This window comes from Oncorhynchus mykiss, chromosome 2 (assembly GCF_013265735.2).
Source record: "Oncorhynchus mykiss isolate Arlee chromosome 2, USDA_OmykA_1.1, whole genome shotgun sequence".
NCBI lineage: Eukaryota > Metazoa > Chordata > Actinopteri > Salmoniformes > Salmonidae > Oncorhynchus > Oncorhynchus mykiss.
The window spans coordinates 52,876,241-53,164,598 of NC_048566.1; the positions used below are offsets into that span (position 1 = coordinate 52,876,241).

The 288,358-nt window shown below is 42.1% G+C and overlaps 3 protein-coding genes across 4 annotated transcripts in view; 2 read left to right on the forward strand and 1 right to left on the reverse strand.

The window, feature by feature from the left end:
- The first annotated feature begins 26,950 nt into the window (after window positions 1-26,950).
- On the forward strand, window positions 26,951-142,572 carry cspg4 (chondroitin sulfate proteoglycan 4). The gene is made up of 10 exons (XM_021564725.2): window positions 26,951-27,097; window positions 98,467-98,630; window positions 99,770-103,333; window positions 110,971-111,441; window positions 119,148-119,324; window positions 121,741-121,939; window positions 124,195-124,326; window positions 125,870-126,030; window positions 136,442-136,625; window positions 137,078-142,572. The coding sequence occupies exons 1-10, from the start codon at window positions 27,025-27,027 to the stop codon at window positions 138,955-138,957; spliced, it is 7,005 nt and encodes a 2,334-aa protein (XP_021420400.2). The 5' UTR covers window positions 26,951-27,024; the 3' UTR covers window positions 138,958-142,572.
- A 54,480-nt stretch (window positions 142,573-197,052) lies between these two features.
- On the reverse strand, window positions 197,053-236,307 carry snx33 (sorting nexin 33). Its single transcript, XM_021564736.2, has 2 exons — window positions 233,625-236,307; window positions 197,053-200,456 (listed from the first exon to the last, which is right to left on the reverse strand). Exons 1-2 carry the CDS (start codon window positions 235,045-235,047, stop codon window positions 200,203-200,205), a joined length of 1,677 nt encoding a protein of 558 aa, XP_021420411.1. The 5' UTR covers window positions 235,048-236,307; the 3' UTR covers window positions 197,053-200,202.
- Window positions 236,308-257,256: 20,949 nt separating this feature from the next.
- The window catches only part of snupn (snurportin 1), a 34,285-nt gene continuing 3,183 nt past the window's right edge, over window positions 257,257-288,358 (forward strand). Inside the window, exons 1-4 of one of the 2 annotated variants that reach the window (XM_021564755.2) lie at window positions 257,257-257,372; window positions 274,229-274,399; window positions 282,606-282,789; window positions 283,098-283,202. In XM_021564755.2, the coding sequence (XP_021420430.2) occupies window positions 274,242-274,399; window positions 282,606-282,789; window positions 283,098-283,202 (447 nt within the window). In that variant the 5' untranslated portion in view covers window positions 257,257-257,372; window positions 274,229-274,241. Of the gene's footprint in view, window positions 257,373-257,472; window positions 257,750-274,228; window positions 274,400-282,605; window positions 282,790-283,097; window positions 283,203-288,358 lie in introns of those variants that run through there. The other variant, XM_021564748.2, reaches the window with a different exon arrangement.

Genomic DNA, 288,358 nt, shown 5'->3' on the forward strand with positions numbered 1-288,358 from the left:
GAGCCAAATACAGGACCATTCAGGAAGAAAACCTGATGGAGTCTGCAAAAGACCTGAGACTGGGACGGAGATTTGTCTTCCAACAAGACAATGATCCAAAACATAAAGCAAAATCTACAATGGAATGGTTCAAAAATAAACATATCCAGGTGTTAGAATGGCCAAGTCAAAGTCCAGACCTGAATCCAATCGAAAATCTGTGGAAAGAACTGAAAATTGCTGTTCACAAATGCTCTCCATCCAACCTCACTGAGCTCGAGCTGTTTTGCAAGGAGGAATGGGAAAAAATGTCAGTCTCTCGATGTGAAAAACTGATAGACATACCCCAAGCGACTTACAGCTGTAATCGCAGCAAAAGGTGGCGCTACAAAGTATTAACTTAAGGGGGCTGAATAATTTTGCACGCCCAATTTTTCAGTTTTTGATTTGTTAAAAAAGTTTGAAATATCCAATAAATGTCGTTCCACTTCATGATTGTGTCCCACTTGTTGTTGATTCTTCACAAAAAAATGCAGTTTTATATCTTTATGTTTGGAGCCTGAAATGTGGCAAAGTTCAAGGGGGCCGAATACTTTCGCAAGGCACTGTAACCTATATTAAACTAGGCAAGTCAGTTAAGAACAAATTCTTATTTACATTGACGGCCTACACCGGCCAAACCTGGACAATACTGGGCCAATTGTGCGCCGCTCCCTATGGGACTCCATGTCATGGCCGGTTGTAATACAGCCTGGATTCGAACCAGGGTGTCTGTCGTGATGCCTCTAGCACTGAGATGCAGTGCCTTAGACTTCTGCTCCACTCGGGAGGCCTATGAGAATGAGAGGCTCAATTAAAGATGTTGCAGAACTAAACTGCTGTATTTGAAGCACCACACAATTCTGCCAAGTTTCCCTGATGTTGCTACAGCAATCAAGCTGATTTTACCTTCCCTGTAACTGTTTCTTCAAAGGAGAGATTGTTTTCTAAACTAGAACTAGCTAAAAAAAAACATTAGGCTCTCGACAGTCTGATATGAGCTTTTGAACACCTGAGAAAGCTCCACTTATTGCATGGTCAATGCTATCGGGAGTCCTTGAGAAGTCCCTACCCTAAACCTTAACCATAACCCTTACCCTAACCATTTTAAATTTCAACTTCAATGGGGTAGTGACGTCCCAAGGAACCAGGATTGCACAGACCCTCATTGCACTGGCGCAGCAGTAGGCTTGACCACGGCATTTGTTCACTGATATCCACCTACTTTCAATCAGTTACATTTTTCTTTTTCAAGGCCTTGGGCACCTTTTCATGAACATTCCTGAAAGTGACCAAAAAATAAGTTTTTGAATGACTTTCTGGAGGGTTAGTGAAATGTATTACATTTACGAAAATAGACTGATGAAAGGCACATGGGCCCTCAGAGCTCGTGGGCCTCTCCGCCTTGCGGGTGTGTCCGGTACGCCAGTGGAACCATACTGTTAAGTTCCCAAATAAGTCAAAGCCAATACAATTCAGACAATGACAGTCATACAATATATTTTAAGAACAGATTCACTCTGCAATGACTCACTGGGGTGGCTATGCTGGAATGATAATAGTGTTTGGCCTTTGACCTGAGCTCGCAATTGCAAGGAAGTTCTCATACTATCCTCTGAGATGTCCTCTTTCCTATATCTTTCCCAAGGCTCATATTTTTCCGACCACTTCTATATTACTAACTAATCTGTGAATGAAAAGCAGGGACGGAAATGACTGTTTATAATTTAAGATTTGTTTTTTTGTATGTTGAGTCATTCTTGGCCTTAAATGACATGTAAAAGTCCTGTTTCGTAAACCAGCTTGAATTAAGTCTCCCAAGGACAACTTTTCAGATTAGATATTTAGATGAGATGGTCAGCATTGAGCTATGCTATTCATTTTCATCACTACTCTTGAATGAAATATGATATTTATTGGTGCATTGATATGAAAATCATTCAATACATTCTTATGTACTGCCTAAGAGGATAAAGGAAAGTGTGAGATTGGCACTCTGTAAGGGTCATTTGAACCTCCCCCACCAGAGGGCAGTAATTGACAGAACTAGGATGCTTTACTCTATTCCATCACACCACCCTAGTTCCTCTCTATGAATTTAGCAATGTGCCCATGCCTCTAGCTTGTCAAAAGTTTCTTGTCTGCTTTACTTAATCTATACTGATCTGAAACAACTGGACAAGTGAAAGCACCCTTCTCCACCATATCACATTCACCCATCGTGTGATTTCAGATCAGTGCTGAGGAGGGGGGGGGTATTCAGACACCCCTGGGACAGATATAGACAACTTTCTGTGTTTGCAAACATTGCCACATGCGCAAATTTGGTGGCAGAACGTACATGGGGGAGTTTTCAAGACCGCCAGCAAAAAAAGCTTCCATTTACATGTTTCTTATGAATGCATTTCACACGACTTTGGGATTCTAATTGGATTTTAAGACTCGTATGATTGTCCTGTTTAATATAATGTTTGTGTAATCATCAAAAATCAACTGTATTATACTTCATAAACACTTAAACTTCAACCACTAAAATGGTTCTCTGGCTAGCTTTTGTTACAGCCACTTACAGCCATGTCAATGAGTGTTAGCATTCCAAAAGTGTAAATGAGTGTTAGCTTCCAAAATAGGAATTTTTGCAAAGATCACAACCAAATCTGATCTTAGCGACTGTTCAAGCAATAATCAAAACAACATTTACAGTGTATGAAAACCCCCAAAGTGTTTTGTTTTGTTTAGAAGTAATAACTATTTAAATTTAGGCTATGTTGAATGTGCACAGATGGCGATGGCCAGCCTTTCTGTGTCCAAAATGTGCTCACATCTGTGCCTGAAGTCAGTGTGTTGTGCACTGAAAAGAGCTATATATAAAGTGCCTTGCAAAAGTATTCACCCCCCTTGGCGTTTTCCTATTTTGTTGCATTACAACCTGTCAACCTGTCATTTTTTTATTTGAATTTCATGTAATGGACATACAAAAAAAAAAAATATATATATATATATATAAAGGAAATGTGGTGCATGCATATGTATTCACCCCTTTGCAATGAAGCCCCTAAATAAGATCTCGTGCAACCAATTATCGTCAGAAGTCACATAATTAGTTAAATGAAGTCCTCCTTTGTGCAATCCAAGTGTCACGTGATCTGTCACATGATCTCAGTATATATACACTTGTTCTGAAAGGCCCCAGAGTCTGCAACACCACTAAGCAAGGGGCACCACCGAACACGCAGCACCATGAAGACCGAGGAGCTCTCCAAACAGGTCAGGGACAAACTTGTGGCAAAATACAGATCAGGGTTGGGTTAAAAAAAATATTAGAAACTTTGAATAACCCACGGAGAACAATTGTAAAAAATATAGCACCGGCACAAACCTACCAAGAGAGGGCCGCCCACCAAAACTCACGGACCAGGCATGGAGGGCATTAATCATAGAGGCAACTAAGAGACCAAAGATAACCCTGAAGGCGCTACAAAGCTCCACAGCAGAGAGTGGAGTATCTGTCCATAGGACCACTTTAAGTCATACATTCCACAGAGCTGGGCTTCACGGAGGAGTGGCCAGAAAAAAAACATTTCTTAAAGAAAAAAATAAGCAAACACGTTTGGTGTTTGCCAAAAGGCATGTGGTTGACTCACCGAACATATGTAAGAAGGTACTATGGTCAGATGAGACTAAAATTGAGCTTTTTGGCCATCAAGGAAAACTTTATGTCTAGCGCAAACCCAACCCCCCTCATCACCCCGAGAACATCATCCCCACAGTGAAGCATGGTGGTGGCAGCATCATGCTGTGGGGATGTTTTTCATCGGCAGGGACTGGGAAACTGGCCAGAATTGAAGGAATGATGGATGGCGCAAAATACAGAAAAATTATTGAGGGAAACCTGTTTCAGTCTTCCAGAGATTTGAGACTGGGACGGAGGTTCACCTTCCAGCAGGACAATGACCCTAAGCATACTGCTAAAGCAACACTCGAGTGGTTTAAGGGGAAACATTTAAACGTCTTGGAATGGCCTATTCAAAGCCCAGACCTCAATCCAATTGAGAATCTGTGGTGTGACTTAAAGATTGCTGTACACCAGCGGAATCCATCCAACTTGAAGGAGCTGGAGCAGTTTTGCCTTGAAGAATGGGCAAAAATCCCAGTGGCTAGATGTGCCAAGCTTATAGAGACATACCCCAAGAGACTTGCAGCTGTAATTCCTGCAAAAGGTGGCTCTACAAAGTATTGACTTTGGAGGGTGAATAGTTATTTGATTAACAAGAATAATATTTTGCATATTCAAAGTGGTAGGCATGTTGTGTAAATCAAATGATACAAACCTCAAAAAATCTATTTTAATTCGAGGTGGTAATTCGAACAAAAGTATAATTCTCCTATTCTGTATCTCCTTTCCATAGTATATTTCTAATGACTATATTTCTATCTGCAAATATAAAAAATTACCCTTGCGTTGCAAATCATAACCATCACAGCGCATGTGATTTTGATTTGTCAATGACCAAAATGTAATAGTAGCATGCTAGAATGCTTTAAAATAAGCTTTTCACTTCTCATGTTGACCAATTTGAAAGGATTATCATCCACGTGTAACTGGAGCTAATTTTATTTGGTCAATCAAAGTACTCACTCATTCACATTTCTTAATGGTGGTCTGATATGAAAAAGTGCTATGTAGGGAAGATTTAAGTGTGTCAGTTTGTGACTACAGCTCCCTCATTCACATTAGAGTTGAAAACATCAACTGGATCTCAATAGCCACTTCAGTGGGTAAGTGAGTAGTGGAGTCATTTGTAGCCAGTTGAAGAGAATTACAGGTGTCCCCCATCTTCCCATTATCCCCTGTGTATTTAAACCTGTGTTCTCTGTTTGTCTGTTGCCAGTTCATCTTGTCTAGTCAGGTCTTACCAGCTTGCTTTCCCATCTTCCTATTTCTCTAGTCTGTTTTCCTAGTGTTTCTCCGGTTCTGACTATTCTGCCTGCCCTGACAACTTCTGCCTGCCTGCGTCCTGTACCTGCCTGACTCTGACCTGATAACGAACCCATGCCTGTCCTCGACCTGCCCTTTGCCTGCCCCGTGTTTTCAAAAATAATCTGAGAACTGTACTACCCGCCTCCTGCGTCTGCATCTGGGTCATGATAGTCCAGTTTGTTGTTTAGCCTTAGATAGATTTGTGTTTACTCTGCCCAAACAAGGGATACATCTAGGTTATTATTAATGAATAAGGTAAATGTTACATATTTACTAGGCCAGTCTCACCGATACATTTGAGTGTCAATATTTTTTCCCACTTGCTGCAAGTAAGAAAAAGATACATCACTCAGAATAAATGTATATTTTTGCTGATGTACACAGATGATTGATATCCTATAAACTGGAATAAAGTTCTGTGAAATGTATTGATACAGGTTGCATATCAGATTCACAGCGTCTCTTGCTGTAGGACGCCTGGAAGGTTTATTTAGCGACACATGATGATTTGATATGAACTATTATTGGCAGGAGTAAATGGATGTTTACATTTCGGAGGAAAGATTCTTCTTCTTCTGAATCATCCACAGGCAGCGTGAAATATATTTGTAAATGATCAATCACTGTTTGGCTTTATGTAAAAATATAAACACAACATGCAACAATTTCAACGATTTTACTGAGTTACAGTTCAAATAAGGAAATCAGTCAATTTAATTAAATTCATTAGACCCTAATCTGTGTTTTTCACTTGACTGGGCAGGGGTGCAGCCATGGGTGGGCCTGGGTGGGATGCCTATGCCCACCCACTTGGGAGCCAGGCCAATCAGAATTTGTTTTTTCCCACAAAAGGGCTTTATTACAGACATAAAAACTCCTCAGCTTCATCAGCTGTCCGGGTGGCTGGTCTCAGATGATCCCACAGGTAAGAAGCCGGATGTGGAGTTCCTGGGTTGGCGTGGTTACACGTGGTCTGTGATTGTGAGCCCAGTTGGACGTACTGACAAATTCTCTAAAACAACTTTGGAGGCGGCTTATAGTAGAGAAATGAACATTACATTCTCTGGCAACAGCTCTGGTGGATATTCCTGCAGTTAGCGTGCCGATTGCACACTCCTTCAAAACTTGAGACATCTGTGGCATTGTCTTGTTTGACAAAACTGCAGATTTTAGAGTGGCCTTTTATTGTCCCCAGCACAAGGTACAACTGTGTTATGATCATGTTGTTTAATCAGCTTATTGATATGCCACATCTGTCAAGTGGAAGGATTATCTTGGCAAATGAGAAATGCTCACTAACAGGGATGTAAACACATTTGTTCACACAATTTGAGAGAAAAATGCTTTAAGTGCGTATGAAACATTTCTGGGATGTTATATTTCAGCTCATGAAACATGGGACCAACGCTACATGGTGCATTTATATTTATGTTCAGTATACATGGAAACAAGTGGGTTGGCTTGAGGGATATATTACAAAGCAAGCTAGATCTACTCAGGGTTTACTAAAGCTACCAAGCTTCAGTTTACTTCACAATCCAGCTCAGGCTTCATCTTGTTACTTCCGACGCCGACAGAGATGGCCGCCTCGCTTCGTGTTCCTAGGAAACTATGCATTTTTTTTTTTTACGTGTTATTTCTTACATTGGTACCCCAGGTAATCTTAGGTTTCATTACATACAGTCGGGAAGAACTACTGAATATAAGAGCAACGTCAACTCACCATCAGTACGACCAGGAATATGACTTTCCCGAAGCGGATCATGTGTTCTGCCTTTCACCCAGGACAACGGAATGGATCCCAGCCTGTGACCCAAAACAAAGACATCGTAAAAGAGGGAAACGAAGCGGTCTTCTGGTCAGGCTCCGGAGACGGGCACATCGCACACCACTCCCTAGCATACTTCTCGCCAATGTCCAGTCTCTTGACATCAAGGTTGATGAAATCTGATCAAGGGTAGCATTCCAAAGGGACATCAGAGACTGTAACGTTCTTTGCTTCACGGAAACATGGCTCACTCGAGAGACGCTAACGGTATCGGTGCAGCCAGCTGGTTTCTTCACGCCAACAGAAACAAACAATCTTTCTGGTAAGAAGAGGGGCGGGGGTGTATGCCTTATGGTTAACGAGACCTGGTGTAATCACAACAACATACAGGACCTCAAGTCCTTCTGTTCACCTGATTTAGAATTCCTCACAATCAAATGTCGACCACATTATCTACCAAGGGAATTCTCTTCGATTATAATCACAGCCGTATATATTCCCACCCAAGCAGACACATCGATGGCTCTGAACTAACTTTATTTGACTCTTGGCAAACTGGAAACCACATATCCTGAGGCAACATTCATTGTAGCTGGGGATTTTAACAAGGCTAATCTGAAAACAAGACTCCCTAAATTGTATCAGCATATCGATTGCGCAACCAGGGGTGGTAAAACCTTGGATCATTGCTATTCTAACTTCCGTGACACATATACTGTAAGGCCCTCCCCCGCCCTCCTTTCAGAAAGCTGACCACGACTCCATTTTGTTGCTCCCTGCCTACAGACAGAAGCTGAAACAAGAAGCTCCCGCGCTCAGGTCTGTTCAACGCTGGTCCGACCAATATGATTCCATGCTCCAAGACTGCTTCCATCACGTGGACTGGGATATGTTCCGTACTGCGTCCAACAACAACATTGACAAATACGCTGATTCGGTGAGCGAGTTCATTAGAACGTGCGTTGAAGATGTCGTTCCCATAGCAACGATTGAAACATTCCCAAACCAGAAACCGTGGATTGATGGCAGCATTTGCGTGAAACTGAAAGCGTGAACCACTGCTTTTAACCAGGGCAAGGTGACCGGAAACATGACCGAATACAAACAGTGTAGCTATTTCCTCTGCAAGGCAATCAAACAAGCTAAGCGTCAGTATAGAGACAAAGTAGAGTCGCAATTCAACGGCTCAGACACAAGAGGTAAAATATATCACTAGCTACTTTAAACAATGCTACTTAATATAATGTTTACATACCCTATATTATTCATCTCATGTGTATATACTGTACTTTATATCATCTACTGCATCTTTATGTAATACATGTATCACTAGCCACTTTAAACTTTGCCACTTTGTTTACATACCCTACATTACTCATCTCATATTTATATACTGTACTCGATACCATCTACTGAATCTTGCCTATGCTGTTCTGTACCATCACTCATTCATATCTTTATGTACATATTCTTTATCCCTTTACCCTTGTGTGTATAAGGTAGTAGTTTTGGAATTGTTAGGTTAGATTACTCATTGGTTATTACTGCATTGTCGGAACTAGAAGCACAAGCATTTCGCTACACTCGCATTAACATCTGTTAACCATGTGTATGTGACAAATAAATGTGATTTGATCTGTACTACGACGGTGGATATTTATCATCCGCCTGTCTCTAATTTCTGCCGAAATCACTTACAGTATAGTTAATGCGGTCTTTGGTGTGCTTATCAGTGCACAAGCACCTTTTTTTCCCACTCCTATCAGTATTTTTTTTAAGTCATTCAAAATTGTTACATTGCATGAAGTTGAAATTTTTTTCTGTCATTACTAAATGTGTTACGTGATATATTTGAACATTACTTTTTTTCCCAAAAGAAAATATTTAAATCAGTCAAATGAAGGGGATGATGACGCGATCTTTGCAAGAGCAAGGGAATCTGATTTCACTGGTCCTCTACTCGTTGCTCAGTCATTTCATTCAGGGTAAATTGAGATAGCCATGAGTTAGCCTGCCCCTGAGCAGGTTAGTTGTGAAGGATTTGCTGCCATAGACATTTATCTGGCTAAAACGTGAGCCGCTTTTGTATGACTGGTTATCCTGAGTTGAACTCAGAGTTGACCAAAGTTACCTCGTTAATTAACTCCTCAAACCTGCTTCGTAGGATACCCCTTTGGTCTGTTCTTGTCACGCAGTGCTTGTGCTACTTTAGAGAGTAGAAACAGCAGGGGATATTATAGTGTTTCCCTCTAGCTCTATCTACAGCCTCCTCCCTGGGCCTTGAGTTGATTGAAACAAAAAAAAAATAGTTGGTGTAAATATGTATATGTCGATTCCTTTCGCAAATAGCTAAAAGAAGTCCAAACATCTCTTTCAACTCCCGTACTCCAATTAAGTTGTTCCTTTGATATTGGCAAAATTAGAAAACCAGATTAATATGTTATGATGGGCTTTCATGTTTTAAGCTATGCCTTGTTGCGTTGTGCACATGTACCGAAATTGAAAAGGAGTTGAACAGTTGTAACATTTAACATGTTAACTTTTTCTGCATGGTAGAGAAGATTGTTACATTTATCAAACAGTGAACTCTAGGTTTACTTTCAGTGAAGAGGAAATTACTTTTGACATCTTCAGATGTTCCTGTGTTTGTTCTCTTTATCTTTCAACTTTGCAAAGTCCCATTATTACAATAAAATTTCAACCAACGCTTAGTTGCTAATCCCTTATTTTCCCTTTTCCACTTATAATACCTGAGGATTCTGATCTATCCACACAGACAATACACCCGGCAGCATGGCATTAGAGATGGAGATTCACAGGCACAAAGCTGTCAGAAGAAAGATAAACACACTGTATGTGATGAGGATTAGCATTTAGTTAGGGATTCCTGTTACCTTTCAGAAGTGAGGGATAATACAGATTACGGCTCAGAAAATGTTGGAAGTTTTTAAGTAAATACCAGGACTGTGAGTGCTTCGATGTTTCAGTATCAAGTGTTATCGCTTTTCAAGCTGTTAAGCGTTTTGACTGACTGACAGATTCAGGGCATGGATACTTGATAACATAACGCTTCAAAACACTGTCGTGGCCCGGTCATGAGAGTGACATAACCATGTCAAAATATATTCTAACAGCTGACATAACTTCTCATAACCTGTCATAATATGGCCCTAAGACTGTCATGAAACATATATTTACAGCTGTTTTGACATATAGTACCAGTGAAAAGTTTGAACACACCTCATACAAGGGTTTTTCTTTATTTTTACTATTTTAAACATTGTATTATAAAAGTGAAAACTAAGAAATAGCAGAAACTGAATCTTGAAGTAACCAAAAAATTGTGAAACAAATCAAAATATACATTATATTTGAGATTCTGCAAAGTATCCACCCTTTGCCTCGATGACAGCTTTGCACACTTTGCACGCTTTTGGCATTTTCTATTTAAATTATAATTGGGTAGCATTGCCTTTAAATTGTTTAACTTGGGTCAAACATTTTGGGTAGCCTTCCACCAGTTTCCCAAAATAAGTTGGGTGAATTTTGGCCCATTCCTCCTGACAGAGCTGGTGTAACTGAGTCAGGTTTGTAGGCCTCCTTGCTTGCACACGCTTTTTCAGTTCTGCCCACAAATTTTCTTTAGGATTGAGGTCGGGGCTTTGTGATGGCCACTCCAATACCTTGACTTTGTTGTCCTTAAGCCAATTTGCCAAAACCTTGGAAGAATGCTTGGGGTCATTGTCCATTTGGAAGACACATTGGTGACCAACTTCCTGACTGATGTCTTGAGATGTTGCTTCAATATATCCACGAAATGTTCTTTCCTCATGATGCCATCTATTTTGTGAAGTGCACCAGTCCCTCCTGCAGAAAAGATACTGCCACCCTGTACTTCACGGTTGGGATGGTGTTCTTCGGCTTGCAAGCCTCCCCCTTTTTCCTCCAAACATAACGATGGCCAAACAGTTCTATTTTTGTTTAATCAGAACTGGGGACATTTCTCCCAAAAGTACAATCTGTCCCCCATGTGCTGTTAAAAACCGTAGTCTGGCATTTTTATGGCGGTTTTGGAGCAGTGGCTTCTTCCTTGCTGAGGGGATTTTCAGGTTATGATGATGTAGGAGTCATTTTAATGTGGATATACAGTGGAGCAAAAAAGTATTTAGTCAGCCACCAATTGTGCAAGTTCTCCCACTTAAAAAGATGAGAGAGGCCTGCAATTTTCATCATAGGTACACTTCAATTATGACAGACAAAATGAGAAAAAAAATCCAGAAAATCACATTGTAGGATTTTTAATGAATTTATTAGCAAATTATGGTGGAAAATAAGTATTTGGTCAATAACAACAGTTTATCTCAATACTTTGTTATATACCCTTTGTTGGCAATGACAGAGGTCAAACGTTTTCTGAAAGTCTTCACAAGGTTTTCACACACTGTTGCTGGTATTTTGGCCCATTCCTCCATGCAGATCTCCTCTAGAGCAGTGATCTTTTGGGGCTGTTGCTGGGCAACACGGACTTTTAACTCCCTCCAAAGATTTTCTATGGGGTTGAGATCTGGAGACTGGCTAGGCCACTCCTTCGTTGCCCTGGCGGTGTGTTTGGGATCATTGTCATGCTGAAAGACCCAGCCACGTTTCATCTTCAATTCCCTTGCTGATGGAAGGAGGTTTTCTCTCAAAATCTCACGATATTCATTCTTTCCTTTACACGGATCAGTCGTCCTGGTCCCTTTGCAGAAAAACAGCCCCAAAGCATGATGTTTCCACCCCCATTCTTCACAGTAGGTATGGTGTTCTTTGGATGCAACACAGCATTCTTTGTCCTCCAAACACGACGAGTTGAGTTTTTATCAAAAAGTTGTATTTTGGTTTCATCTGACCATATGACATTCTCCCAATCTTCTTCTGGATCATCCAAATGCTCTCTAGCAAACTTCAGACAGGCCTGGACATGTACTGGCTTAAGCAGGGGGACACGTCTGGCACTGCAGGATTTGAGTCCCTGGCGGCGTAGTGTGTTACTGATGGTAGGCTTTGTTACTTTGGTCCCAGTTCTCTGCAGGTCATTCACTAGGTCCCCCCGTGTGGTTCTGTGATTTTTGCTCACAGTTCTTGTGATCATTTTGACCCCACAGTGTGAGATCTTGCGTGGAGCCCCAGATCGAGGTAGATTATCAGTGGTCTTGTATGTCTTCCATTTCCTAATAATTGCTCCCATAGTTGATTTCTTCAAACCAAGCTGCTTACCTATTGCAGATTCAGTCTTCCCAGCCTGGTGCAGGTCTACAATTTTGTTTCTGGTTTCCTTTGACAGCTCTTTGGTCTTGGCCATAGTGGAGTTTGGAGTCTGACTGTTTGAGGTTGTGGACAGGTGTCTTTTATACTGATAACAAGTTCAAACAGGTGCCATTAATACAGGTAACGAGTGAAGGACAGAGGAGCCTCTTAAAGAAGTTGTTACAGGTCTGTGAGAGCCAGAAATCTTGCTAGTTTGTAAGTGACCAAATACTTGTTTTCCACCATAATTTACAAAGAAATTCATTAAAAATCCTACAATGTGATTTTCTGGATTTTTATTCTCATTTTGTCTGTCATAGCTGAAGTGTACCTATGATGAAAATTACAGGCCTCTCATCTTTTTAAGTGGGAGAACTTGCACAATTGGTGGCTGAGTAATTACTTTTTTGCCCCACTGTAGATACTTTTGTACCTGTTTCCTCCAGCTCTTCACAAGGTCCTTTGCTGTTGTTTTTGCACTTTTCTCACCAAAGTACATTCATCTCTAGGATATAGAGCGCGTCTCATTCCTGAGTGGTATGACAGCTGCGTGGTCCCGTCGTCAACGTTCTATGTTCTTAGCTTTACTCAATATAAACTTTGTTCCAACAATGATAAACATAAATATCCAGAGCATATAAAATAAACCACTTGACAACGACAATCACGCACAAAACAAAAGGGGAGGCCAGAGGGTTAAATAAGGAACAATGATTATGGAATGGAAACCAGGTGTGTACAATGAAGACAAAACTAAACTAAAATGAAACATGGATCGGTGGTGCCTAGAAAGCCGGTGACGTCGACTGCCGAACGCCGCCCAAACACGGAGAAGGACCAACTTCAGCGGAAGTCGTGACACCCATGGTATTTATACTTGTGTATTGTTGTTTGTACAGATGAACGTGGTACCTTCCGGCGTTTGGAAATTGTTCCCAAGGATGAACCAGACTTTTTTTTCTGAGGTCTTGGCTGATTTCTTTTGATTTTCCAATGATGTCAAGCGAAGAGGCACTGAGTTTGAAGGTAGGCCTTGAAATACATCCACAGGTACACCTCCAATTGACTCAAATGATGTCAATTTGCCTATCAGAAGCTTCTGAAGCCTTGAAATAATTTTCTGGAATTTTGCAAGCTGTTTAAAGGCACAGTCAACTTAGTGTAGGTAAACTTATGACCCACTGGAATTGTGATAAGTGAAATAATCTGTCTGTAAACAATTGTTGGAAAAATTACTTGTGTCATGCACAAAGTAGATGTCCTAACCGACTTGACAAAACTACAGTTTGTTAACAAGAAATTTGTGGAGTGGTTGAAAAATTAGTTTTAATGGCTCCAGCCTAAGTGTATGTAAACTTCCGACTTCAACTGTAAATAGAACATAAACATATGTAGGTTATGATGTAATTAAAATGTTTTGGCTTGTGTGGTACATTTTGGGAGTTTTGACAGACTTATGTAGGTGTCATAACCAGCAATACAATAACGCAATATATGCCACAATAGTTGTTAGGGAATGATCAGAATTAGTTGGGTAACATAGATAAGATGTTTTATTTTCATGATATGCTTAAGAGTTATTTCTCATAAGAATGTATTTTGTTGTACTATATTGGTGGCCGAGATAAGAGCTTTGTTTAGGAGACCAAACTGAACGATAATTTATAGCCAACTCTGTCTTCTTTGGGGATACTACTCTGAAGTAAAGTATTTTCTTTGTGTAAGTTCCTAAGACCTATGTTTTGTCATGTCGTCTTGAGAGTGGGTTGGATCTTTGCTATAAAGGAACCCATTTGCCATTATGTTGGGCACTCTCAACTTTTCATTAGAGATACTGAACTGTTGAAAGTCAAAATGCTATTGCAAAAGCTTAATTATTATTAAAGGTGAAGATTAAGCATAACTCTGACTCGTGTGTGATTTGCTCTCTCATCATTTGGTAATTAAGGAAATTTCCACGACATAGGTCTAAATATATATGTCATGACAGTTTTATATGACCATGTTATAACAGGTTATGACAATTTATGTCAGCTGTAATAACATATTACATGAATATGACCGAGTCGTAACATGTTATGACACTGTGTGTCAAGTAATGTGTTACAGAAGGGGTCATTCATAACATGTATTGCTCAAGGCCCTAATGGCAGTAGGGATGGCACCAGCCCTGGGTGTAATATCGTTCAAATACATAAGATAGCTGTGCTGGATTGAACTTGCCTATTGCAGTGGAAGAAATGGAATAGTCCTGAAAGTACAAACCACACCTGCCCATCGGGCACTCCAGGCAGGCTCAAGCAGAAACTCAAAGTGTTTTTAAGATTTCAAATGCTATTTGAATCCAGGTCTGGGTGGCACCTGAGCAATTGTTTTCCATTGTAATGTGGTAGTCAACAATCTAAGCTGAGACCTGAAGACTTGTATTAGCTACACAAACTAATATTTCTTATTGGGGCTCCCGAGTGACTCAGAGGTCTAAGGCACTGCATCTCAGTGCAAGAGGCATCACTACAGTCGCTGGTTTGATTCTAGGCTGTATCACATCTGACTGTGATTGGGAGTCCCATAGGGCTGTGCAGAATAGATCACTAATCACTTTAATAATAACCACTTTAATAATGTTTACATATCACTCATCCCATATGTATATACTGTATGTTTATATCCTCTATTGCATCTTGGCTATGCTGCTCGGTCATCGCTCATCCATATATTTCTATGTATTGTTATTCCATTCCTTTACTTAGATTTGTGTGTCTTAGGTAGTTGTTGTGGAATTGTTAGATGACTTGTTCGATAATACTGCACTGTCGGATCTAGAAGCACAAGCATTTTGCTACACTCACAATAACATCTGCTAACCATGTGTATGTGACCAATAACGATTTGATTTGATTTGAATTGGTCCAGCGTCGTCCGCATTTGACCGGGGTAGGCCGTCATTGTAAATAAGCATTTGTTCTCAAAGGACCTGTCTAGTTAAATAAAGGTTAAATTAAAAATTGAAAAAATATATTCATCAGGCTAACAAAATCTTCTGGTGCGCAGGAGACCAGGGCTTGACCCCACCCCATCAGTAACACCAGCAACTATCTGGTTCACTAACACCAGATTTTTCTACTAAAATAACTTTTTGTAATATCATGAAAATTGACTTTTATTTTGAAGAACCCTGATGAATGATGTTGAATGAATGTGTTATGAATGTTGTATCCATGTCAATATAATATTCATAAATCAAATCAAACTTTATTTGTCACATGCGCCGAATACAAGTGTAGACCTCGCCGTGAAATGCTTACTTACAAGCCCTTAACCAACAGTGCAGTTCAAGAAAGAGTTAAGAAAATATTAACCAAATAAATTAAATTAAAAAATCAAAAAAGTAGCACATTAAAATAACAATAATGAGACTATAGGTTAGTCTAGGTCATTTGTACATGTAGATAGGGGTGAAGTGACTATGCATAGATAATAAACAGTAAGTAGCAGCAGTGTACAAAACAAATGGAGGGGGAGGGGGTGTCAATGTAAATAGTCCAGTGGCCATTTGATTAATTGTTCACAAGTCTTATGGCTTGGGGGTCGAAGCTATAGCAGGCAGTGATGAAACCGGTCAGGATGCTCTCTGGTGCAGCTGTAGAACTTTTGGATGATCTGGGGACCCATGCCAAAACTTTTCAGTCTCCTTTGGGGGAAAAGGTGTTGTTGTGCCCTCTTCACAAATGTCTTGGTGTGTTTGAACCATTATAGTTCGTTGGTGATGTGGACACCAAGGACCTCAACTCTCGACCCACTGTTTGGTCTGCCTTTTCCTGTAGTCCACGATCAGCTCCTTTGTCTTGAGGGAGAGATTATTGTCCTAGCACCACACTGCCAGGTCTCTGACCTCCTCCCTATAGGCTGTCTCATCATTGTCGGTGATCAGGCCTACCACTCTCGTCAGCAAACTTAATGATGCGGTTGGAGTCATGTTTGGCCAGGCAGTCGTGGGTGAACAGGGAGTACAGGATGGGACTAAGTACACACCCCTGAGGGAACCCAGTGTTGAGGATCAGTGTGGCAGACGTGTTGTTACCTACGCTTACCACCTGGGGGTGGCCCGTCAGGAAGTTCAGGATACAGTGGCAGAGGGATGTGTTAAGATCTAGAGTCTTTAGCTTAGTGATGAGCTTCGTGGGCACTATGGTGTTGAATGCTGAGCTGTAGTCAATGAACAGCATTTTCACATAGGTGTTCCTTTTGTCCAGGTGGGAAAGGGCAGTGTGGAGTGCAAGTGAGATTGCGTCGTCTGTGGATCTGTTGGGGCGGTATGCGAATTGGAGTGGGTCTAGGGTGTCCGGCAGGATGCTGTTGATGTGAACCAAGACCATCCTTTCAAAGCACTTCATGGCTATCAAGTGCTACGGGGCGGTAATCAATTGGGCAGGTTACCTTCGCTTTCTTGGGCACAGGGACTATGGTGGTCTGCTTGAAATATTTAGGTGTTAGACTCGCCAGTTGGTCCGCCTATGTTTGAGTACACGTTCTAGTAATCCATCTGGCCCAGCAGCTTTGTGAATGTTGACCTGTTTAAAGGTCTTGCTCACATCAGCTACCGAGAGCATTATCACACGGTCGTCCAGAACAGCTGGTCCTCTCGTGCATGCTTCAGTGTTGCTTGCCTGGAAGCAATAATAAAAGGCATTTAGCGCGTCTGTTAGGCTTGTGTCTCTGGGCAGCTCGCGTCTGGGTTTCCCTTTGTAGTCCATAATAGTTTCAAGCCCTGCCACATCCGAGTAGCGTCAGAGCCGGTGAAGTACGATTCAATCTTACTCCTACATTGACACCTTACTTGTTTGATGGTTTGTCTGAGGTGAATAGCGGGGTGTCTCAAAAGCGTCCAGATTAGTGTCCCGCTCCTAGAAAGCGGCAGCTATGGAGAGCTGCCGCTTTGAAGGAGCAGGACACTAATCTGGACACTTATAAGAAATTCCTTCTGGTTTGGATATGGACGTACGGTCACTGTGGGGACAACGTCGTCGATGCACTTATTGATGAAGACGATGACTGAGGTGGTATACTTCTCAATGCCATTGGATGAACATATTCCAGTCTATGCTAGCAAAGTCCTGTAGGCGTAGCATCTGCGTCATCTGACCACTTCCGTATTGAGCGAGTCACTGGTGCATCCTACTTTAGTTTTTGCTTGTAAGCAGGAATCAAGAGGATATAATTATTGTCAGATTTGCCAAATGCAGAGTGGGGGAGATCTTTGTATGGATCTTTCTGTGTGGAGTAAAGATAGTCTGGAGTTTTTTCCCTCTGGTTGCACGTGACATACTGGTAGAAATTATGTGAAAAGGATTTAAGTTTGCCTGCATTAAAGTCCCTGGCCACTAGGAGCGCCACCTGGATGAGCATTTTCTTGTTTTCTTATGGCCTTATAGAGTTGGTTGAGAGAGGTCTTAGTGCCAGCATCGGTTTGTGGTGGTAAATAGACAGCTACAAATAATATAGATGAGAACTCTCTTGGTAGATAGTGTGGTCCACAGGTTATCATAAGGTACTCTACCTCAGGTGAGAAATACCTCAAGACTTCTTTAATATTCGACATCGCGCACCAGCTGTTATTGACAAATAAACACACACCCCCGCCCCTTGTCTTACAAGACGTAGCTTCTTTGTTCTGCCGGTGTGTGGAAAATCCTGCCAGCTCTATATTATCTGTGTCATCGTTCAGCCACGGCTCGGTGAAATATTACAGTTTTTAATGTCCCGTTGGTAGGATAATCTTGATCGTAGGTCATCAAATCAAATCAAATCAAATTTTATTTGTCACATACACATGGTTAGCAGATGTTAATGCGAGTGTAGCGAAATGCTTGTGCTTCTAGTTCTGACAATGCAGTAATAACCAACAAGTAATCTAACTAACAATTCCAAAACTACTGTCTTGTACACAGTGTGAGGGGATAAAGAATATGTACATAAGGATATATGAATGAGTGATGGTACAGAGCAGCATAGGCAAGATACAGTAGATGGTATCGAGTACAGTATATACATATGAGATGAGTATGTAAACAAAGTGGCATAGTTAAAGTGGCTAGTGATACATGTATTACATAAGGATACAGTCGATGATATAGAGTACAGTATATACGTATGCATATGAGATGAATAATGTAGGGTAAGTAACATTATATAAGGTAGCATTGTTTAACCTTTCTGATCTCCCCATCCCGGATCCGGGTTCGTGAATACAGACTCAAGCTCATTACCATAACGCAACGTTAACTATTCATGAAAATCGCAAATGAAATGAAATAAATATGCTAGCTCTCAAGCTTAGCCTTTTGTTAACAACACTGTCATCTCAGATTTTCAAAATATGCTTCTCAACCATTGCAAAACAAGCATTTGTGTAACAGTATTGATGGCTAACGTAGCATTTAGCATTAACATTCAGCTGGCAACATTTACACAAAAAAACAGAAAAGCATTCAAAAAAATCATTTACCTTTGAAGAACTTCAGATGTTTTCAATGAGGAGACTCTCAGATAGCAAATGTTCAGTTTTTCCTGAAAGATTATTTGTTTAGGACAAATCGCTCCGTTTTCTGCGTCACGTTTAGCTATGAAAAAAACCCTGTATCCAGGATTGTGTAAATCTATCAGCAAGCTCATTAGCATAACACAACGTTAACTATTTATGAAAATCGCAAATGAAATGAAATAAATATGCCATCTCTCAAGCTTAGCCTTTTGTAAACAACACTGTCATCTCAGATTTTCAAAATATGCTTCTCAACCATAGGAAAACAATAATTTGTGTAAAAGTAGCTAGCTAGAGTTAGCATTTCGCGTTAGCATTTAGCGTTAGCATTAGCGTTAGCATCCAGCACGCAACATTAACAAAAACATAAAAGCCTTCAAATAAAATAATTTACCTTTGAAGAACTTCTGATGTTTTCAATGAGGATACTCTCAGTTAGATAGCAGATGCTCAGTTTTTCCAAAAAGATTCCTTGTGTATTAGAAATAGCTCCGTTTTATACATCACATTTGGCCACCAAAAAAAATCCATAAATTCAGTCCTCAAAACGCAAACTTTTTTCCAAATTAACTCCATAATATCGACTGAAAACATGGCAAACGTTGTTTAGAATCAATCATCAATGTGTTTTTCACATATCTCTTCATTGATACATCGTTCTTGGACACATGCTTTCTCCCCTGAATCAAATGGTAAAGTGGAAGCAGCTGGCAATTGCGCACCGAATTCGACGCAGGACACCAGGCGGACACCTGGGAAATGTAGTCTCTTATGGTCAATCTTCCAATGATATGCCTACAAATACGTCACAATGCTGCTAAGACCTTGGGCGAACGACAGAAAGTGTAGGCTCATTCGTTGCGCAATCACAGCCATATAAGGAGAGAATGGAAAACAGAGCTTCAGAAATTCTGCTAATTCCTGGGTGATGCATCATCTTGGTTTCGCCTGTAGAATGAGTTCTGGGGCACTTACAGACAAAATCTTTGCAGATTCTGAAACTTCAGAGTGTTTTCTTTCCAAAACTGTCAAGAATATGCATAGTCGAGCATCTTTTCGTGACAAAATATCGCGCTTAAAACGGGAACGTTTTTTATCCAAAAATTAAATAGCGCCCCTAGAGCTCTAACAGGTTAAAGTGGCTAGTGATATATTTACATCATTTCCCATTATTAAAGTGGCCGGAGTTGAGTCAGTGTCAGTGTGTTGGCGACAGCCACTCAATGTTAGTGGTGGCTGTTTAACAGTCTGATGGCCTTGAGATAGAAGCTGTTTTTCAGTCTCTCGGTCCCAGCTTTGATGCACCTGTACTGACCTCGCCTTCTGGATGATAGCGGGGTGAACAGGCAGTGGCTCGGGTGGTTGATGTCCTTGATGATCTTTATGGCCTTCCTGTGACATCGGGTGGTGTAGGTGTCCTGGAGGGCAGGTAGTTTGCCCCCTCGATTGTGCATCTGTAGAAGTTTGTGAGTGCTTTTGGTGACAAGCCAAATTTCTTCAGCCTCCTAAGGTTGAAGAGGCGCTGCTGCGCCTTCTTCACAATGCTGTCTGTGTGAGTGGACCAATTCAGTTTGTCTGTGATGTGTATGCCGAGGAACTTAAAACTTGCTACCCTCTCCACTACTGTTCCATCGATGTGGATAGGGGGGTGTTCCCTCTGCTGTTTCCTGAAGTCCACAATCATCTCCTTAAACACACCGGCCAGCTGGTCTGCGCATGCTCTGAGGGTGCGGCTGGGGATGCCGTCTGGGCCTGCAGCCTTGCGAGGGTTAACACGTTTGAATGTCTTACTCACCTCGGCTGCAGTGAAGGAGAGACCGCAAGTTTTCGTTGCAGGCCGTGTCAGTGGCACTGTATTGTCCTCAAAGCGGGCAAAAAAGTTATTTAGTCTGCCTGGGAGCAGGACATCCTGGTCCGTGACTGGGCTGGATTTCTTCCTGTAGTCCGTGATTGACTGTAGACCCTGCCACATGCCTCTTGTGTCTGAGCCGTTGAATTGAGATTCTACTTTGTCTCTGTACTGACGCTTAGCTTGTTTGATAGCCTTGCGGAGGGAATAGTTGCACTGTTTGTATTCGGTCATGTTACCAGACACCTTGCCCTGATTAAAAGCAGTGGTTCGCGCTTTCAGTTTCACGCGAATGCTGCCATCAATCCACGGTTTCTGGTTAGGGAATGTTTTAATCGTTGCACACCGAATCAGCGTATTCGTCAATGTTGTTTTCTGACGCAATACGAAACATGTCCCAGTCCTCGTGATGGAAGCAGTCTTGGAGTGTGGAGTCAGCTTGGTCGGACCAGCGTTGGACAGACCTCAGCGTGGGAGCCTCTTGTTTTAGTTTCTGTCTGTAGGCAGGGATCAACAAAATGGAGTCGTGGTCAGCTTTTCCGAAAGGGGGGCGGGGCAGGGCCTTATATGCGTCGCGGAAGTTAGAGTAACAATGATCCAAGGTCTTTCCACCCCTGGTTGCGCAATCGATATGCTGATAAAATTTAGGGAGTCTTGTTTTCAGATTAGCCTTGTTAAAATCCCCAGCTACAATGAATGCAGCCTCCGGATAAATGGTTTCCAGTTTGCAAAGAGTCAAATAAAGTTCATTCAGAGCCAACGATGTGTCTGCTTGGGGGGGGATATATACGGCTGTGATTATAATCGAAGAGAATTCTCTTGGTAGATAATGCGGTCTACATTTGATTGTGAGGAATTCTAAATCAGGTGAACAGAAGGATTTGAGTTCCTGTATGTTTCTTTCATCACACCATGTCACGTTAGTCATAAGGCATACGCCCCTGCCCCTCTTCTTACCAGAAAGATGTTTGTTTCTGTCTGCGCGATGCGTGGAGAAACCCGTTGGCTGCACCGCTTCGGATAGCGTCTCTCCAGTAAGCCACGTTTCCGTGAAGCAAAGAACGTTACAGTCTCTGATGTCCCTCTGGAATGCTACCCTTGCTCGGATTTCATCAACCTTGTTGTCAAGAGACTGGACATTGGCAAGAAGAATGCTAGGGAATGGTGCACGGTGTGCTCGTCTCCGGAGTCTGACTAGAAGACCGCCTCGTTTCCCTCTTTTTCGGAGTCGTTTTTTTCGGTCGCTGCATGGGATCCACTCCGTTGTCCTGTTTGTAAGGCAGAACACAGGATCTGCGTCGCGAAAAACATATTCTTGGTCTGAACTGATGGTGAGTTGACGCTGATCTTATATTCAGTAGTTCTTCTCGACTGTATGTAATGAAACCTAAGATGACCTGGGGTACTAATGTAAGAAACAACACGTAAAAAAACAAAAAACTGCATAGTTTCCTAGGAACGCGAAGCGAGGCGGCCATCTCTGTCGGCGCTGGAAGTAGAATTGCACGTTGGCCAATAGAATGGAAGGCAATGGGAGTTTACTCGCTCGCCTACGAATTCTCAGAAAGCAGCCCGACCTCCGCCCCCTTTTTCTCTGTCTTTTCTTCACGCGAATAATGGGGATTTGGGCCTGTTCCCAAAAATGCAGTATATCCTTCGCGTCGGACTTCTTCCAGTTCAACGTGAGTAATCGATGTTCTGATGTCCAGAAGTTATTTTCGATCATAAAAGACAGTATCAGCAACATTATGTACAAAATAAGTAAAAAATAAGTTACAAACAACGCAAAAAAATAAATAAAAATCAGCCATCCTCTCCGGCACCATTCTACAATTCATAACTGTTTCATAAATATGTAATTACTGTTTCATAAAGGTGTTATGAATGCCTTATGTATACAACGTTTATATAAAGTGTTACCAAATATTGGTCATGCATTTCAGGTGTCACAAAAACAACATGTTTGTTGTCAGAAGTGTAAAGGCTGTTGACAGTTACTCTTGACATCTTATAACATGTGTTCTATGTGAACATGGTCCCACCCATTATGGGTAGTGTATTCCGGTTGGGCTGGGAATCCTATCGAAGTATGTCATATTCCAGTGGCCTGTCTGGGTAGCCACTTGTCTCTAGATGATAGGAACTCTTCTAAGGCACCATGTACTCTTTGAGTTGTGCTGAGAATTGCCAAACCATCTGGATGACTCCAGGCACACATGAACTCTGCTTCTCAACACTACTGCTTTGTCTCACTGAGACTCATGAAAGTGTGAGCTGTAGCCGTTACACTGACAAGGGTGTGACCCCCTCCAAATAATTTTCCCTCTATAAAAATCTGGCCTCTGCACCCACACTGGAGGCAGACCACTGTGTGGTGAAGAGTGAAGTTACACAGGTGGCTTGGAGGTGACTCTTGCTTTTCTTAATGCCTGCTTATGGAGAGAAGCTGGCGTGAGGTCATAAAGTGATACTTCTCTAGAGGGTAAATGTTTGGGTAAGAATTTTGAATCATTATCACCCAACATGTGGGTTGTTATGATGTGGGACTTTTGACTCATGCCCAAAGCCAGAACACTGTAGAGCAAGGATGAAAACAGAGTTAAGACATTAAAGTGAAAGCAAATGCAATGCTTAGTCCATTTGCAAAATATTATCTCAAATGCAGTATGGAAATTCTAAACCATCCGATTTTATGTCTTATTTATGTTGATGGTCACAAGTCGCATGGTGTCTGGAATCTGATCCACTGCAAAATCAAACATAAACACATTTTATGGGTATGGTATCTTCATTTTTTTTGCTTGTTTGTTTCCATTTGGGTGCAGAACTGCAGCAAATGTGTACAGTATACTGTATTAGACCTTGTTCAAGCGGGCGCTTGAATGTATATTTAAACCCAGAAAAAAATACAGTGATGATTATTTACCTTTTGTGATTATCTGGCAATTGGTGCTGGGTTATTAGCCGACAGTGGAAAAAGGTCTAGAATAACATAGACACACCAGGCTGCGGTTAATCAAGTCTTTAGCTTTAAGAGTGAAGAGGTGGTCTGGGCCTGGCGTGACAGCAGTAGCAACACAGAGAGATGATATTGTAGCTCGTTTGTGGTGAAAACTGAGCCGTACTGCTTTTTCCTGAAGAGACGTGTGAGGTATTCCTTGGGAGAACTATCCCAGGCTTCTGCATATTAGAGGGTGTGTGTTTAGGGATTACACACATCAACTGTAAGGAAAATGAGAAGTGTTTAGTCTGCTTGACCCGGCTCCTTATTATTGATGTTCAAAAGAAGCCAAACAGAGGAACGAGTCCAGTGCAAAAGGGAGTGGTAGGTGTGAGGTTTTCAGCATTGTGCGCTTTGGCTAGGTGCTTGGGCCCAAAAAGTGGTCCAGTAGCAACAAGAAATTCAATGGCAGAACTCAAATTTTTTGAAAATGAAAGAAGTGATATCATCATTTCCACTTATTCAATGTGAGCATGTCTGCTGATACCGTTCAGCTAGTTTTTTAACCCTTCTCAGATAATTTAGTTAATAAGTCCATTAGACATGTTGTGTCTCAGTCAGTATGGCATAGCACTTGCAATGCCAGAATCATAGGTTTGATTCTTGCTGGGGCCACCCATATGAAAAATGTATACACGCATGACTGTAAGTCGCTTTGGATAAAAGCATCTGCTAAATGGCAAATATTATAAACTGAATGGTTCGAACCCTGAATACTAATTGGCTTACAGCCGTGGTATATCCGACTGCATCTCACGTGTATGATAAAATACGTATTTCTACTGCCTAATTACGTTGATAACCAGTTTATAATAGCAATAAGGCACCTCAGGGGGTTTTGATATACGACCAATATACTGCCTAAGAACAGCCCTTAGCCATGGTGTATTGGCCATATACCACAGCATTGTTGAATACTCGGTTTTGATTGGCTAGAAGGGCATTCTAGAATGGACATTAAAACAGATAACGGGGACAGTTGGAATATATATCGGGACACCTTGCAATCATGACGCAATATTTTTTTATTTTTTTTTATTTTACCTTTATTTTACTAGGCAAGTCAGTTAAGAACAAATTCTTATTTTCAATGACGGCCTAGGAACAGTGGGTTAACCGCCTACATATGCAGATTGTACTTGTTACGACTTCTGCCGAAGCCGGTTCCTCTCCTTGTTCGGGCGGTGTTCGACGGTCACCGATCTTCTAGCCATCGCAGATCCATTTTTCATTTTCCATTTGTTATGTCTTGTTTTCCCACACACCTGGTTTTCATTCCCTCATTACGTGTTGTGTATTTAACCCTCTGTTCCCCCCATGTCTTTGTGCGGAATTGTTTGTTGTAAGTGCTTCTGCACATTGTTGTCTGGTGCGCGACGGGTTTTGTACCCATACGTTGTTATTCTGGATGCCGGTGGTTTTGGATATTAAACTGCTCCGATTGTTACCCAGTTTTGCTCTCCTGCGTCTGACTTCTCTGCCACCAGTTACTTACCGCTTACAGTACTTGCTAAAAAGTTACAGAAAGTTAAGCCAACAACCACACAAACTGAAATTGGATGCATTGTAAACGCAGGTCCAACAAGGGAAAAACATAGCTAGTTAGTAAGCTAGTATTGATTTGTTTTTTCAGATACATATATTTTTTTAGCATCTGATGACGTAATGTGGTGAGTGATGAACATGTGGTGAGTGATGAACATCCAGCCTACAGAGGTTAAGTTATATAAGAAACCAAATGGCAAATTGAATAATTGAATTCAATAACCTCTGTTATTGAGTTTACAGAAAAATGTCTGGGTATGAGACATAGACACACAACAACAAACTGTTTGTTGTGAATCTGTTTTATAAACCGCCACACAATTGACTCACCACACATCATGTGAAGTGGTTTGAAGCCGTCCTGACTGTGAGGTGAACCTCATTTGAATGAATGTCTGTGGCTCTGTGCCCTCCCATGCTGAGAGAACCCACTCATATCTGTGAGTGGCATCCCTCCAGGCAAATTAACAAGCCCAGGGGAACGAGCCTCTGTGTCTTGGGACCATGTGGCGTGCTATGATTCATAAAGACATTATTGATGCAGCACAAGCTTCTGTGAAAATATCAAGGGAGCCGAGTCAAAAAGATTAGTCTCGTAAGTGGTGTCACTAAAGTCACGTAAAATACTGTTCATGAATAAGACCCATTGACCCATTCCTTTCATTTCTATACACAGTAAAAACATCTCCTATGGAGTCAAATTCAACACTATTTTGAGGTTGATATGGTTCCTCCCCCATTTTGAGGTAAAACTAATCTGGTCATTGTGTTTATATTTTTGGAGTTAAAACAACACTAAATGGAGTGAGTTGATTAAACTCCCTTGCCATTTAGCACTTTTCTGTGTTGTTTTTCATTAACAATCAACTGTCAGAGTAAACAATTTCTCTGTCGATTGACCTCCTTTGAGTTAAGAAGGTGTAAAGTGTCATTTTCATATTTCTAAAAGTGTCACATTACAGTGGATTGCAATGTGTAATCCAATCTCTGTTGGAAACCAACTAGCAGTAGGAACTTCACCGATTTGTATATCAACCATTACAATCAGAATGCCTGCCAAAGTAGGGGGGATAGAGTGCAGTTGGAGACCACTTCGAACAGTAGTTCCTCATGTAAACTGGAACAACCATCTCAGTAATGGATGCAATAAATCCAACCACTTACAGATTGGATTCGTTTTAAAAATGTTTTACTTATATTTGTGAAGCATAACATAAAAACCATCAATGCGAAATCATCATATTGAAACAAACTCTTTAAAAAATCTACCTACAACTGAGAATGCTGGGAAAGATGACAATGAGGCTCCTCCCAAATATGTAGATATTCCATAGATTTAACTCCATGTCTCTGGTAGAGCTAAAAGTACTCAGTGATCAGCACCAAATCCAGAGAGTGTATCACTCTGTTAAGATAACTCCAGTAAAGTCCATTTAAACCTAAAATGTTAACACTGATTTTAACTCTCCTTGATTTACTGTGTACTCTTTTCAGAAGTTATTCCATTGAATTCAAGTGTAGGATTTGTATGTGAGTACCATTATTACTACCAAGTAGTAACAGAGACACTGCCTCCAGACTTAAGAGACAAAAGCAACAGAGAGTGAAACAACCTTGATTTTCATCTTTAATTAAAAGCAAAAGGTTTATCCCTGCAGCACCAGCCTGCAGTCTCTAAAGGCCATTCCAATTACTGGCAGAAGACATAAAGAGCCCTTCAACTTTGAGTGGCCAGACTCAGTAATTTGAGAGAGAGGGATCGAGAGAGGGGGAGAAAGTGGCGAGGGAGAGTTGTGTACTTTTTTCCACCAGGGGCGGCGTGGCTCTCTCTGGGAGTGTGCTAGGCAAAGGGCTGAAGGGAGGCGTAGGCAGGGCTCTTGTGGCTTTTTGGGGGGTTGCAAGAAGGAGGGCGTTTACGTCGGTGGCCCAACCCCTTCCATAGAGTAGAGATGCAGAAGCAACTCGGCTCCCAAAAGTAACTGGAAGACAGTTCCCTTTGAATGGAGAGTGAGTTGCAGAGGACTACACCGGCAATATGAGAGCCCTGCGTTTGGTCCTGCTGAGTGCCTTCTTGCCCCTGCTCTGTCTGCCCAGCCCCAGCCATGGAGGTAAGTGCAACAACCCAAATTAGTTCGTCAAGCTATTAGTCTCCAAGCTGACCGATCCCCTGTTATGTCAGAAAGTCACAGCTGTAGCTATGGGGATCATTCAAGTCAACTCTCACTTTCATGGGCTTCTCTCCTATACATATCAATTATAATCACTTGGGTTTCCGAGTTGAAGTTGCCTCTAATCGCTGACTTCGGTTCAGCTAATCGATCCTTCACCCTCCTCACTTTTGGGAGGTAAAAAAGAACCCGGGCATAGGGGTAACTTCATCCCACACCATTAGATATCGATCAGTCATGTTTCTTTCAAACACATTTTACTGCTGTTTTACATGAAATTACATACACCTGGAGAGATCTGCTGTAGGTGTTGTGCAGTGCTATAGGTCTCAGACAGCAGATGTTGAAGTTTATGTGTAATGTTTGCTCAGGAACAGTTTTGTGGGAGCAGTGTGTTGGTAGAGGGTACAGTCAGTGGTTAGATAGCTAACTTTAAAGGGAGGTGCGTTTGAGGTCCCCTCCTCGAGCTCTGAAAAGCTCTTTCAGAAGCAGCCCAGGGCCAGGGTAGGCAAGGTTTGATTTCACCCATCCAGGGAAATGAGCTTTAGGGGGTGGAGTGTCAAGAAAGAGCTGGCTTCCTCTCTCCCTCCCTTCTCCTCTCTCTCTCCCTTCTCCTCCCTTGGCCCCACAGTTCTGAGATAGATTGAATCAGGAGCAGCAGCACCTCACAGTGCAGTTCCCGTCCACGAGGAGTTTTGGAAGTGTTTGTGGTTGGGGGAAGGCAAATCTTTTGTTCGCCCTGAATCTGGTGAGGGAATGAAACGATGCCTTTCAAAAGCTCACTGGATCCTACAGAAATCTGTACACATGGCAATTTGGCAGGAGTATCCCCGGCCCCATTGCACAGATGTTTAGTTTATTGTTTGTGCCAGGCTCTTAGATCTTTCAAATCACATTGGACATTTTACTCCAGTTAAACTCCAATGGGAAAACAGTGATGAGCCCCAGTCTGGGGTTGGGAATGCCACTTGGTCTGAGTGGAAAACTGCTTGTTAAGTCTAGTTTAGGGAATCATTTCAACCTTCAAAGCCTGTGTAGTGAATGTCATCTGTAGCACTGTAATGGGATGTTATCAGGTGATAGCATTGATATCAGTTGGCACCACAGTCTGTAGTGTTAAACTGCTGACCCGATAGCGCTAATGCTAAACAGATGTTCCAGAGTCTGCGCCTTTCTCCACCCCCCGCCCCACCTTCCCTGTCACCCTCACCCTTCCAACCACAAGCTGTCAGGAACACCTCACAAACTACCTGGAATGTGCATCTCTGACCTCACCTCCTCTGTGTTTGCATCTTGTTCCTGTGTCACGGGGTGCCACATTGCTCGCAGCTGGAACTGGACGAACTTGTACGTCATTGTACGACAGCAGAATGCTGTAGAAAAGTCACTCTAATGATTTCTCTGGTCTGTGGAGCTGTTGCTAAATGACTCGGGTTCATAAACCTAATTCTCCTTAACTGCTACGTTAATTATCCTAACCTGCAACAAAAAGTCTAATCTGACAAAAGCTCTATCCTTTCCAGTCAAAACTACTACATCTCATTCTCTACCTCTGTTTATTTTGTGGCTATGGTAACAGAGCTAAACAAATATGGATTTTGAAGCTGGGCTTCTTGGAGCTTCTATACAAGGAGCCCATGTGTTCTGTGTGAGTTGCCAGAAGGGTAAACTGCACAGACTACAAGTGCCTGCACATTAGATTAATGAATCCAATACTTGTTTAAGGGAATTGACGAGATTAGTCGTTGGTGACTGGAGCTCTCTGACTAATGCAGCCAGCAACCCTGAATTCACCCCCCACTTTAAACAGTTTACTAACTAAAATGTTATGATACTATGTAGATGCAACATACTGGGCATGCAAATCCGACAGTGTATAAATACGGCGCAAATCACACAGGACTTATTTTTTGGCCCTTTGGACATCATCATAGAATAGGATGGCAACAATGAACAGTGCCTTGCAAAATTAATCATCCCCCTTGGCGTTTTTTCCTATTTTGTTGCATTACAACCTGTAATTTAAATAGATTTTTATTTTGATTTCATGTAATGGAAATACACAAAATAGTCCAAATTGGTGAAATTACATTTTAAAAAATAACTAAAAATATAAATAATTCAAAAAAAAAAATGTGAAAAGTGGTGCGTACGTATGTATTCAGCCCCTTTGCTATGAAGCCCCTAAATAAGATCTGGTGCAACCAATTACCTACATAATTAGTTAAATGAAGTCCTCCTTTGTGCAATCCAAGTGTCACATGATCTGAGTATATATACACCTGTTCTGAAAGGCACCAGAGTCTGCAACACCATTAGCTAGGGGCACCACCAAGCAAGCAGCACCATGAAGACCGAGGAGCTCTCCAAACAGGTCAGAGACAAAGTTGTGGAGAAGTACAGATCAGGGTTGGGTTATAAAAAAATATCAGTAACTTTGAAAATCCGAATTAGCACCATTAAATCTATTATTAAAAAATGTAAAGAATTTTTGCACCACAACAAACCTGCCAAGAGAGGGCCACCCACCAAAACTCATGGACCAGGCAAAGAGAGCATTAAACAGAGAGGCAACAAGGAGTCCAAAGATAACCCTGAAGGAGCTGCAAAGCTCCACAGCGGAGAATGGAGTATCTGTCCATAGGACCACTTTAAGCCGTACACTCCACAGAGCTGGGCTTCACGGAAGAGTGGCCAGAAAAAAAGCCATTGCTTAAAGAAAAAAATAAGGAAACACATTTGGTGTTTGCCAAAAGGCATGTGGGAGACTCCCAAAATATATGTAAGAATGTACTCTGGTCAGATCAGACTAAAATTGAGCTTTTTGTCCATCAAGGTAAATTCTATGTCTAGTGCAAACCCAACACCCCTCATCACCCCTCATGGGGATGTTTTTCATTGGCAGGGACTGGGAAACTGGTCAGAATTGAAGGAATGATGGATGGCGCAAAATACAGGGAAATTCTTGAGAGAAACCTGTTTATCTTCCAGAGATTTGCGACTGGGACAGAGATTCACCTTCCAGCATGACAATGACCCTAAGCATACTGCTAAAGCAACACTCGAGTGGTTTAAGGGGAAACATTTAAACGTTTTGGAATGGCCTAGTCAAAGCCCAGACCTCAATACAATTGAGTGGTGTGACTTAAAGATTGCTGTACACCAGCAGAATCCATCCAACTTGAAGTAGCTGGAGCAGTTTTGCCTTGAAGAAGGTGCAAAAATCCCAGTGGCTAGATGTGCCAAGCTTATAGAGACATACCCCAAGAGACTTGCAGCTGTAATTCCTGCAAAAGGTGGCTTTAACAAGGTATTGACTTTGTGGGGAGAATAGTTATGTACGCTCAAGTTTTCAGGGTTCTTTTTGTCTTATTTTGCATCTTCAAAGTGGTAGGCATGTTGTGTAAATCAAATGATACAAACGTCCAACAAATCCATTTTAATTCCAGGTTGTAAGGCAAGAAAATATGAAAAGGGGGGTGAATACTTTCGCAAGCCATTGTACATGTAATTATGTAGTATAGACATCCATATACAGACATCGATGTTAGAGACGTGGTTTCGCATTCCACTTAAACCCAAATGGCAACCTATTCCCTATGAACAAAAGTATAGACGCATCATACAACAATTTAAAATATTTTACTGAGTTACAGTTCACATAAGGAAATCAGTCAATGGAAATTAATTAATTAGGCCATAATCTATGGATTTCACATAACTGGGAGTACAGATATGCATCTGTTGGCGACAGATACCTTTAAAAAAATGTAGGGCAGTGGATCAGAAAACCGGTCAGTATCTGATGTGACCACCACTTGCCTCATGCAGCGCGACACATCTCCTTCGCATAGAGTTGATCAGGCTGTTGATTGTGGCCCGTGGAATGTTGTCCCACTCCTCTTCAATGGCTGTGCTGGATATTGGTGGGAACAGGAACATGCTGTCGTACACAGCAACCCAAACGTGCTCAATGGGTGACATGTCTGGTGAGTATGCAGGCCATGGATGAACTGGGACATTTTCAGCTTTCAGGAATTGTGTACAGATCCTTGCGACATGGGGCCTTGCATTATTATGCTGAAACATGAGGTGATGGTGGCGGGGGAATGGTACAAACAATGGGCCTCAGGATCTCGTCACGGTATCTTTGTGCATTCAAATTGCCATAGATAAAATGCAATTGTGTACGTTATCCGTAGCTTATGCCTGCCCATATCATAACCCCACCGCCACCACGAGGCATTCTGTTCACAACGTTGACATCAGCATACCGCTCACCCACACAACGCCATCTGCCCAGTACAGTTAAACACAAGATTCTTCCGTGAAGAGCACACTTTTCCAGCGTGCCAGTGACCACCGAAGGTAAGCATTTTCCCACTGAAGTCAGTTACGACGCTAACCTGCAGTCAGGTCAAGACCCTGGTTAGCACACAGATGAGCTTCCCTGAGACGGTTTCTGACAGTTTGTGCAGAAATACTTTGGTTGTGCAAACCCACAGTTTCATCAGCTGTCCTGGTGGCTGGTCTCCGACAATCCCGAAGGTGAAAAAGTCGGACGTGGAGGTCCTGGGCTGGAGTGGTTAGACGTGGTCTGTAGTTGTGGGGGCCAGATGAACGTGCTGCCAAGTTTTCTAAAACGGCATTAGAGGTGACTTATGTTAGTGCAATTAACATAACATTTTCTAGGACCAGCTCTGGTGGACATTCCTGCATCAGCATGCCAGTTGCACGCTTCCTCAAAACCTGAGACATCTGTGACGTTGTGTCATGTGAAAAACTGGGAAAGATGATTTTTGTGTATGGAACATTTCTGAGATATTTTATTTCAGCTCATGAAACATGGGACCAAAACTTTACAGGTTGCGCTTATCATTTTGTTCAGTGTAATTCACTTGTTTTGACAATGGCCCATAGGGTGACAGTCGTGATAAGATCAACCTCTTACATTAGTTCTTGATCTTCGCTATGTCTGCTATAGGCTGTATACCCAAACTTCCTGATATTGTACATCTGCTGTAGGCAGTATACCCAAATGCCCTGACATTGTTTAATGAATGGTATGTGCACTGAGCATTGTTATTTGCATTGGATAAGTGCCCTCCACTGGCTAAGACTAGTACTGCTACTACTACAATCGGAATCAGCCCCAAAGGACACATCATTTTATTACAACCTTTTGCTTGATACTAGGGGCGTAGGCACGACTGGGTCTGGGTGGGTGCAGGCACAGGTGTAGGGGATCCAGGCCCACCAAATAGGCTTGAGGAAAAAAATGCTTTACTCGTCAGTGTTCCAAATGGGACGTTATTTGTCTTTACTTGACTTGCATTGTACTTGACTTGGGCAGGACCTCAATGAAACTGAGTACCGGCACCATTTCTTCTGCTTGAGTTCCTGCACCTCCTATAGAATACTACTTCAAAAGTATTGAGAAGTTCCTGCAACTAAATATAAACGGTACCGGCACTCGAAATGAGTACTGACACCTATTTCAGTCCAAGTCAAGCACTGGTCTAAACATGCATACACCATCAGATAGAATTCATAGCAAGCAGTAGGGAGGGGGTGGGAAAATGAAAGGAATATACGAAAGGGATATTGACAATAACAATAATAATAATACAATAATAATAATATATGGTATTTGGCAGATGAGTTTCAGAACACTAAAGGACATCTTACATAAAATCTGGTGCTTTACATAAAATCAATTTCAGTTAGGCCTATGTAATGAATATGAATTATTCTTTATTTACAAGGGAGAAAACTATAAAAACAAATTGTGAAAAGAAATCAGCTCCTGGGTGGCACAGCGGTCTAAGGCACTGCATATCAGTACAAGAGGTGTCACTACAGTCCCTGGTTTGAATCTAGGCTGTATCACATACGGCCGTGATTGGGAGTCCCATAGGGCGGCACACAATTGGCCCTGCGTCGTCCGGGTTTAGCAGGGGTAGGCCGTCATTGTAAATCAGAATTTGTTTTTAACTGACTTGCCTAGTTACAGTGCCTTGCGAAAGTATTCGGCCCCCTTGAACTTTGCGACCTTTTGCCACATTTCAGGCTTCAAACATAAAGATATAAAACTATTTTTTTGTGAAGAATCAACAACAAGTGGGACACAATCATGAAGTGGAACGACATTTATTGGATATTTCAAACTTTTTTAACAAATCAAAAACTGAAAAATTGGGCGTGCAAAATTATTCAGCCCCTTTACTTTCAGTGCAACAAACTCTCTCCAGAAGTTCAGTGAGGATCTCTGAATGATCCAATGTTGACCTAAATGACTAATGATGATAAATACAATCCACCTGTGTGTAATCAAGTCTCCGTATAAATGCACCTGCACTGTGATAGTCTCAGAGGTCCGTTAAAAGCGCACAGAGCATCATGAAGAACAAGGAACACACCAGGCAGGTCCGAGATACTGTTGTGAAGAAGTTTAAAGCCGGATTTGGATACAAAAAGATTTCCCAAGCTTTAAACATCCCAAGGAGCACTGTGCAAGCGATAATATTGAAATGGAAGGAGTATCAGACCACTGCAAATCTACCAAGACCTGGCCGTCCCTCTAAACTTTCAGCTCATACAAGGAGAAGACTGATCAGAGATGCAGCCAAGAGGCCCATGATCACTCTGGATGAACTGCAGAGATCTGCAGCTGAGGTGGGAGACTCTGTCCATAGGACAACAATCAGTCGTATATTGCACAAATCTGGCCTTTATGGAAGAGTGGCAAGAAGAAAGCCATTTCTTAAAGATATCCATAAAAAGTGTCGTTTAAAGTTTGCCACAAGCCACCTGGGAGACACACCAAACATGTGGAAGAAGGTGCTCTGGTCAGATGAAACCAAAATTGAACTTTTTGGCAACAATGCAAAACGTTATGTTTGGCGTAAAAGCAACACAGCTGAACACACCATCCCCACTGTCAAACATGGTGGTGGCAGCATCATGGTTTGGGCCTGCTTTTCTTCAGCAGGGACAGGGAAGATGGTTAAAATTGATGGGAAGATGGATGGAGCCAAATACAGGACCATTCTGGAAGAAAACCTGATGGAGTCTGCAAAAGAGCTGAGACTGGGACGAAGATTTGTCTTCCAACAAGACAATGATCCAAAACATAAAGCAAAATCTACAATGGAATGGTTCAAAAATAAACATATCCAGGTGTTAGAATGGCCAAGTCAAAGTCCAGACCTGAATCCAATCGAGAATCTGTGGAAAGAACTGAAAACTGCTGTTCACAAATGCTCTCCATCCAACCTCACTGAGCTCGAGCTGTTTTGCAAGGAGGAATGGGAAAAAATTTCAGTCTCTCGATGTGCAAAACTGATAGAGACATACCCCAAGCGACTTACAGCTGTAATCGCAGCAAAAGGTGGCGCTACAAAGTATTAACTTAAGGGGGCTGAATAATTTTGCACGCCCAATTTTTCAGTTTTTGATTTGTTACAAAAGTTTGAAATATCCAATAAATGTTGTTGCACTTCATGATTGTGTCCCACTTGTTGTTGATTCTTCACAAAAAAATACAGTTTTATATCTTTATGTTTGAAGCCTGAAATGTGGCAAAAGGTCGCAAAGTTCAAGGGGGCCGAATACTTTCGCAAGGCACTGTAAATACAGGTTAAACTGATTAATTTCCAAATAATATGTGGGCTCTGGCACGTGTCACTTTGCGCTGATACCATGTCCAGAAAACAGCAGCTATCACTGTGTTGACTCTCTAGCCAACTTGGCTAGCAAAAACAAGTAAATGTGATGTTGGAGCATTTGCCAAGTTATTTGATATCAGTGATTTTGCCATGAAGGGCTTCCAGTACATTCAGAGACAATGATCAGCGCTACAAACATTTTTATTGAACATTCTTAGAAATCATGAAACATGCTTCTCCACTTCGACAGACGCTCGATCCCTCCTTCCGCTGAGACATGACATGAAATAAAAAATGGAGTTATTTAAATGTATGCTCTGTTGTGCCTTGCAAGTAATAGGATACAACAACCGGCCCTTTAACAGTGTAATCATATAGCCTAGCTTGAGACTCGAGTTTTGAAATATAAGGGACTCTACATTATTATGAAAGTAGGCAAATGCATGGGGAATTGGAAATAGAACTTTGTCCTGTGCTTCTCCGCCAATGCACTTTAGTTAGGCCCTATAGGCTATTTGATAATTTAACTGATATCACACAATGCATTGTAGGCACACTTAATCTCCCGCGCCCACAGAGAATAGCATTCTACTTGCATTGTGACTCATAAAGTGATCTTGACTAAGAAAAGGTTGTGGACCACTGTTCTGGTCTATATAGGCTACAGCCTATTATGAGGTGCATTAGCATACTGTTTAGCAAAAATGTTTGCTGTGATGGTGTCTCACGCAAACTTGATCTAATTCGATTGGCAAACATGCTAGTGATTAACACTAGAAAAGCCTGGCCTCGTTGGATCCCTTTGGGCCAATGACGTGTCTTTCAAAGTCAACAGTCTAATAAACACAGTTCATATATACTATCGGAAGAATTATCATTTGGTTGTGTTTATGAGGGTGTTCGGTAACGCTATACAAAATATAATGTATTTCAAAGAACACAATAGAATTAATTTGTTTATGTAACTGTAGGCTACATGTACACAATAAAAAAAACACAAAACAAACAATTCAAGTGTTAAAATCCATTAAATAAACACCATCACAAATAACAGAAATTATTCATTAGTTAAGGGCAGTTCTTAAGGAATGAATTTATGAAAAACAAGTATTTCAAAAGAACAGAATGGCATATTGTCTGTTTAAATATATTACTGTGCTTTGAGTGTTGCAAGTGCACGTGGGAGCTCAGGGGGTCATTTTTAAGAGTTTAGTAAGGATAGGTGATTTGGAAACTGCAGAATCGTCTCTTTCTGATACTATATAGACATCAAAACGTCTTACATGCTTGTCACTCTGTAGCAGAATTTGCTAAAGATCACTTTCTGAGTCAAAATGCAAGCCAAGATCTTATTAATTTAATATAAGTAGACATGCACTCAAAATTGACTGTAGCGCATATGGGGCCATATGGGGCATATGGGGCGCATTTCCGGCCAAGGGTGGTTCATTTAAAAATAATTCCTTCCTCCCTCGCCCCTTGCCCTGCAAGTGTATACTCGTCAGGCGTCATGATACGTCATCAGAAGTGTCCACTTAATTTGAGGGCTGAGGGGATAGGGTGTGTCTTAAGTGTTTGGACCGCAACCTATGGCTCGAGGAAGCTCAGATCACGTGTCTGCAGTTATCTGATTGGCCAGCGACAGGCCTGTAGGTGCACTTGATTTGCTCTCTGGGCCTGTCGGGTAGGGGGAGTTCTACCTTCAGACACATGTAATGGTTCAATATGGGAGCCCTGCCTACCAGGCGCTGGGGCTGCTGAATCAAGTGCACTTACCGCCAACATCACAAAACAAATAAAAACAATAGGATCGCAGGGCTTTAATCGTTGTTTTTTTTACGACCGGTTGGTGACCACTGGTTTAGGTGTAGTTTTGATGGGTCATCATCAGATGCACAGGCCTGGCAGGGGAAAAAAAATAACATGTCCTCTTAAAACTGCTTATAACACAAATTCTGTTTGTGATATTAAGAGTCTAACACAATAGTGTGTTATATAGACTTATTTAGGAAAAGTCAAAGATGGGGGGACTTAACTTTAAAAAAGTTGTTTTAGTCTAACTATAGGTCTATGGTTTATTATATGTAGGTCTGTGTGAGTCGCATGTTAAATGCAAGAGTCATGGATTTACGTAGGCCATCACATGTGTGGGGTATAGTATACAGTAAAGCATAGGGTAAGCTATACTTTTATGATAATTTAATGTTGATTTAAGTTCCCAAATTTTGGACCACATACATTTTTGCTGGCTCTGCCATCAACGGATTTCTGCCTACGCCACCGTTTGAAATCATATGGAAATAAGAGGATGCCATAACATTGCAGAGCATGGGAAAGAAAATCAATGTTGACAGTGTTCTAATGAAGGTAAAGCTCCCTCCTCTTCCTGTCTGCTTTTTATCCTGGCAGCTTAATTAAGACAGCAGGTTTCACTATTCGAGTGAGTTCTGTGTTATTAATGACCTTTCTGCCTGTGGCCGGGGGCAAAATCCGTTGTGAGAATCCACATTTCTTAATTTGGACATTCCCTATGCCTTCTCCCGCTCTTCCCCCACCAGGAGGAATACGTGTAACTTTATAACCCTACCATATGATAGGGCTTTCCATCTCTGCTTGTACTTATTCGCCCCTGAGATATGGCTTTTTCTTTGCAACTCTGCCTAGAAGGCCGGCATCCCGAAGTCACCTCTTCACAGTTGACGTTGAGACGGGTGTTTTGCAGGTACTATTTAATGAAGCTGCCAGCTGAGGACTTGTGAGGCGTCTGTTTCTCAAACTAGAAAGTGCATTTGTGAATATACCCAAGATAAAGCCAGTGTTTCTGTCCCCAAGTGCAATCGTTACATTTTCTCCCTCAAGGTAGTAGGAAAAACAAGTGTAACACAAAGTTAAACAGCACCGCCCAGCATATTTATTGTTGATAAGAACTGTTGGGGAATTTAATGGCGTGGATTTCATGATCAAACCGTGTTAGCCCGATCAGCTAAGGTCAAGGCATTACATTTCCCCTTTGGCGACCAATGAAGTACTGGAGAAGATCTTATCATATCTGGTTTTGAAGAAGTCTGTGTTAGCCCATCGAGCTGAAGACTAGGCATGAGATCAGGGAGCTAACCAATGTCTTCAGTTCTCAGGCGAAGTTATCATTTTAAAACATTCATTTTCTGATAAAAACAGTATCTGATTTGCCCAATAGGCAGTACAAATCTGCTTCTCTAAGCTAATGTAACAGTGTAAATAAGTTGTTCAATCCCTGCATAAAATGGGTAATACAGACAGGAAGTCTCTCCAGTGCCTCGACCAGCACAACTGGGGTTACCTCTACCCGTCCCGTCCGGAGCCAGTCCCAGTGGGATGCAGAGACGCGGCATTGGACCACTTCGAGGGGTTCACCCGCCGCTTCCGGGCTGTCTTCAACCATCCACCCGACGGTAGAGAGGCTGGGGAATGGCTCTTCCATTTGAGGCAGGGGACGAGGAGCACCCAGGAGTTCCCCCTGGAATTCTGGACCTTGGCTGCCTGAGCAGGCTGGAACGACAGGGCCCCCATCGACCACTACCGATGCAGCCTGCGTGAGGACGTCCGACATGAGATGGCCTCCACGGTAAAGGATGTGCAGCGATTGCTAGGGTTTGCCAATTACTACCGAAGATTTATCCTGGGTTTTGGCCAGGTGGCTGCTCCCATTACCTCACTGCTGAAGGCGGGGTCCTGTATGGTTGCAGTGGTCGGCTGAGGCGGACAGAGCTTTTGGGCACCTGAGAGCTCTGTTTACCTCGGCTCCCGTGCTGGACCATCCGGATCCCTCTTTGGCATTCATAGTGGAGGTGGACGCGTCCGAGGCTGGGATAGGAGCCGTGCTCTCAAAACGCTCGGGTACGCCACCGAAACTCCACCCCTGTGCTTTCTTCTCGAAGAAGCTCATCCGGCGGAGCGTAACTATGATGTGGGGGACCGGGAGCTGTTGGCTGTGGATAAAGTGTTGAAGGCGTGGAGACGTTGGCTTGAGGGGGCTAAACACCCTTTCCTCATCTGGACTGACCACCTCAACCTGGAGTACATCCGGGCAGTGAGGAGACTGAATCCTCGTCAGGCAAGGTGGGCTATGTTCTTTACCCGTTTTTTGTTTACCCTGTCCTACAGACCAGGTTCCCAGAATATGAAGGTAGACGCACTGTCCTGGCTGTATGACACAGAGGAGCGGCCCATTGATCAGACTCCCATACTCCCGGCCTCCTGCCTGGTTGCGCCGGCCATGTGGGAGCTGGACGCGGACATTGAGCAGGCATTGCCTACAGAGCACGCTCCCCTCCAGTGTCCCATCGGGCGTATGTACGTTCCGTCTGCTGTCCGTGACCACGTCATCCTCCTCTGGTCATCCGGGGATCAGTCGGACGGTGCGCTCTCTGACTGGGAAGTACTGGTGGCCCACCTTGGCAAAGGACGTGAGGGTTTATGTTTCCTCCTGCTCGGTGTGTGCCCAGTATAGGGCTCCGAGACACCTGCCCAGAAGTAAGCTATATCCCTTACCCATTCCCCAACGACCTCGGTCACACGTGTCGGTGGATTTCCTAAACAATCTTTCTCTTTCACAGGAAAACACTACGAGTCCTGTCGTCTCCTCCCTCTGCCCGGTCTTCCTACGGCCCTACAGACTGCAGAAGCCCTGTTTACTCACGTCTTCCGGCACTACGGGGTGCCTGAGGATATAGTGTCTGATCGGGGCCCCCAGCTCACATCGAGAGTCTGGAAGGGGTTCATGGAACGTCTCGATCAGTCTCACCTCAGGTTTTCACCCCAAGAGTAACAGGCAGGTAGAGTCAACCAGGACGTGGGCAGGTTTCTGTGGTCGTATTGCTACGCCCAGACGGAGGCAGTGGGCGGAGTTCGTGCCCTGGGCCGAGATGGCGCAGAATTCGCTTCGCCACTCCTCCACTAACCTCTCCCCCTTTCAGTGTGTATTGGGGAACTAGCCGGTTCTGGCGCCGTGGCATCAGCGTCAAATCGAGGCTTCTGTGGTGGACGACTGGTTCAGGCACGCGGAGGAGACATGGGAGGCCGCCCATGTTCACCTCCAGCGAGCCGCACTGCGTCAAAAGACCAGCGAGGACCATCACCGCAGTGAGGCCCCGTTGTTCGCACCAGGGAACCGGGCCTGGCTCTCGACCTGAAACCTGCCCCTCCGCTTGCCCTCCCGGAAGCTGGGTCCGTGGTTTGTGGAGACATTCAAAGTCCTGAGGAGGGTGTGTTACAGGTTACAGCTTCCCTCTGATTACCGTATTAACCCCTCGTTCCATGTGTCTCTCCTCAGGCCGGTGGTGGCTGGTCCGCTCCAGGAATCTGAGGTGCAGGAGGTTCCTCCGGCCCCTCTGGACTTCGAGGGGGTCCGTTCGTTCCATCCTGGATTCGAGGCGTTGGGCGGGGTGCCTTCAGTACCTCGTGGAGTGAGAGGGGTACGGTCCGGAAGAGAGGTGCTGGGTCCCGGTGGCGGATGTTTTGGACTCTGAACTGCTGCGGGAGTTTCACCGTCGCCGGCCGGTTCGCCCTGCGCCTCGCACTCCGGGTCGTCCCCGAGGCCGGTGTCTGACGCACCACTGGAGCCGCGCTTCAAGGGGTGGGGGGGGGGGGGGGGGGGGGGGGCGTACTGTCACGACTTCCGCCAAAATCAACTCCTCTCCTTGTTCTGGCGGCAATCAACGTCACCGGCTTTCTAGCCATCGACGCTCTATTTTTCATATTTCCATTCATTTTGCCTTGTTCCATACACACCTGGTTTTCATTCCCTAATCGCACTGCATGTATTTAGTCCTCTGTTCCCCTCCATGTCTTTGTGTGAAATTGTATTTATGTTACATGGGTATTGTTACGCGTCATACTTTTTGTCTAATGTTCCGTGTTTGGGCACATTTATGTACTTTTGTGCTTTCGTTGGACCGGAATAACAAGTGCGCCTATTCACTACACTCTGCTCTCCTGCACCTGACTTTGCCTCCAGTACACACAACGCATTATACATTATCTACATTTTTACTCCAAGATGTCGGCAATTTGAAAAACTGAAAAATTTGATTGTGCATTGAACCATGATGTACGCTGTAGTTTCAAAACTCTGTGTATAGGGCTAAAACAATGACGCAATATCTGAATTCCGACATCTTTATGCACCTTCTCCATTGTTGTAGTTGAGTTGAGAGTGTCTTGGGAGAAAAACTGTCATTAAGTTGTCATAAAATGTACGTTTTGTATCATGCATTAGCAATTTATGTTATCAGCAACTACCATTGTTTAGTTGGCTTCAAATAAGCCACTCCTTACATGTCTATTTCTGAATCTAAGAATATCGTTTCCATGTGGGTTTTATGCTAGCGAAGGATGCCCTTTTTTAGGAGTGCTGATCATATCTATTTTATAACTGAACATCTATACTGTGTCCCATCATTGCAGGTAAGTTATCGTACAAAGTATAAATGGTTTTATAAGCTCATGAGCACCAGCTAGCTTGTTAGCGTGGTTGTTAGCTTAGAAATATGTGGTGCATTCTATTTCTTGGCCACTAATGTGACATCGAGTCACTTTTCAGGTACATTTGACATATTTTGATGATAGTAGTTTATTGTAATGTTGTAGACATGAGATTACGTTTGAAAACTATTTATTTGTATTATTAGAAATAGGAAGAAATAATAATACTAAGTATCTACTATACAATCACCAGGACCTTTTATAGACATTCAGATTGTCTTTTTGTTAGTATATTATACAGCAGATCTATGGAGAAGTGTTGTTGGAGTGCTATTAATATGCCTTTGATGACTGAACATTCATCTATACTGTGTCCTATCAGCTTGGTAATAAATAAACTATCCATCCACTACTTCTGTGAGAGGCTTAGAAAATGTTCTGATTGCCATCTCAATAGTTCCTGATTTCAAGTATGCCTATTATTTGATTGTATTTTTTTGTTCTTTCAATTAGGTTGAGATAGTAATGGAGATAAAAAAAAGGACTTGTAAGAGAGCAATTAACTGTTATCCCAAGAAAACGTTTTTGTTATTTTACTTCAGGACCCATGAGAACCTTTGTAACAATATATTGGCTTGGAGCCAAGCTTTACATCAGCTATGGCCAAATCTACATGATCTAATGATCATACAAGGGACTGAATATATGTTATGAAAATGTCAACATACAGTATATCTTTGAAGACATACTTGTGAGGCTTTGTAATATAAACCCTCCATGAAACTTTCCTTCTGTTAATAATATAAACATAGACAGCCTTGGTGGTCGCTCACATGTTTTAGTGAGTCATCGGCTACTTCCAAAATGGCACACTTGAGTCGAATATAGGTCTATTGCTGCTGGTCTGTGGGAGTTCTCTCGGGTCCACACAGTGTCTGAGTGTGAGTCATACACTCATGAGGCCACTGTGGTTAAATCATGGGATACTGTATCTTACACTAACACAACCAACACATTTTGAGTCCTCTCAATGGTGCTTGTTAGAAATGTTGTGGTAGCGTTTTTGGGAAAACTCTCCCTTTTAACTATCTCAAAACCAATGGAAACCCAACATGAATTTTCCTCTAACATCCTTGTATGTTCTATCTAGAGAGCATTTATTTCCAGCAACCTTACACAGAAAATATAACATGATTGTCTATTGTCTTCAGTTGACCTGAATATGCAGTTTGAATATCTCATGCCATTTGAGTATCGCAACATGGCTTTGGCAGGCAGACGACAATATGCAAGGAGGGCGACACAGAGGCATATCAATGCCAACTTCTGTCCTGTTGAAATCTTCTTCAGGCCTGATAAAACCCTGAAGTGTTTCTGGGTAATTTGTAACCTGCCTGTTCTCGTCAGAGGCTGGGTCCTATGGGAGAAAATCAAGGGGCCTGCTGGGGTAGCTTGGTTCTGCTCTTGCAGCTGACAAGACGTGACTAAATTGTGCTGGATAAATATAGCTGGGTGTAGCCCGACCCAGTAGCGTAATGCTTCACATGTTGCAGAGAGGAGAGGGGGTGTAAGAGGGGCTGCTTGGAAGCTCTGGGGAGAGGAGAGGAGGAAAGGTGTGCAGAGTGGTAGTTCACACAGATTCCAGTGTTCAGGGGCTAGAGCATGTCGTCATCTCCCAGTCACGGCAGATTGAAATAGACAGAGGAAATGGTTTGTTCCATGGAGCTCTGCCTGACTGACTGCAACGTCTTCTTCAGTAGCTGCCTCGGGTGCTGAGGGGACTTGCCAGGAGACCAAGCCCTTGTCTGAGCTGATATAATAGCCAAGGCTAATACAGTCTTTATTGTGTGTTTATTTACAGCACTTGAGATCATTGCTGTTTAATGCTCATTGTAAAGCAAACAAATGTGTACTGTCTTACACAACATTCTGAAGCTCTTGAATGTTTATTTGGTACATAGGGATACATACTGAATGTAATAAGACAAGTCTCCATAAAATGTTATTGTATAACAAATTGTTGTTCTATGTTGCTCAATAACAATCAAATGGTGAACAATAATGCTAGCTAAATTATCGGTTTTGGCAAAACAGTACAACTCGCAAAGTAGACAAATCATAGGTCAAATAGAAAAACACTATCAAATGGAAGCAGAATCAATGTACAATGACAAGAGCTACCTAGTATTTTGAGGTGAAAGTATTGGAATATGCTCCCACAGCCACATAACCAGTCCCCTTCAAATTAGTGCATTCGGCTATTTCAACCACATCCGTTGCTGACAGGTGTATAAAATGGAGCACACTACCATGCAATCTCCATAGACAAAAATAGGCAGTATAATGTTTTAACTGGAGAGCTCAGTGACTTTCAACGTGGCACCGTCATAGGACGCGTCTAGGAGCGATGACAGCTCAGACGCGAAGTGGTAGGACACACAAGCTCACGGAATGGGACTGCTGAGAGCTGAAGCGCAGAAAACTTGTCTGTCCTCGATTTGCACCACTCAGTACTGAGTTCCAAACTGCCTGTGGAAGCAACGTCAGCACAGGATCTGTTTGTCGGGAGCTTCATGAAGTGGGGTTCCATCAGTGGAGGCTCCTCAGATGAGAAACGGGAGGACCATCCTACTCAGTGAACTTCATAAAAATATCAAACATTTTAAAGTGATCCTTTTTAGATGAAACTATACTAAATATATTGACGTTTCACCAAATAATTGATTGAAACACACTGTTTTGCAATGAAGGTGTACAGTAGCCTCAACATCACTCTGTAGGGTAGTACCATGGTGTAGCCGGAGGACAGCTAGCTTCCGTCCTCCTCTTGGTACATTGAAATCAATACAAAACCTAGGAGGCTCTTGGTTCTCACCCACTTCCATAGACTTACACAGTAATTATGACAACTTCTGGAGGACGTCCCCCAACCTATCAGAGCTCTTGCAGCATGAACTTTTATGTTGTCCACCCAATCAAAGGATCAGAGTATTAATCTAGTACTGAAAACATAAGCTACAGCTAGCTAGCACAGCAGTGGATAAACTGTGGTGAGTAATTGACTCAAAGAAAGAGAAAGACAGTTTTTAACAGATTAATTTCTTTAAAAATGAAGGAGAAGTGAGAGAGAGATTATCATTTTTTTCACTTTCAGTTTCACTTAGCTAGCAAATGCGGCTAGCTAGTTTAGCCTACTCAAACACCCGGCTCAAGACAGAGGGAAGCTATAGTTATAGCTAGCTGGCTATGACTATCCAACACAACACTGGAACACCTTCAAGTCAAGGTAAGCTTTTGGTTTTATTAATTTATTGCCACCGGGGCCCACCGGTGTAACTTCTTACTGACTAAACACTGTAACGTTACTGCATGATTGTAGCAGGTTTACTAACACATTTCTAGTTAGCTAATGCACTTTTGTACATCGCGCTGTAATGTACAATTTACATTATTTTAGCGCCCAAAAAGTGTAATATGAATACCATTGTAAAGCAACATTTCTCCCCGTTCCAGCAAAATCAATGAGGAGACCTTCAAGCTGCCTGATTGAAGAAGGCAGTGAGCTCCATCGGGTCTTTTTAAAAATGGTGTGAAAGTGAAACCTACTGCGTGATGTGTCATTACATACCCATTTGAAATATTGTTTTTAGGGCGGTGCTAAAGTTATCTTCAGAAAAAAATAGCGGCCGTCGTTGCTTTTGAGAGTCATGATGGCTTGCAGTGATGACGCAAGAAATTAATGCATTCAATTGTACAATTGACTAGGTATCCTCCTTACCCTGTCCCTTTCTTGTTTTTAATCTGCCAGAGAAGTGCTACATCTGGTTGAGAGAGGCAGTACGACACAGAATGAGTTGCATTATGCGTGCTGTAAGTTAATTACATCATGACACGTCACAATTTAAGGTACAGTGTCAGAGGGGTCAGTTATTTCAACTTTTCAACTCCAATACTATCAGTCCATTACCATGTCAATCAACGCTTGAATAGAAACGTAGTTCATACCCCAGATTTTGATGCCAACACAGTCGCTACAATCCCATTAGTTTTCATTGCAGCCTTGTTTGAATGCCGCGGTTGCGCAAATTTGTACGGATTGGCGTTAGTCAACAATAGCTTTATTAGCTATGTTGACTAGGATGTTACTTTAGCTAATATGGGGACAATGATGTAGGCTGTCTGTAGCGGTTATGACATGGTTTGGTTAGGAAAGTTTTTTTTTGCCTGGTCACATACAGCTGATGTGTTGTGCATTGAAGTCCACAAAATAAAGGAAATGGTGAGAGTGCATAGAGGAGAGAAGGAATACAACGTGGTGTTTACGTGTGACCAGGGGTGTATTCATTCCGCCGATTCTGGTGAGATACGTTTCTTAAATGGAATCAAACAAAACGGGGATAAAAAATACCTGAATTTGTCTAATAGAAACTCTTGTTTGCAATTGTTGGACTAATGATTACACCCTAGATAAGCTAGATGCTCTTGACTTGTATGCACCTATGTTGTAAACTTTCATTCACAGGCTAGGCTGTAACCTCATGATGGAAAAATTTAAGTATCATGTAGTAGCCTAAACCTGTCGATGTTATATTGAACTGGGTGAATGGAAGTTGAATGACAGTCATCCAGTATGCTGTAATATAAATAAGGCCATGCTCATAAAAAAAATGGTCCTCCCTCAATCATTAACAGCACTGACCGTCACTGGTTTCCATGGCCGAGTAGCCGCACACAAGCGTAAGACCACCATGCACAATGCTAAGCGTTGGCTGGAGTGGTGTAAAGCTCGCCGACATTGGACTCTGGTGCAGTGGAAACACGTTCTCTGGAGTGATAAATCACGCTTCGTCATCTGGCAGTCCAATGGACAAATCTTGGTTTGGCAGATGCCAAGAAAACGGTACCTGCCCCAATGCATAGTGCCATTTGTAAAATTTGGTGGAGGAGGAATAATGGTCTGGGGCTGTTTTTCATGGTTTGGGCTAGGCCCCTTAGTTCCAGCGAAGGGAAATCTTAACGCTACAGCATACAATGACATTCTACAAAGACGTTTCTGTGCTTCCAACTTTGTGGCAACAATGTGTGGAAGGTCCTTTCCTGTTTCAGGATGAAAATGTCCCTGTGCACAAAGTGAGGTACATACAGAAATGAACAGTACTTATTTTTACTGAAAGGAAACTAAATAAACTAAATTCTTGTAGGCCGATTATACAGCTGTCTTTTTTCTCTTGAACAATTTATTGAACAATTAGGTTACGTTTTTCTTGAGCTATTGAAAATGCTTAAGCGTATTGAACAGTAGCCTATAATTTTACTGAAACGAAACAAAATGTAAAACAATAAATGGACATCTTGTAGGCTGACTGCCTGTGTGGGCTAATATCCTACACCGGTATATTAATAAAAAAAATATTTGTAAAAATTAAAAAACAATTTGAAAATAACTAGGCTATAACACAGCATAAATGGGTGGGTCTAATCCGGAAAGCTGAATGGTTAAAATCACATTCCAGGGCCCTCCCAAGTGGCGCAGCGGTCAAAAGCACTGCATCGCAGAGCTTGAGGCGTCACTATAGACCCGGGTTTGATCCTTGGCTGTATCACAACTGGCCGTGATCGGGAGTCCTATAGGGCGGTGCATAATTGGCCCAGCATCGTCCGGGTTAGGGGAGGGTTTGGCTCGGTGTGCTTTACTTGGCACATTGTGCTCTAGCAACTCCTTGTGGCAGGCCGGGCGCCTGCAGGCTGACCATGGTCATCAGATGAACGGTGTTTCCTACGACACATTGGTGCAGCTGGCATCCGGGTTAAGCGGGCAGGTGTTAAGAAGCGTGGTTTGGCAGGTCATGTTTTGGAGGACGCATGACTCGACCTTCACCTCCCGAGCCTTTTGGGGAGTTGCAGCGATGAGACGAGATTGAAATTGGGGAGAAAAAGGGGGTAAAATACAACAAACAACATTTTTTTAAATACATTTTAAAACGCGTTCCAGCCTGTTTCTATTCCAGAAGTTACCACGTGCTAAATATATGACTTTAAAATGCCTATTTACTCAGCTTCATCTGACCGCTCAATCCACTGTCTCATCAGCCCAGCCAGGCAATTTATAAACCTTATCTCCACTATGAAAAGCATTCAGACATTATCTCACATTTCTTTTAGACTAACATTTTTTAAACAGTGGAGATTTGTATAAACCTTTCTGTCTGTCTCTCCAACATTTGCAACATTGTTTCAATATTCAAATTCCATCTCCAGCTGTCCTATAGTAATGAATGTGTCGGGAGTCGGGATGAGACAGACAGGCAGGCAGCTTTTCTCAGCCAGTCAAAATCATGAACTAGCATAGTTTTTATGGATATATACAAAGAACTATCAATAGAAAACAGGTCAAACTAAACAAAGTGTAGCTAGTTTGCTGTCTTTATAGCTTCAGTTTGAAGTGATTATGTTTTGTTGTTGGCTAGCTCTTCTGAACAACAGTGTCCTGATGAGAGAGCACATGTTCTATGCCAGGATAAATCGTGAATCATTAGCTTATTGTTATGAAAGCATCCAAATAAATTTCACTAGAAAACAGCTTAAATGCAAATGCAGCTGCAGCTACTTAGATGTTATTTTGGCTGCAGAAATTAAGTTAGCCGTAGTTGGCTAGCTAGCAAGCAAGGGATAAGCCAGTATGGCAATGGAACATTCAGAATGAACTACTGGGTCGCGTCTATAGACCCAAAACATAAAGACTGAACTGGGTCGTGTCTCTTGTGTTGGGACTATGTCTTGTGGAAGGATGAAATAGTGTAAATAAATTAATCAAAATAAAGTTTTTAATGAAAATATGTCAATCATTATTTGAATATGTTGGTAACCCATTGTATAAAAGTGATAATGTCCTTGAAGCCTGTGTTTGGAGGATATATTGGCACGATTTGCCGACCCTCAACTCTCGAGCCTAACATCACCCATGCCAATATATCCTCCAAACACGGGCTTCTCGGGTATTATCTCGTAAATAATTAGTTGGCTATTAGGCCATGGGACTTGGTGACACCACTTACCAAATAATAGGCCTACGAATATCCTATACACTAGCGGACTTAAATCATCAAGGCCTCAAATCATCAGTAATTAAATACAAGTCATTATTTTAAAAATATATGTAGATCCTCTGCTTGAGGACCCCTCATGCTTCACTTGTCATTAGTCAACCACAGATTGGTTCATAATAATAGACTATTCCGCCCTGACAGTTTCCCTGCTTTTTGTCACAAGTGGCACATGGCATATGGAGATTGTTATTGACCAATCATGTCATCAAGTGGAAATAGGCTACAGTCATAGAGCCTCTGTGTATGGCAAAAGTTAGGAGATGTCTAATCAATAGAAGTTAAAAGTTAAAGGAGGACAGGCTGTAGCCTAGGCAGCCGATAGTGGTGTGCTCTAGATCATTTTCTCCCCCGCTTTTTGCCTTCAAAGATAGTTAAGGAGGAAAAGTATGCCTTTGCAGCCTAAATGGAGGATGCTTTATGAACGAGCCGGTCCACGGGGACATGAATGTACTACCAAGAATGTACATCAAGCCTAGACGATTGTGCAGATCTAGCGCCCACCACTGCCGGCTGCCTAGGCTAGGTAGGCTACAACAACCAAGAGTCAACAGGTAGGCTGCTACTTGATATGATGAATGGAGTTGTAGTTATTTTTAACTGTAAGACAAGAAAGCTCATGGAGCCTCAATTAGCCTAGCTCACTAGCTGGCTAGCTTCTTCCAGTTTTATGCAGTCAAGACGGTACTACATAATCATAATAGATGATACATAACTTAACTATGGAAGTTATTAGTCTGCTATAGCGCAAGTCGGCTTGGCTTGTTGCTGTCTCTAGTCTCTACCTCCCTGCACCCAATGTCACTCACAGCAGTAGCACGGCCATTCCCCCACCTGCTAGAGCGGGGGATTGTTTTTTTGGCAGACTACAAACTTTGTTGTGTATTCCTACTCTCCCTCAGGCTTTATCAGCTCTGGTTAATAAATTAGCTTAGAAATATACCTTTCTGCTGCTTCCTTCACCTTGGATCGGACCGAGTCCAGTTGTTATATAGTGTCCGTTTAAAACGTGTTTCTATGTGTAAAAAAAAGATTCATGCATATCGGGTCCGGGTGGGAAAGCTCCAGGTCCATTTTGGAATGGGTCCAACTTTTTGAATACTTGTAATGTGTAGCCCGTGTATCTGAAGCTCTGGCCAAAAAGACTATGACATGACATACTCTTTTTGGCCAGACAGCATCAGATACCGTGCGTTTGGAAAGTATTAAGACCCTTTCCCTTTTTCCACGTTGTGTTACGTTAAGGCAAAAAATCTCATCAATCTAAACACAATACCCAATAACGGCAAAGCGAAAAGATGTTATTAGAAATGTTGGCAAAAAAATCAAAATAAATGAAATACCTTATCTACAGTCAAGTCATGTCCTTGGCATGCAGTCACAGTTGACTGAAGAAAGTCATTTTACATTTGCTGTGTTTTTATGTTTCTATTCAATTTATTTCACATCCTAAGCAAAAGAGAATAATGTATTTTCCTTATTCATCATTTGTCAGCATTACATAGCTATGTTAAAACTTCTCTAGGATAGGCATTCGGAATTTTGGATGAAAAGCGTGCCCAAATTAAACTGCCTGCTACTCATGCCCAGAAGCTAAGATATGCATATAATTAGTAGATTTAGATAGAAAACACTGAAGTTTCTAAAACTGTTTGACCCATGTCTGTGACTATAACAGAACTTATTTGACAGGCAAAACCCAGAGGACAAACCATTCAGATGTTTTTTTTTTAGGTCACTCTTTTCAATGGGGTTTCATTGGGAATCCAGATTTCTAAGGGACCTTCTTGCAGTTCCTATCGCTTCCACTGGATGTCAACAGTCTTTAGAAATTGGTTGAGGTTTTTCCTTTGAGAAATGAAGAGGTAGACAGAACGAGGCTAGAGAGAAGTGTACTCTTTGTTAGAGGCACGTGACCTGAAAAGCATGCTCCACTTTGTTTTCCTCCGGTATTGAACACAGTTAATCCCGTCTTAAATTTTATTGATTATTTACGTTAAAAATACCTAAAGTTGTATTACAAAAGTAGTTTGAAATGTTTGATCAAAGCTTACAGGTAACTTTTGTAGTCATGTTGGGCGAGTTGGAACCTGTGTTTTTCTGGATCAAAGGCGCCAAATAAATGTACATTTTGGATATTTATCGACGGAATTAATCGAACAAAAGGACCATTTGTGATGTTTATGGGAGATATTGGAGTGCCAACAGAAGAAGCTCGTCAAAGGTAAGGCATGAATTATATCTTTATTTCTGAGTTTTGTGTCGCGCCTGGAGGGTTGAAATATGATGGTCTGTTTGTTTGCTTGGGTGCTATCCTCAGAAAATAGCATTGTTTGCTTTTGCCGTAAAGCATTTTTAAAATCTGAGACGTTGTCTGGATTCACAACAAGTGTAGCTTTAATTTGGTATATTGAATGTGTGATTTCATGAAAGTTTAATTTTTATTGTAATTTATTTTAATTTGGCGCTCTGCATTTTCACTGGATGTTGGCCAGTTGGGACACTACCGTCCCACATATCCCAGAGAGGTTTTAAAACCTTTTACTAAAATGGGCTAAATCAGGGTCACACAGAGTGTTTCTTGGTAGTCTTAAACAAATCTACTTTGAAACAAAAGTATGCACCTCACACATGATTATGAGATTAAAAAAAGAAGACACCTGTACCATGTCAGATATAGAGTTGTAATGTATTGAATTTTGAGTTTGCATCCCTATATTACACTTTATATAACAAACCCTTTGACATAGGACCATCGGATTTTCAGCATTCATGTTGAATAACAATCAAATGATGACAAATATTAATAACATGAGGTGTCTGTGTCAGTACGTGGTCCTGTGCGATGACAAACATAGTAGTCAGAATGGATCACTATTTAATGAAATATCTTGATTTGTAGCTACTTGAAAATAATTCACTGTGGGGATCGAACTTAATAAACATGTTTTAGAGCCCAAAATAGGCGTACGTTTATTTTTCTGTAATGCTTTCTGTAATGCTTTTCGTTATTTATTTTAGGCATTCTAGGGCAGACCAGGGCTTTTGGCACCACTTGTTTGCTACGCAGTAACCGACCAGCAGAGCTTGTGACTTCATGCTCCAGACTGGACTCTTACTGTTTATTAAGCATGTGACACATTTGATTTTATTTAATATTAGAAGTTAAAGCTGCAATGTGTAACTTTTTGGGCAACCAAACCAAATTCACATGGAAATATGAGTTATAAATATGGCATTCTCATTGAAAGCAAATCTAAGAAGCGGCAGATCTGTTCTATGTGGGCTATTTCTATGCTTCCAATTATTTATTTTTTTTTACATTTTGGTTTTGTCCACAGCTTCAAACAGCTGAAAATACAAGATTTGTGGTTATTGAAAATGTACTTAAATGCATTTTACATGGTACAATAATTCTCTACAGTATATGCTTGTTTTGCCACATAAACTGAAATTAGGCTAGCTATTAGAATGTTAGCAACCAAAGGTGAAAATGTATTATTAATATCATGCATTTGGCATCCTATTTGTAGAGCTAATGGTAACTACTTCAAAACTTCCAAAGATCCAATCAACCATAGATTAATGACAGGATACCTAGCTACAAGCTCAACTGAAATGTAGCTTGTTTCCAAACCTAAGCAAGGTACATGGAGGTAGGAAACTGGATGGTTGACTTGTTCTCACCGAAGTGCACTACCCTTCATATACCAGTAGGAGTCACTATTCAGGCAGGAATCATTGGACTGTGGCTTCACATTTTATTTCAATTTACCTCTTTATTTAGCTTGATGGCATGATGTTGAAACGATGACGTTGAGTCAAACACTATCAACATTGAAACAAGGTCAAATAAAACATGTTTAATCAAATATAAAATTGAACATAATTTCAACCATATATATTGAATATAAAATGTTAAATATGAATGTTTTTATGTGGAATTTAACACAATTTTAACGTATACATAGTTCTGATGATTATATTGAAATTATATTGATATAACAACGTGTTAGTCAGGTTATGTAAAGGTATTTACAGTGGAAGTTGTACCCGAATTTCAATGCTAACAACGCTGGTTGAATTTAAATGAAAACAGAACTGATTGATTACTTTGTTCAAATCCAATAACAAATTACGTTAAAACAATGTTGACTCAACCAGTGTGTGCCTAGTGGGAAGTATGTTCCTTGCCCTTCAAATGGACATCTTGGTTCACTGGCCATAGTTCACTGGCCATGTCAATTAAATAGATCTCAGCTCAAAACACTTCACTTGGACCTCAATGGAAGGAGAGCATTGTATTAATGAATCCTGTAGCATTTAACCTGGTTGCTACTCAAAGATGGAGACAGTAGCAAGGCAGGAAGGCTTGCAGTCCTAATTGTATCAAAGCATTCTTTAGCAAATACCGTCCTGAAACCGCTTTGCATTCTTTGTCATCCAAAATGTATTTTTTATTTTTTATTTAACAAATTCTCAGAACACAATGCAATGCCACAGATGTTTTTCAAGTGCAAACATACACTTCAGAAAGTCAAAGATAAGTGAGATTTGGTCCACAGTTGAATGGAACATGTTTTTATATTCCCATAGTCTCACAGAAAAGTCAAGAGCACATTATTGGAGTGAAACGTTCAGGTTTTACCTGCCATCTGTCTTTGTCTAAACTTAAACTATAGTTGGCATTCCAGAGACATTCTGCGGTCGACAAATAGATACAGTTTGGGAGCTGATACTGGGAGAGCTTTGTTCAACTGTCAAGTGAAGGAAGCAATCCAACTATGGAGCACTGAAGTTTTACTCACAGTGGCTGCTCAGCATTTAGGATCCCTAGGGAGAATCACTGGCTGAATTATTATTTTTTTGTGTAGGTTTTTTGCCTTTCTTTTTTACGGCAAGAATTTGCAAGATTCAAGCAAACCCATTAATTATCTAGGGTTAAGCTGCATATCTACAAAATATTCTAATAGGTACATCTTTCACTTGTCTAGAGCATCAGAGTCTGTTTACATTCTGTCCAAATGGTGACCATGTTTCAAACCATATGGTTGCAAACCATATAACATCAGATCTCTAAATGTGGGATGTACACTACACGAACAAAAGTATGTGGACACACCTTGAAATTAGTGGAAATCGGGTATTTCACCCACACCCGTTGCTGAGAGGTGTATAAAATAGAGCACACAGCCATGCAATCTCCAATGACAAACATTGGCAGTTGAATGGCCATAACATAAGAGCTCAGTGACTTTCAATGTGCACCATCATAGGATGCCACCTGTCCAACAAGTCTCTTTTTTTGTCCTACTAGAGCTGCCCCTGTCAACAGTAAGCGCTGTTATTGTGATTTGGAAATGTCTAGGAGAAACAACATCTCAGCCGTGAAGTGGTAGGCCACATAAGCTCACAGTACTGACCACTGAATGCTGAACCACGCAGTGCATAAAAATCGTCTTCACCATCTGCCAGTCCGACGGACAAATCTGTGTTTGGCAGAGGCCAGGAGAACGCAACCTGCCTCAATGCATAGTGCCAACGGTAAAGTTTGGTGGAGGAGCAATAATGGTCTGGGGCTGTTTGTCATGGTTCGGGCTAGGCCCTTAGTTCCAGTGAAGAGAGATCTTAACGCTACAGCATACAATGACATTCTAGACGATTCTGTGCTTCCAACTTTGTGGCAACAGTTTGTGAAAGGCCCTTTCCCTGTTTCAGCATGACAATGCCCCCATGCACAAAGCGAAGTCCATACAGAAATGGCGTGTCGAGATCGGTGTTGAAGAACTGAACTGGCCTGCACAGGGCCCTGACCTCAACCCCATCGAACACCTTTGGGATGAATTGGAACGCCAACATCAGTGCTTGACCTTACTAATGCTCTTGTAGCTGAATGGAAGCAAGTCCCCGCAGCAATGTTCCAGCATCTAGTGGAAAGCCTTCACAGAAGACTGGAGGCTTTAATAGCAGCAAAGAGGAGACCAACTCCATGTTAATGCTATGATTTTGGAATGAGATGTTCAATGAGCCGTTGTCCACATACTTTTGGTCATATAGTGTGTGATTATATATATCATTCACTAACAGATCAGGATGATCACTTTACCAGAAAAATGTTATTAGTCAATTTTACAACATGGTGTAAAGTTCTGACGATGGTCTGTATCTGACCTATTCATGACTTAATTCAAGAATGCGTCTACTTGGAAACAATGGAAAAGTTGTCAAGAAACAATTTTACTCATGGAGAGAGGGGATAGGATAATATATAACGGGCTGTTCCATTTCAGTCGTTCACTCAGTATAACATACTATGGTGAGTCCACAACCAGTCATACAGTATTAACGCCCCGCTGGCCAATGGATGCCGAGCCCACCCTTAGAAGCCCCGCCGCTATAATATCAGGCTCGCATTAATTTCCTAAATTCTTCACTCTTCAGCTCACCTGAAGGAAGAACATGTCAAGCAATTTACACACTTTTCAAACACACAAAACTACAAGATTTGGCTCTGACTTAGATGTCTGTTAGTGGAGAGAGAGTTCTTTTCCCCCTAGATATTGCGAGTTTTGGGTCATGATATTGCTTTTTTTTGTGCTAAAAGCTAACTACTCTCTGCTCTGCTTGTGTAGCTAATGCTTCCTTTCTTGGGTAGGATTTGTGTTTACTAAAAACCCAATACTTTCTTCTGTTCTGCTTCTTTGCTTGAGTAAGATGGCCAGTGGTGAGAGTTCAAAAAGGCTTACCAGCTGAGTTTGATCCTCCGACCGTGCTGTAGGGCATGTGGTTTCACAATAAAAATGTGTGATACTCATGAGTGCTGTCCTGTTTGCCTGGGGTGGAAACATGCTCAGTAGGCTTTGGCTCAGACCAGTTAGTGTGACATTGTCTCCGGCTGTGTTCAACTTCCATTGGGCGTCGGGCTGACTTTGTGAGAAAGATTGGGGCTGTTGGTGAAGGGTCATCCGGTGAAGCAACCTCAGGAATGGGGTTGTCTGAGGCCGGGAGAGAGCAGCAGCAGTGGTCGGAGTTGATAGGGGTGTCATCCCAGCAGAATGAGGCTCATTACGGTTTCTCTGACAATGTTCTGAGTCCGGATTCCGGGGATGATATGCTACCCCTGGTTGGCTCTGGATGGCTTTGAATTCGGGTGAACCATTGGTTGTTAATGACACTTTGATGGAGCAGTGTCGTTGGACGAAAGATCACCTGGGGGTGGATTGACTGTCTTCTCCCCAGTGGAGTTCTTCCAGGTTTGGGGGAAGGTATTTGCCTCCTGTCACTGCAGCAGTGAATCGTTGCACAACCCTGTTTAAAGATTTTGCCAATTAGCTAAAGACAACCTGGGATTCCCCTCATTCAGTCAGGCTGGTGCTACCAGGTTATGGCGAGTTCATGAATGTAGAGGGTATGGAGGAGGCAGGGCTCGTTTGTACACCGCCGATGGATGGAAAGCTGGAGTTACTTAGCTCCAGAGACTAACAAAGGGGCTAATCCTAACATGGTGCTTCCGAATAAACAGTGCCGCTTCTCGGCGGATCAGCTGGACAAAGTGTACCAGGCTGATGGTGTGGCGGCCCGGTCATTGAATGTGGTTACAATGCTGCAGATGTATCGGTTTGCTGAAGGAGCTGAATAAGACCGTCAAGGCAGGGAAGCCAGTTTTAGAGCTTCTACGACAAAATCCGTGCTGCGTTTGTCCCTCTGTGCTATCCTGGCTGTGGGGAAAAGTATGGGGGTGATGGTTGCGGATTTCTGAGACTGACAGGTAGATGTATTTTATGAGCCAGTTTCACCAACAATGTTGTTTGGCTCGGCTATGGAGTACTTAAAGGCTCCTATTGAGGAGAAACTGGCTCATCAAAACAGGTCCCTTTCCCACAGAAATCTTTCACGGAGGCGGCTCAGCAGTTCCTGGAGCGTGAAGGAAGTGGTCGCATTCCGGCTCTGTCTGGCACGGTTTCAGCTGGGGCACTCTGTATTACAGGAGTGCCCCACAGGCTTGTGCCTGTGGTTATTGGGTCTATGATAACTGTGGTGCTCCTGGGACTTCTGTTGATGCGTTTGTTTCAGCGCTGGGTGATTGCTATGTGTCTGGACACATCTCACCACTGCCATCGGTTGCTCAAGTTATCCCCATCGTGCCTAAGGGCATTGACTCTTGGAGGGACCTGCGACTGCTGTTGCAGGGGGTTCTCATGGGCCGGGTAGTGTCCCGCAGGGTGATCACGACAGACGCATCATTACAGTGTGTGGGGGCGACTTGGAAAGAGGGATTTGGTCAACAGCGCAAAGGGCACTTCATATCAATTACCTAAAGCGACTGACTGTTTCGCTAGTGCTCAGGCATTTCCTTCCGATGTTGGAGGTCCAGCATGTGTTGCCTCTCTGCATTGTCATCTGTTCTTTCAATGAGGGATCTGGACACTTCGTTGGGAAAGGATGCTTTGGTGTATGAGTGACTCTGCTCTATGTGCTTCTCCGGTGGAACTGATTCTATGATATGGTTGTATACATATGCAATATGTGTGGATTTGAGGGTTGGTGTGAAGTTAAAGGAGTTTCTCCTTTTCAGAGCTCTTTGGTAGACATTTTGATGTTCTTGCAAGAGCTTTTTGAGCTGGGCCTTTTTCACATGGAAGGTTTATATATATCAGCCATCTCGGTGTGTCATATAGGGATTCACGGCTCCGCCCCTGGGTCTCATCTTCTGGTGGTGAGGTTCCTGAAAGGCGTATCTTGGCTCAGACCAGTGTCTAAGCCTATGGCACCAACCTGGGACCTGACTGGTCCTGGATGGCCCGTGTCCAGTGCACGCTTTATTCAGGTATATGGATAGGACCAAGGATTTCCACATTTGTGACAATTTTTTTGTATTTTTCGCTAATCCAGCTCAAGGTATGGCGCTTTCTCATTGGATTGTGGACATTTGACAGCAAATGACAAGGCTTTCCTAGCAGTGTGCTTTCTCACTCCACTAGGGGTGTGGTGGTTTCTTGGGCATTGTTCAGGGGCATGTTGGGAATTTATTCAGGTTTCCACAGTTCGCTGTTTGAGCCTTAGGCTGACTTGGGATGTGGTTGCGCGTGAAGTGCGCATTATAAGAATTACCACAGATTCCTGCATGTTTGAGCTTTGGGCTGCCTTGGCAGTGTGCGAGTGCACAATTTCCAGCTTACTGCAGGCTTCCTGTGGGTTTGACCTGGTTCTTCGACTCTGGTCGACAATATGCAGCATGCGTGTGCTTTACCAAGGTGCAGCAGGTTCTGGTTCCCTATACAGTGCCTTGCGAAAATATTTGTCCCCCTTGAACTTTGCGACCTTTTGCCACATTTCAGGCTTCAAACATAAAGATATAAAACTGTATTTTTTTGTGAAGAATCAACAACAAGTGGGACACAATCATGAAGTGGAACAACATTTATTGGGTATTTCAAACTTTTTTAACAAATCAAAAACTGAAAAATTGGGCGTGCAAAATTATTCAGCCCCCTTAAGTTAATACTTTGTAGCGCCACCTTTTGCTGCGATTACAGCTGTAAGTCGCTTGGGGTATGTCTCTATCAGTTTTGCACATCGAGAGTCTGAAATTTTTTCCCATTCCTACTTGCAAAACAGCTCGAGCTCAGTGAGGTTGGATGGAGAGCATTTGTGAACAGCAGTTTTCAGTTCTTTCCACAGATTCTCGATTGGATTCAGGTCTGGACTTTGACTTGTTTGACTTTGATATGTTTATTTTTGAACCATTCCATTGTAGATTTTGCTTTATGTTTTGGATCATTGTCTTGTTGGAAGACAAATCTCCGTCCCAGTCTCAGGTCTTTTGCAGACTCCATCAGGTTTTCTTCCAGAATGGTCCTGTATTTGGCTCCATCCATCTTCCCATCAATTTTAACCATCTTCCCTGTCCCTGCTGAAGAAAAGCAGGCCCAAACCATGATGCTGCCACCACCATGTTTGACAGTGGGGATGGTGTGTTCAGCTGTGTTGTTTTTACGCCAAACATAACGTTTTGCATTGTTGCCAAAAAGTTCAATTTTGGTTTCATCTGACCAGAGCACCTTCTTCCACATGTTTGGTGTGTCTCCCAGGTGGCTTGTGGCAAACTTTAAACTACACTTTTTATGGATATCTTTAAGAAATGGCTTTCTTCTTGCCACTCTTCCATAAAGGCCAGATTTGTGCAATATACGACTGATTGTTTTCCTATGGACAGAGTCTCCCACCTCAGCTGTAGATCTCTGCAGTTCATCCAGAGTGATCATGGGCCTCTTGGCTGCATCTCTGATCAGTCTTCCCCTTGTATGAGCTGAAAGTTTAGAGGGACGGCCAGGTCTTGGTAGATTTGCAGTGGTCTGATACTCCTTCCATTTCAATATTATCGCTTGCACAGTGCTCCTTGGGATGTTTAAAGCTTGGGAAATATTTTTATATCCAAATCCGGCTTTAAACTTCTTCACAACAGTATCTCGGACCTGCCTGGTGTGTTCCTTGTTCTTCATGATGCTCTCTGCGCTTTTGACGGACCTCTGAGACTATCACAGTGCAGGTGCATTTATACGGAGACTTGATTACACACAGGTGGATTGTATTTATCATCATTAGTCATTTAGGTCAACATTGGATCATTCAGAGATCCTCACTGAACTTCTGGAGAGAGTTTGCTGCACTGAAAGTAAAGGGGCTGAATAATTTTGCACGCCCAATTTTTCAGTTTTTGATTTGTTAAAAAGTTTGAAATATCCTATAAATGTCGTTCCACTTCAGGATTGTGTCCCACTTGTTGTTGATTCTTCACAAAAAAATACAGTTTTATATCTTTATGTTTGAAGCCTGAAATGTGGCAAAAGGTCGCAAAGTTCAAGGGGGCCGAATACTTTCGCAAGGCACTGTATGGGGCTCATGAGGCTCTGACAGTTCAGGCTTCTCTGGTAAGTATTAGGGAAAAAGGAGGCTTCTGTAATCCCTTTTTGGAGCGGGTGGAACCTGTGTGTTCTTGGGCTGCCTCCTAGTTTGGTACCCATTGAGCCAGCTTGGGGCGTGATTGTATCTCCCCATAGTGTGTTATCGACTGAAAGGAAACGCAAAGTTATGAATATAACTACTGCTCCTTGAACGAGGGAACGAGGTATAACATATTTTGACCAGCGCCATCAGTGGGTTTGGGATCGCTGAAGAGCGGTAATGAATTCAGGAAATTAAAGTGTGCCCCGGGATTACATCAGGAACGTGGGGCTTCTGGCCGCGGGCTCAGCATCCTTTGGCCCGTTGGGCATGATTTCAGACATTGACTCCCCATAGTAGGTTATACCTGTACGTTCTGATAAAACTTGCTCATTGTTATAGAGATATGCCCTTCCCTTAGACTTCATATGGGTAAAAATTATACAATATTCAACGGTTGAAGAAAATAGCTCAAGGCTTGGATTGGAAGACTGAGTGAAATACCTCAACGTTTCCACTTATAAATGAAAGCATTGGTCTGGCATTCCACTTTCTTACACATCAGATTTGATTGATGAGTTCGTAAGTTTCCTTTTTGATTTGAATGTCACACGATCTGGAGCAGAAGACCTGTAACTAACATTTCAACAGTGATGGAAAACGGTAATGACGCTGACTCCAGTCCAACCGTTACGGACTCACACTCCCCCCACAGATTTACAGAACATCTGGACGTTCTGATCTCGGAAATTACAGCTACCATTGCCACTCAGCTTAAAAATGCCATTGATGCTGCTCTGGACCCATTCTCTGCTGTCCTGGATGGTGTCCGAGCCACTGCGGATGAACAAGGCCACCAATTTGACGGCTTTGAACATGACCTATGTGACTAGAGTGACCGCATAGTAGCCCTTGGGAAAACAGTCGCCCGTCTCAGCTCCGAATACCAAAAGCTGATTGGCAAGGCCGATGACTTGGAATCCCATTCTCGCCGTTGCAATCTTCATGTTGTTGGTATACCAGAAACTTGAAGGATTGGATTTATTTGTGTAGGTGCTGGGTCTGGCCATCATTCCATCACCCCCGAAGCTGGACAGTGCCCCACCGCATTGGCCCTTCCCCAGCGGGCGGAGATGACAACTCCAAGCCTGGAGTGTTTATCGTCCATTTTCACTACTACCGTGACAAGGAGCGCATCCTCCAGAGGCATGGCAGTGACCAGCTACACTTCTGTAGACGCAATGTGTTCTGTCCTTTCCTGATCTCAGTTTGAGTGTCACCAAGAAGAGAGCAAAATTCCTTGATGTGAAACGCAACCTTCACGAGAAGAAAGTGAAATTATCATTCCGCTTCCCTGCTCGTCTCCACGCTGAACATGCCACGAGGTTCAGCAGTCACTTCTGAGCCGTATCTTGGATCTATAACCTACTCTTTTGCCAGGTAGCATGCATAGCCTAGCCTACCCACCAAGTTGAAGGTATGTTTAGATTTTTATTTTTAATATGACAACATTTTTGGGTGAACTGGAGACTCCCACCGTTGAGGCTGAAACTGCAGATGACCTTGAATCTCCTCTCAGCCTTGAAGAAGTTATTCAGTCAATGCAGAGCAGCAAAGCTCCAGGGCCTGATGGGTTTCCAACCAAAATTCCATACCACGTTAACCCCTTTCCATTATTTTTTTTATATTCAGACGCTGTTGAACATGATTTATTCTAAACAATTCTCCAACTCCCTTGAGGTGGTAATCTCCCTAGATGCAGAGAAGGCATTCGAGAGAATTGAATGGAGCAACTATTTGCTGTTTTTAAAAAATCTCATGGACCCGTCTCTTATATTCATCTCCCCAGGCCAGTGTCAGTACCAATGACACCCATTCTAATTATTTTGGGGTAGTAAAATCAAATGCATGCTTTTCAACCGTTCGTTGCCTGCACCCGCACGCCTGACTAGCATCACCACCCTGGATGGTTCCGACCTTGAATATGTGGACATCTATAAGTACCTAGGTGTCTGGCTAGACTGTAAACTCTCCTTCCAGACTCATATCAAACATCTGCAATCGAAAATAAAATCTAGAGTCGGCTTTCTATTCCGCAACAAAGCCTCCTTCACTCACGCCGCCAAACTTACCCTAGTAAAACTGACTATCCTACCGATCCTCGACTTCGGCGATGTCATCTACAAAATTGCTTCCAACACTCTACTCAGCAAACTGGATGCAGTTTATCACAGTGCCATCCGTTTTGTCACTAAAGCACCGTATACCACCCACCACTGCGACCTGTATGCTCTAGTCGGCTGGCCCTCGCTACATATTCGTCGCCAGACCCACTGGCTCCAGGTCATCTACAAGTCCATGCTAGGTAAAGCTCCGCCTTATCTCAGTTCACTGGTCATGATGGCAACACCCACCTGTAGCACGCGCTCCAGCAGGTGTATCTCACTGATCATCCCTAAAGCCAACACCTCATTTGGCCGCCTTTCGTTCCAGTTCTCTGCTGCCTGTGACTGGAACGAATTGCAAAAATCGCTGAAGTTGGAGACTTTTATCTCCCTCACCAACTTCAAACATGTGCTATCTGAGCAGCTAACCGATCGCTGCAGCTGTACATAGTCTATCGGTAAATAGCCCACCCATTTATACCTACCTCATCCCCATACTGTTTTTATTTATTTACGTTTCTGCTCTTTTGCACACCAATATCTCTACCTGTACATGACCATCTGAACATTTATCACTCCAGTGTTAATCTGCAAAATTGTAATTATTCACCTACCTCCTCATGCCTTTTGCACACAATGTATATAGACTCTCTTTTTTTCTACTGTGTTATTGACTTGTTAATTGTTTACTCCATGTGTAACTCTGTGTTGTCTGTTCACACTGCTATACTTTATCTTGGCCAGGTCGCAGTTGCAAATGAGAACTTGTTCTCAACTAGCCTACCTGGTTAAATAAAGGTGAAATACATTTTTTTTTTTTTTTATTCCCTGGAACATGGGACACGCCAAGGCTGCCCATTGTCCCCTTTATTATTTGTCGTTGCCATTGAGCCACTTTCAGTAGCTTTACGGGCATCCTACTCTTTCCAAGGTGTAACATAGGAAGGAGTTGAACATAGGTTATCATTATATGCAGATTATTTGTTACTCTATGTAAATAACCCTGTAACCGGTTTCCCTTCTATCCTTTATATTCTGGAGAACTTTGGCTCCTTCTCCAGATACAAGCTGAATCTCCTGAAAAGTGAGTGCTTCCCAATCAATCCAGCAGCGCTACAGCTCCAGCAGACAGACTTGCCTTTTCAGCTTAGCCACTCTGGTTTCAAATACCTTGGAGGGAACGTAATTTGTTCATTACATGCTCTTTTTCTGCAAACTTTTCTCCCCTCCTTAAGCAAATTAAATATCATTTTCAGAGATGGGATAGCTTACCACTATCACTTGGATTAATGCCATAAAAATGAATAGTTTACCCCAATTCCGTTATCTATTTCAATCTATGCCATTGTTTTTACCAAAGCTGTTTTTAAGTCAATCAATCAGGCTGTTACCACATTTTGTCACGACTCCGACCGAAGGTGGCTCCCCTTCCCGTTCGGGTGGCGCTCGGCGGTCGTCGTCGCCGGCCTACTAGCTGCCACTGATTATTTCCTCCCCCTCCCTTATGTGTTCATTGAGTGCACCTGTTTTGAATTCTGTATAATTAGTGAGGCTTTATTTAGTCAGCCGGCCCGCCTGGTTCCTTGTGCGGGATTAATTATTGTGACCTTCTGTGTTGTGTATACTTGTGTGCACGTCTGTGAGTTACGTGCTTTCCCATTTCGTGGGTCTTTTCTGGACCGTTTAAGTCCCCCTGTTTGGGGCGTTTGTTTTGTTTACGCCCTGTGTTTGCGTGGGGTTGGCTTATGTTCACCGTTGTGGTGCATTAAAATAGCACTCCCCTGAACTCTCTGCTTCCTGCGCCTGACTTCTCACCCACTACACTCAGAACGTTACACATTTATCTGGGGAGGAAAGGTATCCAGAGTCAGTAGATCTTAACTTCAGAGATGCAAGTTTAGTTGAGGGCTTGCACTACCCACATTTTTATTCTATTACTGGGCAGCCAACTTTCAGAAAGTGCCATTCTGGTTACATGCTCCAGATACCCCTAGAGGCACATTCTTGCATTTCTGCTTCTCTTCCTGCTTTACTCTGCTTTTATCTCCCAGCAACCCACCTCTCACTACACTGGCAATCCTATACTGGTTTCCAAACTTAAGATTTGGTACCAGTTTTGACGGCATTTTAAATTTTCCTCTGCATCTACTATGGGTTCTATTGATAAGAATCACTTATTCCCCGCTTCCCTAATAGATAATGCTTTATCGTACTGGACAAGGAAAGGTATTAAGTCCTTCCAAAACTTATATGTGAATGGAATGTTTTCTAGTTTTCCCAATCTGGCCTCTAAATTCCCTTTGCTTCCATCTCACTTTTTCCATTACCTTCAAATTTGGCATTGTGTCTCCCCCCAATTTTCTGTCTTCCCTGCTTCACCCCCTTGCCAACCCTGGGATGGTTTATTGACTCTATTACCGCAACAGAAAGCAGTCGTTTCTAAGATCTATCTGTGTATTATGTCATTGCACAAACACTCCACCAACAAAACTAAATCTGCTTGGGAATGGGAATTGGCTGTTGAATTTACACAGGGGTGGTGGGATGAGGCGATTTATATAGTATGCTCCACTGCATCTTGTGCTCGTCTTTGTCTCATACAATTTTAGGTTTTACATAGAGTGCATTTTTCCAAATCCAGATTGTCTGTCTGAAATATATATAAATGTAAATGATGAGTGTGATAGATTTTCTCACCATGTGATCTTATTCACATGTTCATTTAATGTTCCAAACTACACAATTACTGGGATTCTATTTTTAAAATTGTATCTGAGGTGCTTGAAATGAACCTGCAGCCTTGATAGCTATTCCAAAATACTTATTCTCCTTGAACCCCAAGCATGCCGATATTGTTGCCTTTACATCCTTATTAGCTCGACATACAATCATTTTTCAGTGGAAGTCTGCTCAGCCCCCCTATATTTCTCAATGGCTCAACGATGTAATGTTCTTCCGAAAGCTTGAGAAAATTAAGCATTCTCTTAAAACCTCTTGAGTGTAGGGGGAAGTATTTGATGAAAAACCTATCCAAATGAAACTGCCTATTTCTCAGGACCGGATGCTAGAATATGCATATAATTGACAGCTTAGGATAGAAAACACTCTAAAGTTTCCAAAACTGTAAAAATATTGTCTGTGAGTATAACAAAACTGATATTGCATGCGAAAGCCTGAGATAAATTCAATCAGGAATTTACTCTTATTTTGAAACCTCTGTGTTCCTATGCATCCCTATATCAACCAGATTCATTTTTCTGTTGCTTCCCTAAGGTGTCTACAGCCTTTAGACGTAGTTTCAGGCCTTTATTTTGAAGAATGAGCGTAAACGTCCACATTGCGTAAGTGGTCAGTTGTTGGCTCACAGTGTGATTTTTGCGCAAAACAGAGAGGTAGCCATTTTTCCTCCCGGTCCTAGTGAAAAGCTAACTGTCCCAGTTGATAAATTATCGAATAGATATTTGAAAAACACCTTGAGGATTGATTATGTTTCCATGCCATGTTTCTGTCGATATTATGGATAATTTGGAATTTTTGTCTGCGTTGTCGTGACCGCTATTTCCGGTGGATTCCTGGGCGTAACGCATCAAACTAACGAAAGTATTTGGATATAAAACATATCTTTATGGAACAAAAGGAACATTAGCTGTCTAACTGGGAGTCTCGTGAGTGAAAACGTCTGAAGATAATCAAAGGTAAACTATTAATTTGATTGCTTTTCTGATTTGTGACCAAGTTACCTGCCGCTAGGTGTACATAATGTTTTGTTAGTATATCGATAAACTTGCACAAATGCTTGTATTGTTTTCGCTGTAAAGCATAATTTCTAAATCTGAGATGACGGGGTGATTAACAAAAGGCTAAGCTGTGTTTCGCTATATTTCACTTGTGATTTCATGAATATGAATATTTTCTAGTAAGATTATTTGACCGTTGCGCTATGCTATTTAGCGTAGTTGATGACAATTATCCCGGATCCGGGATGGGTGGTTCCAAGAGTTAACCTCTCTGATCTCCCAAACCCGGATCCGGTATCGTGACTACAGCCCCAAGCTCATTACCATAACGCAACGTTAACTATTCATGAAAATCTCAAATGAAATGAAATAAATATGCCATCTCTCAAGCTTAGCCTTTTGTAAACAACACTGTCATCTCAGATTTTCAAAATATGCTTCTCAACCATAGGAAAACAATAATCTGTGTAAAAGTAGCTAGCTAGCGTAGCATTTAGCGTTAGCATTAGCGTTAGCATCCAGCACGCAACATTTCAACAAAAACATAAAAGCCTTCAAATAAAATAATTTACCTTTGAAGAACTTCTGATGTTTTCAATGAGGATACTCTCAGTTAGATAGCAGATGCTCAGTTTTTCCAAAAATATTCTTTGTGTATTAGAAATAGCTCCGTTTTTATACATCACATTTGGCTACCAAAAAAAACAGAAAATTCAGTCCTCAAAACGCGAACTTTTTTCCAAATTAACTCCATAATATCGACTGAAAACATGGCAAACGTTGTTTAGAATCAATCATCAAGGTGTTTTTCACATATCTCTTCATTGATATATCGTTCTTGGACGCATGGTTTCTCCCCTATATCAAATGGAAAAGTACAAGCAGCTGGCAATTGCGCACCGAATTCCACGCAGGACACCAGGCGGACACTTGGAAAATGTAGTCTCTTATGGTCAATCTTCCAATGATATGCCTACAAATACGTCACAATGCTGCTAAGACCTTGGGGGAATGACAGAAAGTGTAGGCTCATTCCTTGCGCAATCACAGCCATATAAGGAGACAATGTCAAACAAAAACAAACTGTCAAGAATATGCACAGTCGAGCATCTTTTCGTGACAAAATATCGCGCTTAAAACGGGAACGTTTTTTATCCAAAAATGAAATAGCGCCCCTAGAGATCTAACAGGTTAAAGTGCGACTGTACCAAAAAAGTGAAAACGCCCTATGTGACATCGATATGAGTCAGATACATGTGTTGTAATGTCAAAATTGACTACAAAGTGTAAATAGGATCATTTTGGTCATAAATTCAGTCTCATCCAAAACAGAGATTTGCAAGATAATTAGGGGTGGGAATGATGTCACCGAATGAAGGGTACCGTAACAGTTTGCCTTGGGTTGGGTAAGAGGGGAAGAGGCGAAGTGAGAAGGCTCACTCCGCCCAAAATCTGTCCACAAAAATGAGACAAATTTGCTACTTGAGGCTTATTTGATTGAATAGAAGTTGCATAATGGTTAGGTTATTACGAATGCACTAATATAAGTGGATGCACGCGGCATTTCGTCAACTATATCAGAGTTGTTCACAAGGCTATCTGCCCCCTCATTGGCTAGAATGGTCCCAACTGATCTTACCTGCCTTCTATATTTGAGGACATGTATTTCCAATGTTAGAGCGATCACTCGACTATCTTGTCAATATAATAGGACATCTTTGGTTTGGTGTATTTCAATCCTGCCCACAGCAGGCAGCAAGTAATCCTCAATTCAAAGCGCAGGTGCACGAGAGCTGATCCTAATACCATGGTCAATTCATACACAAATATTAAAAGCATTTAATGAGAACTAAAAGAAGTGCAACATACAAGTATTGGCCCATTCACATTGTGTCATTTATTGACGGTTCTTAACTAGGCCCACAGATAGGCTATCCAAAGTCAAACCAACTTCACCATGGTCGCACACCGGCAGGCTGAAGCTAATTGGCGAAAGAAGTTGGCTAGCTTGTTAGCTAGTCTAGGCTACTTACAAACACAAGACGTGGTTAGACTGTTTCAAGTTATCAAGAAGGGTGAGTGACTGTAACTGTGTACTGTTTTGGCAGAGGGAAAGTACAAATGCTTCCCATATTCAAACACACACAAGAGACACTTTCATCAGAGCACCACTCCAAAACCCAAATCTCGTTCTGTCACATATCCTAATGAGGAGAATTGAAACCGAGGCTAAATCAGGAAGTTCAGCCCCCCTTTAACATCCAACAGAGAGTGGAGTTTGAGTATGAAAGGGTAACAAGTTACCCAGTAACAGATATATGAAAAGGGATTATGTGCTTATACCATTCAACGGGTCTGTGAATATGATGTAGATTTATATAATTCCTCTCTGTTGAGGAAACATTATGTTCTGACATTAGCTATTCATATCTCCCTTGAGTGGTCGTCTGCCAAACTGAATGCATGACTATATTTCATGTGTGCAGCCTTATTTAAACCAGGTCTGCTCACTGAACTTGACAGATGCTGTTTGTTCTGCCACGTCAGATGAAAGGGTAAAAATAAAACATGTTATAAATGTATTATGAAGCAGTGGTGCTGTTGCCATGAAAGTAAGTGACGCCTCTGGAAACTAGAATAAACGCCCCAGAAACTGAAGCCAAGATCTGCTGGCGAAACGTGGATTTCGAACTGAAAGAAGGACCTCTTTCTTCCCGAAATACATATTTTACAGTTCACCAAAAATCCCTCCCCTTCTGTACATTTTGTACCCTTCTGTTGAGTATTTATTTCCTGCTGTTCTTTCCTCTGCTCTGACATAGCAGTGAGTGTCCGGTGGACATCAAACATTTGAGACACAAAGGCTCCTTTTACAGTAATCAACATGAAAAAAAAAGTTTTATGCTGTTTGTTTGCTTTTCCTTTTTCGGGACAGTTTCCCCTATTACACCCTCTAGTAGGGCCTCTCCCGTCTGCGAATGGATTCGCCCTGTACCTCATAAAACAGTTAAAAAAAGAGCCCTCTTCCCATGGCTCCAAAACCACCTCAAAGCTTGGTATGGTGGAGTCTGGAGGGAAGCTGCGCAGAAAAAAAACAGCACTTCATGTCAACAGGCATGCACGGCTTCCGAGGCACAGGGTTTCTCTACCTCCCTCAACCCCCTCTTTTGCTGACAGAGTTGAGAGAGAGTCTGTGTTTGCTTAGTTTAGCCAGTATGCCCTAATGAATTAATTGACTCCACCATCCTCTTAATCTCTTCAAATGAGCGTGCAGTGATTGGGTGTTTAGGCCTGCTGAGTTGAATCTCTCTGGGAAGGGGGGGAAAGCAGACCTCCCCTCGGGAAGCCAAAAGAGAAGACCGGCTGAGTGTTGTTTGTACCCCTCTGTCGACAATATTACTGAGCGCTTTCTACCAAGGAGAGTCTACTGCACCAAATGGCTTCTCCCAGCGTGTTCTCTCTGTGACATTCTGTAGTTATGACAGACTCACTGCACAATCTGATAGGAGCTGTGTATGCTTGGGAATACCCCTTGGTGCAAAATAATATACAGTACTGAGTACACACACGTGCACACACACACAGACACACACACGTGCACACCTGGCTGGTCGTTGGCAACTGAAGTGCATCAAGAAGAGTCCCACAGTATTACAGCGGTTGTTGTTGTTTGTTTGTTTCTCTGGCTGTCTTCCAGTGGGCGGGAGGCAGTATGTGTGAGACTGTGTATCTGTGGTTCCCCTGGAGTGTGGCTGTGGCTTACTGGGCGGATTCTGTTCAGCAAACGGCTCAGTGTGGGGGGAGAATGGGTGATGCGGCAGGGTTAGCAGCCAGAGACACCAGATCACACGTTGCTTGTCATGATCACAAATGGATACGTTTTGAAACACATTAAGAGCATAGTGTACCCGTTATAGTGTCAGAGTAGTGACATTTTACATGACGTTTACCACCATGATAAATTCATGAATGTCATAACAATTTATTTAATGTGCCCAAAGTGAAAGGTGGGCTGTCATTCAGTTGCCAAATAGCGCAAAACAACTTATCCTTTCACCCATTACAGCTAAAGTCGGAAGTTAAAAGTCATTAAAACTCGTTTTTCAACCACTCCACAAATTTCTTGTTAACAAACCATAGTTTTAGCATGGCACAAGTCATTTTTCCAACAATTGATTACATACAGATTATTTCACTTATAATTCACTGTATCACAATTCAAGTGGGTCAGAAGTTTATATGCACTAAGTTAACTGTGCCATTAAACAGCTTGGAAAATTCCAGAAAATGACGTCATGGCTTTAGAAGCTTCTTATAGACTAATTTACATAATTTGATTCAATTGGAGGTGTACATGTGGATGTATTTCAAGGCCTACCTTCAACCTCAGTGCCTCTTTGCTTGACACCATGGGAAAATCAAAAGAAATCAGCCAAGACCTCAGAGAAAAAATTGTAGACCTCCACAAGTTTGGTTCATCCTTGGGAGCAATTTCCAAACGCCTGAAGGTGCCACGTTAATCTGTACAAACAATAGTACGTAGTAGTATTAGTAGTATAAACACTAGTAGTAGTAGTATAAACACCATGGGACAATAGTAACAATAGTAGTATAAACACCATGGGACCACGCAGCTGTCATACCGCTCAGGTCTCCTAGAGATGAACGTTCTTTGGTGCGAAAGTGCAAATCAATCCCAGAACAAGAGCAAAGGACCTTACATATACAACAGTATCTATATCCACAGTAAAACAAGTCCTATAATCGACATAACCTGAAAGGCCTCTCAGCAAGGAAGAAGCCACTGCTCCAAAACCACCATAAAAAAAGCCAGACTACGGTTTGCAATTGCACATGGGGACAAAGATCGTACTTTTTGAAGCATGGGGGTGGCAGCATCAAGTTGTGGGGGTGCATTGCTGCAGGAGCGACTGGTGCACTTCACAAAATAGATGGCATCAGGAAAATGATGTGGATATATTGAAGCAACATCTCAAGACATCAGTCAGGAAGTTAAAGCTTGGTCACGAATGGGTCTTCCAAATGGACAATGACCTCAAGCATACGTCCAAAGTTAAAAATAAAAAGGCTTAAGGACAACAAAGTCAAGGTATTGGAGTGGCCATCACAAAGCCCTGACCTCAATCCTATAGAAAACTTGTGGGCAGAACTGAAAAAGCGTGTGCGAGCAAGGAGGCCTACAAACCTGACTCAGTTGCACCAGCTCTGTCAGGAGGAATGGGCTAAAATTCACCCAACTTATTGTGGGAAACTTGTGGAAGGTTACCCAAAACGTTTGACCCAAGTTAAACAATTTAAAGGCAATGCTACCAAATACTAATTGAGTGCATGTAAACTTCTGACCCACTGGAAATGTGATGAAATAGTACACTGACACTGTTGTGTCATCAGCAAACTTAATGAGTGTGTTGGAGTTGTGCCTGGCCATGCGGTCATGAGTGAACATGGAGTACAGGAGGGGACTGAGGGGATCGAGAGGCCCATGTGTTGAGGATCAGGGTGGCGGACGTGTTGTTACCTACCCTTACCACCTGGGTGCGTCAAGTAGTCCAGGATCCAGTTGCAGAGGGGAGTGTTTAGTCCCAGGGTCCTTAGCTTAGTGATGAGCTTTGAGTGCGCTATGGTGTTGAACGCTAAGCTGTAGTCAATGAATAGCGTTCTTCCATAGGTGTTCCTTTTGTCAAGGTGTGAAAGGGCAGTGTGGAGTGCAATAGAGATTTCATCATCTGTGGATCTGTTGATGCGGTATTCAAATTGGAATGGGTCTAGGGTTTCTGGGATAATGGTGTTGATGTAAGCCATGACCAGCCTTTCAAAGCATTCCATGGCTATAGATGTGAGTGCTACTGGTCGGTAGTCATTTAGGGAGGTTACCTTAGTGTTCTTGGGCACAGGGACTATGTTGGTCTGCTTGAAACATGTTGGTATTACAGACTCAGTCAAGGACTGGTTGAAATTTTCAGTGAAGACTCTTGGCTGTTGGTCAGCGCACAATCGGAGTACACGTCCTGGTAATCCGTCTGGCCCTGCAGCCTTTTGAATATTGACCTGTTTTAAAGGTCTTACTCAAATCGGCTACAGAGAGCATGAACACACAGTTGTCCGGAACAGGTGATGCTCTCATGCATGTTTCATTGTTACTTACTTCGAAACGGCATGGAAATTATTTAGCTTGTCTGATAGGCTTGTGTCACTTTGCAGCTCTCGACTGTGCTTCCCTTTGTCGTCTGTAATAGTTTGCAAGCCCTGCCACATTGGATGAGCATTGGATCTGGTGTAGTACGATTCAATCTTAGTCCTGTATTGACACTTTACCTGTTTGATGGTTCGTCGGAGGGCATAGCGGGATTTCTTGTAAGCTTCCGGGTTAGTGTCCCGCTCCTTGAATGTGGAAACTCTACCCTTTAGCTCAGTGCGAATGTTGTGCGAAAACAGTCCTGTAGTTTAGCATCGGCTTCATCTTCAATGTATGTGCAAAGTTTTAGACTGATCCAATGAACCATTGCATTTCGGTTCAAAATGTTGTATCAAGACTGCCCAAATGTGCCTAATTGGTTTATTAATAACTTTTCATGTTCAAAATTGTGCACTCTCCTCAAACAATAGCATGGTATTATTTCACTGTAATAGCTACAGTAAAGTGCAGTTAGATGAACAAGAATTTAAGCTTTCTGCCGATATCAGATATGTCTATGTCCTGGAAAATGTCCATGTTACTTACAACCTCATTCTAATCGCATTAGCCTATGTAGCTAAACCATCCCGTGGAAGGGACACCGATCCCGAAGGAGACCAAATTAATACTGTAGCTATAGATACAGTGCCTTGCGAAAGTATTCGGCCCCCTTGAACTTTGCAACCTTTTGCCACATTTCAGGCTTCAAACATAAAGATATAAAACTGTATTTTTTGTGAAGAATCAACAACAAGTGTGACACAATCATGAAGTGGAACGACATTTATTGGATATTTCAAACTTTTTTAACAAATCAAAAACTGAAAAATTGGGCGTGCAAAATTATTCAGCCCCCTTAAGTTAATACTTTGTAGCGCCACCTTTTGCTGTGATTACAGCTGTAAGCCGCTTGGGGTATGTCTCTATCAGTTTTGCACATCGAGAGACTGAAATTTTTTCCCATTCCTCCTTGCAAAACAGTTCGAGCTCAGTGAGGTTGGATGGAGAGCATTTGTGAACAGCAGTTTTCAGTTCTTTCCACAGATTCTCGATTGGATTCAGGTCTGGACTTTGACTTGGCCATTCAAACACCTGGATATGTTTATTTTTGAACCATTCCATTGTAGATTTTGCTTTATGTTTTGGATCATTGTCTTGTTGGAAGACAAATCTCCGTCCCAGTCTCAGGTCTTTTGCAGACTCCATCAGGTTTTCTTCCAGAATGGTCCTGTATTTGGCTCCATCCATCTTCCCATCAATTTTAACCATCTTCCCTGTCCCTGCTGAAGAAAAGCAGGCCCAAACCATGATGCTGCCACCACCATGTTTGACAGTGGGGATGGTGTGTTCAGCTGTGTTGCTTTTACGCCAAACATAACGTTTTGCATTGTTGCCAAAAAGTTCAATTTTGGTTTCATCTGACCAGAGCACCTTCTTCCATTTGTTTGGTGTGTCTCCCAGGTGGCTTGTGGCAAACTTTAAACGACACTTTTTATGGATATCTTTAAGAAATGGCTTTCTTCTTGCCACTCTTCCATAAAGGCCAGATTTGTGCAGTATACGACTGATTGTTGTCCTATGGACAGAGTCTCCCACCTCAGCTGTAGATCTCTGCAGTTCATCCAGAGTGATCATGGGCCTCTTGGCTGCATCTCTGATCAGTCTTCTCCTTGTATGAGCTGAAAGTTTAGAGGGACGGCCAAATCTACTGTCTTGGTTGATTTGCAGTGGTCTGATACTCCTTCCATTTCAATATTATCGCTTGCACAGTGCTCCTTGGGATGTTTAAAGCTTGGGAAATCTTTTTGTATCCAAATCCGGCTTTAAACTTCTTCACAACAGTATCTCGGACCTGCCTGGTGTGTTCCTTGTTCTTCATGATGCTCTGTGCGCTTTTAACGGACCTCTGAGACTATCACAGTGCAGGTGCATTTATACGGAGACTTGATTACACACAGGTGGATTGTATTTATCATCATTAGTCATTTAGGTCAACATTGGATCATTCAGAGATCCTCACTGAACTTCTGGAGAGAGTTTGCTGCACTGAAAGTAAAGGGGCTGAATAATAATTGCACGCCCAATTTTTCAGTTTTTGATTTGTTAAAAAAGTTTGAAATATCCAATAAATGTCGTTCCACTTCATGATTGTGTCCCACTAGTTGTTGATTCTTCACAAAAAAATACAGTTTTATATCTTTATGTTTGAAGCCTGAAATGTGGCAAAAGATCGCAAAGTTCAAGGGGGCCGAATACTTTCGCAAGGCACTGTAGATCAAATCTCCAGTGGAAGGTGCTGCCCAGCCTATTGTTTGGAATAAGTCAAGGTCATTGTATCAAATTCATTGTATTTTATACGTTTGTCTATGTTGAACATTTGTTACAATGATTACATAATCCTGTAGCTGAAATTTCACTCTCTTAAAACAGCTTTTTTCAAATCCTATGTATTTTCCACATAGATTCCACATCACAATAAGTAGACAAATTGCATTGAAATAACACTGATTCAACCAGTTTGTGTCCAGTGGGATTGCTCTTTTTAAAGATGAACTAAACTCTATTGTTAATTTGCTTAAATTGGAAATGTCTCATCTGACATTGATTTCTCTAATCCCATATTGGATACAATGTTGCTGATGTTCAAAGATGATAGCTGGTCTTATTCAAACTAAATTATTACCCAGAGCTTTTGTGTACTGTTGTTTGTGATAACAGTTCTCGAGTCGTCAAGCTGAACAGCAGAATTATGGAGTGATGAAGACATTAGCCATGTCACACAGTCTAGCATAAGTTTCCATCCGAGTGGATACCAAGCTGGTTCCTTTATCCAGTACCTCCATCCTTGTTGACCTTGTTTTTCTAGATCCATCTGGTAGGACAGGATAGGTACAAGAAATATGGCAGAAACTGTACACACAGTCTAACACGGAACCCAAACCGGCTGCGCGCATGCGCCATTGTGCGCCATCGTGCATAAATGTATTTTGTTCCCCCAAACCAAACGCGATCACGACATGCAGGTTAAAATATCAAAACAAACTCTGAACCAATTACATGAATTTGGGGACAGGTCGAAAAGCATCAAACATGTATGGCAATTTAGCTAGCTAGCTTGTAGATGCTAGCTAATGTGTCCTATTTAGATAGCTTGCTGTTGCTAGCTAATTTGTCCTGGGATATAAACATTGAGTTGTTATTTTACCTGAAATGCACAAGGTCCTCTACTCTGACAATTAATCCACACATAAAATGGTCAACCGAATTGTTTCTAGTCATCTCTCCTCCTTCCAGGCTTTTTCATCTTTGAACTTATATGGTGATTGGCATCTAAACTTTCATAGTATTACCACGACGACTGGCAAAACAGTTAGTCTTTCAATCAACCACGTGGGTATAACCAATGAGGAGATAGCACATGGGTACCTGCTTCTATAAACCAATGAGGAGAGGCAGGACTTGCACCGCGATCTGCGTCAGAAATAGGAATGACTTCTATTTTAGCCCTTGACAACGCAGACGCTCGTTGGCGCGCGCTAACAGTGTGGGTGCAATAATTGAATAACAGCGATTTCTACATTTATTTTGCAATGCTCGCGCACGCGAAGTGTCCGTTCTGATCAGCATGTAACAGTACGATGTGCATTTTAAGACACCCTCATTCTCAAGCATCACCCCTTCTTGAGCCAGAGGGTGTCCCAAAATGTACATGGTACATTAGAGGGCAAGCTATTGAGGAGATATTACCTTATTGCTTTCACCTAGCCCTTTCTGATCCATGAGGGGGAATGGTCTATTACAAATCTGTCCATGCTAGCCAATAATACATGCCTCTTTGCCCTTGTTACTCATTCTCACAGAGGGTGTAATACGTCCAACAAAATCCATAAATAATTAGTCCCAAAAAACTCATTTTTCCATTCACAAGTTATTGACATAGATACACAGACCTGGTACCGTTCACAAGAGATACAACTATCTATAATCTCCCATAATCCTTTGCAGCTGGGATCTGCATTCCCAGCACAGCAGTAGTCCATAGCATCTCCTGACCCGAACATCCATCTATCCATCCCCATGCACCTATCTACACAATCCACTGACACTCACCCACCTTAACAAGTTTGCTCCATATAAGCACATCCCATATGCGCAGAGCAACAGTTTGCTGTGAACAGTGTCTTGAAACCCCTGTAATTCATTCTGGGTGAGGAGGGGTTTAGCGGATGTCATCATAAATAGTGGTAATAGTTGAATAAATGCCCTATTTTCCCAGACTAAAAGGGCGGTGACGTGGCGCTCAAAAGCTCCCATTCTTCAAACATTGTGTAGTCTGGGGTCTCTTTGACCTTATCCTGTACTGTGTCCAATGTCTCCCTCTCTCCAAGAATCCCCAAATAGCACCCAAGTTCCAAATAAGGACCAACACATCTATCTGCAGCTGTAGATTTGCTCCCACAATGCACTGTTCTGACATTTTATATAATACACTCAAACAATAGTGTTAGAAATTCTGAGACATTTGGAATAAATTCTGAATGCCTTCACATCAGTACTAAGAATGTGTAGATTTAGCTTCATAGAAATTAAGTTAAAGTCCTAACATGGGCTTTTATTGTTGACAATCTGTGAACAGTTTAGGCTTGTTAGAAACATTCAGATGTTGTTCCGCAGAGAGTGCAGAGAATGTTTTCAAAGTTAAGTAAGTTTACGAAAGGGAAAAAAAGGACTGGCTTGGTGTGAAAGACTCAATGAGTGCTAATGAGTCTTCATGAGTGTCTGTCATGTGCAATTTGGTTTTTCACTCTCTTTTTCACTCACTCTTCATATCTAAAAATAGATCATTGCTTTGTAGTACCATGAAATCCAATGTTGGCCATAAGCATAGCTAAAGTATTTCTAACAACCCCCATGAAACTCAATGAAAGCATTCACATCTATTGGAATTTTAACAATATTAGGATAGCTTGCAAATTGGTTCCTTGTGTTGTTTGTTGGTAAAATGGTGATGCTTAAGTCAGATGTTTTTTCACTTCTTGTGAGGAAAAACATTTTAAGAATGTTGCAGCGCTTCCAAGCCAAACCTCAAGGTATGTTGACAACAACACGCCCAAGATATGGGGGACTTTTGTTGAAAAAAATGAAAAATAAACAAGTTGAAAACAGAACGCTGACATTAAATGTAAATACCAATCTGAAAGATTCTCAGAGCCGTGAAATATTTTGAACTGTAAAACCTAAACCCCATGATTACCATATTCCAGTCTATTAGAAGTCGATTCCCTTGTGAGGTATTAGATTGTGCATGTGTAGACCATACCACACATTCAGAAAGTATTCATACACCTTGATTTACTCCACATTTGGTTGTGTTAGAGCCTGAATAAAAAACTATTAAAAACTATTCACCCATCTACACACAATATTCCATAATGACAAAGTGAAAACATGTTTTTTGAAATTTAAGCAAATGTATTGAAAATTAAATACATAAATATTGAATTTACATAAGTATTCACACCCTTGAGTCAATACATTTTAGAATCACCTTTGGTATCGATTACAGCCGTGAGTATTTCTGGGTAATTCTCTGGTAACTCACCTGGATTGTACACATTTTTTTGCAGTTTTACTTTACTTTTATTTTTATTCTGTACAGGCTTCCTTCTTTTTACTCTGTCAATTAGGTTAATATTTTGAAGTAACTACAATGTTGTTGATCCGTCCTCAGTTTTCTCTTATCACAGTCTTTAAACTCTGTAACTGTTGTAAAGTCACCATTGGTCTCATGGTGAAATCCCTGAGCAGTTTCCTTCCTCTCCTGCAACTGAGTAAGGAAGGACACCTTTATCTTTGTGGTGACTGGGTGTGTTGTTATACCATCTAAAGTGTAATTAATAACTTCACCATGCTCAAAGCAATATTCAATGCCTGATTTTTTTTACCCATCTACTAATAGGTGCCCTTCTTTGCAAGGCATTGGGCAACCTCCCTGGTCTTTGTGGTTGAATCTGTGTTTGAAATTCACTGCTCGACCAAGGGACCTTACATATAATTGTATGTGTGGGATTTAGAGATGAGTTAATCATTAAAAATTCATGTTAAACACTATTATTGTTCACTGAGTGAGTCCACGCAACTTATTATATGACTTGTTAAGCACATTTTTACTCATGAAAATATTTAGCCATGTCATAAAAAAGTGGTTGAAAACTTATTGACTCAAGACACTTCAGCTTTTCATTTTTTATTTTATAAAAATTTAATAAAACATAACATTCCACTTTGACATTAAGGGGTATTGTGTGTAGGCCAGTGACACAAAATCTAAATTGTATCCATTTTAAAATCAGGCTGTAACACATCAAAATGTGAAAAATGTCAAGTAGTGTGAAGGAACCCGATATTCTCACACATATCGACTTTTCAGCATTCTGCAAGGATTTGTTTGCTTACTTAGAGGGTAAGCAACAGTGAGCACATCTGCAGATCATTTTGGTTTTGTTCGCATTGTAAGAAAGTCCCCATTTTGGTGTTCTCTGCATTTGTTGTGCAGATAAGTGTATTCTTTTCAGTTTAATGGGGCAAAAGAAAGAACGGAAAGGTTCATCTTTGAAGTTTATAGGTTCTCCTCCCTAATAACTAACAGGTAGTCTGAAAAATAGAGGAACATCCTCTTTCAAATGAGGTCAGAATTTAAGGCCAAACATTCTGTGAATGCGTTGGTTAACCGAACGTTACATAACGTTCCGAGGAAGACATATTGTGTCCTTTAAGACATATTTCAGCGACATGATGGAATATGATTGCTTCTGAACATGTAAGCTAAACATCTCTCTGCTAGTTCCATTAGGCACTGGTTAAGCAACTTCTTTTTAACCCGAAAATGGTTCAACAAAACCCTGTGTGCAGGCATTGTCATTGCCACATACATGGATACAGATTTCTCAAGCAATGTGTTATGTACAGGTTTCATTCTGTCTTTGTCATTAATATGTTATACCACAGTTCTGTGATATACCCTTGTAGGTAAGTGAGGTCTCTTAGTAGGAGAACTGAAGGGCCTAGACATCTGGTACACATACGGTGAGTGTGTGTACTGGTTAATAAATTAGGAGTGAAATGGGAAGGGAAGGAGGTGGACGAATGAACATATGCCCCCCAGGGGACTGTCACAGCATCATCATAATGACGTACTATCAGCTTGCAACTACAGAGATAGAAGACATCCCCAAATGCCTTTATGCCTTGCTGCTGTAGACATGGAATATGGGGGAGTAGATCTACTTGGTTTGAATCAAGAACAGTCAAGAGTTTGCAGATCATTGCCTCAGAAAGCTGGCTATCGAACAATGCATCCATGGTGGATAATGTCAGATCATCAGAACTTTACATTTGTTGAGTATGAAACAAGTCTAAAGACTTAGATTATGGTTATAATATCTCTTCATTCAATATGGAATATGTTACTACATGTTGTTAATTTACATTAGATATTCATCTCACACACTCACTCATCTTTGCTTGCTCCTGGGAAGGTAGTGCCTATTTGCTAGCTCCTGAGAGCGTAAGGCATCGAGCGTAGTGCATCCTTTTCTAGGTATGCATTATGAATGCACAAGGTACTAAATATGTCAGGAATGGAGGCCATTGTGGAATTAGCTAAGGATGCTAGCTACAGTAATACATAATGTTGTTATCGCTAACCCACATCGAAGATAGTCACCCTTGCGTCCTTTGCATGGAGCAACTTGATAGAGTCAATAACGCATTCACGCACAGAAATGCAGCATTGATTTTAGTCAAGTGCTTTGTCAAAAAGTCCTCTGTGGTACAGTCTCTATAGAGTTGCCTCCAGCTGTGAATAGAAGAGACATCCTTCACTTTCCCTTTTTTCCTCAGCGACCCAGTCTCTCAACCATGTTAATAATCTTCTCTTCTTCTCCCTCCCATTTACTGTGTGTCAGCCAAACCCGTATTCATCACAACTTGACACCAATATCAATATTGTTTGCCTGAAGTGTGCATAAAAAAAACATATAGAGGCGAAAGAATGTGGTCGTAAATCTAGATAAAGCCGTTGAGCTGTCTCCATTGTATGTAAAACTATGTTGGTAGATGTGTGTTTTATGCAAGAAATCTGTGCTTGCCATCTGCAGGGTAGAGCATATTTTATTCCGTAGAATGATTCACACAGGAACCTATATAGTGCTTTCATCAACAAAATTACACTGTGATAAGATCAAAGATCTTATGATGGACGATTGTTTTGGCATGTGTAGGCCGAAACCGAGATGTGTGTGTTAGCCTATCGCACCAGATTGAATACAGGAAGACGTGGGCACCAGATTGAATACAGGAAGACGTGGAGTGGACATAAATAATTGGGATAAAGCAGCAACACTGTTGCTTCGCCCTACAAATGTATGATCTTAATTGTATCACCCTGTTGCAGCAGAACTTTTAAGAAGGATTCTGAAGTTTGTAAATTCTACTTAGAAATTTCAGACTTAAAAAATCCTGCTGCAACAGGATTATTTTCCTGCTGTGCAAACAGGCTCAAATTCAGATCCTACATCTGCATATAGACTCATTATCTGCTTAGTTAAACTGGGTCTGGGCTGATGATGGTGAAGCTAAAAGATAATAAGCGTTGGAGTAGGCCTAATGCATTATGCTCTGTGGTTGTCTTGGAAAGCTAATGCTAATTTCATGCACAATGACTAGCAACTAGCATACTACCCGGGATATTGAGCATGTTACGCACTGTGTATTACAAAGAGGGTCATTTGGGATTAGGAGCAGAAGCCAATTCATTCAAATGGAATGAAGAGATAACAGTAAATCAATTGCAGTCAATGAGGTGCAATTGCTTGTAATTACATTGGTTTAACCACTGGGAAAGCTGTTTGAACAACAGCGTCTAAAAATTGCTCCATGATTGTTATAATCGAAATGCAAATAGGGGAATAAATACTCTACTGTTTTTCCATCGTCTTGCCAGCTCTTTGACACATTGTTCGCGTACAATAATGATGTATGAAGTTCCTTTCTCTCTCCCTTTCTTTTCTCTCTCTGTCTGGTCCAATCTGTCTTTTAACAAATCTCTTTCTCTTTCCACTCTCTATCTGTCTCTGTTTCTCATTCCACTCTCTTAGTGTCTCTCATTTTCTCTCTGTCTCTATATGCAGTGAGCTCCAAAAGGGACAGTGACAATTGGGACAGTGACAATTGTTGCGTTGTTTTGGCTCTGTACTCCAATACTTTGGATTTGAAATTATACAATGACCATGAGGTTAGTCATGTGCAGACTGTCAGCTTTAATTTGAAAGGTATTTTCATCCATATTGGAAGAACCGTTGAGAAATTACAGAAGGTTTTGCACCTGAAAGGAATGTGTTCTACATTAATGTGGATGCTACCATGATTACAGATGGTCCTGAATTAATCGTGAATAATGATGAGTGAGAAAGTTACACACGCACAAATATCATACCCCCCAAAAATGCTAACCTCCCCTGTAATTCTAATTATGAGAGGTTAGTATGTCTTGGGGGTATATTTGTAGAACTGCTAAGAGATGCCGTACATTCTATTATTATTTACAATAAAAGTGACTCCAAAGTTACACAATACATTATTTACCATTCCTTTCTATTGGGCATAAAATAATCTAAAACACAACCAAAGCAAACAGCAACTGCATCCATGAGTAACACGTTTTATGTAATCATTGTGTAGTAGGAATATGGGACCAAATGCTAAACGTTTGACTACTTTAATACATATACTGCATAAGTGAATTTGTCCTAACACTTTTGGTCCCCTAAAATGGGGGTGCTGTAACCCTTTCTTCAGTACTTTGTTGAAGCACTTTTGGCAGCGATTACAGCCTCAAGTCTTCTTGGGTAGGATGCTACAAGCTCGGCACACCAGTATTTTCGGAGTTTCTCCCATTCTTCTCTGCAGATCATCTCAAGCTCTGTCAGGCTGGATGGGGAGCGTCGCTGTACAGCTATTTTCAGGTCTCTCCAGAGATGTTTGATCAGGTTCAAGTCCAGGCTCTGGCTGGGCCACTCAAGGACATTCAGAGACTTGTCCTGAAGCCACTACTGCGTTGTCTTGACTGCGGGCTTAGGGTCATTGTCCTGTTGGAAGGTTAACCGTTGCCTCAGTCTGAGGTCCTGAGCCCTCTGGAGCAGGTTTTCATCAAGGATTTCTCTATACTTTGCTCCGTTCTTCTTTCCCTCCATCCTGACTAGTCTCTCAGTCTCTGTCACTGAAAAACATCCCCCAGCATGATGCTGCCACCACCATGCTTCACCGTTGGGATGGTGCCAGGTTTCCTCCATCGGGATCTTGGTCACCTCCCTGGCCAAGGCCCTTCTCCCCTAATTGCTCAGTTTGGCCGGGCGGTCAGCTGTAGGAAGAGTCTTGGTGGTTCCAGACTTCTTCTGTTTAAGAACAATGGAGGATACTGTGTTCTTGGGTACCTTCGATGCTCCAGAAATGTTTTAGTACCCTTCCCCAGAGCTGTGCCTCGACACAATCCTGTCTCGGAATTCTACGGACAATTCTTTCGACCTCTAGCTCAGTTTTTGCTCTAATATGCAACTGTATAGACATGTGTGTGTCTTTCCAAATCATGTACAATCAATTTAATTTACCACAGGTGGACGCCAATCCAGTTGGATGATCAATGGAAACAGGATGCACCTGAGCTCAATTTCGAGTCTCATAGCAAAGGGTCTGAATACTTATGTAAATAAGGTATTTCTGTTTTGCATTTTTTATACATTTTCAAAAATGTCCAAAAATTTAACTTTGTCATTATGATGGATTGTGTGTAGATTGATGACGAAAATGTGTAATTTAATCAATTTTAGAATACGGCTGTAACGTAGCAATCATGTGGAAAAAGAGAAGGGGTCTGAATACTTTCCGAATGCACTGTAACTCCTGCCCACTGTGGTGGATGGAGTGGGGACTAATTTATGATTACTAGGAGGCTGAGAGTCAGAGTTTTCCCCTCAGGGGGACTTCTCACTGAAACAGCACATGTTTAAACCATTAACATTGGGATGGGTGTTTTGTGGTCCACAACCGCAACAGAAAAAAAAATGGGACTTGAATAATAAAGCGTAACGCAACATTCTTACCACATTGACTTTTAAGTGGGCTGAAAAGTGGGGTTTGAAAGTGGTGGAACAGTTTCCAAATGTCTTGTATGTTTTTGCGATTTGAAGACAATTCTATTCACTGTGCTGTCTCCCATTGAACCTTGAGTCCACCACCAATCAATTCCTGTTGATATATATACAGTTTATACTGTATGTCTAGACCTCATAATGTGCTAGACCTTTTGTACAATATCATCCTTTGAGCCAAGTTTAGATTGCATCTTGATTGAGACTGGTCCATAAAGTAATTGCAGAGGCTATTAAGTAACCCACAGTCAATCAACAGTGATTACTGGGTTTCACTGTAAACTTTGTTTTGTAGAGTTTGTGCATCCTATATCGTAACATATTTGGGGGCTCGTCGGGTATAAATCAATAGTAGATGTACAATACAGTATTTCACAAACACATTTCAGACTTATTTCATGTTTATCCTGAAAACCTACTTGGATAGATGGAATTGGCCCTCAGGGTTCCCCATTTCCCAATATGAAATAATATCTTGGACTTATCTATCTCTGCACAGTTGGTTAGAGAGCGTACCATGGACAGCCATGCCAGAGAGTGAGAATGTGGCTGAGCTGAGAACCTGTTTCGGATTAATTTGAGTGGGTTTTCTCTCTGTCTCTTAATAACTCCCGACCTACATTTTCCGTGGCCAACGATACTATCAATCTTTAAGTTAGACATCTAAAAACTTCCCGAAACAAATTGTCATGGTATAGGAAAGGAAAATGGATGAATAGATGAATGAAAATTCAGAGATGGAGATTAGACAGGCTTTTAAGTCGTTTTGCTGTGTTTCCTGGTTTTCCTAGCGCCCATGTTTATTTTGGGCTGTGGAGAGTGGTGGTAGGGCGAGGGAGGGAGGCAGAGGGGGGTGAGAGGTGGGGTAGTGTGGGGTGGCTTGCTCCTAATTTCTCCCAAATGAGAGGCAGTGAGTCAGTAAAAACAGGGTGGGGCCCCTGAGTTGTAGCGTTGTGGAAATGGTGCCGGGAGTGGCGGGAGAGCTCCAGCTAAGGGTGGAGTGACCAGACCAACCAGAAAACTGAATACAATGATTGAGTGGTCGTGGAAAACCTAGCTGTTGGGGGAAAAAGTGAGCGAAGCAAGGCGGAGGTGGAGTGGGCAAGGAGGGCTGGGGGAGGGGTAGCTAGACAGCTTCAGGAAAAGCATTTATGGGGAGCTTTAATACAGTGGACTAGGATAGGGAGGGGTGGACGGTGAGTTGGCTTATGGGAAAGGAAGGGGGAGTGGTGGGGGGGGGGGCAACCTGAGCCCTGCGGGGTCTTCATCTGGTCTGCATTAAGGGGCTAATGTTGTGCTCTGATCTCACACACACACTGACTTACACACCAGGGTTGTAAGCCAGATAGGGAGCAACGCAGCTTTCTGCTTCTGTATCACAGTTTCCTCTCCACAGACTGTACACACAACCAGGCATGCTTGGCTAGGGGCTCACACGCCACAGCCCATAGAGAGAGCTCTGCTCTGGGCTCTGCCTCAGACTAAGGGACTCTTTACTTTCCCCCTTTCTATACCCCATTCAGCTTATCCATATACCTGATTCACTGCACAGGACACAGCGTACAAAGGAGCCAGTAAAGAGAAATGTCTTTATGAATCAGGTCTCAACTATTGTCCTTTGTTGACATTCAGAGGGTGATTTATGACAGAGATCTGCTACCGAATTGTTCTCCACTCCATTGAAAAGCCAATGTCATAGGGATAATTAGCTGTTGCGTGAATGAAGGCTGCTCTCTAGTGCTCATAACCAGAGTCATAACGGAGCAAATGTTAATACTGGTGAATACTGAATTAATTATGTTTTTGAAATGTCAGGAACAGTGGATTAGGTTAAAGTGGCAGGACTACAGACATGGAGGTAAAGGTGATAGAAACTCTGTATGGAATATTTTACATATGCATATCTGTAAAGGTGCACTGGTAGTAGGTATATGGAAAGGAAAAAAGGAAGTATTATACACATCAATCATCTCTTTCCAATATAGTGACATGAGGCTATGGTTGAACTTTATGCTACTGGTCTCATGTCAGAGTAACTACAGTGTAATAACCTATGTAATTACACTGTAACAAGCTAGTAAGTGCATTACATTATGGAGTAATTAGTACTTACATGTTCTCTCCATTTTTATATTTAGCAGTGGTAAATGCCTGTACTGACCTAGCTTCATGGTCATTTCCTCCATGCTTATGTCTTTGTACTGTAGTTACCCTGTAACGAAGCCTATGTAATTTAAAGTAATACTTTATTGCACTGCACTTGTCTATTGACTCAAGTGTCCCCAGGCATTGCTGACGCGGTCCACAAGTTCGATGAAGGAGTCTTCAGGAGACAGCACCCTGGGGTTTTGAAGTCCCTCCTGCAGGTCATACGAGCATAAACAATCACTTGTTGTTAGTCCCGGTGGGGGGGCTGGTCAATCATATGATGTCACAGGGGGATTATTTAAACAGAACCCACCCGCAGGGACCTTGGAGGTTGATGGCTTCCGTAGCTCGCCTGGGCCTTACAGAGGCGTCCTTTGTATTGCCTGGCTATAAACCAGGCAGGGCTCAGGCCTGGTACAATGCTCCTGTTGAGGTTTCTGTTTTTGTTCAAATGCTGTTAGGTGAGTGAGATTATCCGTCCAGGCCATTTGTGACGACTGCTATTAGTCTTTTCATTTGGGTGTGATAAACTCTAAACCAAATAGTGAAGCTGTTGTGCTGCTTGCTATAATGGAAGACATACAATTATTTACATACAAGGTAAACAATGTTGGTGATTTCAGCCTGAGGTGTCTTTTCAAGGTGTCTAAATAGGAAAGAATGAAGGATTGTATGACATCACTTGGTAGATGTCTGGGGCAAAAGTGTGACACCAATCATAATTTTGTTTTGATGAGACACTTTTTTCCAAATTTCCCCTCTTTGTTGGTGAACCAAGCCCAGACAACAGAGACTCTGCACGCAGAGACATGCAAATGGTATCCACACAGCTGAACTTACACCACTATGTTATGCTTCTCTCTAAGATGGAAGGGTCCTATGTTTTCCCACTCCATGTGTAAGCGCGGTGAGTTTTTACGAAGGAGCAGAACTGTTGTAACTATTCGCAGGGAGAAGGCCACCCCCTGAGTCATGTCCAATGGCCACCATATTAAATATTTTATTCATCTTCCCCCCGGCGGCTTTTGTGAATCTTGAGGGAACGCGGAGGTAGATGGGAATCTGAAAGGAGGCTAAAATGATGTTGTGCTTGCCTTCACAATGCATGGGTCCCGTGTGAAAAATAGCTCCTCAATGACTGTAAATGTATGTCCCTGGTATGTTTACATACACCTTAGCCAAATACATTGAAACTCAGTTTTTCACAATTCCTGACATTTAAAAACTTCTTGCTCCTACTTGAGACGCAGACGTCTCAAGTAGGCACCTGGAAATGCAAATGCGCTACGCTAAATGCTAAATGTACTCGTTAAAACTCAAACGTTCATTAAAATATACATGTAGGGTATTGAATTAAAGCTACACTCGTTGTGAATCTAGCCAACAAGTCAGATTTTTAAAATGCTTTTCGGCGAAAGCATGAGAAGCTATTATCTGATAGCATGCAACACCCCAAAATGCCTGAAGGCGACGTAAACAAAAGAATTAGCGTAGCCGGCGCTACACAAAAACGCAGAAATAAAATGTAAAACATTCATTACCTTTGATGATATTCTTTGTTGGCACTCCTATATGTCCCATAAACATCACAAATTGGTCTTTTTCCCGATTAAATCCGTCCATGAATGACCAAAATATCCATTTGTATAGCCTGTCTGCATCACGAAAAAAGCTCTCTTCCAACACGCAACGTCATGTTTAAAAATTATATAAGTTGCCTATATTCTTTGACAAAACACTTCAACCTACTTTTATAACCCAACTTTAGGTATTTGTAAACATTAATAAGCGATCAAATTGATCACTGGGCGATCTGTATTCAATAGCAGCTACAAAAGAAAACAGTGTCCATTTTTCAATCTTTCAAAATCGATTGAGGTAGGCTGGATGGAATCACGGATCTATTGATAATGTCTCAATGGATTTTTGTCAATGAAAATGACGTTTTTGGCGACATCGTGTGGAAGCTGTAGGAATTGCATCCGTCTCCATATTAAATTTGGTTTCCTTTAAATAAATCATGAAAGGGGCACATGGAGACTTTTTTCAGATTTCAGTGACCAGTTTTTCTTGCGCTTTTCGATGAAACACACGCTCTGCTATAGTCACAGCAGTGATTTAACCAGTTTTAGAAACTTCAGAGTGTTTTCTATCCACACATACTAATCATATGCATATACTATATTCCTGGCATGAGTAGCAGGACGCTGAAAAGTTGCGCGATTTTTAACAGAATGTTCGAAAAAGGAGGGGGTAGGATAAAGAGGTTAATCCTAGTACAAATTCCCTGTCTTAGGTCAGTTAGGATCACCACTTTATGTGAAATGTCAGAATAATAGTAGAGAGAATTATTTATTTCAGCTTTTATTTCATTCATTACATTCCCAGTAGGTCAGAAGTTTACATACACTCAATTAGTATTTTCACTTAGTAAATTGTTTAACTTGGGTCAAACGTTTCAGGTAGCCTTCCACAAGCTTCCCACAATAAGTTGGGTGAATTTTGGCCCATTCCTCCTGACAGAGCTGCTGAAACTGGAGTCAGGTTTGTAGGCCTCCTTGCTCGCACATGCTTTTTCAGTTCTGTCCACAAGTTTCCTATAGGATTGAGGTCAGTGCTTTGTGATGGCCACTCCAATGCCTTGACTTTGTTGTCCTCATTAAGCCATTTTGCCACAACTTTGGAAGTATGCTTGGGGTCATTGTCCAACTGGAAGACACATTTGCAACCAAGCTTTAACTTCCTGACTGATGTCTTGAGATGTTGCTTAAATATATCCACATAATTTTCCTCATGATGCCATCTATTTTGTGAATTGCACCAGTCGCTCCTGCAGCAAAGCACCCACACAACATGATGCTGCCAACCCCATGCTTCACGGTTGGGATGGTGTCTTCAGCTTGCAAGCCTCCCCCTTTTTCCTCCAAACATAAAGATGGTCATTATGGCCAAACAGTTCTATTTTTGTTTCATCAGACCAGAGGACATTTCTCCAAAAAGTACGATCTTTGTCCCCATGTGCAGTTGCAAACCGTAATATGGCTTTTTATGGCAGTTTTGGAGCAGTGGCTTCTTCCTTGCTGAGCGGCCTTTCAGGTTATGTCGATATAGGACTTGTTTTACTGTGGATATAGATACTTTAGTACCTGTTTCCTCCAGCATCTTCACAAGGTCCTTTGCTGTTGTTCTGGGATTGATTTGCACTTTTTGCGCAAAAGTACCTTCATCTCTGGGAGACAGAGCGTGCCTCCTTCCTGAGTGGTATGATGGCTGCGTGGTCCCATGGTGTAATATTGTTTGTACAGATGAACATGGTACCTATAGGCGTTTGGAAATTGTTCCCAAGGACGAACCAGACTTGTGGAGGTCTACAATGTCTTTTCTGAGGTCTTGACTGATTTCTTTTGATTTTCCCATGATGTCAAGCAAAGCGGCACTGAGTTTGAAGGTTGGCCTTGAAATACATCCCCAGGTACACAGACTGCGTGGTCCCATGGTGTTTATACTTGCATACTATTGTTTCTCCAGATGAACATGGTACCTTTGAAATTGCTCCCAAGCATGCACCAGACTTGTGCAGGTCTACAATTTTGTTTCTGGGGTCTTGGCTGATTTCTTTTGATTTTCCCATGATGTCAAGCAAAGAGGCACTGAGTTTGAAGGTAGGCCTTGAAATACATCCACAGGTACACCTCCAATTGACTCAAAGGAGGTAAATTAGCCTATCAGACGCTTCTAAAGACATGACATAATTTTCTGGAATTTTCCAAGCTGTTTAAAGGCACAGTTAACTTAGTGTATGTAAACTTCTGACCCACTGGAATTAGAAGTGAAATAATCTGTCTGTAAACAATTGTTGAAAAAATGACTTTCATGCACAAAGTAGATGTCCTAACCGAGTTGTCAAATCTACAGTTTGTTAACAAGAAATTTGTGGAGTGGTTCAAAAATGAGTTTTCATGACTCCAACCTAAGTGTATGTAATCTTCTGATTTCAGCTGTACATATTTTAAAATAGCAAATGGTTTAAAGCATAAATGTTGATTTATTATAAATATTGATTGAATTTTGAGTCAATATTTAATTAACATTTTGAAAAAGACACTGGGAATTTGAATACTTTTCATACGGTAGACTTTGTGAGATTGTAAATAATGTTACACTCCAGATTTTTAGGGCTATGTAAGTTATATCAGAGGTAACATGAACCTTCATCACTGGTATTTATGTGAGAAGGCGGATGTGAACTCAGGTCTCCTGCTTGTCAAAATACCACCTCAGTCCACTCAGCCAGTCATCAGGATAAAACTGTTGTGATGAACCAACCTTGTTACACTGATGACATGGGGCCCGATTCAGACTTGAGACAAGTAGACAACATGGACTCAATTATGGACTACAGTCGTACATGTTTTTAGTCCACTTTAAATCATCTTATATCAAGTCTGAATACAGCCTAGGGATAATTTTGGGGGGTGAAATTCCACCTTTATTTTTTCATACCTTCATAACAGAAGATTGAAGGCAAAATGGGAACTACAAACATTGTGCTTTTGTACTGTTCAGAATTCCCCGAGTCTGATGCATAGAGGTGAAGGGAGGGCATTTGTGGGCAAGTGTGCCCTCTAGTAAACTCTACGGTAAACTATAAAACAGGTAAGTTTGCGGTGCCATCCCTGATATCCGGCCCTTCACGAACTCAGACAGTTGAGGGCACACCAAACACTCAGATGAAACTCTCCAAAACAATCCAAGAAAGTATGTGTCAATGAAACGTGAATACACAATGTTAACACGTCGAAGAAGGAAACAGAAAAGGAATTCACTCAATAAGAACATTTATTTTGTGTATCATTTCGGCTGCTTATGCTAATAGTCCTAACTTAAAAGTCCTAACTTTACTGTACTGTGATTCAATTCATCTGAACAACCTTCCATGTCATGTATTGTACCATCATCTGAATATATAGACTCAGGACAGGACATTAGAGTAATGGATGACTGACTAGTGAATCGCATTGAGCCCTGGGCTAAAGTTTTTTACAAGTTTTGTATGAGTGCTACTGCTAACATTAGCAGTCATTTTCCGTATTGTTTTTCATGAATGTGAAATTTACCACATTTCTGTTGCTTTAGAAGAATATGATAAATATCTTAGATCTTTGAACTGTCTATATCAATATAAAAATGTTTAAGACCTTTACATTTTTGTTGTCATTTGATAATTTGCAGATAATTTGCTTCAGTTATGTCTTGAAAACATAATTTTGTACTCATTCATTATTATACTGGACAAATGTATTAATTAGTATTTTCACAAATCATTTTTTTCTTGTGTCCTTCGTTTGAGCATAATACTGGACATTTGACCATTTGTAATTACCGATGAGGAGTATATAAACACACCATATAAGAGCAGAGAATATACAAGAAGAGGTGAGACTCCCATTTACAATATTTGGAAACTCCAGATGAAGGAATCCAATTGTGCACTAGACAGGATTGGAAACACCATCATAGTGGTTAGGAGCTTTAGAGAGACGAAACAACCCCAAAAGAGAAGGGATCTAATTTTGCACTACACAGGACTCGAAACACCATAAAAGTGTTTTCAAACTTTTCCGGGTTAGGGCTCCCAGTCTCTGGCAATGTGCAGCACAACACTTGATTATGTGGTGTTACAACACACCATGTCAGAACACCTCAGGATGAACGTTTCAATACACCTTAAATCGGTCCCAATACCCTCACAACCATGTGTTTTAATACTCCAGCAAAGTTAAGGTATCGTCTCCTTTAAGGTGGTGGTGGCAACTCAGTTGGCACTAGTTGGTCTTACAAAGCACTTCAATTTTACTGTGTGGGTTTGGTTCCTTTAAAGAGCAGCTAGCGTGCTGAGTTTTGCATGTGAATAACACTGTAGGTGTTGCAATGAAGTGGTTTAAAAAAACATCTTGGTGAAAAGGGCTCAAATCTTAGATTTGAGAAATAAGTGCAGCCTAGTAACAAAATAAAACTCTGGGATCCTCCTTTTAACAGTGGCCATCAAAACTGCTTTAAAAGGAGTGTTTTCCCACGACTGTACTACGAAATGTTGTACAATGACTGGCCATTTATATTTCACTCCCTGTGTGGCACTCGGAATTTGATTGCACCTCTAACGGAACATTATTTTCTCACATAGAATGCAACCGGCTGAACAAGAATTGATCAACTATTGTACTATGGGGTTGTCTGATTTTGCTGTTGCTTACTCGTGTTGTTGGCTGTGGAAAATGTTCTGTGGACAACAATTTTTCATTAAATAATTAAAATAACCAAAGTTTGGCGGCCTACCTACCAGGTCTCATTTGGATCATAGCGAGAGCTGGCCCAATTTAACCCCTGTACATTATTGTCATTAAACTGAATAGATTCATTCATATCATTGTCATGTTACTTATAATTGGTCTCATACAGTAAATGTCATCATATCCATTAGTAAATCTACTCTATTGCTGAATAGCAGCAGCAGCCCATCCCTCATGTAATTATATCCAGAGCATCACCCTGCACTGGCTGGTATAGTGGGCAGGCACAACCCAGTAAGGAAAACAAATTACCAACATGACCGCTATTCATAGGCAAGTTGACCAGAGTTTTACCACTGCTACGCAAGTAGATGGTTTGTTTGGTGAATCAGTGGCTGCCAGTGGCTGTTGCTATGGCGGAGGGCACACATGGAAAAAATGGTTTCCATGGCGATCGTACAGATAAACATGCTGATGTGACCTGAATTATGATAGGGACTGTGACACAAGGAATCTACAAATTGGACAATAGGACCACATCAGTATTAATAAAAAATCATTTTGGAATAAAGCTCATGTTGGATATACAGGGGTATGGTTATGTACACTAATCCTGCACACCTGTATCTGATCTGGGTGGTGTCTTCATCTCTAGAGAATACATGCAAACTTGATCAGAACAATGGAAATGCCATGGAAACGTTTGGGGGAGAGATACCAAATCTCCTTTCCCCCCCAGCAAAATGTGCCTACATTTAGGTTATTTTTTATGTGTGTTTCACACTATCTTGAGGTAAAAATCTGAGTATAATGCTTTTCTGGATGTCAACCCCAACACATATTCATGTCATCGTCACCAATCAACCACATTACAGTTAAAAACTATTTTGACTACCACCACTGATTTCTGTATGCTAGCTACGCTACCAGCTTATACGAACAGGAGTTAGCATTTAGCAGTAATTTCTTCTAAACCTGAAAAGGGACAACTTCTAAATGTTATGCAGCGAAAACATCCAAATATATCCAAACTGGATGTTAGTAACCACATTGTGGGCCTGTTACAATACATAAATCATGACGGATTTAACGAATATCCACTTTGTTAGATCAGATTTGTTGAATGTGTGCCAATCCGGCGTCCTTCTTCTATCCGCCATGGTCTGCATTTCATTGACCTCTTTACTGCATCTATAGCCAGAGGAATCTGACTCATCACCCTGCCAAGTCACAAGGCTAAAAAGAAGCAGACCAAACAATGCATAGCTTCCTTCCCCTGTGCCCTCTTCCTCATGTGTTTTCTGGGCATGTGTTGGGAGCTCGAAAGCAAAAACTCAGCTAACAATTGTAGGGAGAGAAAAAGGTTTTGTAATGTTACCTGTAATGTTACCCTGATGTTTGATTGTCTAGATACCTGTTAGTTAGGGGGGAACAATCTATGTATGTTTGCAAAAACCTCCTATAACCTCTTTTGCATGTTTTGGCATTAGCGTCAGGAGAACATTAATGTCAAACAGAACTTTCCCAGAAGGTAGTTACCATGTTCTCATAATATCCCATATTAATGTTCTATGCATTTTTCATGGGACGTGGCAAGAACATTAATGTGTCCAGTTTTCTGAGGGTTAGGAGAATATTTCATCGACATTACACCAAACATACACAGAACGTGTTTGCCATGCTCTCAGAATATAAGATATTAATGTTCTAGACACATTTCATGGGAATGTTGCTAGAACATTCTGAACATTCATGTGTCCAGTTATCTGAGGGTTATTGTTCGAGACATGTTTCTTTGGAACGTTGCAAGAACATTCCTCTGTCCAAGGACATAGGACATTCTGTCCCCTGGAGGAATTTGTCTAGTTCCCGGCTTGTTTCGGGGACGTCCCTAAAGGACGTTGCAATATGGTCCCAAAAAATCTGAATTTCTTTCATTACACATCACCCCTTGTTACTATTGCTAAGTCCATCATTGAACCACTAATCCACTAATTTACAAATCTTTGCCTCTTGGCAAAATTAGGGACATCCACACATAGTGCTTTCAACCTACATATTTGACACAGAATTACATTGTGCATGTTTATTTATACAGTAATATTTATTTAACATGGCTCACTGGGGATTTGAACTCACAACCTCTTGGTTCACTGCATTTCCAATCTTCCTGCTACGCCATCACGTCTGTGTCGATGATTGATTTCACTTCAAATTAAATCTCAGCCCTGTTATTTCTCAGAGTGTTTACAGAGTAACATTAAAACAGAGTAATGTGCCCCAGCATCACTAGACTTTACAGAAAACCCCAAATTTGCTGAAATAAGTCAATCAAATCAATGATGAGAGAATAGTGAGATGGTGGCGTAGCAGGAAGCTCGGAATGCTGTGAACCAAGAGATTATGCATTCAAATCTCAGGTGAGGACATGTTGTATAATAACCACTGTATAAATGAACATGCACAATGAAATCAAATATGTAAGTTGAAAATGTTTATGTGAAAAGCACTGTTTCTGTGTGAGGGTGTCCCTTGCCAACATACAAAGAGCTGTGAATGAATCAGTGGTTCACCAATCATACGCTGTACAACAGTAACAGGGGGGGGTGTATAAAGAAACATTTTGTAGAAGAACGTTTCATTAGGACCATCTGGAAACACCCTAAAAACATCTTTAGGATGTTTCCAGTTGGGAACCACACAAAAACCTCCAGGGGACCATGACAGAACTATGTTTTAAATGTCATTGTACACAGGAATGTTCCTGAAACGTCTCCATGAAATGTGTCTCGAACATTACATGTAATATTCTGAGAACATGGCAACCGTGTTCTGTGTATGTTTGGCGTGACGTTGATGGAATATTCTGCTAACCCCCCATGAAATGTGTCCAGAACATGAATATCGTATATTATGGCAACCATGTTCTGAGTATGTTTGGTGTGACGTTGATAGAATATTCTTCTAACCCTCAGAAAACTGGACACTGGAACAGTCTTGAAATGTTCCAAAGAAACATGTTTGAAACATTAATATTGCATATTCTGAGAACATGGTAACCAAGTTCTGTTTTACATTAAGGGAATGGTCTCCTGGAAACAGTCCTTGCACTGGAGCATTCCTATGAAAACGTTAGGTAACGACGTATTGAGACTCTTAAGGGAATGTTCTCTAAAGTTGTGGGAACATTTGTTGTTAGCTGGGAAGAGAGCAGGGGTTGAAAGAAGAGGATGAAAGACAAGAGGGAAATGAATTGACTGGTCTGAGAAATAGAAGACACTTTCAGTTTCCCCCGAGCACTATAAATACAACCTCAGTCAGTCATCAAATTATAGCCATCTGCATTGGCTGCTGCCCAGGACACTGCCCATGCACAATACAGCAGTGTTAGCTTGGGTGTGGCAGCTAAGGGGGATAAGAGCTGTCTTCAGATCAGTTCTAGAGCATTCCCAGAGGAGCTGTGATGACTCTCACATACTCAGACAGACATGTGAGACCAAACCTCTCAGCTGTTTTACAACCCAGGTCTTCTGTCTACTCTGGTAGAATGTTAACCATAACTCAAACTTAATGATGCTTTACCATGGATCAACAAGGCTAGTTTTCACCTAGGCTGTACGCTCCCTGAAGGCCATTTCTTTTCAGAGTTAGCACCACATATTTTACGAATGCTATCTAACTGGTCCTGAACTTCACCCGCAATTTGACAAAGGAAGTTCTCACATTTTTGTGAAATGAGCATCAGTCTTATTTTTGGGATATTGTCTTCTTTGTTCACAGAGTGACTCTCTAGGTTGTGGTCTAGATTTGTGAATCATACAGAGGTGGAACACCTCTGCTCACTCTTTGAGTGGGCTGATGGTAGTGAAGGCTGTCAGCCAATAAAGGTTGAGAAATGCCTCGAAACAAAGCATGGTACATTAAAACCCCATGCAAACCCTTTAAAAATTGCCAATTTCTTTACACATGTATTCTATTCACAGCACTCTAGGGGAGGTAGTGAATTCCAGGTGCTCTGCTGAGACTAGGACCATTGTATCTCATTACAAAATGGTGCTTCTTCCCCACAGGCTGGAGCAGTGAGCTCAGCACAGACCAGAAAATCCCTAAGCAGAATTGTTTGGCATCACCCTCTACTTCAGTATTTTATCCCCTTTTCTCTGTGAACAATCCAGCTAAAGCTCCGGCTTAAGGACCATGAAGCTCATTGTGATTTGCTTTGTTAATTTAATTGACTTTTAGAGAACAGTTTATTTTTATTTTTCGTTCCAAGCCGCAGGCTCCTGTTCTATTAGCAGAAGTCTCATATTTGGAAGACCTTATTTGGACCATGTCCCCAGAGTTCTCTGAAGTGTAGCATATGCAGCTTGGACACAATCAGAAACGTATAGACATGGCTTCCTGACAATCTTCAGTATTTGCATATAGCCATAATATTTGTCTGCATTTAGGCTCCAGTCTCTTCGGAGGCACGGGTTCAAATCCCACCGCTGCAACCAATAACAGATTTCTGCCTTAATTATAATGTTATTATGCTCATTTTAGAGGGAAGTAAACTCTCATTTGTGAACATTTTTATCGTTTTTTGCCACTTGTTTATTTTCACTTTGCCATGGTCTGTAAATTTAGTACGTATAATATAGTAATCATCTGCTGTGTATGTTTATACATGTGATAACAGTTACAATAATTGTATCGTTCAACATTGGGAGTTGCCTACATTGTGTATCCTTGGCAAGAGAGCAGAAGTGTGCTGTGTGCCACTAAAGGTCACTGTGTGCATTTGGCTCTGTACGGGGACAGTTAATTACAACTGTCTTTGTTCATGAAAAAGCAAGCTTTGCACCTTCAAATGTGCACAGTGTGATCACAAAGGCCCTGGGCGAGACGCTAAAAGTTGTGCCGACTGTCTTATTTTAGTTCTGTATACATGTGTTTGGGGGCTCTCTAATGCAGTATTTTGTTTTCCAGTGTTTGTTTCAGATCTGGTTGGAAAGGGATCATTTTCCAGGATGAGAAAGCGTGGGACAAACATACCCTGGTTGCGTTTGGCAGTAGGCCTAAGGCCGTTAATGTTGATAAAACACAGATACTGACTACCACTCAACCATCTAAACACACACACACACATTGAATAAGTGAAGACATATCTTGAAGACATATTTTTACCTTTTATAGTTACAATAATGAGTCAGAATAACTGCCCACATTGCACTTTATACAGCACAAAGTCTTGCAATTAGATCTGTCTCTTGTGGTGGCATTGCGCCATCCACTCTTGGCAAGAGTGCTCTGCTGCTGGCTTGCTGGGTGCTCTGTTAGTTTTTGAGGGACACTGTGACCTCTTTGGAATGTTCTGGGTGAGATGTAGCGATGTCTGTCTTTTCCTCCTGGTCCCCAAATCATCTGCATTGTCTGTCGTTCAGAACAGTGTCAGAGTTCCACTTCGATGAATTCCAGAAAGGCGCTCTGGCTTGACCTATAATCCCCAGAAGGCGAGTGTGCGGCTTGTGGAAAGCCCCCTTCTATGTCTCTTGGCTCTAGCTTTGGAAAACCCTGCCTTGGAAACAGGGCCTTGGAGGTCAAGCTATTGCTATTTAGGAGCACAAGCTATTGGGAAATAATTGGCTTCCTGAGTGGTTTACTGTTGGAGAGGGGCTCCGGAGAACGTGGTCCAAGGCAGATGGCTGAATTTGCATATAGCTGTAAAGGAGACAGCCAAAAAGCCTGGGAAACCCTACAGCCCAAAGTTGGCTCACAGAAACCCTCTCTAATGATAATGACTGATGTCTCAGTGAGAGAATCCTTTTGAAGTGATGAGGACACCTCTTCAGAGAGCAACAGCTGTACTAGGCCTGATAATGTTTTAGTTCCTCCAAAAATAGCTTTTTCATGTTGGTCAGTACAGCAGAGATGCAATGGACCATGATACAGTGTGTCAGCTGAACCATGATACAATGAAAGAAAGTAAAAAATTATCAAAGGTTAGAGCTGGGACGATAAACTGAAAATTACCAACACCGACATTGCATTCCTCTTACCAAAGCATTTTGCATAGGCCTACGTTGGTGATTTTGCTTCACATGTTGTATGTAGATTGTTCTAAAAAACATCTGCTCAACAGTAATAGCCTATACATTACGTTGATGCCTGCAATGATGGTATCTGCCTGTCCCTTTTTTGCTGTCGGCTACTGTGTGAGCAGACCACTCTCACTCCCCCTACCCCTACTATGCGCACAGAGGAGGGAGAGATGCATTCTGAGAAGCTCAAGCATATGACCATTGCTCAAAATGCAATTGCGGGACAAATACAGTTTTCAAAGCAACTACTGTTATTCCAGTTACAGAGAGGAGAATCACAGCTTTCTATGAGTATATACTGTATTGCTTAGCTACCAATATTGAGTTCATGACAACATTTTACAACCGGAGTAAGTTGTAGTATGGTTTTGATTCGCCCCTGGAGCAAGCAGAGTGCGCCATTTGCAGTGAATGGGCCTACATCAAGTAGCCTTGGAAAGTTTTTCTAGGACATTAGAATACATTTACTGATCGATTAATCAGTTAGTCTACATGGCTATATAGCAACAATATCATATTGTAATGACCACGATAGATTATAAATGAGAGAATGTCCACTACAGTTCTTGAATTGACGGTTTACTGACTTCAAACTCACAGGTTACTGTCTGGCTGTAGCCTACGCCATAAAATCAGACAATCACAGCTACTCAACTTACTGTCGGGACAAGAAGAAGAGAGAGAACAATGACAGCATGGCATATAACGGACGTCTCAACTAACCTGAATTCAATGTGAAATCACCCAAAAATGTCACCAAGTCATTGGATTTAGGTTCAAAGTTGGGTGAAATTCCCTTACGTTGATTACTTATTTCAAATCAAATCAGTTTTCCACGTCGATTCAATATAATCACATAGAATGTTTTTGTTGATTTGATGTGGAAGCAACATTGATTCAATCAGTTTTTGCCCAGTAGGAGGCTACCATCTCAGTTGTCTTACTTTGCACTGGAACAAAATGTTTAGAGCCCTGTCGCTAATGTAAAGTAACTGTCCATTAAAAAAAAGTAAAAAATATATTTGTTGTTATCCAGCAAACTAGTTACATTTACCACCATATGACTTATTGTCCATATCGCCCAGCTCTATGAAAGGGTATCAAGCTAATTTTCTGTTGATATCCTTATGCCATTTGGTATCAAGAATCCCCACCACACCTTTGTCGATAAAATTGGCCACTATATGAATTAATGAGTGACTGTATACTTAACAAAAATACATCTAACCATATTTATTGATTGTTCATAGAAAACTGTATGTCAGAATTTTTCTTTTCTTTCACGCTCCTCATTTTTGTCTCTCCAGCATCCTACTTTGGGGACAGTTTCTGCAAGATAACTTCGATCCAAGATGTCTCCTCCTTTCACCTGTCACTGCAGTTCAAGACCAGCCGACGAAGTGGACTCCTCCTCCTGGCTGCAGGGATGCAGGACTACCTATTTCTGGAACTCCAAAATGGGAAATTACAGGTTAATATCAACACCTGTCTTGTCGGAAAGGATTCTATTTACAATGTACTATCAGACCGCCTTAACCCAAGGCAACCTAGCAAGCTGTTGCAAAGTGTATTTTACACAGGTTCATGGTGTTATTAAACCACCCAGAAATGTACAAGGCATGGTTATTTAGATGGATGACTGATTGTGAATCCTAGATGGCAAACATGTTTTGTCAGCTGGTTCACAATATTTCAGTTTATAGTTCTATCCAGGATTGGAATTGGAAAAAGTCACTCTGGGGACTGACCATGTCAAATCCTAGAAATTCAAATTAAACACAGATTTACAAAAATGATTTCACTTTGGGGACTCGGTTCCTACGCATTCCCCCGCCCCCCAATTCCACTTCTGGTTCTATCCTGTGGAGATGAGGCACTAAAAGTATTAGAAAAAGGACACCTGTCTTAACTTCCTATAAATGTCCAATATTGTAATTGAAAGACTGACAACAGCATCTGTGATGTCACTTCCCTCTTTCCAAACCAAACATGTACTTCAACCTAATACACTTAAAGATTATAACAGAAGTGAAAGCAGGCTGGTGGTGTGTGCTCATTAAAGAAGCATGTATGTGACAGTTTCAATTAGATGGTACTCTGAAATCATTCTACATTGCTTTACTGGTTGACACTTTAAAATGGGATTCCTGACATTTTAATTCCATAATGAATGTCTTGGCAGAGTCTGTGAGGAGTTGAATTCGCATCACATAAACAATCCCTAAATTGTGTACAATAAACAAGGCTTATTGTTTTTAGAGTTCTTGTGCGTTTGCTATTAATAACGTTTGAATATGATAGAATCACAAGAAAGCTATGATGCGGCTCACACAATTCTTAAAATGCTTACCCCGTTCTCCTCTGATCCATAAGAAGCAGTTTGTAAGGACAAGATAGGTGAAAGAGAGATGCCCCCAAAAAGACAATCACAAGTTTATGCTAGATTGATTCCTCTTTGATATCATCTTTCAAATCCTTTTAGATAATCGTTCATGGAAAGAAAGGCTATGAGGAAGGAATCCTTTCAATATAATGACAGTCCAAAAAACATGCAATTATTGAGCTTCATAAAATAGCAATGACACTTCTCTTCTCCCTTTTTTCACATAGGTGCGAATGAACCTTGGGGCCGGTGAGATGGTGCTATCATCATCTCTGGGGCTGCAACTGAACAACCTCCTGGAGCACAAGGTGTCTATCACGATGCAGGAGGCCAAACTGACCATGCTGATCGATGATCTCTTTTCCACTTTCATCTCTGTGCCTGAAACCCAGGAGGACCTCAACATTGACATGGGGGTTTACATGGGGGGAACCGGAGACTTAGACGCCCCATATCTCAGCAATGCCATACCTCCATTCCGTGGCTGCATGACCAATGTCAAGTTGGAGTCCCATCAGTTTGATATTCTCGACTCCGAGCCCATTGACTGCCATGATACAAAGGAGTCCTGTAGCAGTGAGTTTGAGGTTGGTGATGGAGAGGCGACCAGCTTTATCAGCCCAGACTCATTTGTGTCCTTCCCTACTTGGAGCGGGGCTAGTGGTAGTGAAAGGACCTTGGAGTTTCTCATGAAGACCACCATCGAGGATGCCCTACTCACCTTCCACCCTGGACGAGAGTCAGACTTTATAGCTGTTGGCGTTGTGGGCGGTTACCTAAAAGGTGTGGTGGACTTTGGGAGTGGGATTGTGGTACTGGACAACCCCAGAGTACAGCTAGATGATGATCAGTGGCATAGGATCAGAGTCACTGTAGATGCGAGTGTGTTTGAGGTTAACGTGGACAGCCAGCCTGCCTCTCTCTCTCTAAGGGGCTCAGAGCGATTGGATCTAGTTGGCAATCTGTATATGGGGGGGATCCAGGGCAAGATGAAGGATGTGTTTCGTGATAGTAGCTTGTCTCGTATGGAGGAGGTAATAACATCTGAGTCTTTTATCGGATGCATGGGAGAAATCAAAGTGAACCAGAAGGAGAGAAGCCTGCAGGATGCGTTGGTCACCAAAGACGTCCATGTGAAATGCGAGGGAGAGGACTATGACTACTCAAGTTACTATGATTTTGAGGCAACCACAACTACGGCTCCTGTTCGGATCCGATATGTCGACGCTGACCCTAATGAAACACATTGCTACCCAACTGACGACACACCAGAGGCCTTCCGGAACATTACAAAACTTATTGAAGTCAACCCTTTGCTTGTGCCCGAGGGTGGGGAAGCTTTTCTCGATATTAACAACCTTAGCCCTACATTTAACCTAAACACTGTGGGAATCCGCCAATCCCAGATCATTTTCACTCTACAAAATGACCCTTGGTACGGACTCGTAGATATGAACATCAATACCAGACGTACCAAAAAGTTTACACTCCTGGACGTGGTCAACAAGAAAATCAAGTATCTCCACGACGGCAATGAAAAGTATGGCGATCAGATCCAATTGGAGGTGTTTGCCCATAGTAACAGTTACCTTCCAGGATGTCTTAAAAATCCCCACCAGTACATTCTCCCAGTGGAGATCATACCTGTCAATGACACACCACAACTAAGCGGAGGAAACATTTTCATCACAGAAAACGGTCGCACTCGCTTAAATCCCAACCTTATCAAGATTGTGGATTCGGACACTCGCTGTGAGGAATTGATTGTCACCGTGACCTCAGAACCTCCCAGAGGGGTTGGCTACTTAGAAAATGCCCAGCAACCAGGAAAAAGTATCAAAGAGTTCACATGCAGGCAGTTGAAAGACGGCAATATATATTTTGTCCACAGAACTGGGAGCGGTGGGATAACTCTACAGGTATCTGACGGACAATCCATAAGTCATTCGACCACTTTTAAACTGTCCATTACACAGCCCCAAATGAGCCTTGTGACCAATACTGGCCTTCTGTTGTCTCAGGGAAGCAATTCTTCCATTGGGATCCAGAACCTGGCCGTCATTGCCACCCCTCGTAATGGAGATATTGTGTTTAATGTCACTCAGGCTCTGAGATATGGTGAATTGCATGTTCTCACTCGCAATGGTTTGCCCAAACAGGTGACATCTTTTCACCAGTCAGATTTGGAGCAAGATCGCTTGAGATATGTTAGCACAGTTTCAAGTGACCTGGAGGACGTTGTGTCAGATCATCTTCAATTTGATGTCCATCTTGGACAGTTTTCCCTATGGAACAATACTTTTTTGATCAAGATCACACCCTCCCAGGTTAAAATGGCCCAAGTAGTTCCCCTTGAGATTGAAGGCAAGGTAGAGCAAAAGGCAATAAAACACACTGATCTTGAAGCAGAAGTGAAGGGAAAAAGTGTAGCCCCAGAAACTATAAGATACATCCTTCTGAAGGCCCCCACACTGGGTACTCTTCAAATGATTGGCAGGAAGCTAGTTGAGGGAGACAGTTTCACACAACAGGACCTCTGGAATGCCCAGGTCAGCTATAGAGTCCAGGTGCAAAGGGCGGTGGCTAATGAGGACCAGTTCCAGTTCAGAGTCTTTGCAGAGAATCAGTACTCCCCTATGTATACCTACCCAATCAAGATCCAGGCTGATTCAGATGCCCCTGTTTTGACTAATGAGAGACTCATTGTCTTGGAGGGCGGGGAGAATATTCTGAACAAAGACTATCTATGGGTTCAGACATCCATCTCGACAAACTTTGTTTACAGGGTGACGCAAGACCCCAAGTATGGCCGTCTCATCAGGGAGTCCCCATCTGGACAGCCCAGGTTCGACGGGGCTATTAGAATGTTCAGCAATGAGGATCTGAATCTAGATAGGCTGATTTACCAACATGATGGCTCAGAGTCTAGCGATGATGAGTTCTCTTTCCTGGTATTCGAGCAAGCAGCAGGAAGTGAAAACATCAGAATCGATGGTCAAGAGTCTATGAGCAGCATGTTTAGAATATCTATTCAGTCCAAGAACGACCACGTGCCTCTTAGAGTGGTTGATAAAACCTTCAATGTGGTGCGAAACGGACAACGTTTGCTGACCACAGAAGATATCCTCTTCAGGGACAATGACTCAGGGTTCAATGATACCCAGTTGGTCTTTGTTCGCACAGGCATTCTCTCAGGAAATATTGTCTCCCCATCAGACCCCTCGCAGCCCCTCTTTCGTTTCACTCAAGCAGACGTCAAAGACCAGAATGTTCTATTTGTGCACCATGGAGCAGACCGTGAGCGCTTCCAGCTCCAGGTTTCTGATGGCCTGCATAAGACCACAGCCCTGCTGCAGATCCAGGCTGGTGAGGCCTACCTCCGTGTGGTGAACAACACTATGGTTGTTATGGACCATGGAAGCACAAAGACACTCAACACCAGTCTGTTGAGTGCAGAGTCCAACATGGACATTAGAGACGCCAGTGAAATTAGGTACCAAGTGACATCACCCCCTAGTGATGGGAAGATCATCGTGAGTGGGATTGAGGCCTCTTGGTTCACACAGGAGGATCTGAAAAAGGGTGTGGTGTCCTACGAGCATAACGACCAGAGTCTGAGCTCCAAGGACTCGTTTGGCTTCACTGTGGAAGCGAAAGGAGTTTCTGAGGAGGGTACATTCAGAATAAAGATCTTCAAGCAAGGCTATCTGTCTGAGCCTGTGGTCATCACCAATGAGGTCATCATCTCCTATGAGGGAGAGCACACTGTGATCAACCAAGATCATCTTAAGGTATGTTTACATTATATTCCCCTCTACGTTTACCAATCATTGACTTCCACCTTTGCCAACTGTTTGTTCTTGAATCTATTACGCTACCGCCAACTGAGTGACTTAGTAGACTGTAATTGTGCTTATGAAGCAGTCATTAGAGTTGGAAGTACCCAAGCATGCACCCTCAACAGTATGTACACTTTATGGCTGCACGATCTGGATAAAATATCTAATTGCGATTTTTTTTTTTTGGGGGGGGGGGGGATATTGCAATTATGAATAGCGACAGACTTAGTTAGTTAACACAAGAGTCAGGGTAGAGAACATTACTTCTAAAATGAGATCATATGAATGACTACATACTATGCTAACTGAATACAAAATCAAATGAAACAAATATTTTCTAACTTTGTTATAGGCTACATATGATACTAGATAGTATACTTACACCAACATATTAACAAACATTTTTACCATGATCATCAAAATATAGTGTGCATTTATTAATAAATTAGTGAAAAACATTGAGTTCCTATTTTACCATTATAAGTTCCTAAATAACCTAAGTTAATTATTTATTCAGGCAGCCATAACCTGCAGATGGAATAGGAAACTTATGATTGTGCAATTATGTATAAGTAGCCTCAATAATTATTATAATTGAAATTGTAAGCCTTAAAAACATGTAACGTGTAGCCTACCAATTGCAAGGTGCAGCCTGTGTCCAAAACATTGGAGTCTGGTCTAGTTATTCAACTTGTCTCTTAATTTTGTTATACAGTGTTGGGATGACAACTAGGGAGAAATATGTGCGAGATGGAATCTTGTATCTCCTTTCCAGCTTGTTTATCATCTTCTTGAAGCGGTCTTTGCTGACTGTGTAAGTAGGAACCATGCCTTTGGCTATGTGTTAGCCTCTGTGATATCTATGTCTGCGCAGGGTGTTTTTTGGGGCGTTACACTTGAAAACCCATCAATGCCTGTTGAAAGTAGGTGGATGGTTGTGGCTTAGTTGCTTTGCTGCTTTTGGGCACTTTTTTTGTACAATACAATTGTAGTAAAGTAGGGGATGGTTATTCTTCAAATGATTTAATACATTTGTTGTGATGCCTAGTGTTGTTCCCATAACTCTGAGGCATTTTTTGCACAACACTTGCATTGGGTTGACATCGGTTTGCCTGTAGCCAAAATACTGCCATACTACTGAAGATGTGCCTTCTTTGGCACCAAATCAACATTCTCATTAGCACTAGCAGCACTCATGTTTCGAACACTCACTGATGTAAAGCCACAGAGTTCCTTACTGTACTGTCTTTGGTAAAGACCTTTCTCCCCTCACCAGCACCTAACTGCGCAATGCATGTGATTGACCAGCAGGTGCATACCATGCACAGAGTAAGAGAGGCCGCTTGTGATTGGTCAATATGCTCTGCGCATGTAGAGTGAACAAACAGTCTAGTGCATCTCATTGGAAGAGGTACCATAATCTAGTTTTTGTTGTATCAACAGTGTCAAAAAAAGGACAAAATTGTAGCCTCTTGCGATACGAATATTGCACATGTCAATATCGCAATTTCGATCTGAATTAGATTAATTGTGCAGCCCGAGTACACTTGTACAGTTGTTGTTCATTCATTCATCCTGTTCATTGGATAATTCTTCAATTCATTCATAGTGTTTATAAATTCACTTTTAGTCTCTGTGGAGCAGACTCAGTTTCACATGACATACAGTAATCACACAAACGTGGTGTAAATGTGATGTGTAACCCCAGTCCCTGATGTAAATTAGGAATACTGTGCCTTCGCTTCGGAAATATTCAGACCCCTTGACTTTTTCCACATTTTGTTACGTTACAGCCTTATTCTAAAATTGATTTTAAGAATTTTTTCCTAATTTATTAAGCATTCAAAACTGTAATATCACATTTACATAAGTATTCAGACACTTTACTCAGTACTTTGTTGAAGCACTTTTGGCAGCGATTACAACATCGAATCTTCTTGGGTATCACGCAACAAGCTTGTCACACCTGTATTTGGGGAGTTAGCCATACTCCTAAGTACTTGTATGAGGTGACTACCTCAAGCTCTAAACCCTCAGAGGTAGTAATCACACCTGTGGGGAGAGGGGCATTCTTCTTACCAAACCACATGACCTTTGTTTTGGAGGTGTTCAGAACAAGGTTACGGGTAGAGAAAGCGTGTTGGACACTAAGAAAGCTTTGTTGTGGAGCATTTAACACAAAATTCGGGGACGGGCCAGCTGAGTGGAAGACTGTAGCATCTGCATATAAATGGATGAAAGAGCTTCCTACTGCCTGAGCAATGTTGTTGATGTAAATTGAGAAGAGTGTGTGGCCTAGGTTTGAGCCTTGGGGTACTCCCTTGGTGACAGGCAGTGGCTGAGACATCAGCTTTTCTGACTTTTTACACTGCACTCTTTGAGAGAGGTAGTTAGCAAACCAGGCCAAAGACCCCTCAAAGACACCAATACTCCTTAGCTGGCCCACAAGAATGGAATGGTCTACCCTATCAAAATCTTTGGCCAAGTCAATAAAAATAGCAGCACAGCATTGCTTAGAGTCAAGGGCGATGGTGACATTATTGAGGACCTTTAAGGTTGCAGTGACACATCCATAACCTGAGCGGAAACCATTGCATACCAAAGAGAATACTATAGATATCAAGAAAGCCAGTCAGTTAATTATTGACGCGTTTTTCCAACACTTTTGATAACCAGGGCAAAATAGAAATAGGCCTGTAACAGTTAGGATCAGCTTGATCTCTCCCTTTAAATAAAGAACGAACCATGGCTGCCTTCCAAGATATGGGAACTTCCCCAGAAAGGAGAGACAGATTAAAAAGGTTGAAGATAGGCTTGGCAATGATAGGTGCATCAACCTTAAAGAAGAAATGGTCTAAACCATCTGACCCAGATGGTTTTTGGGGTCAAGTTTCAGGAGCTCCTTTAGCACCTCGGACTCAGTGACTGCCTGCAGGGAGAAACTTTGTAGCGGGCAGGGGAAAAAGAGGGAGAGGCATCAGGGATAGTCGGATTTGAAGGGGTGGGAGATGAGGAAATGTTGGATGGGCAAGGAGGCATGGCTGAGTCAAATAGGAATCCTGACCTGTTATGGATGATGCGAATTTTCGCAGCTTTTTGTTAAAAATCGCGCAACATTTCAAAGTCCTGCTACTCATGCCAGGAATATAGTATATGCATGTGATAAGTATGTGTGGATAGAAAACACGGGTCTGTGGCTATAACAGAACGTGTTTAGGAGTAAAAATCCCTGGTAAAACTGTTTACCAAAAACAAAACAAAAATATTCGTCCGCCATTCAATGTATTGTTAAAGGCGACCTAAAATAAATGAGGACCCCCTGTAAACGCTTACAGCTTCCACATGATGTCGCCATTGCTGATTTATTTATCCTTGGTTACAACACGAATAAGCCCCTCCTTTCTTGAGGCGCACCACAGTATGTTGTGAAACTGAAAAAATGGACGATGATTTCCAGACTTGCTGCTATCGAATACAGATTGCCCCGTGATCAATTTGATATGTTTATTAATACCTAAAGTTGGTTTAGAAAAGTCGTTTGAAGTGATTTGTAAAAGTTTATAGGCGACTTTTGTAATTTTAAAAAGTGATGTTGCGTCTTGTAAATGGACTTTTTGCAGCATCAGACTGGCCTTCAGCAAATTACATTATGGGTATACAATGACGGATTTAATCGGGAAAAAGACCCAATTGTGATGTTTATGGGACATATAGGAGTGCCAACAAAGAAGCTCGTCCAAGGTAATGAATGTTTTATATTTTATTTCTGCGTTTTGGGTAGCGCCGGCTACCGCAAAATCTGTTGTTTACGTGTCGTGCTGGTATTTTGGGGGGGTGCATGCTATCAGATAATAGCTTCTCATGCTTTCGCCGAAAAGCATTTTACAAATCTGACTTGGTGGCTAGATTCACAACGAGTGTAGCTTTAATTCAGTACCTTGCATGTGTATTTTTATGAAAGTTTGAGATTTATCGAGTACTATACTTAAGTACTATAGGTGGCGCTCTGAAATTTCCGCTGAGCCGTCCCTGTGCAGGGACCACCTCCATAAGAAGTTAATGAAGTGGTGATTAAAGAGCTCAGCCATGGGCTTCTTGTCAGTAACAACCACATCATCAACTTTAAGGGACATGGGAGGTTGTGAGGAGTGTTTAATCTCCAAGTCTTTAAAGTAACTAACTTTGTCCTTCCGGATAGCTTGAGTGCACTTATTTCTCATTTGCCTGAACGAGAGCCAGTCAGCCTGAGTATGCCTGTGCCGAGCCTTTCGCAAAATGCAATTCTTGAGGTGGAGTAACTACAATATCACGGTCGACCCAGGTGCTGAACCTGTTTTTAATTATAATTGTCTTAATGGGGGCGTGTTTGTTAACAATACCACTGAAAATATCAAAAAAGAAGGTCCAAGTGTCTTCGACAGAAGGGATCAGGTTGATTCTATACCATTTTACAGAGGCCAGTTCATGAAGGAAGGCTTGCTCATTGAAGTATTTTAGCAGGCGTCTATGATAAATCAGGACAGGTCCTTTCACTGAACAGCCACTATGAACACAGGCTGTAAAACAGTGATCACTAAGGTCATTACAGAAAACACCTGACTGATACCTATCAGGATTATTTGTGTGGATAACATCAAGAACAGTAGCCTTTTCTGGGTATTTGGAGTCATACGTTGTGGGATTGGTAATAACCTGAGAAAGATTTAGGCAGTCCCATTGCTTTAGGACTTGGTCAGGTGGTTTAAGCATGTCCCAGTTTAGTTCAGCTAGCAGGACTAATTCAGATTTAGTGTAAAGGTTCAGGATAGAGCTTAGGGCAGGTAGGGTACAGGCCGGTGCTCATGGAGAACGATAGCACCCAGCAACAGTCAACAAAGAGCTATTTGAAAGTTTAATACTTAAAACCAGTGTTGGGTTCTAATTCTCTAAGTAAAACACTCAACGGACATGATGAAAGCTTAACCAAGTTTAATTCTTCCCAGACGGTCAATACAGCTGCATTCAGACAAAACATTTTTCAACCACCACAAGTATATATACACTCCAATTTAGGCACTCCTCCTTCACTCCAATCCTTACATCTTTTATGGTTTGACAGGAAGACAAAGTGATAAGGGAGAAACAATGGTGTATTACCCTAAGGGGAACTGACCTGACCTCAACCCCCTTGATGCCTAATCCAAAGATCTCCACCAGTATCCCCTATAGCAATCCAGTGACTTCCTCCCGTCCACCCAACACATTCCAAAGCCATCTGGCTCCTACAGATAACCATTAACTTCTGATGTAAAAACCAGTCTCTATCACTCTTAGATACTACACTTCTGAGTATACAATGTTCCAAGTTTATCCCAGAATCTAACACCAGCAAATCAAATTGTTTAGGGATGGACTTGGTGGAGACAACCGAGCACTGAAGGTGATCCTTGGTAAAGATTGCCACTCCCTCACCTTTGGAAGATCTGTCTTGCCGAAAAAGGTTATAACCAGAAAGGTTAACATCAGTATTCAAAACACTCTTCCTTAACCACGTCTCAGTAATGACCAACACATCTGGATTGGAGCTGTGAACCCACACTTCCAATTGATCTATTTTAGGTAATAAGCTTCTAGTGGTGTTAACGTGCAGAAAAACCAGGCTTTTACGAGAGCAGAAAACAGTGAAGCAGATATCGGAGCACAAGTCAGAATTGGGGCTAGCAACAGTAGATGGGCCAGGGTGTACATGCACATTTCCAGATATCATCAACAGTAATACAATCAAGGCACCGCATAGGACAGGGAGAGCTCTGCAGTGCTGATTTATGACATCTGAATGTGCATCAGATGGCAACAAGATCATATTGTACAGCAATTTCATGAGGCAATATGAATACAAAGCCGGCGAGAGGTGATTAGAATAGGATGGGAGGTCAAAAGTCTGTGTAACCAATAGAGATTCAGAGTCCCGAGTGTGGGAACAAACAAAGTCTGTTCCACGGTTGGGGAAAGAAAGTTCGTAGTCAACAAAGCATGCAGGAGTCATGAGGCAAATAGCAAAATAGGCTGTAACGTAACAAAATGTGGAAAAAGTCAAGGGGTCTGATTACTTTCCGAATGCGCTTTTAATCTTGTTTATGTACTTAATTATAGTCTATTTAGTGTGGAAAACACTCACTAAGTACACCCTAAGGATATATCTGGAATCGTGTTGTTTCGAAGATGAACACGAGTGCACTTCATCTTGAGAGCCTATTGATGAAGTTACATTTTTTTCAATGCATATTGCATTCCTGTTTTCACCTCGAATTGTGAAGTAATAAGAAACCTATTGAAAATTGTGCTTGATATTTGAAGTTTAATTTCTCAGAGGACCTTGTTCTGTTATTTTCTCAGTATTGACTTAAGAAGGACCAAGATGTACAGACATTGAAACAATTATTGAGAAATCTCTAACAAAGCTCAGGTTGTCCTTTAAATGTGGCCCTATTGAACATGGGTTTTGTGGAGCTTACTTGAAGTGCATTCTCACATTTAGTTGAAGAACCAATGCTTCCCACGGTTATGTCAAGTTGGCTGGATGTCCTTTGGGTGGTGGACCACTCTTGATACACAGCAAACTGTTGAAGTGAAAAAAAATCAGCAGGGTTGCAGTTCTTGACACACTAAAACCGGCGCGCCTGGCACCAAATTAGCGTAAAATAATATAGTTTTTTTAGATATAAATACCAAGCTTTCCCAAGTGACCAAAAATAGGGTGTTTTTTTAAGACCGTATAGCTATGAGTTATAGCAACTGCCCCATGCCTAATTCACATAGGAAAAATGTGTATTTGTAACTAATGTTGTGATTATAGATGTAGAACAGTCAAATATTCCAGAAATGATTTATCCCTGAGGCAAAGCATCTCCCAAACTCAGTCCTCGGGACCCATAGCACTACCCTAGCACTGCACAGCTGATTCAAATAATCAACTATAATCAATAATCAACTAGCTTTGAGATGCAGCTTTTACCTATTTTGAAAGGTGCTTGTTTTCAGAAGCGCTTCAATCAGGCCACAAAAGTGCCAGACCCTGAATCTTCTTTAATTGACCAAGTTATGAGGGCTTTAGATGAAAAGCTATTGTGCATCAAATGTAATTCATATGCAATGAATCAAAGTCAGTGGAGACTGTCTGTTTATTCCATTGCCAAATGTTATAGGTTGTAAAAACCTTTAGTATGCTGTTATTGTGAATATAGGCCTACTTCTGTCATACAACATAAGGGAAGACATAGTAAATGCTACGGTACATTGATGTGTTCATCTTAGTAGCAGAAGGTTTTTACAGTGGTGCTGGAACAAATTGACTGAATGTATATGGAATGTACTGACTGAACTAACTGGTCCCTAAAGTATGTATTTACATGGTAAATTGTAAGTTGTAAGTACTATGTAACAATGTGTAGGCTACTCACAACATAGTCACACACTGCACCTGTCCATGTAATTACCATGTAAATGCATAGCTATTACATAGGTGTTCTACAACCATGTAAGTACAACCATTTAGTTAGTCAATACTTGAAAGTGAATCTGAACCTGGTCTCCCAACATTCTCCCCCCAGGTAGAACAAGCAGACATCCTGCCCTCTGAGATGGTGTTCACCATCAAGGAGCCTCCTCGTCTGGGCCACGTGGTCATGCTGACCAACCACTCGGACAGTACGGCTGCGCCCAGCCTCGACTACATACACTCCTTCACCCAGGAGGATGTCAACAGGGGGCGCATCCTCTATGTCTCTGCCTCCATCCAGGGCAGTGACGCCTTCGCGGCTGACGTCAGCAACGGGTTCACCACCGTGGATGACCTCCGGATGATGGTGGACATTGTGCCTCGCCTCATCCCCATCCAGGCCCTCAACTTCAGTGTCAGGGAGGGCGGTGGGATGGCCCTTACCACTGAGCTCCTGAATATTTCTCACCCATTCTACAGTGCGGTCAACGTGGACTTCGTCGTAGAGGAGCCACCGCAGCATGGGGATATCCGCTACTTGGATGGTGACGAACAAGAGCTCAACTTCTTTACCTGGGAGGAGGTGAGTGCTTTTCATAGGTTTCGTTTTGGAGGGGGTAGGGGGGTGGTTGGTTTGTTGATGGATTGATTGATTGATTTAGTTCATTAGCTAATTTAAACGTACACAGATATCCATATCAACTGTTAAGAGGTGAACTCTGGTATGTGTCACCCCCTGTGATAAAGACAGTATATTTATTCAAATTCAAATGATCAAGGATTTAAAAAACATAACATTTCTATTTAGATGCCAGGAATTGAGCTACTCTCTCTCCCCACATTTGAAGTGTTATGTTTGTTAATCTTTCTGAAAAGAAGGAACCATGAGAAAATATAACACAAAAAGGGATTCATTAGTTTAATTGAAAATGGAGTTTGACTTATCCGTTTTGACTTGTTTGGAAACAAACCGAGTCCCACCAGACCACAAGCCATATCATTTATATGCACCATAGCATTTTCTGTCTTAATTACAAGATGCTCACAGAATAATATCCACCTTCCCTGACTTTGATCTTGCTGGTTGTTCGCGAAGACAACCAAGGCCACACTAAGTTCACTTTGCTGTTGTTTGCTCAGTAACTCTTTTCACAGTAGCTGATCACTATTCTGTGCATTGCTTCTCTGCTGTTTTATGATTCTGTCCATAGTATTAGATAGAAACTACAGTATGTGAGACTGTGAGTTGTCTAGTCTCCAACCATGTGGTCCTGAGGCCTAGCACTTGGAAAGAATGAAAAGGAGACATGAGTGGTCACTTGTGGTGGAAAAGCCTCATGCATTCTGTATGTACCAGGGAGCCTAGTGGAGCTTGTGAGTCACTCCACTTAAGGCTAGCCTGCTACGTGTATAGCTCAGCTCTTCTCCTCACTCATACACTACTCTTCTGAAAGGGTTGTGGAAAAACTGACGGTGATGTTCGGCAGCCCGAAGCCAAAATAAACTTGCCCATATATTCCTATAATAAGGCATGTGCACACAGCCCTCCCTCGCTTTGCTCCCAGACAGACTTTCTGAAAGACCCCACTATGTGTTTCAATTCAACTGGGACAAGAGCATAGCCATGATTCAGGTTAATCTGATTTGGATTTTTAGAGGAGTGGGGGGAAAACTTTGAAAACTTTGACATAATCGTCTGCCATCCTGGACACGTTTTCTCTCTGAATCGGTGTATTTTTGTGTGCACTCTCTCTGTACATAGTCAGTGAGTTTTTTTCCTCTTATGCAAGGACGACCAAAAAAAGTTTAGAGGACAAAACACAACACTTCTCCAAATGAGTACCACATTTAGAAGTAAATCTGCAGACTGACTCGGTTGAGGCAGGATTAGAACCAGAGCATAATTGTTTGTAAATTAAAGATGGTTATGCTTGGACTGATTATTGGACATGATTTGGAATTTCTTGACTCACTCATGTGGGAGCAGTGGTTCTTTTCATGCTCAGGGCCCACTACTCAGCGAAACTCATATTGGCTTAATTGCTGCGTAAAGACATTTTCGTGATAAACTCTTCGTCACGCAGGGGAAGTTTGTGAGGTTATGTCAGAGTATTGTAGCTTACTGCATGTAGGAGATGCAGTGGAGAAAATGAGAGTGAGGGAGCTTTACTCCTGTAGCTGAAGTGGTTGGCACTTCTCATTATAGACTGGTAGTCATCATAAGTATGAATTAAAGAGGCCACAAGAATGGCAAAAGGTACTTGCATGTACTGCACATATAACGTAGGAACAGAACATACAGTAAGTAGTATTGTAACATAGGAACATAGTACATTACATGATGAAGGGTGTGTTCATCACTTTTCTAGAGGAACCACTATATTGACTTTTGTTGTGATGTTTAGAGCTTTGTAAACAAACTGGCTTGGAAGTGGAACATTCTAGACTACCAAAGGTACGATAAACAAATCAAATCAAATTATATTTGTCACATACACATGGTTAGCAGATGTTAATGCGAGTGTAGCGAAATGCTTGTGCTTCTAATTCCGACAATGCAGTAATAACCAACAAGTAATCTAACCTAACAATTTCACAACAACTACCTTATACTCACACAAGTGTAAAGGGATGAAGAATATGTACATACAAATATATGAATGAGTGATGATACAGAATGGCATAGGAAAGATGCAGTAGATGGTATCGAGTACAGTATATACATTTGAGATGAGTAATGTAGGGTATGTAAACATTATATTAAGTGGCATTGTTTAAAGTGGCTAGTGATACTTTTTTACATCAATTTTTCCATTATTAAAGTGGTTGGAGTTGAGTCAGTATGTTGGCAGCAGCCACTCAATGTTAATGGTGGCTGTTTAACAGTCTGATGGCCTTGAGATAGAAGCTGTTTTTCAGTCTCTCGGTCCCTGCTTTGATGCACCTGTACTGACCTCACCTTCTGGATGATAGCGGGGTGAACAGGCAGTGGCTCGGGTGGTTGTTGTCCTTGATGATCTTTATGGCCTTCCTGTGACATCGGGTGGTGTAGGTGTCCTGAAGGGCAGGTAGATTGCCCCCGGTGATGCGTTGTGCAGACCTCACTACCCTCTGGAGAGCCCTACGGATGTTGGCGGAGCATATGCCGTACCTGGCGGTGATACAGCCCGACAGGATGCTCTCGATTGTGCATCTGTAAAAGTTTGTGAGTGTTTTTGGTGACAAGCCAAATTTCTTCAGCCTCCTGAGGTTGAAGAGGCGCTGCTGCGCTTTCTTCACCACTCTGTCTGTTTGGGTGGACCAATTCAGTTTGTCCGTGATGTGTACGCCGAGGAACTATAAAATTACAACCCTCTCCACTACTGTCCCATCGATGTGGATAGGGGGGTACTCCCTCAGCTGTTTCCTGAAGTCCACGATCATCTCCTTTGTTTTGTTGACTTTGAGTGTGAGGTTATTTTCCTGACACCACACTCCGAGGGCCCTCACCTCCTCCCTGTAGGCCATCTCGTCGTTGTTGGTAATCAAGCCTACCACTGTAGTGTCGTATGCAAACTTGATGATTGAGTTGGTGGCGTGCATGGCCACGCAGTCGTGGGTGAACAGGGAGTACAGGAGAGGGCTCAGAACGCACCCTTGTGGGGCCCCAGTTTTGAGGATCATTGGGGTGGAGATGTTATTACCTACCCTCACCACCTGGGGGCGGCCCGTCAGGACCCAGTTGCACAGGGCGGGGTCAAGACCTAGGGTCTCGAGCTTGATGATGAGTTTGGAGGTTACTATGGTGTTAAATGCTGAGCTGTGGTCGATGAACAGCATTCTCACATAGGTATTTCTCTTGTCCAGATGGGTTAGGGCAGTGTGCAGTGTGCTTGTGTCGTCTGTGGACCTATTGGGGCGGTAAGCAAATTGGAGTGGGTCTAGGGTGTCAGGTAGGGTGGAGGTGATATGGTCCTTGACTAGTCTCTCAAAGCACTTCATGATGACGGAAGTGAGTGCTACGGGGCGGTAGTCGTTTAGCTCAGTTACCTTAGTTTTCTTGGGAACAGGAACAATAGTGGCCCTCTTGAAGCATGTGGGAACAGCAGACTGGGATAAGGATTGATTGAATATGTCCGTAAACACACCAGCCAGCTGGTCTGCACATGCTCTGAGGACGCGGCTGGGGATGCCGTCTGGGCCGGCAGCCTTGCGAGGGTTAACACGGTTAAATGTTTTACTCACATCGGCTGCAGTGACGGAGAGTCCGCAGGTTTTGGTAGCGGGCCGTGTCAGTGGCACTGTATTGTCCTCAAAGCGAACAAAGAAGTTGTTTAGTCTGTCTGGGAGCAAGACATCCTGGTCCGCGACGGGGCTGGTTTTCTTTTTGTAATCCGTGATTGACTGTAGACCCTGCCACATACCTCTTGTGTCCGAGCTGTTGAATTGCGACTCTACTTTGTCTCTATACTGACGCTTAGCTTGTTTGATTGCCTCGCGGAGGGAATAGCTACACTGTTTGTATTCGGTCATGTTTCCGGTCACCTTGTCCTGGTTAAAAGCAGTGGTACGCGCTTTCAGTTTCGCGCGAAAGCTGCAATCAATCGATGGTTCCTGGTTTGGGAATGTTTTAATAGTTGCTGTGGGTACGACATCGCCAATGCACTTGCTAATAAACTCACTGAATGAATCAGCGTATTCGTCAATGTTGTTGTTTGATGCAATGCGGAACATATCCCAATCCACGTGATCAAAGCAATCTTGAAGCGTGGAATCAGATTGGTCGGACCAGCGTTGAACAGACCTGAGTGTGGGAGCTTCCTGTTTTAGTCTCTGTCTATAGGCAGGGAGCAACAAAATTGAGGCGTGGTCTGCTTTTCTGAAAGGAGGGTGGGGGAGGGCCTTATATGCATCGCGGAAGTTAGAATAACAATGATCCAGGGTTTTACCAACCCTGGTAGCACAATCGATATGCTGATATAATTTAGGGAGTCTTGTTTTCAGATTAGCCTTGTTAAAATCCCCAACTACAATGAATGCAGCCTCAGGATATGTGGTTTCCAGTTTACATAGAGTCAAATTAAGTTAGTTCAGGGCCATCGATGTGTCTGCTTGGGGGGGAATATATGCTGCTGTGATTATAATCGAAGAGAATTCTCTTGGTAGATAATGCGGTCGACATTTGATTGTGAGGAATTCTAATTCAGGTGAACAGAAGGACTTGAGTTCCTGTATGTTGTTATGATCTCACCACGCCTCATTAATCATAAGTCATACACCCCCGACCCTCTTCTTACCAGAAAGATGCTCGTTTCTGTCGGCACGATGCGTGAAGAAACCAGCTGGCTGTACCGACTCCGATAGCGTGTCTCGAGTGAGCCATGTTTCCGTGAGGCACTCTCTTATGTCTCTCTGGAATGCTACCCTTGCTCGGATTTCATCAACCTTGTTGTCAAGAGACTGGACATTGGCGAGTAGTATGCTCGGGAGCGGTGTGCGATATGCCCATCTCCGGAGCCTGACCAGAAGACAGCTTCGTCTGCCCCTTTTACGGCGCCGTTGTTTTGGTTTGCTGGCTGGGATCCGATCCATTGTCCTGGGTGGTGGGCAAAACAGAGGATCCGCTTCGGGAAAGTCGTATTACTGGTCGTAATGATGGTGAGTTGACGTTGCTCTTATATCCAGTAGTTTCTGCCGACCGTATGTAATAAAACCTAAGATTACCTGGGGTACCAATGTAAGAAATAACACGTAAAAAAAGGAACGCGAAGCGAGGCTGCCATCTCTCTCGGCACAGGAAGTATGTAAACAAGCTCAACCAGGTGCAGAGAGAGGAGTTTCATCAGGAATGGTGTTGCTTCTATAAACATGGAGCCTCCATCTGATCGAAGCTCTCATTAAAATCACATCCACGCATGCATACACAAACACACCACACCACCATGCACACACACACACACACACACAGCAGCCAAGCATTGACCCGTTTGATGCTGTACAAGCACTATCCTGGATTAGCAAAGCTCTTCCACATACTGTGGTAAAGTTGAATGACTGTCCCAAATAAAAACATCACAACACCACATTGTATCTCAGCATGGAACAATGTGACGGCCACATGTCGAACAAGAGCCATTCATTGTTTTTTGTCCTTGAGCAGAGGCTGATTTTCCCGCTCACTTTCTCCGATCAGTAATGAAACCAAGTGTTTTTCCAGTTAGTTGGCTTCCATCTCGGATCAATTCGAATCTCCCTACTACAGTTGTGGTGCAGCAGGCCCCTCTCACCACCAAGTCATGCTCCCCTGCATGTAGCCTAAATAGGAAGTCCTACCCATTAATTGGAAACAATGCTTCTGTATGCATTTCCTAAAATGCTCAGGGCCGGTATTCACAAACAGTTGGACTGTAGGATTGTATTCTTAGAGTAGGGGTGCTGATTTAGGATCAGGTCCCCCGGTCTTATTTAGGTATTGTGATTTAAAAAGCAAAACGGATCCGTGATCAGCACTCCTACTCTGAGACCGTGAATACGGAGTGCTTGTTAGAGTATTGTCTTACTATACCTCACCTGTGTATTTGCATATCAGAACATCAAGATCGTCTGACGAAGTGGCCTACACTTTAATATGTAGCCTATGTGACTCACCACCTGGATTTGGTCTTATGTAGAAAAATTTGAAATTGTATTTTTTATATTGGATAATGGTAGACTTAGAGCTACAAAATGGTATGTCATACACTGCATTTTTGAGGAACAATGGGAAAGTAATTATGCTTTGAAAGTTGATAAACCTGTAAATTCACTTTTGGCCTTTGAACGTTTTGGTATCTAGTGAAGAGCTCTTCTTTGTCTACACCCATTCAGCATTGTTCACACCCTCCTAAGCTTTAGCCCCACCCATCTCGTTTCGCTTTTGGAGCGTTCAGAATGCACACTTGACGCTCTGGCCGATTTGTTAACCTCTTGATAACATGAAAACAGCCTAACCAGCTCTGCTGGCAATAATTTCATTACTTTTTCTGCTGACGTTTACTGACACCGGCCATATTTAATGGGTGTTGTACATAGCTAAGTAAACGATGAACCTAGCTAGGTAAACAATGTGTAAGATCCCACACGTAATGTAATGTTAGATAAAGAGCCAGCCAGCTAACGTTAGCTAGTTAAACAACAATGAACATAGTGCCAAATCATGTTGTTACTATCATGCATGAATCTGCTGGGAACTAACCAGCCAGGTCCAATGTTAGCTAGCTAACATTAGGCTCTAACTAGCAAAGCAAACGGCTCTGGGATATGAATAATGTCACACACTAGGGAGCCAGCCAGCTAATGCTTGCTAGCTAACAGTACACTTGAGCTTGAAATGAAACCACTTTATGTCTAAATGAGAATTGTGTAACATCTGAACATGTAGCTAGCTAGACTATCTTACCCTTAGTTTGAAGATGTAATCCGGAGACAGGTGTTTTCTCCATCTCTTTAGCTATCATACTCTCGCGCCACTGATTTGAAAACGCAATCCTCCAGAAAGTGGAGAGCAACCCTTACACAGCTCCACTACACAATACATTTTTTTAAAGCCGCATTTGACAGGATTACCAACACAGACTCACCAGCTCAAATAGACAGAAGCTTCTATATGGCAGACCAATCCGAACTCCTCTCTCGGCATGTCCAGCCCACTCATTATCTCAGCCAATCATGGCAAGTGGGAAGGTTGCTGACTTTTTCTGTGGCTTAACCAACAAGGCTCGTAATTTAACAATTGTATTTGTATTTACAGATGGCATACAAGTTTGTTATTAAGGCGCATGAAAGTTCACATGTTCCAGAAGGCATTTTGATTAAAAACAAAGTTGTGACTTGCGACATAATGTACGCCTAGTTTCCTGAAACGGGTCACCTATGTTATTGATCAGTAGAGGGAGAGAAAGACACAGTGATCCATTGTCTGTCTGTCCTCTGGACTCCAAAATACTGGGATATGAAGACCTTGATAGAATATTCTTGATCCATCCATCTCCGAAACATGTGCATGATATATTTTACACACATTAATAATTGCTTTTTGTTTGAGTGTAACAAACTTCCAACATGATAAGATAGTGATCAACATCTTGAATTATCACCTTAGTCCAAAATGTTTTGCCCAAAGGTTGCCAAATTTTGACTAAACATTCCTAGACACAGGAGCTATTATAGCTTTGCTTGAGACTTCTGCCAATTCTGTTTGCCTACCACTATTGTGTGACAGGAGAACTGACTAGTCTGTGTGACCCCCACGGCCCCTTTTGTTCTCTACAGGTGAAACTTGGACACATCTACTACTTACATGACAGCACGGAAAGTGGCGAGGACAATTTCACACTCTCTGCCTCAGCCTATGAGATAGAGCGCCGCAGCCTTCCTGTTACCTTCACTGTCACCGTCTTCCCGGTCAACGATGAGGCACCTAAACTGACATGCAACACAGGACTGGAGGTACTGAGCTGTCGGTTTACCACAACAGTCGACTGCTGATACCTATATATTTGATGAGTGCAAACTCCTTTTAATTGCAGTGTACTGTATTTCACCAGAACCAATACAAACGCATTTGTTTTATGCTCCAGTTTAGTGCACAAATTTAGGACACTCAAAATCCATTATACTTGTCAGAAGTTAAGTGTTTGTTTGTTTGTTTATTGTTTGTTCATCTATGCTATCATTTATGTTTTGATAAGCCTTCTCAGTGGGTTGCCTGAAAACAACTTAATAGCTAATTAACTATATTCATAAGTGATTTATACATTGCCACTAGTTATTAAGGACAGAATTGGTTTGTAAACATCTTACTAATTAATGTACTTGATAATGAATACCTTAATTAAGTAATACACATCTGGCAACACTTTATATTGGTAACCCTTTTACGCCTAAGGTTCATTACCAATTTCAGTCATGGATATATTGTATTACCCGTCAATTCTTGAAAGCAAACAGTAAGGCCATGTCTTAAATCTGACTTGCCTACTACTCACTTAAACTGCATACTGTGTACTAATCGTGCTAGATACTATTTAGAACATACTGTTTAGTAAAACGAATGCAGTATGCAACAAATATCAACATACTAGGCAAATCCTACGGAGAATGAGTCATCTAATGCGCATTTCCGTTGATTCCCACCATTCGTTTATTTTGGCACAGCGCGTCCCCTCAACTGATTATCAGCTGTTGTCAGACACACGTGGGTCTTGAAAGACAATTATTTCCTCAATATTGTGTAGTGAAGTCTACTAAATGAGTATGACATTCTGGCATTTAAAGCATACTAAATTTTCAACATTTCAATAAAAAGTCATTTTTTCACATATCCAAAGTACCTACTATTTAGAACGGAAATATGAGTATTCGAACACGGCCTAAGTGTTTCAAAAATTCTGAATGCAGATTTTACTGTAGAGACACAAAATGGCTGGAAAAAGCTATAATCCTCTCACATACAACTGGAAACCGAGTGTGTCATTCAGCTTTGTTCACTCTGGCCTGTGGTTCGGCGTATCCACGGTAACCCGTATTTTGGGAAAACTGAGATGACAAGACCTCAGGCTTTTGGTGATGCCAAGGAACCAGCCAGTCTCTCGCACGGCCACAAAATGTAATATAATGATATGTCTCTCTGTCCGCATGCAGGCCTAGTGTTCATTCATACCAGCTCTAGCTCCTCCTGTGAATTCTCTCCTTAGCTTCCCTAGAACTGCTTCTGATTTTAAGGCAGGAAATGTGAGCATAGTGACCTACAGCAAATGATCAGGCATAACGAACAAGATGGTCCGGTCATGACTCTGATTGCCATAGATCCTGTTGGCCAGGCCCTTGCTACAGCTGTCTTCTATTAGGATATTTTCTCTCACTCCGTCTATCTTTCTCTCTCCTCTCCCTCTCTTTTGCTCTAATCTCTCTCTCTCTCTCATTTAATCTCGCTTTCTCTCTCCCTCTCTCTCATTTAATCTCACTTTCTCTCTCCCTCTCTCTTTACTGGGATTTGGAGACGGATACAATTAAAACATTGACACATTGAATCATATTGTTGGCTTCAAAAGAAATGAGACATCCGTTTTGTCAGATCAAGTTAAATTTGCAACCCTTCTTCCTGAGGAGAAAACTCCATTGATTGTTATACAAACAATCCATTTCCAGCCCAATTTAGATATAACTTGCCAAAATGACTCAGGGAAATTTCTTGGGTGATAGTGATGCAATGTTGCCATCTAGTGGAAAGTTAATGGAATAACTAATAATTTCATGGTGTACACACCCCCCAAAACATATTAACTTTATTGTCACGTACACTGGATAGGTGCAATGAAATGTGTTGTTTTACTGGGTCAACCATAGTAGTACAGCAACCCTGGAGCAAATTAGTTAAGTACTCTGCTCAAGGGACACATTTTTCACCTAGTCAGCTCAGGTATTTTAACCAGCAACCTTTTAGTTACTGGCCAAATGCTATAACCGCTAGGCTACCTGCCACCCTACGCAGTACTACCACCAGACAGCAGTAAGAAAGAATAGGCTTGGCAGAGCACAGGCTGCATTTGCAGCAATCGTCAATTTACATTGTCCATAGAGTACATACAAGTATATGGAGGCCTACATACAATATCATTTTTGGGGTATATAAAACTCAACTAGTATGCTCATACATATCTATTAAAAGTAGTTGAAACATTCTCATAGTTGCTGGTTGAATATGTCACAATGGGTATGATAAACATTCTAAACTTAACTTTTGAATATAATGCACATCTTGTTTTACATATGCTTTTTTGAAAATAGACTCACCAAAAGTTAATGGAGATGTATCCCTTTCCTTAACCAAGACCAAGCTCTATTCTCTGGGCTTCTCTCTCAGGTTTTAGCTGGAGAGGAATCGGACATCACCACCAGCATGTTGAATACAGAAGATGCAGACACCCCCATCAATGAGTTGGTTTATTCCATCGAGTCAACCATCAATGGGTTGGTGGCTCTAAAGGTGGAACCTGACAAAGAAATTCAGAACTTCACACAGGCACAAATTAACAATGGGGAAGTCATCTTTATCCATGAAGGTAAGGCTGTTTGAGCTTCTACCTACAGCCTCAGCTATCTCACTGACCCCAATTGACTTACTGGCCACAAATTCACTTTCAGGCTGATGAATCAATCTTTGTCGAAATGTTGGTAAATAAATGATTTCATCGGAGCTACTAGAGTGTGCAGCTCTTTCTTTTCTTTTTAAGGATGCAATTGGTATACCTTGTCTAAGACCTGAAAAACTGTGTTAGCTCCCAAGGCTTTAAAATAGCAAAATTAAGAAAGTCTCACACTCCATGTACAATCTCCCAACAATTGAATGGGTATTTACCAACGTTTCGGCATCACTGTGCCTTCCTCAGGGTAATGGCATGAATACTTGAACCAGGTTTTGTAGACACAGTGCAATTAGTGTAACCAATGACAGTAGTGAGGGGTGTGTCATAATGATTAAGTTCATTCAAATGAATTAGTGAAACTGTTAAAAAAGAGTATATGGCATATTAAATATATTACGCTATTGTTATCATATAGAAACATAATGGAATATTGTACATCATATTAGCATCAACATACATTATTGTTTCATTCAAATTCACATAATAATTTCGTATTTCATTTTTGTTACATGTAATCTTTTGGTTCAACCTTAATGTATAATGAGCATCGTCAACAGGGGGAACATATTAGGTGTACGCTAATAAGCTGTAAAGAAAAAAATACTATTTATAAGACTTGTTCATAAAGGAACATTTGTACATAAGAAGGCCCTGAGATCAAAGTCAATATTCAGACCACTAGGGGTCAATGTTTTTAGATAGGATATCCAGTAAGCCTCCCTTGTAGTAGTAGGATCTCGATGTGACCTCCTTTCCTTGGTAGAACAACATGCACAATGCCTGTGTATTTAAGGGAGGAGATGGGATGGTTAGCTTCAACAAAGTGAGCTGCTACTTGATAGCCAATGTTCTTGGCTTTCCAGAAAAACAACGCAACCGTCTTTTGCACTAAGTACACCAAGGGTTCGGAGAAAATGAAAGCAATCCTGAAAAAGCACTGGCAAATTCTGCAATCAGACAAAAAAAAATCGCACAGCTCTTCAAGGAACCCCCACTGGTGGTCTATAAGCGTGGTCGCAATATTGGAGATAGTTTGGTGAGATCTGACCTGCCCCCTGAGCCCACTTAGACACTCTTGACACCTATCCCAAATGGGAACTACAAATGTGGCTCATGCTGCGCACAGTGCAATAGCACTTTAAAAACATCTATCTTCAGACACCCACATACAGGTTGAAAGATCCCTGTTAGAGGTATCATCTCATGCAAGACCAAGGGAGTAATCTATCTCATCACCTGTTCATGTGGAAAAGCCTACGTAGGACAAACGAAAAGATAATTATAACACATAGCTGAACCCTGCAGCTCAATCAGGTGTAAGAACATTGGCTATCAAGTAGCAGCTCACTTTGTTGAAGCTAACCATCCCATCTCATCCCTTAAATACACAGGCATTGAGCATGTTGCTCTACCAAGGAAAGGAGGTCACATCGAGATCCTACTACTACAAGGGAGGCTTACTGGATATCCTATCTAAAAACATTGACCCCTAGTGGTCTGAATATTGACTTTGATCTCAGGGCCTTCTTATGAACAAATGTTCCTTTATGAACAAGTCTTATAAATTGAACAATTATTTACAGTTTATTAGCATACACCTAATATGTTCCCCCTGTTGAGGATGCTCATTATATATTAAGGTTGAACCAAAAGGTTACATGTAACAAAAATGAAATACAAAATTATGTGAAATTGAATTAAACAATAATGTATGTTGATGCTAATATGTTGTACAATATTCCATTGTTTCTATATGATAACAATAGTGTAATATATTTAATTTGCCATATACTCTTTTTTAACAGTTTCACTAATTCATTTGAATGAACTCAATCATTATGACATACCCCTCACCATTGTCATTGGTTACACTAATTGCACTGTGTGTCTACATAACCTGGTTCAAGTATTCATGACATTACCCTGAGGAAGGCACAGTGATGCCGAAAAGTTGGTAAATACCCATTACATTTCTGGGAGATTATACATGGAGTGTGCTACTTTCTTTATTTTGATAGTTTACTTGCCGTTAGTCACCACCTCCAAACAAGCTATTATTCTGGGTGTGCGACCAGCTCATGTCTTTTTTTTTTAGCTCCCTAGGCTTTGTAAGCTTTATCTTTGACTGATGGTCAACCTATGCCACCTACTATTCTGAACTGTTCTTTCAGGTCTGGAGTCTGGAGGCTTCAGTTTTACCGTGACAGATGGAGAGCACACCTCGCCTCTCTACCGCTTTGTCGTTACAGCTAGACAGCTCACCATCACCATGGAAACCGGGGAGGAGCTAAAGATCTTTCCAGGTGAGCTACCAAAAGCATGCTGGGTCATGAAGTAGTGAACCCAATTTAACCAGACATTTATGATGAACAAATAATGGCCATTTCAAATTGTCTCAGCATGGCTTTGTTTTTTGTTTTGTTGATTGGATAACAAATAGGCCTCAATATCAGAAAAATAGTTCCATGGGTATTTTGTAGCCTACAATGAATACAATTGAGGATGTGTAATGTTTAGCTTTGTTTTCCCTTCTAATCCCCTTTTTCCCCTCTTTAAATCACAACATTTTGACATTCCACACTTAGGCATGAAACACACCGAGAATCTCACTGTCGAGACTGCCTATTTTTTTCTCATGCGTCGAAATCTCTAAACGGTATGCCGATGCTTGTATCACTATCAGAAGCACGTGATCAATGATCAACCACCTGATTGGTTTGATATTGGTTTCGGTAGAAGACAAAAAGGCTACACTGCACATGTGCTACAGCGTGTGCAACGCCATCTATAATAATTTGCTGTTCTTTTGACCAGCAGGTGCCACTAATATACACAGTGTTGATTAAAGCTTCAAGTAATGAACCTATTTTTGACACAATTCGCGGGAAATGCTAAACTCTTCATGAAGGTTTATTTTCCCATCATTAGTACCAACCCGGTAGTGGCGAACCTGGCAATGCTCGTCAGTGGCCAACAACTTCACTTTGAGCCAATCAGAGCGCATGAACCCCCAGATGGGGAGCAAGCAAGAGTGACAACAAAATGGGGGAAAAATTGCATTTTCTTCATACATCCACAGTTAAATGTCATGAGCCAGTCACACTTCATATGCAATGTAGGCTATGGGATGGTAATGCTCACAACACTGAATACTTCCTCCAAGCTAACTAACCACTGTAGCTAGTATTGACATTATAATTAAATTACAATGGATTAGTTTCCATGAAACAGCTGCCGGTGTTAGCTGCCATTTTAGTGGAGTGTCCTTAGCTAACTAGCTAAGATGTGCTAGCTAGCGAATATGCTAACATTAGCTAGATAGGTAAACAGTTGGCTATGGGCTGGTGCTGGCATTATGGGATTATGGAGAGTGAATTAAATTGTTTATTGGTCATCTTGCTAAGTAGTTATCTAGCTGTGGCCATCTGGCTAGTATCAACAAGGGCTTTCTACAAAATAGCAACATTAGCACAGTTAGCTAGCTAACATGGGAATCTACACCATAAACTAAGCAACACACATGGACACGTATTGCCAAACAACCCTACTGCCACCTTCTGGTTTGGTGTATTTTAACAAGGCTGAGTGGCTGACGACTTCAAAGTCTTTGCTGTGTGAACACAAAAGAGATTGACTGCCAACACTGTTCAGAGGTGCTAAGTAAGTACTATCGGCAGGCAAACGTTTGACAATCCTACTGGTGTCTGAGCTATTGGAATGTCTGGCCTTAAAGGCTTAAAAGGTGTCAATGAGAAGAAGCTAAGAGCTACAATGACAGGGCATGTGTTTTATATCCTGCATTATATTCACTTATAGTGAACCTGTACCATTTTTACAATTTTACAGGAACAAGACATGCCATCACCAGTGCCATTTTGAAGGCAGTGACCAATGAGGATGGAGATGAGATAAGCTTCTCATTGGTCAGGCCTCCTCGCCTGGGAAGACTGATCTTAGCCAACGACAGGAACCAGTTTGAAGAGATCACACGCTTCTCTCAATCAGATGTAAGACAGAGGATCTCCAGATGACTGAGAATTATTATAATTTCATTTCCATTGTTCCATCTTCTATTTTAAGAACATTCCAATGAATGGATAAGACATTTACTTCCCTGGCCTGTGGGAAAAGTGTCCAGTCAGTGCATCTGGTTTTCAATTTAGGATGAGTTTGGAAACCAATACTTAGCTAATGCTGTAAGAGACAAGCCAATGTCAACGGCCCTGATCATGTCAGCAGGAAGCTATGTTCCATATTTATGTATAAGTTGATGGGAAAAATAAAGGGAAGCTAAGGAAAATATTACATACAGTACATGCATCCAATGTAGGATCTTAATTTGACCAGTACTGACACAGCAAAATAAACTTGCAGCAACAGGATTTAAATGTTTACTCCATAATGTTGCTTGATCAGTGGTTAGGGTATTAGCTGGCCAAAATTAGGCTACATGAAAAGTGCAATACTGTTAATATGTGTTAGTGTGGGTTTTCAGTGAATTTACACTACCGGTCAAAAGTTTAAGAACACCTACTCATTCAAGAGATTTTCTTTATTTTTTGCTATTTTCTACATTGTACAATAATAGTGAAGACATCAAAACTATGAAAAAACACATTTGGAATCATGTAAACAAAAAGTGTTTAACAAATCATATATTTTATATTTGAGATTCTTCAAATAGCCACCCTTTGACATGACGGCTTTGCACACTCTTGGCGTTCTCTCAACCAGATTCACCTGGAATGCTTTTCCAACAGTCTTGAAGGAGTTCCCACATATGCTTAGCACTTGTTGGCTGCTTTTACTTCACTCTGCGGTCCAAACCATCTCAATTGGTTTGAAGTCGGGGAGATTGTGGAGGCCATGTCATCTGATGCAGCACTCCATCACTCTCCTTTGTACAATAGCCCTTACACAGCCTGGAGGTGTGTTGGGTCATTGAATGATAGTCCCGCTAAGCTCAAACGAGATGGGATGGCGTATCGCTGCAGAATGCTGTGGTAGCCATGCTGGTTAACTGTGCCTTGAATTGTAAGTAAATTACAGTGTCACCAGCAAAGCCCCCCACGCCATAACACCTCCTCTGCCATGCTTTATGGTGAGAAATACACATGCAGAGATCATCCATTCACCCACACGCGTCTCAAAGCCAAGGCAGTTGGAACCAAAAATCTCAAATTTGGACTCTTGACCAAAGGACAAGTTTCCACCGGTCTAATGTCCATCACTCATGTTTCTTGGCCCAAGCAAGTCTCTTTTTATTATTGGTGTCCTTCAGTAGGGGTTTCTTTGAAACAATTTGACCATGAAGGCGTGATTCACAGTCTCCTCTGAACAGTTGATGTGTATGTTACTTGAACTCTGAAGCATTTATTTGGGCTGCAATTTCTGAGGCTGGTAAGTCTAATGAACTTATCCTCTGCAGCAGAGGTAACTATGGGTCTTCTATTCCTGTATACCCCCGTACCTTGTCAAAAAGATTGGCTCAAATGTATTGAGGAAAGAACAGGCATACCTGTTAATTGAAATGCATTCCAGGTGACTACCTCATGAAGATGGTTGAGAGAATGCCGAGAGTATGCAAAGCTGTCAAGGCAAAGGGTGACTTTTTGAAGAATCTCAAATATGAAGAGTATTTTGATTTGTTTAACTTATTTTATTTTACTACATGATTCCAAATGTGTTATTTCATAGTTGCGATGTCTTCACTATTGTTGTACAATGTAGAAAATAGTAAAAAATTAAGAAAAACCCTTGAATGAGTAGGTGTTCTAAAACCTTTGACCAGTAGTGTATGTAAATCACAAAATTCATCTGCATCAAAAAAAACCCTCTTGGATATTAAAACATGATTCACATTTTAATAATTTAGCAGACACTCTTATCCAAAGCGACTTTCAGGAGTAATTAGGGTTAAGTGCCTTGCACAAGGCACATGGTTAGATTTTTCACCTAGTCGGCTTGGCATTCGAACTAGTGACTTTTTGGTTACTGGCCCAACATTCTTAACCGCAAAATAATGATACAAAATAGACTCTGCATACTGCATTACACAATGCATTCAGAAAGTATTCAGACACCTTTACTTTTTCCACATTTTGTTACAGCCTTGTTCTTAAAATTGAATAAATAGCTTTTCCCACTCATCAATCTATACACAACACCCCATAATGACAAAGCAAAAACAGTGTTTTTGAAAATGTAGCAAATTTATTTTAAATGGAAATATCACATTTACCTAAGTATTCAGTACTTTGTTGAAGCACCTTTGGGCAGCAATTGCAGCCTCAGGTCTTCTTGGGTATGACGCTACAAGATTGGCAACCTATATTTGGGGAGTTTCACCCATTCTTCTCTGCAGATCCTCTCAAGGTTGGATGGGGAGCGTTGCTCCACAACAATTTTCAGATCTCGCCAGAGATGTTCGATTGGGTTCGAGTCCGGGCCCTGGCTGGAAAACTCAAGGACATTCAGAGACATGTCCCAAAGCCACTCCTGCCTTGTCTGTGTGCTTAGGGTTGTTTTCCTGTTGGAAGGTGAACCGTCGCCCTAGTCTGAGGTCCTGAGCACTCTGGAGCAGGTTTTCATCAAGGTTCTCTATACTTTGCTCCGTTCATCTTTCCCTCGATCCTGACTAGTCTCCCAGTCCCTGCATCTGAAAAACATCCCCCACAGCATGATGCTGCCAGCACCATGCTTCACCTTTGGGATGGTGCCAGGTTTACTCAAGATGTGGCGCTTGGCATGCAGGACAAATTGTTCAATCTTGTTTTCTTCAAAACAAATAATATTGCTTCTCGTGGTCTGAGTCTTTAAGTGCCTTTTGGAAAACTCCAAGTGATTCTGTCTGGCCAGTCTACAATGAAGGACTGGTGGGTGGAGTGCCGCAGAGATGGTTGTCCTTCTGGAAGGTTCTCCCATCTCCACAGAGGAACTCTGGAGCTCTATCAGTGACCATTGGGTTCTTGGTCACCTCCCTGACCAAGACCCTTCTCCCCGATTGCTCAGTTTGGCTGGGTGGCCAGCTCTAGGATGAGTCTTGGTGGTTCCAAACTTCTTCCATTTAAGAATGATGGAGGTGTTGTTCTTGGGGACCTTCAATGCTGTATAAATGTTTTGGTACCCTTCCCCAGATCTGTGCCTCGACACAATCCTGTCTTGGAGCTCTACGGACAATTCCTTCGACCTCATGGCTTGTTTTTTTACTCTGACATGCACTGTCAACTGTGGAACCTTTATATAGACAGGTGTGTGTCTTTCCAAATTATCTCCAATCATTTGAATTTACCACAGGTGGACTCCAATCAAGTTGTAGAAATATTTCAAGGATGACCAATTGAAACAGAATGCACCTGAGCTCAATTTCGAGTCTCATTACAAAGGGTGTAAATAAGGTATTTAGTTTTATGTTTAATAAATTAGAAAACATGTCTAAACCTGTTTTCGCTTTGTCATTACGGGGTATTGTGTGTAGATAGATTTTTTTTAATCCATTTTTAGAATAAGGCTGTAACAAAATGTGTAAAAAGTCAATGGGTCTGAATACTTTCTTAATGCACTGTATGCTCCCATGTGTGGTTGATTGGTGTGTTGCAGACAAATTTTAGTGGTGTTGAAAAGTTCAGCTCAGGACACAATAACCTCAAAGAAGCACACATAGGCACATTCCAGTCTACCTTCCATCACATTCCCAGTCTAGTTACTGGCCCAGATCTATCTTCAATACTCTACACTAGCTCAGGGGCAGTGGAGGCTGCTGAAAGACTGCTCATAATAATTGCTGGAAAGGAGCTAATGGAAAGGCATGAAACATGTGTATTTGATCCAATTCCACCTATCTGCTCCAGCCATTACCACAAGCCTGTCCTCCCCAATTAAGGTGCCACCAACCTCCATTGTTCAGTGGTAATCTAATTTTACAATACAGGATGCTAAATGAAGATCATGAAGATGTCCAGCCACAAATAAAAATCTATGACACAAATTAATAAAATAGATGACAAAACAGGCAAGATCAGAAAAGCACTTGATCAAAAGTTTATTTAGAAGTTTTTGATCTTAATTACTCCTAACCTCCAGGCTCACATAGGGTTATGTTTATCATCCTCATCACTCAGAAACCAGCTACAGGGGTTTAAAAGTAAACACTGACACATGGGGCTTATGTAGAGTGGGTTGAAAGTAATACCCACGCACACCAGACCTGGTTTCAAATACATGTGTATCTGATATTTATATATTTTTTAAATCACTTTTTCACTTTAATTTCACTTTAACCTCGAGGTTCCAAGATGGCGTAGCAGTGAAGACGTGTTTGTTTGTGCTCTCGTGTACTTTTGTATTTTTCGTATTTTTTGTATATATATTTCAATTTATTTTCAGTCTCTTTTCGATTTTTAATTCGATTATACCTTCCGGTAACCTGCCTCACCCAATGTGATACGGAATCGCTATTATTTTCAATTTTAGAACACATTCAAGAACCTCCAGAAGCTAACCAGCTAATTAGCTACAAGCTATTTAGTCACTGTTTGCCACTGCTAGCGGCTTTTACTTTCTGCAGAGATACCAGCCCTGTTTTTAGCCTGGATAATACTCGCTAGTCTACCAGTATAGGACTGTCTCTCCACAACAACGCCGGATTCCTGCCGTAATCCCTGGACCACTACTTCTGATCTTCACAGCTAGCTTGCAGCTAGCTAGCTCACAGCTTGCTCACACTCACCGTGGCACCCAGTACCGAAGCTATCCATGAGGCCCACCTCCCGGCCTACTCAGCTGTTCACCCGAACCCCACTCATACACGGCTAGAGCCCAATACTCCACCGGATCCTTGCTGTAAACTCTGCACCACCACGACTGGTCTGCCGACGAATACTCCATCCGCTGTGCCTTCAACCGGTCTCCGACGCTCCTACTAGCCCCGGGCTACTACCTTTAAACGCTGTGTCGCCCACGTGCTAACGTAGTGGCGGCTTCCCTGTTCCATCTACTGCTGCCCCCTGGACACTATGATCACTTGGCTACATAGCTGATGCCTGCTGTCCATTATTTATTTTTATCTGTCGGCCCCAGCCGCGAACTCAGGCTCTGTGTGAAGTTAATCCGACCCTCTCTGCCTAGCCATCGCCATTTTACCTGCTGTTGTTGTGTTAGCTGATTAGCTGTTGTTGTCTCACCTGTTGTTTTAGCTAGCTCTCCCAATCAACACCTGCGATTACTTTATGGCTCGCTGTATGTCTCTCTCAAATGTCAATATGCCTTGTATACTGTTGTTCGGGTTAGTTATCATTGTTTTAGTTTACAATGGAGCCCCTAGTTCCACTCTTCATACCTCTGATACCTCCTTTGTCCCACCTCCCACACATGCGGTGACCTCACCCATTACAACCAGCATGTCCAGAGATACAACCTCTCTTATCATCACCCAGTGCCTGGGCTTACAGTGGGGCAAAAAAGTATTTAGTCAGCCACCAATTGTGCAAGTTCTCCCACTTAAAAAGATGAGAGAGGCCTGTAATTTATCATAGGTACACTTCAACTATGACAGACAAAATGAGAAAAGAAAATCACATTGTAGGATTTTTAATGAATTTATTTGCAAATTATGGTGGAAAATAAGTATTTGGTCACCTACAAACAAGCAAGATTTCTGGCTCTCACAGGCCTGTAACTTCTTATTTAAGAGGCTCCTCTGTCCTCCACTCATAACCTGTATTAATGGCACCTGTTTGAACTTGTTATCAGTATAAAAGACACCTGTCCACAACCTCAAACAGTCACACTCCAAACTCCACTATGGCCAAGACCAAAGAGCTGTCGAAGGACACCAGAAACAAAATTGTAGACCTGCACCAGGTTGGGAAGACTGAATCTGCAATAGGTAAGCAGCTTGGTTTGAAGAAATCAACTGTGGGAGCAATTATTAGGAAATGGAAGACATACAAGACCACTGATCATCTCCCTCGATCTGGGGCTCCACGCAAGATCTCACCCCGTGGGGTCAAAATGATCACAAGAACAGTGAGCAAAAATCCCAGAACCACACGGGGGACCTAGTGAATGACCTGCAGAGAGCTGGGACCAAAGTAATAAAGCCTACCATCAGTAACACACTACGCCGCCAGGGACTCAAATCCTGCAGTGCCAGACGTGTCCCCCTGCTTAAGCCAGTACATGTCCAGGCCCATCTGAAGTTTGCTAGAGAGCATTTGGATGATCCAGAAGAAAATTGGGAGAATGTCATATGGTCAGATGAAACCAAAATATAACTTTTTGCTTAAAACTCAACTCGTTGTGTTTGGAGGACAAAGAATGCTAAGTTGCATCCAAAGAACACCATACCTACTGTGAAGCATGGAGGTGGAAACATCATGCTTTGGGGCTGTTTTTCTGCAAAGGGACCAGGACGACTGATCCGTGTAAAGGAAAGAATGAATGGGGCCATGTATCGTGAGATTTTGAGTGAAAACCTCCTTCCATGAGCAAGGGCATTGAAGATGAAATGTGGCTGGGTCTTTCAGCATGACAACGATCCCAAAGACACCGCCTGGGCAATGAAGGAGTAGCTTCGTAAGAAGCATTTCAAGGTCCTGGAGTGGCCTAGCCAGTCTCCAGATCTCAACCCCATAGAAAATATTTGGAGGGAGTTGAAAGTCCTCATCCTACTCCTCCTCTGTTCCGCGGGTGATGTGGAGGTAAACCCAGGCCCTGCATGTCCCCAGGCACCCTCATTTGTTGACTTCTGTGATCTAAAAAGCCTTGGTTTCATGCATGTCAACATCAGAAGCCTCCTCCCTAAGTTTGTTTTACTGACTGCTTTAGCACACTGCCAACCCTGATGTCCTTGCCGTGTCTGAATCCTGGTTTAGGAAGGCCACCCCCCCCCCCCCCCCTCAGCTCCCAGCTGTGTCCTGGACACCATTTGTGAATTGATCGCCCCCCCCCCCCCCCCCCATCTAGCTTCAGAGTTTGTTCTGTTAGGTCACCTAAACTGGGATATGCTTAACACCCTGGCAATCCTACAATCTAAGCTAGATGCCCTCAATCTCACACAAATCATCAAGGAACCCACCAGGTACAACCCTAAATCTGTAAACAAGGGCACTCTCATAGACGCTTCCTGACCAACTGGCCCTCCAAATACACCCACGCTGTTTTCAATCAGGATCTCAGCGATCACTGCCTCATTGCCTGTATCCGCTACGGGTCCGCAGTCAAACGACCACACCTCATCACTGTCAAACGCTCCCTAAAACACTTCTGCGAGCAGGCCTTTCTAATCGACCTGGACCGGGTATCTTGGAAGGATATTGACCTCATCCCGTCAATTGAGGATGCCTGGTCATTCTTTAAAAGTAACTTCCTCACCATCTTAGATAAGCATGCTCCGTTCAAAAAATGCAGAACTAAGAACAGATATAGCCCTTGGTTCACTCCAGACTGACTGCCCTCGACCAGCACAAAAACATCCTGTGGCGGACTGCAATAGCATCGAATAGTCCCCGCGATATGCAACTATTCAGGGAAGTCAGAAACCAATACACGCAGTCAGTCAGGAAAGCAAAGGCCAGCTTTTTCAAGCAGAAATTTGCTTCCTGCAACACAAACTCCAAAAAGTTCTGGGACACTGTAAAGTCCATGGAGAACAAGAGCACCTCCTCCCAGCTGCCCACTGCACTGAGGCTAGGTAACACGGTCACCACCGATAAATCCATGATAATCGAAAACTTCAACAAGCATTTCTCAACGGCTGGCCATGCCTTCCTCCTGGCTACTCCAACCTCGGCCAACAGTTCCACCCCCCCCCCCCCCCCCCGCAGCTAATCTCCAGCTTCTCCTTTACCCAAATCCAGATAGCAGATGTTCTGAAAGAGCTGCAAAACCTGGACCCGTACAAATCAGCTGGGCTTGACAATCTGGACCCTCTATTTCTGAAACTATCCGCCGCCATTGTCGCAACCCCTATTACCAGACTGTTCAACCTCTCTCATATCGTCTGAGATCCCCAAGGATTGGAACGCTGCCGCAGTCATCCCCCTCTTCAAAGGGGGAGATACCCTGGACCCAAACTGTTACTGACCTATATCCATCCTGCCCTGCCTATCTAAGGTCTTCGAAAGCCAAGTCAACAAACAGATCACTGACCATCTCGAATCCCACCGTACCTTCTCCGCTGTGCAATCTGGTTTCTGAGCCGGTCACGGGTGCATCTCAGCCACGCTCAAGGTACTAAACGATATCATAAATAAATAAATAAATAAATAAAAGATAAAAGACAGTACTTTGCAGCCGTCTTCATCGACCTGGCCAAGGCTTTCGACTCAATCACCATATTCTTATCGGCAGACTCAGTAGCCTCGGTTTTTCTAATGACTGCCTTGCCTGGTTCACCAACTACTTTGCAGACAGAGTTCAGTGTGTCAAATCGGAGGGCATGTTGTCCGGTCCTCTGGCAGTCTCTATGGGGGTGCCACAGGGTTCAATTCTCGGGCAGACTCTTTTCTCTGTATATATGTTGCTCTTGCTGCGGGCGATTCCCTGATCCACCTCTACGCAGACGACACCATTCTGTATACTTCTGGCCCTTCCTTGGACACTGTGCTATCTAACCTCCAAACGAGCTTCAATGCCGTACAACACTCCTTCCGTGGCCTCCAACTGCTCTTAAACGCTAGTAAAACCAAATGCATGCTTTTCAACCGTTCGCCTCCTGCACCCGCACACCCGACTAGCATCACCACCCTGGATGGTTCCGACCTAGAATATGTGGACATCTATAAGTACCTAGGTGTCTGGCTAGACTGTAAACTCTCCTTCCAAACTCTCCTTCCAGACATCTCCAATCTAAAATCAAATCTAGAGTCGGCTTTCTATTTCGCATCAAAGCCTCCTTCATTCACGCCGCCAAACTTACCCTAGTAAAACTGACTATCCTACTGATCCTCGACTTCGGCGATGTCATCTACAAAATAGCTTCCAGTACTCTACTCAGCATTCTGGATGCAGTTTATCACAGTGCCATCCGTTTTGTTACTAAAGCACCTTATATCACCCACCACTGCGACCTGTATGCTCTAGTCGGCTGGCCCTCGCTACATATTCGTCACCAGACCCACTGGCTCCAGGTCATCTACAACTCCATGCTAGGTAAAGCTCCGCCTTATCTCAGTTCACTGGTCACGATGGCAACACCCACCCTTAGCACGGGCTCCAGCAGGTTTATCTCACTGATCATCCCTAAAGCCAACACCTCATTTGGCCGCCTTTCCTTCCAGTTCTCTGCTGCCTGTGACTGGAACGAATTGCAAAAATTGTTGGAGACTTTTATCTCCCTCACCAACTTTTAACATTTGCTATCTGAGCAGCTAACCGATCGCTGCAGCTGTACATAGTCCATCGGTAAATAGCCCACCCACTATTTTTATTTATTTACTTTTCTGCTTTTTTGCACACCAGTATCTCTACCTGCACATGACCGTCTGATCATTTATCACTCCAGTGTTAATCTGCTAAATTGTAATTATTCGCCTACCTCCTCATGCCTTTTGCACAAGTGTTATTGACTTGTTTATTGTTTACTCCATGTGTAACTCTGTGTTGTTGTCTGTTCACACTGCTATGCTTTATCTTGGCCAGATCGCAGTTGTAAAGGAGAACTTGTTCTCAACTAGCCTACCTGGTTAAATAGAGGTGAAATAAATGAAATTTAAAAAATAGTCATTGAGCATTTTTCAAATACACAACCTCAAAACAAGTAATTTTATTTGAGTGTTTGAATGGTTATTTGTATAAATCATATTCTGCTGAATCGTATTTCAAATACTAAAATTACAGTGACTCAAATACACTCGCATGCATTTAACCCAAGTATTTAAAAATTGTATTTGAAAATACTGTGTATTTCCAAATACATTAAAATATTCAACTACTTATCTTTTCAAATAAAATATATCTGAATATGTCCTTTGTCCCAATACTTTTGTCCTCTAAAATGGGGTGACTATGTACAAAAGTGCTGTACTTTCTACACAGTTCACCAAGGCTGCACTTAACCTCATTGTTATTGTATAATTTAAAATCCAAAGTGCTGGAGTACAAAGCCAAAGACATTTGTCACTGTCCCAATACTTTTGGAGCCCACTGTATGTGAAAGTAATTGAGATATTTGAACCCAGTTCTGACGCCCACACAAACACGCTCGCTCTCTCACTCACTCACAAACGCGTATACACACACATACAAACACACAGCTACCTGGGACGTATTCATTAATTAAGCGCCAAACTGAAGATTACATGCTGAAACAGGGAGGGACTACCTGGTCTTGTCTAATGAGAAATGCTCATTTTTGTTGCTAAACATTTAAAACGTTGCCTTAATGAACAATGTCCAATCCTCTGCTCTTCCCCACAGCTGGAGTCCGGGGCCGTCTTTTACGAGCACCAGATGCCTGAGAAGCCCTTCTGGGTGGTCCGGGACTCTGTGGAGCTCCTGCTCTCCTCCCCTCCAGCCCCCGCTGTGCATCACGTCCTCCCCATCACCGTGTCCTACTCCGCAGCCAGCCACAACATCTCCTCACAGCTCTGGAAGAACAGAGGTAGGTAGACCCACATGGATCTGGGCAGGTGCCATGTCAAAAGTGGTGGATACCAAAGAAAATTGTGTCCAGGTCAGTCATTATATGGGATTCAAGGCGTTTCACAACATCTAAAAATGCAGATAACTGTGTACTAGCTAGCTCTAGTGATTATTCCGGTGGTTCTACTGAGTAAGATAAATCAAGCTGACTTGACATACAGTATGTATTTGACACAGGTCTGGCTGTCTGTTATCAGTGTAAGATATGCATGTGTGTCAGGCAGCAGTTTGTAAACAAAATGTTCTGTAAACAATATTGCTATTGCAGGTTTATTGAATCAGGTCTGTTCATGGCATAATTACAAAGAAGCATTACAAGAAAATAAAAAAGTTATTTCAAATGTCATATAAAGAAAGGGTATGTGGCCCTATACATCAATGGATAATCTTGTATATTATTTTTCTTTTCAGGTCTGGACATAGTGCAAGGTCAGAGGAAGGTGATTGACAGTTCCATCCTGGACGCCTCCAACCTGCTGGCCAGCCTCCCCGAGGCGGAGCGAGGTCTCTTGGACGTGGTCTTTGAGGTGCGCCGCTTCCCGGCCCATGGGAGAGTCACCCTGGGGGGCCTGAATCTGCCCCAGGGTGCCCCCTACTTCATGCAGGAGGATGTGGCGCAGGGCGAGCTGGAATACCTCCACGATGACTCTGGAGCCTCCGTGGACAGCTTCTCCTTCCGAGCCCGGCTCAACTCCCAGGGCCGCGGCATCCTTCACCCCTCCCCAGCCCAGGCAGTGGTCCTGGAGGAGGTCTTCAACATCTCGATCCGGAGAAGGGACTCTAGTCCTCCAGAGCTGGTGAGCTTGGACGTTCTTCTGGAGGTTCTCCAGGGCTCCATGACGGTGATCACCCAAAAGTACCTAAACACCCGCGACGAGGACAGCACGCCTGATGAGGTGCGCTTCACAGTCTCCAAGGCGCCCACCAACGGGCGGCTGGTGGATGCCACCAAGGGCGACCACATCTCCTCGTTCACCCAGGAGGCGGTCAACAAGGGCCAGGTGGGCTTTGTCAGTGACGGAAGCCTGTCGGACGGCTTCATAGAGTTCACTGTGTCGGACGGGAAGCACCACACTGAGCCGCACACTCTCCATGTAGGAGTCCTGGCCCGGACGCTGGTGCTGGCCAAAGCCCCAGAGATCCAGGTGCTGCAGGGGGACGACGAGACCCTAGTGACAGAGGAGATGTTGAGGGCCACCACAGGCGGCCCCAATGAGGAGGAAGTCCTCTACAAGATCACCAGTGTGCCCAAGTACGCTGCCGTCATGGTGGACCGGCAGCCCACGTCGGCCTTCACCCAGACCCAGATAAGGGAGGGCCGGGTGAGCGTTCGCTTCATCAAGTCCACCTCTCCCCGGGACAGCGTGGCCTTTGTGGCCCGGAGCCGGGCGGCCAATGTCTCCTCTGTCCTCAACATCACGGTCAAGCCTCTGGCCAACATCCCCCAGGAACTCCTGCTGCCACGGGGTGCCACCGTGCTGCTGGACAAGAAGCTGCTGGATGCCACGCCGCTGGCCAACAAGACCCGGACATCACCCACCTTCAGCGTCATCCAGCAACCGCAAGGCGCCCGCTTCGTGAGGGCTGGCGGGAGAGGGCCAGAGGGAGATGGCCAGCCCGTAGACACGTTCACCCAGAAAGAACTGGATGAGGGACGTGTAGCCATGGAGATCCTGAATGGAACAGGAGGCAGCCAAGCTCAGGACGTGGCTCGCTTCCTGCTCAAGGCCCACGGGGTCCCTCCAGCTGAGTGCGTTCTCTCCTTCAAGACGACCCCTTACAACGCCTCAGCGGTCTACCCGGCCACTCTCCTTAAGGTCCCTGGCGGGTCTGCATGGTCCAATAGCAACGACCTCCCTGGAGGGGCGGGGTCCCCACGCATCACCCCAGCCAGCCCTCGCTGGAGGGGCAACATGGACTGGCCTCAAGGAGGAGATGCCCCTACCACTGCCTACACTGACAAAGACTCCCATAGGAAACCAGTGGTGTCCAGGAGGAACAACCTGTGGTCCATCCTCATCCCCATTCTGATCCTCCTGCTCCTCCTCCTGCTGGTGGCCATCTTGGCTTTCTACTTGGTGCGTCGCAACAAGACGGGCAAACACAATGTGCAGACGGTGGCTGGCTCCAAGCCCAAAAACGGAGAGATCAGCCAGGAGACCTTCCGGAAAACCGACCCGGCCAATAACATCCCCATGTCCCAAATGGACTCCAAAGACGCCGACCCGGAATTGCTGCAGCACTGTCGGACAACGAACCCGGAGTTAAAAAAGAACCAGTACTGGGTATGAGAGTTGACTGATTGCTTAGACATAGGAAACAGAGAGGAAGATCCTCTACCATTTTGAATGCGGCCTTCTTGAATCATTCCTTTTCAGTGTTAAAGTCCTTTTTGCCATGATAGTCTTAAGAAATGTGTATGTTTTGATATCATTGGACATTTCACTATCACATATTAACGTTGTGCCAATCCTCAGGTCAAGAAACACTGAATATTTCCATTGGTAAAAATGTCACCATTAAACTTAAGAGGGTTTTGCCTAACACGTATATTTATTTTTAGGACAACTGCTGGACATCTATGATGTACTTTTTCACAGGGCACAAATGAGGACATATTGTGCTTGCTAAAAATGTGTGTGCTGCCACAATATATTCAGTATGCTATTATAGGACAATATTACTAATTTGACTACATAAACAGATTTATTTGAAGTTTTGGTAATAGTTGTATTGTAGTTTTGCTTTAACAGTAAAGGTGGACAAGTGTGTACATAATTCAACTCAATAAGGTATGCTGTATGAAGGAAAAGGAAAAACTGCCTTTTGTTTTTGATTATTATTCTATAAATGTATTATTGACCATGTATTTTTTTTTGTTTGCTTTGTTGTTCGGCCCCAATTCAATCTAACTTCTGTTGCAGTATTTACAAAGCCACATATGACATTTGTCCTGTTGTAGAATCAAATCTGAGGGGTTTTGGGCAGAGCCTTCTATTTGGATGTACACTACATCACCAAAGTATGTGGACACCCCTTCAAATTAGTGGTTTCGGCTACTTCAACCACACCCGTTGATGACAAGTGTATAAAACCGAGCACACAGCCATGCAATCTCCATAAACAAACATTGGCAGTAGAATGGCCCATGCTGAAGAGCTCAGTGACTTTCATAGGATGCCACCTTTCCAACAAGTTAGTTAATCAAATTTCTGCCCTGCTAGAGCTGCCCCGGTCAACTGTAAGTGCTGTTATTGCGAAGTGGAAACATCTAGGAGCAACAATAGCTCTGCCGCGAAGTCACACAAGCTCACAGAAAGGGACAGCCGAGAGCTGAAGCGCATAGCGCTTTAAAATCGTCTGTCATCGGTTGCAACACTCACTAACAAGTTCCGAACCACCTCTGGAAGCAACGTCCGCACAAGAACTGTTCGTCGGGTGTTTCATGAAATGGGTTTCCATGGCTGATCAGCCGCAACCAAGCCTAAGACCACCATGCACAATGCCAAGCTCGCAGTCATTGGACTCTGGAGCAGTGGAAACACATTCTTTGGAATGATGAATCATGCTTCACCATCTGGCAGTCCAGATAAGAAGAACACTAAACTGAAAGCAGATATTAAAGAGCATTTAGATTACCACCTGCAGTTTTTTCACACTATAAGTTTAGAAATATCTCAACTTAGTATTTAGAACTAAGAAGAATCCTTAAGTTTTGCCATTGAGTTAAGGTTGTGAAAATATCTATTTGGCGCTATTGGAAATATTATTGTACATCTCTGTTCAAAAGTATATAGATGCATTACGAATAATGTCTGTTCAACCAACACTGTTGTAACTTTATTTGGTGGACCAAGAAATGACTACTGGGGTGTTTAGTTTTCTAACAACATCCCAAAGTTTGACTTATCTTTGTCCTCAGCTGGGCTGTCCCTCTAAAGTGGCTGTGTAGACAGCCTTAAGTGTATTTCCAGAGGTTCTCTCTTAAAATAACTGCACAGCCGGGCTGCATACCAGTTATTTTGCCCCCCCTTCCCTCCACCCCTTCACTCTTCACTTGTTGGAAGACCACCACCCCCATCCCATTGGCTGGCATACAGTGACTACATGGCCCAGATCAAAAGCCAAATCAAGCCCTGTTTCCCATCGGGGCGTCCACCCTGGCAATTTCCCACCATAACCCCAGCCTCTGGCCTCCTCCATGGTCTGGGGACGGGGTTGTGCTAGACTGAGAGCTGTGTTTTCCTTGGCTGTATCTGGCTTTGTAGTCTGACCCAGCCCACTGCAGGGCCTCAGACACTCACATGCATGCATGCACACACACATGCACACACGCACACAACCTGTTTGTTCCTTGATTAATGATAAACCGGGGTGTAGGATTAACTACTTTTAATAACGAGATACTGTATATCTTTATATATAAATATAATCCAAATAAATGGCTCTGGTTATTTTTCCAATTCCAAGTAGACTACCCTCACAGGAATATACTTCAATTGTTCATATGATGGCACAAGTGTCTCAGGGCAGTAATTGTGAAAAGATGCTCCCCAAACATTGCTAAGGCAGTTTTGATTGAATTGACCCTAGATCTTTCAACCAGCTTTTAATCGTATCCTTTCATTTAGCCTTTCAATGCTAAAGAGTTGCTCAAAACTGAACCACTTGCTTTGATTCACAGGACTGACATGACACTGATGACAAAAAACTGCATCGTATAACATTTCGACACCACAGACAGGACGTGACTCACGAGTGGCTGTCTTAAAAGCAACTCTATTGGCTGACAAGCAGCGGTGAGGTCATTTTAGAACTGCCAGAGTTTTATTTTCCCAGCCTGCAATTAATGTTTAATAAAGGCTCTGATTTCTAAATGTGAAGTTGAGAGAAACGTCTGTGATAGGATAGGTGTTTTACCTAAGCTCCTCTGGTTGGATCTTGTAGTATAGCACATTCTGTGAGAGGTTATTCTCTAGCTTGGTCCCAGATCTGTTTGTGATGTCTTTCCAACTGCTATGGTTGTTGTGATTTGGCAAGACAGCACAAACACATCTGCGGCCAGGCTAGGTATTCTGTGCTGATGAGCTTTTGTGTCCCATTAGCGGTTTGCATTCCACAATTAAGTTGACCAGATGAAGGTACAGTACAATCTTGCAATTTCAGGAGATACAGTGTACAGCTTATGCCATAAGTAATAACACTCAAATTGGCATCACATCCTGGTGGTGTTGAAATGTTTATCTATAGACTTAACCTGAAAATTAGCACAAAAACAATTCAAGATAGACATTGATGGACACGCATAGTTTGAGTAAGAAACTCCATCAAAATGACATTAAAGCAGTTATTTACTGTCAGTGCACTGCAGGGTGTTTTCTTTTCTTTTGATATAGTTATCTGATATAAAATAATAGGTCGTAAGTCATATCAACCACAATTTACAGAAACGTGTATTATTTTACTGTTGCTACATTTACTAACCAAATGTCCTCTTTAATTTAATTTAACGGTGCCTATTACCTTGTATATACTCTGTTGCTTTTAAATTAAATTAGCTGCTGACTGTTGTGAAGTTGTCAAATTAGGAAAAAAATTGTTCGGAATTAGACAATATAAAGGGTAAAGATAATTATCATATAATCACCAATTATATGAGAATATTGTTTGATGTATTTTATCATTTGATGAAAATCAATGGGCCTGAAGGTTAGTATCGTTACAAAATCTAACAGTATAACACATTTTGGCAACAGTTGTACATTTATTTTCCTTTGAAATGACTATATACAGTGCATTCAGAAAGTATTCAGACCTCATTTTGTTACGTTACAGTCTTATTCTAAAATGGATTTGATAGATTTTTTCCTCATCAATCTACATTAAAAAAAACGTAAATATCACATTTACATAAGTATCCAGACCCTTTACTCAGTACTTTGTTGAAGATCCTCAAACTGTGTCAGGTTGGATGGTGAGTACCACTGCACAGCTATATTCAGGACTCTCCAGAGATGTTCGATCGGGTTCAAGTCCGGGCTCTGGCTGGGCCACTCAAGGACATTCAGAGACTTGTCCAGAAACCACTTCTGTGTTGTCTTGGCAATGTGCTTAGGGTTGTTGTCCTGTTGGAAGGTGCATTTTCGCCCCAGTCTGAGGCCCTGAGCGTTCTGGAGCAGGTTTTCTTCAAGGATCTTTTTGTACTTTGCTCCGTTCATCTTTCCCTCGATCCTGACTAGTCTCCCAGTCCCTGCCTCTGAAAATCATCTCCACAGCATGATACTGCCACCACCATGCTTCATCATAGGGATGGTGTCAGGTTTTCTCCAGACGTGACGCTTGGCATTCAGGCCAAAGAGTTCAATCTTGGTTTCATTCAGGTGTCTTCTGGCAAACTCCAAGTGGGCTGTCATGTGCCTTTTACTGATGAGTGGCTTCCATCTGGCCCCTCTACCATGAAGGCCTGATTGGTGGAGTGCTGCAGAGATGGTTGTCCTTATGGAAGGTTCTCCCATCTCTACAGAGGAGCTCTGGATCTCTGTCCGTGACCATTAGGCTCCTCCTCCTGGTCACCTCACTGAACAAGGCCCTTCTCCCCTGATTTCTCAGTTTGGCTGGGCAGCCAGCTCTAGGAAGAGTCTTGGTGGTTCCAAACTTCTTCCACTTAAGAAGGATGGAGGCCGCTGTGTTCTTGGGGACGTTCAATGCTGCAGACATTTTTTGGTACCCTTCCCCAGATCTGTGCCTAGACACAATCCTGTCTACGGACAATTCCTTCGACCTCATGGCTTGTTTTTTGCTCTGACATGGACTGTCAACTGTGCAACCTTATATAGACAGGTGTGTGCCTTTCCAAATCATGTCCAATTAATTGGATTTACCACAGGTGGACAAGTTGTAGAAACATCTCAAGGATGATCAACGGAAACAGGATGCACCTGAGCTCAATCAAGTCTCATAGCAAAGGGTCTGAATACTTATGTAAATAAGGTATTTCTGTTTCGTATGTTTAATATATTAGCCAAAATTTCTAAAAACCTGTTTTTAACTTTGTCATTATTGTCAGTATTGTGTGTAGATTGATGAGGATAAAACTGTATTTAATCCATTTTAGGATACGTAACAAACGTAACAAAATGTGGAATAAGGGAAGGGGTCTGAATAGTTTCAGGATGCACTGTATGTACCAGTATAATATCTATTTTATTTAGATAGCTACACATTACCTTGTTACTTTTAGAGGCTGTTGCTGTTTTTGTTTTTAAAAAAAACTATTATCTGTAGAGCATGATATTACAGTATAATATTGGTATCAAATACACCATTCAGGAGATAGCTCAGGAAATGTCTGAATTGTGATTCCTTTTACAGTATTATTATAGGCAAGGAGCCTTGTTGTTTTGTTTCTGTTTAATTGATTAAGTCCATGCCTTGATTGCTATTTTTTAAATGTTATATTTTTAAATACCATTGCTTGTGCATACCTCATAGAATAAAAATAACTCTTTAAGACTAATTGTTTTTATTTGATTTGCAATGCTAATATGCCATATTTTCTATATTTGCACTTTTCCGCAGTTCCGCAAGTCTCTTTCCCTCTTCCTGTTGAGGGTGTCTTTGCATATCACCCCTAATATGTTTCTGCTTTTATTTATTTGTTTTGGTCACTTCTGCCATACATAGACTTGGTTATTTGGTTTGTCAGAGGTGTACTTTGTAAATGCAACCCAACAACATGTGCCTTAAATTGTCATAAAATTCCAATCCTCAGACAAATAAAGAGTTGTGTCCATGGAATATGTCTTTGAGGTTGTTTTTGACTGTTTTATAGAAGATGATTTATACACAGAGGCCTTTGTGTGCTCTAGCTCTACTGTTACATCAGTTGCTTGATGACAGGTAGCTCTACTTACAAAGACTCACTGGTTGAGTGATATTTCATTTTATTTCACACAGAGAAACTTGTATACATTTTTTTGACTCATCTGAAAGAATTGAAATTACTGTAACTGAGACTAGGATTTGCACTCCCTCAGTGCAACTCAGATTTTTTTAGGGTGTCATATGTGCTATTTGACACCAGGTGGCGTAAGGGTGAAAGTAGAATTTTGAAGTAATGACGTATGTACAGGCATTCGTCAGCATTTAACAAGCCCCTCTTCAGACAATTTTTTCCTATGAACAACCTTTACTTTCAGGGCTTATTTCTGCTTTTTCTGTCTTGTCAAAACAGCCCTCATGCTTTCATGCTAGTGTTCTGGATGTGCTTTTCAATGATATGCCACTGCACCCTATGAGTTTCATAACTTCCTAGGCCAACATACATTTAGATAGCTGTTTCTGCATGTGTTTGCTTTGCTTATGTCTTACATCACGGACAAACAATTGGATGGAACAGTACAGTATGTTTCCAGAGAGATTATGTCATGGTAAATTGGTTACACCCTACACCAACTTCACTCCCCAAACTGGGACTTGGTATCGAAGGAAATGCTTTTCTTCCTCCTACATTCCTTTGTTGTCTGTTTTTCTTATATTCTGTAGCAGTTGGAGGAGGGAGGGAGGGAGGGGAGGGAGCATAGACTTAGATAGACACCACATCATTGTATCTGTTTCATTATGGCGTCTGAGGCCATCTCCATTTTCAAGTAGTTCATTTTCTTCTTCTTCTGCTTCTATGAGTTGGCAAACAAACTGAAAGGGTGCATACTGCCACCTAGAGTGTGTTGTTTGAACAGGTATAAAGCTAAGGTTGATGATTTACTGCCACCTGCAGTTCCGGAATGTTTGCTAACAAGTTTAATTTATTGGCTGACCCCTCATTACCTGGATGGAAATCATGTGATATTTCCTTAACCCATAGGAAGTCCCACCCAGTTGTCTACTTCAAGATGGTGAATGTCCTCAATGGCACTGCCCAGGATAAAACAGGCTTTTGAGCAGTGGAGTCCTCTATCTTTCTCCATGGGAAAGACAGACAGAGAGAAAGAGCAGCTGATTGCTGTCTGTGCTACAATCAGCCAATCAGTCTTTGTTCCAAGTAGACCAGCTCCCCCCTTAACTTCTCCCGAAAGAACATAAAGGAGAAAACAGGCAAATGACACAGAAACTAACAGGAGTAGTCAGTGTTTTTAAAGTGCGGAGGTAGTGGGACGTGGGCCTTAGAATAGCTGATTATGGTCTAAAACAACACAATAATGTAAGAGCTAAATGGTGATCTCCAATGAACTTCACTGAAAACAATGAGTCTGTTGACATCACACTAATAATTCAATATTAAACAGATTATGGCAGTAGTCCGAATATGGCATTAGTCTTGTAAACACCTTAACCTACTTATCTTAATCGTTGTATTTGATCTATGCATATGCTAGCAAGAGTAGCACAAACCTCCCTACTTTATATGTCCAAACTCAGAATCAATTAGGTTTCCCTAAAATAACATGATCGCTGTGGTAGAATGTTTATTTTGATTGGCGATGTTCTGCATTTATCAAAGTCCTATCAGATATGTCCAGGTAAACAGGATTACTAGAGCAATCGTTCTTCTTGCAAAGCATGTAAATGTTTTATTCAAACTATTACATTAATCTGACTATTCCCAATGTGCATTTGAAAGTATTCTTACAGTAAGGACTCTATTTTCGGCTGGCGCAAAGGGGGCGCATTCTTACAGCAAGTGTCAATAATGGACAAACAATTTACCTGTAAAACATCATTTCGCTTGCGCTGCAATACTTGAGGTGTGTCCTTAAAAACAAGCATAAAAGTTTGTGTTAGTTTTTTTTACTTAAATTTGTCAATATTTTATGAACTCATTTTTCTTAACTGCATTGTTAGTTAAGGGCTTGTATGTAATCATTTCACTGTAAGGTCTACAGCTGTTGTATTCCGCACACATGACAAATAAAATATGATTTGATTTGAAAAGTGACAATTTCATGCAGCAACAGGGGTGTAGAGCTGCCGGCGCAGAGGAGCGGCGTTCCCTCACGTTTTTCTATTTGAGAATACACAGAGCTGGTCAAACTATTTCTGGAAAATGTATTCTGATAAATTCTAAATAAATTCTATTGAATTACCAAAAAAAAACAAAAAAAACATTAGAATGACAAACCAAATAAATATGTATAGCAGCCTAGAGGTGGGTGAATGGTGGTTTCTTCCCTGTCTTCTCTCTGGCGATGGCAAGAAATCTGAAGAACTATGTGTGCACTGCGGAGGCCCGTCAGAGGCCTGCAGTTAATAAAACTCAACGGACCCCCTTTCTACTTTTGCAGAGTGGAGCCCAGAACAATACAGTATGGGACCACTAGGATACGGTGACACCATTCTAACGGGAACACCCAAACCAAAGTAGCCACCGCAAAGCCCAAGGAGCTTGACCCTCTCTGGAAGTTGCTGTAGTCCTGCTAGGGATATTTTTGACTGCCCGTTCTAGCTTGGTACGTCAGGGTGGGTAATTGGACATTTGAATTGGGGAAAGTTGGAGGTAGTAATGCATTTAGGTTATTGTTTATTGAGATGCATGAACGCACCAAAAAAAATATAGATTTTATGGCTGTTTTAAAACGAATCTAATTGGTCAATTAATTTGATAGCATGTTTAATCAATCTGTTTTCTATTATTCTGTAATAGGGTATATTGTAACTCAAATGTTTATTTATGATACAGTGTGTAAGCTACACAATACAATTAAATGCCTAATCGTAATGCAGCTTTCCTCGCAAACTGTGCAATGATATTAAGCTATATGTATTTGTATTTATATTAGGCTATAGCGTATAAATAAACACAGCAAAAAAAGAATCGTCCTCTCACTCTCAACTGCGTTTTTTTTCAGCAAACTTAACATGTGTAAATACTGTATGAACATAACAAGATTCAAAAACTGAGACAAACTGAACAAGTTCCACAGACATGTGACTAACAGAAATGGAATAATGTGCCCCTGAACAAAGGGGGACTGCACCAGATTTGCCAGTTCTTGCTGTGAGATGTTACCCCACTCTTCCACCAAGGCACCTGCAAGTTCCCGGACATTTCTGGGGTGGAATGGCCTGGCCTTCACCCTCCGATCCAACAGGTCCCAGACGTGCTCAATGGGATTGAGATCCGGGCTCGTCGCTGGCCATGGCAGAACACTGACATTCCTGTCTTGCAGGAAATTACGCACAGAATGAGCAGTATGGCTGGTGGCATTGTGGCATTGCTGGAGGGTCATGTCAGGATGAGCCTCCAGGAAGGGTACCACATGAGGGAGGAGGATGTCTTCCCTGTAAAGCACAGCGTATAGATTGCCTGCAATGACAACAAGCTCAGTCCGATGATGCTGTGACACACCGCCCCAGACCATGACGGAGCCTCCACCTCCAAATGGATCCTGCTCCAGAGTACAGGCCTCGGTGTAACGCTCATTCCTTTGACAATAAACGCGAATCCGAGCATCACCCTTGGTGAGACAAAACCGTAACTCATCAGTGAAGAGCACTTTTTGCCAGTCCTGTCTGGTCCAGCGACGGTTGGTTTGTGCCCATAGGCAACGTTGTTGTCGGTGATGTCTGGTGAGGACCTGCCTTACAACAGGCCTACAAGCCCTCAGTCCAGCCTCTCTCAGCCTATTGCGGACAGTCTGAGCACTGATGGAGGGATTGTGTGTTCCTGGTGTAACTCGGGCAGTTGTTGTTGCCATCCTGTAACTGTCCCACAGGTGTGATGTTCAGATGGACCGATCCTGTGCAGATGTTGTTACACGTGGTCTGCCACTGAGAGGACGATCAGCTGTCCGTACTGTCTCCCCGTAGCGCTGTATTACGCGTCTCACAGTACAAACATGGCAATTTATTGCCCTGGCCACATCTGCAGTCCTCATGCCTCCTTGCAGCATGCCTAAGGCACGTTCATGCAGATGAGCAGTGATCCTGGGCATCTTTCTTTGGGTGTTTTTCAGAGTCAGTAGAAAGGCCTCTTTAGTGTCCTCAGTTTTCATAACTGTGACCTTAATTGCCTAACGTCTGTAAGCTGTTAGTGTCTTAATGACCATTACACAGGTGCATGTTCATGAATTGTTTATGGTTCATTGAACAAGCATGAGAAACAGTGTTTAAACCCTTTACAGTGAAGATCTGTGAAGTTATTTGGATTTTTACAAATGATCTTTTAAAGATAGGGTCCTGAAAAAGGGACTTTTTTTTAGCTATATCACATAGTCATAGATTTATTAGGCTATAGGCCTGATGCAAATGATTATTGTTTCTTCCTAGACTGGCTGAATGCACAGCTATCCTTCAGCACCACAAGTTGGTTCAACTTTTTTAACATCTTTGCACAATCTTGCCGGTGTCCTTTCAGCACCACAAAGGGCGCACCAATTGCTTAAAATGACATCTCATCAATAGTCATATTATTATTATTACACGTATCACTTCTCACAATGGTCATCATTTAGTAAAGTTAGAACAAAGTTGAATCAATTTCTCGTAAGATCACATAATGATGAATTAGCATTTTACGTAACAGAACCGAATATAATACCATGGCATAGTATGTCTATAATGTTACTGTTACACCAAAAACACATAATTTTGCATTTTTTTGTACCATTTTTTTAACAATACAAAACATACACATGCGAAGGACAACATACAGACGCTCACAAACATCCACAACATAACCCCTGCCCAGACCCACCTGCTCACACCCCCATTTCCAGCACCCGCATCACTTTCCGCCACTTGGCCTCAAAATGCACCATTTTGTTTCTCTCCGTTGCCCACGTACTTTCGACATTTAGAAAGCATTAGATCTTTCCATTGTGTTGACAATGGAGGACTTGTTGATTTCCAGTTTAAGTATACGTTTTTTTTAAGATGATTGACAAGAAAAGTATTGTCCAACCCATCGCGTATATAACTCCACCCTCATATGCCATGTCTTGAAATATGCAGACAGGGGTTAAAAGTACATTTATATTGTAAAACTTCTGACAGCCAACTTTCTAGCTCCGCCCATGACTTTGTCTTTATAACATTTCCAGAAGGCATGGATTATTGAGTCATTGTTAGTTTTACATTTAAGACATGAATGACACTGCCATTGTGCTGTAGAATTTGTGAATTTTGTCTTGTGTAATAAATGAGACACTAGTTTATACTGGATTAAGCGTACATTTTCCTTAACTGAAATATTGTTGGCTATGTTCCAACATTCTCTCCATCTTGTCCCAATATCAGTTATTTTTAAGTCTTGGTTCCAAATGAATATTTTTTTCTAAGAGAATCTGGAAGGTTTTGTTTATCTTTATGAATATCATTTTCTGACTCATATAGGATTCCCTCAAGATTGCTCTGAAATTTCTTGATATAATACTTAAGTTGTATGTATTTAAAAATAGCTACGTTGGTCAGTCTAAAATTGCTTTTCAATTCTGTCATGGAAATACGTGTATTTCCTATTACCAAGTAATTTACGTTTTCCATGTGGACCAATTTATCTGTGTATTCTGAAAAGCTATCTAATTATTGTTCCATAGGGTTGTGTTTTTAGGGATTGATAATGGTTCTTGTAGAATATGATTCATTTTCTTCCATATTGTTATAGGGATCTTAACTACGAAGTTGTGCATGTTCTTAGCTTTATCCTTTGGGAATAGACACATGAATGAGTATGCGTATCATCAATTTATACCCATTGTTCCTCTTTAGTGCGTTTAACTATACACCAGTGGAGGCTCCTCAGAGGACTAAGGGGAGGACCATCCTCCTCAGTGAAATTTAATAAAAATAAAAATAGTGAAAAATGTAAAAAGTTATCCTTTTTAAATAAAACTATACTAAATATATTCATATGTCACCAAATAATTGATTAAAAATACACTGTTTTGCAATGAAGGTCTATAGTAACTTCAACGGCACTGTCTGGGTAGCACCATGGTGTAGCCAGGGGAAAGCTAGCTTCCGTCCTCCTCTTAGGAGGCTCGTAGGCCTCACCCCCTTCCATAGATGTACATGGTTATTATGACCAATTCTGGAGGACGTCCTCCAACCAATCAAAGATTTTACAGTAGGAACTGACATGTTGTCAATCATATAATTAGGATCAGAGAATGAACCTAGTGTGTTGTATTGGGATTGTGCCACAGAACATTATGGGGGTTCTATGTGTTAGAACCCCTTTCATTCTCTGGGGTACACGGAAAAGGTGTGAATTAAAAGAGAGGGCCGACATCTGCCTGAGATCAGTTTCATGAAGAAGGATGAAAAGGTGAAGGTGTTCAATACCAACTGGTATCAAAAGTATAGCTGGTTAACAGGGAGCCTTTCATCTAGCCGCCTGTATTGCTGGCCTTGCCTGCTTTTTGGGGAAGTCTGAGCCTTGGTCGAAAGGTGGATACAGTGACCTGAAGAACATCGATCGTTCAGCTAAACGGCAAAACAAAAGCAGGGAGCATATAAATGCCCACATCAGATTCAAGCTTCTGGGGAAAAGCTGCATCAATTATGACGAAGGTCTGCTTATTCAAGAAAGTAAGAAGAAACAGAGATGTTCTCAAGTGGCTTATCAACACCACTACGTTTTTGGGCAAATGTGCTTTTAGAAGACGCAATGAAAGGCGAAGTTCCGTCAACAAGGGCAACTACAAGGAGCTTGCAGAGGTAATTGCACTTTGCGATGCATTTCTTGCTGAACATATCGAACTTTCGACTGTCTTTTCCGGGATATCGAAAACAATTCTGAATTATTTGATAGCTTCCATCGCATCAAAAGTAAGATTAAAGAGAGAGGTTGACGGCTTGCACTTTCTTCCGGTAACGTTATTTATTTGGCAAAGTTGATAACACATAATCACTCTGGATAGACACAAGCAAAAACTCATGACATAAATGTTGCAGCAGCCTAGGCTACACCTAAACACTAGAAACCTGACATGCTGTACGGTATGAAAATGAGACTATTTTTCAATTTGATCCATTGTAGGCTACTAATAAGAGCAACTGCATACAGCCTATGTGAGCTGCTGTCCATTTGGTCAGGGTAACTAATTGGTAATGTTATGTATTTAGTCCATTTGTGTGTCAGGAGAAAATGTGAATGTGATCAAATGTAGTTTATATTCAAAATTGGCCTGGCTAGGCTGCCTATACCTTTTTAATCCAAAATGATTAACTGCAATTAATCAATCAACATAATAGTGATGACAGATATGAGTATATTTTTACAAGGCCTGCAGTTGCACAGGCCAACATGATGCCAACATGCATAAAGCAATCTAAGCTCTGTTTTCTATATGTCTAGGTAGAGGAAATCCAGTCTAAATATAATTTATATGAATAAATAGAAGGTAGCTGCAGTTTGACAGATTTTTTTCAGGAGGTTTTTTTTAAACCATGTGACTTAATTAGGAAGACTTGTCTCATCGTAGCCCATGTAAAACAGCTTTACAACTGATTAATCACTGTCATACCTTATAAGGTCCAGAGTTTTCCTAGTTAGGTTAACATATAAGGAAAAAACCCAGACCCCACGGGGTAAAAATTGTCCCAATGCTTTGGGACCTATGGTGCCACCAGTCTGCTTGCATTTTTCAGTTATCGGAATGGGCCAAAATACCAGCAACAGTGTGTGAAAACCTTGAGAAGACTTACAGAAAAAGTTTGACCTCTGTCATTGCCAACAAAGGGTATATAACAAAGTATTGAGATAAACTTTTGTTATTGACCAAATACTTATTTTCCACCATAATTTGCAAATAAATTCATAAAAATCCTACAATGTGATTTTCTGGATTTTTTTTCTCATTTTGTCTGTCATAATTGAAGTGTACCTATGATGAAAATTAAAGGCCTCTCTCATCTTTTTAAGTGGGAGAACTTGGACAATTGGTGGCTGACTAAATCCTTTTTTGCCCCACTGTACATAGAATAAAGAGTTACAAGCCTGCATGGAGAGGTCATTTTTTTTGTTTTGTTGTTATGAAAGTGCAACTCACAAAACAGAGGTTGCGCCGTCTGTTGAGACTTTGAGGCAAATTGTTTTCAAGAACAAGATGTAAACAGATTGCATCAGATTTCACCAAACCATGGACCACTGGGCAAAGTTTGCAGACTCTAGTTCCAATTAACAACCCCAGTACTGTTTCCAACCTGCGTGATTTCAAGTTGGTTCAGGACCATTGATTTTGGGTCATTAACCTCTCATATCATTGAAAGACAAATGTTGTTCACCTGGGTTTTTCACAGAGTCTGCTTCTCAGACATCTTCTCAGACATTGGACTCTGTGACCACTCCCAAAGCCCGGTCAGTCTTCCTCTCCACCTGCACCTCATAGGATAATCTCCCTGAGGAGAAGTCCCCCAGCTAGCACATAACGCTCTGAGAACCATATGTTTCTTGGAACTTGGTGAGAGCGTGGATGTCCTTTGGTTATTTTGCTTACAACCTTCCCACAACTTTCTGGGAATGGTGCATGATAGTTGCTTGACATTGGAACATTCTCAACACATTTAAAGGGGAACTGCACCTGCTGATTTGGCTTCGTTTTTTGGCTTGCTCCTCAAGAAATGCTGGCGGCCATGACAGAAGCCAAATGTGAGTTGACTTGGGGGTGTGGTTTGATGCGGGTGTTTCTTGGGTTTGCCCTTGCACCCACCAAGACACTCCCATCTGTCAGAACTTTGCCCACAGCCATTTCCCCCATCTCAATGACAACAAATAAACCTCCTGCAGGTTGAGTTCAATAACTACAGGTATATGTACGGTGAGATGCTCGAGGAAGCTTTGAATAGGTAAATAGCCCACAGAGTAATATGAGAAGAATGCAATTGCTGAAATTATGTAGATATTCTAAACAAAGTGTTTTGATAACTTTCAAATGTATTACAGGTAGTCCCATAGAAGCAGTGCTGGAGCTACCTTGGCAAACATGTCAGAGCGCTCATCGGTTCCTGTGTGGTGTCCCCGATACAACAGGAGTTCCCAAAATGCACAGGGTTTCTCCCGCCCCATATTGACTGATTTGATTCAATAAAAAAAGATAATACAAGTAAAAGTTGTGTCCAGGAAAATTGTAATGCCGAGTGCCAGGTCTCACTCAATTCAGAGACATCACTATCAAGCCAGTCTGGACATCATCTTGCAAGTCTCTATGTGTTGGCTCCATACATGTTTCTGGGAACACTCATAGTCACTGTTTTATTACCAATGGTAGTTAGTATAGGTAATGTCTGACACACGAACAGGTACTATGTTGACGTTTTAATAGGTCAGATAAAACCTACCCAATTTTGTTCTCCCCATCAAATGACAGAGGCTGCCATCTGGTAAAAGTACCTTCAGTCCATCTGTAGAAATAGGCAGATGTTGTGACTTTGACAATGAATATTCAAGGTCATTTACTGATTAATTACTGGAATAATTAATTAATTTAATTTGGTTATCCTATCCAAATTAACCTAAATGGGGCACCATTAAGGGTTTTGATACGGAGAGACCCCTTGAATGAACTATATCAGTAGTTATTAACTCAATATCAACAATAGTCTTAATCAACAGTCATTTTACCATATTCTCATTCTGAATGGTTGTTGAGCTCGGAATCTTCAAGAACCCAATCGCTTGGTAATGGAACATTAGGTAGATACAATAGTAAGGCAGGGTATAGGCTAACGGAATACAACACTTCCGTACTCAAGGTAGCACATACATACATTCACCAGACAGAGACAGTATTAATCATATGTAATTAAGACAATCAGTCTTATAATAATCAGTTAGTGCCACCACTTTTACACAGACACAGAGTCACACAAAGGGAATGTCATCTGGTTCAGCTGGGTTTCCGTTATGACGGAGCGGTAAACAGGAAAAAGGGTCAGTGGTCCTGGTGTTGGAGCTTTCGGTCTACAGTAGCATCTTCCCTCGTCAGGGCACGCACACACAGGAGCTCTTCGTTTTCTCTCAGTTCAGTTCTCAGTTTGTTCAGTCCAAAGAGATAAAGTTTGTTACGGTGCTAGGGTTCAATCCAATGTTTGGGCTCCTTTTGGGAGAGAGAACACTCAGCGGTGTGTTGTTCTGCAAAGTTTCTCTGATTCTTCTGTCTGAGCTGGATAAAGCTTCCTTGATCTGTATTTTGGTTCCACAGAGATACGATCATTCAACCCACCTGCTTGGCTGCGCCTTGTGGTATTTGAACTTATTTCTAGTGAGTAAGTCCTTTTATTTATAGGAAGAATCACAGAAGGCGGGCTCTACTGGCCGGTCTGTGTCGTTGGGACCTCCCCATGATAGCGGGGCGGCAGGGTAGCCTAGTGGTTAGAGCGTTGGAATGGTAGCCGGAAGGTTGCAAGTTCAAACCCCTGAGCTGACAAGGTACAAATCTGTTGTTCTGCCCCGTCATTGAAAATAAGAATTTGTTCTTAACTGACTTGCCAGGTTAAATAAAGGTAAAATAAAGATGTTCATATGGTATAAACCTGAGACTTACTCATAAGACAGCATGTTTTTCTGTTTCACAGTCTTTAACTAGAATACAGAGCCTGTGAACACATACACTGTTCAATTGCCAATAGCAGTTAGGGATAGGAGATATCCCATATACTATGTTGAAGAATGAACAGGTCAGACTAAACCTACCTAATTCTGTTTTATCCCTAACTACCATTGGCAATCGAACAGTGACTGTGTTCACAGATGCATGAAATTATCCCTAGACGGCACTGGGCAAATAGTGTGCCACCTCAGGGGTCTCCCAGTCAGCTGTGACCCAGCCTGGGATCAAACCCAGGTTTGTAGAGACACCAGTAGCACTGCGAAGCAATGTATTCGACCGCTGCGCCACTCGGTAGGCCCCAAGCTTTTCACATTTCACTTAACACACATTACCTGTCGTTGTTGATGAAACTATCTGTGTCATCAGGGCAGTAAACAAAGCTTGAGAAATAACAGAATCTTGGAAAATACAGTACCAGTTGAAAGTTTTTCTTTATTTTTACTATTTTCTACATTGTAGAATAATAGTGAAGAAATCAAAACTATGAAATAATGAAATAACACATATGGAATCATGTAGTAACCAAAAAAGTGTGAAACAAATACAAATATATTTTATATTTAATATTCTTCAAAGTAGCCACCCTTTGCCTTGATGACAGCTTTATTAACCAATTTCTGTGGTCTCCTCAATCTTAGTTAGCTGACTAAAGTTCTACTGCATCTAAAGTCAATCTGACATCATAATGATGACAAAAGGTTTTCCTACTAATTATTTGTGTCACGCCCTGACCATAGAGAGCCCTCGGGGTTCTCTATGGTGTAATAAGTCAGAGCGTGACTAGGTTTTTTTTCTAGTTATTATAGTTCTATGTTGGTGTGCGAGTATGGTTCCCAATTGGAGGCAGCTGAATATCGTTGCCTCTAATTGGGGATCATACCTAGTGTCCCTTTTCCCACCTGCGTTGTGGGATATTGTTTTGTTTAGTGCCTATGTGCACGTTTGTTAATGCTTTGTTGTTTTGAAGTTTCACTGTAATAAATATGTGGAACTCTATTCCTGCTGCGCCTTGGTCCACTTATTTATTTGACGGACGTGACAGAATATCCCACCACTACAGGACCAAGCAGCAGGACCAAGGAGAGTTGAACATTGGAGGAAATACTGGGTGGATGCGAGACCCTTCCTTGGCGGGAGTTGCTAAGGAGTATAGGAGGACAGCGACGACGCCGGGGTCCACGGCCACAAACAGCCCAAGGGCAACCCCAATATGTTTTTTTTTTTTTGGGGGGGGGGGGGGCAAGGGGAGGTCAGCTGAGCCGAGGAGACAGCCAGACACCGTCTGGGAGTCGATGGAGCAATTGGAGGAAGGAGATCAGAGAGAGATGTTGGTTAGGTGTATTCTGCAGCACACTCGCCCTGAAGAGCGTGTCATCAGTCCGGTGCAACCTGTGCCGGCTCCATGTTCCAGGTCCCCAGTGCGTCTTTCCAGCCCAGTACGTCCTGTGCCGGCTCCCCGCACTCACCCTGACTAGCGTGTCATCAGTCCGGTGCAACCTGTGCCGGCACCAGGTATGCTGCAGAGTTAAAGATAAAGATATAAGATTCAAAAATAGTGACACGAGAACGAAATACACATTGAATAACAAATAACAATCAAAAGGCTTTATACAGTACAGGGAGTACCAGTACCTAGTCAATGAGCAGGGGTACAAGGTAATTGAGGTAGCTATGTACATATAGGTAGGGGTAAAGTGACTAGGCAACAGGCTAGATAATAGACTAAGCTGTAGCAGCAGCGTATGTGGTGTGTAAAAGTGTGTGGAGTGTGTGTGTTTGGCGGGGGAGGGGGGGGGTTGTCATTATGCATGTGTGCGCATGTAATGTGGGTGTATTTAGTGTGTGTGTATGTGCGTGTTGGGGTATCAGTGGAAGTTTGTGTGAGTGTGTGTGCTTAGAGTCCAGTGTGTGTGCAGGAGTGTTAGTTAAAAAAAGGATCAACGCAGGTAGTTTGGGTGACCGTTTCATTAGCTATTTAGCAGCCTTGTTTATGCATGTGTGCCCATGTAATGTGTGTGTGGGTGCATTTAGTGAGTGTTTGTGTGTGTGTGTATGTGTGTGTTGGGGTGTCAGAGGAAGTATGTGTGTGTGTGTGGGTAGAGTCCAGTGTGTGTGCATAGAGTCAGTGCAAGAGTGTTAGATAAAAAAGGATCAATACAGGAAGTTTGGGTAACCATTTAATTTGCTATTTAGCAGCCTTGTTTATCAGTCTTCTGGCTTGGGGCTAAAAGCTATTCAGGGTCCTGTTGGTTCCAGACTTGGTGCGCTGGTACCGCTTGTCATGTGGTAGCAGAGAGAACAGCCTATGGCTTTGGTGGCTGGAGTCTTTGACAATTTTTTGACCACCTGGTACAGAGGTCCTGGATGACAGGGAGCTCGGCCCCAGTGATCTACTGGGCAGTACTCAACACCCTCTGTGCACCTTGCAGTTGGGTGCCTTGCAGTTGCAATACCAAGCGGTGATGCAGCCAGTCAAGATGCTCTCAATGGTGCAGCTGTAGAACTTTTTGAGGATCTGAGGGCCCTTACCAACTCTATTCAGGCCCCTGAGGGGGAAGAGGCGCTTTCGTGCCATCTTCACTATTGTGTGGGTGTGTGTTGACCATGTTTATTCCTTAGTGAAGTGGACACCAAGGAACTTGAAGCCCTCGACCCGCTCCACTACAGCCTCATTTATGTGGATGGGGTGTGCTCTCCCCTCTGTTTCCTGTACTCCACGGTCAGCTCCTTTGTCTTGCTGACGTTGAGGGAGAGGTTGTTGTCCTGGTACCACACTGCCAGGTCTCTGATATCCTCCCTATAGGCTGCCTCACCATCGACCCATCAGCAAACTTGATGATGGTGTTGGAGTCATGCGCAGCCACATAGTCGTGGGTGAACAATAAGTACAGGAGGGGACTAAGCACACACTCCTGAGGTGCCACCGTGTTGATGGTCAGCGTGGTATATGTGTTGTTGCCTAGCCTCACCATCTGGTGTCGGCCCGTCAGGAAGTCCAGGTTCCAGTTGCAGAGAGCGGCGTTCAGTCCCAGGGTCCTGAGCATGGTGATGAGCTTGTAGGGGACTATGGTGTTGAATGCTGAGCTGTAGTCAATGAACAGCATTCTTACATACAGTAGGTATTCCTTTTGTCCAGGTCTGTGAGGGCAGTGTGGAGTGCAGTAGAGCTTGCGTCATCTGTGTATTTGATGGGGCGGTATGCGATTTGGTCCAGGGTGTCTGAGATGATGGTGTTGATGTGAACCATGACCAGCCTTTCAAAGCATTTAATGGCTATAGATGTGAGTGTCAGTCATTTAGGTGTTCCTGGGCAGGGGGACAATGGTGGTCTGATTGAAACAAGTTGGTATTACAGACCGGGTCAGGGATATGTTTAAAATATCAGGGAAGACACTTGCCAGCTGGTCAGCGCATGCTCTGAGTACGAGTCCTGGTATTCCATCTGGCCCCGAATATTAACCTGTTTTAAGATCATACTCACATCGGCTATAGAGAGCAAGATCACAGAGTCACCCGGAACAGCTGGTGCTCTTATGCATGGTTAATGCATGAGTTACGCTTTAAAGTGTATTTGCTGTCCAGCCAAATATGTTGAAGGTAGGTAAGGGATAATGATGTACAGTGTTATGAAGTAATTGTTATGCATATCAACCATGACCACTGATTTGACCTATGACCCCTATGTTAGATAAATGACCATACTAACTCAAAGAGAAAAACAACAAGAATTGCACTTAACCCTAATTGCTCCTGTAAATCACACTGGATAAGAGCATCTGCTAAGTGACTACAGTTTAAATGCACTGTAAATGTAATGTTTTATAAACATATTTAGATTGTAGATAATGCACATATCAACAACATTTAGAGGGCAACTTTTTTCCATCTTCGTAACATTGCAAAAATCTGAAACTTTTTGTCAAAAATTTATGCAGAAAAGCTAATCCATGCTTTTGTCAGCTAATCCAAGTTTTTGCAGACTTGGTCACAACCTTTAAGTCTTTACTGAAGACTCATTTCTTCAGTAGGTCCTATTATTGAGTGTAGTCTGGCCCAGGCGTGCGAAGGTGAATGGCAAGGCACTGGAATGAGGAATCACCCTTGCTGTCTCCCCTCTCTCCAATGGGATTTTCTGGCTCTGACCCTATTATGGGGGCTGAGTCACTGGTTTACTTACTGGTGTCTCTCATGTCGTCCCTAGGAGGGGTGCATCACCTTGTGCCAGGCTTTTTTTGCTATACTTGACTTGAGTGGGTTGAGTCACTGATGTGATCTTCCTGTCCGGTTTTGCGCCTCCTCAGGCTCATGCGAAGGGTAGATCTTTGTGGGCCTTGTCTCAGGGTAGTACATGGGTGGTCTGTTGATTTCCCTCTAGTGGTGTGGGGGCTGTGCTTTGGAAAAGTTGTTGGGGTTAAATCCTGCCTGGTTGGCCCAGTTCTGGGGTATCGTCGGAAGGAGCCAAGGACCCCCCCCCCCCCCCCCCCCCCCCCTCCCATCTCCAGTATCTATGCTGCAATAGTCTATGTGCCGAGGGCTAGGGTCAGTTTGTCCTATTTGGTGTAATTCTACTGCCTTATCTGGTGTCCTGTGTGATCCTAAGTATGCTCCCTCTAGTTCTCCCATCACTCTCTCTTTCTCTCTCTCTTTTATTTTTGGACACTGCTGGTCATCTATGAACATTTGACCATTTTGAAAAACGATCTGGCTTTAATGGCCATCTACAGTGCATTCTGAAAGTATTCAGACCCCTTGACTTTTTCCACATTTTGTTACGTTACAGCCTTTTTCTAAAAGGGATTAAATAACGACATTGACTCATCAATCTACACACAATACCCCCTAATGACAAAGTGAACACAAGTTTTTAGAAATTTTAGCAAATTTATGAAATAAAAAAAACAGAAATACCTTATTTACATAAGTATTCAGACCCTTTCATATCAGACTCGAAATTGAGCTAAGGTGCATCCTGTTTGCATTGACCATCCTAAAGATGTTTCCACAACTTGATTGGAGTACAGCTGTGGTAAATTAAATTGATTGGACATGATTTGGAAAAGCACGCACCTGTCTATATATGTCAGAGCAAAAACCAAGCCATGGGGTCAAAGGAATTGTTCGTAGAGCTCTGAGACAGGATTGTGTAGAGGGACAGATCTGGGGAAGGGTACCAAAAGCTTTCTGCAGCATTGAAGGTCTCCGATAACACTGTGGCCTCCATCATTCTTAAATGGAAGAAGTTTGGAACCACCAAGACTCTTCCTAGTGCTGGCCATACAGAGCAATCGGGAGAGAAGGGCCTTGGTCATTCTGACAGAGCTCCAGAGTTCCTCTGTGAAGATGGGAGAACCTTCCAGAAGGACAACCATCTCTGTAGCACTCCACCAATCAGGTCTTTATGGTAGAGTAGCCAGACTAAATCCACTCCTCAGAAAAAGGCACATGACAGGCCGCTTGGAGTTTGACAAAATGCACCTAAAGACTCTCAGGCCATGAGAAACAAGATTCTCTGGTCTGATGAAACCAAGATGGAACTCTTTGGCCTGAATGCCAAATGTCACATCTGGAGGAAACCTGGCACCATCTCTATGGTGAAGCATAATGGTGGAACCATCATGCTGTGGAGACTGGGAGACTAGGTAGGATCGACGGAAAGATGAACGGAGCAAAGTACAGAGAGCTCCTTGATGAGAACCTGCTCCAGAGCGCGAACGATCTCAGAGTGGGGCGAAGGTTCACCTTCCAACAAGACAACAACCCTAATTACACAGCCAAGACAACATAGGAGTGGCTTCAGGACAACTCTCTGAATGTCCTTGAGTGGCCCAGCCAGAGCCCGGACGTGAACCCGATCGAACATCTCTGGAGAGACTTGAATGTAGCTGTGCAGCGACGCTCCCCATCCAACCTGACAGATCTTGAGAGGATCTGCAGAGAAGAATGGGAGAAACTCCCCAAATACACTTGTGCCAAACTTGTAGAGTCATAACCAAGAAGTGTCGAGGCTGTAATCGCTGCTAAAGGTGCTTCAACAAAGTACTGAGTAATGGGTCTGAATATTTATGTCAATGTAATATTTCAGTTTTTTACTTTTGCCAAATTTCTAAAACCTGTTTTTTCTTTGTCATTATGGGGTAATGCGTGTAAATTGACGAGGGGAAAAAACTATTGAATCCATTTTAGAATAAGGCTGAATAAGAATAACAAAATGTGGCAAAAGTCAAGGGGTCTGAATTCTTTCCAAATGCACTGTGGTCTTATAACCCACACCCCGGAGCCTGGTTCCTCTCTATGTTGCTTCTTAGGTTCCTGCCTTTCTAGGGAGTTTTTCCTAGCCACATGCTTCTACATCTGCATTGCTTGCTCTTTGGGGTTTTAGGCTGGGTTCTATATAAGCATTTTGTGACAGCTGCAAATATATAATACATTTGGCTTGAGGTATGAACATTTTCACATATCTGTGACCAATGGTTCTCCATAATGTTTTCCTTTAGATCTGTTTCCCATTTCTTCCATGTCGGTTATTTTTCAACCCTTGATATAACTTGGCAATCAACGTCTTTAGCGTAGCAGGTTATTTCAGTATGTTTAAATTCATCTAGATTCTGCCACTCACAAAACAGGTTGGACCATCCACATCTGTCGAGACTTTGAGGCAAATTTATCTCAGGAACAAGAAGTAAACAGATTGCATTAGATTTCATTAACCATGGACCACTGGCAAAAGTTTGCAGACTCAGCAGGTTCCAGTGTCCTAGTATCGTTTCCAACCTGTGTGAGATCAAGTTGGTTCAGGACTATTGAGTCCTGTCATTAAGCTCTAATATCATTGAAAGCCCAGTGTTGTTGACTCTGGGGTTCTTCACTGAAGTCTTTCTCAGACAGCTTAAGTACTAAGTATGTGACTGTTTACTTGTCTTAGAAGTGTGCTGACAGCATCTAAACACAATTGTTTCTTAAGTACATGGCTTATGTATACATAGTACAATAACCTCAATAATCAAGGTTATCCAGGTTTGTGTGTGTGTGAGTGCATGCGTGTTTTACTGACTCTGAAGGATAACATGCCTCTGTCTACTTTTCATCATGTAGTCATTTATTTCCCCCTCTTTTTCAGGAAATGTTCACAGACAGATCATTGAATAGCAGGAAACGTGTGTATGAGACACAAAAACATGGTTCAACTACTTCAGATGAGAAAATTACCAAAATAAAATTTGAGAAAGATATTGACCCTTTCAATGTGTCAACAAAAGTTTGAGTCTGTTTTACTGACAGGAGTGATGATCAATGGGGCTGGGTTTATACCATTCTCATAAGTGTCTGGACAGAAGAATAGAGTTTCTCGGTGAAGGTGTAGCCAGTGAAAGAGTTGATATGAAAGCTGGCCTCCACATCATAGAAAGAGACCTGACTCATCTCATAATCCACAAACACCCTCAACCTTCTGGGGCTTCTGATTAATAGAGGACAGAGGTGTAAACAAGACCTCCATACTTACACTGAGTATACAATACATTAAGAACACCAGCTCTTTCCATGACATAGACTGACCAGGTGAATCCAGGTGAAAGCTATAATCCTTTGATGTCACTTGTTAAATCAGTGTAGTTGAAGTGGAGGAGTCAGGTTAAAGAAGGATTTTTAAGCCTTGAGGCAATTGAGACATGGATTGTGTATGTGTGCCATTCACAAGGTGAATAGACAAGACAAAAAATGTAAGTGCCTTTGAATGGGGCATGGTAGTAGTTGCCAGGCACACTGGTTTGTGTCAAGAACTGCAATGCCGCTGGGTTTTTGACTCTCAACCGTTTCCCGTATGTAAAAATAATTGTCCACCACACAAAGGACATCCAGACAACTACACAAAATTCTGGGAAGCATTAGAGTCAACATGGGCTAGCATCCCTGTGGAATGCTTTTGGGGGGTTGTCATGGAGACTCTGTTTTGTATCTCCAAGTGTCAATTGTTTTCCATCTTCAGACAGGATGAGATAAGGCTGTTCTGTATTAGTGTCTAGAATCACATCCACTGCATACTGCTGCATCCCCCACAGTTCAACACTATGTAATGTGAACACATCAGTGAACACATCCAGACAGATACAGCATAGGAACTGCTCTTCAGACAGGAAACTTCTGGGTGCAGTCATAGCTAGGAAGAATAAATACACTATTTTATATAGTTGCAATCCCCTCTAGATTCCAATAGAGTCTTAATCTGGAAGGCAAGACGATTTTGAGATCTACAATACTTGGGTTTTTAACAAAGTGTTCTTGGCATGCATTGCTTTAATCATTGTACATTGAACAGTATTGACTGCTTGCGTTGATGCATCAGTAGATCATTATTTTCACAAATGTGTAGGGGTTCCAACGAACAAGAATGTGGTCAACAGAAATATAAAATAAAAAAGCTACAACTAAAATAGTTTCATTTGAAGTTCATTTTAAAATCTACTGTGTGGATTAGTAACAATCTCCCTCTTCTCTTCCTCTCTACACTCTCTCTCCACCTTCCTTTCTCTCTATTTACCTGTGTGTATAATATGTTATTTCACATCAGTTGGATGTCCACAGGAACAGAGTAGTCAGTGGAGTTATGTGAAGCGACTGGAGTTGTGTGAAGTGAGTTGAGTTGAAGAGCGGGTATGACTTACGCAACTTCCAAAGGTAACAATGGCAAAGATCGTTCTTGCAAACGGCCAAATGCAGCCTTGTACATTGTTTGAAAACAGGATCTGACACATTGGTCTATGTATAAACTTTCTTATACAGTGCCTTCAGAAGGTATATAACCCCCTTGACTGTTTCCACATTAAAATTGTCATTAATCTACACACATTATCCCATAATGTCAAAGTGAACTTGTGTTTTTCGAAACGTTTACAAATGTAAAAAAAAATTAAAAGCTGAAATGTCTTGAGTCAATAGCCTACTCATACTATCAACTATTTTACATAAGCTGACCGGTCTATTTACTGTGCTGGCAGGATGTTTTAATCTTTAGCAGTCTGCTATGCTGTTTCTGAAAAATGCCAACTTTTGTGGGAAAATTGGAACATGCACATTTTGGGGTATATTTTGTACTTACATGAGGCCCCAGGATTGCAAAGCACTTAGTGATTTACCCAAAAAGTATCACAGCTATAGTTCCTGCCAAAGGTGTTTCTAACAACAGACTTTATCTTCCACTTTGACATTACAGAGTATTTTGTGTATATCGTTGACAAAAAAATTACAATTAAATCCATTTTCATTCCACTTTGTAATGCAAGAAAATGTGGAAAAAGTCAAAGGGGGGGACAACTTTCTGAAGGCACTGTATCACTGGTTATTTGGACAAATCACAATTCACTCACACCAGATTTCCGGAAGGGGACGGGGCATTTCGCCCATAGACTGAGAGTTGCCCCTTGCTATTGTTCCGTACACAACTCCAACATGAGTAAGGTCACAATATTTGATTTGATTTGATTTGAATATAAACCCTCTTGAAAACTTGATATAAAGTAAATAAATATAGAGTATATAGAAACATATAAATATTGATTATTCAGAAGCAAGAGGAGTCACATAAAGTCCATTAACTAATATGTACCCACGGGATAAGCACATTACAGTTCACCACTGTAAATGAAAATACACTCTCATGCCCTTGATATATCTGCACACTATCACAGCATTCCAGAGTCATTACATTTTTCAGGAGTCCACTGTAACTTGACTTACAGTGCCTTCAGAAAGTATTCATTCCTCTCGACTTATTACCACATTTTGTTGTGTTACAGTCTGAATTCAAAATGTCATTAAATATATATTTTCTCTCAACCAGCTACACACAAAACCCCATACATAATGCCATGTTTTTATACTTTTTTTCCAAATGTATTGAAAGGATAAATAGAAAGGATTAATAGTGTCAGTTTCCCTGTGATCCACTGTACACAAACAGTCCATGGATGCATGTGTGCGTGTGAACCCCAAACAGCTGTTCCTGACTCACTGTAAGCAAGCCTGTACGGACGTGTGTTTTTGAACCATGCAATTACCTTTTACGCAACCTCAGCTTCCTGACCGGGAGACAGTGTAATTTACTGGTGCTTGGTGGTGACAGAAGAAGTGCAGCATTAGAAGGGTCACAAAACTTTAAAATGGCATCTTTTCATCCTCTTATTTACTTTCAATATTAGTCCTAATCAGTGCGGGTCCCTATTGCTTAATGAAACTTCTGAGGCATCGGTCTCTGTGTTTCATTGTGAGAAACTGTGCGTTTATGTGGTGACCCCACTTACACCCACCTCAAAACAATCTAAATCAATAAAATAAAACAAAAATGTATTTTTCACGAACAGTGAAATGCTTACCTCTGGGTCCTTTTCCAACAATCCAGAGTTAAAGATATAAAATAAAACATAGAAATCGTGACACAGTGAATAAACAAATAACGTTAACGAGTAAAAAATAACATGGCTACAATTGAAGTCGGAAGTTTACATACACTTAGGTTGGAGTGATTAAAACTCGTTTTTCAACCACTAACAAACTAAAGTTTTGGCAAGTCGGTTAGGACATCTACTTTGTGCATGACACAAGTAATTTTTTCCAACAGTTCTTTACAGACAGATTATTTCACTTATAATTCACTGTATCACAATTCAAGTCGGTCAGAAGTTTACATACACTAAGTTGACTGTGCCTTTAAACAGCTTGGAAAATTCCAGAAAATTATGTCATGGCTTTAGAAGCTACTGACAGGCTAATTGACATCATTTGAGTCAATTGGAGGTGTACCTGTGGATGTATTTCAAGGTCAACCTCAGTGCCTCCATCCATCCAGAATCTCCTAGCAGGTCCATTCCTCCTGAACACGCTGCTTGGACCATTTTTGGTGGGATCTTCTGTCACGTTTCATTTTGTTGTTTTGTTAGTTTGTTCAGTGTTCATTCTTTAAATAAATAAGAATGTACGCATACCACGCTGTGCCTTGGTCCGATCCTTATAGCGAACGTGACAGCCGCAGGTTACTGTAACTATACATTTCTTCTTATGTAGTCATATAAAGCGTGCATGTTCAACATAGCATGCATAGGTCGTCACAGGTCAGTGGTCTTCACAATTGCTGTAATAGTCGAATGGCATTATGTTTACATTTACATTTTTTTGTTTACTTATGAGTGCGGTCTTACTGCCAGCATCGGTTTGTGGTGGTAAATAGATGGCTACGAATAATATAGATGAGTTAAACAGCTTATCATAACGTAATCTACCTCAGGTGAGCAATACCTCGAGACTTCTTTAATATTAGACATCGGGCACCAGCTATTTTTGACAAATAGACACACACCACCACCAATCGTCTTACCCTCCAGCTCTATATTATCCGTGTTGTCGTTCAGTCATGACTTGGTGAAACATAAGATATTACAGTTTTTAATGTCCCATTGGTAGGATAATCTTGATCGTAGGTCATCAATTTTATTTTCCAATGATTGCACGTTGGCCAATAGAACGGATGAAAGTGGGAGTTTACTCGCTCGCCTACAAATTCTCAGAAAGCAGCCCGACCTCTGCCCTTTTTTTTCTCTGTCTTTTCTTCACGCAAATGACAGGGATTTGGGACTGTTGCTGAGAAAGTAGTATATACTTCTCGTCCGACTAAAAAGCTTCTACCAGTTTGAGGTGAGTAATCGCTGTTCTGATGTCCAGAAGTTATTTTCGGTCAGAAGAGACGGTAGCAGCAACATTATGTACAAAATAAGTTACCAAATAAGTTACAAGCAACGCAAAAAAAACGAACAAAATAGTACAGTTGGTTAGGAGCATGTCAAATGTCAGCCATCCTCTCAGGCACCATTGCGCCAGTCAAGAGCGCAAATTAATCTAGCAAGTGTGACTTTGAGAGAGCAGAACATAATTTTTACAGATCAAAATAAAAATGTCTGTAAGCAAAATAATGTTGGAACATTGCTGTGCGGACTTGCTTCCATTAAGCAATAAGACCATTAGTGTAGTCGGGCACAGATGTTGGACGATTAGGTCTGGCTCGCAGTTGGAGTTCCAATTAATTCCAAAGGTGTTCGATGGCATAGCCCAGTGCGTTACAGTGCAGCGCCTCGTATCGGCCAGGCTAAGTTGGGTATCGAGCCAGGTGCCATGAAGCATGCTCAGCGCATCTGGTCTCCAGTGCGTCTCCTCGGGCCGGTGTACATGGCAACAGCCTTATGCATGGTGTCCCCGGTTCACCAGCACTGCCCAGTGCGGGCTATTCCACCTCGTCTCACTGACCTGGCTACGGGGAGCATTCAACCAGGCTCGGTTGGGCAGGCTCAGTGCTCGAGACCTCCAGTGCGCCTTCACGGTCCGGTCTATCCGGTGACACCTCCACGCACCAGCCCTCCGGTCGCAGACCCCCGCACCAGGCTGTCCCTCCGTCTTCTTCCTAGAGGTGCAGGCGGGAGCACCTGCCAGAGTCTCCAATCTGTCCTGAGCTGCCAGAGTCTCCCGTCTGTCCTGAGCTGCCAGAGTCTCCCGTCTGTCCTGAGCTGCCAGAGCCGTCACCCAGCCGGGAGCTGCCAGAGCCGTCAGCCAGCCGGGAGCTGCCAGAGCCGTCAGCCAGCCAGGAGCTGCCAGAGCCGTCAGTCAGCCAGGAGCTGCCAGAGCCGTCAGTCAGCCAGGAGCTGCCAGAATCGCCCTTCACTCCGGAGCTGCCGGAGTCTCCTGCCTGTCCGGTGCAGCCGGAATCTCTCGTCCGTCCGGTGCTGCCGGAATCTCCCGTCCATTCGGGACCCGTGGCTTGGGTCCCCAGTCCGAGGTCAGCGGCGAGGGTCACCGCGTTAAAGAGGCCACGGAGTTGGGAAAGAAGCGGAGAAGGACTATGGAGGAGTAGGGTCCACGTCCCGCGCCAGAGCCGCCACCGCGGACAGACACCCACCCAGACCCTCCCATATAGGTTTAGGTTTTGCGGCCGGAATCTGCACCTTTGGGGGGGGGGTACTGTCACATTCTGACCTTAGTTCTTTTATTTAGGTCTTTGTTTTAGTATGGTCAGGGTGTGAGTTGGATGGGTTGTCTATGTTCGTTTTTCTATGTTGGTTTTTGAGTTTGGCCTGGTATGGTTCTCAATCATATGCAGGTGTCGTTAGTTGTCTCTGATTGAGAATCATACTTAGGTAGCCTTTTTCCACCTGTGTTTCATGGGTGTTTGTTGTCTGTTGTGTCTGCACCAGCCAGAACTGTTTTCGGTTGTTTCTCTTTGTTATTTTTGTTATTTCCGTGTTCATTGTAATAAATATGGACACATACCACGCTGCACCTTGGTCCTCACCTTCTTCCACCAACAACAGCTGTTACAGTACCTCGCCTTGCATTGACATGCTGAAACAAGAAAGGGCCTTCCCCAAACTGTTGCCACAAAGTTGGAAGCACAGAATCATCTAGAAAGTCATTAATTGAATGCGGTAGCATTCAGATTTCCCTTCACTGGAACTAACCATGAAAAACAGCCCCAGACCATTATTCCTCCTCCATCAAACTTTACAGTTGGCACTATGCATTTGGGCAGGTAGCATTCTCCTGGAAAGATTTGTCCATCAGTCTGCCAGATGGTGAAGCGTGATTCATCACTCCAGAGAAAGGGTTTCCACTGCTCCAGAGTCCAATGGTGGTGAGATTTACACCACTCCAGCCGACGCTATGCATTGCACATAGTGATCTTAGGAACACATTTCATGAAGCCCCCGATGAACAGTTCTTGTGCTGACATTGCTTCCAGAGGCAGTTTGGAACTCGGTAGTGAGTCTTGCAACCCAGGGCAGACGATTTTTACATGCTATGTGCTTCAGCACTCGGCGGTCCCGTTCTGTGAGCTTGTGTGGCCTACCACGTTGCGGCTGAGCCATTTTACTCCTAGACGTTTCCACTTCACAATTTCAGGACTTACAGTTGAATGGGGCAGTTCTAGCAGAGCAGAAATTTGAGGAACTGACTTGTCCTATGATGGTGCCACGTTGAAAGTCACTGAGCTCTTCGGTAGGCCATGCTACTGCCAATGTTTGTCTATGGAGATTGTATGGCTGTGTGCTCGATTTTATACACCTGTCAGCAACGGGTGTGGCTGAAATAGCCGAATCCACAAATTTTAAGGGGTGTCCACATACCTTGTATATATAATGTATCTCATTATTAAAGTAGCTAAACCTATTATTAATCAAGGAACAAACATAACAGGTTGGACAATTGTGTGTGTGTGTGTGTGTGTGTGTGTGTGTGTGTGTGTGTGTGTGTGTGTGTGTGTGTGTGTGTGTGTGTGTGTGTGTGTGTGTGTGTGTGTGTGTGTGTGTGTGTGTGTGTGTGTGTGTGTGTGTGTGTTTGCATGTGTGGGAGTGTCTGAGGCCCTGCAGTGGATTGGGTCAGACTACAAAGCCAGATACAGCCAAGGAAAACACAGCTCTCAGTCTAGCACAACCCCGTCCCCAGACCATGGAGGAGGCCAGAGGCTGGGGCGATGATGGGAAATTGCCAGGGTGGACGCCCCGATGGGAAACAGGGCTTGATTTGGCTTTTGATCTGGGCCATGTAGTTACTGTATGCCAGCCAAAGGGATGGGGGTGGTGGTCTTCCAACAAGTGAAGAGTGAAGGGGAGGAGGGGTGGAGGGAAGGGGGGCAAAATAACTGGTATGCAGCCCGGCTGTGCAGTCATTTTAAGAGAGAACCTGTGGAAATACACTTAAGGCTGTCTACACAGCCATTTTAAAGGGACAGCCCAGCTGAGGACAAAGATAAGTCAAACTTTGGGATGTTGTTAGAAAACTATAAACACCCCAGTAGTCATTTCTGGAACCACCAAATAAAGTTACAACAGTGTTGGTTGAACAGACATTATTCGTCATAGATCTATGTACTTGTGAATAGAGAGATTTACAATGATATTTCCAATAGCGCCAAATGGATCATTTCGCAACCTAAACTCAATGGCAAAACTTAAGGTTTCTTTTTAGTTCTAAATACAAAGTTGAGATATTTCTAAACTTACAGTGTGAAAACACTGCTGGCGGCAATCTAATTGCTCTTTAATATCTGCTTCCAGCTTAGTGTCCTCCTTATCCTGGAATGTTTATAACCACAGATGGAGAGAAAGAACAAAATATCCCTGGAATAGCATACTGGAAGGCGAGACATGTTGGCACACCTCCACAGAGTTAGAACAAAGCCAGGCGTTTCTCTTCCTTATCATTTCCCCTTTGCTCTGCATTAAAGGGATAGTACAGGCAAATTTGAAATTGACATATTGGTTTCCTTACCCTGTAAGCAGTCTATGGACAAGGCATGACACCAATCCATCCTTTGGTTTAGTTTCCCTGGCACCGTTTCCACATTCTACATGATGCAACTATCGGTCCCATGACTTGAATGAGATGGTAAAAATGTTAAAACGTTAGCATGTGGAAACAGCGCTAGGAAAATTAAACCAAAGCATGGATTGCTGTCATACCTTGTGCATAGACTGCTTACAGGGTAAGCAATTTGTCCTGCATTCAATGACCAAAAGCACCCTCTGTGGCCCCATGGGTAGAATGTTATTAATAACATCATTATAAATTCTGTAAATTCTGTAAATTAAATTACATTCAGAGACGGAAATCCAGTGTTTCTATGTCAAACAGTTCAGCTAAATTTCAGTCTTCTGTGATGCATATAAAGTGTAATATTGGAATGTAACTCAAAATTGAATACATTTCAACTCTATAGCTGACATTGTAGGTAGTCTGACATGATAGATAGCCTGACTTGGGGCGGCAGGTAGCCTAGTGGTTAGAGCATTGGACTAGTAACCGGAAGGTTGCAAGATTGAATCCCCGAGCTGACAAGGTGAAAATCATTCTGCCCCTGAACAAGGCAGTTAACCCACTGTTCCTAGGCTGTCATTGGAAAACAAGTTTGTTCTTAACTGACTTGCCTAGTTAAATAAATGGTAAAATATATTTTTTAAATGGTAAAGGTGTCTTTTTTTAAGCCCATAACCATGTCTGTGAGCTGTATACTTTTGTTTCAAAGTAGATTTGTTTAAGACTACCAAAAATCACTCTGTGTGACCCTGATATAGCCCACTACAGTAAAAGGTTAAGCTCCTAACATTTACACAGTGCTTGATACCATCAAATCATACCACCAGATATGCAGTATTAGCCAATAAGCTGTTTATTCTACAGCAGGCTAATTTATGTTCTGTACGATAGGGATTTAGCGGTTTTCCTCTTTGTAAAATGTTTCACCTTGGAAGTGTTGATATAGTTTGCGTGCATGCTCAGGCTTTTTAATTTAATGTATGTAGAGATTGTGTACTGAAAAAAACACCTGAGATTTCCTGTCTCCATTGACCAAATTACCATTTGTATTTATTCAATGGTGACACTAGGTCAACTCTCCACACTGTAAACCCTAAGGCATTTTTACCTTAAATACTTCTATAGTAGTAAATTGAACTCAAAGTCAATAAAAATTCTGTATTACCTAAAACATTTGTGGTACTGACTTAAAACCAGGCTGTATCACAACCGGCTGTGATTGTAAGTCCCATAGGGCGGCATACAATTGGCCCAGCATCGTCCAAGTTTGGCTGGTACAGACCTTCATTGTAAAGAATAATTGATTCTTAACTGACTTGCCTAGTTAAATAAAGGTTATATAAAAATACAAAATACATTTTTTTAAAATAAATAAGAAGTCACATCAACTATGTTTTTTAAAGTTATGATAACAAATGCTAACTTCTTAATTAAGTAAGTGCAACTTTATCACAGCAAGTTTAAACAACTGATTGTAAAATGTTCGCTTAACAAACTATTTATTGAGCATTCACTTTATAAGTAGTTCCAACTCAAAAGCTGTCAGGACAACAAAATCGCCTGTCCCCTGTAATCTTAGATGGTTATTTAACATCATCTATGAACTTGACGGATAAAAAATAAAGAGGTTGCAATATCATTAGACGCCGAAAAGGCCAAGATCAAGTAGAGTGGGATTACCTATTTGCAACATTAGGAAAATTTGGACTTGGCTGCAATTCAATTTCCTGGGTAAAATTATTGTATGCTTTACCATGTGCTTCACTAAGAACCAATGGCCACAAATCACAATATTTCTCACTAAAACGTGGAACTAGGCAAGGGTGTCCACTCTCGGGGCTCCTATTTGCCATTGCGATAGAACCCCTGGGCCAATTCAAATATCCAAATAGAACCCAGCAAACTGGATGCAGTCTATCACAGTGCCATCTGTTTTGTCACCAAAGCCCCATATACCACCCACCCCTGCGACCTGTATGCTCTCGTCGGCTGGCCCTCGCTACGTATTCGTCGCCAGACCCACTGACTCCAGGTCATCTATAAGTCTTTGCTAGGTAAAGCACAACCTTATCTCAGCTCACGCACTCCAGCAGGTATATCTCACTGGTCATCCCCAAAGCCAACATCCCCTTTGGCCGCCTTTCCTTCCAGTTCTCTGCTGCCAATAACTGGAACGAATTGCAAAAATCGCTGAAGTTGGAGACTTATATCTCCCTCACTAACTTTAAGCATCAGCTATCTGAGCAGCTTACCTATCACTGCAGCTGTACATAGCCCATCTGTAAGTAGCCCATCCAACTACCTCATCCCCATATGGTTTTTATTATACTTTTTTGCTCTTTTGCACACCAGTATTTCTACTTTCACATCATCATCTGCACATCTATCACTCAGTGTTAATTTGCTAAATTGTATTTACTTCGCTACTATGGCCTATTTATTACCTTACCTCCTTTCTCCATTTGCATACACTGTATATACATTTTTCTATTGTGTTATTGACTGTACTTTTGTTTATCCCGTGTGTAATTCTGTGTTGTTGTTTATTTGTTGCACTGCTTTGCTTTATCTTGGCCAGGTTGCAGTTGTAAATTAGAGCATGTTCTCAACTGGCCTACCTGGTTAAATAAAGGTGAAATTAAAAATAAATAAAAAATAAATAAAAAATGTGAAGTGAAAAGAGAGGACAGGAGGTGTCTCTATATTCTGATGACATGTTTTTATACATTTCAGAACCGGTTGCTCCCATTCCTCTGGTGCTTAATATTATTGTGGTTGTTTTCTCCTTAGTTTTGATCTTGTCTCATTGCTGCAACTGCGGTATGGTATGTCCTCCCCATCAGCTCCATTTGCTACCTTCAGTAAGAATGACCTGCTCAGACAAACTCTGAAGATATGGAATAACCTAAGGTTCACCAACATGTTAGAGATATTCTTACCTACTGCCCATTAGTTTGTAACCATCTATTTACACCATCCCTTGCAGACAAAGCTTTTGATATATGGAGACAAAATGGTGTGAAATCACTCTAGGATCTCTATAAAGATGACACCTTTGCATCATTTGAATATATTTCAAATACATTCAACATTCCAAATGCCCATTTCTTCAGATACTTACAATCCGGAGATTGGGTCAAAAATATGACCAATTATTTCACACAGGTAACATCTCACACCATTTTGGATTGTATCAGCTTTGTATTCACTACAACCAATGAGATCCACTTGGGAAGAGGATTTAGGAATTTAAATTTCAACAAATAGTTGAATAAACTTTCCCTTCTATTTCTATATGAACCAGGCATGTTGTTACAGACTTTAAAGTAATACATAGAAGTCACGACACAAATGCCAAGCTGGCTAAATTCAAATCAAATCAAATTGTATTAGTCACATGCGCCGAATACAACAGGTATTCCTTACAGTGAAATGCTTACTTACGAGCCCCTAAACAACAGTACAGTTTTAAAAAATACAAATAAGAATAAGAGATAAAAGTAACAAGTAATTAAAGAGCAGAAAAAAATAACAATATTTACAGGGGGGTGCTGGTACAGATTCAATGTGCGGGGGCACCGGTTAGTCGAGGAAGTATGTACATGTAGGTAAAGTTAATTAAAGTGACTGCATAGACGACAACAGAGGGTGGCAGTGGTATGGAGAGGGGAGGGGGGGGGAATGTGAATAGTCTGGGTAGCCATTTGACTAGATGTTCAGGAGCCTTATGGTTTGGGGGTAGAAGCTGTTTAGAAGCCTCTTGGACCAAGACTTGGTGCTCCGGTACCGCTTGCTGTGTGGTAGCAGGGAGAACAGTCTATGACTAGGGTGGCTGGAGTCTTTGACAATTTTTAGGGCCTTCCTCTGACACCGCCTGGTGTAGAGGTCCTGGATGGCAGGAAGCTTTGCCCCAGTGATGTACTGGGCCATTCGCTCTACCCTCTGTAGTGCCTTGCGATGAGAGGCCCAGCAGTTGCCGTACCAGGCAGTGATGCAACCAGTCAGGATGCTCTTGGTGGTGCAGCTGTAGATCCTTTTGAGGATCTGAGGACTCATGCCAAATCTTTTCAGTCTCCTAGGTTTTGTTGCGCCCTCTTCATGACTGTCATGGTGTGCTTGGACCATGTTAGTTTGTTTGTGATGAGAATGGGGACGTGCTTGGTCCTCTTTTTCCTGTAGTCCACAATCATCTCCTTTGTCTTGATCATGTTGAGGGAGAGGTTGTTGTCCTGGCACCACACGGCCAGGTCTCTGACCTCCTCCCTATAGGCCCTCTTGTTGTTGTCGGTGATCAGGCCTACCACTGTTGTGTCGTCATCTGCAAATTTAATGATGGTGTTGGAGTGGTGCCTGGCCGTGCAGTCATGAGTGAACAGGGAGTACAGGAGGGGGCTGAGCACGCATCCCTGAGGGGCCCCTGTGTTGAGGATCAGTGTGGTGGATGTGTTGATACCTACCCTCACCACCTGGGGGTGACGCATCAGGAAGTCTTGGATTCAGTTGCAGAGGGAGGTGTTTTGTCCTTAGCTAATTGATGAGCTTTGAGGGCACTATGGTGTTGAACGCTGAGCTGTAGTCAATGAATAGCATTCTCACATAGGTTTTCCTTTTGTCCAGGTGGGAAAGGGCAGTGTGGAGTGCAATAGAGACTGCATCATCTGTGGATCTGTTAGGGTGGTATGCAAATTGGAGAGGGTCTAGGGTTTCTGGGATGATGGTGTTGATGTGAGCCATGATCAGCATTTCACTTTTGGTCATGCAGTATACATTACAACTGAGCCATTGGCCTACTGAAAGCTTTCACATACAACCATGAGTGACCCACTGCTTTATTAGAAATGCATGTCAAGCATCATGCGTCAATTTATATGTAGATTGTCTGGGGTTTGAACCTGCAATGTTTGGTTCGCAAGCTGGAACTTTTATCCTCTGTGCCACCAGGGAAACGCTCTTGAGGGGTCTTTTTATAGTATATAGCCATGGCAATATAGTCAATCAGGAATTACATGCTTCCTTTTTAGCTTTCTTTGATATAACTAAGCAAGGGAACAACTGATAACTGGGTTATTCACCATCACTTCACCAGTCCTCTTTTTATGCTGCGTACTTCTGGACCCATATTTACAAGGTATCCAAAACTATGAGTGCTGATCTAGGATCACTTCTGCTTTTCTGATCATGAAAATAAGCCAGGGGGGGGGGGGGCATATCAAACATATCAAAGTAGGAATTATATCGGCTGTGTTTTTGAAACAGTTGAACAGTCAATTCTTACACAATGTTTTATTTTTTACAGTTCTTCTAAATTCTGCATTTCTGACTGGATTTATAAATCTGGACGAAATAAAGACAACCTCTATTTTAGTAGAGTTTCTTTGAGCCTTAATTCCACCTATTTTTTTCTAAAGAATCATGCTTACAGAATATGTGTGATCAAACCCATAACCATCAGAACTGCAGCCCGATAATGCACTCTCGCCACTAAGGGAAATCTTTGCCCTGTTTGTTTTTTCTTCTTCTGTAGAATATGGTCAATCAGAACACAGAACACAATTTCTGAGTTATTAAAATATTCCAATTCTCTTCACATGCTGTGTACTTGTAACATTGCATTTTATGATTTTCTTTCTTCAACATGTGTTGAAAGTCTTATTAAATGTGATTTTTGTTGTATAGAGCTTCCTTTAACTTCTTATGGCTGAAGGGGCAGTATTGAGTAGCTTGGATGAAAGGTGCCCAGAGGTGCCCAGAGTAAACGGCCTGCTACTCAGCCATGAAAGCTAGAATATGCATATTATTATTGGTATTGGATAGAAAACACTCTGAAGTTTCTAAAACTGTTTGAATGATGTCTGTGAGTATAACAGAACTCAAATGGCAGGCAAAACCTGAGAAGAAATCCAAACAGGAAGTGTGAAATCTGAGATTGGTCGATTTTCAACCCAGGCCCTATTGAATTCACAGTTAGATATGGATGTAGTTGTACTTCCTAGGTCTTCCACTAGATGTCAACAGTCTAACAGTCTTTAGAAACTTGAATGAGGCTTCTACTGTGTTGTGGGGCTGAATGAGAGGGGAATGAGTCAGGGTACTGGCAGAGAGCCATTCCTGGTCAAGCGCATTTCACATGATATCGACCTGCGTTCCATGGCTCCTCTACACACAAACGAATTCTCCGGTTGGAACTTTATTAAAGATTTATGAAGAAAACATCCTAAAGATTGATTCTATACTTAGTTTGAATTGTTTCTAATACCTGCAATATAACTTTTTGAAGTTTTTGTCAGAAGTTATGCCTGACCTGCAAGAGCGTTTGGATATGTGTACCTAACGCCCTAACAAAAGTAGCAACTTGGACATAAATAATGGACATCAAAGGTAAGGGAATATTTATAATGTAATTTCTGATTTCTGTTGACTCCAACATGGAGGAATTATTTTGTTTTGTTTTCTGAGCGCCGTCTCAGATTATTGCATGGTGTGCTTTTTCCGTAACGTTTTTTTAAAATCTGACACAGGGGTTGCATTAAGGAGAGGTATATCTATATTTCTATGTCTAACACTTGAATTTTCATCGACATTTATAATGAGTATTTCTGTAAAATATGTGGCTCTCTGCAATATCACCGGATGTTTTTGGAACTAGTGAACGTAACGCGCCAATGTAAACTCAGTTTTTTTTATATAAATATGAACTTTTTCAAACAAAACATACATGTATTGTGTCACATGAAGTCCTATGAGTGTCATCTGATGAAGATCATCAAAGGTTAGTGATTAATTGTATCTCTATTTGTGCTTTTTGTGACTCCTCTCTTTGGCTGGAAAAATGGCTGAGTTTTTCTTTGGCTTTGTGGTGACCTAACATAATCGTTTGTGGTGCTTTCGCTATAAAGCATTTTTTAAATCAGACACTGTGGTGGGATTAACAACAAGATTACCTTTAAAACAGTATAAGATACATGTATGTTTGAGGAATTTTAATTATGAGATTTCTGTTGTTTTGAATTTGGCACCCTGCACTTTCACTGGCTGTTGTCATATTGAGCGCCACGGGATTGCAGCCGTAAGAATAACTTGTATTTGTGTGTTTTCATATGCTTCTTAAATACAGACTACTCAGAACCTTTTCAATTTCAAAATCACTTCAACACCTGATGAAGAAAAAATATAATAAAATACAATAACGGTCCTGTTTTGTGTCGTGATTGACCGAATAACAAAAAGCAAAAAAATCACAGGTGTGCAGCTATCACCTGGTGGAGCAGTGGGATAATGATCTACCTCTGGAGCTAAACAACACAGGTTCAAACCCCCACATGTTGTGAACATATGTAAAATAATAAAATATATGTAAAATAATGAAATTCTATTCAAAGGTTCTGTGAATTTATTGATGTTAAAATGGTTTCTATCTCAATGTCATCTATAATAGAGCCAATAAATCTACAGAGAAAACATAATGGAGATCTCTTCCAAATTGCGTGCTGAAAATGTTGTGGTAATATTAGGTAAAAGTGTCCTAAACATTCTTGAAATGTTCTGAGAGCCTCAAAGACAAGGCCAAATGTATATTATGTCAACGTCATATAAACTGACTTATTTTATTCTTACAACATTAAGGGAAAGTCCTGTGCATCCTGACATAAACATTGTATGAATTTCATCACAACTGAGCATATTTTGTGTTTTGGGAACCTATCTCTTGAAATGAACCCATACTGTTCCCACAACCTAATTAAATGTTCTGGGAATATATGAATAATTTAGAAAGACTGTTCTGTCAGCATTCTTGCAACATCAAAGGAATGTTTTGTGCATCCTGATGCAAACATTATCTGAATGTCAGCACAACTGGACAGTTTTAGTGTTTTAGAAACACTAAAACGCGTCATGTCGACACAATGTTCCCACAACCTAATTAAACATTGTGAGAACCTTTAAAGAACTGAGAAAAAAATATTTCTGGGAACTATATGTTTTTGCTCGTTAAAAGAAAACTTTTTTTGTGTTTTGGGAGAATTATTTTTGTGATGTCCCCACATTGTTCTCACCAGACTCTACCCACAACATCAGGACGATGTTTTATACTAACATTCTACAATCATCACTATGACTAGACAGTTTTTGTGTTGTGAGTACATTTTCCGCGACCTAACGAATGTTCTGGGAACCTTCACAGAACCAATTTTGGTATGCTGGATATCCTTTTTTTTATGTTGACATTGTACATTGTTTATGTATATACACACGCTACTGTTCAAATGTTTGGAGTCACTTAGAAATGTCCTTGTTTTTGAAAGAAAGGCATATTTTTTGTCCATTTAAAACACAGTGACGACATTGTTAATGTTGTAAATAACTATTGTAGCTTTAAACGGCTATTTTTTTATGGAATATCTACATAGGCGTACAGAGGCCCATTATCAGACACCATCACTCTTGTGTTCCAATGGCACGTTGTATTAGCTAATCCAAGTGTATCATTTTAAAAGGCTAATTGATCATTAGAAAACCCTTTTGCTATTATGTTAGCACAGCTGAAAACTGTTGTCCTGATTAAAGAAGCAATATAAATGGCCTTCTGTAGACTAGTTGAGTATCTGGAGCATCAGCATTTGTGGGTTCGATTACAGACTCAAAATTGCCAGAAACAAAGAACTTTCTTTTGAAACTCGTCAGTCTATTTTTGTTCTGAGAAATGAAGGCTATTCCATGTGAGAAATTGACAAGAAACTGAAGGTCTCATCCAACGCTGTGTACCACTAACCAGAATAGAAAGAGGAGTGGAAGGCCCCGGTGCACAACTGAGCAAGAGGACAAGTACATTAGAGTGTCTAGTTTAAGAAACAGACGCCTCACAAGTCCTGAACTGGCAGCTTCATTAAATAGTACCCGCAAAACACCAGTCTCAACGTCAACCGTGAAGAGGCGACTCCGGGATACTGGCCTTCTAGGCAGCCTTTCTTGCCTTATGCTTGGCATCATTCACAAGCTATAATATATCATTCACATAGCTAATATTGTCACCCATCAGACTTTTCTTGATTTATTTTCTTCACATATACAGTGGGGCAAAAAAGTATTTAGTCAGCCACCAATTGTGCAAGTTCTCCCACTTAAAAAGATGAGAGAGGCCTGTAATTTTCATCATAGGTACACTTCAACTATGACAGACAAAATGAGAAAAAATGAGAAAATCACATTGTAGGATGTTTAATGAATTTATTTGCAAATTATGGTGGAAAATCAGTATTTGGTCAATAACTAAAGTTTATCTCAATACTTTGTTATATACCATTTGTTGGCAATGACAGATGTCAAACGTTTTCTATGAGTCTTCACAAGGTTTTCACACACTGTTGCTGGTATTTTGGCCCATTCCTCCATGCAGATCTCATCTAGAGCAGTGATGTTTTGGGGCTGTTGCTGGGCAACACGGACTTTCAACTCCCTCCAAAGACCTTGCACAATTGGTGGCTGACTAAATACTTTTTTGCCCCACTGTACTAAATAATATGTGTAAAATTTGTTTTAATTTAGACTGGTCCATTATCATGCACCTGTCTCAAAACAGGGGCAGGGGAAAAATACATGTCGTCTATGCACTGAAATAGCGAATGGAGGACGCTTTTCCCGTGGTTCAGTTTCATGCCAACCAGGTAGGCTATACTACTGTTGTAAAGATAAGCAATGTGCTTCATATTAGGAGAGTTTAGAAATAAATATAGTAGGCCTAGCCTGTAGAAAGCTGATGGGAGTCCTGAGTACCAGGCAGTTAGCAAGTTCGGTTCACAGATGGATGTTCTTCTCCAGTATGTATGATGTAAAACTGTAAAAATGATGGCAGCCCTTACCATGTTAGTTTATGGAGAACTTACAGTACATTGACTCTGAGAGACTGAGGATGTGATGACAAAGAGGGAGGGAGACTTGAGTAATGACAGTGAGATAATGGTTTTCTGTGGCCATTGCTGCACTGTGGCTTTTCCCAATGCTGGAATGTTGTTTACAGGGGTCAGGCAGCATCCCAGGAATGCGGACTCATTGTTCTGAGGAAATGGCTGTTGTCTCAAGAAGGAACTCTTGCCTGGCTCCTGACCCACGGGTAAGTGTGAGTGGGACGGACTTGAATCCCGTGGCGAAGAGTCGTGAATGAGAGTCGTGAATGACCCATGTCTTGCGTGGTTATTAACAAGAGGTGTGCTATTGAAAGGAGGGGCCATTGTAAGGTAACAAATCTCCTCCCTCAGTGATTAATTGGTATAAGGTTTTGGTAACGCCTTATAGCTTCAATTGCCAGGCTTAGTGGTCCATAGTGGAGCCGTTCGCCCACCCATTTGACATACTATTAAACCGTAATGTTATATCCGGTAGTGCTTTTGTAAACACTCCACTTGTAGGATTTTGTGGAAGTGGAAGCAGAGATGTTTTCACTTAACCAAACTTTATACTACCTACCAGACATTGTGACGAAGACACAGCATCCACAACAGCTTAGGCACACTAAAACAATATGGTTTAAAAACAACCCAATTCAGATAGTTTGGTAATCCAGCGCTGGGAACATATTGGAGAGAACACATGCTTGGTTATTTTGACCAAGACTGTTGGGTTGCGTGAGTAACCCAACATGTTGAGTTGTTGGGATTACCCAAACATGGGTTAATTTAACCATCAGTTGGGTTCTTATTAGGGCTGTCCCCGACTAAAAAAAATATTGGTCGACGGAGAGTCATCTTCTCTTTTTTTGAAAATGTGTATTTTTCCATATATAGAGACATCCTATGAGTGGTAATCGAATCAACTGTACCCACTGAGCTTGTCTGATGCTTTAAGCTATCTAATTGATGAAATAACACAAATGATTAGAAGGAGTACGACCGCAGTTGATTTGATTGTGCAGGGCCAGGCTCAGATTTGCTGCGATGTGCCATCCCTCCACAATGGATTAGTCCACTCAGACAGGCGGAAATCAGACAGGTGCACCATTTGCTTCTGCTCGACTAAAGAAATCTTGGTCGACCAACAGCGTATCGACCAAACAAACGACCAGTCGACGAAATGGGGTCAGCCCTAGTTTTTATTCATCTTCATGCTGGGTTGATATATATACTTTCTTTTCATGAATATTACCAACAACAACAGATTTAAATACATTTTGTCCAAGGGATCCATGGAATAAGTTTAGAGGGTGTAACACAATACAATGTAATATTATTAATCTACAACTTATGTTCTTAGTCATGGCCTGAGAGGCTCACAGTGATATTGGTATCCACAGTTCTCCACCAGTTATACATTTTTTAACTCAATAATTATTGTGCTATCCCATTTAATTGTATAGTTTGTGTACATAAATGCACTGTAATTCAAGTTTTAAATATGCAACGTTTTCTTTCTGCTTCACATATATATATTTTTATATAATTGCAGGATACTAGGTTTAAAGTTGCAACAACAAAAAATCTCTCTGCCACATAACAAAATCTGTAGAATTGCAGGAAATTTGTTTGCCAAAAGGCGGGCCTTTCAGATGTTCCTTCCTAGGGCCTGAAACTTGGTTAATCTGGCCATGCACTGCTAAAGTCATAGTATCACTCTTTGTATGCTATGTTGAGCTTACTCTGTTTGTGATCTGATTATGATGGTGTCCATGATGAATTTGTCACAAAAGGATACTCCGGCCCAAAAAAGTTTGAGAACACCTGTCTTAAGGGACTCATACACGTGTGCAAGCCTCATTAAAGCTACAAAGCTGTCTGTGTCCAACCTTGACATGTGATAACAATACAACAGAACAACCAGATTGACATTTGCTCTCACAGGTGGGTAAAAATAACTATATGAAAGCCATGCCCCTCCTAAGCCACACCTCTAGACTTCAGATCTGACTACTGGGTCATATCCCAATAACCCAGCATCAATAACTCTGCATCAACAACCCAACCTTGCTTTTTTTTAAACAACCCAACTAAGTGACCCCAGTAGGTAGCCCAACGGCTAAGGAGTTGGACCTGTGGCCGAATGGTGGCTGGTTGGAATTGTCCTGGCAACTGGAGGGCTGCTGGGTTCACATCCTCAAGACATTCCCATTGGGCCCTTGAGCATGGTCCTTAACCCCACAACATGCTCTCCATCCATGGGTGCTGCACTGCAGCTTGACCATGTACTTGTTTCAACTGTATATGTGGTGGAGTTGAGAATGGAGCAGAAGACACATTTCTGTTGTTCTCTGTAACCAGTGGGCAATAAAGTTGTATTGCATACTGTAAGACATTATTAATGCTAATACATGCTTATAACAAGCTAAATAGCGTTATAATGGCAGGCTTTACATAAAGTGTCACTAAGGAATCTTGTGAGGAGCATTCTCATTGTCAGAAATCTCACAGAAATAAGCCTCCAACATTCTTCTCTTCCTCACATCGAGGAGGACTGTGACGTTATATCACATTCAGTATGACTATATTTGTGAATCAGGAACATTGAAAGAAACACACCACTTCATCCAAATGAGGCTGTTGCACAAGATTAAAGGGCATGCTCGAGATGTGAATAACGAATTTCATGCTTCGGCAGAAGTATTTGACCCTCCTTGTAGTTTATAGGCCTTTTGATTTGCTATGTCCCCCAGCTGGGCTGTTTTTTATCAGGCAAGCCTACATTTCCCAGAACGTTAGCTACAGTATCGGGCTACCCTCCAACACAAATATCTTCTCAATCTCAGTGGTGCAGTTGTAAGAGCTTCATATCAGAGTCACAGAGTAGACAACGCATTCAGATGTACATGCCCGAAAACAGAGTTGCTCAATCCATTCCTGGGGGACTCCAAGTGTCAACATTGTGTCAGTACCTCCAAGTGTCAACATTGTGTCAGTACCTTGTGAGTGTCTCTAAACAACTTATGTAGTAGACATCGGCTTGTTGTAGCTAACATCGAATCACTGTAGGATTTGTACTGCACATGCTCCAGTAGTGCCATATAGCTCAAATCCCACACCTGATGCCTGTCTGTGACTAAAGTCGCTGCAGAGAGGGAGGAGGTCAAAATAGAGGTAGTTGTAGTGGAGGTCAGGTCAGGTCAGCTAGACCTAGCTAGCTTGGTGACACAAAAACAGAAATATACAAACACACAAGGAAATGTGAATCAAATTTATTACAGCCCAAAATAATGATTGTTTCAACTGATATTTTATTTTAAAGAATCCCCAAGCTTGTCTCGACAAAATACTGCACTATTACACTTTTTCCTTGGGCTATGAATCACTCCAAGTCTGCAATGGCAAGATACCATTGAAATGTACAGTTGAGGATATTCTTGTAAAAGCAGATAAAAGTTGGATGCCTACAGTTTTCTAATGGAAAGGGAGGTGCTAACTTTCCTATTCCATCTTTGGTTCTTTCTTGGCTTTCCTTGATTCCCCACATCATCTCTCCTTTCCTGCTTACCTGCTTCTCAAAATGCACTTGAGAAGATACAAGGTCCCTCCCCTTTGACCTTCAAGGAAAGAGGATGGACAGAAAGACACATTGGGAAACAGCTTTTCTCTTGAAACAACCAAGAACAACAACTGTGTCAGTACGGATCTGTGTGTGAGCATGTGTGTTTATTTGCAACAGGACAGCAGAGGGTCTCTGCATTTTCTTTAAACAACAACATTTTATTAATGTATTGTCCTGTCCTTACCGGACACCAGTGATGTCATCAGCGAGGGATGAGGACGAGGCCCTCAGGAGATGATTAACTTGTCAGGATTTTGTCTTGAGAAACACCATACGAAGCAGACGTAGCCTATAACTGGGACTTTCCATAAGAATGTTGAAGCTCTAAGAGTCAAACCCACTGGAATTTCACTCTGTTGTATCCAGGCAGAGGAAAGCAGCTTGGCGTTGGGCTGGGACTGAGCGATTGGCCTTGACGCCTGGTTATGATGGGCGGAGAAGTGCCACACCTAACTGGGCAAAAGCCCCTCACAACCACCCCCAGAACGTCAATGTGTTCCCCTGGAAGGCCTGGATGCATCTGGAGTAGCAGCCGCCCCTTCCCCCCCCAAAATGCAAGACATGGGTCCGTTATAGCCTTTCTGTACTATAGAGAGGGACTGAGTGGCTGCTGGGGGACTGGAGCTATTTCCACAGCTCTAAAAAGCTGCTAACCACAGCAATGCTGAGGAGGCATGCATCACTTTAACACATTGCTGTCCCCATGCAGAGAAAATGATACAGCAGAGCATCACAGTAGAAGTAGAAGCCTTGGGCAATGTATTACTATAGAAATACAAAGACATCATGGAGTTTAAAGGACAAGGACAAGTAATTTGTTTTTGTTAACATTGTGTTTTATCTGTTATGAAAACATTGAGAGTAAAAAGTGTACTTGATACGCCCTATGTGCTTTTTCCAATGTCCAGTTTGAGATGCAAAATATTTGGTAACATTCCGTGAACCACCTGTGTGTAATGTGTTGCTAATGGTTGCTATAAAGAGCCAAGATTAGATATTTGCCCAATCCCAAACCAACCCCTAATCCCTACCCCCTATGTACAGTGAGGGAAAAAAGTATTTAATCCCCTGCTGATTTTGTATGTTTGCCCACTGACAAAGAAGTGATCAGTCTATAATTTTAATGGTAAGTTTATTTGAACAGTGAGAGACGAATAACAACAAAAAAATCCAGAAAAATGCATGTGAAAAATGTTATAAATTGATTAGCATTTTAATGAGGGAAATAAGTATTTGACCCCTCTGCAAAACATGACTTAGTACTTGGTGGCAAAACCCTTGTTGGCAATCACAGAGGTCAGACGTTGTAGTTGGCCACCAGGTTTGCACACATCTCAGGAGGGATTTTGTCCCACTCCTTTTTGCAGATCTTCTCTAAGTCATGAAGGTTTCGAGACTGACATTTGGCGACTCGAACCTTCAGCTCCCTCCACAGATTTTCTATGAGATTAAGGTCTGGAGACTGGCTAGGCCACTCCAGGACCTTAATGTGCTTCTTCTTGAGCCACTCCTTTGTTGCCTTGGCCGTGTGTTTTGGGTCATTGTCATGCTGGAATACCCAACCACGACCCATTTTCAATGCCCTGGCTGAGGGAAGGAGATTCTCACCCAAGATTTGACGGTACATGGCCCGTCCATCGTACCTTTGATGCGTTTCCACCTCCATGTTTGACGGTGGGGATGGTGTTATTGGGGTCATAGGGTCCTCCTCCAAACACGGCGAGTTGAGTTGATGCCAAAGAGCTCCATTTTGGTCTCATCTGACCACAACACTTTCACCCAGTTGTCCTCTGAATCATTCAGATGTTCATTGGCAAACTTCAGACGGGCATGTATATGTGCTTTCTTGAGCAGGGGGACCTTGCGGGTGCTGCAGAATTACCAATTGTTTTCTTGGTGACTATGGTCCCCTCTGCCTTGAGATCATTGACAAGATCCTCCCATGTAGTTCTGCGCTGATTCCTCAACGTTCTCATGATCATTGCAACTCCACGAGGTGAGATCTTGCATGGAGCCCCAGGCCAAGGGAGATTGATAGTTATTTTGTGTTTCTTCCATTTGCGAATAATTGCACCAACTGTTTTCACCTTCTCACCAAGCTGCTTGGCGATGGTCTTGTAGCCCATTCCAGCCTTGTGTAGGTCTACAATCTTGTCCCTGACATCCTTGGAGAGCTCTTTGGTCTTGACCATGGTGGAGAGTTTGGAATCTGATTGATTGATTGCTTCTGTGGATAGGTGTCTTATATACAGGTAACAAGCTGAGATTAGGAGCACTCCCTTTAAGAGTGTGCTCCTAATCTCAGCTCGTTACCTGTATAAAAGACACCTGGGAGCCAGAAATCTTTTTGATTGAGAGGGGGTCAAATACTTATTTCCCTCATTAAAATGCAAATCAATTTATAACATTTTGATTTTTTTGTTGATTTTCTGTCTCTCACTGTTCAAATAAACCTACCATTTAAAATTATAGCCTGATAATTTCTTTGTCAGTGGGCAAATGCACAAAATCAGCAGGGGATCAAATACTTTTTTCACTCACTGTACTTGTGGAAATCTGAGGCTTTGATAAATGTAAGCAATATGGTAAAAATTCCATAGGGTTTGATTTAGGATTGAATGCTTAGTTCGGGTCATGTCAGGAAATTCTCCAGGGCCTATAGAAAAGCTTTCCATGTATTACAGGGTGATAGCTGACAGGTGGTCCATATAAAGTATTACCAAATAGTTTATACAGTTGAAAAATATTTGTTTTACTTCAGTTTATTTATTCTCTAAATTGGTCAAGGCCTTGCAAAAGCGATGATAAACAAATCATTTTTTTTAAGAACAAGTGCTTGAGATTCTTTATGCCTCCATTCCATTTTTCACTGAAGTTGCTCTATTTGGGACTGTCTATCCATGCAGATACACTCAGTAACAAAACAAATGCCACACACACTTCTTTCATACCCACGTAATAAGATGAACTTGCATTCCAGCTATGTTTCAAAGACATGTTTCAAAGACAAATTACTTAAAAGTAACTTAATAAGCTAATTTAAAATGTTTCTTCAGGGAATCATATCCAAAGGAGGAGCACATAATGAAGTGCTTTGGGAAATTCAGAAAATAAATGTGCATCCCAGATTCCCAGTCAGGAACTATTTTCTGGAAACATAAATAATTGTGCATTTATTGGTCCAAAACATGCTAGCATCAGACTCGAGTTCCTGATACACTACCGTTCAAAAGTTTGAGGTCACTTAGAAATGTCCTTGTTTTTGAAAGAGAAGCAAGTTTTTTGTCCATTAAAATAACATCAAATTGATCAGAAATACAGAGTAGATATTGTTAATGTTGTAAATGACTATTGTAGCTGGAAATGGCTGATTTGTACATAGGCGTACAGAGGCCCATTATCATAAACCATTATTCCTGTGTTCCAATGGCACGTTGTATTAGCTAATCCAAGTGTATCATTTTAAAAGGCTAATTGATCATTAGAAAACCCGTTGCAATTATGTTAGCACAGCTGAAAACTGTTGTGCTAATTAAAGAAGCAATAAAACTGTCCTTCTTAAGACTAGTTGAGTATCTGGAGCATCAGCACTTGTGGGTTCGATTACAGACTAAAAATTTCTTCTGAAACTTGTCAGTCTATTCTTGTTCTGAAAAAAAGGAGGCCATTCCATGCGAGAAATTGCCAAGAAACTGAAGATCTCGTACAACGCTGTGTACTACTCCCTTCACAGAACAGTGCAAACTGTCTCTAACCAGAATAGAAAGAGGAGTCAGAGGCCCCGGTGTACAACTGAGCAAGAGGACAAGTACATTAGAGTGTCTAGTTTAAGAAACCGATGCCTCACAAGTCCTCAACTGGCAGCTTCATTAAATAGTACTCGTAAAACACCAGTCTCAGCGTCAACAGTGAAGAGGCGACTCCGGGATACTGGCCTTCTAGGCAGAGTTCCTCTGTCCAGTGTCTTAGGAGATTCCTTAAAGCTAGAATCCTTAGTTGTCTGTATGCTGTTGTTTGTATGTGTATACCCATTGATAATTCAAGAATGTAATTTATAAATGCCTCATGAGCTAAGTTCAACTGTCATACCCCATCAGAACCCCAAATATAAGCTTGTTTAACTCCAATATTTGTAAACAATGCCAATTTAAACAAACACAGTATAGCCTCAAAACATGGTTAAAACTTTAATTTGGTATCATGGATGGTCAGTCCTTGCATCCATAGCTCTGTCAAGGTAATAGTCAAACTGCATTTCACAGCATGCCCTGATTTCTCACTGAGTTTGGGACAAATGAGAATGCTCAATGGGTTCACAGTGTCCTCGAAGGTATTCTGTAACAGGGCTAAAATAATGCTGTCTCTTCCAGACATGAACTGCTGGTTTCTCTCTCCTCTTCTCAGCATGCTGTTCTTTTAATGGACATCTGCTGGCACTTTGGCCTGTAACGGGTTTGCCATGTGCCCCTCCAGAAGCACACACGCAGGAGGAGCTGGAGGAAATATGCCCCTCTCCTGAGGGGGGACTAGACCTATCATTCTCCAGCACTTTGGAAACAAGTTGACGACAGATAGGGTATATACAGTGTATATATATATATATATATATATATATATATATATATATATATATATATATATATACATATACTAATATATACAGACGAGCTCATGGTCTGCGCCCCAAATGGTACCCTATTCCCTTTATACAGTAGTGCATTACTTTTGGGCTCTGGTAAAAAGTAGGGCACTATATAGACTATGAGACTATGAGTTCCTTTGTATAAATTAGTTCAGTGTTGGAGCTTAGGGACCATATTGGACTAGTTTCAAGAACTGTTCCCTTGACTTGTGAAAACAGGTAGTTACCTCATTCAACCCTTAGCTATGTCCTATGGAAAAAGCTCAAAGGAGATGAGGTTGACTTGTTTTCATCTCTCCACTTCCTCACTTTCTTGAATCGAGGCACTTTGGGAGAAGTGCACAGTTAGCATTACTTTGGCAAGTGGTTCAAGGTGTTGGACCTTTTTCCGAAGTGTTGGCCATGGGTGGATTGGCCATCAGGCAATTCTGGCAAATTAAAATTAAAAAAGGACACCATTGACAGCCCATGGGCCTGTACATTTTCTCTCTTGTCATAATAATATATTTGAGCATTTGCCTCATCAGTGGGCAAGGGCCGGCCCCCCCCCTACCAAGGTGAGCAGGCCCAGTTTTCTGATGGCCTGAGCTGTGGTCACACAAAAATTCACATTCAAACTGCATCAGCAAAGAGACCCGCTCTGACCAAGTACTGTGATTGCGTCTGTGCTGAGAAAGGATGCTAGGCTTAGCACCGACAGATCAGCTGCCGCTGCAGAAAACAGTGCAGTCGAGGTAGGGAGAAAACAGAAAAAGACACACACACTGACACAGATTTAGCCTACAGCTGCCAGTTAATATTTTGGCTGTATATCGTGTGAAATAGTAGGCTAATTAACACTTAGGCCTAGTTAGCGGATTTGGGGATTCAGGGGAACTAACTTGCAATAAGCCTAAAAAGTAATTAGATTGCCAATAAGCCAATAAGACATTAAGACATTAAATACAGTGCTACTGCTAGTTATAAAATACAAGTTATAATGGGGTACCCATTAATATATACCGACACCAGAGTCACTCTTTACTAGAGGTCATAAACTAAGACCCACTCGCTGGCTGACGAGACTGAGATTCAGAAGCAAATAAACATGGATAAAACTATTAAAAATCCCTGAACTGACCTTTTAACAGAGGATTATTTAGCAGTTATTATGCATTAATTTAGTGTTTCATTGTAATACATTATGACAGAAACACTTTATTTCAAGGGTCTGTAATAAACTACTTATAAGGCATTCAGAAATTGTGTTAACCATTCATTAATCATTACCCCCACATTAATAAACCATGTACTAATCATTAGTAAAGTATTTTTGCAGTCCCTAATCTAAAGTGAGTGCTATTTATACTTTATAAACACTGTGTACATTTTTTGAGTGACCAGTGTAACCTGGTGAAAAAATAGGCACACCGCACAGGATGTTTAAGGAAATATATATACCTGTGTGAATAACTAGCTTGTAAACATTTACAAATGTGGGAGTAATGAGTAATAAATGGTGAGCAAACAGTTTGTAAACGCCTTATAAATGGTTTACTATGGACTCTTAAAATAAAGTGTTACCCTAGGAGGTTGTTGGGCCAAGCAGCTACCTCAGCTGCTGCTGCTGCAGTCAAGTGCAGTGGAGGTAGGAAGAAAACAGAGAGAGAGAGAGAGAGAGCGAGAGAGAGAGAGAGAGAGAGAGAGAGAGAGACTGACACAGATTTACTGCCAGTTTTCATATTTTGGCCCTATATTATATATGTAATAGTAATTAACCCTTAGGATCGGGGAGACATGTATGAAAGACATATTTGCCATATAAGTAGTGTTACGAAGGTATAAAGAACCAAATTCTGTTTTCTCCATTTTGTTTTTCCAGGTTTCCTTTATCCCACTTTTTGTTCATGTTTTTCGCTCTCAACATCACTCTTTTTTCATAGAAAAACAACCAAATTGGATGTTCTTAGTCCACAACAACGCTTAAACAACATCAGGAGATGGCTTTTGAGGTCTGGGAAAAATCGACCAAATGTTTGGGTGTAGTTACCCTTTACTGTGGTGGAGCTAAAATTCCAGAGCTGAATTTTGGTCCCAGTCCACCCCTTGTGTGGGCTAATTCAATTTTTAATTCAGATTCTGTTATTGAGGCTTACTTCAAGCTATTCTTTGCCTGTGGGAGAGTTTGACTAAGGATTCTGAGCTTATGCTTTCGAAGAGCCCCTGATGATCTTCAATGCTCAAATGCTTCACATGTAGAGAGATACAGTATTCTATTTTTGAGGTCTTGTGTTTGCATATGGTAGCCCTTAATACTCGGACCCGTATATACGGGTTGAAAATGTCACGATTTGGCCACTGATAAATGCCTAAATTGGAACGCAGGGGCTGTACAGTAATATGCTTTACATCACATCAGTGCCCTGGCTCTGTGCTTCACATCACTGTATAGGTATTGACTGGCAAGATAATCTGAACTTGACCACGTCGTGCATTTTCTCATCATCTCCAAACTCTTCCCTTTCAATTGCTACCATGGTTATGCATGTGCTTTTCATATTTCTTCTGTAAGAAACGTTTCAATTTAGCACTATCCAATTACACCAATTCCCACAAGTGTAAAGGGTTAACACACACGGATACAGATGTAGCGAGATACAATATTCTATTAATTGAGGTGTTGGTGTTTGGATATGTAAAAATAGCTCTTAGAACCCACATATTGATACTTTTGGCTTTACTCTAATTATCACCTAGAATCATTCTAGATGAACACGGTTTTTCTGTCCATCTCAATGTTGTATAATCAAATGTCAATTCCCTTTATTTCTGGCACGTTATGAGACTGACATCACCAGCGCACATGAGTTGCATTCCAAAAACTCAAACCTGAGAGGGCCTGGAACGTTGCCATCGATTCAAGGCTTTGGTTCAAAATGAAAAAAGCTGTTCACGTCACAAAAAAATGCATCATAATGAAATGATCAAATAAAGGTGGCGAATGACACATACAGTTGAAGTCGGACGTTTACATACACCTTAGCCAAATACATTTAAACTCCATTTTTCACAATTCCTGACATTTAATCCAAGTAAAAATTCCCTGTCTTAGGTCAGTTAGGATCACCACCTTATTTTAAGAATGTGAAATGTCAGAATAATAGTAGAAAGAATTATTTCTTTCAGCTTTTATTTCTTTCATCACATCCCCAGTGGGTCAGAAGTTTACATACCCTCAATTAGTATTTGGTAGCACTGCCTTTAAATTGTTTAACATGGGTCAAACGTTTCAGGTAGACTTCCACAAGCTTCCCACAATAAGTTGGGTGAATTTTGGCCCATTCCTGTCACGTTCGTCATAATGAGTAGACCAAGGCACAGCGTGAATAGAGTTCCACATATTTTGAATAAACTGAAACTCACCAAAACAAAACAATAAAGCATAAACAAAACGTGAAGCTACTGGTGTGCACTCAGGCAACTCAATGTAGACAAGATCCCACAAATAACCATGGGGAAATGAGTTGGCACAGGATGCACTGGGTTGTGAAGGTACACTGGAGACCTGGTGTGTGTAGCCGGCATCAATTGTTCCGGAACTTTAATACACGTTTCAGGACGAGTACAGGGAGCTGACTCAGGTGGCACCAAACTGACAACATGTTCCTTTATTCCAAATCCGTGTGCCCTCCACCAACTCAACAACTCCCCCATTTCTCTCTCCTCCGAATTCGCCTTCTCACTGGCTCTGGTTCACTCCTCGGCTCCGCCGGCTGCTCCATGTGCCCCCCCCCCCCCCCCCCCCCCCAAAAAAAAAAAACATTGTTGGGGTTTCTGTGGCCGACCTCCCCGACTTCGTCGCTGTCCCTCTCTTTCGCTGCTTCCACCTGCCTCCATGGCAGTCTCTTCTCTCCTACTATAATGTCGTCCCAAGTCCAGGATGTTCTCTCCCTAAACTCCTCTATCGACCAGGATGCCATTATCTCCCGGTCACGCTGCTTTGTTCGTTGTTGGTGGGATCTTCTGTCACGTTCGTCGTAATGAGTAGACCAAGGCGCAGCCTGAATAGAGTTCCACATATTTTGAATTAACTTGAAACTCATCAAAACAATAAAGCATAAACAAAAAGTGTAGGTACTGGTGTGCACTCAGTCAACTCAATGTAGACAAGATCCCACAAATAACCATGGGGAAATGGCTACCTAAATAATCATATTTATATCAGAGGCAGCTGTTTATAAACAGCTGCCTCTGATTGGGAACCATGTCAGGCCACCATAGAAATACAAAACACCTAGATGACCCACCCAAGTCACTATCATGCCCCAACCAACACAGAGAATAAACAGCTTACTATGGTCAGGGCGTGACAATTCCTCCTGACAGAGCTGGTGTAACTGAGTCAGGTTTGTAGGCCTCCTTGCTCGCACACGCTTGTTCAGTTCTGCCCACAAAGTTTCTGTAGGATTGAGTTCAGGGCTTTTTGATGGCCACTCCAATACCTTGACTTTGTTGTCCTTATTAAGACATTTTTCCACAACTTTGGAAGTATGCTAGGGGTCAATGTCCATTTGGAAGACCCATTTGCGACCAATTTTTTACTTCCTGATGTCTTGAAATGTTGCTTCAATATATCCACATAATTTTCCTGCCTCCTGATGCCATCTATTTTTTGATGTGCACCAGTCCCTCCTGCAGCAAAGCACCCCCACAACATGATACTGCCACCCCCATGCTTCATGGTTGGAATGGTGATCTTTGGCTTGCAAGACTCCCCCTTTTTCCTCCAAACATAACGATGGTCATTATGGCCAAACAGTTCTACTTTTGTTTCATCAGACCAGAGGACATTTCTCCAAAAAGTACGATCTTTGTCCCCATGTACAGTTGCAAACCGTAGTCTGGCTTTTTTATGGCGATTTTGGAGCAGTGGCTTCTTCCTTGCTGAGCGGCCTTTTAGGTTATGTCGATATAGGATTCGTTTTACTGTGGATGTAGATACTTTTGTACCTGTTTCCTCCAGCATATTCACAAGGTCCTTTGCTGTTATTCTGGGCCCACACGATCCCAGGATGACCAGAGGAGGGTGACGTGTGGGCCCAATAGATCATCCGATCACGAACAGCAGACGGGACGAACAGACACCCAGCGGGACACTGGACAGGAGCGGGCTCTGCACGTAACGCCTGCTCAATGTCCGCGTCCCGCTCCCACACTCCCGGAGCCACCAGGCAGGAGGCGGGGAGTATGGGAGTGGGCTCCATGGGCCGCTCCTCATACAGCCAGGACAATGGGTCTGCCTTCACGTTCTGGGAGCCTGGTCTGTAGGAAAGGGTGAACAAAAAACGGGTGACCTGCCTGTGCAGGTCCCTGAAAATCTCATCTACAAAGGCTTGGAAGACTGATGGCACATTCATCAACCGGTACGGCATGACGAGGTACTCATAGTGCCCTGAGGTGGTACTGAAAGCCGTCATCCACTCGTCTCCCTCCTGGATACGCACCAGGTTGTAAACGCTCTTGAGATCTAGTTTGGTGAAGAAGCACGCCCTGTGCATTGACTCAATCGCTGTGGCTATGAGCGGTAGCGGGTAACTATACCTCACCGTGATCTGATTCAGACCCCGATAGTCAATACACGGGCGCAGACCTCCCTCCTTCTTCTTCACAAAAAATAAACTTGAGGAGGCGGGTGAAGTGGAGGACCGAATGTACCTCTGACGCAGGGATTCGGAGACATATGTTTCCATAGCCTCCGTCTCCGCCTGTGAGAGGGGATACACGTGACTCCTGGGAAGAGCAGCGTCTTCCAGGAGATTTATCGCACAATCGCCCCATCGATGGGTTGGTAATTGAGTCGCCTTCTTTTTGGAGAAGGCGAAAGCCAAATCGGCATATTCAGGGGGAATGTGCATGGTGGAGACCTGGTCTGGACATTCCACTGTAGTAGCACCAACGGAAACTCCTAAACACCTCCACGAGCACTCTTGCGACCACCCCGTGAGAGCCCTCTGTGGCCAAGAAACAGTGGGGTCATGACGAGCTAACCAGGGAAGGCCTAGCACCATGGGAAACGCAGGAGAGTCAATAAGGAAGAGACTAATTCCCTCCTTGTGACCCCCCTGCGTCACCATGCCCAGAGGAGCAGTGGCCTCCCTAATCAACCCTGACCCTAATGGTCAACTACAGTGCCTTGCGAAAGTATTCGGCCCCCTTGAACTTTGCAACCTTTTGCCACATTTCAGGCTTCAAACATAAAGATATAAAACTGTATTTTTTTGTGAAGAATCAACAACAAGTGGGACACAATCATGAAGTGGAACGACATTTATTGGATATTTCAAACTTTTTTAACAAATCAAAAACTGAAAGATTGGGCGTGCAAAATTATTCAGCCCCTTTACTTTCAGTGCAGCAAACTCTCTCCAGAAGTTCAGTGAGGATCTCTGAATGATCCAATGTTGACCTAAATGACTAATGATGATAAATACAATCCACCTGTGTGTAATCAAGTCTCCGTATAAATGCACCTGCACTGTGATAGTCTCAGAGGTCCGTCAAAAGTGCAGAGAGCATCATGAAGAACAAGGAACACACCAGGCAGGTCCGAGATACTGTTGTGAAGAAGTTTAAAGCCGGATTTGGATACAAAAAGATTTCCCAAGCTTTAAACATCCCAAGGAGCACTGTGCAAGCGATAATATTGAAATGGAAGGAGTATCAGACCACTGCAAATCTACCAAGACCGTAGATTTGGCCGTCCCTCTAAACTTTCAGCTCATACAAGGAGAAGACTGATCAGAGATGCAGCCAAGAGGCCCATGATCACTCTGGATGAACTGCAGAGATCTACAGCTGGGGTGGGAGACTCTGTCCATAGGACAACAATCAGTCGTATATTGCACAAATCTGGCCTTTATGGAAGAGTGGCAAGAAGAAAGCCATTTCTTAAAGATATCCATAAAAAGTGTCATTTAAAGTTTGCCACAAGCCACCTGGGAGACACACCAAACATGTGGAAGAAGGTGCTCTGGTCAGATGAAACCAAAATTTAACTTTTTGGCAACAATGCAAAACGTTATGTTTGGCGTAAAAGCAACACAGCTCATCACCATGAACACACCATCCCCACTGTCAAACATGGTGGTGGCAGCATCATGGTTTGGGCCTGCTTTTCTTCAGCAGGGACAGGGAAGATGGTTAAAATTGATGGGAAGATGGATGGAGCCAAATACAGGACCATTCTGGAAGAAAACCTGATGGAGTCTGCAAAAGACCTGAGACTGGGACGGAGATTTGTCTTCCAACAAGACAATGATCCAAAACATAAAGCAAAATCTACAATGGAATGGTTCAAAAATAAACATATCCAGGTGTTAGAATGGCCAAGTCAAAGTCCAGACCTGAATCCAATCGAGAATCTGTGGAAAGAACTGAAAACTGCTGTTCACAAATGCTCTCCATCCAACCTCACTGAGCTCGAGCTGTTTTGCAAGGAGGAATGGGAAAAAATTCCAGTCTCTCGATGTGCAAAACTGATAGAGACATACCCCAAGCGACTTACAGCTGTAATCGCAGCAAAAGGTGGCGCTACAAAGTATTAACTTAAGGGGGCTGAATAATTTTGCACACCCAATTTTTCAGTTTTTGATTTGTTAAAAAAGTTTGAAATATCCAATAAATGTCGTTCTACTTCATGATTGTGTCCCACTTGTTGTTGATTCTTCACAAGAAAATACAGTTTTATATCTTTATGTTTGAAGCCTGAAATGTGGCAAAAGGTCGCAAAGTTCAAGGGGGCCGAATACTTTCGCAAGGCACTGTAAATGGATGTTATGGTGGCCTCCTGCTTTCTTTCAGGTGTAGGATCTTAATTTGATCACTCTTTTGTTGATGAGAATTTTGGGGCAAGGCAAGGTGCATTTGTGACATTTCTGCAGTGACATCCATTCTTACCGAGCAATGCATACGCCATAGGAATTCTATGAGAATACTTGCTGACATAAAATTTATATTTTTCCAGCTTTGACTGGGAAACTACTGCAACAAATCAAACTCCCTTTATGCAAACTCGTAAAAAAAACAATCTCCTTCTCCATATTTTTTTTACAAGTTTGCGTAGTTTATTCGTTGCGGTAGTTTCCCAGTTAAAGCTGGAAAAATATCCATATTATGTGATGTCAAATATCATTGTGTTAATAGCATACGTGCCTTTTTGTATCTTTTACCCAGCAATTTATTAATACAATTTGTATAGTGTGTATTCATACCATATATTATGAAGGCTCCAGAAAGCACCCCCCATCTTTCCCCAAGGCAACATTAACTCACTGCTCCACGTACAAAGATAGATAAACGACATTAAAAATCAGAATCAGCATGATCGCTTTTATTAAGACTTTCAGAGTCTCCCTTAGTGACATCGTTCCTTGTGCCAAAATCCTAAGACAGTGTGTATTTCAATATAGGAAAATATAACAGAACCATAGGTCTCATCATGCCCGTCCCAGTCTCATTCTCACACATACTCGTTAAGCCAGAATCATCCATGTGAGACTCAGTGTCCTTCCACCAGCCATACAGTTCATCAACATGTCCTTACATTACCGTTCGCATTGCCAGTGGCAGTCAGAGTCGGTGAGTAACAGTTCACATGGAATCATTTCCAGTCCTTTTCCCCTGAATATTCCTTCTGCTTTTGCCCTGTTAGTCTCTTTCCACAGAGGTTGTCAGACCCATCTCCTCAAAATGTGACCGTATGAATAAGAAAACTATTGAAGACAGCCAACACTCGACCACCTCCTATGTATGGTCAGCTATTTATTGAGAGACCCTTTCATTTCATACTGAGTGCTAAATAGTGATACTTTGGTCTTTGTGCAATAAAAAAAAAAAAAAACAGGCGAGAAGATGAGGACATTTCAAAAGAAGTGTTGTGAAACACCTGGTTTTAACATCTACCCATACCCTGGAATGTACGTTGGAAGTGGAACAGCCATTGAGACAACACTCAGTACTGAGTCATAGACAGAGTCAGACGTTTGTAGTTTACTTAGAAGGTAATGGCAGGGCAGTCTTTGTTTATTTACTGAAACTATGGTCTCAAGCATTACTGGAAAAAAAGGGCATCATCCAATAACTTATAGTATTGTTTTTTTGGTGATTGTTTTTTGTCCTGTCAAATTGAAGTAAATGGAAATACATGTCAGGAGATCTCTTTGGGGTCTGTGCTAGACATTTTATACTTCAATATTCCATCATCAGAATAAAAACCCTGAGTAGAGTACTGTATTATTTAACGGTACATGGGGAAAGCCAATTAAAGCATGTGAATGGACCGCTAACTCAAGTAACTATTCAAAGCAACGCCTTAATTGTGAACAAGTTAGTGCTCTGTATTTAATAATTTACTTGACTGTTCTTGAGGCAATGCTTTCTCTGAGAAGCAGTGTCTCCGTCTTAACCTCTTAGATTCATAATAGTTCTAAAGATAGCTCAAACAAACCACAGATCTCTATAAAGTCTCACAAGGTGGCTCCTATTAAAATACATGTGTTATATGACTGGAACAACTTCAATTATTTGGTAATCAACACTGAAATTGGTGCGGTAATGATTCAGCTCAGAGAAGAACACTATGTTCAAAGTCAACATTGTTTCTCAAATAAGAGGGGTGATTACTCCTTGTTTACACTTACTGTAACATTAAGTACTTCCAACTTCAAGACTGCTGGCCAAACGTTTGTTGCAACAGAAAGAACAAGGAGTCTATCAATAACCCAACAATTTACAATCGCACGGAGGCATGCACGCACACACACCATGATCGACGGGTGCAAAGCTCCTGTGCAAACTCAACTGAAGCACAACTGATTCCAAAGACCTGTTTCTCCTCAAATGGGCAAAGAAGCAGGTGAAGACATTTGTTTAGAAAATCACACTAAAATGCCTCTGCTCCTTAAAGGCACTTACAGGGACCACGGGAAAAAGTAACATTAATTCCATGATGTTAATTCTCTTAAGCTATGTAGTGCAGCTGCTGCCTCTTGGAACTCTAAAAGCCGCCGACGGGCACAGTCATGGCTTGTATGGAGAGCTATCTCAAGAAGATACATTCAGGTAACACGTTTGCAGTGAACACCTGAGCATTCAAGCCCTTACTCTGAGAAACAACGAGAGGAGATGGCATGGGCTCTGTCATGGTTTTCATACAGTACACGAAAGGGGTACAGCTTCTACCGTCTGCTTAAGGCTACACATGCCTATCTTTGACCCTCTACAGAGAATTCTTAAATGCCACCTATCAGTTGACGTATTAAGATTTGTTGCAAACACCTTAAATAGATGGTATTGTATACAACAACAAAAAAATGTTGGTCATAACATAGCAAAATTGGTGGATTTATGAAGAAGACAATGGTGTAAGTCCCTTGAAACAAAGAATTTAGACTTCGAATTTCAGCCTGGAAAGTGACTATTACGTGAAGTGCACAAACTGGCTTCCCCAGCCTCTTCAAGAACATGCCCTCTTTCTGTCCGAGTCTATGAACCACTTGGCCCATATTCAAGTCAAAATAAGCAGAAAGTAATCTTTATAAGGCAGCAACCTCAGCAACCCCTCTCTTCTTTCAAGCCAGGGTTTGTGTGACTATCATGGTCCACCATGAAGAAAGAGAATAAACAGACACTTTTCCAGCTTACAGCCATCCCGCTGGGCACACACTGGTTAAATCAACATTGTTTCAATACCATTTGTCAACGTATTGTGACGTGGAATCAATGTGGAAAATACAAAAAGTAATCAAACAGTACTGATTTCATCTCATTTCAACCAGCGTTGTAAGCATTGAAATGAGGGTAAAACTTCAACTTAAATACAATGACTTAACCTGAATAACAGATTGAGGGTATATAGAGGAAGGCATCTATCTGTATGGTAGACTTGTTTCACTGAAGTGCATTACCTCTCCGTAGGTGTCAATGTTCAGGCAGGAATCGTTGGACTGTGGCTTACCATTTTATTTCAATATACATCTATTTAGGTTGATGGCATGACGTTGAAACAATGATTCAAACATACCATTTTACTATCAGCATTGAAACAAGTTCAAATAACATATGTCTAATCAAATATGAAATTAAACTTCATTTCAACCACCCAAAGTTGAAGATTTTTTACATGTCTACGTGGAATTTTCAACGCAATTTCCACGTATTTAATTGTTATGATGATTATGTTGAAATTAGACTTATGTAACAACCTGTTAATCAGGTTAAGTCTCTGTAGTTAAGTTGAAGTTTTACCCTAATTTCAATGATGAAAACTTTGTTCAAATCCAAAGTATTTTCCACGTCACAATACATTGACAAATTACATTTAAACAACCAGTGTGTGTCCAGTGGGATGTCTCTGTTTCCAATAGGATTTTTGACAACCCCTGAAGAGGCCCGTTGAACTGGGCGGCCATTTCGGATCAAAAGGATAACGTCAGGGCTGATGACAAGCCCAGCCTCTACAGGTTGTCGTACATGTGCAGGGTACGCTCCAGCTGTTGGCCCACACGCTGGTAGAAGGCGATCTGCTGTTTGATGTAGGCCTGCATCATCTCCTTGAAGTCCACCTCGCGGCGCTGGTGGAAGTGGTTCATCTCAGCCTGTAGAGCAAATCCCACTGTCCGGCAGCGTTTACGCACTCCGTCTGCCTCTTCCTGGTCCATTTTCCCTTCGTCGCTCATCCGCTGACTCTCTTTGACCTTGGCGAACGCACCTGAGGAAAGAGAGAGCGGTTAGCTAGCTACTGATAAATGAGTGTTACTACCTGTGGAGGGAGAAGTTTGCGGTTAGCTAGCTACCGATACAATAGAAAGGCTATGACCTGTGGAGAGAGCAGTTAGCAAGCTACCGATAAAATGAATATGCTATGACTTGTGGGCTAGCTAGCTACCGATACAAGGGAAATGCTACTACTACCAGTGCATGCGTGTGGACCTAGTATATGTGTGTGACCTGTATATTCAGGTTAGACATTTGAATGGCGTTCGAATTTGAGGGCTATGATCAGTAATTGTAAAAACTTGTACGACTTGTTCATATGCTTTTTTTTTTTTTTTTAAATGTAAGTTTTATTACGTTTTCTTGTTTTTCAATCAACCAACAAAACACATTCCACATTCACAGATGTGACAGAATTTTAAAAAATAGAAATAAAGAATAATAATAATAATATATATTTTTTAAAGAATAATAAATAATAATATATAATTATTAAAAGATACAAATATATATAAAACTTGCAGCAGCACTATCAAGGTTCTTATTAGCTATTTCCAGCCTTAGCTGAGACGACAAGCAAATAATTAGTTTTTAGATTTTACAGCACCTTACACAACATGTATCTGCTCATTTCCCTAATCACCCCATTCACTCTGTCCAATTTGAAATATAGTTGAGTAGTGGAGACCAGAATCTATCTAACTTGGGCTGTCTCTTGCAGAGGTCATAAGTGAGCTTTTCAAGAGGGAAAAAGTCAACAATCTGGTCAATCCACATTTTAAATGTAGGAGGGGTATTAGAGGTCCACAATAGAATAATATTTTCTTAGCAAAGTATGTAATAGTCATAAGCAAAGTTCATATGTTTTTGAGACATTTTGGAAAACATGACAACCTTGTGAGTCTTTAGCTTCCTCATAGTCTCGTAAAACCTGTCCTTTGCTGAGCTGGAATATTACAGTAGACAAGAGATTGGCAAGATAAGGCAACCTCCAACCTTTAACTTCTTTGGGATAGGGGGCAGCATTTTCACTTTTGGATGAATAGCGTTCCCAGAGTAAACTGCCTCCTACTTAGTCCCAGATGCAAATATATGCATTATTAGTAGTATTGGATAGAAAACACTTTGACGTTTCTAAAACTGTTTGAATGATGTCTGTGAGTATAACATAACTCATATGGCAAGCAAAAACCTGAGAAAACATCCAAACAGGAAGTGGGAAATCTGAGGTTTGTAGTTTTTGAACTCCCTATCGAATACACAGTGGGATATGGGTCACCTTGCACTTCCTAAGGCTTCCACTCGATGTCAACCGTCTTTAGAGCGTTGTTTCAGGCTTCTACTGTGAAGGGGGGACGGATGAGAGATGTTTGACCAAGGGGTCTGGCAGCAGCCTCGTTCTCACTCACGCGCATTTCACATGAGAGGTAGCTCTCGTTCCATTGCACAATGGAATTCTCCGATTGGAACATTATTGAACATTTATGATAAAAACATCCTAAAGATTGATTCTATACTTAGTTTGACAAGTTTCTACGACCTGTAATATAACTTTTTGAACTTTTCGTCCGACGTTCGGCTGGACCTGAACGTGCGTTTGGATTTGTTTACCAAAAGCCCTAACAAAATAAGCTATTTGGACATAAATGATGGACATTATCAAACAAATCCAACATTTATTGTGGAACTGGGATTCCTAGGAGTGTATTCTGATGAAGTTCATCAAAGGTAAGTGAATATTTATAATGCTATTTCTGACTAATGTTGACTGCGCAACATGGCGGATATTTCTTTTGGCTGGTTTGGGCTTTGAGTGCCGTACTCAGATTATGCTTTTTCCGGAAAGTTTTTTTGAAATCTGACACAGTGGTTGCATTAAAGAGAAGTATATCTAAAGTTCCATGCATAACACTTTAATTTTCATCAACATTTAGAATGAGTACTTCTGTGAACAGATGTGGCTCTCTGCAAAATCACAGCATGTTTTTGAACTACTGAACATAACACACCAATGTAAAATGAGATTTTTGGATATAAATATGCACTTTATCGAACAAAACATACATGTATTGTGTAACATGAAGTCCTATGAGTGTCATCTGATGAAGATCATCAACGGTTAGTGATTAATTTTTATCTCTATTTGTGGTTTTTGTGACTCCTCTCTTTGGCTGGAAAAATGGATGGGTTTTTCTGTGACTTGGTGGTGACCTAACATAATCGTTTGTGGAACTTTCACTGTAAAGCATTTTTGAAATCAGAATCTGTGGGTGGATTAACGAGAATTGTATCTTTAAAATGGTGCCTAATACTTGTATGTTTGAGACATTTTATTTATGAGATTTCTGTTGATTTGTATTTGGCGCCCTGCAATTTCATTGGCAGAATCTGCTTTAGACCAAATAGAGCATATTACGCCACAGACTTAACTGCTACAGTAACAGTACACAAATCATGTTACTGTAAGAAACAACCGCTAACACAACTCACTGAATTCAAAACAGATGTAGCAATTAAATGTTGCTTCCTTCATCAAGCTTTCAAGTGTTCACAATCTTACTACATTACACATGTAGGCTAGGCTTCTCATCGACGGGGCTGTAGTGGAGCAGGTTGAGAGCTTCAAGTTCCTTGGTGTCCACATCAACAACAAACTAGAATGTCCAAACACACCAAGACAGTTGTGAAGAGGGCACGACAAAGCCTATTCCCCCTCAGGAAACTAAAAAGATTTGGCATGGGTCCTAAGATCCACAAAAGGTTCTGCAGCTGCAACATCGAGAGCATGGTTGCATCACTGCCTGGTACGGCAATTGCTCGGCCTCTGACCGCAAGGCACTACAGAGGGTAGTGCGTACGGCCCAGTACATCACTGGGGCTAAGCTGCCTGCCATCCAGGACCTCTACACCAGGCGGTGTCAGAGGAAGGCCCTAAAAATTGTCAAAGACCCCAGCTACCCCAGTCATAGACTGTTCTCTCTACTACCGCATGGCAAGCGATACTGAAGTGCCAAGTCTAGGACAAAAATGCTTCTCAACAGTTTTTACCCCCAAGCCATAAGACTCCTGAACAAGTAATGAAATGGCTACCCGGACAATTTACATATTGTGCCCCCCCACCCCTCTTTTTACGCTGCTGCTACTCTCTGTTAATCATATATACATAGTCACTTTAACTATACATTCATGCACATACTACCTCAATTGGGCCGACCAACCAGTGCTCCCGAACATTGGCTAACCGGGCTATCTGCATTGTGTCCCACCCACCACCCGCCAATCTCTCTTTTACGCCACTGCTACTCTCTGTTCATCATATATGCATAGTCACTAACCATATCTACATGTACATACTACCTCAATCAGCCTGACTAACCGGTGTCTGTATGTAGCCTCGCTACTTTTATAGCCTCGCTACTGTATATAGCCTGTCTTTTTACTGTTGTTTTATTTCTTTACCTACCTATTGTTCACCTAATACCCTTTTTGCACTATTGGTTAGAGCCTGTAAGTAAGCATTTCACTGTAAGGTCTACCTACACCTGTTGTATTCAGCGCACGTGACAAATAAACTTTGATTTGATAGGCACTAATTTATGTACCTCTCTGTCACCTGGAACTGCATGGGAAATGGTCCAGGAACACAAAGTAAAGCACAAAGGATAATTCCCAAGGCCTAGTCAGCCCTTCCCCCTCTAAAGGGCCAGTACTGACTATTGAATGTTTGATAGAATAATACTATAGTATCTATGTCTGGTATCTATCTGAAACATGATCACTGAAGATAACTCTGATGCTACCTATATGGATGTATGATCTCTGTGGTAACTTGTATCTGTACAGGGTGAACTCTGAACTCTCAACCAATTCTTTCTAGTCAACGTCAACTCATTGCCTCATGCTTGCTTGTATATTTTAATTATCTTTATGAAGTCAGATAAACATTTTGAAGGCAGTGTCATGGTGTGTTCGTAACCGTGGGAAGTGGGAATTTACCACATATGAATGGGAAAAATCCCTTGAACGGCCCTGCAACTGGTCATTACTCGTGAGAAACTCATCTATCATCCTGAGCACCCACTTCTCCCACATGGTGACCTCTGATGTCAACTACTAAGGAAATGGCCTCTATAATAGGGTTGGGATGGATCCAGATTTTCATATCATCATACAGTCCTTCTCTCATCTCGGAATTTATGTTATTACCGGTTTAGTACAAAAGGTTCACCAAAAAGCAAAAAAGCTCATTGGGCGTCTATTACAAGAACGCAACAAAAAAAAAATTGCACACGTAATAGCGAATTTCCAAGGAGGCTGTTAGCAAAATATACAAACGAGAGCAAACAAAAATAAACCAATTGCAAAGACAGGCAATCTAGCTCATAAAGTTATACATATATAGGTGGTAACTACTGAATGTAATTTTTGGTCAGTTTGGACATTCACAAGCGAATGTAAACGAGAGACATTGCGCAAATAAACAATGTTTTGACATATACTTGTCTTTAGCAGGATTCTTTCTCTTCACAACTGGCTTCTTGATTATTGCAGCTCAATGGGTATAACTTTTGTTGACAATTTTGATTCCTTTTGGAAGCAAAACACGTTTCATAGGAGGATGAGATCCACCCAAATAATTTGGGTGTCTGGATCTTTTCACAGCACTATAAGGCTGCGTTGAGACAATGACCCAAGTCCAGCTCAGTTAATCCCTACCTGAGTCATCATAATGCTTTAGCAAATGTACCTAATTTATATCCCTCTAACTGCCCTGAATACCTCTGCTGATCCTACAGCTATTGCATGCAGCAATCATATGCTTTTGAACCAGATTTATGCTGTTAGCACTTAGACGGTGTGCCCTATTAGGAAGTACACTATGTGCAGCTCACCCTGCACTAACATAAATAAAATGAGAATATCTACTCTGCTAATCTTTCCAGTAAAGCAATGAAAACAATCAAGCATCCCAGAAAAGTTATCAAAATAGCCCACGTTAACATATGTTAAGAAACAAGGTTCATTAAAATAATAACTTGCTACCGACTGATATTGTCAACTAATTTAATTATTTTTTCATTGGCAAGATTAGCAAACTTAGGCATGACATGCCAGCAACAAATGCTGACACAACACATCCAAGTATATCTGACCAAATTATGAAAGACAAGAATTGTAATTTTGAATTCCGTAAAGAGAATGTGGAAGAGGCAAATTTTTTTGGACAACAATGACAAGCCACAGGGGTCTGACAAAATGTAACATTTTGGAAGATGACTGCGGATAATAGTGTACGATATTGCCACTCCTATTTGCCATATCTTCAATTTAAGCCTACTAGAAAGTGTGTGCCCTCAGGCCTGAAGGGAAGAAAAAGTCATTCCGCTACCTAAGAATAGTAAAGCCCCCTTTACTGGCTCAAATAGCCGACCAATCAGCCTGCTACAAACCCTTAGATACGTTTTGGACCAGATATCTATTTGACCAGATACAATGCTATTTTACAGTAAACAAATTGACAACAGACTTTCAGCACGCTTATAGGGAAGGACATTCAACAACCCAGCCAAATAGCATTGCACTTCTGTTGTCATCTGATGAAAATGAAGCTATTTTCTGCAGAATGTGTTGCACAAATGTATATTCTGTGAAGGAAACTATAGATGCACATCCCTGATCACTCTATTGAAGCAAAAAAAAAACACTGTTGACTTTCAATATAAAACGTGACCCCTGTCAATACACAGCTAAACTCATATGCTCCGGCTTTCTCCCGTTGTGCTATTTACAAACAAACACATGACTGGTTCAACTGTTCTGGGGAACGATGGTAAGCTTCATAATGTGACAGGTGAAATTAAGAAACCAATCTGCTTTATCTCCTAATGCATTGCACAAGTTGACTACAGGCATTTACTTAAAAAGTAGCTACAAATATAAAAATATATTGAAAAAGTTCTAATAAATTGTTTCAACAGTATTGAGGGTATTGAAAAACCATGCAATGGTTATTTCCAAATTCCTATGTATAGGGTATATACGGTATACCGCCCAAACCTATTCTATAACAGCATTTCCTTAAATGCAACATCAAAACATTATTTAATTAACTATTTAACTCTTTATTTGTTTACAAGCATGATATCTGTCTTTTTTGTTTATGATTCACGCAGCTTGTTGGCCATTAGTAGAGCTGAGCAATTATTGCTTTTTGAGGTTGGTTTGGTTTCGGTAAAAAAAATCCATTTTGATTTTGATACATTTTTTCTAAACATTAAATGCACTATGCATTATGTGGGTTGAATGCTGTAACAACACAGAATAAAACAATTTTTAAAAGTCCCATGATGTTAGCGACTGCCCATTACTGCTTATCACTTATTAACCATAATTTATTCACTTTATTACTTTATTTTAATACAATATTTCAGCTGTTGTGTATTTTACATGTATTTTTTTGATGACTTTATTATTTCATTCAAGTCATCATCTCATCTCTATAGAGCTGCTGCCTGTGCTGCTTGACAAAATCACTATTTTTGTCACGATGTGCGCAACTGGTTGAAGGTAAGTCAGGTGCAGGAGAGCAGAGATGGGTGATAACAGGCGCACTTTATTCATGCCCATGGAAAACAGCGATAATGCCCAAAGTACACAAACGGTACAATAAACAAAACACACGGGTCAAACACATACCCGGCGCAAACCAGCCTGGTGTGAACCACACGTAACAAACAAACAATTCCACACACAGACATGGGGGGAACAGAGGGTAATATACATTAATCGCTCAGCGGTAGCCAATCGTCTTTTTCAATGAGTTCAAATCACATGAATGCATCCAACTGGCATTTACGATTTCACAACTTGTAAATTCCCACCTCCCACATGGTTACAAATGCAGCATCAAAGTAGAAACTTGAGAGGCCCAACATAACAATCAGGTCACAACAAACAATGCCAGGAACATTGTGAATGCTGAACATTGTGAATGGCATCTCATTGTCCTGCTGTACCAAACCGAACCGTGACCCTAAAACCGCAATATGTGCACCATGTGTTTGGTGAATTTTTACACCCCTACCGTCAATACTTTATTTTATTTTATTAAGCTTACCGGTAGTCCCCAGTCACATGTTATTTACAAGCACACAACAATAAGAGACCGGAGCTTTGTTGTGCAGCACACACCAGGTGATCTAGTTACAGTATGAAATTCACAACTAAATGTTTGCCAGCTAGATATCTTATAACCTAACTATTAAGTTAACGGTCTAAAATGTGCTAAATCTTCTGCTGTTGTGAATTTGGTTGCTAACTTAGTAGCTAGTTATCTTTCTAAGTTGTTAGCTTCTTGCAATCAAGCTCCTCTTGGCAACAGCAGACTCTCCTGGTTTGAGAGCCTTTATGTCTAATATTTGTTTTGTGCATGTAGCAAACTGTGAGTAGCATTGTAGTTACTTGTATAACTTTATGAACTGACATGTCTGTAGTGCAAATAGTTTATGTCAGAGGAGATTGTATAATAACTGCATATTCGCTATGGAACTTTACAGTCAAAAGTTTTAGAACACTTACTCATTCAAGGGTTTTTCATTATTTTTACTATTTTCTAAATTGTACAATAACAGTGAAGACATCAAAACTATTAAATAACACATATGGAATCATGTAGTAACCAAAAAAGTGTTAAACATATCAAAATGTATTTTATATTTGAGATTCTTCAAATAGCCACCCTTTGCCTAGATGACAGCTTTGCACACTCTTGGCATTCTCCCAACCAACTTCACCTGGAATGCTTTTCCAACAGCTTTAAAGGAGTTCCAACATACGGTTCGCACTTGTTGGCTGCTTTTCCTTCACTCTGCGGTCCGACTCATCCCGAACAATCTCAATTTGGTTGATGTTGGGGGATTGTGGAGGCCAGGTCATCTGATGCAACACTCCATCACTCTCCTTCTTGGTAAAATAGCCCTTACACAGCATGGAGGTGTGTTGGGTCATTGTCCTGTTGAAAAACAAATTATAGTCCCACTAAGCCCAAACCAGATGGGATGGCGTACTGTATCTCTGCAGAATGCTGTGGTAGGTGGAATGAGTAGGTGATCTAAAACTTTTGACCTGAACTCTCTTTTGAAGAACATATCAAGACTGTTTCAAGGACAGCTTTTTTCCATCTACGTAACATTGCAAAAATCTGAAACTTTCTGTCCAAAAATGATGCAGGAAAATGTATCCATGCTTTTGTCACTTCTAGGTTAGACTACTGCAATGCTCTACTTTCCGGCTACCCGGATAAAGCACTAAATAAACTTCAGTTAGTGCTAAATACGGCTGCTAGAATCCTGACTAGAACCAAAAAAAAGTATCATATTACTCCAGTGCTAGCTTCCCTACACTGGCTTCCTGTCAAGGCAAGGGCTGATTTCAAGATTTTACTGCTAACCTACAAAGCATTACATGGGCTTGCTCCTACTTATCTTTCTGATTTGGTCCTGCCGTACATACCTACACATACACAAGACGCAGGCCTCCTAATTGTCCCTAGAATTTCTAAGCAAACAGCTGGAGGCAGGGCTTTCTCCTATAGAGCTCCATCTTTATGGAATGGTCTGCCTACCCATGTGAGAGACGCAGACTCGGTCTCAATCTTTAAGTATTTACTGAAGACTCAGGGGGTCATATGATTGAGTGTAGTCTGGCCCAGGAGTGTGAAGGTGAACGGAAAGACTCAAGAGCAACGAACCGCCCTTGCTGTTTCTGCCTGGCCGGTTCCCCTCTTTCCACTGGGATTCTCTGCCTCTAACCCTATTACAGGGACTGAGTCACTGGCTTACTAGGGCTGTTTCATACCGTCCCTAGGAGGGGTGCGTCACTTGAGTGGGTTGAGTCACTGATGTGATCTTCCTGTCTGGGTTGGCGCCCCCCCTTGGGTTGTGCCGTGGCGGAGATCTTTGTGGCCTATACTCGGCCTTGTCTCAGGATGGTAAGTTGGTGGTTGAAGATATCCCTCTAGTGGTGTGGGGGCTGTGCTTTGGCAAAGTGGGTGAGGTTATATCCTTCCACCGGGGGTGTCATCGGATGGGGCCACAGTGTCTCCTGACCCCTCCTGTCTCAGCCTCCAGTATTTATGCTGCAGTAGTTTGTGTCGGGTGGTCAGTTTGGGTCAGTTTGTTATATCTGGACTACTTCTCCTGTCCTATCCGGTGTCCTGTGTGAATTTAAGTATGCTCTCTCTAATTCTCTCTTTCTTTCTTTCTCTCACTCGGAGGACCTGAGCCCTAGGACCATGCCTCAGGACTTACCTGACATGATGACTTCTTGCTGTCCCCAGTCCACCTGGCCGTGCTGCTGCTCCAGTTTCAACTGTTCTGCCTGTGATTATTATTACTTGACAATGCTGGTCCTTTATGAACATTTGAACATCTTGGCCATGTTCTGTTATAATCTCCACCCGGCACAGCCAGAAGAGGACTGGCCACCCCACATAGCCTGGTTCCTCTCTAGGTTTCTTCCTAGGTTTTGGCCTTTCTAGGGAGTTTTTCCTAGCCACCGTGCTTCTACACCTGCATTGCTTGCTGTTTGGGGTTTTAGGCTGGGTTCCTGTACAGCACTTTGAGATATCAGCTGATGTACGAAGGGCTATATAAATAAATTTGATTTGATTTGATTTAGTGCACTTTTTAGCATTGCTAGCCTTCGTATTGAAAATAGCGCCACTTGTGTTCAGTGTCAGTATGAAGGTATGACAATCTGGATACCGCCCAACCCTAGTTTCTATAGAAATCCAGGCTGCAGTCTGAGTAAGCATGTAGGGAATTTTATTGCTGTTCCAGGGGCAGGGCTGTACTGACGAGTCTGTGGCTCTGACCAAGAATAATGTATTGGAGGGGAGGGGGTGTTTCCAAATGTCCTTATGCCATGTCCCTTAAGAAGAAAAGACTGGAATGTGGATCTTACGCAATGGTCACAGGTTTCCCTGTATATATGTTATAACGTACATAACATATGAAAATATTGTATCTGTCTATTACATACATGGGGCATTTCAGAACCTACACTGTGATTGATGTGCTAAATAAATACAATTAGTAATAGAGGTAGTCATCATAGTAGTAATAGTAGTTGTAGAAATTGGTATCCCTTTACTCATGTCAGTCCACTGGAATAAATGCTTACTAATAAATGTCCCAATGGCCTAGAAAGTCACCACTAGATTTGTTTATTTAGTCCAACCAGATGGCTTTCGTCAGCTACTGTACCACCACTTGTGACCATTCTAAGTTGTGGAGAGAATTGAGCTATATTATAAGTCACAGTGAGAGTGAAACTGGTATGCTAACCATGCTATGCAATTGAGGAAGAGTGACAGAAAGAGAGAAGGGGGAATAGAGAGGAAGAGGAGAGAGGGCGAGAGGAGTGGGGGGCGGAAGAGATTAATTGTGAACACAACCACTCTGGTGAATTAAACACAGGAATCTCCAGTACAATTTTGTGCATTCCCCTTTTCCACACAGGCCTCCAGACTGCTACCATTTAGGGACAGTTCAATATTTATTTGTGGGTAGTCCAAATAGGGGAGGATTGTTAAAAATAAATTGCTTTTGGGAGGGTTGTTGGACCCTTTGACTTGGCTGTGCGAGTAAAACATTTTGTTGGTCGCATCGGTGTGAGCTGCACATTCTACATGGTCACCTCACTCAAAGCATCTACTTGTTTTAGGAGGCTAAAAACAAGATTTGGTCATACAGTAAAGTGCATTCTCCTATAATGTCAGCCCTGCTGCTGTGCCTGTTTCGCAGGGGCCTGGATGCTGTGATGAGTGAGCCACTCTCAATGGCTCTGCCACTGTGCTCCGGGAGAAAAAAAATGCTTCCTGATTGTATAACATTTCAAAATCAAGAAGAAAACAAAACAGCTATCCTGTGTAATACTTGTTATCAGAGTTGAAGAGAGGGGGTTCTCAGCTTTCTGTAGGTATACGTTTTATGTTTCAACTCAATTTTGAGCTCTATAGCAACTATTTTTGCGACCAACATATTTTATATGGCTTTGCGATACAGAGCGCACAAATGCGCATTGGCCATTGGGCCTCATTGGGTAGTAGGCTAAGACTGCTACGTTTTTTTAGGACATTACATTTACTGTTATATTAATACATGGCTACTACCAGTGGGTATTCTATTTTGAATAACGATATAGCTAATGTGTTTTGAGTTTCCACTTACTCAGGTTGTGAATTAAATCTGTCTATGATATTCATTCACATAAAGATATAGGCAAATTCATGTTTATTGAACTAAAACATATCTATTAGGGCTGTCCCCGATTGAAAAAGATCTTGGTCGACCGAGTCGTCCTAGTCTTTCGACTAATTGATTGGTCTAAATGTTTCAACTGATTTTTACCATATATAGACAGACACACCCTATGTGTTTGAATAATAAAATCAACTACATATGCACTGAGCTTGTCTGATGCTTTAAGCACACACAAATGACTCAAGAAAGAGCCTGATGATCACACTGTGTTAAAAAAAATTGCCAGCGCATGCCTGTGTGACTGAAACACGTTGTCTCACTCTCCTCCCTACTGCAGCGAAACGGCACCAATGCACAGCGTTTATTGAACTGTCTGTTCTGAAGCTGAAGTCTCTTTTTTTGACTGAAAAGTTATGTTACCGAAATCCCTAATTTGTTTACGAAAAACATGACCTATTCCCTCAACCCTGCTCTCTTTACGTGGATCAAGTAAGCGTCACAGGCGACCAATAGGGCCTGACCTATCATAAACACATCAATAAATTGGTTACAAAAAACACAGAACACAGTAATGACGAAAGCAAAATGGATGAGGAGGACATGAAAAAGAAACTCGAAACGGGCAAATGTTTACTGGTTGCTCAGGAGGGAAAGGGGAAGTCAGATCTGTGGAAGACATTTGACGTAGTTGTGGAAACTAGGGATGCACGATATATCGGTGAACATATTGGAATTAGCCAATATTAGCTAAAAATGCCAACATCGGTATCAGCCAGATGTCTAGTTTAAAGGCGATGTTAACTTTTTTAGGATAGAGGGCAGCATTCGGAATTTTGGATGAAAAGCGTGCCCGAAGTAAACTGCCTGCTACTCAGGCCCAGATATGCATATTATTGGTCGATTTGGATGGAAAACACTCTAAAGTTTCCAAAACTGTTTAAAATAATGTCTGTGAGTATAACAGAACTGATATTGCAGGTGAAAACCTGAGGAAAATCCATCCAGGAAGTGCCATTATTTTGAAATGGCTGTTTATCCAATGAAAGCCTATCCACCATTTAACTTCATTGGGATGAAAAGCGTGTCCGAAGTAAACTGCCTTAGCCCAGAAGCTAAGATATTCATATTATTAGTATATTTGGATAGAAAACACTCTGAAGTTTCTAAAACCGTTTGAGTATAACATAACTTATTTGGCAGGCGATACCCCAAGGACAAACCATTCAGACATTTTCTTTTTTTTTCTTTTTTTCTTTTTTTACCCCTTTTTCATGGTATCCAATTGTTGTAGTAGCTACTATCTTGTCTCATCGCTACAACTCCCGTACGGGCTCGGGAAAGACAAAGGTGTGTGAAAGTCATGCGTCCTCCGATACACAACCCAACCAGCCGCACTGCTTCTTAACACAGCATCCAACCAGGAAGCCAGCCGCACCAATGTGTCCTGGCACCTGGCAACCTTGGTTAGCGCGCACTGCGCCCGGCCCGCCACAGGAGTCGCTGGTGCGCGATGAGACAAGGACATCCCCACGATGCTAGGCCAATTGTGCGTCGCCCCACAGACCTCCCGGTCGCGGCCGGTTACGACAGAGCCTGGGCGCGAACCCAGGGACTCTGATGGCACAGCTGGCGCTGCAGTACAGCGCCCTTAACCACTGCACCACCCGGCCTTGAGGTCACTCTCTTTTCAATGAGTTTTCATTGGGAATACAGATTTCTAAGGGACTTGCTTGCAGTTCCTATCGCTTCCACTGGATGTGGAGGTTTTTCCTTTGAGAAATGAAGAAGTAGCACTGTTCAGAACGAGGGTAGAGAGAAGTGTACTCTTCGTTAGAGGCATGTGACCTGAAAGCTTGCTACACTTTGTTTTCCTCCGGTATTGAACACAGTTCATCCCGTCTTAAATCTGATCTATTATTTATGTAAAAAAAATACCTAAAGTTGTATTAGGAAAGTTGTTTGAAATGTTTGGACAAAGATTACAGATAACAGGGTCTCCCGGGTGGCGCAGTGGTTAACGGCGCTGTACTGTACCAGAGACCCTGGGTTCGTTGTCCGGGTTAGGGAGGGTTTGGCCGTGACTAATCTACTTGGCTGCTGACTGTTTGTAATGTTTTGTTTGCTGAGCGCTGTCCACAGATAATCGCATGGTTAGCTTTCGCCGTAAAGCCTTTTTGAAATCTGACACAGCGGCTGGATTAACAACAAGCTAAGCTTTATTTTGATGTGTTGCACTTGTGATTTCATGAAAGTTAAATATTTATAGAAATTTAATTTGAATTTGGCGCACTGCAATTTCACCAGAATTTGTCGAGATGGGACGCTAGCGTCTCACTGACCCATATGAAGTTAAAAACCGATGTCAAAGCTGCCGTGCATACCTATATGATGTTATTATGCCACGTAAAATGTTGCGCTATACATGCAACACAGCATTACTAACCTAGCCCACACAATGTCTGCTGTGTGGATCGAGCAGTCAACAAGTCGAGCAGTCATTTGAAAGAGTAAGAAAATTTAAGCGAAACAACTCAAAGTCAAAATCCATTAAAGCCAAGATAATGGAATTCATTGCCCTTGACAATCAACTGTTCTCTGTCGTGGGTGATGTTGGCTTTCGCCGATCGGTCAAGTACCGGTACACACTACCAACTGCGCTATTTTTCAGATGTTGCCCTACCGGAGTTACACAGCGTCACAACTATTAGCTTCATGACATACATACTATGGAACGCTTTGCGTGTCAATACAGTAGCACTGTCAAAGCTGTACAAAAAAAGTCTACAAACAAGCAAACACTGGCCACGAACGATGTGTTTACAATACCGTGTTGGTAATAAAGCATAATTTGTTCGACCGCAACTTCTGGGGTAGCTAGCTTTCGCTTGGTACCTAGCTAGCACCAATACAACCAGCCTGAAAACAATGACCAGCAGAAACTGCAGTCATTTTCATTATTCTTAGCAATTCCTTCCAGTTCTCTGCTGCCAATGACTGGAACGAACTGCAAAAATCACTGAAGCTGGAGACTCATATCTCCCTCACTAGCTTTAAGCACCAGCTGTCAGAGCAGCTCACAGATTAATGCACCTGTACATAGCCCATCTGTAAATAGCCCATTCAACTACCTCATCCCCATACTGTTATTTATTTTGCTCCTTTGCACCCCAGTATCTACTTGCACACTCATCTTCTGTACATCTATCACTCCAGTGTTTAATTGCTATATTGTAATTATTTCACCACTATGGCCTATTTATTGCCTTACTTCCCCTTTCCTACCTCATTTGCACACACTTTTTCTATTGTATTATTGACTGTATGTTTGTTTATTCCATGTGTAACTCTGTGTTGTTGTTTGTGTCGCACTGCTTTGCTTTATCTTGGCCAGGTTGCAGTTGTAAATTAAAACTTGTTCACAACTAGCCTACCTGGTTAAATAAAAGTGAAATAAAATAAATGTAAAAAATATATATGTATATAGCCAGCTAACTAAACTCAACAAAAAAATAAACGTCCTCTCACAGTGAACTGCGTTGATTTTCAGCTTAACATGTATAAACATTTGTATGAACAATTCAAGATTCAACAACTGAGACATAAACTAAACAAGTTCCACAGACATGTGACCAACAGAAATGGAATAATGTGTCCCTGAACAAAAGGGGGGGTCAAAATCCAAAGTAACAGTCAGTATCTGGTGTGGCCACCAGCTGCATTAAGTACTGCAGTGCATCTCCTCCTCATGGACTGCACCAGATTTGCCAGTATTTGCTGTGAGATGTTACCCCACTCTTCCGCCAAAGCACCTGCAAGTTCCTGGACATTTCTGGGGGGAATGGCCCTAGCCCTCAACCTCCGATCCAACAGGTCCCAGACATGCTCAATGGGATTGAGATCCAGGCTCTTCACTGGCCATGGCAGAACACTGACATTCCTGTATTGCAGGAAATCACGCACAGAACGAGCAGTATGGCTGGGGGCATTGTCACGCTGGATGAGCCTGCGGGAAGGGTATCACATGAGGGAGGAGGATGTCTTCCCTGTAACGCACAGCGTTGAGATTTCCTGCAATGACAACAAGCTCAGTCCGATGATGCTGTGACACACCGCCCCAGACCATGACGGACTCTCCACCTCCAAATCGATCCTCCTCTAGAGTACAGGCCTCGGTGTAACGCTCATTCCTTCGACGATAAACGCAAATCCGACCCTCACCCTAGGTGAGACAAAACCGCGACTCGTCAGTGAAGAGCACTTTTTGCCAGTCCTGTCTGGTCCAGCGAAAGTGGGGTTGTGCCCATAGGCAATGTTGTTGCCGGTGATGTCTGGTGAGGACCTGCCTTACAACAGGCCTACAAGCACTCAGTCCTGCCTCACAGTCTATTGCGGATAGTCTGAGCACTGATGGAGGGATTGTGCGTTCCTGGTGTAACTCGGGAAGTTGTTTTTGCCATCCTGTACCTGTCCCGCAGGTGTGCTGGTCGGATGTACCGATCCTGTGCAGATGTTGTTACACGTGGTCTGCCACTGCGAGGACAATCAGCTGTCTGTCCTGTTTCCCTGTAGCGCTGTCTGTCCTGTCTCCCTGTAGCGCTGTCTTAGGCGTCTCACAGTACGGTCATTGCAATTTATTGTCCTGGCCACATCTGCAGTCCTCATGCCTCCTTGCAGCATGCATAAGGCACATTCACACAGATGAGCAGAGACCCTGGGCATCTTTCTTTTGGTGTTTTTCAGAGTCAGTAGAAAAGGCCTCTCTAGTGTCCTACGTTTTCATAACTGACCAGCACTGTAGGTGTGTGAGACAACTTTACCAGCATCATAGCATACGTATCGATGAATCTTTGTGACATATGAAATAAGAGTGATAGTTTAATCAATGTGTAATAACTACGTAAAATGTTTTGAACGTGTTAAATAATTATGTGACGTGCAGTCATATTCTGGTCCTGATTGGTCAACAAGCTTTTTCAACACATCAAACAGTGTTATTTGACACATCAAACAGTGTTATTTGACGTGTATCTTTTTTGACATGCAAAGACCCAAACGGCGTTCCATAGAAGTCCTGGTTGAGAATGAAACGACTGAACAAATGAAGAACCAAACAGCACAGCAAGTAAGTGAAAGAAGTAGGTTTTGATTATGTTTTACCGGTAATGGGGACATATGTAAATGCCAAATGAACTTTTTGGTCAGTGTGGTGTGTGTGTGTAACCTATTTAACTAGGCAAGTCAGTTAAGAACAAATTCTTATTTACAATGACGGCCTACCCCGACCAAACACGAACGACGCTGTGCCAATTGTGCGCCGCCCTATGGGACTCCCAATCACGGCGGATGTGATACCGCCTGGATTCGAACCAGGGACTGTAGTGACACCTCTTGCACAGATGCAGTGCCTTAGACCGCTGTGTCCATGTGTATGTTAAATATTTAATCGTACTAGAATACTAAAAAGGCCGCTAACATTTTAAGTATCGGTATCAGTTTTTTTGGCAAGAAAAATATCGGATATCGGTATCGGCCAAAATGTCATATCGGTGCATCACTAGTGGAAACTACTGGAGAAAGGAGAAAAAGGAGGGTATAGAACAAGAGTTGCGGGAGTATTATGTTTGCCAAACAGTTACCGTTTGGCAAACATAATATTACAATTTTTTTCTGACCATTTGAAACAGTGTAAACAACACTAACTGCACCAGAGAGTCTGTCCTAACTGATTTTTAAAAATATATAAAATCTTTATTACAGCAGACTAAAAACCATTGCATGCATTCGTGAATTGAGGTTTATTTATTGTTTAGGCTAATTATTCAAAGCTCCCTTTGTTATTTAATTTTAAAACTGAAATGCTTGAATGCATTTCAAAGCATGCATGTCGCGTATGCTGTGTGATGGCATGAACAAATTAATGAATGATTGGATTGATAGATAGATACTGTAGCGTATATATTGAAATATAGGCCTAGGTACGTTCCGGCATTAAGACTAAACAGGATGCGCTCGTAGGCCTACAGCTTGATGGAAGTTATACAAAGCCTACTCATGATAACGACAATACTTATTATTATAATGATGATCATAATAATAATAATAATTGTAATAATAACAATAAGAAGGAGATCAAGAAAAAGGAGGGTTTAGGAGCGAGAGCTTTATGCATATGTGTGACAAACAAGTGCTGTTAGATGACAATATTATTTTTGCCTGTTTGGAACAGTGTAAACAACCCTAAATAAATGATAAGTAATACCAGTCTGTTCTAACACATCTTTTTGTAAAGCCTTTATTACAGCACAGCAAATATTAAAAACAGCCGAATCTGTGAAATTGCATTATCCAACATTTTGCCGTTGCATGAGAGTTGGTACTCATGGAATCAGTAGGCTATTAAACAAACACTCAAACAGGCAACAGAAGCAAGATCTGTCCTATTTCTGTAGATATATACGGATGATTCATAAAGCCAGGCACATTTAATAGTTAGGCTATTGATTATACACTTAATTAAATTGGGGTTTCCTCTCTCCTCAATTTTCTTAACACAATTAGGCTAAGGCAAGGGCTGTTTCCTTGTCTTTGCTGCTGCTGCCTCCGCCGCATTGTTCTTAATCCCAAAATGCTACTTAACTTTGCTATTATGCACATAGCAACATAGGGAAAGGTGCCAAATCTACGGCGCACTGAAGATTATGTTTAAGAACCGCAGACAGCGGCCGTATCCAATGCGGGGGAAACCTAATTTGTTATTAAAATAATATTAGATTTATTAGTGTTATTATTTTTGACATAATCTAACCATATACAATTTCAGTATTACATGTCTTAGAGTGATGGACTGTGCCTTCCCTGTGGCATCCGCAAAGGATTCGTCCACTGAGACAGGCACAAATCAGACAGGTAACTAAAGGAACCTCAGTCGACCAACAGCCTATCGACTAAAAATCGAACTGTCGTCCAAATGGGGTCAGCCCTAATATATACACTACAGTTCAAAAGTTTGGGGTCACTTAGAAATGTCCTTGTTTTTGAAAGAAAAGCACGTTTTTTTGTCCATTCAAATAACATCAAATTGACCAGAAATACAGTGTAGAGATTGTGATTCCTGCTTACAAGCCAAAATTAAAGCAGGAAGAACCAGTGACTCAGTCAATAAAAAAAGTGGTCAGATGAAGCAGATGCTAAGCTACAGGACTGTTTTACTAGCACAGACTAGAATAAGTTCCAGGATTCTTCTGATGGCATTGAGGAGTACACCACATCAGTTACTGGCTTAATCAATAAGTGCATCGATGACGTCGTCCCCACTGACTGTACATACATACCCCAACCAGAAGCCATGAATTACAGGCAATATCCGCACTGAACTAAAGGCTAGAGCTGCCGCTTTCAAGGAGCGGGACTCTAACCCAGAAGCTTATAAGAAATCCTGCTTTGCCCTCCAACAAACCATCAAACAGGCAAAGTGTCAATACAGGACTAAGATCGAATTGTACTATACTGGCTCTGACGCTCGTCGGATGTGGCAGGGCTTGCAAACTATGACAGACTACAAAGGGAAGCACAGCCGAGAGCTGCCCAGGGACACAAGCCTACCAGACAAGCTAAATTATTTCTTGGCTCGCTTCGAGGCAAGTAACACTGAAACAAGCAAGAGAGCATCAGCTGTTCCACACCGTAGCCGATGTGAGTAAGACCTTTAAACAAGTCAAGTGGAATGTGTCTTCACTGACATTTTCAATGTCTCCCTGTCTGATTATGTAATACCAACATGTTTCAAGCAGACCACCATAGCCCATGTGCCCAAGAACACTAAGGTAACCTGCCTAAATGACTACCAACGCGTAGCATTCATGTCTGTAGCCATGAAGTGCTTTGAAAGGCTGGTCATGGCTCACATCAACACCATTATCCCAGAAACCCTAGACCCACCCCAATTTGCATACCGTCCCAACAGATCCACAGATGATGCAATCGCTATTGCACTCATACTGCCCTTTCACACCTGGACAAAAGGAACACCTATGTGAGAATGCTATTCATTGACTGCAGCTCAGCGTTCAACACCATAGTGCACTCAAAGCTCATCACTAAGCTAAGGACCCTGGGACTAAACACCTCCCTCTGCAACTGAATCCTGGACTTCCTGACGGGCCGCCCCAGGTGGTAAGGGTAGGTAACAACACATCCACTACGCTGATCCTCAACACGGAGGCCCCTCAGGGGTGCGTGCTCAGTCCCCTCCTGTACTCCCTGTTCACGAATGACTGTACGGCCAGGCACGACTCCAATACCATCATTAAGTTTGCTGATGACACAACAGTGGTAGGCAACAACGACGAGAAAGCAAATAGGGAGGAGGACAGAGACACCTCTTCCTTCTCTGGAAGCTGAAAAGATTTGGCATGGGTCCTTAGATCCTCAAAAGATTGACTAGCTGCATTACCTCTTGGTATGGCAACTGCCTGGCATGCAACCGCAAGGCACTACAGAGGGTAGTGCGAACGGCCCAGTATATCACTGGGGCCAAGCTTCCTGCCATCCAGGATCTCTATACCAGGCAGTGTCAGAGGAAGGCCCTAAAAATTGTCAAAGACTCCAGCCACCCTAGTCATAGACTGTTCTCTCTGCTACCGCACGGCAAGCGGTACCCAGAGTGCCAAGTCTAGGTCCAAGAGGCTTCTAAACAGCTTCTACTCCCAAGCCAAAAGACTACTGAACATCTAATCAAATGGCTACCAAGACTATTTGAATTGCCCCCTCCCCCCTTTTTACACCGCTGCTACTCTCTGTTATCTATGCATAGTCACTTTAATAACTCTACCTACATGTACAGTATATATTACCTCAATTACCTCGACTAACTGGTGCCCCCATACATTGACTCTGTACCCACCTGTATATAGCCTCGCTATTGTTATTTTACTGGTGCTCTTTAAGTAGTTGTTACTTTATTTTTTATTTTTTTTGGGGGGGGGGTATTTTTATTAACTGTATTGTTGGCTAAGGACTTGTAAGTAGCATTTCACTGTTGTATTCGGCCAATGCGGCAAATTATATTTGATTTAGATATTTGGGGGGGGGGGTTCTTTTTTTATACTTGGGGAAACACTGGGGAAGTGCTTGGGCTCTAGTCTAAGAGAGAAGTTCAGTAATGCCTCAAACACAATTCAACAGTGAAATGGGCTACTTCTTTGTGAATTAATGAGGTGGAACACACCTAAATTCAAACTGTTAGAAAATAAAACTTGTTCCAAAATAATTAGAAATTGACAAGTTGAAACAGCCTATACTGTAGATAATTAGCAGTCAGCATGCCTTGGTTTAAGGGCAGGGTGGGTTAACTGTCCTGTTGCGCAACAATCACATTTTGGAACAGTGAGTGCATTGTGACATCACACGCTGTGGCGACCATTAGAGATATTTTGAACTCACAAGTGAAAAGGTTAATGATACCTCAGCATGTAAATTGTGTTGGTCATGGTATCACTCCCTGACAAAGGCTAGACAAGACACGCCAAAACGTTTTTGAGTTTTAAAGATTTTGTTCAATGTTGGTCATGGTATCACTCCCTGACAAAGGCTAGACAAGACACGCCAAAACGTTTTTGAGTTTTAAAGATTTTGTTCAATTGAACATTCCACTGCAATGAAGGCATTTTAATTGCATGAAGAGTGCCTTGGTCCTCCACATTTTTGATGTGTTTGGTCATGTGCTGTTCCATGATTGCAAACAAATGTGGAACATAGAGGGGCAAGTGTTCAACAGATCCAACTGGTCTAACCATATTCACACTGAGAGTATTGTTCAACAGATGACTTGTTGGAGGTCTGATGAACTGTGTTATAACACTGTAACACCGTCATGTTCCGATGGATAGCGTGATAAATTGACATTGAGTCAATGTCTCTTACAGTGTTGTTGATTAAGAGTGATTGCCATTGGCAACACGACCCTTCGTTCCCCCCTGATTTTACGTGCCTTTTTTAAGTAGACCCATACTACGAACTAGTGATTCATCAGATCAAAAGCACAGCTCTCATAACACAACAAGCAATTAGGGTTTAGGACTAGCCACTTTACTAGTCACAAGGCCCAACAGAGGATACATATTAGAAGATTACAATTTGAAAGAAAAGAGCAGCTGCTTCTCCCTTTTGACCAATTGAACAATAGATTAATATCTCAATGGGACTTAACTGGTCAAAATAAAAACTTAAAACAAAATAAAAAGATGAGCGAGCGACATGGCTAACCCCTTTTCATATGTATAATATTTTGTGCTGCCTATTTCTACCTGACCTGACACACACACACACACACACACACAAACACACACACACACACACACACACGTGTCTGTACATAGACCGTGCAGCCAGTACAACTCCAGCACAGCACCAGATTAATGGCTACCGTCTCCATGCCAACCATTGTCAGCTTTATCAGGCCAGCAGACATAGAGCGCAGATGCCAAGAGTCTTAAAGAGCAGACAGTTATAGCTCCATTTGATGTCCTGCAATCAAGGGTGAGAGGAAGGGGAGTGGAAGTGTGGGGGTTGGAAGAGGTAGGAGGGCCAAGAATTTAAGCCCAAGCAGAAGCCTGTGAATTTTCTCTGCAACAAATAGGTCCTTTTTGGAACACCATAAAAGCCTTTAGAAAATACAAACAAACACTCTGCCAAATGGAACTACTTTACCAACATGGTAACATTAATTCATCATGAAATACATATTAAATTCATGGCACAAATTGCAAGATGCAACATACAGTATGTTTCTTAAAGCAGTTAATGAATTATAATCTTCTAAGACATCTGTATTATATAACATCACCATTGTGGAACAGCAGTGTGTTAGCTAGGAAACACAGTCAGCCAGGAATGCAAATACGTTTGGATAGACAGTGTGTGAAAACACAGTCCTACCATTTGTCAATATTTATGTGTGAGCAAATAGACAAGAGAAAACATTCACATGGAGACCAGAAAAAGCAAGGGGACTCCTGTTGAACAAAAAGCACTTTACCAGGTTAACAGAAGGCGCCATTACTGGACAACTTAAAATGTGTTGTAGTCTTTATCTTGCTGTTGATCACACTTGGTCTGAATTGATGTGTACAGTTTGTGCTCATGCTATTGTGTAGTGTGACACATTTTTGCCTAACCAATGTGCTATTTAGGATAGGATGGACACATTGTGCTCTAGGGCATAATCAATGGGGGCCTGTCTGACTTAGATAGGGTCATACTGTAATATGCTGTAATATCAATTATTCATCTCTGGATCAGAGCACACACACATGCACTCTCTCTCACACACACACAACCAGACAGCATTTACATCTTCACTCACACCTCGCATTCCTGGTAATGTATCTAGGGCCATGTGCCTCTCCAGGTCCTGCTCTCTGGTCCCCATAGGTACAGGAACAGATGGAAAGGTCATTTGGCCCACATTTCCACGAAATTGGGCACACACATCTTTGTTTTTCTTTACTTTATAAGAGAAACGCTGATAGATGGATGTGATGTGTTCTGCCACATACACTGGAGGACAAAGTAGGCCTCTTATTCACGTCAAAGCCTCAATGGCCGTCCAAGGGTAAGCATACTGGGGGGGAAGCGATCCCTAATTCTCAGAGTAGACTATGTCTGAGAGGGCTGATTGGCGGCCTGAGGTGAGAGGGCTGACTGTGATGATGTGACGGCATCTTGCACTAGGAACCGAACTAAACAAATGTGAATGAAAATAATTAGTAGTACATATTTCCAATGTGTATTCAAACAATTTTAGAGCTGTTTTTCTGCCCATAATCTCCACCCCCCATTCCTCCATTTTGATTTATTCTCTTTGGGCAGGTGTTACCAGATCTAGGCTACCATGCATGGGAAACTCACATTTCATATTATGCAACGTGTGGACAGCAGCTCTGTTCGATACTGACACCACTGGGGCCAGTCAGTTTCACTCCATTGTGTTCCCTAGCCTCTTTGTTCAAGATTTCAGCAGGTGGTTTTCTCCTTGGAAGTGACAGCTAATCCAGCTACACTGCAGTGCTCATTGAAAAACACGAAAGATAATGATGCTCCGCCCACTCAACTGCACACTTGCTCATTGGTAAGCTATAATGTCATGTGGGTGGGACATGTACTGTGTCATATACATCAGTCTTCCATTGCAGTGCGCTAACTGATAATGAAAATGTAGTGCTCCTTCAGACAGTGAGTCACATGGCCGTGGCAGGCAGACGGACATCAAGACATTCGATTGAATGTTGAAATGGGCAAAACTAGTGACTTAAGCAACTTTGAGCGTGGTATGATCGTCAGTGCCAGGCGTGCCGGATTCAATATCTCAGAAACGGCCACCCTCCTGGGCTTTTCGCGCTTGACAGTGTCTAGGGTATACCGAGAATGGAGCGACAAACAAAGAAAAATCCAGTCAGGGGCAGTCCTGTGATTGAAAACAGCTCGTTGATGAGAGGTCGAATGAGAATGGCAAGAATTGTGTAAGCTAACAGACAGGCCACAAACAGACAAATAACGGCACAGTACAACAGTGGTGTGCAGAACAGCCTCTCGGAACGCACAACTCGTTGATCCTTGTCACGGATGGGCTATTGCAGCAGTCGACCACACCGGGAGACACTCCTATCAGCTAAAAACTAAACGAAGTGGCTTCAGTGAGCACGCATGCGATCACCAACACTGGATAATTGAGGAGTGGAAAAACATTACCTGTCTGACGAATCCCAGTTCCTGTTGCATCATTCTGATGGCAGTCAGGATTTGGCATAAGCAGCATGAGTCCATAAACCCATCTCTCTGGTGTCAATGGTACAGGCTGCTGGTGATGGCATACCACCGTTCAATCTGCAGCAACTGGGCCAACATCCCGGTGGAACGTTTTCGACTTCTAGAATCCATTCTCCAAAGAATTCAGGCTGTTCTGGAGGCAAAGGGGGGTCCGACCCGGTACTAGATATAGGTGTACTTAATAAACTAGCCGGTGAGTGTATATTCATATTCAAGTCTTTCAATATAGGTCTACCTATTGGATGAGTATTGGATTAATGTTGGCAAATGCTCAAAGCACCTCTGTGGGACCACACTGGATTAACTCCTGTGTAATTGAAACCATCCAGACCGACTGTCTAGAGAGACCTAGATATCTGAGTGAGCTGGTTGGTATTCATCAAAGAGAAAGGGAAAGAGAGAGAAAGAGATAGAAAGGAAGAGAGAGAGCGAGAAGGGGAGGGGAGAGAAGGGGGACAGAAAAAAAGAGGAGAGAAAGGTAGCGATAGATAGAAAGACAGACTGAGAGGTCAAAGGAATTGTCTGTAGAGAGAGACAGGATTGTGTTGAGGCACAGATCTGGGGTAGGGTACCAAAAAATGTCTGCAGCATTGAAGGTCCCCAAGAACACAGTGACCTCCGTCATTCTTAAATGGAAGAAGTTTGGAACCACCAAGACTCTTCCTAGAGCTGGCCGCCCGGCCAAACTGAGCAATCAGGGGAGAAGGGCCTTGGTCAGGGAGGTGACCAAGAACCCGATGGTCACTTTGACAGAGCTCAAGATTTCCTCTGTGGAGATAGGAGAACCTTCCAGAAGGCAACTATCTCTGCAGCACTCCACCAATCAGGCCTTTATGGTAGAGTGGCCAGACAGAAGCCACTTCTCAGTAAAAGGCACATGACAGCCCGCTTGGAGTTTGCCAAAGGGCACCTAAAAGACTCTTAAACCATGAGAAACAAGATTCTCTGGTCTGATGAAACCAATATTGAACAATTTGGCCTGAATGCCAAGCGTCACATCTGGAGGAAACCTGGCACCATCCTTACGGTGAAGCATGGTGGTGGCAGCATCATGCTGGGACTGGGAGACTAGTCAGGATCGAGAGAAAGAGGAACGGAGGAAGGTAGTGAGAGATCCTTGATGGAAACCTGCTCCAGAGCACTCAGGACCTCAGACTGGTGCAAAGGTTCACCTTCCAACAGGACAACAGCCCTAAAGCACACAGCCAAGACAACGCAGGAGTGGCTTCGGGACAAGTCGTTGAATGTCCTTGAGTGGCCCAGCCAGAGCCTGGCCTTGAACCCGATCGATCAAACATCTCTGGTGAGACCTAAAAATAGCTGTGCAGCAAAACTCCCCATCCAACCTGACAAAGCTTGAAAGGATCTGCAGAGAAGAATGGGAGAAACTCCCCAAATACAGGTGTGCCAAGCATACCCAAGAAGACTTGCGGCTGTAATCGCTGCCTAAGGTTCTTTAACAAAGTACTGAGTAAAGGGTCTGAATACTTATGTAAATGTGATGTTAAATTTTTTAAATAAATATAGATACATTTCTAAAAACCTGTTTTTGCTTTGTCATTATGGGGTATTGTGTGTAGATTGACGAGAGAGAAAAAACTATTTAATCCATTTTAGAATAAGGTTGTAAAGTAACAAAATGTCGAAAAAGGGAAAGGGTCTGAATACTTTCCAAATGCACTATAGAGAAACAAAGATAAATCTGTCAAACACCTTGAAAAACAGCTAGCTATTTGATTTATACCTAGACCCTCTCTAGCCTTTCCTACCCAGCCATGCGTTATCAATGCCATATGTATCTCACACCACACCCGACCGAGTATGCAGTGATATTTCATGAGTTCACACATCTAGTCATCCACCAATATCACAGTTCTAACAGTGTTCATTACTCTATGTTAGGGAGTGGGCAGGAGAGAGCTGTGATGAGAGGATAGGATGTGAACTTTGTAGGAAGAGTTGAACCCAGGTTTTGTGTGTGTTTGGTATGTTGTCACAGCTGGATCCAGTTCAGAGGAACACAAGTGACTTTGAGGAAAGCTCTCGAGCTCAGCTGGGATGCTTCAACTGACTGTCAAGTCTGCAACAGTAAACTCAACACTCCATGTTGGTAAAGAAAATACAGCTATAGTTATTGATTCAAAATGTGACGTAACCCTCAAATATATTTTGGGAATATATATTCTTAGATATCTAATAAAATAAAATGTTATTGGTCACATATGCCGAATACAACAGGTGTAGTAGACCTTACAGTGAAATGCTTACTTACAAGCCCCTAACCAACAGTGCAGTTTAAAGAAAAAAATGGGGGAAAAATACAAATAACAATAAGAAATAAAAGTAACAAGTAATTAAAGAGCAGCAGTAAAATAACATTACATTTTCAATGGCTTTCATTTTGCTGAATCGTATTATTAGGCTACGAATTACCTCTTTGCACTTGTTTGCTTGATATTGCAACGCCCTTATTTACCTTGCACAACTAAGAGAAACGTGGCTTCCTGTGCTGGAGGTCCCTCCCCCTTCCATCACCTGATGTGGGTTGTTTGAGAACTGAAGTATGGCCTTGGTATGCTGGTCATTTGACTGTCTTGCTCAAATACTGCACCACCCTTATGACAGATACAGACACGTCGAAGTTGTAGGCCATAGCAAATGCATCAGCTGTGCCTAAGCATGTTCTAGGCGTATAAACCCTTTCAGTGTATCCAAAGAAGATGAATGATCCTTCGCATTGTATGGGGCTGGGCATATTGAATATCACCTTTTGCATTAACACTAAAAGCTGTATTTCTTACAACTCACTGTACCATTAAGGGACACACCATAGCAGGGCTGGCTCTAGCCTTTTGGGGGCCCTAAGCAAGATTTGGTTGGGAGCCCTAAGCGAGAAGACCTTCTGTATTCTGCTATTCTAAATCTCAACAGTAAATTGAGACCCTGACTGAGTTACTAAAAATAATATAATAATATTTGGGGGGGGTTGAGGGTCCCTTAGCGGCCTTGGGCCCCAAGCGACCGCGGGCCCCAAGTGACCGCTTTTGTCACTTATGCCTGGAGTCATTTGATAGACTATAGATAATAGAGGCACGTACGGTTAGCCTAAGTTCTACATAACCAACGATACTGCATTAAAAAAAAAACACACTGCAGAAAAGTAGTACTTGAAAGTAAATAAAATAAACAAATTAAGACAAAACATAGTTTATACAAATAAACATTAAATCCCATTACTATTGTAAAATGTCAGTCTAAAACATTTAGTTAGGCTTTTAGACATGCAAAGCCGCTCAAACATTGACAAACTCCTGACAAAACATATATATAGGGCTTGTATATAGGGCTTTATACATACAGTGCCTTGCGAAAGTATTCGGCCCCCTTGAACTTTGCGACCTTTTGCCACATTTCAGGCTTCAAACATAAAGATATAAAACTGTATTTTTTTGTGAAGAATCAACAACAAGTGGGACACAATCATGAAGTGGAACGACATTTTTTGGATATTTCAAACTTTTTTAACAAATCAAAAACTGAAAAATTCGGCGTGCAAAATTATTCAGCCCCCTTAAGTTAATACTTTGTAGCGCCACCTTTTGCTGCGATTACAGCTGTAAGTCGCTTGGGGTATGTCTCTATCAGTTTTGCACATCGAGAGACTGACATTTTTTCCCATTCCTCCTTGCAAAACAGCTCGAGCTCAGTGAGGTTGGATGGTGAGCATTTGTGAACAGCAGTTTTCAGTTCTTTCCACAGATTCTCGATTGGATTCAGGTCTGGACTTTGACTTGGCCATTCTAACACCTGGATATGTTTATTTTTGAACCATTCCATTGTAGATTTTGCTTTATGTTTTGGATCATTGTCTTGTTGGAAGACAAAACTCCGTCCCAGTCTCAGGTCTTTTGCAGACTCCATCAGGTTTTCTTCCAGAATGGTCCTGTATTTGGCTCCATCCATCTTCCCATCAATTTTAACCATCTTCCCTGTCCCTGCTGAAGAAAAGCAGGCCCAAACCATGATGCTGCCACCACCATGTTTGACAGTGGGGATGGTGTGGTCAGGGTGATGAGCTTTGTTGCTTTTACGCCAAACATAACGTTTTGCATTGTTGCCAAAAAGTTCAATTTTGGTTTCATCTGACCAGAGCACCTTCTTCCACATGTTTGGTGTGTCTCCCAGGTGGCTTGTGGCAAACTTTAACCGACACTTTTTATGGATATCTTTAAGAAATGGCTTTCTTCTTGCCACTCTTCCATAAAGGCCAGATTTGTGCAATATACGACTGATTGTTGTCCTATGGACAGAGTCTCCCACCTCAGCTGTAGATCTCTGCAGTTCATCCAGAGTGATCATGGGCCTCTTGGCTGCATCTCTGATCAGTCTTCTCCTTGTATGAGCTGAAAGTTTAGAGGGACGGCCAGGTCTTGGTAGATTTGCAGTGGTCTGATACTCCTTCCATTTCAATATTATCGCTTGCACAGTGCTCCTTGGGATGTTTAAAGCTTGGGAAATCTTTTTGTATCCAAATCCGGCTTTAAACTTGTTCACAACAGTATCTCGGACCTGCCTGGTGTGTTCCTTGTTCTTCATGATGCTCTCTGCGCTTTTAACGGACCTCTGAGACTATCACAGTGCAGGTGCATTTATACGGAGACTTGATTACACACAGATGGATTGTATTTATCATCATTAGTCATTTAGGTCAACATTGGATCATTCAGAGATCCTCACTGAACTTATGGAGAGAGTTTGCTGCACTGAAAGTAAAGGGGCTGAATAATTTTGCATGCCCAATTTTTCAGTTTTTGATTTGTTAAAAACGTTTGAAATATCCAATAAATGTCGTTCCACTTCATGATTGTGTCCCACTTGTTGTTGATTCTTCACAAAAAAATACAGTTTTATATCTTTATGTTTGAAGCCTGAAATGTGGCAAAAGGTCGCAAAGTTCAAGGGGGCCGAATACTTTCGCAAGGCACTGTATATAGGGCTTGGCAGTATACCTATGTTGGGCCAGTAACCGAAAGGTTGCTGGATCGAGTCCCCGAGCTGACAAGGTAAAAATCTGTTGGTATGTCTGTCATTGTAAATAAGAATTTGTTCTTAACTGACTAATTAAATAAATAGAACAAATATATATATACCATGCAACACAGAGTGCCATGATTTAGCCATGCTCTCATATACCACAGCTTTCAGCCAATCAGTGGTTTGAGAATGCTGATTGGCTGAAAGGTGTGGTGTATGAGTGCGTATACCACAGGTATGACAAAACATTTATTTTTAAATATTCTATACAGAAAGTATTCAGACTCCTTCACTTTTCCTACATTTTGTTACGTTACAGTCTTATTCTAAAATGTATTAAATAACTTTTTTCCCCCATCAATCTACACACAATACCCCATAATTACAAAGCGAAAACAGGTTTTAAGAAATTTTAGAAGTATTCAGAACCTTTATTATGAGACTCAAAATTGTGCTCAGGTGTATCCTGTTTCCACTAATCTGAATAAATCTGCAAAAATGTCTAAAAACCTGTTTTGGATTTGTCATTATGGAGGTTGTGTGTAGATTGATGAAGGGAAAAAAATATTTAAATCAGTTTTAGAATAAGACTGTATGGTAAAAATGTGGAAAAAGCCAAGGGGTCTGAATACTTTCCGAATTGATATTCGATACTGTGATTTTATTAAGATTCGATGTTCCAAACATATTGCTTTCCACTTGTGACCGACTGGCTCCATCGGTCTTATGTAGCAAAAATTTAAAATGTGTTGTTGTTTTTTTTACATTAGATAATAGTAGAGACTCAGAGCGATAAAATGGTATATCATACACTACAGTTGAGGAACAATGGGAAAGTAATTATGCTTTGAAAGTTGATAAACTTGTAAACTCACTTTTGAGAAAATGGCCTTTGAATTTTTGGGTAATTACGCTTTTTGGCCAACGTTTCCTGACACCGGCCATATTCTACGGGTGTTGAGCGTTCGTAAATTCAGGTATTCTGCGCTCTGGCACGCTCAGAAGAGAGTGCTCTGATGGCCAGACTGACGCACCCGAAATGGTTACTTGCAAACGCACCCGAAATGGTTACTTGCATAGTGGAGTCTTTTGTTAAGACATGTAGCTAGCTAGCTAGGTGAACAATTAACCATAAACCCAACTCATCACATTACTACTTGGCATGAGTCTACAGGTAGCTAACCAACCAAGTTCAATGTTAGCTAGCTAACATCAGGCTATAGCTAGCCAAGCAAATGGCTCTGAGATACGAATAATAAGATAATACCAGCCAGCAAGCCAGCCAGCTAGCGTTAGCTAGCTAGCTAGGTAAACAATGAACCATAATCCCAACTCATGACATTACTGCCCTGCATGAATCTGCAGGTAGCTAGCTAACCAACTAGGTTAAATGTTAGCTAGCTAACATTAGGCTATAGCTAACCAAGGTGTTTTCTAGATCTCCTTAGCAATCACACTAAAATTTCACTGATTTCAAAACTTGGTCCTCCAGAAAGTGGAGTTTACGCACTTTCATTACACAATACATTTTTTTTTAAAGCTGCGTTAGACAGGATTACCTAGACATACAATGGCTTGTGAAAGTAGTCACCCCCTTGGCATTTTTCCTGGATGCAGTCTATCACAGTGCCATCCGTTTTGTTACAAAATCATCTAGTCAGCTGGCCCTCGCTACATATTCGTCACCAGACCCACTGGCTCCAGGTCATCTATAAGTCTATGCTAGGTAAAGCTCCGCCTTATCTCAGTTCACTAGTCATGATAACAACACCCACCCGTAGCACACGTTCCAGCAGGTATATCTCACTGATCATCCCCAAAGCCAACACCTCATTTGGCCGCCTTTCCTTCCAGTTCTCTGCTGCCAGTGACTGGAACGAATTGCAAAAATCGCTGAAGTTGGAGACTTTTATTTCCCTCACCAACTTTAAACATCAACTATCTGAGCAGCTAACCGATCGCTGCAACTGTACATAGTCCATCTGTAAATAGCCCACCCAATCTATCTACCTCATCCCCATACTTTTTTAACATTTGTATTTACTTTTCTGCTCTTTTGCACACCAGTATCTCTACTTGCACATCATCATCTGCTCATTTATCACTCCAGTGTTAATCTGCTAAATTGTAACTATTCGCTCCTATAGCGTATTTATTACCTACCTCCTCATGCATTTTGCACACACTGTATATAGACTTTCTTTTTTCTACTGTGTCATTGATTTGTTTATTGTGTTATTGGCTTGTTTATTGTTTACTCCATGTGTAACTCTGTGTTGTTGTCTGTCACACTGCTTTGCTTTATCTTGGCCAGGTCGCAGTTGCAAATGAGAAAGTGCTCTCGACTAGCCTACCTGGTTAAATAAAGGTGAAATAAAATAAAAAATAAAATAAACTGTGTTTGTGCAAAATGTCTGCCCCCCCTGTAAATAACCTTTTTCATATCTGGCCCCCATAGGAATATAGTTGAATATCCCTGATTTACTGAGAGAAAACATAGCTAGCTAATATAGCCTGATACCAATGCTGGTGTAGGCCTAAATCAGCATGTTGTTTGTGCAACAGTATCTTCTAAATCAGAGATGAATGTTATCTACATGAAGTAAGAGAAAAAAAACATTTAATGTAGCCAAAGAATATAAGGTCCCACTCCCCTGGGTAACACTGACCAACACTTTGGTTCCTTCCCTGTCACAATAAAGTCTACATAGAGATCCTATTAGTACTGCAATTCCTAATGCTTTGAATGCTTCCCTGGCTTTTTCATTTGTCAAACAACACCGTATTTAAGTGACACCTTTACATTGTAACTATAGAATTGAAATAATCATTATATTTCCATGATTCCAACAAATGTCACCCAAGTGTTTTGATCTAAATCGCAAGTCAAATTGAAATTGCAATATTTGGTTAAAAATAAGGCCTCGATTTTTGCCCATATTGTGCTGCCCTACGTGGCAGTGTGGAAATTATCTAATGACATAAGTTTGATTGAACAGTATAAAACAATCCGAATGGAGAACTACCCATTGAAATCACTTAGAATGTATGGGTTCCCACCCTACGGTCACGCACAACTCATAAAGCAAATTTAGAACTTTTATTATTCAAAAACATAAAATGCCCTCATTTCATCGTACCGACAAACATTTGAAAATATTGCCCAGCCCTGCATTGCAAGGAACTTCAAAGCAGTTTTCTCTTTAAAAAAATTGTGTATCTGGTGGTAGTGGATGTGTACTATCAAAGATGGAATGTTTACAAGATAGCTGTTCCTCTGTTGATGTGATGGAACTTTATTCCATCCTTCCCCGCACTGGTATTTTTAATGAGAGGAAGTAGCGGATGTTACACAATTATTTGAAAACCCAGTGGACTTTAAAATGTACAGTGTGATTGAGTACTTTAGTACCACTGTACACAGTGTTGACAGTTCCTCTACATGCAGCTAAGGAATGGCTTGGGGGTACTTCAATTATCTTTCCATTTACCATAGTGAGAGAGTAGTAGAACTGGTCGGAATTTAAGAGAGACCGTTTGAGTAGAGCTCAAAGACATGTTTGATAGAACTGTCAGCGTCCATCAATCAAGGAACCCTTGATTTATGAGTAAGAAGATGGCTGAATGTCATCCAGTAATGAACCACTGTACGTTTGGAATCAAATCTTAACGATGAACGTTGACTGATTCTAACAGCGGTGTCACATTTTTTCCACTTTTCCATTTTTCCTCCTGTCAATGTGATTAACAACAGATGTGGTGTATGGCCACAGGAAATAATTAGTTTATAGGATTCTGGACCGCTATCCGTCAGTGCTTTGTAAGAGTTGCCCTATTGATTTGCCAGCTGTTGTGGTAATGCATTATCACTTATAACATATAAATATGGGCCAAACTTAGTTATAACAGTTATCACAAGAGTGATACTGAGGCTTTGTTTCCATGTGACGCAATGCAATGAGTTGAAGATTCATCTCTAGGACAAGCTATTAGACTCTAGGTCTAACACTAATGAGCACATCATAAGGAAAGTACATTACCTTTCTGTAGATGAATAATGTCCGGGAAGTTGGCGAGTAGGCCCTGGTAGAGTGACAGTTTGTCCAGCATGTGGAAGAGGTCATACTTAGGTTGCTCCGCAAACATTTCCCCAATGTTTTCGTAAGTACGTCCCGTGTGGGAGATGGCGGTGTTGAGGCCGTCCGAGCAGTGGGGAGGGTCCAGCATGAAAGCCTGACTGACGTTCTGGAAGGCATTCCCCAGCCGCTGAAATTCCTTCCGGAAGCCTCCGAGGTGCTTCCGCACCAGTTCTGAGGCCACATGTGTAAGCTGCATGACGCTGTCATCCATTTTCTTGGCGAAGGACTTGAAGGAGTCCACACGTTCCTCCACGTCCTGCAGGTCCTGGTGCTCATTTGGGATCTGGAAGGTGAGCATGAAGTTGGCGCCCATCATCTCGTCCTTCTCTGCCCGCCTTTTGCCCAGCTTCCACTGCTTGTCGTCGGCGCACATGAGGAAGTGCTCGAAGCCCTCGTACTGCGACAGGACCGGGTGGCTAGTCATGTGGTCCATCCAGAGGATCAGCCGCCTCTTGCGCTTCTCGATGAAGTCCTCTTCGAAGCGCCCTGTTGCCTGTTTCTCGGGCAGGTGGGGCACGGAGATGACGGTGAACTTGTGCAGTAGACGGTTGTACAACCAGTCGAAGTGCTTGTAACGCCGGTAAACAGGCCTCGCATTGTGGCTTGGGGTCACTCGGTACGATATGTAGGTCTTGATGCCTTTGAACTTGGTCTGCTTGGTAGGGTCCTCGATGGAGCAAGAGAAAGGTGTGGGGCTTTCTTTCCATTGAGGCCCTTTGGGGCCCATCTCAATGGTGTACGACTCCGCTATCTTAGCGTTCATGGGCACATCGCCCAACACAAAAGCTTCCACCCCTGAGCGGACAAAGCTGGAGAATCGGTTCAAGTTCCTGCCCACCATACTGCCCTTCCGCGAGCTGGAGATGCTGTCCTGCCTCTCCATGTAAGGTTTGGCTCGATAGTGGACATTGGGGTTGTTGGAGTGGGGGCTCTGATGGGAATGTCCATTTGCGCCACTGCGGCCATCATCGTCCACCACTGTGGAACTGTCATCCCAATCATCCCAGTCATCATCATCGTCGTCATAGTAACCTTGTTGCATGTGAAAGGGCGTGTTTGGGGCGGAGGGGAAATATGAGGAGTCATTGCCTGGAGAACCCACCGGGCTTATGGAGCAGTCTGTCAGGTTGGAGTTGGAACGAGGGCGGATTACTTCCACGTAAGAGGCCGGGAAGAGACCTCTCTGTCCTTTACTGTTCTCCCCTTGTAACCAGCCATCTACAGAGTTATCGTCAAAGATAACCAGTTCCTCATTCTCCTGTATGCTGATCTCCTCTTTGTTTTCGCTTTGGAAAGTGTAGAGTGCCTTGCCTTTCATCGACATTTTGACTCTCTGATGAAAATCATATACACACGCTGCCTAAAATCATTGTGATGCTGCTACCCTTGAGCACAACATTTTAACACACAAATAGGTGATGTCTTGTTGAACTATAGCCCTACTATTTCAGCTCATTTCAACTGTAGTCACCCAACACTTGTTTGAATCAATAAGAGATGGTGTGAAAGAGTTATGTAAATCTAATGGTATTGTGCTGGAATGCCACAACAACTGTCAAATGGCATAAACACTGATCTGTGCTCATGCACTATAACACGATAATAACCTTAGTGCTATAACTGGTTTAACCCCCTAAAAAAACAGCTAGTGCAGTATCAAGCTGGGTATATCTACGACTCGATTACACAAGTGCTGGGGTTGTTTTCTATTCTGTGCCAAGAATCTTGTCAATCTTTTTAGTAGGCCTGTGGACTGCATACAAAAGCAGTAACATCGAATTGCAAATGGTTTTCAGTGGTTGTGAGAATCCATTCCTGTACACATACAATTATTAACAAGGAATATGGGCTATTTACTTTGGTATTCGTACTGCAAATATCAATTGCAAACTGGATAAATTGCTTAATACCACATGCCATGCACCAACTGCCTACTACATCAATACCATATTCCTATCGATAGCCTTATGTCTCATTAGCCTAAACGTTTTCTTTGTTTCTATTGAGGATATCCAAGCTTTACCTTCGATACTTGAAACTGCAATTAAACTTGTGGGCTATCGCAACTTGTAACTCCTCAGTCCATGCATCAGCCCAGCAATGACATACCGGTTCACCCGAAAACTCGTTTTCACCAAGAAGCAATTGCAAACATTCGTCTATTCGTTGTAATCCTGAAGAATAGTTTGATTGTTATCCTTGCGTGTGATAAAGTCCTCGAACACAGACTTGCTGTACATCCCACCGACGTGGTCAAACATTATCAAAATATTTTGTTTCCAGCACAAAGACAAAGTGCCCCGGGTGGAAGAAACCATTCAGCGCCGAGTGAGATGAGTAATGATATCTCAGACTAGTGCATTCTGGTCTTGATCGACATTCCTTGGACTTGATCCACTTCCCCCGCTAAACAGGTTCTTGTGTATCTTGATTTGTTTCCTTTAATACAAAAAAAGATTAAACATTATTAGCAAATTATTAGGGTCTGCGATTAAAAAAGCATAGACTACTTCTTGGAGGTTATTCTTATACGTTCTGTAACAAAGTAACTATTTCCATGACGCTAGACATAGACAATAAAACATATGTGACGCTAACCACAATAACGATTAGCCACAAGTGGAATTTACGGTTTGCCTGCAAAAAAATAAAAGTCCGAAATTGAAAGTGAAGCAAACAGATACAAATAGTGGAATCATGCAATATTTGGACTGGATAATGCCAGTAACAAGGTTAGAATGTTATTATATAAATTCGACAAAAGACAATAATTAGTTAATTTGACATTCAAAAATCTGTTGAAATCTCACTGATGTATTAAACTTCAATTGCATTAATGTGAGCTACAAAAGTATTTGGACAGTGACACATGTTTTGTTGTTTTGGCTCTCTACTCCAGCACTTTGGATTTTAAATAATACAATCACGCAGAGGTTAAAGTGTAGACTGTCAGCTTTAATTTGAGGGTATCTTCATCCATATCGGGTGAACCATTTAGCAATTATAACACTTTTTGTACACAGTCTCTCAATTTTATGGGACCCAAAGTATTGGGACAACATTCACTTATATGTGTATTCAAGTATTAGAAAGTGCTGACAGTCTGCGCTTTAACCTCATAGTTATTGTATAATTTCAAATCCAAAGTGCCGGAGTGCAAAGCCAAAACAGAGAAAAATGTGTCACCGTCCCAACACTTTTGGAGCTCAATATATTTCACACCTATGGATTGGGGATCCATGAAATGGGGTATTGGTCGACACAGCGACACCCACAGAACCCTAACCCTAACCCTAATTGTGATGAGTTTACACAAATATTAGCATCGTAGCTCTTATTGTGGGACTTTGACTGTGGGGAATCACCTCCCTATCCAGCCTATTGTGTGTATTAACCTTCATATTGCACTATACAGCCTTATCTATGGATTGTGGAATAAATGGGATACGAGTCAACTCAGTGTTACCCACAGAACACAATTATTCACATTCCAAGCCTGTTTCGGGTAATGTAGTCCAAATATGGCATGGTTTCACAATTTGTATCCGTTTGCATGACTTTCATTGAGGGACCTTTATTATGAAGGAGAACCGCAAACGCAACTATTGTGGATAATCGTTATTGTGGCTAGCTTCACACAGGTGACAAAAGACGACGTTTTTTTTCTTCATTGAGGTCTTTTATCCATTCTATGAAATGCAAGAAATCAGCTCTATACTGCCCTCAGCATGAGAAACATAACAACATGAAGAAATGAATATGCTTTTCTCATAAATCAATTATTTTCATTTACATATAGGCTATTTTTTAAATTTTGTATTTATTTAACATTTAAGGCAAGTCAGTTAAGAACAAATTGCTATTTACAATGATGGCCTACCAAAAGGCAAAAGGCCTCCTGCGGGGATGGGGGCTGGGATTAAAAATTATAAATTGCATATATATATATATATATATATATATATATATATATATATATTATATATATATATATATATATATATATATATATATATATATATAATACAAAACATACATCACAACAAGAGAGACAACACTACATAAGAGAGACCTAAAACAACAACATAGCAAGGCAGCAACACATGACAACACAGCATGGTAGCAGCACAAAACATGGTACAAACAGATTTGAGCACAGACCACAGCACAAAGGGCATGAAGGTAGAGACAACAATACATCACACAAAGCAGCCACAACTGTCAGTAAGAGTGCCCATGATTGAGTCTTTGAATGAAGAGATTGAGATAAAACTGTCAGAGTTTGAGTATTTGTTGCAGATCGTGACTACCTCAAGCTCTAAACCCTCAGAGGTAGTAATCACACCTGTGGACAGAAGGGCATTCTTCTTACCAAACCACATGACCTTTGTTTTGGAGGTGTTCAGTACTAGGTTATGGGTAGAGAAAGCTTGTTGGACACTAAGAAAGCTTTGTAGTAGAGCATTTAACACAAAATCCGGGGAGGGGCCAACTGAGTATAAGACTGTATCATCTGTATATAAATGGATGAGAGAACTTCCTACTGCCTGAGCTATGTTGTTGATGTAAATTGAGAAGAGATTTGGGCCTAGGATTTAGCCTTGGGGTACTCCCTTGGTGACAGGCAGTGGCTGAGACAGCAGATTTTCTGACTTTATACACTGCACTCTTTGAGAGAGGTAGTTAGCAAACCAGCCCAAAAACCCCTCAGAGACACCAATACTCCTTGGCCGACCCACAAGAATGGAATGGTCTACCGTATCAAAACCTTTGTCCAAGCCAATAAAAATGGCAGTGATATTGATGATTGATGATGATGATGTTGATGTGATTGTGGAGTAGCCTATAGGCTATGAAGATTATGAGAAAGATACTGCCATTTGCAATATTTGAGATTGAAACACTAAAATGTCAATCAATATTCATTTCCTACTCCTCTACATGACCTTTGCTTGTGTAAGTTGTTGACAGAAATGTCAGCATTTAATGTGAGGATGGATGAAAATCTTAACGAAATTGTTTTGCACCGTAGTGTAGAGCTATTGACATTTAATGCCCGTGTACACTATATACGGCTCCTGTACACTAGCACGCGTGCGTCTTAGGCCACCCAGAGTGGCTCACTTGTGGGCATGTTGGCAGCATATGGTATCATTTGTGCATCAAGAATTCAGCATAGCAAGTTGTATGAAGGTCTGGTTATTAAATGGGTAAAATAGTTTAATCCATTCTCCATTTCATGAATTTGTTCTCAGGTAAATAGTAATATGCTCTGAAATTCTCTGGTGACTAACTTTGCTCCCCTGTTTCCAATCATCCAAAAGGCTAGGAGAACCTATTCAAGTAAGTAAATACATTTAGAAAATGTTTTAAAAATCGATGTATTATTAGCTAACTAGCTACAGTGCAGGCTAATTCAAATGAGCTGCTAACGTAGCTAGCTAGCCATCTAGTCAACTTCACATACTGTATAGGTAGCTGGCAAAGTTAATTAAATATCACCAGCTACCTAACTTCATATTAGCTAGCTATCTTGATATATTATTCACTGTAAAAAAAAACTCCAAATGCATTTATAGGTAGCTAGCTTACAGCCATGGAGGAGGGTGAAAGGATAGCAGCCCCAACCGTCAAAGTGAGAGAGAAGGCTATTCTGGATAGGGCTGGTACTTTTGTGTAGTTCCAGTCCCTAGAAGTGAAGACGGAGATAATAGTAACATAATATTCAGTGCGGTCTAATTTGAGTTTAATGAAGTCTGTTTCTTATGAGATTTTCAGTCCTCAGATACAGAGAGCTGTGAAAGCCTGTCTGCAGATGAAGAGATCCCATTTAAGAGGAGTGGTTCTCAGTCCTGGCCCTGGAGAATCAAAGAGGTGCACATTTTTTGTTTTTGCCTTAGCACTACACAGCTGATTCAAATGATCAACTCATCGTCAAGCTTTAAATTGTATTCATGTATTAATTTGTGATGCTATCCTTGACATGATCCTGCTATTGTCACATGCATTTATCTATCCAATGTTATCATGATTTGTTATCAGGGATATTATACTTTAGTAATCCACAATAACCTGGTGATGTAAAAGTCTAATAATTACATTATTCCTACATATACCTTGTAACTGTAGATTCCTTCAAAATGATTGCCTACAGTTACCATGTAGGGCACCATGTAGGACACTGCAGGGTTGAATGACCAGGGCCATCTGGGACTGCCTCCTGGAGGAATTCAGGCATGTGAAGGCTACCTGTGTCCTGCATAACTTCAGGAGGGGACCTGCAGCTTGCCGCCATGTACTAGGGGAGATGTCTGCTGCTCGGCAGGATGTTTCAAGGATGGGGACCAACAACGTAGCAAGAAAGGCAATCTGTGTAAGGGAGATCTTCACCTCCTACTTCTTCAAAGAGGGTGCTGTTCCCTGGCAACACCATAGACTACACTATGCACAACCAAAGGCTCTTTTAAGAGCCATCCACATTGCAATAAGAGTATTCTTCCATTTACTTAGAAATGTCAACTGCAGTTATTCAATTCCCAGTTTATCTCCATTTGATTTCTACTTCTCAGGTGAGGGTGCTGTGAGGGTACTAATGGACAACCTGACAATGATCTGACAACGCTCTCTGGCACTCCAGAGTGAATTTACGAACGTACCCTTAGTATACTGTAAACGAGTTGAGAGTACTAGCCGTTCGCCTGTCGACTGGAAATGGATCCTGTTGCAACCTCTTGCTAGCTTGTTAGCATAACAAATTACTAGCTAAACGTTTTACGATTTAGGGCGTGTTCGTAAAATCAATCTGGAGTGCCAGAGGGCGCTCTGGGCGTTCCTAAATCCAGAGTTGTCAGATTGTCCTTTCATAAATTCAGAGCGTTTTGCTCTCGGAGCATTCAGAGCGCACACTGGGCGCTCTGGCCTAGGAGTAGGGCTCACATTTTCAACTTGAGTCTCTTTACCAATTCCATAACCAGCATTTGGAAATCAGCGTATGTCCTCCCACTGTTAAAGGGTGGAGATCCCTCAGATGCTAATAACTATTGTCCTATCTCTAAACTCCCTATCATGGCCAAAGTCTATGAATCCCTTGTGAACTCACAGTTAAAAAAACGTCTTAATTGAAAAGAACATACTGAGCGAGGTTCAGTCTGGCTTTAGATCAGGGCACATCACTACAACTGCAGCTATGGCAGTGGCAAATGACGTCATTAATGCACTTGATAAAAAACAAAGTTGTGCTGCTCTGTTTGTGAATTTATCAAAGCCTTTGATTCAGTTGAACCTTGAACTGTTGATTGGTAGACTCAGAAACATTGGTCTCAGTGAAGGGGTAGTAAATTGGTTAAGGAACTATCTTTCTGACAGAACACAATGTGTATATACTGACAATCACAAGTCTAGCTTTCTTGAGATTAATGGAGGTGTGCCCCAGGCTTCCATTTTAGCTCCTGTGTTGTTCTCAATTTGTATTAATGATTTGGGAAATGGGATGCAACCAGCAAAGTTACATCTATATGCAGGTGATACAGCTATATATGAATGTGCTCCTTCTCTGGTTCAGGCTGTTGACGAGCTCCAGACGGCTTTTCAGTCACTGCAGGCCTCCCTTTATAGTCTCAAACTGGTCTTGAATAAACAAATAAACGAAATGCATGACATTTTCCAGAGCTAGAACTCTGCCAGAGAACGTTAGCATTGTCACATCTGGTGGCTTATCCATTGAAAAAGTGTCATCTTACAAATACCTAGGTATTTGGTTGGATGACAAGTTGCCCTTTAAACTTCATGTGGATAATCTTGTGACAAAGCTTAAATTGAAATTTGATTTGTATTTTCGTAATTAGGTTTGCTTCCCGCTTATGGCTAGAAAGAAGCTTGTTCAGGCCACTTTTCTCTCTGTAATTGATTATGGTGATTTGTTGTATATGCATGCAACCTCCTCTGTCTTACAGAGTCTGGACTCTGTTTATCATGCATCCTTGAGCTTTATTACAAACGCCAAGTCACTCACCCACCATTGCACATTGTACTCTTGGCCAGGTCTCCCTTGAAAAAGAGACTGGGTCTCAATGGGATTTTCCTGGTTAAATAAGGCTTAAATAAATAAAAAATCTGAGTGCTCAATGGCAGTCAAGCATGCAAGCTAACTGGCTAACATTGGCTAGCTACTTCCACTCTGGCCATTTTACTTGACCTAACAGAGCTGGTTGGGCTGTTTTCATGTTATCCAGAGCATTGCTGACTATCTGTGCTGCTGGCAACAATTTAATTACACTTTTTTTTGTAGACGTTTACTGACATCGGAGATATTCAACAGGTGTTGAGCATTCGTAAATTCAGCAGTTATTCTGCGCTCTGGCACACTCAGACGAGAGTGCTCTGAAATCAGGAGTAGATAGTTAATTCTGGCTATGTCCATCAAAACGCACAATGACTATAGCACTTAGCTAAGAATCATGTGAATAATCAAGTCAATAAATGTTGGGTAGTTAGTTTGATAGCAGATAGTTAATATACTACCTGACAAGTTCGATGTATTAGTAGCCAACTAACATTAAGTAACTAGTTAGCATACCGGTAAAGTACATACTGCTGTAATGCTATGCACATTGCTCAACATTTTCTGAACAATTTTCATAATTAGTGAAAGCAATGAATTTGTATCCGCTCTCGTCGGACTTCGGCTGTATATTTTCAGCCATTTTCTTCAAATCTGAAAAGTTATGAAGCCATGCCCATTTTCTGAAATATTGCATTACGGGGCCTTAAAAGCATGGAAATAATGTCCACTGCATGTATACTTCGTATTTTGGCAAATTTAGTACGACATCCGGGAACTTTTGGCATGCTAACTATGGCCAATAAGCATTATACATACTCAATTCACGTCACAAATAATAAAGTTAGTGCGGTTAGTATGAGTATTCGAACACAGCTAGTGACAGTACCAAGAGAGTTAACTCCATGCGGTGTCCTGACAACACTCCATGGCAGTTAGAATGGTACAGCATTGCTTTGGGTATATCTGGTGGACGTGCGTGTGACTTCCTTCTTAGTTAAATTGTTAGTTTTTTTGGTATGAATATTCTTTTTTTATATTGCAGAAAAAACAGCATACAAACAAGAAGTATACTGAATTTACATTTATGAATATGACATTTTCCATTAGCACAATTAGATATGAGGTCAAATAGTTTTCTTTTTCATTTTTATAGTTAAGTCATAAAGAATATTAACAATTACAAACTATCAATATCTTTCCATAATTCTTTACTTGTAGAAAATGCTGAAATAAATGCAAAAAAAATGTTTCTGGATGCTTAACCCAAAAAGTACAGCTAATGTTAATATGTATTTTTTGAGTTTCTTCAGGTAATGATTCGCAGGGTAATACTTATGGATCATTCTGAAAGAGACTTCTTTGACCTGGTTAACAAGCAGGTATTTGTGTAGTAATAACCAGACTTTTTCCCAACAGATATTATTGACAAATGTATTCAAGTAAATTGTGACATAAGGAATGGATAGAATATCCCTTTGAAATAAAGCACGTATAGATCTGTTGTTCTGAGGGAGCAAGGAGAAACACATTTTTCCTATTGGAGAGTCAACTGGATTAAGCAAGGGTCGGTCAAGAAATTGAGGTCTGTTTATAATGTGTGTGACTTCCATGTCCACTCCTGCTCTGGCGCTTGACGTCACCGGTCTACTAACTTCCAGTCCTGGCAACACATCTTTACGCACACCTGCGTCTCATCATCAGTCACAACTGGACTTCATTACTCACGCTTTATATATCACTCTTTTGTTATCAGTCATCAGGTAGTATGGTTTGTGTTTCTATGTCAGACCCTTCGCTTGTTTTGAATCGCGCCATGGTCGTTATTATTAAACTCACTAATTAGGACCACATTAATTTACCACTTCATTGTACAGTGTAGGCAAGGCTAATCTCCCCCCGAATTTAAGTGATAGCATCCACATGATCCACATACTTGAACCACGTTTCCCCAGCCACAAAATATAAAAATAATAATTTTTCAAACGAATAAAGATAAATTGGGAAAAACAATTTTACATTGTAGAATATTTATTAATATAAAACAGTTTTCTATTATTCAATTTAAAGGAGTGGATCAGAAAATGGAGTACTTGAGAGACTGAAATGAATAAAATATTATTCAAATTATATGAGTTTATTAGATCATTAGACTGATGCACGGACCAAAAACACTCGAAGATCTCGCTAAACATACTATCAACCCAGATAACTTGGGAACGAAGTTGCCTGCAAATACAAAGTTGCCAATGTCTTTGCAAATTATTATTTGTTTACTTTAACTAGGCAAATCAGTTAACCTCTCTGCGCTCCGAACCCGTTAGCAGGATTAAATTCGACAACATCTCTACATAAATAGTCATATTAAACATTCATGAAAATACAAGTGTCTCACATGGGTCGAAAGCCTAGAATCTTGCTAATCCCAACTGCGTTGTCAGATTTTAAAAAGGATTTACTGCGAAAGAATACGATGCGATTATCTGAGAACAAAGCCCCATGAAAAAAAACTATTTCAACCAGCACAGGCGTAACAACATCACAAATTGCAATAAAATAAATTGTTTACCTTTGACGATCTTCCTCTGTTTGCAATCCCAATGCTCATTGTTACACAATGAATGGTCTTTTGTTTGATAAAATCCATTTTTATAGCCTAACACAAAACATTTTGTGAACCGCTTGTGTTGTGAATTCCGTCTCATTCCATTTTCGACACACATTCGATGTAAATACACACACTAAACGTGACTTTTCCAGTCATGTTTGGTTTCATTGCAATCAACTGGTTTGTTTGTAACACAACCAAACATAATGGGTCATTTCGCGGGACGTATTGACTGAAAGAAACCGATTTGAAGACAACAAGTAATGACATCATTGTGCACCAATGATATGACTGCTGTTTCGTTGATTGTCTGTATTTTAACTCAATGACCACTGATCGTCTTGAAATCTAGCTGGGCAGATAGCCAATGAGCTGAGGTAAACGGCAATACAGTGGGGCAAAAAAGTATTTAGTATTTAGTGGAAAATAAGTATTTGGTCAATAACAAAAGTTTATCTCAATACTTTGTTATATACCCTTTGTTGGCAATGACAGAGGTCAAAGGTCTTCACAAGGTTTTTACACACTGTTGCTGGTCTTTTGGCCCATTCCTCCATGCAGATCTCCTCTAGAGCAGTGATGTTTTGGGGCTGTTGCTGGGCAAAACGGACTTTCAACTCCCTCCAAAGATTTTCTATGGGGTTGAGATCTGGAGACTGGCTAGGCCACTCCAGGACCTTGAAATACTTCTTACGAAGCCACTCCTTCGTTGCCCGGGCGGTGTGTTTGGGATCATTGTCATGCTGAAAGACCCAGCCACATTTCATCTTCAATGCCCTTGCTGATGGAAGGAGGTTTTCACTCAAAATCTCACGATACATGGCCCCATTCATTCTTTCCTTTACACGGATCAGTCGTCCTGGTCCCTTTGCAGAAAAACAGCCCCAAAGCATGATGTTTCCACTCCCATGCTTCACAGTAGGTATGGTGTTCTTTGGATGCAACTCAGCATTCTTTGTCCTCCAAACACGACGAGTTGAGTTTTTACCAAAAAGTTATACTTTGGTTTCATCTGACCATATGACATTCTCCCAATGCTCTCTAGCAAACTTCAGACGGGCCTGGACATGGCTTAAGCAGGGGGACACGTCTGGCACTGCATGATTTGAGTCCCTGGCGGCGTAGTGTGTTACTGATGGTAGGCTTTGTTACTTTGGTCCCAGCTCTCTGCAGGTCATTCACTAGGTCCCCCGTGTGGTTCTGGGATTTTTGCTCACCATTCTTGTGATAATTTTGACCCCATGGGGTGAGATCTTGCGTGGAGCCCCAGATCAAGGGAGATTATCAGTGGTCTTGTATGTCTTCCATTTCCTAACAATTGCTCCCACAGTTGATTTCTGCTTACCTATTGCAGATTCAGTCTTCCCAGCCTGGTGCAGGTCTACAATTTTGTTTCTGGTGTCCTTTGACAGCTCTTTGGTCTTGGCCATAGTGGAGTTTGGAGTGTGACTGTTTGAGGTTGTGGACAGGTGTCTTTTATACTGATAACAAGTTCAAACAGATGCCATTAATACAGGTAACGAGTGGAGGACAGAGGAGCCTCTTAAAGAAGTTACAGGTCTGTGAGAGCCAGAAATCTTGCTTGTTTGTAGGTGACCAAATACTTATTTTCCACCATAATTTGAAAATAAATTCATTAAAAATCCTACAATGTGATTTTCTGGATTTTTTATTCTCGTTTTGTCTGTCATAGTTGAAGTGTACCTATGATGAAAATTACAGGCCTCTCTCATCTTTTTAAGTGGGAGAACTTGCACAATTGGTGGCTGACTAAATACTTTTTTGCCCCACTGTATTTCATGTGTAACAACATGTGTGCAATGATGTGCCAAATAAATCTGTGATTGAGTGCATTATTATAGGGTAAGCATTAGAATAACCCGACTCAATATTTCTAGCTATTAGGTGAAAATATATCTTGGGTCAGCTTTCTCCATTCATTCTCCTTACCTTGACATTAGAATTATTACACAATACTGGCCACGGACCAGCTCCTATAGACCTATTACCCACTGGGGACAGACGTCAATTCAACGTCTATTCCATGTTGGTTCAATGTGATTTGACGAAATTACGTGGAAACAACTTGATTCAACCATTGTGTTCCCAGTGGGTATCACCTATGGTTGCAATTATTGAGGCTGCTTATTTTAATGCGTATCCTATAATAATGCACTAAATCAAGATTTGCACATTAGGCTACACATCATGAAATATATGGAGGCAAAAATTACAGACAATAGCCAAATAGCAAAATAAAACTCAAGTGATTGAACATGAATAGTATTTCAATATCATTGAAATATATACAGTGGGCCTATGTACTATGTAGCCTATACTGTAGGTAGGCTATATAAGAATATATAGAAGATAAATACCCAACGCAGAGACAGAGTACGAGAGGTCAAGAAGATGAGAAGTCAATAGAATTAACGATCAATGGAAATAGTGTTTTTTCTGTAATAGGGAGTTATTTGTCAATGGGTCAGAGACATGGGAGGAATTTGTCTATACAGTGAGCCTGAAATAGGATACTTGTTATTTGGCCATTGGCCCAGTTGTACTGCAAGGACTTCTAATTGGTCAACCACACGCTAGGGCTGGGTTATAAACTAGATCCTGTCCCTTTGTTCTGTGGAGATAATCACAGGAGAGACATTGGCAACTCTGAATTTGTAGTCAACTTCCTTGTTAAGTTATATGGAGGTCACAGAGGGTTCGTAAACTCACTCTGGCTATCTACTCCGATTTCAGAGTACTCTGGTTTGAGAAACTCGGTTGTTATGACAGGTGTAAGTAAACATCGGCAAAAAATGTATTCAGTTGTTGCCATAACACAGTTATAGTGACTTACCCTCTAGATAAGATTAAAACATTCTAACCTGCTCTGCTAGGGCAATTACAATTTTCAGTGTGAAGTGTTCTCTTTGTTTCTGGAAGTAGCTAGAAAGTTAGCCAACTTTAGCTAGCTAAGGTGCTTGACTGCTGTTGTGAGGTCAGAACGCTCCAATCAACCCAGAGCATCCAACACCCCTTGATTCCATGTTTAGTGGGATATCTTTGGTGACGCACACAGAGCGGGCAGCAGGGTAGCCTGGTGGTTAGAGCGTTTTTGTTATTGTGACATCTGAATTGTAGGGAAGCACTGTGTGTGACGCAGGGTGGAACGGAGGCGTCTAGAGAAACCACGGCTGAAAGCTGTTTGCGTTTGGTGAATTAGGATAGATAAACGACGATTGTTCAATATAGCTAAGATAATAGATTTGAACAAAGATAAACGAAACGGAGAGGAAATCCGGTGGAGGTGGTTGAGCAACACTGGGCGGGGACTGGAGCAGAGATGGATGGAAAGGAAGGGGAGTCAGGAGTTGAGGAGGACGGTATGGAATGTTGTGGTGGAGTGGGAAAAGGTGGAGGTATAGTAAGAGTAAAGTTTAAGAAGAAGAGGACGCCTGAGGAGCCTTTGCAGGTCTTGTCAGAGGAGAGTAGTGAAAAGGTTCGGGTCGCAGTGTTGTACTGAGAGAAGTAGAGTTCAAGGTGTTGGTGAAATTTAAGGATCAAGGTGGAGTCACACCATTGAGTCTAGGACCAAAAGGCTTCTCAACAGCTTCTACCTCCAAGCCATAAGACTCCTGAATATCTAATCAAATGATTACCCAGACTATTTGCATTGCCCCTCCCCTTTTACGCTGCTGCTATTCTCTGTTTATTATCTATGATTGGTACATATTACCTCAATTACCTCAACTAACCGGTGATCCCAGCACATTGACTCTGTACCGGTACCCCCTGTATATATTTTTTTTTACTTATCTATTTTTCTTAACTGCATTGTTGGTTAATTAAGGGCTTGAAAGTAAGCATTTCATTGTAAGGTCTACACCGGTTTTATTCGGAGCATGTCACAAATAACATTCGATTTGATTTCGATTTTTTTATTAGGATGTAAACGTGTGGTTGACAGTAGCATGCCGGATCAAACAAGACGGAAGTGGGTGAAGGGAGTTATTACAGGAGTTCCAGAAATTGTTAACATGCAAGAAATAAAGGACCACTTGATGGGAGGCTCTCTTATTGAGGTAAAGTGCCTCCAGATGACACGAGATGGGAAGAAGGTGGATAGTTTGTCAGTGCTACTACACTTTGAATATCCAGTACTGCCAGAAAAATGTAGGATTGGGTTTATAAGTTACTATGTGCAAGCATATGTTCCCGAAACCATTGTGTTGCTATAAATGTCAAAGGTTTGGGCATGTGGTGACGGTGTGTAAAGGCAAAAGGAGATGTGCGAAGTGTGGGGGAAAACATGCATATGGGGAATGTGGAGATGGGATCCAGTTAAAGTGCTGTAACTGTGGGAGCGCCCATAGTGTAGTGTATGGGGGCTGTTCAGTGATGAAAAGATAGATGGAAGTGCAGAAGGTGAGGAGTGAGCGTAGCATCTCGTATGCAGAAGCAGTGAAGGTAGTTCACGCAGAAACAAGCAGGGCACCTGGAAGAGCTGGTATGCCAGGGCAGATTGAGATGCAGGCTAGGCATGATGGAGGGAACAGAATGGGGGAGAACACAAGAATGCTAGGAGACATGAGGAAGGTTGTTACATTTGTGACAGCAGCAATCAATTGCACAGAAAAATTACAATTGAGAACTTAGAAGCTGAAGATCATAGTGGAGCAGGCAGTAAAGTATCTTGGGATCACAGGACTGACATAGGAAAATGTCAGGCTTCGGGCAACACTCGAAGTCCCCACCCCACCCACGAGCAAGACACGGTAATCATTTGTCCCAACATCATAGGTTGCTCCCTATGCACCTGCCAATGTTAATCTATTGAACGAAATTAGTAACCTGACAGGAAACAGTGCCAATGTTTTTCCCATTTCCCATTGAATGACAATGAACCTGATTCTCGCCCTGTGGACATGACAAGGGAAAGTACATATTTTAAGAGGAAAAGCACATTTTTACCACCCCCAAAAAATCGCTCTCTTGAAACATATTGCCGCCTAGTTGAGAAAGATGTGCATAATCTCCTGGCTAAGAAAAAAATAATACAAGGTATTCCACAATATGTCCAAAGCAGAGAAAGAATCTCTTATGGAACTGAAAAATGACTCCAGTATCATTATAAAACCTGCCGACAAAGGAGGTGCAATAGTGATACTAAATGCAGCAGACTATGAAAAATAAATTCTGAGACAACTTTGTGATGAGGAATTTTACAAAAGACTCCCAAGTCACCCTACTGATCAATTCAAGTCTCTGATCCATGATGAATTGTAAAAATGTTTTACAAAGACAGTAGTAATTACAAATGTGGCCAATGTGCTCAATGCAGCTTTATGTACAAATGCAACTCATTTACCCAACCCCGTACATGACAAAGATTTAAGATCAAGGGCCTGATTACCTGCATGTCCACCAATGTTATTTACATGTTAAAATGTCCTTGTGGTCTGTCTTACATAGGGAAAACCCGTAGAAGCCTTATGACATGGATCAGTGAGCACCGCAGCAATATACGGACAGGTGAAGCAAAAAATCTAGTTGCTGCTCATTTTGTACAAGCTGGACATCCTATTAGTTCTCAGAGATACATTGGAATAGAAATGGTCAAGAGTTCATGCAGGGGAGGGGACATTGAGATGAAACTTCTTCAATCTTTCTAGATCCACAGTGTAACGTCTGCTTCCAGCTCACACTCTCAAACACGTAGATCCCCTGAACGCAGCTCACTTTCCAGCCCACACTCTCAAACACATAGATCCCCTGAATGCAGCTCACTCTCCAGATCCCAATCACCTGAATTCTGTTCACCTGTTCACACACCTGTACGTCATTATCACACACTATTTAGTTCAGTTCTTTGCACCCATCATTATGAGGTATTTTTTTGTGTGACATACTTCTATTCAGCGCGCTAGGTTTCCCTGCAATTTACATCTCCTGTGTATGAAAGTTTTTTTCTGCCTCACTAATGACGCATTTTGCCAATTCCTTGACTGTACTTTAGCCTATCGGATTTCCTGTGGTCAACCTATTTCCTGATCTCCCGGATGATGTTACTAGCCTTTTCCCTGCCTGAAAGGATGATAACGGAAAGGCTGACTTACTTTCTGGAGATTAAGGACTAATGTAACCAGATCAAAGTGGGTTCAGGAAAGGCAGGGGAACGACGGATCCTGTACTGTGCATTGAGTCATTCATACGGAAGGGACAGACTAATAAGGAGGTGATGGTAGCCGGCTTACGATATGATGTGGAAGGAAGGAAGGCCTACTTATCAAGCTGGATAACATGGGGGTTGGATGAAGGGTTTTTAACTGGATAAAGGATTTTCTTTTTGGGCAATCAATACAAGTGAGGGTGGGGAGCTCTATGTCAGAAAGCTATGAGGTGAATAATGGTACCCCCCAGGAAAGTGTCATTAGTTCTTTGTCGTTCTCCATTATGATTTGATGATGTATTCTCTAAGGTAAGACCTGAAATTGAGAGGTTACTGTTTTCAGATGATGGAGCGCTATGGAAGAGAGGGAGAAATACTACCCATACAACCAGAAGAGTTCAAGAAGAGATTAGTGAAGTAGAGCAGTGGTCCCTGAGGTGGGGCTTCAAGTTTTCAGTTGAGAAAACACAGACTGTGTTTTTATGTAGAAGGAAGGATAGGGAGGAAATATACTTGAAGTTGGATGGAAGGAATCTGGAGAGGGTGGGGGTCTAGTTTGACACTTAAATGACATGGGTAGAGCATATTAACAGAGTAGTTGTCAAAGGAAAGAAAATAGTGGGGGGCAGATAGAATGATGTTGAAAATTATATAGATAAAATTGAAGACAGAAGTTTTTTTATATATATTTTTTTACCCCTTTTTCTCCCCAATTTCGTGAACGTGATGCGTTGCTTTTCAGGCATTGAGTGGATAGAATAATATGATAGAATAGATAGAATGATGTTGAAAATTATATAGATAAAATTGAAGACAGAAGTTATTTTATATATTTTTGTTTATTTTTTAACCCCTTTTTCTCCCCAATTTCGTTGTATCCAATTGTTGTAGTAGCTACTATCTTGTCTCATCGCTACAACTCCCGTACGGCTCGGGAGAGACGAAGGTTGGAAGTCATGCGTCCTCCGATACACAACCCAACCAGCCGCACTGCTTCTTAACACAGCGCACATCCAACCCGGAAGCCAGCCGCAGCAATGTGTCGGAGGCTACACCGTGCACCTGGCAACCTTGGTTAGCGCGCACTGCGCCCGGCCCGCCACAGGAGTCGCTGGTGCGCGATGAGACAAGGACATCCCTACCGACCAAGCCCTCCCTAACCCGGACAACGCTAGGCCAATTGTGCGTCTCCCCACGGACCTCCCGGTCGCGGCCGGTTACGACAGAGCCTGGGCGCAAACCCAGGGACTCTGATGGCGCAGCTGGCGCTGCAGCGCCCTTAACCACTGCGCCACCCGGGAGGCCGAAGACAGAAGTTTACATACACTTAGGTTGGAGTCATTAAATCTCGTTTTTCAACAACTCCACAAATGTATTGTTAAGAAACTATAGTTTTGGCAAGTTGGATAGGACATCAACTTTGTGCATTACACAAGAAGTCATTTTACAAACAATTGTTTACAGATAGATTATTTCACTGATCACAATTCCAGTGGGTCAGAAGTTTACATACGTTATGTTGACTGTGCCTTTAAACAGCTTGGAAAATTCCATAAAATGATGTCATGGCTTTAGAAGCTTCTGATAGGCTACTTGACATAATTTGAGACAAATGGAGGTGTACCTGTGAATGTATTTCAAGGTATACCTTCAAACTCAGTGCCTCTTTGCTTGACACCACGGGAAAATAAATAAAAATCAGCCAAGACCTCAGAAAAAATATGTAGACCTCAACAAGTCTAGTTCATCCTTGGGAGCCATTTCCAAACACCTGAAGGTACCATGTTCATCTGTACAAACAATAGTATGCAAGTTAAACACCACGGGAACACGCAGCAGTCATACCGCTCAGGAAGGAAACGCGTTCTGTCTCCTACAGATCAAATCAAATCAAATTTATTTATATAGCCCTTCGTACATCAGCTGATATCTCAAAGTGCTGTACAGAAACCCAGCCTAAAACCCCAAACAGCAAGCAATGCAGGTGTAGAAGCACGGTGGCTAGGAAAAACTCCCTAGCAAGGCCAAAACCTAGGAAGAAACCTAGAGAGGAACCAGGCTATGTGGGGTGGCCAGTCCTCTTCTGGCTGCCGGGTGGAGATTATAACAGAACATGGCCAAGATGTTCAAATGTTCATAAATGACCAGCATGGTCAAATAATAATAATCACAGGCAGAACAGTTGAAACTGGAGCAGCAGCACAGCCAGGTGGACTGGGGACAGCAAGAAGTCATCATGTCAGGTAGTCCTGAGGCATGGTCCTAGGGCTCAGGTCCTCCGAGAGAGAGAAAGAAAAAAAGAAAGAGGGAATTAGAGAGAGCATACTTAAATTCACACAGGACACCGGATAGGACAGGAGAAGTACTCCAGATATAACAAACTGACACTATCCCCCCGACACATAAACTACTGCAGCATAAATACTGGAGGCTGAGACAGGAGGGGTCAGGAGACACTGTGGCCCCATCCGATGACACCCCCGGACAGGGCCAAACAGGAAGTATATAACCCCACCTACTTTGCCAAAGCACAGCCCCCACACCACTAGAGGGATATCTTCAACCACCAACTTACCATCCTGAGACAAGGCCGAGTAAAGCCCACAAAGATCTCCGCCACGGCACAACCCAAGGGGGGGCGCCAACCCAGATGAACGTACTTTGCTGGGAAAAGGGAAAATCAATCCCAGAACAACAGCAAATTACCTTGTGAAGATGCTGGAGGAAACAGGTACAAAAGTATCTATATCCACAGTAAAACGAGTCCTATATCGACATAACCGGAAAGGTCGCTTAGCAAGGAAGAAGCCACTGCTCCAAAACCGCCATAAGCCAGACTACGGTTTGCAACTGCACATGGGGACAAAGATCATACTTTTTGGAGAAATGTCCTCTGGTCTGATGAAACGTTATGTTTGGAGGAAAAAGGGTGAGGCTTGCAAGCCAAAGAACACCATCCCAACTGTGAAGCACGGGGGTGGCAGCATCATGTTGTAGGGGTGCTTTACTGCTGGAGGGACTGGTGCACTTCACAAAATAGATAGCTTTATGAGGTAGGAAAATGATGTGGATATATTGAAGCAAACTCTCTAGACATCAGTCAGGAAGTTAAAGCTTGGTCGCAAATGGGTCTTCCAAATGGACAATGACCCAAAGCATACTTCCAAAGTTGTGGCAAAATTGCTTAATAAGGACAACAAAGTCAAAGGTACAGTGCCTTGCGAAAGTATTCGGCCCCCTTGAACTTTGCGACCTTTTGCCACATTTCAGGCTTCAAACATAAAGATATAAAACTCTATTTTTTTGTGATGAATCAACAACAAGTGGGACACATTCATGAAGTGGAACGACATTTATTGGATATTTCAAACTTTTTTAACAAATCAAAAACTGAAAAATTGGGCGTGCAAAATTATTCAGCCCCCTTAAGTTAATACTTTGTAGCGCCACCTTTTGCTGCGATTACAGCTGTAAGTCGCTTGGGGTATGTCTCTATCAGTTTTGCACATCGAGAGACTGAAATATTTTCCCATTCCTCCTTGCCAAACAGCTCGAGCTCAGTGATGTTGGATGGAGAGCATTTGTGAACAGCAGTTTTCAGTTCTTTCCACAGATTCTCGATTGGATTCAGGTCTGGACTTTGACTTGGCCATTCTAACACCTGGATATGTTTATTTTTGAACCATTCCATTGTAGATTTTGCTTTATGTTTTGGATCATTGTCTTGTTGGAAGACAAATCTCCATCCCAGTCTCAGGTCTTTTGCAGACTCCATCAGGTTTTCTTCCAGAATGGTCCTGTATTTGGCTCCATCCATCTTCCCATCAATTTTAACCATCTTCCCTGTCCCTGCTGAAGAAAAGCAGGCCCAAACCATGATGCTGCCACCACCATGTTTGACAGTGGGGATGGTGTGTTCAGCTGTGTTGCTTTTACGCCAAACATAACGTTTTGCATTGTTGCCAAAAAGTTCAATTTTGGTTTCATCTGACCAGAGCACCTTCTTCCACATGTTTGGTGTGTCTCCCAGGTGGCTTGTGGCAAACTTTAAACGACACTTTTTATGGATATCTTTAAGAAATGGTTTTCTTCTTGCCACTCTTCCATAAAGGCCAGATTTGTGCAATATATGACTGATTGTTGTCCTATGGACAGAGTCTCCCACCTCAGCTGTAGATCTCTGCAGTTCATCCAGAGTGATCATGGGCCTCTTGGCTGCATCTCTGATCAGTCTTCTCCTTGTATGAGCTGAAAGTTTAGAGGGACGGCCAGGTCTTGGTAGATTTGCAGGGGTCTGATACTCCTTCCATTTCAATATTATCGCTTGCACAGTGCTCCTTGGGATGTTTAAAGCTTGGGAAATCTTTTTGTATCCAAATCCGGCTTTAAACTTCTTCACAACAGTATCTCGGACCTGCCTGGTGTGTTCCTTGTTCTTCATGATGCTCTCTGCGCTTTTAACGGACCTCTGAGACTATCAAAGTGCAGGTGCATTTATACGGAGACTTGATTACACACAGGTGGATTGTATTTATCATCATTAGTCATTTAGGTCAACATTGGATCATTCAGAGATCCTCACTGAACTTCTGGAGAGAGTTTGCTGCCCTGAAAGTAAAGGGGCTGAATAATTTTGCACGCCCAATTTTTCAGTTTTTGATTTGTTAAAAAAGTTTGAAATATCCAATAAATGTCGTTCCACTTCATGAATGTGTCCCACTTGTTGTTGATTCATCACAAAAAAATACAGTTTTATATCTTTATGTTTGAAGCCTGAAATGTGGCAAAAGGTCGCAAAGTTCAATGGGGCCGAATACTTTCGCAAGGCACTGTATAGGAGTGGCCATCACAAAGCCCTGACCTCAATCCTATAGAAAATGCATTGGCAGAACTGAAAAAGCATGTGTGAGCAAGGAGGCCTACAAACCTGACTCAGTTACACCAGCTCTGTCAGGAGGAATGGGCCAAAATTCTCCCAACTTATCGTGGGAAGCTTGTGGAAGGCTACCTGAAACGTTTGACCCAAGTTAAACTATTTAAAGGCAATGCTACCAAATACTAATTGAGTGTATGTAAACTTCTGACCCACTGGGAATGTGATGAAAGAAATAAAAGCTGAAATAAATCATTCTCTCTGCTATTATTCTGACATTTCACATTCTTAAAATAACATAGTGATCCTAACTGGCCTAAAACAGGGAATTTTTACTAGGATTAAATGTCAGGAATTGTGAAAAATTTTGTTTAAATGTATATGGCTAACGTGCATGTAATCTTCTGACTTCAACTGTATATTTATAGAGCTGTTTAAGGTCAATGGATGATGGAAGTATAGCATATGGATCAGCAGCTCTTTAAAAAAGTTAGATGTAATCCAGGCCCAAGCCCTAAGAATATGTCGTGGAGCACTCAGGACCTCCGTGGTGGCAGCAATGCAGGTAGAGTTGGGAGAGATGCCGCTAAATTTAAGAAGACAACAGCTATTCATGACATATTGGGTAAATCTACAAGGACATAAGTTTACACATCCTACAAAAATGGTGCTCCTAAAGTGCTGGGAACATGAACAACATCTGAGTACAAGCTTTGGGTGGATAGACAATTGCATGGTGAGAGAGACGGGGTTGTTTGGGAGGGAGTTTATCCCCTCTGTGGTTCTTCCTGATATCCCACCTTGGTGTCTTCCTCAATTAGTGTTAGATCTAGGATTGCTTGAGAGGTTAAGAGATGTTGAGGAAGTAGTAGATTCAGTTGTAAGTTAACATTTAAGGACACAATACTATGCTTTCTTGAATATATTCACAGATTGATCTAAGGACCCTAAAACTGTGAGGACAGGAGCAGCTTTTAGTGTTCCTGAGTTTAGGGTGGCAGTGACAAAAGGAGCAACGGATCATTTATCTGTTCACACAATGGAGTTGTTGGTCATACTATTGGCTCCAGAGTGGGTGGAGGAGGTTGAGGCCAGACAGGGTAGTCATCTGCTCGGACTCCTATGCAGCACTGATGAGCTTAAATTCATGTGTGTCTCAGAGCAGACAGGATGTTTTGTACAAGGTTTCGCAGTGTTTGTATATGGTAAAACAGATGGAGAATTTGTGATGTTCCCTCGGGATACCAGCTCATGTGGGAGTAGAGGGGAATGAGGAAATGGATATTACCAAGCAGGCTCTTAAACATCCTTATGTTGAGATGGATTTGTCGATCAGTAAAGCATAAACCAAGGGATTAATAAGAACAGTGGTTAAAAATAAGAGTTGTGGAACAGGGAGCGTAAGGGAAGACACCTGTATAACGTCCAGGAAAAGGTGGGGGCAGGAAGGTCCTCAGGCCGAGAGAGACGGGAGGAAAGTGGAGTCACAAGGCTGAGACTGGGACACACAAGGCTAAATAGTACATTGAAAGTGGTGGGGAAACATCCGACTGGGAGTTGTAATCATTGTCAGGAGAAGTTGGAGGCAATGTTCTATTTCAGTGCCAGAAATATGTGAGAGAAGGGGAGCGATTGTTATTAGATTTGAGGAGTAATGGGGTTGAAGAGACAGGATTAAGTGAACCGCTGTGGAAATCTTCAGGGGATGTAGCATTTATTATTGGGTAGGATTTAGACCTTCACTGTCACTGGTCTACACTCCAGTCCAGTTGGTGGCGGTAATACACCTTCAAGTTGGTTGCCAACCGCTATATAAATCTCCCAGTAGAAGAAAGGACCTGGAACAATGCCCGACTCTGGGAAGTATTTTGCTTGGCCAACAAAACAATCTGCTGGTAGGAGAAACGTGACATCTCAGCCCGCCTGCCTCGTTCTTCGTCAAGGTAGTTTACAATCTGGCTAGCTAGCTAACCACTTAGCTAGTCGGTTTATTTATTTTAACAACAGATCGCACAAATGTGAAGAGTTTAAATGCAAGGCAACCAGCCAGCTAAAAGTATTTGAATGAATGCTGCGGTGGATGTAGCTAGCTACAACAGCTAACGTTAGCTGCTAATGCGTATCCATTTGGTCCAGCTCGCTGTTTCTTGTCAAGTTGATACAATGTGACACTGACTGACACCCTCTCAGTTGTTACATTTTACATCACCCAGTCGTCGCGCACTAAATTGTGACATGCAGTGAGCAACGTTACAGAACATAGAAGTAACGTTGGAAACAAACGTATCCAGGACATGAATTATTCCCATGGCAGCCCCAGGTCTGTAACCCGGGTCCTACGTCTAGCTATTTTATTTATTTTTTATTTCACCTTTATTTAACCAGGTAGGCTAGTTGAGAACAAGTTCTCATTTGCAACTGCGACCTGGCCAAGATAAAGCATAGCAGTGTGAACAGACAACACAGAGTTGAGCTAGCTCAGCCACAAAGTCAAAATTGGCTATATCGTAATGGAAACAAATTACTTTTGGGCCTTTAATATAAGTTTAGGGTTCGTCATAAAGTTAACGTTGTGGTTTGGTTTAACATTAGATTTTAAGATAAATTGTAGAAATAGGCAGGGTTTATTAATGGTTGAGCGCAGTGGCGTCAGTTCCGCTAAACCAAGAGAGCTAAGGCCCCTTTACATGTCACCTTGTCAAACCTGTTTTACGGGTAGTCAAATTCTCAAAGAAAAACCTCAATGCAGAGCAATGTGTGTTCTTAGCTTATTTTTGCATTTGCTTGTCTGCATTATTCTCCAGGGAAGGAACAGTGGTTAAAAATAAGTGTCAAGAGTTGTGGAACAGGGAGAGTAAGGGAAGACCCCTGTATAACATCCAGGAAAAGGTGGGGGCAGGAAGGTCCTCAGGCTGAGAGAGACGGGAGGAAAGTGTAGTCACACAACGCTAAATAGTACATTGAAAGTGGTGGGGAAATGTCCGATTGGGCTCCAGAGTGGCACAGCGGTCTAAGGCACTGCATCTCAGTGCAAAGCGTCACTAGTACCTGGTTCAAATCCTTGCTGTATCACATCTGGCTGTGATTGGGAGCTCCATAGGGCGGCGCACAATTGGCCCAGCGTCGTCAGGGTTTAGCCGGAGTAGGCCGTCATTGTAAATGAGAATTTGTTCTTAACTGACCTGCCTTGTAAAATTTAAAGGTTAAATGTATAAAAAGAGAAACATGCAAATATTAAAGCATTTATCAACAAAGTGGCTCTGAGAATATTGAAACATTGTATAAAGGAAACAAACCACAATAGTATCAATCAACAATATCATCAATAGTCTTTTATCCTTCTTTCCATATACCATAAGGGTCAGGCAACATGCACTGACCACTCCTGGGACTTTAGTAAAAAGGGACTCGTTAGAGCTAGATGACGACACTCCAGATATAACTCCTTTGGCAGGGTCCTGCTCCGAAGATGAATACAGGTTTCTTCCGACATGGGCAATTTTGCTAGATCCAGTGCATGCATCTATTCTTCATCTCCATAATTAACCAAAACAAGACCACTTCTAGTCACTTTGATTGAATCCACCTTTCCCACTGCTCTCTTCACGGTCCTTGATAGTACAAATGTACCTCCCAAATGAATCTTCTTGTCCAAAAAACGCAGTCCAACTGAAAAGGCTTTATTGGAACGATCTTTGTCTTCCACTATAACTTTTGCTAATTTTGTCCCATTCTTCAATTTCTCCATTTTCCTTTCATTGTCACACACTTCACTTGCCGCACTTTCAGATTCAAGCAACATTTCCATGGATGCTGCCATTTTTTTACCTTCATCCATCCTCTCCTCAATCAGGCCACTGAGGTATATTAAGAACAGCAGTTAAAATCTTCTTCTTTGGGATTGGGTCAGGGGATCGCATTCAACTTAAAGGTGCATACACTGCCTCCTATTGTACTACATTGAGGCCAGTAATGGCCTACCTATATTAAATTATCTTCATTATTCCTGTTCCTAAAATTGTACCACCAACGAACCCTTCACCTATATACCACTATTTCATAAACTTATACATTACCACCCCATTAACTCTTCAACAGTAAAATCTCATACACCCAGGTACTTCTCTGCAATTTCCACCTAAACTCATTAACAACCCACTACTAACAGCCTGGGAGGTCAGCACACCACCCTTCAACACATCCTGTAACTCATCTGAAGTCAAATCTTGTGTACCCAAATACTTACCTGCAGCTGCCATCATAACATCTATTTCCTGTGATTTAGTTTCCACTTCTGCAGTACAGTTGATAACCATTGCAATGAACGTCAAGAAGCCAACCTTACTGAAGCATAACTCACTCTGTACCCTATCACTCGGAACTGGCACAAATCTACTATTCACTGGGATCCTCTCAGGATCCCTCATCCTTGACCCATCCTCCTGCACTTTCTTCACTGCCTCAAGATATGACACCCTCTGCACTACTCTGACCTTTTTGCCATTTCAATCTGCCTCAATTGCACCGGACATTTCTGATCTCCAGCAACATGAGCACCCCTAAAATTGACAACTTTATCCACCGAAACTTCACAATCATCTGTCCCATGCCTTCCTGCACACTTCCCACATCTTTGAATTTCCCTCTTCACACTGCTGCAGCATGACCATAAACATTGCATCTGAAACAGCGCGGTGGATTCTCCACAAAAGCTTTAACAGGAGAATGGATGTATCCTAACATTACATGATTTTGCCTGGTAGAGACTGACTCAACTCAAAAGAACTGTCAATGACTCTTCTGGTTCAGCACGCTCCCCACTGGGTCTGTCGAACCAAACGGCGGGCATCGCAAACACCCAGATTTTTCAACTTCAATTGCTCCACCTCTGCACTTAACGCTACCCCAGAAATCCCTCCTTTCAATGGTGCCCTATTCCTAAGAGCAAAGCAAGAAACAGATCTTGACCCAAGTTGCTTGACACAAAGTGCCTTCTCCCGCTGGTCAGAAGTAACACAAACAAATATAACAATTCCACTACAGGTTACCTTCACTGATTCAACTACACCCAACTCCTTTCTTACCCACCCTGAAACCACAAATGGATCCACATAGGCAAGGCTCCACTTTCTGCAAAAATGTACTACTGCTGGTCCAGATTCCTCTTTATCATGTCTTATGCCATTTTTCCTCAACACACATCTTGGCTGTTCTTCCTCACAGTCCATAACGATGTCTATCCATTCACCACGCTCTTTCTGCGCCTTCATCCGCCGCATTGCTTGCAAAGCACTCACTGATGCCATTTCTCCAAAACCCAACTTCTGTTCCTTAGCCTACTGGCTACCTCTCCATGCTTCCTCAGTTTCTTTCCGAGCACCTACACGTATGCTATCCGGTTCAAATATTACAATCAGAAACAACATTTATAGGAAACACGTGAGCAGAGTCCAGGTGCTTCTAATCAGTGTAATTGGTCCTCTGCATATCAGGGATGGCCTCTCTCGTCTACCTGTGTGTTAAAATCACAAGGAGAAGGAAATAGATTTTTAATTTTATTATTTCACCTTTATTTAATCAGGTAGGCTAGTTGAGAACAAGTTCTCATTTGCAACTGCGACCTGGCCAAGATAAAGCAAAGCAGTGTGAACAGACAGAGTTACACATGGAGTAAACAATAAACAAGTCAATAACATAGTAGGGGGTAAAAAATCATCTATATACATTGTGTGCAAAAGGCATGAGGTAGGCAATAAATAGGCCATAGGAGTGAATAATTACAATTTAGCAGATTAACACTGGAGTGATAAATGATCAGATGAACATGTTCAGGTAGAGATACTGGTGTGCAAAGAGCAGAAAAGTAAATAAATCAAAACAGTATGGGGTGAGGTAGGTAAATTGGGTGGGCTATTTACCGATGGACTATGTACAGCTGCAGCGATCGGTTAGCTGCTCAGATAGCAGATGTTAAAAGTTGGTGAGGGAGATAAAAGTCTCCAACTTCAGAGATTTTTGCAATTCGTTCCAGTCGCAGGCAGCAGAGAACTGGAAGGAAAGGCGGCCAAATTAGGTTTTGGCTTTAGGGATGATCAGTGAGATACTGATCTCCAGCATTCCTGTGTTTTTATAGCAAAGCCTCATCTTCAATCAATTGTTTTATTTGTTTGTTCCTCTTGGTGGTATTAGCAATATTAATGGATTTATGCTGGAGCGCGTGCTACGGGTGGGTGTTGCCATCGTGACCAGTGAACTGAGATAAGGCGGAGCTTTACCTAGCATGGAGTTGTAGATGACCTGGAGCCAGTGGGTCTGGCGACGAATATGTAGCGAGGGCCAGCTGACTAGAGCATACAGGTCGCAGTGGTGGGTGGTATAAGGTGTTTTAGTTACAAAAAGGATGGCACTGTGATAAACTGCATCCAGTTTGCTGAGTAGAGTATTGGAAGCTATTTTGTAGATGACATCGCCGAAGTCGAGGATCGGTAGGATAGTCAGTTTTACTAGGGTTTTGCGGTGTGAGTGAGCTTTGTTGTGAAATAGAAAGCCGACTCTAGATTTGATTTTGGATTGGAGATGTTTGATATGAGTCTGGAAGGAGAGTTTGCAGTCTAGCCAGACACCTAGGTACTTATAGATGTCCACATATTCTAGGTCTGAACCATCCAGGGTGGTGATGCTAGTCGGGCGTGCAGGTTCAGGCTGCGAACGGTTGAAAAGCATGCATTTGGTTTTACTAGCATTTAAGAGCAGTTGGAGGCCACGGAAAGAGTGTTGTATGGCATTGAAGCTCGTTTGAAGGTTAGATAGCACAGTGTCCAAGGAAGGGCCAGAAGTATACAGAATGGTGTCGTCTGCATAGAGGTAGATCAGGGAATTGCCCGCAGCAAGAGCAACATCATTGATATATACAGAGAAAAGAGTCGGCCCGAGAATTTAACCCTGTGGTACCCCAATAGAGATTGCCAGAGGACCGGACAACATGCCCTCCGATTTGACACACTGAACTCTGTCTGCAAAGTAGTTGGTGAACCAGGCAAGGCGGTCATTAGAAAAACCGAGGCTACTGAGTCTGCCGATAAGAATATGGTGATTGACAGAGTCGAAAGCCTTGGCCAGGTCGATGAAGACGGCTGCACAGTACTGTCTTTTATCGATGGCGGTTATGATATCGTTTAGTACTTTGAGCGTGGCTGAGGTGCACCCGTGACCGGCTCGGAAACCGGATTGCACAGCGGAGAAGGTATGGTGGGATTCGAGATGGTCAGTGATCTGTTTGTTGACTTGGCTTTCGAAGACCTTAGATAGGCAGGGCAGGATGGATATACAGTGCCTTGCGAAAGTATTCGGCCCCCTTGAACTTTGCGACCTTTTGCCACATTTCAGGCTTCAAACATAAAGATATAAAACTGTATTTTTTGGTGAAGAATCTACAAGTGGGACACAATCATGAAGTGGAACGACATTTCTTAGATATTTCAAACTTTTTTAACAAATCAAAAACTGAAAAATTGGGCGTGCAAAATTATTCAGCCCCCTTAAGTTAATACTTTGTAGCGCCACCTTTTGCTGCGATTACAGCTGTAAGTCGCTTGGGGTATGTCTATCAGTTTTGCACATCGAGAGACTGAATTTTTTTCCCATTCCTCCTTGCAAAACAGCTCGAGCTCAGTGAGGTTGGATGGAGAGCATTTGTGAACAACAGTTTTCAGTTCTTTCCACAGATTCTCGATTGGATTCAGGTCTGGACTTTGACTTGGCCATTCTAACACCTGGATATGTTTATTTTTGAACCATTCCATTGTAGATTTTGCTTTATGTTTCGGATCATTGTCTTGTTGGAAGACAAATCTCCGTCCCAGTCTCAGGTCTTTTGCAGACTCCATCAGGTTTTCTTCCAGAATGGTCCTGTATTTGGCTCCATCCATCTCCCCATCAATTTTAACCATCTTCCCTGTCCCTGCTGAAGAAAAGCAGGCCCAAACCATGATGCTGCCACCACCATGTTTGACAGTGGGGATGGTGTGTTCAGGGTGATGAGCTGTGTTGCTTTTACGCCAAACATAACGTTTTGCATTGTTGCCAAAAAGTTCAATTTTGGTTTCATCTGACCAGAGCACCTTCTTCCACATGTTTGGTGTGTCTCCCAGGTGGCTTGTGGCAAACTTTAAATGACACTTTTTATGGATATCTTTAAGAAATGGCTTTCTTCTTGCCACTCTTCCATAAAGCCTGAAGCCTGAAATGTGGCAAATGGTCGCAAAGTTCAAGGGGGCCGAATACTTTCGCAAGGCACTGTAGGTCTATAACAGTTTGGGTCCAGGGTGTCTCCCCCTTTGAAGAGGGGGGTGACTGCGGCAGCTTTCCAATCCTTGGGGATCTCAGATGATACGAAGTACAGGTTGAACAGGCTGATAATAGGGGTTGTGACAATGGCGGCGGATAGTTTCAGAAATAGAGGGTCCAGATTGTCAAGCCCAGCTGATTTGTATGGGTCCAGGTTTTGTAGGTCTTTCAGAACATCTGCTATCTGGATTGGGGTAAAGGAGAAGCTGGGGGGGAGGGGGGGGGGGCTTGTGGCCGAGGTTGGAGTAGCCAGGAGGAAGGCATGGCCAGCCGTTGAGAAATGCTTGTTGACGTTTTCGATTATCATGGATTTATCGGTGGTGACCGTGTTACCTAGCCTCAGTGCAGTGGGCAGCTGGGAGGAGGTGCTCTTGTCCATGGACTTTAGTGTCCCAGACCTTTTTGGAGTTAGAGCTACAGGATGCAAATTTCTGCTTGAAAAAGCTGGCCTTTGCTTTCCTCACTGACTGCGTGTATTGGTTCCTGACTTCCCTGAACAGTTGCATATCGCGGGGACTATTCGACGCTATTGCAGTCCGCCACATTATGTTTTTGTGCTGGTCGAGGGCAGTCAGGTCTGGAGTGAACCAAGGGCTATATCTGTTCTTAGTTCTGCATTTTTTTGAACGGAGCATGCTTGTCTAAGATGGTGGGAAGTTACTTTTAAAGAATGATCAGGCATCCTCAATTTACGGGATGAGGTCAATATCCTTCCAGGATACCCGAGCCAGGTCGATTAGAAAGGCCTGCTCGCAGAAGTGTTTTAGGGAGCGTTTGACAGTGATGAGGGGTGGTCGTTTGACCGCGGACCCGTAGCGGATACTGGCAATGAGGCAGTGATCGCTGAGATCCTGGTTGAAGACAGCAGAGGTGTATTTGGAGGGCAAGTGTGTCAGGATAATGTCAATTAGGGTGCCCATGTTTACGGATTTAGGGTTGTACCTGGTCGGTTCCTTGATGATTTGTGTGAGATTGAGGGCATCTAGCTTAGTTTGTGGGAATGCTGGGGTGTTAAGCATATCCCAGTTTAGGTCACCTAACAGAACAAACTCTGAAGCTAAATGGGGGGCGATCAATTCACAGATGGTGTCCAGGGCACAGCTGGGAGCTGAGGGGGGTCGGTAGCAGGCGGCAACAGTGAGAGACTTATTTCTAGAGAGATTCATTTTTACAATTGGAAGTTCGAACTGTTTGGGTATGGACCTGGAAAGTATGACATTACTTAGCCTGCAGTAGACTGCAACTCCTCCCCCTTTGGCAGGTCTATCTTGACGGAAAGTGTTATAGTTGGGTATGGAAATCTCAGAATTTTTGGTGGCCTTCCTAAACCAGGATTCAGACACGGCAAGGACATCAGGGTTGGCCGAGTGTGCTAAAGCAGTGAGTAAAACAAACTTATGGAGGAGGCTTCTGATGTTGACATGCATGAAATCAAGGCTTTTTTGATCACAGAAGTCAACAAATGAGGGTGCCTGGGGACATGCAGGACCTGGGTTTACCTCCACATCACCGAGGAACAGAGGAGGAGTAGGATGAGGGTGCGGCTAAAGGCTATCAAAACTGGTCGCCTATAGCGTTGGGTACAAGGAATAAAAGGAGTAGATTCATGGGTGTGGTAGAATATATTCAGGGCATAATGTGCAGACGGGTATGGTGGGGTGCGGGTACAGCGGAGGTAAGCCCAGGCACTGGGTGATGATAAGAGAGGTTGTATCTTTGGACATGCTGGTTATAATGAGTGAGGTCACCGCATGTGTGGGAGGTGGGACAAAGGAGGTATCCGAGGTGTGAGGAGTGGAACTAGGGGCTCCATTGTAAACTAAAACAACGATAACTAACCTGAACAACAGTATGCAAGACATATTGATATTTGAGAGAGACATACAGCAAGGCATAAAGTAATCGCAGGTCTTGATTGGGAGAGTTTGCAAAAAAAAAACAGGTGAGACAACAACAGCTAGTCAGCTAACACAACAACAGCAGGTAAAATGGCGATGAGAGGGTCGGATTAACTACACACAGAGCCTGAGTTCGCGTCTGGGGCCGACAGATAAAATATAAATAAACAGAATGGAGTACCGTGATTAATGGACAGTCCAGCAAGCATCAGCTATGTAGCCAAGTGATCCTAGTGTCCAGGGGGCAGCAGTAGATGGAACAGGGAAGCCGCCACTACGCTAGCATGCGGGCGACACAGCGTTTAAAGTTAGTAGCCCGGGGGTGGTAGGGTGGTCTGCTCAGATGGAGGCCGGTTGAAAGCATAGCGGATGGAGTATTCGTCGGCAGACCAGTCGTGGTGGTGGTGCGGCGGGGGGCCGTGTCGACAGAGAATCAAAGCCAGATGGCGAAAGAGGTATTGTAGAATTTAGTTTGTTAGCAGGGAGATGTGCCTGGCTCACGGCTAACTGGTGCTAGCTTCGTGTTAGTGGCGTAAGCCAAGCTCCAGAGTTTCCAGCAAGGATCCGGTGGAGTATTGGGCTCTAGCCGTGTATGAGTGGGGTTCGGGTGAACAGCTGAGTAAGCCAGGAGGTGGGCCTCAGGGATAGCTTCGGTGCTGGGTGCAAGCTAGCTGTGAAGATCAGAAGTATTGGTCCAGGGATTACGGCAGGAATCCGGCGTTGTTGTGGTGAGACAGTTCGATACTGGTAGACTGGCGAGTATTATCCAGGCTAGAAACAGGGCTGGCTGTGCAGAACGTAAAAGCCGCTAACAATGACTAAACAGCTTGTAGCTAATTAGCTGGTTAGCTTCTGGAGGTTCTTGAATGTATTCTAAACTTAAAAATAATAGCAATTCCGTATCACATTGGGTGAGGCAGGTTACCGGAAGGTATAATCAAATAAAATATTGAAAAGAGATTGAAAATAAATATGGGTCCAGTGAGTGAGTGGTTGGGCTGGCTGGGGACACGGCGATTCAGACAGTTCGCTTGTTAGCACAGGCCTGCTTACAGTTAGTAGGCCGGGGCTAAACAAGCTAGCAGTTAGCAGACCGGGGCTAAACAAGCTAGCAGTTAGTAGACCTGGGCTAAACAAGCTAGCAGTTAGTAGACCGGTGCAGGCTAGCAGTTAGCAGGCCCAGTTAGCAAGCAAACAGATAGGGGCTAGAAAGTTAGCCTTTGGGGGACGTTGCGATGGGGTTAAGTCTGTTTTTGCCTCTTCATGCAGTGACGTCGATAGACCGGTCGTGGAATAAGTAGTGTTCCAAGTAGCTCTAGGTAGCTAGCAGGCCTAGCTGGTTAACATAATGGGCCTTCAGCGGGCGTCGCGCCTGAGGGGCCTGTTGGAGTCCTCGGGCAGATTATGTCGGTATTCCAGTCGTAGGGGATCTGCGGGGTTCCATGCCCCGTACCGGCTGTAGAAGGGGTCCGGATATTGTAGCCCAGGACTATGCTTCGGTGGTAGCACAGGAGCTCTGGCCGGGCTAGCTTCAAGCTAAGTGGATGGAAACGCTAGCCAGGAGTAGTCATCCGGGGTTGCGATTAGGTAGTTGTGAAAATCCAGATGAAAATGTTCAGTTTGTGGTGGGAATCGGGGGATAAAAATAATAGGTTCGTTATGCTCTGGTTAGAGTTACGTTGTTCGAGCTGGCAAGAGCTATTCGAGCTCAAATCAAATTTTATTTGTCACATACACATAGTTAGCAGATGTTAATGCGAGTGTAGCGAAATGCTTGTGCTTCTAGTTCCGACAATGCAGTAATAACCAACAAGTAATCTAACAATTCCAAAACTACTGTCTTATACACAGTGTAAGGGGATAAAGAATATGTACATAAGGATATATGAATGAGTGATGGTACAGAGCAGCATAGGCAGTATACAGTAGATGGTATTGAGTACAGTATATACATGAGGTGAGTATGTAAACAAAGTGGCATAGTTAAAGTGGCTAGTGATACATGTATTACATAAGGATGCAGTCGATGATATAGAGTACAGTATATACGTATGCATATGAGATGAATAATGTAGGGTAAGTAACATTATATAAGATAGCATTGTTTAAAGTGGCTAGTGATGTATTTACATTTCCCATCAATTCCCATTATTAAAGTGGCTGGAGTTGAGTCAGTGTGTTGGCAGCAGCCACTCAATGTTAGTGGTGGCTGTTTAACAGTCTGATGGCCTTGAGATAGAAGCTGTTTTTCAGTCTCTCGGTCCCAGCTTTGATGCACCTGTACTGACCTCGCCTTCTGGATGATAGCGGGGTGAACAGGCAGTGGCTCGGGTGGTTGATGTCCTTGATGATCTTAATGGCCTTCCTATAACATCGGGTGGTGTAGGTGTCCTGGAGGGCAGGTAGTTTGCCCCCGGTGATGCGTTGTGCAGACCTCACTACCCTCTAGAGAGCCTTACGGTTGTGGGCGGAGCAGTTGCCGTACCAGGCGGTGATACAGCCCGCCAGGATGCTCTCAATTGTGCATCTGTAGAAGTTTGAGTGCTTTTGGTGACAAACCACATTTTTTTCAGCCTCCTGAGGTTGAAGAGGCGCTGCTGCGCCTTCTTCACGATGCTGTCTGTGTGAGTGGACCAATTCAGTTTGTCTGTGATGTGTATGCCGAGGAACTTAAAACTTGCTACCCTCTCCACTACTGTTCCATCGATGTGGATAAGGGGGTGTTCCCTCTGCTGTTTCCTGAAGTCCACAATCATCTCCTTAGTTTTGTTGACGTTGAGTGTGAGGTTATTTTCCTGACACCACACTCCGAGGGCCCTCACCTCCTCCCTGTAGGCCGTCTCGTCGTTGTTGGGAATCAAGCCTACCACTGTTGTGTCGTCCGCAAACTTGATGATTGAGTTGGAGGCGTGCGTGGCCACGCAGTCGTGGGTGAACAGGGAGTACAGGAGAGGGCTCAGAACGCACCCTTGTGGGGCCCCAGTGTTGAGGATCAGCGGGGAGGAGATGTTGTTGCCTACCCTCACCACCTGGGGGCGGCCCGTCAGGAAGTCCAGTACCCAGTTGCACAGGGCGGGGTCGAGACCCAGGGTCTCGAGCTTGATGACGAGCTTGGAGGGTACTATGGTATTGAATGCCGAGCTGTAGTCGATGAACAGCATTCTCACATAGGTATTCCTCTTGTCCAGATGGGTTTGTGCAGTGTGGTTGAGATTGCATCGTCTGTGGACCTGTTTGGGCGGTAAGCAAATTGGAGTGGGTCTAGGGTGTCGGGTAGGGTGGAGGTGATATGGTCCTTGACTAGTCTCTCAAAGCACTTCATGATGACGGAAGTGAGTGCTACGGGGCGGTAGTCGTTTAGCTCAGTTACCTTAGCTTTCTTGGGAACAGGAACAATGGTGGCCCTCTTGAAGCATGTGGGAACAGCAGACTTGTATAGTGATTGATTGAATATGTCCGTAAACACACCGGCCAGCTGGTCTGCGCATGCTCTGAAGGCGCGGCTGGGGATGCCGTCTGGGCCTGCAGCCCTGCGAGGGTTAACACGTTTAAATGTCTTACTCACCTCGGCTGCAGTGAAGGAGAGTCCGCATGTTTTCGTTGCAGGCCGTGTCAGTGGCACTGTATTGTCCTCAAAGCGGGCAAAAAAGTTATTTAGTTTGCCTGGGAGCAGGACATCCTGTTCCGCGACTGGGCTGGATTTTTTCTTGTAGTCCGTGATTGACTGTAGACCCTGCCACATGCCTCTTGTGTCTGAGCCGTTGAATTGAGATTCTACTTTGTCTCTGTACTGACGCTTAGCTTGTTTGATAGCCTTGCGGAGGGAATAGCTGCACTGTTTGTATTCGGTCATGTTACCAGTCACCTTGCCCTGATTAAAAGCAGTGGTTCGCGCTTTCAGTTTCACGCGAATGCTGCCATCAATCCACGGTTTCTGGTTAGGGAATGTTTTAATCGTTGCTATGGGAACGACATCTTCAACGCACGTTCTAATGAACTCGCACACCGAATCAGCGTATTCGTCAATGTTGTTATCTGACGCAATACGAAACATGTCCCAGTCCACGTGATGAAAGCAGTCTTGGAGTGTGGAGTCAGCTTGGTCGGACCAGCGTTGGACAGACCTCAGCGTGGGAGCCTCTTGTTTTAATTTCTGTCTGTAGGCAGGGATCAACAAAATGGAGTCGTGGTCAGCTTTTCCGAAAGGAGGGCGGGGCAGGGCCTTATATGCGTCGCGGAAGTTAGAGTAACAATGATCCAAGGTTTTTCCACCCCTGGTTGCGCAATCGATATGCTGATAAAATTTAGGGAGTCTTGTTTTTAGATTAGCCTTGAAGGTTAGCTGATGACCGCTGGCAATGGTTTGCTGACTGATAGCTGGTAGTTAGCTGGCTAGCTTCAGTTGAGGGATTCCAGATCCGAAGTAAATATACATACTTTAGAAGAAAAAAAAGCAGATCCATGCTACATTGGATGAGGCGGGTTGCAGGAGAGTATTTAGATGTTGAGGTTTAGCAAAATATTTTAAAAGATATGCGAAGAAAAATATGTTTAAAAAACGATATATACAAGGGACACGACAGGACAAAGACGTCTGACTGCTACGCCATCTTGGATCACACAGAGCATAGTATAAGGGCAATTGGGAGTAATATCCGGCGTGAACGTTCATGAGTCAATTGCCTTGTGTCGACTCACTTGGGTACATAATATCAACAGGGCGGTTCAGGGATATTGATATTGCAACTAGTGATGCACCGATATGACATTTTTGGCAGATACCGATATCCAATATTTTCCTTGCCAAAAGAAATGATACAGATAACCGATATAAAACAAATTGCGGCCGTTTTAAGCATTCTAGCACAGTTAAATAGTTAACACACACGGATGCAGCGGTCTAAGGCACTGCATCTCTTTGCAAGAGGTGTCACTACAGTCCCTGGTTCAGATCCAGGCTGTATCACATCCGGCCGTGATTGGGAGTCCCATAGGGCGGCGCACAATTGTCCCAGCGTCGTCTGGGGTAGGCCGTCATTGTAAATAATTTGTTCTTAACTAACTTGCCAAGTTAAATGAAGGTTAAACACGCACACCACACTGACCAAAAAGTTATTTTGTTGGCATTTACATATGTCCCCATTACCAGTAAAACATAATCAAAACCTATTTCTTTCACGTACTTGCTGTGCGGTTTCGTTGTTCAGTCGTTTCATTCTCTTTTTTTTTTTTTTTTTTTTACCCCTTTTTCTCCCCAATTTCATGGTATCCAATTGTTGTAGTAGCTACTATCTTGTCTCATCGCTACAACTCCCGTACGGGCTCGGGAAAGACGAAGGTTGAAAGTCATGCGTCCTCCGATACACAACCCAAACCGGCCGCACTGCTTCTTAACACAGCGCGCATCCAACCCGGAAGCCAGCCTCAAATAAATAAAAAAAATGTTACTGTATCTGTATGAATTTTCTTTTTAATCCTAAAAATTAACTATATCGCCAGACTGGGTAGAATGCTTATCTATACTGGATGACCTTGGCTCTAGGCGAGGTGGGAAGGCTAGAGAACTATAGAGCCTTTCTACCAGTGTCAAGAAGAGACGGAACATTTAGAAAACGCTGACGTCATTTTCAGTTTATAACCTGTGGTAAAATGTGTAAGGAGCAGTACTCTCGTGAATAAAAGCTGCTGTTTGACTTTAAGACTGGGCTCTGTCCATTTCTATAAAATAAGGGTCATACAAATCCTTATGAATTGACCGTGTTTAATTTTAATTGGGTGTTATAACATAGAGGAATTTAATTCCTCTAACAGTCTTTTACTTTCAGTTTTGTACGCCAGCTTCAACCAGCTGAAAATACAATATTTTGGTTATGGGAAAATATATTTCAGAGGTTTAATGGTACAATGATTCTCTACACCTCTTAAACTCAACTCTGGACCTTTTTAAGCCAGTTCCACTGCATTGTTCTCCTCTAATCAGGAACTGCTTTAAACCTGGGACACCAGGTGTGTGCAATTAATTATTAGGTAGAACAGAAAACCAGCAGGCTCAGGACTGTGGGGTAAGAGATGAGTACCGCTGCTCTACACTATAGTTGCTTGTTTTGTCACAAACTGAGATTAGGTAAACTTAGAATTTTAGCAACCAGGAAATGGCAGAGAAATTTCTGCATAGTTCATATTTTTGATATTTCTGTTACAAAGCAATTTGAGCATTTGTTTACTGAAAGTACATTTATTGCCATGGTGGATGAAGTTTAGAACTTTATCTGATTTACTAGCCCCTTTAATGGTTTCTTAACTGGTCATTCTGTGTGATTTTAAAATATTGATTAGTTAGCCTCAGATCATTTTAAAGAGTATCTTTATCGATTTCAACTTAAAAGGATAATTCAGGATTTTGGCAATTAAGCACTTTGTCTACTACCCTAGATTCAGATGAATTTGTGGATACTATTTGCAAATCAAAGTTTATTTGTCACGTGCGCTGAATACAACAGTGAAATGCTTACTTACAGGCTCTAACCAGTGGTGCGAGGGGAGGGGGGGGGTATATGTAAGTAAAGAAATAAAACAGTAAAAAGACATTTGAAAAAAGAGTAGCAAGGCTATATACAGACATCTTTTAGTCAGGCTTATTGAGGTAGTATGTATATGTACAGTGGGGAGAACAAGTATTTGATACACTGCCGATTTTGCAGGTTTTTCTATTTACAAAGCATGTAGAGGTCTGTAATTGTTATCATAGGTACACTTCAACTGTGAGAGAATCTAAAACAAAAATCCAGAAAATCACATTGTATGATTTTTAAATAATTAATTTGCATTTTATTGCATGACATAAGTATTTGATACATCAGAAAAGCAGAACTTAATATTTGGTACAGAAATTGTTGTTTGCAATTACAGAGCTCATATGTTTCCTGTAGTTCTGGACCAGGTTTGCACACACTGCAGCAGGGATTTTGGCCCACTCCTCCATACAGACCTTCTCCAGATCCTTCAGGTTTCAGGGCTGTCGCTGGGCAATACGGACTTTCAGCTCCTTCCAAAGATTTTCTATTGGGTTCAGGTCTGGAGACTGGCTAGGCCACATTCTTATGGAGCTACTGCTTAGTTGCCCTGGCTGTGTGTTTCGGGTCGTTGTCATGCTGGAAGACCCAGCCACGCCGCATCTTCTTTGCTTTTACTGAGGGAAGGAGGTTGTTGGCCAAGATCTCGAGAAACATGGGCCCCATCTATCCTCCCCTCAATACGGTGCAGTCGTCCTGTCCCCTTTGCAGAAAAGCATCCCCAAAGAATGATGTTTCCACCTCCATGCTTCACGGTTGGGATGGTGTTCTTAGGGTTGTACTCATCCTTCTTCTTCCTCCAAACGCGGCAAGTGGAGTTTAGACCAAAAAGCTCTATTTTTGTCTCATTAGACCACATGACCTTCTCCCATTCCTCCTCTGGATCATCCAGATGGTCATTGGCAAACTTCAGACAGGCCTGGACATGCGCTGGCTTGAGCAGGGGGACCTTGCGTGCGCTGCAGGATTTTAATCCATGACGGCGTAGTGTGTTACTAATAGTTTTCTTTGAGACTGTGGTCCCAGCTCTCTTCAGGTCATTGACCAGGTCCTGCCATGTAGTTCTGGGCTGATCACTCACCTTCCTCATGATCATTGATGCCCCATGAGGTGAGATCTTGCATGGAGCCCCAGACCGAGGGTGATTGACCGTCATCTTGAACTTCTTCCATTTTCTAATAATTGCAGTTGTTGCCTTCTCACCAAGCTGCTTGCCTATTGTCCTGTAGCTCATCCCAGCCTTGTGCAGGTCTACAATTGTATCCCTGCTGTCCTTACACAGCTCTCTGTTCTTGGCCATTGTGGAGAGGTTGGAGTTAGTTTGAGTGTGTGGACAGGTGTCTTTTATACAGGTAACGAGTTCAAAGAAAAACTAGCAGGTCTGTGAGAGCTGGAATTCTTACTGGTTGGTAGGTGATCAAATACTTATGTCATGCAATAAAATGCTAATGAATTACTTAAATATCATACAATGTGAATTTCTGGATTTTTGTTTCAGATTCCGTCTCTCACAGTTGAAGTGTACCTATGATAAAAATGACAGACCTCTGCGCATGAATTGCTAGTTTGGTGCAGCAGACTGCAGGGGTGTAGTGTTGCCGGGGCATCCTATCAGCCACGGTGTGTTTCATTGACCTCTTTACTGCATCTATCCTTGTAAGTTTCCAAACGTTGCACCCCCACTGACTTCATATAGCATATAATTGATTGACTTCCACAGAGAGCTTGTATTAGATGTGCAAATAGCTTGTGATGGGAAGAGGTACTTGACACATGCCAAATTGCCTGGGGTGGTGATGCACTATAGCAAATTAGCTAACGATTTTGGCATATTGATCATTCAACTTGCATTAACGTCCTGTTTGAGTTGTGTAGCTCTGTCAGCTCCATATTGTGCTCTAGTAGAAGTGGCTCCTTGATATATCAAGGGTCCGCTGAGCTCACCATACACCTCCTAACTCATGCCTTTGTGTGTATTTCCAGGCTCCCCATCACCATGGATGACCTCACCCAAGCTCTCTCGGCCAGCTTCGCCGTCTCGAAGGAGGCCAACAGCACAGCGGCCCCCCACCCACGGATGGCCCAGTACAAGACCAAGTTCAGCGTTTTGGAGCAAAGCGAACGACGACGGCGCTTTCTAGATCTGCAGAAAACGTTAGTTCCCTAACCAATTACAGGCCAAGTCCATACACAACTTGGCCTATTAGCCCCTAGGAACTTAATATGGATGTGGGCAGCTTCATCCTGCCCTCTAATAGGCTATGTGGGTTTCAACAGATGGCTTATTGCTAGCTGCTAATGAATATATCTGACTGAAGCGCTGTAGCTGTTAACAACTTCGTTACAGGGGGCAGTATTGTCACGTCCGGATGAAATGCATGCCCAAATTCAACTGCCTGCTACTCATCCCCAGAAGATAAGATGCATATTATTAGTATTTGGATTTGGATAGAAAACACTCTGAACTTTCTAAAACGGTTTGAATCATGTCTGTGAGTATAACAGAACTTATTTAGCAGGCGAAACCCCGAGGACAAACCATTCAGATTTTTTTTGAGGTCACTCTCTTTTCAATGGGTTTTCATTTGGAATCCATTTCTAAGGGACCTTCTTGCAGTTCCTATCGCTTCCACTGGATGTCAACAGTCTTTAGAAATTGGTTGAGGTTATTCCTTTGTGTAATGAAGAAGTACGGCCATCTTGAACAAGGGTCACTTGAAGTGTACTGTTAGAGGCGCGTGACCAGAAAGCATGTTTCAGTTTGTTTTCTTCCTGTATTGAACACAGATCATCCCGTCTTCAATTTGATCGATTATTTGCGTAAAAAAATACCTAAAGATGTATTACAAACGTAGTTTTGGCAAAGTTTACAGGTAACTTTTGAGATTTTGTAGTCACGTTGCTAAAGTTGGAACCAGTGTTTTTCTGGATCAAACGCGCCAAATAAATTGACATTTTGGATATATATCGATGGAATTAATTGAACAAAAGGGCCATTTGTGATGTTTATGGGACATATTGGAGTGCCAAAAAAGAAGCTTGTCAAAGGTAAGGCATTAATTATATTTTTATTTCTGCGTTGTCGCGCCTGCAGGGTTGAAATATGCTTTCTCTCTTTTGTTTATGGAGGTGCTATCCTCAGATAATAGCATCGTTTGCTTTCGCCGAAAAGTATTTTTGAAATCTGACATGTTGGCTAGATTCACAAGTGTAGGTTTAATTTGCTATCTTGCATGTGTGATTTAATGAACGTTTCATTTTTATAGTAATTTATTTGAGTTTGGCGCTCTGCATTTTCCCTGGCTTTTGGCCAGGTGGGACGTGTCCCACATATCCCAGAGAGGTTAAGCCCGTATCCATATCAGACTCATTACAAAAGGTCAGACAATTTAACGGTAATTTATATCTGGATGAGTCGGAAAAGGTAGCCCTTACCTGGACACTGATAAGCTTCTAAATTGGAATGCAGTGGCTGTACAGCAACATGCTATACATGACATCAGAGCTCAAGAGTCGCCACTTCACAAATCTGTATATGTTTTGACTGACAGCCGTTCTGAATTTGAGCACCACACGACAAGAAGTTGCCCCCATCCCTCCAGCTAATTGGGCAACTTTTGCAAATGTTTTATTTAGGGATGCACCGATATGATATTTTTGGTTGATACTGATATCTGATATTTTCTTTGCCAAATAAAACGATACCGATAACCGATTCTTTTTTTAAACTTTTTTTTTTTTAAGCATTCTAGTACAGTTAAATAGTTGAAACACACACATAGACCAAAAAGTTGTTTTGTTGGCATTTCCGTATGTCTCCATTAGCAGTAAAACATAATCAAAACCTATTTTGTTCACTTACTTGCTGTGCTGTTTCGTTTGATCAGTCTCAACCAGGATTTCATCATACATATCAAGAGGTGAAGTTTCAGCTCTGTCTGTCCGTGGCCTCTCTTCCTTGTGCGCACTGTCACTGTGTCCATTTCCATCTTGTCCAGCTGTGTGTAACATTCAATGTAAACCCTGTTTCTTGTCTGCATCGAAGTAGCAGACTTTGTACCTAGCATCGAGCATGATGGTGAGGCTCAGAGAGAATACCACAAATCGCTTGTTCACAGCCTCTAGAGTACTTTACCAAGTTAACCCCACGGTCTGTCGGCAGTTTTGTTGAGCAGGCATTTCAATGCCATGACAGAGGGTATCACGTCTGCTGCAGACACAGTTGACATCGCAGGTCCAAATTGCAGGTCCAAATGTCAGCCGTGAAGCTAATAGCAGTGACGCTCATAGCAAGAAGTACATGGATGTGAGTGTCAACAATACTGTGTAACTCCGGTAGGGCAACATCTGAAAAATAGTGCCTACTTGGTAGTGTGTACCGGTGCTCGACCAGTCGGCAAAAGCCAACATCATCCACAACAGAGAACGGTTGATTGTCAAGGGCAATAAATTCCATTATCTTGGCATTAATGGATTTCGCCTTTGAGTTGTCTTGCTGAAATGTCCTTACTCTTTAAAATGACTGCTCGACTTGTTGACTGATTGATCCACACAGCAGACATTGTGGGCTAGGTTAGGAATGCTGTGTTGCGCGTGTAGCGCTATATTTGTCTTGGCATCATTACTTCATGTACCTACGTTATATAGGTATGCACGTCAGCTTTGACATCAGTTTTACACATCGCTGTTATACTAGACATCGGGCCAATGTTAACATTTTTAGCTTATATAGGCCGATTCCAATAGGCTCACCGATTTTTTTTTTTTATTTTTTTTTTTTTAATATTTTTTATATCGTGCATCCCTAATTTTGTTGTCTGGGTTAGGGAAATGTTGTAAATTGTTTGATGTACAGTTACAAGATGACATGGCGTTATACCCTGGGTTGTCCTGAACAGAATGGTTGTATTGTGAAGAAAATTTGTTACGGACCAAGCATCTAAATGCACTCATGACTCCATTCTATGCATACCAAAATTACGATTTATTTCTCTGAATTGTTTAGTGGAAGCCTAGCACTGTAAGATGGTATTTAATAATTTAGCTTGTAATCTTGGCAATAGAACAAGCGTTCAAATGATGCACACCTGACCCAAATTGACATATGCAGAACCAGTCAAAAGTTTGGACACATCTACTCATTCCAGGGTTTTTCTATTTTTGACTATTTTCTACATTGTAGAATAATTGTGAAGACACAAACTATGAAATGACACATGGAATCATGTAGTATCCCAAAAAGTTTTTAAAAATCTAAATTTTATTTTTGACTAGCCTCCCTTTCCCTTGACAGCTTTTGCGCATTCTCTCAACCAGCTTCATGAGGTAGTCACCTGGAATGGATTTCAATTAACAGGCGTGCCTTGTTAAAATGTAATTTATTTTCTTAATGAGTTTGAGCAAATCAGTTGTGTTATGACAAGGTAGGGGTGGTATACAGAAGATAGCCCATATTAAAAATAAAATATTATTTCACCTTTTATTTGATCAGGTAAGCCAGTTGTGAAAAAAATAATACTGGCGTGCAAAAGAGCAGAAAGACAAACAAATATGGGGATGAGGTAGCTAGTTGGATGGGCTATTTACAGATGTGCTGTGTACAGCTGCAGTGATCCATAAGCTGCTCTGACAGCTGACGTTTAAAGTTAGTGCGTGAGATATGTCTCCCTAACTTGAGTGAATTATTTTTTTTTCTCAATTTGTCCCAGTCATTGGCAGCAGAGAACTGGAAGGAAAGGCGGCCAAAGAAGGTGTTGCCTTTGGGGATGACCAGTGAAATACACCTGCTGGAGCTACGGGTGGGTGTTGCTATGGTGACCAGTGAGCTGAGATAAGGCGGAGCTTTACCTAGCAAAGACTTATAGATGACCTGGAGCCAGTGGGTTTGGTGACGAATATCTATCGAGGACCAGCCAACGAGAGCTTACAGGTCGCAGTGGTGGGTAGTATATGGGGCTTTGGTGACAACTGATGGCACTGTGATAGACTGCATCCAATTTGCTGAGTAGTGTTGGAGGCTATTTTGTAAATGACATCTCTGAAGTCAAGGATCGGTAGGATAGTCAGTTTTACGAGGGTATGTTTGGCAGCATGAGTGCCATATTATGGCAAGAACAGCTCAAATAAGCAAAGAAAAACGACAGTCCATCATTACTTTAAGACATGAAGGTCAGTCAATCCGGTAAATTTCAAGAACTTTGAAAGTTTCTTCAAGTGCAGTTGCAAAAACCATCAAGCGCTACTATTAAACTGGGTCTCATGAGGACCGCCACAGGAAAGGAAGACCCAGAGTTACCTCTGCTGCAGAGGATAAATTCATTAGCGTTACCAGCATCTCAAATTGCAGCCCAAATAAACGCTTCAGAGTTCAAGTAACGGACACATCTCAACAGCAACTGTTCAGAGGAGACTGTGTGAATCAGGCTTTCATGGTTAAATTGCTGCAAAGAAACCACTACTAAAGGACACCAATAAGAAGAGACTTGCTTGGGCCAAGAAACACGTGCAATGGACATTAGACTGGTGGAAATATGTCCTTTGGTCTGAGTTCAAATGTAACATTTTTGGTTCCAACCACCGTGTCTTTGTGAGACAGAGTAGGTGAACGGATGATCTTCGCATGTGTAGTTCCCCCTGTGAAGCATGGAGGAGGAGATGTGATGTTGTAGAGGTGCTTTGCTGGTGACACTGTCTGATTTATTTAGAATTCAAGGCACACTTAACCAGTATGGCAACAGCAGCATTCTGCAGTGATACGCCATCCCATCTGGTTTACGCTTAGAGAGACTATAATTTGTTTTTCAACAGGACAATAACCCAACATACCTCCAGGCTGTGTAAGGGCTATTTTACCAAGAAAGAGTGTGATGAAGTCCTGCATCAGATGACCTGTCCTCCACATTCCCCCGACCTCAACCCAATTGAGATGATTTGTATTAGCATCTGAGGTTATTCATCAATAACACAGACCCCAAAGCAAATCAGGGGGAGAAATGTATTTGAGCAGGACAAATCATAGGTGCTATGCTGAAAAGTAGACGCAGTCTTCCCTGTCCTTCAGTATTTCTCCACAGAACAAAGGTCAGGATGCCACTTATAACCCCCCCCACCCTAGCCTGGGGTTGGCCAATCAGAAGTCATTGCAGGACAACTTGGCCAATGGCCAAATAACAAGTATCCCACTCCAGACTCAATGTACAGACAAATGAAAATGTGGCCCATGTAGCTCTGTCATGACTGACATCCCACAGATCCTTAACAGATGTTGAACTGAAAACCAACTCTTATTGATTGTTAATCCTTGTCCTCTCATCCCCTGCGTTGTGTATTTATCTTCAAAATATTCTTATTTGGGGTGAGTTGGACCGCAGAGTGAAGGAAAAGCAGGTAACAAGTGCTCCGCATATGTGGGAACTCCTTCAATACTTTTGGAAAAGCATTCCAACCCTACCATATCACAACACAACTTGATTGGCTCAAATGCATTAAGAAGGAAAGAAATCCCACAAATTAACTTTTAACAAGGTACACCTGTTAATTGAAATGCATTCCAGGTGACTAACTCATGAAGCTGGTTGAGAGAATGCCAAGAGTGTGCAAAGCTGTCATCAAGGCAAAGGATTGCTACTTTGAAGACTCTCAAACACTTTTTTTTGCTTACCACATGATTCAATGTGTTATTTCATAGTTTTGATGTCTTCACTATTCTACAATGTAGAAAATAGTAAAAAATAAAAAACCCTTGAATGAGTAGTTTTGTCAACTTTTCAGTTTTTTTAATTTATTTAAACATTTCTAAAAACCTGTTTTTGCTATGTCATTATGGGGGTGTTGTGTGTAGATTTGAGGAGGGGGTAACAATTTAATACATTTTTGAATACGGCTGTAATGTAACAATGTTGAAAAAGTCAAGGGGTCTGAATATTTTCAGAATTCACTGTATCTGATTGACATTGCGGTTGCATAAGTGCTCGAAATTAAGGGTGTCCCGCAAACAAATTCTGGGACGTTCAAATCAACTCTGGGACCTTTCTGGGACGATGGTTACAAAGTTCAACAACCGCTGTCAATCCCAAAATGTTAAAACATATGGGACTGATGGAAGAGATCCGAACACTTAGTTTAAAATGTTGATTAACTATTATTTCTTCACATTATAAGCACAAATGTACCAAAATGCAAGTAGCAGGAAAACACTGTTCTGATGCGCACTGCACATGCCAGTGGTTTCAAATGACAGAATAATTTGGAGGGTAGCTCTAAAGATGCATCAACTAGCATGGGTTGCTAATATGGCTATTATTGTGACGTTGGCTGTTGAAAACATTGACATCCTAAATTATATTTGTGAAATCTGACTGGTGTTTAGCCCATCTCTTATGTAATTAAAAGGAATGTTTTTGGATTCATTTTCTGCTGCCTCCCTCATGTCAGCATCGGTGTGCACATGAGGCTATAGCCAATGCACATATCACCTTTACCATGTGGGACAATTATTTAAGCACATTTTAAAGCAACTATTTTCAAATATTATTCCAATGTTGGCCTTTTTAGAGGTACCTTTTTTTATTTTTTCTGGCTCAGTTGACAGACCCATTCATCTATTTCAGTAGGCCCTGTACTCTTATTTGCCTATTAAATCACTGTTATGCACAAAACAATGAACCATTTTGTGTTCTCTCCCAGCTTCATGGTTTGAAAGAGGTGCGTAATTCCAGTCCATATAATAGGCCTACAGTATGCTTAGCCGAATCACTGATACAATTTCTGCCTCAAGGCTCTGCCCCTTTCTTTGTGTGCTGTCGGGAGCAACATTCGGACTGATATAAATTGCTAGTTGGACCATAGGGTGGGGGTATTACAATGAGTTGGGTCCGGGGCTGTTGGAACCGAATCTGTTTTATATTTATAGCTAACTTAACAAGTCACCTAATTAATACAGTGCCTTGCAAAAGTATTCAGACACCATGGATTTGTTCAAATTTGATTTTGTTACGTGGGATAAAAATGGATTTGTCATTTTTTTTGTTAACAATATACACAAAATACTCTATCGAAGTGGAAGAAATATTCTGTCCCGATACATGCAGCATCTATAACATCCCTTAGTCAAGTCAACTACGAAGACCAGGAAGCTTTTCAAAGCCTTTTTTTTTTTAAAAAGGGCCGTGATTGGCAACAATAACAAATCAGACATTGACTATCCCTCTATGCATGGTCTAGTTAAATTATGCTGTGCATTGTATTATATCACCCAGATACCTCAAAGATAGTCGTTCTTCTGAACTGAGCTGCAGGACAGGAATGAAACTGCTCAGGGATATTACCATGAGGCCATTGGTGAACTCCATGGTTGTGATGGGACAGAACTGAAGATGGATCAACAACATTGTAGTGACTCCATAATAATGACCTGAATTACAGTGAAAGAAGACCAATCTAAAAAATGCATCTTGTATGCAACGGCACTAAAGTAATACTGGGGGAAAAAAACATGGCAAAGGGATACATGTTTTGGCCTAAATACAAAGCCCTATGTTTGGGGCAAACGCAACACATCGCTTAGTAACTGCCACCTTATTTTCAAGCTTGGTGGTGCCTGCACTAAGCTAAGGACCCTGGGACTCTGCTACTGGAGCCTGTACTTTCTAACGGGTAGCTCCGAGGTGGTAAGGGTAGGCAACACATTCGCCACGCTGATCCTCAACACGGAGGCCCCTGCCATGACTGCGTGGTTAAGCAGGGCTCCAACCTGATCACCGACAACGATAACACAGCCTATAGGGAGGAGGTCAGAGAACTGGCAGTGTGGTGGCATGACGACAACTTCTCCCTCAACGTGATCAAGACAAAGGACCTGGTCGTGTACTACAGGAAAAGGAGCACCGAACACACCCCCATTCACATTGACGGGGCTGTAGTGGAGTAGGTTGAGAGCTTCATGTTCCTTGGTCCACATCACCAACAAACTGTCATGGTCCAAACACACCAAGATAGTCACGAAGAGGAAACGACAATGCCTATTCCCCCTCAGGAGACTGGAAAGCTTTTGCTTGGGTCCTTATCCTCAAAGTTCTATAGCTGCAACATTTGAGATTGAGGGAGGCAGCAGATTTATGAATCTTTATTTTTTAAATAGATTTTATTACCACTTTGACATTAGTGTAGATATTTTACAAAAAAATGACAAGTCCATTTTAATCCCATTTTGTAACACCAATCAATTGAAGAAATCCAAGGGGTCTGAGTACCTTCGAATGGCACTATATGCAATTTGCCAACACCACCGGAGAGAAACGGACATCATTACTAATTACGTTTCCATTTCCCCTTGACTTCATGTGTGCTTTCTTGTCTTTAGGAAAAGGCTGAATTATGTGAACCATGCACGCCGTCTGGCTGATGGGGACTGGACAGGGGCAGATAGTGATGAGGAAGCAGTGGAAGTGGACAGAAAGGAAGAGGAACAGCAGAAGGAGAAGGATGCAGAGGATGATGGGATGGAGATTGAGAGGAAGAAGTTGCCAAAGTACTATGCCAACCAGGTCAGAGCCATATTTCTGACAATGCATTATTTTACCAAGAAGAGAGCACATGACTTGCCAAGGTAGCATTTTCCTTCTGCCAGTATTTATACATCTCATTTGTTTCTGAAATATACACATCCCTTTAAATGAACTGGTTAAAGCAGTTAGGCTGGACAGAAACAGTTTTATGACATAGTACTGATTTTATGATTTGAAAAGGTATTTTACAGAAAATGTAATTGTGTACTAAACTCTGTAATTGAGTCAAAATAAATCACAGGAATCCTAGTAATGTAACTGGAACTAAGGTTTCTCTTCCTGTCCAGCTCATGCTGTCAGAGTGGCTAGTGGACGTCCCTCAGGAACTGGATACTGATTGGCTCATGGTGGTCTGTCCCGTGGGGAAGCGCTCTCTCATCGTCGCCTCCAAGGTAAGGACCAATCAGTGGTTCCCTTACATGTCACATTTGTATTTATTATGTATCTCCATTAGCTGCTGGCAAAAGCTCCTCTTCATGGGGTCCAGCAAAATTAAGGCAGTTATACATTTATTTATTTTCTCCCCAATTTCGATCGAATTATCGGTCGAGTTATTCGGTCGAGTTATGTGTCCTCCAAAAACATGACCTGCCAACCCGCTCTTCATTAACGCCTGTCCCCTTAACCCGGAATCCAGCTGCACCAATGTGTCAGAGGAAACGCCTGTCAACTGACGAGGTCAGCTTGCAGGACCCCGGCCCGCCACAAGGATTCGCTAGAGCGCGATTAGCCAAGTAAAGCCTGCCCCTAACCCGGACGCCGCTGGGCCAATTGTGTGCCGCCCTATGGGTCAGCCGATCACGGCCGGTTGTGATACAGCCCGGGATCAAACCCGGGTCTGTAGTGAAGCCTCTAGCACTGCCAAGCAGTGACTTAGGCCGCTGCGTCACTTGTTAAAAAAACATTACAGTACATTCACAACAGATTTCACAACATATTAAGTGTGTTCCGTAAGGTCCGTATTCTACTACCACATATCTACAACACAAAATGAATGTGTATAGTGCGTATGTTATTGTGTGTTTGTATGCATGTGTCTGTGCCTATGTTTGTGTTGCTTCACAGTCACTGCTGTTCCATGTTTTTGAAATCTAATTTGACTGTTTGCGTGAGTTACTTGCTGTTGAATAGAGTTCAATGTAGTCATGGCTCTATGTAGTACTGAGCGCCTCCATAGTCTGTTCTGGACTTGGACTGTGAAGAGACCTCTGGTTGCATGTCTTGTGGAGTATGGATGGGTGTCCGAGCTGTGCGCCAGTAGTTCAAACAGACAGCTCGGTGCATTCAACATGTAAGTACCTCTCACAAAGTAGTGATGAAGTCAGTCTCTCCTCCACTTTGAGCCAGGAGATATTGACATGCATATTATTGTTAGCTCTCTGTGTACATGCAAGGGCCAGCCGTGCTGCCAAGTTCTGCACCAATTGTAATTTTCCTAAGTCCCTCTTTGTGGCACCTGACCACACAGCTACACAGCTAAACATTAGTCCAGGGGCCACAAAACTGTAGGACTTGCCTTGACAGTGCAGCGCTTAATTATGGACAGACTTCTCCCCATCTTAGCTACTATTGTATCAATATGTTTTGACCATGACAGTTGTGCCGGGATTCATCCAATGGCATTGAGGAGTGTACCACCTCAGTCACCGGCTTTATCAATAAGTGCATCGACGACGTAGTCCCCACAGTGACTACATATACAGTGCCTTGCGAAAGTATTCGGCCCCCTTGAACTTTGCGACCTTTTGCCACATTTCAGGCTTCAAACATAAAGATATAAAACTGTATTTTTTTGTGAAGAATCAACAACAAGTGGGACACAATCATGAAGTGGAAAGACATTTATTGGATATTTCAAACTTTTTTTAACAAATCAAAAACTGAAAAATTGGGTGTGCAAAATTATTCAGCCCCCTTAAGTTAATACTTTGTAGCGCCACCTTTTGCTGCGATTACAGCTGTAAGTCGCTTGGGGTATGTCTCTATCAGTTTTGCACATCAAGAGACTGACATTTTTTCCTATTCCTCCTTGCAAAACAGCTCGAGCTCAGTGAGGTTGGATGGAGTGCATTTGTGAACAGCAGTTTTCAGTTCTTTCCACAGATTCTCGATTGGATTCAGGTCTGGACTTTGACTTGGCCATTCTAACACCTGGATATGTTTATTTTTGAACCATTCCATTGTAGATTTTGCTTTATGTTTTGGATCATTGTCTTGTTGGAAGACAAATCTCCGTCCCAGTCTCAGGTCTTTTGCAGACTCCATCAGGTTTTCTTCCAGAATGGTCCTGTATTTGGCTCCATCTTCCCATCAATTTTAACCATCTTCCCTGTCCCTGCTGAAGAAAAGCAGGCCCAAACCATGATGCTGCCACCACCATGTTTGACAGTGGGCATGGTGTGTTCAGGGTGATGAGCTGTGTTGCTTTTACGCCAAACATAACGTTTTGCATTGTTGCCAAAAAGTTCAATTTTGGTTTCTTCTGACCAGAGCACCTTCTTCCACATGTTTGGTGTGTCTCCCAGGTGGCTTGTGGCAAACTTTAACCGACACTTTTTATGGATATCTTTAAGAAATGGCGTTCTTCTTGCCACTCTTCCATAAAGGCCAGATTTGTGCAATATACGACTGATTGTTGTCCTATGGACAGAGTCTCCCACCTCAGCTGTAAATCTCTGCAGTTCATACAGAGCGATCATGGTCCTCTTGGCTGCATCTCTGATCAGTCTTCTCCTTGTATGAGCTGAAAGTTTAGAGGGACGGCCAGGTCTTGGTAGATTTGCAGTGGCCTGATACTCCTTCTATTTCAATATTATCGCTTGCACAGTGCTCCTTGGGATGTTTAAAGCTTGGGAAATCTTTTTGTATCCAAATCCGGCTTTAAACTTGTTCACAACAGTGTCTCGGACCTGCCTGGTGTGTTCCTTGTTCTTCATGATGCTCTCTGCGCTTTTAACGGACCTCTGAGACTATCACAGTGCAGGTGCATTTATACGGACACTTGATTACACACAGGTGAAATATCCAATAAATGTCATTCCACTTAATGATTGTGTCCCACTTGTTGTTGATTCTTCACAAAAAAAATACAGTTTTATATCTTTATGTTTGAAGCCTGAAATGTGGCAAAATGTCGCAAAGTTCAAGGGGGCCGAATACTTTCGCAAGGCACTGTATATCCCAACCTGAAGCCATGGATTACAGGCAACATCCGCACCGAGCTAAAGGCTAGAGCTGCCGCTTTAAAAGGAGCAGGACACTAATCCGGACGCTAATCCGGGCACTACAAAACCTCTTGTATTTCCTCTTATAGACTATATTAGGCCCAGCCTTTGGAACTTTTGTTTTCCTAGATATGGCTACTATATTGTGATCACTACATTTCGATGGATTTGGATACTGCTTTCAAATACATTTCTGTAGCATTAGTAAAGATGTGATCAATACATGTTGATGATTTTATTCCTGTGCTATTTTTAACTACCCTGATTTGATAACCTGAACCCGGTTGCAAACACTAGTTACAGTTTGAAGCTTTCTCTTGAGTGGGCAGCCTGATGCAAGCCAGTCAATATTTAAATCACCCAAAAAATATACCTCTGTTGATATCACATACATTATCAAGCATTTCACATATGTTATCCAGGTACTGACTGTTAACACTTAGTGGTCTATAGCAGCTTTGTTTTACTTTAAAAAGTCAAAGAAAAGCATGCGTCAATGGGCATGTGTGAAGGCAAGTCGAGACTGCCTGATTTACAAATCGCCTTGCATCGGAAATAAATAAAAATCGAAGTTTGTTGGTCACACAGATTTGCACGTTATTGCAGATGCCTGCAATGTGTTTCTAGTTCCCAAAAGTGCAGTAGAACCTAGCAAGAAAATAAAATAAACAATACACATATTATCCTGATGTATTTGGATATATTTTTTTATAGTTGTATGAGCAATGTCAGACCGGAATATATAGTGTGTGTACTAGAGGTCGACCGGTTATGATTTTTCAACGCCGATACCGATTTTATTGGAGGACCAAAAAAGCCAATACCGATTAATCGGAATATTTTTTTAGATATTTTTTTGTAATAATGACAATTAGAGCAATACTGAATTAACACTTTAACTTAATATAAAACATCAATAAAATAAATTTAGCCTTAAATAAATAATGAAACATGTTCAATTTGGTTTAAATAATGCAAAAACAAAGTGTTGGAGAAGAAAGTAATATGTGCCATGTAAGAAAGCTAACATTTAAGTTCCTTGCTCAGAACATGAGAACATATGAAAGTTGGTGGTTCCTTTTAACATGAGACTTCAATATTCCATGATAAGAGATTTTAGGTTGTAGTTAATATAGTATTTCTAGGACTATTTCTCTCTATACCATTTGTATTTCATATACCTTTGACTATTGGATGTTCTTATAGGCACTATAGTATTGCCAGTGTAACAGTATAGCTTCCGTCCCTCTCCTCGCCCCTACCTGGGCTCGAACCAGGAACACATCGACAACAGCCACACTCGAAGCATCGTTACCCATCGCTCCACAAAAGCCGCGGCCCTTGCAGCGCAAAGGGAATAACTACTCCAAATCTAAAAGCGAGTGAAGTTTGAAACAGTATTGGCAAACACCCAGCTAACTAGCTAGCCATTTCACATTGGTTACATAAACAGCGCTGTGCTTGCGAAGAGCTGCCGGCAAAATGCAGGAAAGTGCTGTTTGAATGAATGATTACGGGCCTGCTGCTGCTCAGTCAGACTGCTCTATCAAATCAGACTTAATTTTAACATAATAACACACAGAAATACGAGCCTTTGGTCATTAATATGATCGAATCCGGAAACTATCATTTCGAAAACAAAACGTTTGTTTCGGTGAAATACGGAACCGTTCGGCATTTTATCTAACGGGTGGCATTGGAACACAGCAGTAATGGTTGCTGATAATGGGCCTCTGTACGCCTATGTAGATATTCCATAACAAATCTGCCGTTTCCAGCTACAATAGTAATTTACAAAATTTAACAGTGTAGCGTCTACACTATTTCTGATCAATTTGATGTTATTGTAATGGACAAAAAAATGTGCGCTTCTTTTAAAAAAACAAGGAAATTTCTAAGTGACCCCACACTTTTGAACGGTAGTGTATGTAAGAATGCTGTTCATTGACTATAGCTCAGCATTCAACACCATAGTACCCTCCAAGCTCATCATTAAGCTCGAGGCCAAAGGTCTGAACACTGCCATGTGTGACTGGGTCCTGGACTTCCTGACGGGCCGCCCCCAGGTGGTGAAGGTAGGAAACAACACCTCCACTTCGCTGATCCTCAATGCTGGGGCCCCACAAGGATGCGTGCTCAGCCCCCTCCTTTACACCCTTCTCACTCATGACTGCGTGGCCACACACGCCTCCAACACAACAGTAGTAGGCCTGATCACCAACAATGACGAGACAGCCTACAGGGAGGAGGTGAGGGCCCCCTGGGAGTGTGGTGCCAGGAAAATAACCTCACCCAACGTCAACAAAACAAAGGAGCTGATCGTT

Excerpts from the sequence above, each read along its gene's own strand:
- cspg4 (XM_021564725.2), top strand. The coding sequence starts at position 27,025 with ATGAGAGCCCTGCGTTTGGTCCTGCTGAGTGCCTTCTTGCCCCTGCTC. Across the intron at positions 126,031-136,441 it reads CACGCTTCTCTCAATCAGAT|CTGGAGTCCGGGGCCGTCTT; the intron begins GTAAGACAGAGG and ends TCTTCCCCACAG. Across the intron at positions 136,626-137,077 it reads ACAGCTCTGGAAGAACAGAG|GTCTGGACATAGTGCAAGGT; the intron begins GTAGGTAGACCC and ends TTTTCTTTTCAG.
- snx33 (XM_021564736.2), bottom strand. The coding sequence starts at position 235,047 with ATGTCGATGAAAGGCAAGGCACTCTACACTTTCCAAAGCGAAAACAAA. Across the intron at positions 200,457-233,624 it reads CATTATTCATCTACAGAAAG|GTGCGTTCGCCAAGGTCAAA; the intron begins GTAATGTACTTT and ends CTCTTTCCTCAG.